This window comes from Sciurus vulgaris, assembly GCF_902686455.1.
Source record: "Sciurus vulgaris genome assembly, chromosome: 15".
Classification (NCBI taxonomy): Eukaryota; Metazoa; Chordata; class Mammalia; order Rodentia; family Sciuridae; genus Sciurus; species Sciurus vulgaris.
Window position 1 is genome coordinate 40,326,353 of NC_136476.1, and position 288,358 is coordinate 40,614,710.

Sequence of the window (288,358 nt, forward strand, 5' to 3'; positions counted from 1 at the left end):
ATGGTCTGAGTCAGGCTGCCTGCATTGTGGAGCTAGCTGACTGGCACCCAACCCACTTGCATTGCGGAGCTAGCCGGAGGGCAATCAACCCACCCAACCACCAGGCCAAAGTCGGATGCCATTACTGAGCGACCCTGCCTGACCCCTGCACTGAGGTTGGGCGCCATGACTATTCGGTCACAGTTGTGGAGCGAGCTAGTGGGCAAGGCACGCAGCCTGCAACCTGGAGCTAGCTGGCAGGCACCAACCCACCTGCATTGTGGAGCTAGCCAGCAGGCAGCCAGCCCACCCAACCACAAGGCTGAAGTCCTACACCATAACTGAGCGACCCAGCCTGACCACTGCACCAAGATCAGGAGCCATCACTGAGCAACCCTGCCCGACCACCACACCGAGGCCAGTCACCATCGCGCAGCAAGCCAGCAAATGAGCCAGCCAGCCTGCATCGGGGAGCTAGCCAGAGGGTGAGCCAGCCCGCCTGACCCTCACACTGAGGTCGGGCGCCATTGCTGAGCCTGCCTGCCTGCCCCCACTCCTGCTGAGGGACACTGCAATTGCCTCTGCGCTGACTTAGCATACCCTCGCTGGGGCTCCCCAGCTTCTTTATAGGCTTGGTGCAGGCATTTTGAATTATTCCTGAGGGCATGGCCATCATCATTGGAAGGGCAGCTCCCTTCCTAAGACACCTACAGGAGACTGGAGGACCTTTGACAGGACCCAGGAGTCAAGAAGAGGAGCTATTGAGAGACTCAGGACCAACTCAGAGCCACCAGGAGAGTCTCTCCCACTAGGCAGGCTCCCTGGGTGGGGCAGTAGTGCCGACACACAGGGAACTTCGTGGAGTAGAGTGGCCCAGTGAGATTCCCCTGCTGGAGCCATGAACCCAGTCAACCGGGAACATTGCAGAGGAGGGCCACACAGTGAGAGGCTTCGAAGCAGAGTGAGGGTCCAAGTTCTAGGAAGTAGCTCTGGTCCCCAGGGAATGTAGCAGAGGAGGGCCACTCAACAAGGGAGTCCCTTGCAGGGCCAGGCTCCCCAGCCCAGGAGGTAGGTCAGGACCCCTGAGAATGTTGCACAGGAGGCCTGCCCAGTCCAGGTGGTAGTTCTGGACCCAAGGGAACTTCTCGGAGGAGAGCTGCCCAGCAAAACTTCCCCAATGGGTGAGTCTTCCCCGCTGGGCAAGGCTTTCTTTCCAGGCTAGCAGAACCAGAGACACAGGCCCATATCAGACATGCCCCAGTCTGCAGTCTAATCCTCCTTTGGCTGACCTCTGCCCACTGACAGGGAATATACCCCACCCGAAGGCCACCACCCCTAGAGGGGCACCTTCATTGTGGAGCACCACATTATCAAGTTCCTCCAAGACTTCAGCCTTCTGAAGGCTAAGAGGTAAGTTATTGGAAATCTACAGAGACAATATTAGTCAATAGAGGAAATCTGCAGTATCTCAGAGTTTCACTACTAGAGGGATAGATACCTGAGCAATATGAGAAAACAAGGGAAGAAAATGTCCCAAACAAACCTAGATGGTATAGCAATAAAATCCAATGACAGCACGGCAGAAGAAATGTCAGAAAAGGGGTTCAGAATGTACATAATTACAATGATCAGAGAAGCAAATGATGAGATGAAAGAGCAAATGCAGGCTTTGAATGATCACACCACTCAACAGTTAAAAGAGCAAATGCGGGAAGCAAAAGATCATTTCAAAAAGAGTTAGAGATATTGAAAAAAAAACAAACAGAAATCCTTGAAATGAAGGAAACAATAAACCAAAATAAGAATTCCACAAAAAGAATAACCAATAGGATAGAACACCTGGAAGACAGAACCTCAAATATTGAAGATAAAATATTTAATCTTGAAAACAAAGTTGACCAAACAGAGAAGATGATAAGAAATCATGAACAGAATCTATGAGAATTATGGGATATCATGAAAAGTCCAAATTTAAGAATTATTGGGATAGAGGAAGGCACAGACATACACACCAAAGGAATGAACAATCTATTCAATGAAATCATATCAGAAAATTTCCCAAATCTGAAGAATGAAATGGAAAATCAAATACAAGAGGATTATAGGACTCCAAACATACAAAATTATAATAGACCCACACCAAGGCACATTATAATGAAAATACCTAACATACAAAATAAAGACAGAATTTTAAAAGCCGCGAGAGAAAAGATCAAATTACATTCAGGGGAAAACCAATACAGATATCAGCAGATTTTTCAATCCAGACCCTAAAAGCTAGAAGGGCCTGGAACAACATTTTTCAAGCTCTGAAAGAAAATAGATGCCAACCAAGAATCTTATACCCAGCAAGACTTACCTTCAGATTTGACGATGAAATAAAATCCTTCCATGATAAACATAAGCTAAAAGAATTTACAAAAAGAAAGCTGGCATTACAGAACATTCTTAGCAAAATATTCCATGAGGAAGAAATGAAAAACAATGATGTGAAGCAGCAAAGGGAGGAACTGCCCTAAAAGAACAGCCAAATAAAGAAGAAACCAAATCGTGTCCAGAAAAAAAAAAAAAAAATGAGTCAAATGACCGGGAATACAAATCATATCTCAATAATAACCCTGAATGTTAATGGCCTGAACTCATCAATAAAAAGACATACACTGGTAGATTGGATTAAAAAGAAAGATCTAACAATTTGCTGCCTGCAAGACACTCATCTCATAGAAAGAGATTCCCACCGACTAAAGGTGAAAGGATGGGGAAAAACATACCATGCACACGGACACAGCAAAAAAGCCGGAGTATCCATCCTCATATCAGATAATGTGGACTTCAAGCCAAAACTAGTCAGAAGGGATAAAGAAGGACATTTCATACTGCTTAAGGGAAGCATAAATCAGCAAGACATAACAATCATAAACATCTATGCCCCAAACAGTGGCTCATCCATATATGTCAAAAAATCCTTCTCGATTCCAGAAATCAAATAGACCATAACACAATAATACTAGGTGACTTTAACACACCTCTCTCACCACTGGACAGATCCTCCAAACAAAAATTGAACAAAGAAACTGTAGATCTCAAAAACACAATCAATAATTTAGACTTAATGGACATTTATAGAATACACCATCCAACGAAGAGTGAATACACTTTCTTCTCAGCAGCACATGGATCCTTCTCTAAAATACACCATATATTATGCCACAAAGCTACTGTTAGCAAATACAAGAAGATAGAGATAGTACCTTGTTCTATCAGATCATAATGGAGTGAAATTAGAAATGAATGACAGAGTAAAAAACAGAAACTACTACAACACATGGAAATTAAATAATACGGAATTATATGATGAATGGATAACAGAAGACATCAGGAAGGGAATTAAAAAATTCTTAGAGGTTAACAAGAACAAAGATACATCATATCAAAATCTCTGGGACACAATGAAAGCAGTACTTAGAGGAAAATTTATTTCATGGAGTGCATTCAATAAAAGAAGAAAAATATCAACAAATAAACAACCTAACACCATAGCTCAAAGCCCTATTAAAGAAGAACAGAGCAACACCAAAAGTAGTAGAAGACAGGAAATAGTTAAAATCAGAGCTGAAATCAATGAAATTGAAACAAAAGAAAAAATCAAAAAAATTGACAAAATAAATAGTTGCTTCTTTGAAAAAATAAACAAAATTAATAAACCGTTAGCCACACTAACAAAGAGAAGAAAAGAGAAAACTCAAATTACTAAAATTCGGAATGAACAAGGAAATATCACAACAGACACGACTGAAATACAAAACATAATTAGAAGCTATTTTGAAAATCTATACTCCAACAAAACAGAAAATCTTGAAGATATCAACAGGTTTCTAGAGACACATGAATTACCTAAACTGAATGAGGAGGACATACACAATTTAAATAGATCAATTTCAAATAATGAAATAGAAAAGTCATCAAAAGCCTACCAACAAAGAAAAGTCCGGAACCAGATGGGTTCTCAGCCAAGTTCTACAAAACCTTTAAAGAAGAGCTCATTCCAATACTTCTCTAAGTATTTCATAAAATAGAAGAGGAGGGAACCCTCCTAAACTCATTCTATGAAGCCAATATCACCCTGATACCTAAACCAGACAGAGACACATCTAGGAAAGAAAATTTCAGACCAATATCCTTAATGAACATTGATACAAAAATTTTCAACAAAATTTAGCAAATTCCATACAAAAATATATTAAAAAGATAGTGCACTATGATCCACTGGGTTTTATCCCAGGGATCCAAGGTTGGTTCAACATCCAGAAATCAATAAATGTAATTCACCATATCAATAAAATTAAAAGTCAAGAATCACATGATTATTTCGACAGATGCAGAAAAAGCTTTTGATAAAATACAGCATCCTTTCATGCTCAAAACACTAGAAAAAATAGGGATAGTGGGAACATTCCTTAACATTGTAAAGGCCATCTACGCTAAGCCCATGGCCAATATCATTCTAAATGGAGAAAAACTGAAAGCATTCCCCCTAAAAGAGGAACAAGGCAGGGATGCCCTCTTTCACCACTCCTATTCAACATCGTCCTTGAAACTCTAGCCAGAGCAATTAGACAGACCAAGGAAATTAAAGGGATACGAATAGGAAAAGAAGAACTCAAACTATCCCTATTTGCTGATGACATGATTATATATTTAGAGGAACTGGAAAATTCCACCAGAAAACTTTTAGAACTCATAAGTGAATTCAGTAAAGTAGCAGGATATAAGATAAATGCTCATAAATCTAATGCATTTTTATACATAACTGATGAATCTTCAGAAAGAGAAGTTAGGAAAACTACCCCATTCACAATAGCCTCGAAAAAAATAAAATACTTGGGAATCAGTCTCACAAAAGAGGTGAAAGACCTCTACAATGAGAACTACAGAACTCTGAAGAAAGAAATTAAAGAAAACCTTAGAAGATGGAAAGGTCTCCCATGTTCTTGGATAGGCAGAATTAATATTGTCAAATTGGCCATACTACCTAAAGTGCTATACAGATTCAATGCAATTCCAATTAAAATCTCAATGATGTATCTTACAGAAATAGAGCAAGCAATCATGAAATTCATCTGGAAGAATAAGAAACCCAGAATAGCTAAAGCAATCTTTAGCAGGAAGAGCGAAGCAGGGGGTATCACAATACCAGAACTTCAACTATACTACAAAGCAATAGTAACAAAAATGGCATGGTATTGGCACCAAAATACACAGGTAGATCAATGGTACAGAATAGAGGACACAGACGCAAACCAAAATAAATACAATTTTCTCATACTAGACAAAGGCACCAAAAATATGCAATGGAAAAAAAAAATAGCCTCTTCAACAAATGGTGCTGGGAAAACTGGAAATCCATATGCAACAGAATGAAACTAAACCCCTATCTCTCACCCTGCACAAAAATCAACTCACAATGGATCAAGGACCTTGGAATCAGACCAGAGACCCTGCATCTTATAGAAGAAAAAAGTAGGTCCAAATCTTTAACATGTTGGCTTAGGATCAGACTTCCTTAACAGGACTCCCATAGCACAAGAAATAAAAGCAAGAATCAATAACTGGGATAGATTCAAACTAAAAAGCTTTCTCCCAGCAAAGGAAACTATCAGCAATGTGAAGAGAGAACCTACAGAGAGGGAGAAAATTTTTGCCACTCATACTTCAGATAGAGCACTAATTTCCAGAATATATAAAAACTCAAAAAACTCTACACCAAGAATACAAATAACCCATTCAACAAATGGGCTAAGGAAATGAACAGACACTTCACAGAGGAAGATGTACCAGCAATCAATAAATATATGAAAAAATGTTCAACCTCTTTAGTAATAAGAGAAATGCAAATCAAAACTACCCTAAGATTCCATCTCAACCCAATTAGAATGGCAATTATCAAGAATACAAGCAACAATAGGTGTTGGCAAGGATGTGGGGAAAAAGGTACACTCATACATTGCTGGTGGGGTTGCAAAGTAGTGCAGCCACTCTGGAAAACAGTATGGAGATTCCTTAGAAAACTTGGAAAGGAACCACCATTTGACCCAGCTATCCCACTCCTTGGCCTATACCCAAAGGACTTAAAATCAGCATACTACAGAGATACAGTCACATCAATGTTCATAGCTGCTCAGTTCACAATAGCCGGATTGTGGAACCAGCCTAGATATGCCCTTCAATTGATGAATGGATAAAGAAATCATGATATATATATATATATATATATATATATATATATATATACATACACACACACACACACACACATACACACACAATGGAATATTACTCAGCGATAAGAAAATAATAAAATCATGGCATTTGCAGGCAAATGGATGCAGTTGGAGAATATCATGCTTAGTGAGATAAGCCAATCTCAAAAGACCAAAGGATGAATGATCTCTCTGATAAGCGGATGATGACACATAATGGGGATTGGGAGGGGGGCAAGAATGGAGGAAGGAGGGACTATATAGAGAGAAAAGAGGGGTGGGAGCGGTGGGGGGTGGAGGAAATAACAGAATGAATCAAAAACTATTATCCTAGGTAAATGTATGATTACACAAATGGTATGCCTCTACTTCATGTACAAACAGAGAAGCAAGATGTATCCCATTTGTTTACAATAAAAATAAATTTTAAAAAAATGGTCTGTAAACACAACCTATATTCTTTCTAGTGCCTTTTCCTTAAACCCCTCAGCATACACACTCATATACAAAGTTTAATAACTATTTGCTAAATTAATGACTGTCTTAGTTTGTTTTGTATAACAAAATACCAGAGACTGAGTAACTTACATAAAAAAGAAATTTCTCACAGTTTAATAGGCTGGGAAGAACAATATCAAGGTTCTGGCATCTGGGCAGGGCCTTCTTGTTGTGTCATCCCATGATGAAAGGTGAAAGAGCAAGAGAAGAGGAATGAACCCTTTTTTAATAAACCCACTCCCCCAATAATAGCATTAATCCAGCTAAGAGGTGGAGACCTCGTGGTCTAACAACTTCTCATTAGGTCCCATTTCCCAACATTGTTGCCTTAGGGAATCAGTTTCTATCACATGCTTCTGGGGAACACATTCAAACCATACCAATGACTACTGTTAAGCTATTGTATAATCTAGTATATGACACTCACTGTCTCTCCCCAGATTTGATCAGCTTTGGCTACTAAAAATGCATAACCAGCTAGTAAAGCTTAGCTCATACTTTGAGTCAAACGTAGCCAAAGTAGTTAAATATTTGCAGCTTCATCTACTGATCTGATCTAGAATTACTCTTATTTACCTACACAAAGTAGTCACTGCAACAAGGTGACCCCACCAGGATGTTTTCTTTGCTCAGCAACTGACTTTATTGCTCTATGGTTCAACACTGGTCCTGTTATTCAGTTTCCTGTTGTGTACTCTATTTCCCCACTTAGGCCTTTGGGTTGTCCTTGGTTGGATTCCTATCACTAAGACTTTTTTTCATCAGGATACCTCCACTCAAATGGAGTCTACCTTATTTTTCCACTGGTTGGGAACCTGATGCTAACCAAATAGGTCAATGACTCACAATTTTTCTCTGTCTCTTAAGACTTTCAAACACCAATCTACATTATTTTGTCCTTTTGGGTTCTCAAAAGTTGACTGCTGTGCGTGTCTAAATGACCATCCCAGCAATGGAGATCATGTCCTGCGAATCATAATATTTCTCACTCGCTTGATTTCCATTCTTTATATAACAGACAGATATCGAGGTCCAGATGCCTAGTCTTCTAAGATTTGGGATTTTCTAAAATTCGGTCTTCATGAATATTTATCTGAGCATGAAGGGAAGTAGTATTTATGCTCAGTGAGTATTTGTGTTTGGTGAGAAACACAACTGAGGCTCTGGCTTTGCAAAGTAACAATAATATTAACTAACATTCATTGAGCATTTGCCATGGGATAGATTTATATGTATATTATTTTATTTTTAATGCTCACATCAGTTATTCAAAGGGAGTGAGGTAGGCAGAATCATGGTCTCCAAAAGATGTTGTTTTAGTCAGCTATTTTGCTGCTGTGTCTAAAAGACCTGACAAGAAAATTTTAGAGGAGGAAAAGTTTATTTGGAGGTTCACAGTTTCAGAGGTCTTAGTCCATAGATAGCTGGCTCCATTTCTTGGGTCTTGAGGTGAGGCAGAATATCATGGTGGAAGAGTGTAGTGGAGGGAAGCAGCTCACATAATGATGAAGAAACAAAAAGACTCTACTCCTCAGATACAAAATATATGCCCCAAAGGCACACCTCCAGGGACCTGTCTCCTCTAGCCACACCCTATGTGCCTTCAGTTACCACTCAGTTAATCCTCTCAGGGAATTAACTCACTGATTGGCTTAAGGCTTTTATAACCCAATCATTTCTCCTCTAAACACTCCTGCATTGTCTCACACATGAGCTTTTGGGGGACACCTCATATCTGAACCATACCAGATGTTCACATCCTAACTCTCCAAATTTGTGAACATGTTATGTTTCATCATAATAGGAAATTTTGGTAACATTTAGACAGAGATTGCTAATCAAATGCTCTTACAACAAGATTATCTCGGATCTTCTGGGTGGATGTAATCATAAGAGTTCTTAAAGTTGAGGAAGGAGGAAAAAGAGTCAGTGTCAGAATAATGCAAGATAAAGACTTGACAGGTCATTATTGGCTTTGAAAATGAAAGAAGGTCACAAAGCAACAAACTGGAAATAGCCTGGAAACCAATTCTCCCCCTTGATCACATCACATCAGGCTTTTGATCAATAACACTAAAAGATAAATGTGTACTGTTTCAAGTCACTCAGTTTATGATAATTTGTTAGAGCAGCAACAGGAAACTAATACAAATATGAACTATTATGCCCCTGAATTTTAGAGGAGAAATTGTGGGTCCCACCTAAGATGAGTTAATTACTTCAATATTCATACTCTACAATGAGGTAGTCTCAAAGCTTGGACTTGTAGGAAGGCAAAGAGATGAAGTTTCTGGGGTTTTTCTAATGACATTATAATTTCTTCCACTCCTACCTCCCCAAATGTGTAGCATTGATTGACTATGCTTATAGTGATATAACTCATGTCTTTAAAATCGAGAAAGTTGACCTGCATATAATAAAGGAATTTTTCTAAGAACTATTACTCATCTCACAATCATGGGATGAATATTTTAATCGCTTAAGTACTAAAAGATTCCCCCACACTACTACAGTTTTCCATCCAAGAAGTTCAAAAACTAAAAGTCAATAAAAGAGAATTAGCCAAGTGAAGAAATCTATCAGAAAACCATTTATCAGAAAATGACTTAAAACTGTTAACAACATGGATGTTTCTAACTGAACTGAAGAGCCTTTTCTGCTATCTATTGAATAAAATCAAATAGTTGTACCTCTTAAAAGTACACCACCTTATATCATATATCACCATACAGCCAAGTTTTTGTGCTAGTGCCAGACTCCTCAGGGATATCAGACACATCACACCAGCACATTTCATGATAAGTCTTATGTGTGTTTTTATTAAATATTACAGTAAATCCCCACCTAAATAACTCTGAATACTACATTTCTGTGGTAAATCCTTCACTGGGATTGCCTCAAGCACCTTCCTTTTTGGTGCTTTGTTCCAGTGACTTTAATCTATAGTTTACTTCATAAGTAAAAATATATACCAGTATTATCTAATAAATTTTAAGTCTTATTTGTCTGAAAATACCATTCTATAGGGAAATGAAATGAAGTCAATTAGTAATAAAACAACTATGTTTAGCAATTTATTAATTCCATTTGTAAGGCTGCAGAGCAGAGAGTCAAGACAACCACTGCTTTAATCTTTGCTCATTATCTTATTTCCACTGACAGGCAACATGCAGTTGGCTCCTGGAGCTAAATGTATGAGACAGGCTGGGGACAAGCTCTCACACCAGCAGGGCTATCCTCCACCCTTCAGCTCACCCTTGTCAGACAAATAACCACTCAGCAACAGTCCTCTCATACTTGTTCATACATTAAAGTCCTTTAGTTAGGGCCCTTTGTTTCTGACTTCCTGTCTTGAATAACTCAGAAAGAATGATGATCAGAATAACATCAAAGAATGATGTTTTTCTTATTATGTATCTCTAGTAATTTTATGTATACATCATGTCTATATCAGTCACCTGGAAGCACAATTACTGTATAACAAAAGACCCCTAAACTCAGTGACTTATAACAATTAGCATTTATTCTTGCACCATGGATCTGTAGGTGAAGTAGTTTAGCTAATAAAGCTATCCGGCTTTGGGTTTGCTGGCCTTGGGTCCTGGCTACAGATTCACTTCAAAACTGTTCCATGTGACTTGTTCCAGGGCCAGGCTGGTAGGGAAACAGCAACTCAGGGCATGTTCTTCTCATGCTGAAGAGCCAGGGCACAAGAGGACAAGTGGAACCAATCAGGAACATTTCTGGTTTCTGCTTGTGTTCCCAACCTGCCAGTGACCAAAGCAAGTTACATGTCTAAGCCCAAAGAGCCAGAAAAATATTCATAACAGAGTAAGGAAAGAAAGACAGTCATGTAAAACTGAAGCCAAAAATTCAATCTTCCACAATCATCCATTCCACAGGATATGCTGAGCTTCCTGGTGAAAAAAAATTCTTAGCAGGAGGAAACTGAAGGAAGCAGAAGAAAAGCAAACTGCATTTGGAATAGCTATGAGTTGCAAGCAATACCTTGAATTAGGCAGTTCCAAATTTATATACATTACATTTAGAAACATTAGATGGCGTTGTTTGCTAGCAGTCTTAATTCTGGCATTTTTAGCATATTTATAATACGTCCACACCATCTTCTGTAGTTACTCTCCCCATCTCCCACTTGTTTAGATATTCCATTACTAGTACTGAGGTATATAAAAATTGTACTGGGTCTGGAGTTTGAAGGACCTGGATTTCAATCACAGATCTAATTCATACTGTTAATTAACCTTGAGCAAATGCTTCAGTGTTCCTTGGCCTAAGTTATCTCACCTTTAAATTGTGATAATAAATGCAGCAGAGTTCTTAAAAAAAATTAGACAGCACAAATGCTTCTGGCATATGTTAGGGGTGTAAAAATTGGTAACTAATTTTCTTAAAATAGTTATTAGTTTCTCCCCTTTACTTTGTCCTTTCACCCAGAACTCCACCACAGAAATATTTTTGTTCATTCATTCGTAATGGTCAATGGACCGATTTGGGCTGTCACATTGCTAGGGAGTATGGGGACACCATCTGGAGGACTTCTCACAGGTAAGAAAGCACCTGCCCATGTTCTCAGTCTTCTACAACCTGATACTCTGCGGTACCTACCAGGGGTAAAGTAAGTATAGACCTTCAAGCATATCAGTGTCGAATTATACAATCACTTTCCAGTAGATTCTACCTCCTGCCAGAGCACCTCAGGTCAATAGGATTTGGGATCCATAAATACCTCTTTAGAAGAAAGTATAAAGTACTCATACCTACAACTCACTTCAGACTTCATGTTGAGCACACTTCAACTTCCTATTATGTATCATAATTATAACTTGCTGATAAATTGTGGAATTAGCTAACACAGTCTGTTTCAAAAAGGTAGTGTTCATCTTTCCTTTTCACCACTGTGTTCTTAGTATTGACACAGCAGATGTTCCATAAACATTTATCAAATAAGTGAATAGAAGATCTATGGCTAACCTTGAATTTTAAACAAACTGGAGGACTTTCTAATTAAACGCAAACTAAGTCCATCACTTTTACTTCCTAACTCAAAATCCATTTTTATTTCTCTCCTACTTGGCATCTTTAAACTGTTATTTCAAATAATTATCAATATTATATCAAACCCAAATATTTAAATTATAATAAACTACTCTTGGAGATTTTTTTGCACAATAGCTGAATTCCCTACTCTGTATGCATGCAAAATTTAGGAGTTAAAGGGGAGGTCATTATAAATTAACTAGCGATACACTGAGTTTATGAAAAGAATGATAATTTTAAAATAAAGCTCTCATTATTCCACAGTTGATGTTTAAACAATTAGACTTTAACTTTTTAATTCTAATAAAATTATATAATTGCACTTAGACTTACTTATCTGTATTGGATTTTCTTCAGAAGAAAAAGAAAATGTTTGACAATCATTTACAAGGATTATAAAATCACACTTCACAATTTGAACTGAAGTTGCAGTTCAAGGACTGCTAAAGAACTTGATAAACTATAAAATTACATGTCTGTGTGTAGATATACAAAGTGTAATCTAATCTGTTACTTGATGTAAATACATATGTAATACATAACTATATGTAACAAGCACAAAATTTTTATACACAAATATACTAATGTAATTTATATTACAAAAATATTAATGTAATTTTAAACAGTGAAAAACTTTAGATTGTTCTTGTGGAAAAGTTTCTAAATGACATGGTTTTTATACTAAGTAAGTTAATTTAATTTGAAATTTTCATAAGACTACAAGGGAAAAGAACCACTTATAACAGGGACGTTGCTGTAATTCTCATAGCCACCATTCATCATCCAGGCAGAAGAAAAATCCTATGAAAATTTTAGTGCATGTGTTGGTGAAGATTACATATGTGTTTATATGATGTGTGTGTGTGTGAGGGAGAGAGAGAGTGTGTGTCTGTATCATACTATATAAACAACTTTGCTCTCTGCTTCTTTTATTCAACAATACACATTACATGGTGAGCTTATCTTTCAAAAGTCTTTACTTGCATTTTTTAATGACTATGTAGCATCTCATACTATATATTTACCCAATTCTCTAATATTGAACATCAGGTGTTTTAGATTTTTAACACTATAAATAAGACAGTAATGACAATCTGCTAGTAGTTACTCTGTCCTATCCAGAAGCAGGCTCAGCCTAAGTTAAGTAGGAATGGCAAGATTTTTGAACCAGGCCAACGGATTGGTCAGTAATCAAACTACATATTGGTTGTTCCTTGCCAGTTACACATGCATGATTGAACCAGTCAGGGTCAGCAAAGATCATGCTGCTCACAGGACAGATAAAAGTGCTAACTGAAGTGTAGCACCCACACTAGTATTTAAACATAGGCAAGACAGTTGCAAGTGGAACATAGTGATGCATTTTTTTAAATGAGAAAGTAACATCAAAAAATTCTTGCAAATTCTCTTTGCAAGTATACTAACATCAGTTTTAATGATGACTTTTATTAATTCATTGAACAAATATTGATTCATTGATTGATTGTTACCAGGGATTGAACCCAAGGGTGTTTACCCACTGAACCACATCCCCAGTCCTTCTTATTTTTCATTTTGAGATGGTCTCACCAGGTTTCTTAGAGCCTTACAAGCCTTGAGGGTGGCTTGGAACCTGCAATCCTCCTACCTCAGCCTCCAGAGCCACTGGGATTACATATGTGTGCCACCATATCCCACATGAAAAAATATATATGAGATTCTCTAGGTAAGTATTGGGATACCTTTTTAAACAAGACAGATTCCATCCTCAGGAGGCTTATATTCTGCAAGAAATAGTAAAGTAATGAATAGATTTAAGTTCAAGTAGTGAGGAGTAGTACAAAGGAAATATTGAAAAATATGGGAATCAAAAGTGCCTGGGCAGCAGAGGCTTCATTTGAGACAAGTAGCTCCAGGAATTCCTTTTCCTAAAAAGTATCCCTTCTCTGGAATAAGGGAATGAGCCTTGCCAAGATCTAAGGGAGCAGCATTCTGAACAGAATGAATGACAAGTACAAAGACCTAAAAGAAGGCCCAAGTCTGATGCTTGCCAGGAAGCAGAATCAGCCAGACCCAGAAAAGTGACGTTGGCAAAGGTGGTTCCAAAGGTGGTTCTGGAAGCAATTCACGGAGGACCTTATAGCTTTGGTAGGGGCTGACCGTCTTTTCAGTGTGATACCATCCCCCATCAGCCACGTTGATTGAACAAATTTATATTTTGAAAACATAATCTGCTGCTGTGTGGGAAACTGATTGGAAGGATATAAGAACAGAAATAAAAAAACAAGTTAGGAGATTGCCACAGCCAGATATAACAGCTTGAACAAAATGAGAGAAGCACAGGCGGTAAGAACTGTCACATTCAAGGTATGTTTTGAAAGTGGAGCTGACTTGTTGATGGAAGAAGTGTCAAATTTAAGAAAATAAAGAAGAAAGGATGGTGCCTAGACACATGATCCTGCAGCTCAGTGAATGGTGATGCCATATACTGAAAAGAGGAATCCCTATAAAAGAGCAGATTTTAAAAAGAAAAAACAATAATTTTGGCTTTAACATGTTTTGTTTTTTAGAATCCAGTGGAATTATTTAGTACATAGTTGGACCTGGAGCTTAAGGGATAGAAGGGTTTTTAAAACTTTTTAATTTATTGGTTAATTATAAAATTTATCTATTGATTAATTGTAATTACACATAATAGTGGAATTCATTGTGATATATTCATACTTGCCCATAACATAATTCGGTCAATTTCATTCCCCAGCACCTCTCCTCCCCTCTGCTTCTCTTCCCTTGATCCTCTTTCTCTACTTTACTAGTCTCTCAGGGGGATTATTATCAGCATGAAGATGCTATTTGAAGTCATCTGCGTGGATGAGATCACCTGGGGAATGAGTTCAGAAAGTGTCAAGGGTATTGTAATGGTAACCTGGATTGTCAACTTGACTGGGTTGAGAGACCCCTAGGTAACACACTTCTGGGTGTGTCTATGAGGGTGTTTTCAGAGATGACTGGCATGTGGAACAGCACTGGGGCAGGAGGCCCACCCTGAATGTGGTCAGCACTGTCCAATAGGCTGGGGGCTCTGGTACAACAAAAAGCAGAAGGATGCATGACTGATTCTTCTTGAGCAGGTGCATCTATTGCTGATGCCATCACCCTTGGACATCAGACTCCAGATCCACCAGTCTTCCAAAGTGAATTCTCCAAGGAGCTTCCAGGCCTTCTGACTTGGACTGGAGCCACATCTTTGGTCTCTCTTGTCCTGAGATTCCAGCTTCCTGGGCTGAGCAACCACTGTTTTCCCCAGCTCTTCAGCCTACAGACAGCCATAGTGGGACTATCCAGCTTCTGATAATGTAAACCAATCTAATAAATCTCCCCTTATATTAACATAGACTGCTGGTTCTGTTTCTCTAGAGAACCTTAACTAATAGAGGCAGGTCCAAGAGCTGGGTCCCTCTAACATTGAGAGCTAAGAAAGAAGGTGGAGTGTGCAGAGGAAACTAGGAAGCAACAGTTGGAGAGATGAGAGGACAACCAGGTGAGCAGCCACACTCAAGAAGTAAGTGATTGCAGATGCCTGATGATTGTGCCCTATCTGCTGAGTGGTAGCACAAAATGATTGAAACTTGATCTTGTGTTTAGCAATAGGGAGGTTGCTGGTGACTTTGACACAGCAATTTTAAGAAAAAATCCCAACCAATGTGGATTAAAGAGATGAGAGTTGAGAAAGTGACAGTGAGTACAGAAAACTCTTAAGAAGTCTAGCTACAAAGGGATGTCAAGAAATGCAGCTGAAGCTAGAGAATGAAGTAGGAAGTCTATGAAAGGTTTGGTTTTGTGTTATTCATGAGCATGGCCTATAGTAAGAGGGAAGAGTCAATGTGCAGGGGAGGATAATTGCAAGAGGGGAGGCTTTGCACAGGTGAAAGGGATAGGGCCCAGCCTGCAGGGGAATCCTTAGGAAGAAGCAGGAGCTGCTCATCCTTTGTGACTATGGGTATGGAGCAAGGGGGTTGATCAACTTGAGAAAGAGAAAAGAGAGGTTCTCTTCTGCTTGCTTTTATTTTCTTATTGAAGTAAAAATCAAAATTATTAGCTGAAAGAGAGGACTTGGAGAAAGTGCTAGAGATTTAAGAAGAGAGGAGATATAAAATAGTCACCTGGTTGAAGAATTGATCAAGGAATTTTAGCAAAAATTCCCTGTAGTCCTGAGGACCCACTAGGCATTTATAGCCACATGAGTAAAGTGAAATGGTTTTCTTCCATCTGATTGAGTTGCTTGAGTGCAGATGTGGATTAGGTAGAATTTAATATAATAAGGGTTTGAATTTACCAGAGAAGTAAAGTGAAGAGAGGCAAGGGCAAAAGATTTGAGGGTGCAGGAATCTAAATTGAGTAAGGAGAGGAGACAAGAGGGGAGGAGTTATTAGGGAGAAGATCAGGAATGGATCCATGGATTTTGTGATGGTGTTGAATTTGAGGGAGGAGTCAGGGAGAGAGGCTGAATATATCAGAAAGTGGGGTGATGGGAGACAAGATGTTAGAGGTTTCTGGTAAGATAAGATCTAGGGTATGACTACTGAGTGGGTGAACCTGATGATAGTGTGGGGGAGAAGAGATGCTGGAGACAGGAAGTCAAGAAACTGAGAAGCTACACTGTAGAACTGAACTTCTAAGTGCTTCTTAACACTCCTTGTACATCAAGCCATAAGCGTTAAAAAAATAAATAAATAAAAAGGACTTAATGTCTAAATCCTACCTTGACCAAGTTAATCAGTACCTTTAAGGCTCAACGGGAAGACTGAGAATAGGCAATTTAAAAAAAAGTTGCCAAGTGATTCAAATGTACAGCCAAATTTGAGGACCATTGATCTACATCAATGTCAAGGTCACCAAAAATGATGGCAGGAGCAGTGGTGAAGGGAACACAGTGAGACTTGACCTAAAAATCTTCCTTCATGAGGAGGAATGACAGGGAGGACGGGGGACTGAGACTCTGAAAGAGAAGCCCACTCCTGAACCTGGAAATGTGGAGTGTGGGAACAAAAACAGCCACCACCTGCAAGGGCTGATGAGAAAAATGATCCAGGATGGGTTGGATGGGCCATGGCTCAGAGCAAGTAAGTGAAGTTATCATTTAAAGAAGAATTCAAAGGTAAAAGAGATTTTGTTGCTCAAGCCCTGAGTATCAATGACCACACTGGAGGGGATGGCAGTTTGGGAAGAAATGGGAGATTGGGTCAGATAGAGGGAGATATAGATGACTCCTTTGATGAATGGAAGGCTTGAACTTCCATTAGCGACAGAGGTCAATGAGCGTATTGGGTTTGCATTGGTGGAAATCCAATCCAATTACAGCTTCCTTCTTGGGATAGGGTACTGTGTACCACAGGGTAAGGAAGCCCTTGACTGAACTGGTATGAGGGTGGTGGTAAGGGAGATTACCTGGCTCTAAGTCGTCCTTTTCAGTTGGGTGGGGGTAATATGAAAGGAGGGTGGTATATAACAGTCCCGTCACTGTTAACTGTGAGCTATGAGCTTCCCTTAAACATATTTGACATGAGCAGTTAAATGGTCTGCATCAGGCTTTACCAGTTCATCTATTTACCTGTTTTTCTACAACCAGGTTTTAAGTTGCCCCTGCAGAATCCTTTTCATTTTACCCACAGCATCCAGCACAGTCCCTGGTGTAGAGCAGGTATTTGATAAATGTCTGATGTACTGGAATTAACTTTAAAAGTGAAACAGTTTTGTTGTACTAGAGTAAAGTAACAAGATGAGGTGAATTATTTTTGTTAGCATTTCTGGATTGTAACCTAACCAGGCTGGAATGGTTACTAATTAATGCACATTTATAACAAAACAGTGCTTTTAGTTTTGTACTGATAAAAAGAATTAAATTTAAATAGTTTCTGCCAGGAACTGATGCAATAATATATGTGTTTAAGTCTTACATTAAGAAATCAATATTTCTAGCTCACACTAAGCACATTAAGCAACCCTTAATTTAAAAGCATGAACAGCATGTATGCCCAAGATTAATTTTGTGAAAAGATAAATACATCATCTAACTAAAGGAGACAATGAAAGCTAGCATTGTCTTTAATTCTAAATTTTTTGCTCTATTTGGGATCCAAGATTTTCCCTGTCTTAGAGTTTGTTGTTTGGAATTGGGGTAATCTAATGCAAAGAAGAAAGCAAAGACTCTCTCCTCAAAGAATCTGTCATCTGCTCTCAGTTTATTATATATGAAGTAGAATTTTGTTGTATTTTTCCCATATTTATAATTAGTATTTCAAAATCTGAATAGCAGACCTTTAATATATAATGGTTCACAACAATGTTATTTTTAAACAGCCTTTTTTATAAATCATGTCAAAATGAACTCCAAAGTTAAGAATTTATATATAAGGGGGAAAAATGAAGAAAAATAGAACACAGTAATCTTATCTGGATGCAACCCAGATGTGATTTTAAAGTGACTCAAATGAAAATATCAAAATGTACAAAAATGTACAAAATCACAAATATGTAAAATACAAAACTACAATTGAAAGGAAAATCAATGTTCACCAAATATGAAAACAGGTTAATATCTATATTTAAGTGGAGGGGAAAATAATCTCAAGGGTTAAGGGTCAAGTAACAGGAACAACAGCTTCATGCAAAAGAAACATAAATTATAAATAAACACAAAATAACAAAAATTTGAGATATTAGTTTTTATCAATTGAATGATAATACAAATGCTAGTGAAGAAGTGCTGCAAAATAGCCACAGTACCTGTGATATTATAGCTTAGGGCAGCCACTGTGAAAAATTATACTGAAAGATCCTTTCTGTAAAAGTTCACACTTTATCTTTAGCAATTGTTTCATAAGAAAAAAATATCAATACAGTGAATTTAAAATGTTCAAAGATGTTCATTGTGGCATTATTTATTAGTATTAAATCATAATAGGGGCAAATAGGAGGAATTACAGCAAAGGAAGTGTACAACATAGTACCATGGAATGGTGCCTGGTGATCAGGCTGTTGTAGTCATGAGGACATAGTAACTTCATGGCATTATTAAGGGTAATACTATATAGACACATGGGAAAGATATTTGATATGATAAAACAAGTTTAAAATTGTATAAGTATTCCTGGGCAAGGCAGCGCACACCTGTAATCCCAGCAGCTCTGGAGCCTGAGACAGGAGGATCACAAATTCAAGGCCAGCCTCAGCAATTTAATAAGGCCCTGTCTCAAAATAAAAACGAAAGGAGATTGGGGATGTAGCTCAGGGGTAAATTTCCTCTGAGTTTAGATTTCCAGTCCAAAAATAAAAATTGTATGAGTACTGAGATTGCACCCAATAGAAAATTTAAGGACTTCATCTCACCCCAATTAGAATGGCTATTATCAAGAATACAAGCAACAATAGGTGTTGGCGAGGATGTGGGGAAAAAGGTACACTGATACATTGCTGGTGGGGTTGCAAATTGGTGCAGTCACTCTGCAAAGCAGTATGGAGATTCCTTAGTAAACTTGGAACAGAACCACCATTTGATCCAGCTATCCCACTCTGCAGTTTATTCCCAAAGGACTTAAAATCAGCATACTATAGGGATGCAGCTACACCAATGTTTATAGCAGCTCAGTTCACAATAGCTAGATTGTAGAACCAACCTAGATGCCCTTCAATAGATGAATGGATAAAGAAACTGTAATATATATATATATATATACACACACACACACACACACACACACACACACACACACACACACACAATGGAATATTATTCAGCCATAAAGAGAAGAATAAAATTATGGCATTTGCAGGTAAATGGATGGAACTGGAGAATATCATGCTAAGTGAGATAAGCCAATCCCAAAAAACCAAAGGCCAAATGATTTCTCTGATAAGTGGATGATGATACATAATGGGGGGTAGTGGGGAGGAAGTAAGGGAAGAATGGAAGAAGGATGGAATGTGTAGAGGGAAATGAGGGATGGGGGTGGGAGAAGGAAAGATTATAGAATGAGAAAAACATCATTACCCCATGTACATGTATGATTATGCAAATGGTATGACTCTACTTCATGCACAACCACAGAAACAATAGTTGCACCCTATTTTTGTACAATGAATCAAAAATATTAAAAAAAGGAAAAAAAAAAAGCAAAATACCTAACCTCCCCTTACCAAGAGTAGTGATGGCCACACCAACATTCTCTATCTCACCTTTTCAATCATCAACTTATTTTTCTAATAAAAATTGTTCTGTTTTTAAAGAGGAATTATGATAAATAAAATTTTATTCAAATCATTACACAGGATTTCAAAATCATCTAAGTATTACTTACTCATGAAATCAATGTTGTTTGTTTTGTTATTCATTAATGCGAATATATTGTTTTTCAGTATGTAGAAAAATTTGCCTTTAATCCTTTATTTAGGTTTTCTTTGAAGCAGAAACATCCCCTTGCCCAAATCTTTACTCCATCGCAGAGTGTGGCTGTATCAGTTAGCTTTGCTGCAGATAAAAACAAACTTCCAATGCCAATGGCTTCCAAATAAAGTTTATTTTTTAATTGATATTTAAATATATATATATATATATATATATAAGGAATTTGGACTAAGATTAAAAGGGACTACATTTTTAATATAATTATTTCAAATGTGATAATAGTAGCAGCTAATATTTACTATGCTCTTAGTATGTGCCAGACATCACTCTAAGAGCTTTGTATATTTAAGCTAATGTAATCCTCAAACAAGCTTATTAAGTAGGTAATAATAATTAACTCCGTTTTGTAAGGAAATTAAAGCGCACAGAGGCTTACTAAGTTTATTCAAGGTCATTCAGCTGCCCTATAGCACAGACAGAATCAAACCTAGGTAATTTGGCCTCATGGCATAGAACTACAGGTTGTTTTCCTTTTTAAAGTTGTTATGTATTGTGATGTTGCTTAAATTATTTTAAAATGAATTATCTTTTCTCCAGAAAAAGCTAAAGGTATGGAAAACATCTCTGTAGTGCTTTCCAAATTCCATGGTGATTTCTCTTTCAGGATTTTTTAGTTAAATGAGCACCTGGGAACACAAGAATTAGCACTCCACTTCTGGTGTTATTCATAAAGAATCAGATAGCTATACCTCCAGCGAGGGAGAGCTATACCCTGCATGCTGGGATCAAGGTGTTGATGGTGCATTCCCATCGACCTGGTGATCACACTGCACTCCACTGTAAACCAAAACTCCCACACTAGGAAGAACTACAATCAAATAACAGAAAACGATGCTTTCCTTGATTACAGAGGCACAAGTTGGGAAAAAATAAAATGTGTTAGAACAGTTGGGGTTTTTTTCCTTTCATGAACAAAAGCTTGCAGTAAATTCTACCCTGAGCATTTTTACCAGATAATGTACCAAACTCTTTTGCCATTAATCAAAAACCAGGTAAACCAGAGAGTGCCATCCTGAATGTATATTCAGCTCACATTCCTCCTAGAAAAATAATCCACCAGTTTATCTTACACAGCATGGGACCAGGATTGTGGTGACATTTCCAGGAGACCCCAGGTACTGATTCATCATTTCAAAGGAGGCCTCCCTTCTAGCTCACTCCAAAGAATCAGCATCCTTTTAAAAATTTTTTTTCAATATAGTAAGATTTAGGTGCCTCACGGATCTTTCCTATAGGTCTTCATTAATAATGAAAGACACCGGAGACCAAATAAGAAAACAATAAATACACAATGTAATTTCCACTTTAGAAAACTCCATTGATTTATCTGTAGATTAGAAACTGCTTTTATTGTCTAGGAGTAGTTGAAAGTGTTTGAACTTGGCTGGGGCGTTTTGTCTTAGATTTTAAATCAGTGTTTTGGATAGCAAACAAGACGTTCAGTGAGTTGTTCAGCAGGTAGAAAAAGTAATGCATTTAACCTACCTGCCTATCCACGACCAAGCAAATTTCCTTAGCCATGAGGCTCAGAAATGCCTTCTTCATGACTGACTAGTTATTGTGCTTCAGGACAGGATAAAGGCAGTACCAGTCAGGGGTAAGCTTTGCTCATGTTTATCAGCTTTGCAGAACTCATTTCAACTATCAGTCTTGCTAGGAGGTTTCCAACACATTAAAATGACAATATTGGAGGAGATGAAAATGCTAATTATCCTGATTTGATCATTACACATTATATCCTTGTATCAAATAATAATACCATATCATACAAGTAAGTATAAATATTATATGGAATGTTAAAATCTAATAAAAACCCTATTCCATGGCACATTAGAAAAACATTTTGAATTCTCCTAATGGGATTTTTATTCCTACAATGTAAAAAACATTAACTATTTTTAATGCTACTCTGAGTGAAAATTACACATACATAAATTAGAATAAATTCAATATATAAGAGGTAATAATAGATTGAGTGAGACATTTTATGTATAATATATAATACATTATATGTTACTTGAGAATATATAAAGTATACAACTGCCAGTTGAGAATTCCCTCAAAAAATAAAAACTATTCTGTCTTAAACTTGTTTTTTTAAAGTATTTTACTTGAAAAAGGCATAGAGTTTTCATTGAGAAAAATGACATTTTTATGTAAAATATGATTCAGCATGAAATTTCTAACATTTAATTTGAACAAAGTTTTTTTTTTAAATGTCACAAACCTCAGTTTTATAAGCTTAATGTGCATTTTTCCCGTCACTTTTTGTTGTTGTGTTTTTCTTAAAATGATAATAAAGAGAAATGACTGGGAGGTAACTGCTGCCTGGCATAGGAATGAGAATTTTCTTCTGCTCTGATTTAATCTTAACATAAGATGGAAGATTAGAATATACTCATTTCTAGTCAGTTCTGTCCAGCAATAGGATCTCTTTTCAGGAATAATTTCCAGGTCATTATCACAGAAAAGTTTGGGGAAAAACTACAATCTCATTTCCTTCTTTACAAAAATGAGTTTACATCCCCTACAGGATAGAATTCATTGCTTCCTCTAGCCTGTAAACCCCCAACTCTGCCCCCCAAGGACATTCTCTTGCCACTCTGCTTTGAATTACAATTATTTGTTTGCAGGCTGATTTCCTATACTAGACTATAAGTGCCTTAAAGGTCAAAATCTGTGTCATTCATTTGAGTGAATAGTATAGCCAGGGTGCAATTTAACTTATACAATCTTGAATGATTTTGAAAGCAAAAAGCAGGATTTATAACCCAATCAATAAATGGTCTAAGGAACTGAACAGACACTTCACAGAAGACCTAAAAATGGTCAAAAAATATGAAAAAATGTTCAACATTTCATCTCACTCCAGTCAGAACAGCAATTATAAAAAATACAAGCAACAATAAATGTTGGCAATTATGTGGGGGAAAAGGTACACTCATACATTGCTGGTGGGACTGCAAATTGGTGCAACCACTCTGGAAAGCAGTATGGAGATTCCTCAAAACCTCCTTGGTTTATACCCAAAGGCCTTAAATTCAGAATACAACAGTGATATACCCACATCAACAGCAGCTCAACTCACAAGAGCTAAACTGTGGAACCAACCCAGATGTGCCTCAACAAATGAATGAATGGATAAAGAAATTGTGGTATATAAACACAGTGGAATACTGCTCAGCCTTAAAGAAGAATGAAATGATGGCATTTACCAGTAAATGGATGGAACTGGAGAATATCATGCTAAGTGAAATAAGCCCACCCTGAAAAACCAAAGGCCTAATGTTTTCTCTGCTATGTGGATACTAATTCACAATATTGGGTTGGGACTAGAGAAGAACAGATGTACTTTGGATTTGACAGAGGGGAGGGAAAGGAGAGGAGGGGTATGGCGGTAGGAAGGATACTGGAATGAATCAGACATTATTACCCTATGTACAGATGTGGTTACATGACCAATGTGATTCAACATTATGTACAACCAGAAAAATGAGAAATTATAATCCATTTATGTATGTGTCAAAATGCATTCTACTGTCATGTTTAACTAATTAGAACAGATTTTTTAAAAGCAGGATTTAATAAGTCAAAAACCCAGAACAATAGGGGTAAACTTGAACTGGCCCAAACATGTGGTCATCCCAGCCTTCAAAGAAAGCATGTTGTAGGTAGGACTATATCCTCTAGACTCAGACAGGCTTGGAACAAACCTGTCTGACCTCAGTCGTCTATTTAACCTTGAACATGTGGCTAATCTCTAAACCTCAGTCTTCTTCTCTATGCAATGAGCATAATGTGTGTATCCATTTCACACTGCTTTGACAATTAAATCAGAGAGTTTATAAGACATGCTTAGCTATGTGTCATACAATTATATACAGCAGGTGTTCCAGGGGAAAAGGGTTGTTGAATCCTTAAATTAAATAAAATCTCTTGTTTTTCTTTCAAATCTCATTACCCTTCCTTCTTGATCTTTGCAGAACTTCTTTATTCCCCTCTGGAATTGCTTTTAGATTTTGTAGATTTTTGTTTGTTTTGTTGTGGGAGAAGACAGGCTTCAACTTACCCATTCAATGAGCACTGCTGAGTACTGGTCCTATGCTCAAGGCAGTAACAGAAATATGTGCCAAGAAGCCTTCTTTTACTCTATTTCTTTCTGGTCTTTCTGATGTCTCTTCTGAATAGCTCATTTTGAAGTCTTTAGTTACCATGTATGCTAGCTAGGTGTTTATACAACCTTGACTTTCTTGAGTTGGATTATTAGGAGCTGGATCTGGAAGTGGTCCCCAGATTGGCACAGTTTCAGTGAGACTGGTTTGCTGATTTAATTGGTCATGCAGTTATCTGTAATCTGCACCTACAGTTCGGAACAGCTGAACTAACCATATGTATATGGTATGGCACCATCATCCCATTCTGACCTGTTCTTCTCCAGGGTCATCACCCTGGCTTCTCTAAGGATGAGTAAAAATCTGCTTGTAGGTAACAATTGGTTTGGTTCACTTGCCCCAATCTCCAGCTAAGTTACAGTTTCCAGCATCAGACCTCCTACTGTTGTCTACTTACTACCAATAATTTTTAATTATAGTGTGCACAAGTACCATTTACTAGCAATTTATTGTCAAGTTAAAAAACATAATGATCCACCTCAACAAACTCAGAGGGTAGAACAACAAATTTACCTTTCAAAAAGTAAAATAACTTTCTATCCCCACCCCACGAATAGGCCAGAAACCCTATTGTAGGCTTATTTAATGTTAATAGTCATCAACAAATCATAAAATGTTCTCTTTCTTTTCACTGGACATCTGTGGGTCTAATACAGGTATTCTGTCAAACACAAGCATGCCAGAGAATGCAGTGATATTAAAATACTGTCAGCCCAGCCCTCAAATTAGTATGAGAACCAACTGTCAACTTAACAGCATCACTTTCGACAAGTGAACCAAGACAACATAACAGGGATTTGAGCTTTTTTTTTTTTTTAGTTGTAGACGGACACAGTGCCTATTTTTAATTTTTATATGGTGTTGAGGATTGAATCCAGTGCCTCACATGTGCTAGGCAAGCGCTCTACCACTGAGCTACAACCCCAGCCCAGAATTTGATCATCTTTGACTTAACTGTTGCAGAACAATGTAGATCAGAGAAGTTATACAAAGTGTATATTCAGGTTCATCCATTTTTACTTGTCTGATATAAGAATCTGGTGATTATTTCACTGTAATATGTTCTTAGAACATTTGGGATTTCCTAAGCATTGAATTTTGAGATTTAAGACTGTTGCTTAAAATTCAAAACAATAAATGGAGAGTATGCAGAAAGGGCTAAAAAGGGTGAAAATCACTCTGATTTTATAGTCATTCTAAAATGATGCTAGATTTCAGGCACAGCATCTTTTTTTTTTTTTTTTTTTTTTAAACCAAATCATAATAGGTCAGTATGGTGCCTCACAGCACCACAGATCTTCCCCCTCCAGTCCGGGGGTCAGGCTGCTGGCTGGGTGTACAGCTGATGCCATCTGCCTTGCCTTTCCTTTCTCATCATAGTTTCTCACACCCCACTTTACTCTGTATGTGTGATTTGGAAGGAGGGCAAAAGTCAATTGTCATTAACTCGTATCAGAAAATGTTACATATTTATTCTATTAAATCCTCTTAAATTATGCTGATTTGACAGATGCATGTAATAAAGCTCAGAAAGTTGGTGGGTTTTAGTAAAATAGTCTCAACCATGAATTAATATGTTGAAGGTTGAAAACTTGTCCAAGGTCACACACCTGAAACTAGCACTCTTCTCTCCAAACCCAGTACCCTCCGCCAAACTGAGCTGCCTCCCAGGGTGTCTGTCTGCATCTTCACCCCTCCTTCAAGTATTAACAATAACAATAGACTCCCTTAAAGCAGAGAAGAATTGGTAAAAAGCTTTAAACACAGTTCCATGTGTGTTCACAGAATACTAACTATAACTCTAAAGTTCAAATTTAGTTTTTCAGAGATGGGCAAAACTCAGTAGCAGTCTTCCTCCCCTCTCCCACCTATATCAAGCAGACCAGCGTATGCCCCAGCATGAAGGTTAATTTCATATATCATCTTGGCTAGGCTGTGGCGCCCAGTTTCTCTATGAAACACAAGTTTAGAAGCCACTGTGAAGATATTTTTACCTTGACATTAATGTAGACTTAAAACAAAGCAGATTACTATTCATAATGTGTATGAACTTCACATAATCAGTTGAAGGACTTAAGAAAAAAGACTGAGGTCCTCCAAGGAAGAAGAAATTCTGTATCCAGACTAATTTTGAATTCAAGACTACAACCCTGATTCCTGCCTGGGTCTCTAGACTCCAGTCTGCCCCACAAGTTTCATATTTGGCCCCCACAGCCCTTTAGATATACATATATACATAAATATGTACATATGTGCATACATATGTGTTATATATACACACTTTCTATTGGTTCTGATATATATGTATTATATTTTTTTTACATGACATATTTAATGCTATAGAGAGAGAACATACACACAGACACACCACACACCCTGCTGGTTCTCTTTTTCTGGAGAACACTGTCTGACACATCTAGAAAACTCTTCTGCTAGGAACCCTCCAGTGTTTTTACAGACAGCCACAGAATGAGTATAGGATTAGTTCATCCCCATCTCCTCAGTCCCAGGGCCAAAGGGAAGTGGATGCAAGATGCTTCATGAACATCTGAATCATTCTGCTTTGATGGCAATAAAGCTGCTTCTGCTCTGCCTCTACTAACCTCTCAGGGACCTGAACCACAAGCCAGATTTATCTGTATCCATCAAGTCAAGTTGTCTGACTTTCCCCCAGAGAGTCATAGTCTATCTGAAAATGAGAGGTTTCCTCTTCTGTTACAGAGCAGATTTTAAATAACAAAACCCACTCTGTAGGAATTACTTTGCTGCCTTTCAGTAACTGTTTCTCAACCAGCTCCCTCCCCTATTGAAATGCAGGCATTCCCTTTGGCCCCTTGCAGATGTGATAAGATCTGATTTTATTTTTTATCAATCCAAGGGAACCAATGATTGATTCTTAAAGGAGCTGCCAAACTAGAATGAATTATCTTCTTAAAATTCTAGACCTCCTGCTTAGCTGTAAAAATAATACACAGTTGACTGGAAAATTGATCATTCCTCCATGACAAGATTAAAGGTTAGGGTTTTCAAAGAATGGATTTTATTTTTTAATCAAATCTAGCAATAAAAGGTAAGGATATTCAATTGCCCTTATATGTGTTCACATGCTACTTATGATATAACTTGTGGAAGCTGAAAACAATTTAGCATATTGCCCTTCAATCTATCTTCCTCACAGAAATGTAAATTGGACCACAGCAGAATATCCTGCTTAAAACTCTTCAGTGTTCTCCTAGCCCCATGGAATAAAATCAGAGCTTGTTAGAGTGCTACGCAAAGAACAGAGACCCCAGGACTTATGGTATCGGAAGTGAGGCTAATGAGAGGTGTGGGGCAGGACAGTACACGTCATGTATTGATGACTCTGCTTCAATCACAGAATGATTGCACCAGACACTCCAAATTTTCTATAAATCCTGGAAGTTCACATTTTTCCATACAAAAGATCATAGATTTTACATGTTGAAAACTTTTTCAAAAAATATTAGCCAGGTATAATGACACACACCTGTAATCCCTGCTATTCAGGCAGCTGAGGCAGAAAGATCGTAAGTTCAAAGCTAGCCTGGGTAATATCACAAGATTTAGTCTCAAAATAAAACTTTAAAAAAATAAATGACTGGGGATGTAACTTGGTGGTAGAGTGCCTAGCATGTACAGGCCTTGTGTTCATTCCCCAGTACCAAACACATACATACATACCTACACACTCAGTGAGCCAAAGAAAATCCACTTAATTCCCCAGTTCATTCCAGGGGCTCCTGTTTGCAATGCTGGACTCTGACCTGTTCACTTGTAGAGCTTCATTTCCCACTCTACTTGATGGTCTAATCATATTCTGATAACTGCAGTTCTCACTCTGGGGTTTCAGTTATGTGTTCCCCCTCCCTTTCTTCAATCACAAGTTCAAAAGCCCCTCCTTAACTCACTTTCTTATCTGCGAACACATAGTTGCATTATATGATCCAGTTCAAGGTCCCTTTTTCAAAGCATCCTTCACCCCTACCAGGGCCAAACTTACCTTATAATCCCTTGTACCCCACTATCCCCAAACTCTACATAAATATGCTTAAAATATTTTGCCCTTATTGTCTACCTGACTCCTCCTAAAAGGCTCTAAGCTCCCCAAAGGCAAAGACAGTATCTTATCTATTTCTTGTCTCAGTATTAACTCAGTACCTGGTGTACCACCACCAACAAATACAGCATGTGCCCTGTTCCAAGGGCTTCACAAGAACTAACTTGAACTCTCACACCAAGCCTGTGTAATCATGGTAATTTTACAGATAAACTGAAGCTCAGACTGTTGAAAGATTCAGCACAGATAGTCTAGAATTCACAATCCTGTTTCTGGACGTGCCCCTATACCATATTTTCTCCCATATGAAGCAGTGTTGTTCTTTGGAAATAAAATTAAATCCAAAGTTTTCCCCTGGTAGCTGACCATGCTTCTGTGTTTCTAGTTCCTTTCTTATGTATCTTTCAATTAATAATCAAATAAAAGGGCTCAGAGATGGTTTTGTCATGAAGGATTTTTATACAAATAGTGGTGTTCAAAGACTATAAACCCAGCAGACTTCCTGAATTCATCTGCCCTCAATTCAGCCTTGGTGAAAAAGAAGAGTGCAGCCTGACCTAGTGATAACCCCATTAGGCAGTTTCTTTTGGTGAAAACAGCAATTTAAGCAAATATGCCCTTTTGTTTTTTCTAGTGCTCTTTGTTATTGTAGTGAAATCCAAGTTGGGCTTCATGTGGGAAATCAAACAGTCAGAGACAGGGGGACTTTTTGTTATACATAGAAAAGCAACGGAATGCTTTTTATTCCCATTCAAGCAGTTATTACTTATCTGCATGACTAAGGAACAGAAAATCTAAAAAGAAGCTAAGTGCTAGACTGGCCTCTGCTCCTTCACCCAGATGGAAGTTTCACAGGTGTGTTTGAAGTTTCGGGTCAAGGACTGTCACTCTCAGAAACCAGTGGTTCTGCATTTTCCTTTGCACTACAAGTACTCTAACTACAGACACCGTTCCTCTTTTTATCTGATTACAAATATCCAACTAAAGTAGCCCCATGTTTAGAAAATGTGAAGTCCTGATAATATATAAGAGACTCCAAGGTACTCTGTTGACACTTAAATAACGTAACCAAGGACAATGGTAAAATCATTTAGTGCTATTAATCAGTAATCTAAAAACACTGTGTCCAAGTCTCTTGGTTAAAATCTGCGAATTAATTGAGCATTGAAAAATCCGATAAAGAAGTATTCTAAAAGTACACAGTAAAATCCAAATGATTTCCCTCAATTACAGTTCATTCTTTTGTAAGGTTTAAACTTGGCATTTGAAAATATCTCAGTTACCACCTTACTTCAAAACTATTTACCTGTGGTTAAACTTCTACCCTCCTTTCATTTAGATTGGATACATACAGTCCTCTGTTTAATGTTGGTTTTACTTTTTGGTTGGTTTTTGCTTGCTTGTTTGTTTAGGTTTTAAAATAAAGATTTCATCAGCTAGCCCTACTTTTTTTCCCCCCCAAAAAATCTGGTCCTGTATTTCTGACTCATGAGAAGTGCTGCCATCTACTGGCCACTGGTTCCATATGAACTGTTTGAGGTCCTTTAGGAAGGAACCACAAAAAGCACAGGCATAATTTGAGAAACAGCTAACGTGAGTTAAAATGAATTGCACTTACCCACTTTAGAACTTGCTTTCAAATTATACACTCTCCACCCCTTTTCCTCTTTTTTTTTCATTTTCTGTACTTTTCTTTCTCACTTGAGGCAGTATGACTTAATTATTATACCCGGTCTACCTGTAGGTTTGAGGGGGAAAAAAAAAAAAAAAAATCAACCTTTTGGTGCCCCCTGCTGTTCAGATTCCTTGGCATTTCTGAACTTTCATTGGCTCTTTACATGTGTATCTTTTTACTTTAAACTTTTAATCGACACATAGTAATTGCACATATTTATGAAGTGCAATGCGATATTTCAATATATGAATACAATGTATAGGGATCATATTAATTAATTGGCATAGCTATCACCTCAGGCATTTATCATTTCTTTGTGTTGAAACACGCAAAATCCTCTCTACTAAGTACTTTTGAAATATTCAACTAATTTTTGTCATCCATAGTTATCCTACAGTGGTATAGAACATTATCTAACTTCACTCCTGTGCCTATTTTGCTAAAGCTAAAAACAAAATAATTAATGTGCTTGTTCAAGCATACCTCAGTGAATGAACATAAATTATATCATAAATCTATGAACCATGCTCTATTAGAAATGACTGGGATGCAAAATTGTGATCAATAGGATAAGGAAAGAAAAATTAAGAATTTTCAATACTAAATTATATGAAAATCTGGTTTAAAGTGTCTCTGGAGTCCATCAGTTTAGTTAGACCAAATCCATGATGTCTGGCTTTAATAACAGCTTGAAGAAGAGAGAGAAGAGAGTGGGTAGCAGGGAAGATGGTGAGAAATGAAAAAGAAGGAAAGGAAATAGGAGGGAAGGGGGCAGATAGGGAAGGACAGAAGGGAAAGAAGGACAGGCAATAAAACAACCTGGCATTTGCCTCTTTCTGTCCTCTTTCCACTCCCCTTTACAAGGAACTGTTCTTCAGAAGCTCATCACAGAGTTCTCCCTGATTTTTCCCAAGAAAAATTTGATTAAGATTTTCCTCTTCTGACCAGACCCAGTGGTACACACTTGTCATCCCAGCTACTCAGGAGCTGAGGCGGGAGGATTGCAAGTTCCAGGCCAGCCTCAGCAACTTAGCAAGACCCTGTCTCAAAATAAAAAAACCAAAGGGAAGTAACTCAATGGTAAAGCAACTCTGGGTTTAATCCCCAGTTCTCCTCCCCCCAAAATATTTACCTTTTCTGTTAATTTGGTGACTTACATTTATTGATTTGTGTGTGTTAAATCATTCTTGAATCCCAGAACTTATTCCACTTGATCATGGTGAATGACATTTTCATTGTGATGTTGAATTTGGTTTGCTAGTATGTGACTCACGATATTAACAGAACAAAAGGTCAAAACGGGATCATCCCAATAGATGCAGAAAAAGCACTTGACAAAATACAACATTCTTTCATGATAAAAACTCTCAACAAAGTATGTATAGACGGACTGTTTCTCCAAACAGTAAAGGCCATGTATGACAACACTGCAGCTAACATCATACTCAATTGTTAAAAGTTCAAAGCTTTTTCTCTAAGATCAGGAACAAGACAAGAATGTCACTCTCACCTTTCCTATTCAATATACTACAGAAAGTCCTAGCTAGAACAATCAAGCAAGAGAAAGAAATAAAAGGCAATCATGTAGGAAAGGAAGAAGTGAATCTGTTGATGTATATTCTGGTAACATTTAGACATTTTTAAAACCCTGAAGATACCACCAAAAAACAATTAGAATTATTTTAAAATTCTAGTAATGTTGCAGGATACAAAAATCAGAAGTATTTCTATGCAATAATAAACTATCTGAAAAATAAAGAAAACAATACAATTTACAATAGCACCCAAAGATTTCTTAAGAGTATATTTAGGGCTGGGAAGATAGCTCAGTTAATAGAGTGCTTGTCTTGCAAGCATAAGGCCCTGGGTTTTATCCCCAGCACCGCAAAAAAAAAAAAAAAGAGTATATTTAACCAGGGACATGCTATATCTATGTACTGAAAAGTCTAAAACATTGATGAAAGAAATTGAGGAGGATTAAAACAAAGGAGAGGTGTCCTGTGTTCACAGTTTGGAAGAAATAATGTTGTTAAAATGTCTATACTACACAAGACATTCTACAAATTCATTGCAATCCCTTGCAAAATACTAATGTCATTTTCACAGAAGCAGAAAAATATTACCAAAATTTATATAGAACCATAAAAGTCCTTGAATAGTCAAAAAAAATCTTAAGCAAGAATGAAGCTGGAAGTCATATTACCTGACTTTAAACTATACTATAAATCTATAGTAATCAAAACAGTATGGTGTTGGCATTAAAAGACACTCACAGTTGTGAGGTGGCAGATATGGTGTTTAGTGTTATTTAATCATCACACACTGTACGTACGTATTTATCATAGCATCACATTTTCTTCATAAACATGTGAGATAATTATTTATCAATTAAAATAAACAGATACATCAAGGAAAACAAGATTCTCCCCGTCCACTTCCCCTGTATGCTGACCTCATCCCACTTCACTTCACAAGAACTGTCCAGAAATCTATCAGGAAGTGTTTGACTAGTAACAAGCTCCTCTGCAACCCCATCCTCATTCTGAGTCGCCCTTTTCATCTTCTGGCCTTTACTGAAATCTAGTCCATCATCTCCTCTCTCAGAGAGGTTGATGTTCTTCATTCACTTTAACATGGGACTGTGATAAAGGCTGCCTCTGCCAATTCCAGGTGGACTTTCTTTCAAGATCTCTATAACAACTAATGCTATTGTGGGGTCTCTGTCATCTGGCTCTACGCTTCTCTGACTAGTCTGGTAGATGTGATTTATCAACCTCCAACCCCAACAATCGGATCCTGGGTTATGGTCCTCCTCTCATCCCAAGCCCTACAAGCCACTGTCCCATGAGACTGTATGAAAGTGGGCAATAGGCAGGCACCTTCTGTCCCATCTGATTATCTAATACAGCTGTTTTCTTCCTAGATTTTGCCATTACCTCTAGAACTTACTATTCTTCTACCACCTTGAACCCCACTATCTCACTCCAGAACCTTGAAAGGTGCACTCTGTGCTTTCATATTCTCTAACCTCATCCTGACCACATTGTTATATAATATCCTTTTTTTAATTTTTAAATTTTTATTTTTTATTTTTACAGACTGCATTTTTATTAATTGTACACAAATGGGGTACCTCGTTTCGTTTCTATGGTTGTACACAATGTAGATTCGTGTAATCATACATGTACATAGGGTAATGATGTTTGTCTCATTCCACCATTTTTCATACCCCCTCATTCCTCTCATTTCCTCTACATATTCTAAAGTTCCTCCATTCTTATCTTACCCACCATCCCCATTATATATCATCATCCACTAATCAGGGAAAACATTTAGTAGCCTTTGGTTTTTTGGGATTGGTTTATTTCACTTAGCATGATATTCTCCAATTCCATCCATTTATCTGCAAATGCCATAATATTATTCTTCTTTACGGCTGAATAATATTCCATTGTGTATACATACCACAGTTGCAGGGGAGATACCATTATCATAATATCCTTTTTAATACACAGCACAGAAAGTAGGAATCATGTCTCTTTGCTGAAAGATTGAACATACTGTTCTTTACGGAGAGAGATGAAGGATTTAGGGCTTTATCTTGCCCTTTGCTCATGCTACAATAGAAATATTAAAACCTACCTTAAAAGATATAGGGATTCTGGGATTCAAGGATAGATATCATCTAGCAACCAGAACATGTTCTTAATGTGCAGCATTATTCTATGGAGAGTGGAGAATAAGTAAGATTTTACATCAATAAATACAAACTACATGCAACCTAAGTGATTTCTAGTAGGGTTTCAATGATTCAGAGGGAAAGCTAAAAAGTGATTGGCTGAGGTGACACGTTACATTTTATGAACATGTGTTATTCCTGGAGTGGTTTGGAGAAGTCTTCAAAATAGTATATAAGTTATTCATGTTTAAAAACATGTTATTGTAGATTTTCTCTGTACACTGTAATCTGTACACTCTTAGTACTTCTCATTGGGACACTGAAGGACCACTGCTCAAGACCTAATATAGACACTATAGGTCACACCATCTCAGTACCTTGTTGACTGGCAGCTGGAAGTTGGAGAGGCCTGTGTAAAAGATTATTTTTAAAGGGGAAGCCACTGAAATATTTGTACAGCTTCCTAACCAAAATCGTTAAAAGGTGACCTGGGTACTTCATTAGAATTATCTTCAGAAGATTTAAGTTTACAGGTTAATAGAGAAGAATTTATAGGATAAGAATTAAACAGTAGGGCAAGATATGACTTTCACAGATAGATCTTTGAGATATCTCCTGTCTCGCTGAAGATTCCCCACACCAATCAAAAAGAGATCTCTGAATGTTTGAGTCAGCCTTGTATCCCTGTGACCAAAACACCTGACAAGCACAACTAGAAGATTATTTTGGCTCGCAGTTTCAGAGTTTTAGTCCATCTTGGCTAAAGCTCTGCCATGCACGCAGGGACCCACCTCCTCCAGCCACGACCCACATGTCTACAGTTAGCAGTCAACCCAGTCAACCTAGGTGGGACTGATTAGGTTATGGCTATCACAATCTGATCATTTTTGCATTAATACAAAAGCTTGAAGGGGACACCTCATATCCAAGCCTTAATACCAATATCTGAAATTTTGTCCTCTTTTTATTCTAGACTTGTTAAAGGAAAAAAATAATAATAAAGACCCAAAAACCAGAAAAATAATATTTCGTGTTATATGAAATTCAATTTTTGCATCCATAAAGTTGTACTAGATTATAGTCATGTTCATTTTATTAGGTATTCTCTATGCTTTTGAACTTCTGGGCTTCTCAATGTTTGCCTTTTGGTAGGCAAGATTTGCCAACCTGTTTCTTAAGCAATGTAACTTGTTTTACTGTTTCTTACTGGTAAGCATTCCAAGTCTGTGGTGTTAGGTATTACTCTGTAGAAAATTTATGTCAGTTTCCGCCCCTGTCCCCCAGAGATGTAAATGGTATCTAGGGAAGAACTCCATAAGACAGTTTTATTGACTTGTAAAGTACAAACCCAATTTTGTATCTAACTTTTCAATTTTATTCCAGTATTCTCTTTTCTGTTCACTGTTTCAGTTTATTATATCCTCCTCTGAATAATCAGCTTTGTCACCAGCTGATTCCTTTGTTAATGAGTTTAATATATCTCTGACACAGGCAGACTGTATATTTGAATATTGTATGTTTAACTTGAAAATCTGACATATTCTTCTAAAAATGAATTATTTTATTTAAAGACTCCTATAGTAGTTGCTCTAGTTTCAAATCACCATTAGTTGACCAGTCTTGTGCTTTTTAGTATTTGCATGCTTGGTCTCATAGGGCACATTGATGAAAACTGGGGTTCCCCTTGGGAGGCAGGCTAACTTTTTCTTGAACTATGTGTCCCTATACACAAAGAACAAAATAGTGTCTAACAATCAGCTGGTGGGTGGGTAACTAATTTCTTAGAAAAGGACAGAAAAGTGCTTAAGTTTGTCTAGAAATGCTAATTTCTTCTCTTCTCATAGACAGCTTGCAAACTTTATCACCCAGAAACCAGACCAGACTAGAAAGTTTTGTTTTAGGGAACATCAGGTGTTCAAAATCAAATACTTGAGCCTGACATTCAAGTTACAGCAGAAAGGTCCAGAAGTTCAGTCAAATTCCCTCTAGGCTTCCAGTTTCTTCTCTGTTGAGGGATGTTTTCATACTTACAGGTCTAACTTGCTTACATTGTCTAACTTTCAGCAGGGGGTGCTGAGGAGAAACTGACTTCAGGTGTCACATCAAAGCCGGTAAGTTGGTCACCATCCCCTACTGAAGCAGCAGCCATAAAACCCATTGAATCCTGTGTGCTCTGCAACTGTCTGTCCCTAAGTGTGTGCTTCTAATGCTGCAGTGGTCAGAAAGGCCCCTAGAAAAGTACTTTCTCTTCATCTATGAAGAACTCTCAACCTCCTGCCCTTCCAAGGAAGCACCTTATCTACTTTTACTCCTTTTGCTATTTCATTTTATGACCTAAAAGAAATAGGTAATTGCAGCAGAAAAATTGACATTGAGAGAAAACTTAGTGCTAATGCAAATAATGGGAGAGTCAATGTATATACTGTTTACATAAGCAGGTTTTATGGGCAGCATCCAGGTTAAAAAGACAGTGATATTTTGAGTAAAACTGTACTTGTGTATTGTTTCTGTGTTTCGCTGCGGTAGGGAAAGAGGTATGTATCTCCTTCCTCAGACCCCCTACCCACCAGACATTTGCAGCATTTCTGCGTCTCAGAGACCATTCTTAAGATCGCTACCAGCCAGTGTTTTGCTTAGGAGAGGTTACTCCATCGAGAAAAAAAAAAAAAAATACACGCACATATACATATGTATAACACTATAACATATATACATATATGTATATATGTGTGTATATATACATTTACATATGTATAACATATATATACATATATGCACTATAACATATATATACATATACATATGTATACACTATTATCCCAATAAAGGGCTGGTAGGGAGCGGGGCATCCTGCCAGTGTTGAATGATGGCAACATCTGTCCAGATTCTGAATCTAGGTGTACTGGATGCTGTTCCAGCGTAGATAGGGTTAAAGAAGGCCTTTGCCTGCTGGAACCGGGCTGGGAACCAGTTGGGGGTTTCATCCCCTTGAAAGCCACCCCTCAAACTAAGATGAATAAATCATAATGTGCAAACCAATAGCACGCTACTCAGTCTTTTGGCAACCCCGAGGTTCGTGTCTACCCTTCCCTGCTACATCCCGGTGGGGAATTGAAGGATTGGTGAACCGAGGTAGGAAGGGCAGACCACGCCCCCGGCCCGGCCCGGCCCGGCCCGCCCCGCCTCGCCCCGCCCCGCCCACACCGGCGCGGGAGGAAATCTCAGCCAGTCAGTTCTCCCCCGAGGATTCTCCCTCCCGCGAGAACTTCTGGAACGCAGCCGGGCCCGGTTTCGCTGCCGGGGCGTAGAGGCATCTGGTACTGAGCCGACCTGGGAGTACTGCTCTTCTTACAGGGTTCTGGTGAAAGTTAAGGAGCTAATTAAAGTACAAAGCGAGAGTCTGGATCAATAGAAGTTTCCCCTACACCGACCCATTATTACCACTCTCGTGAACCCGTTACAACTGGGCGTGAAGGAAAGAAAGCCCGAGAACCGGAAAGGTCTGCAAAAGGGGCGGGACGAGGGAACCTTGATTTGAGGCGGGGGGTGGCGGGGGAGAGCCCACGGGCGCAGCCAATCCAGCTGTCCCGGGGAGGAAGAGGAGGAGTCAGGGCCCACCCCCGGACTCCGCGCTGCTGCCTCCCGCGCGGTGTGTTTGGCCCGGCTGCCGCGTCTGAGCCCGGCGTGCTCTTCTGTCGCAGCCTCTCCTCAGCGCAGACATGGCCTCGGGCGCCGCTACCACTGCTGTGAAGGTGAGATCAGCTCGCCCGGCGGCTGTGGTCCGCCTTGCGGGTATCCTCTCGCCTCGGCTCCAGCGGACCGCACCTCTGGTCTGTGCGCCCTGCCAGTGCAGCCCTGCAGCGGCAGCGAGGGGCTGGGGCGCTGCCCTCCGGGAGGGGTTATCTGTGTTCCTCTCCCCAACGTTGGGGCTTATCTGCACCTCATCCTGCAGGGCGGTGTCAAGTCCTTTTGAGAGGGGCAATGGGTAGCCATTGGCTTCGCCCGCGCTGCCACCCTTCCCGGGCACCACTCCTTTCCCGGGAGGTGCTCCGGCTAGAGCTTGCTGTTGCCTCAGGTGGCCGAGCTTCTGCAGCTGCTGCGATTGTCGCCTGGTGCCTTGCGGGACTCGCGCTTCCGCTTTCTGACTCTCACTATCCTCGGCCCACGTGGGAGGGCTGCGTACTTGCTCTTTTGCAAGCTTCCGGCTTCTTTTTCTTACAAACTTAGCTTTCTCCTTGCTGAAGTTTTCCGCTCAGCGCAATGCTGTGGGGATCTGAGACTTTTATTTAAATACCATAAAGGAGTACAGGCGGCTCTTCCATAGGGCCGCTCTCGCTCTGGAGGCCTTTGACTTGAAGCTGCTTTGTTTGCATTCTGGAAAGTTAAGAGCTTAGATTCCTTAAGCCCCAGGTCCTCAGAGGTCTGGGCACGTGGGATCAAAGCGTGTAGGGAAGCTCTGGCCAGAGTTGGGCGTGACTTTTGAGAGTTGCAGTGAGGTTCCTTGGAGTTTTAAACACTTCTTTCCTTTAGTGGAGTGTGAGTAGAATTACAGTACACAAAATTTTTTGATAAAACTTCAGGCCTTTTGTGAACTGTTTATTATTGACCAACAACGCAATTAACCTGGTTCAGTTTTAGAAATTTCTTGCCCATGGGGCACAAGGTCCGCTGTCTTCTCCAAGCCATCTCGGTTCCTTGACTTGTGTGCAGCTCTTCTGGGATAAACCACTTCTCCGGGATAAGTTGGTAGTCAGCCAGAGAGGGGTTGGTATGTTAGGTTTTTCCAGTGCTTCATGAACCACTTACAAGGAGAGAATTAGATGTTTTCAAACTTTTGCGTTTTGAAGAGTTATTTACATTTATAGAAGACCTCTCCCAGCCAGTCAGAGAGAACAAAGTAGAAAGGGTGTTTATGAAACTCATGTGCAAAGTTTACATTTCCTAAAGTATCTATGATGTGCAGGTTTCACTGCAGAAATTATTGGGAGGGTTAGGATTATATTTTACATATGGTTGAAACTTATTAAATAGTAATGTTTATAAGTGAGAGAGCTTAAATTGATTTTAAATTACCATTTTTCCAACAATTAAATTATGTTAGGTATCATTAGGTCACAGTTTTCTCTTACAGGAATTCATTTAAAGCACCATCAGAAAGAAGGATCTTCCTTAAAACTGCCTCACTTTAATCTGGTTAGCATTCTCCATGACAGTTTCCCCGTAAAATAATGCAGTGCATTTAAGTACAGAACAGGCAGTATGATTTAAGCCCTGATGTAAATATTGAATGATGTATATTTTTGTTCTTGGCAAGCTGCTAGGTATAAAATTAAGAGGTACAAATGGAACTAGGCCTGCCTGCTGATTTCTCTCTGTGAGGCTAGAACAGGTGACAACTTCATCATTGAGAATCCATGTTGCCAACATCGTTTTTCCCTGACTGCTAAGGTAGCATCCTGTGTGGATAACGTGAGGTGCCTGTGTCCAGGGCAAAACAGCTAATAAGAACCATATTCTCTCCCTTCATCGTGGTGTAGTAGTGGCAGCACTTTTCCTTCAAGACCATATGTCCACACTGTTTTGCAAATGTCAAAGATCAACTAAGGTGTCCAGAATTATACAGCAGGACCTAGATAATGGCAGAATTGGATCTAGAACCTGGCCTTCCACCAACTAGATATGAGGCATTTCTGAAATTTCTCTGTACCCTGTTTTATTGTGAGTCAGGAGGACATCCAGGCTTAGGAAGGGGAATGTGGAATGCATGCACAGAGCAGGTAAATCTCCCTGAGCCCTCTGAACACTCTCCAGGTCTGGTGTAGGGGCACAGTTGTATGTCTGAGCCCTCATTGACATCACTGGCAGGTGACATATGACCTGACTTACTGCCATCATTTCATCTGGTCATTTAAACCACAGTTTGGTTGGTGGTATGGGGTGAGGGTGCTGCAGCTTAGCTCAAGGTAGAAAGGGGAGGAAAGAGCTATGGAGCCTGGAGGCTCAGTCGATATCCCAGATGGTCTTAACACTTCCTCCTCAGAACCTTACCCCGAGCCTTAGGTTAGGGTCCTCAGCTGTCAGAGGAACGCCAATCACACCTACTTTGAAAGTGTTGGATTTAAGCACAGTAATACGTAACACACCCAGCCCAGTTCTAGACACTCTGTTAATGCTAGCCCCAGTACCTCCCTTTGTAAAATACAACTATTAATAGGGGTTGGAACTTAAATTCAGTCACCTTGGTTTAGGAGGTGCAGTTAGATCATAAAGGTGAAAAACATCATCAAATTGGGATTGGAAGCATGATACTTGTTTATTGTTAAAATCTAGCTGTCTAGTGGCTGAATCCTGTCCAAAAGTATGTACTGAATACTTGCCAGGCACTGGGGGTGCATCTTTGAGTAAAACAATGTCCCTCTTTTCTTCAAGCTTATCTTCTAATGGAGGTGAAAGGCTAGCCAACATGAGAGTGAAACAGAATGATGGGGTCAGAAAAGGCCTCTAGGAAAGCAAATTCTAAGCTGTGCAGTGGTCTCCCCCAATTTTATATATTGAACCTAATCTCCAGTGTGATGGTAGTAGGAGGTAGGCTTTGTGGGGGGTGATTAGTCTTGAAGATAGAGCCCTCAGGCATGTGAATAGTGCTTTTGGAGGAGGGTAACTGGGGATTGAACCCAGGAGCACTTGACTGCTGAGTCACATCCCCAACCCTTTTTTATATTTTATTTGAGACAAAGTCTTGATAAGTTTCTGAGTCTGGCTTTGAACTTGCAATCCTCCTGCCTCAGCCTCCCTAGCAGCTGGGATTATAGGTGTGCACCACCACACCCAAAGAATATTGCTCTTTTGAAAGAGAGCCGAGCCGCCTTGTCCCCCTGTACCATGCAAGGCCTCAGCTATGAACCAGAACAATTTCTCCGCAGACACTGAATCTGCCTTTATCTTGGATTTCCAGCCTGCAGACTGATAAATAGATATCTGTTGCTTATAAGCTACCCAGTCTGTGGTATTTTGTTATAGCAGCTTGAGCAGATTAAATACAAACTAATAGACAAAATGAGGATAAAGAACCATGTGAAGACCTGAGGAAAGATAGGGGTCAAGACAGCTGGAACCAAGGTCTAAGGAAGAAGTGAGCTGGAGTCCTAGGAATAGAAATCTCAGTGCTGGTGCATGTTGAGAAATTGGGTGGGTGCAGCTTATTTATTGAACCTTCCATATAGACCATGATTTGAATTTGATTCTAAGTGTTCTGGGAACCATTAAGGATTCTGAGCAGAGAGGTAGCATCTGATTTACATTTTTAAGTGATTGCTTGGCTGCTGTGTATAAAGTAGCCCGCATGGGGAAAGAGCTAAATCAGGCCAAATGCTGTGGCACTAGTGCTCTAGTCTGCGGTGATAGCCTCAGAGGTAGTAGAATGGAGATTGGCAAGAGAAACAGGAGGATTTCTGTTTCTGACCTGGGGAACCCAAAGGATGGTAATACTGCTGATCGTTTTCAATTAGGAGATGGGAGCCATGAGTGACTCTTTGAAGCAAAGAGGGTGAATATAGAATTCCTTCCTCTGACATACTGCTGGTTAGCAGGCTGGGACATATGTTGCCATGGGGCCTCTTTGCTATAGGAATAAAGTGGGTGCAGCGTGATGTTGGATTGAGGGAGGAAGGAAGCCCCTGAGAAGAAGAGTAATTGAGATAGTCTACAGTTCACTATAGTTGGGTGTGGTTCATGCAGGGGGTGAGAATAACAGGTGGGCAGCCAGGAACAGAGCCAGCAGGACTCAAAGGCCTTGGGATTAACACCTGGCATTGTCCAGGGGGACCTCAGGGAGATATTGTCCTCTTGCTTCAGTCATAGCAGAAGCAAAAGGCCAAACAGGTCTTTGGCATCCAGAGAGAGTGTATTCTAAGGGGTCTCTCAATGGGCTGTGACTTCCCCTGCAACTGCCCAACTTTCACTTTGGGAGATTAAAAAATAACCTTTTAATCTTTTTTGTTGTGGCAAGGAGGAGATATGATTTGCAGTGACCTGCTTGGTGAGTGAACAATTCTCTAAATATAGGTGGTGGGTCAGATTAGGAAAATTAGAAATCATAAAAATTAAGACAAAGACACAATTATAAGTGGAAAAGTGACACGGTGGGTAACAGCCCTGATAGAGTTTGGCTTAACTAAGAGCAAGAGTCCGTGTTTATTATATAGGTATAAACATCAAAGGAATTCACTGTGAAAAGACTTCTTCCAGGTAAACAGGAGGAAGTTTGTGAGCAAAATAGCTTAGTTGGGCCTTATCAGTTTGCGCCCATCTCTTCTACTTCTGGGCAGCTAGGATTTGAATTCGAGGCTTTTGAACTAGTAAATTCCATGACAAGCATGGAATTCTCCCTATCAGCAGTGTGGAGTCACCTGCAGATGGGTGTTTCCCTCGGCACTTGTGGCACTTTTGCACCAAAAGATTCCCAGAAGCAAGTGGCGCCTCACTGTCCAGGGTTACATCGTTCAAGGCAGTGATCTATTCACTGCTCCCAACAGGTGTGTCCCATTTTAGACAGGTAGTAAGCTACCAAAACAATGGTAGGAAAGAAAGTGGCAAGTCGGTGTCTTGTTTGTGGAGACTGAGCCTTTAAAACTATTTCTGGCTTTCTCAAGTGTGGCCAGCAGAGGACTTCAGACTGAAAGTCCCTATGTGGTACTCTAAAATTGGGGTACAACACACACACCTCTGTTGAAAATTGAATTACCAATCAGCCCTTTTTTGTGTGCCTAGGGACACAATGGCATTTGGGGCAGGATGGTTGTTTTATAGGACAGCCCTGAACATTGAAGGACATAGAGCACATCATTAGCACACCCCTGCCCAAAAACGAGCAGTACTCCCCCCAATCACTGTGACAGCTACAAATGTCCCATGTTTCCAGACACCCCCCGGAGAACCACTTGACAATGGATTGGAGACCCCTGTACTGCATTCCTGAAAGCCTGCCTGGTGAGGAGAGTTAGGAGCAGCCAGGTTTGTGTATAGACCGGCAGAGAAAAACAAGGAAGTAAGGGGAGTTTTTGCTTTGAGGAAGTTTAGTTTGATTTTGCGCATGTTTGCCTGGGGCTAATAAGGTGAACTGAAACAGTAACTGATGCTAATGTGGTATTTCATTTGACTCATGATAATTCTGTAGATTAAGTAGAAATCTGACCCTCATAGGTAAGGAAGATGAAACATAGCATAAATATTTGTAAATATTTGCTGGATCCTTACCTGTGATTGTAATCCCCGTATTCTAGTCTGTACCTCAGAGGCATCTAAACCAGTGGTTCTCAAAACTTTCTATGCATCTGCCTCACCTGGTGATGTTACAAATGCAGATCTTGGGCCCTGTCCCAGCCCTGCTGAACCAGAAACTCGGGACTTCAACAAACCCCAGGATGTTAAATGTCCACCAGCCCTAGAGCTTTGGAAAGGGTTGGCACCTACATTCTAACAGACTCTAATGGTGAGTCTTACTCAGTGTTGCTTTCCTGTGGCTGCTGTGCCTCAGACTGAGTACCTTCAAATGACAAGTATATTCTCATGGGCCTGGAGGCCAGAAGTCCAAAATGAGTCTAACAAGGCTAAAATCCAGCTGTCAGTATCCTCTTCTTGGAGGATCTAAAAGATAGACCAGTTCCTTGCCTTTCCCAGTTTCTGGAGTCATCAGCCTGGCATGGCTCACGACCCCACAATCACATCCCCTTTTCTCTCCCTCTGCTCCCAAGATCCCACCACCTTCATTTGACCTGCCCTCCCTTTTGTAAGGATCTCCTTCCTGAGTACATTTAGGGCCCACTCAAATAATCCAAGATAATCTCCCCATCTCATGGTTCTTGATTTGGTCATTTAGCATTCATAGGTTCTGAGAATTTGAATATAAATACAATCTCTTTGGGGTGCTGTTAAAGGTCTGAATCTTAAATGTCCCCCAAAGACATTTGCTACAGGCTTGGTCACCAGCCTGTGGTGCTATTGGGATGTAGTGGAACCTTTAGGAGGTGGGCCTAGGAGGAGAAAGTTAGGTCATTGAAGGGGATACTGGGACCCAGGACCCTTCTCTCCCTTTGGCTTCCTGGTAACCGTGGTGAGCAGCTTTCCTCTACCATGCACTCCTAACCATGATGTTCTGCCTCCACACAGGCCCAAAGCAACAGGGCCAAGTGACCATGGATTAAAACCCTGAGCCATAATAAACTTTTCCTCCTTTAATTTATTTCCTCAGGTATTCTGTCACAGCTACAAAAAACTGATGAACATAGGGGCCATTATTCAGCCTATCATACTCAGCTAGGCCACATTTTATAAATTTGTGGCTTAAGCCCTAGAGCAGCATGCTTAATTGTGGGTGTACGTTAAAACCACTTGAGGGGCTTTAAAACAAATTCTGCCTTTCTCATTAATCAGAATCTCTGCAGTTTGGGACCTGAGCATTGGCATTGAAAGTTCAGCATCCCTGAGCTGACTTGGGAGGAACTCTGGTAGATCCTGTGAAGGAGAGCTCTAAAGAACACAGTGAGCTTTGAGGAAAACCCTCAAAAATTACTGTAGCATTTCAGGAATGAAGTGTGTCTTCAAGAGAGTGATTCCTTATTGGACTTGTAAGAGAGGTTGATCAAAGTGTTCTGATCTGTGGGGCCATCAGGCTTCTCTGACTGAAATGTAACATCCCTGTTTACCAGGCCGCCATAATAAAGCTCACTGACAGGTGACTTAAGCAATGGAAGCTTCTTACCTTACAGTTCTAGAGTCCACAATCAGAATGTAACGGGGTCAATTTCTCTGACTTTGACTTATCCCTGGCAATGTTTTCATTGCGTCTCGCAGTCTTCTATGCAGATGTCTGAATCACTCCTCTTAGGATTCCAGTTTTGGGGCCCTTCCCATTGACCTCATTTAACCTTTATTAACCTCATTGAAGACCCTGTCTCCAAATACCATCACATTCTGAAGTACTGCAGGTTAGAACTTCATGAATCTGGGGGAGTGGAGCACAGCTCAGCCCATAATCATTCCTCACAAAGGATGTTTGAACCATATTGCAGGTTTTAAATAGGCCTGCCAGTCTGAGACATTTGGCTGTTCTTTTCCCGTATAGGACATCTGGGATTTTGAAAAGTCCTCAGAGACTTTAAAGCCTAGTTGGCCAAATAATGAGGACTTCTATCTGCTGAGCTTACCAAACTTATCAGCAGCAACCAGAGCTGACAGACTGAAATGCTCAGACCATAGACTGTGCCGGCTTTTGCTCTGACTCTTACCTCTTTGAGAGTTGAAGCACTCAAACGCAGTCCATCTCTTTTGAGAATGCCATCATAGAACACCAGATTCTTGAAGTAGGGTGTCCATGTCTCAAAGTGATGGGTCCTAAGACTAGGTAGGATAGATGAAGTCTCCTGGGGCCAGGTACCAAGAAAAGTGCACACAGGGTAGGGATTAGGATGTACCTTTTCATCCTTGCTGGGTGTAACCATTCTGGCTAGGTGAACCACCACTTGGACAGATCCTTCCATAGTCTCAGAGGAAGTCAAATCTTGTATTTCTCTTTTTGAGAAGACTGGCTTAGTGGTCTGTCAGTGTGAAAATGTGGGAGGAACTGACAAAATCTTGTAGTGACCTCGATTGACCAGGGAATTTCCATTTTAGAACTTTGTGTGTGATGGGCACAATTGACCCAGAAATCCCATCTCAGACCATAGGCCATATTTCATAGGCAGTCTAGAATTACCTGAACTTGGGACTGGTGATCCAGCCCATGTGTCTTACAAGGTTTTATTGTTTCCTGAGAATGGATGAGGTTATCAGTGATCAGCCTTCTTCTCCTCTGAGATGGTCACTCATCTGATACCCAGAGGTACTATTTCTTTGCTTGCTCTCTGACCTTGGTCAAGAACTTGACCCTGCTGAGCATATTTCCTCATAACATGGAAACTACAAAACTTTTTAAATAGAGCATGATGTCAAGAAAGACTCCATGGGATATTAGGACATAGCATATCATGATGGTTAAGTCTTAGGCACCTGGATCCCTATACCAGTTTTGCTCCCTAGGATTTGCTCTTACACAAATTTCTTCATTTTTGTGTTTATCTTTGCTTCTTTGTAAAATGGGTATAATAGTATAGGGCTTGTCTCATAGGGTAAGTGTAATGATTAAATAACAAATTAGGCCTCTGAAGCAGTTAACACAGTACATCTCACATGTAAATACTCAGACACAGTCATTTCATTTTCAAGGCAAGTATTGAGTTGATAGTTGAGTTTAGAGACTTGCAAATGTGTAAATAGAATTAGGTCATCAATGCTTGGAGGCTTCATTTCAACTGTACTTTGACGTAGGGCCAGCAGATGGCGACATTGGCCACATTTTTGGCATTACCAGCCTCCATCTTGGCTGTCCAATTTCCTGGGGTGGCAATACCCCACCCAGTTGCTATACTTGTTACCCTGGGAAGATGGGTTTCCATAAACTACTAGAGCTAGTTGGAAGAGTGGATGGGCTTGCCTGCAGATATTTTCAATGCCAGAGACTCCATCCTGGTCTTCCTGGCAAGCATGGACTACTTGCTTTCTAGTCAAATACTATATATGCCTTGCTCAGGGCTGAGTTGTCAATTGTCTAATGCAGGGCCATCATACAGCCTGGATGGTGTGAACTGAAGTTTGGGATGCAGAATTTCAGCAGGACTCCTGGCTAGCTTTTTTTTTGGGGGGGGGGACTGGGGGGGTTTAACCCGAGGTACTCGACCACTGAGCCACATAACCAGCAGCCCCCCCACGCTCTGCCATGCGAGCAAGGCAGAGTTTCACTAAGTTGCTTAGGGCCTTGCTAAGTTGCTGAGGCTTGCTTTGAACTTGCAATCTTCCTGCCTCAGTCTCCTGAGCCACTGGGATTACAGGTAGGCATCACCATGCCCCACTAGCGTTTCTTAATTACTGCTTCCCTGCCAGACTAGCATAAAAACTAGGGAATGGTTCCAAAATTAGATTTGTTTTGTATATACAAGCCTGAGGGGTCCAGTGTTAAATCCAGAATCCAGGCCATGGCCCAGGCAATATCTAAAAGTAATCAATTCAAAGTGTTCATAAGTAAAAATGCGAGGATTTCTTTGAGTAGCTGAATCTCCAAAGAATAGGCTGATTTTTAGAGTTGGCAATTTATTTCTGTGACCAAGATGAAGACTTGGATGGACAGTTTATTAACCTTCCTATGACCTGTGGGGCTTCAGAGGGTACGTGAAATGAAGGATGAAATGGAGAGACCAGGCTAAACGAAGGGCCAGGTTTGCAAAAAGGCCTTGTGATTTCTTTAAAAAAAAAAAATTCTATTCAAATAGATGGTTTTAATGTATTGACTAAAGGGAACACTGCTGTTGATTTGATTTGAAAACTAATGTTGATTAATCTTCACTTATAATGTTTAAATGACATAAAACAATAAAACCCGTGGTTTCAGTAATGTACCACAAGGTGGCTCCATCAAAACTGACTTAGCCACTTAAGGAAATGTACTAAACCAACAGAATTTTCAGCAAGATCCCACTAAATTCCCGAATTTTATTTATTTATTTGTTTGTTTATTTATTTATTTATTTTCAATTTGTTGATTTTTCCCCCCCAGGAAATTAGGGCCAGAAAAAGAGCCATTTTCCTCTATGTTGATATAAATCAATTTATATAACCTGACCTAAAAATGGCTTACTTTAGATATTCAAGTAATTCTTAACTTTGAATTTTTTTGTTCCAAAAGCTACTTTGTTCAATAGGGTTAAACCTTTTCCTTAGGGTTGGAGAGATTGTTCCGGTCACTTTCCATGAGATTTCCAGTGGTATGGTGTCTAGCTTCTGACTGTTTAAATACTGTCTCCTTCCAGATGATGTCAGTTACTTAATTAGATATCTAAAAATGTCTCTCTGTTTATTTGTAATTCAGTCAGAAATAAATGTGATATAGTCAAAAAAATTACATTTTGGTTATTTCCAAACAAAAGAAGATCTTCAAATGTTTTTGAATGTGTTTCAGTTGTTTTCAATTTTTTTTAAATGGGCTTAGCAGAAATGGAGAAGAACCTATGAATACAAGTAAGTGAATTCATTTAAAATAATTATTTTGTTTCTGATGAAAAATGACCCATTGTGATGATCTTTTTTCCTCCCTTAGATTGGAATAATTGGTGGAACAGGCCTGGATGATCCAGAAATTTTAGAAGGAAGAACTGAAAAATATGTGGATACTCCATTTGGCAAGGTTAATATCTATTTAGTAGAGACATGTTAGCTTTATCCACTTCTTACTGGCTTGCTTTTTAAATTAAAAGAAAAAAAAATTGCTTTTGTATGGGCAGCCCAGGTCTTTGCTCCAGCCAGAGCGTGGGGTCTTGCCATTGGGTTTCATCAGCCCAGGGTAAGGATGTTTCAGAGCTCCCTGTTTTTGACAGCACAGCTTTTGAATGTCCGTAAGTGACTTCTCAATTTATGTTGCTAGAAAGCAGACACTCATTTTAGACATAATGGCTATGCTTTTCAAGTCTGCATTCAAATACATACGCTTCTAATTCAGAGACCATAGGTCACAGCACACTAACTTAGGGGACAGGTTGATAACTAATAGGATGAAGTACCATTACAAAGTGGCAATTTTTTGAGTGAGCCCAGAGCCAGAGGAGGATTGTCTTGGAGATCCGAACACAGTGGGTATTCGTAGCACTGGGAGGGAAGTACTCTTCCTTTTCCAAGACAGTCTGCTTATTCTCCAGGCCCCTGTGTCACTGACCCAGGCCAGGGTGAGGGTGTCTGCCTTCTACTTTCTGTTGCCACTTCCAAATACTGTAGTTCCTCTGATCTTCTGACGATCTCTGCATCTGTCCTTTCTAATCAAATCCTCCTGTTTAGCTTAGTTTTTGAATTGACCTCATGACCTCCAGGTCCTGTGTCATCTTGGCTTTCCTCTTAGCCTCATGCATCATTAACCCCTCAGAGCAGAGTCTTGCCCTGAATCACCTCAGGTCACCCCATGGCCATCTGAGACCTGGTTAACACAAGCAGACAGCACTATTGCTGAGTCCTTCATCCTGTGACAGTGATCTCATTACCTCTCTTCCTTTCACTCACACCTGTTCTTGAGCCTGCCATATACCCTTGACACGTCTAAATTTGATGAATCTGCCATCAGAGTCCCTGAATACTTGCTACAAATGACCTTATTAAGTGCTACCTATGTAGGCCTCCAGCAACCTTCAGAACCAGAGTCTGCAGTAGAGAGCTCAATGCATATTCATTGATGATTATGTTAATCAATCATATCTAGACTCTTTTCTAAGCTGTATTTTCAGACTGCAAGTCTCCTTGAATCTATTGTAGGTTAGCAATTTAAATGGCAGCTTTTTAAATTGTTTGCTTATGTGTCTTTAAAATCACTGAGGTGTAACTGTTTTTCATTGTATACAGCCATCTGATGCCTTAATTTTGGGGAAGATAAAAAATGTTGATTGTGTCCTCCTTGCAAGGTAGGTATTTTGAGCTTTTACAATATTATCACTAAATTTAAATTTAGCTTAAATTCTTGGAAGAGTAGCGCTACAGGCATGAGCTTTTACATGTTGGGGGAGTCAGAACATCTTAACCACCTTTAATTATTTAATTAATTATTGGGGTAAGCAGTGCATATGTAGGAAATCAAAGAGTTCATGTTCTACTCCACTCCTGGAGGTTGGAAAAGCAATCTGTTGAATAAAATTGAAACTCTAATGTCAGTTCTAACTGCAAGAAGAATTTATTTTTTGTTCATTTTTTTTTCTAATTAACATGAAGAACAGTGTTTCATTCATAGCTCCTTGTATAGTAGTTACGCATTTGTGGAGAGGGGATAGGGTCCCTGAAGTGGGTTGATTGTAGTGCCTATACCCTTGTTCCCTGGTTGAGGCTCACGCTGCTCCCTATTTAAAGGAGTCAACATTGTTTTTATGACACAGTTGGAAGTTAATCAGACTACATGTATTACTTTTCCATTGCTGTGTTATAGATTATGACAAATTTAGCAACACACATCTCACAGTTTCTGTGGTCAGGAGTCTGGCACAGTTTCATGAGGTCCTCTGCTTGGGTCATGCAAGGTGTATTCAGTGCTTGTTCTTATATGGAGCTCAAGTTTTGTTCAGGCTTCCGTATTTGGGGCAGAATCGTTCCTCTCAGTTGAAGGACTGAGGCCATTAGCTCCTACAGGCAGCGCACACTCCCTGCCCCATGGCCTCCCCACAGCTCTTCACCTCATAGCAGCTCGCTTCAGTAGGGCCAATAGGACGTCACTAGCACGCCAGCAAGGTGGAGCCTGGTCGTGGAATGACTTGCAGTTTTGCTGAAGTCTAATAGTTGGAAGTGATTCCAGTCCACCCATGCTGAAGGGGAAGGGATTATGCAGGGCATGAACATGGGACCCTCAATTTGTTTTAGATGGTTGCCAAAGTGATTTCAGGCCACCTCCTCTGTTGGTCTGTGGTCACTGCTAGAGAATTGCTTAATTTTTTCCAAGCTCTCAGGGGAGACTGTTGGCAATATGGCCTGACGCTGAGGCTTTTATATTCCTGAACTAACCTGTCAGGCTGCGAAATGTTTGACCCTCTAATGCAGTGGTTCTGAACTGCTTTTGGTTTTTAAAATTTCTTTTGAAATATCTAATCAGAGTTTTGGAGACCAACTTCAGAAAGATATATGTACTCTCTGAGTATAGATGCTCCCCACCTTCTGAGAGGACATCTATGAACTCAGGATAGAAGCCCCCATATGCTACATTTGTCTGTAGTTATTTTGATGTTTTAATACTTCTGTTGTTGTTAATCAGGAAAGACATTAAAGATACTTTTTAACTGTAAACATGATAATTATAAGGAATATTTAATAATAATCCTATTAAGTAGGTGTTTCATTATCTATTTTACAGATGAAAAGAAACTGGGCTGAGAGAGTTGAGTGAATGATAGGTCACAGGGCTAGTAAGTAGTAGAGCTTCAAACTCAGAATTTTACTTCAAAGCCCCAACTTTTTCTTAATATTTGGATATATTTATTTCTAGTCTTTTTTTCTAGATATGTCTTTGTGAGTATTAATATTAAACACATAGAAAGTCAACCTTACACATATGTAAAATAGAATGTAAATGTGTGTTCTCACCAAAAAATATAAGCAAATATGTAAGGCAAAACAAAAACAAGACCAAATTTCTAATCATCATCAAATACTGTAAGTTTTGTGTGATATTCCTTCCGTATGATCACATGGAAAAGAAACTTGACGTTGGGCATTGCCTTTCTGTGGTAGAGTATGATGGGTCTTAGTTATTCAAGCAGCCTAGATAATTTTAGGTTTCTTTATGAAATATAGCCTCCAAGCATGCCTTGTGACGCACATGAATTTTTAGAAATAATTTCAGAAATTGAGTTCCCTTTACTAGCTGATCATTGGAGTCCCTCCAGGTAGTTGTGTTTGTGTGTGTGTGTGTGCTGTTGTGTATTTCAAGCAATCAAAGAAATTTAACCAAACACATTTTTTCGTCTAACAAATCAAACCATTTACTTTGCAGGTGTCCTGTTCTAGGTGCCAGGGAGGAAGGCAGACATGGCATCACCCTCTGGGCTGATTCCAGTTGAAATGACTAACACAAAAAGGAGATAGATTGAGGTGCTGGGAGGCGCTATAAAGAAAAATGAGTTTGAGGAACTGCAATGTGATGTAGATGTGGTGGTCATAGAAAGCACCTCTCAGAGGAAGTGATCTTGGAGTTGAGAACTAAAGAGCTTTGAGACCTGAGTAGGAGTGAGCGTGGATACAGCAGAGCCATGAGCCCAGGGTTAGGAGGGGTAGAGGTAAGGGCTGGGATGTGTCATTAAGCTGGGACCCAGGAGATGGAAATCTATGGTAAAGTGCTGGGTTTTATTGAAGCATGATAGGAAGCATTGGTGGCTATATTGATTTACTGTGCTGCAGAATGGCTGCCCTGCATAACAAATGAATTTTCTCAGAGTTCCGGAGGCCAAAACTCCAAGACCAAGGTGTTGGCAGAGCTGCTTCCTTCTGAGAGCCGTGAGGAAAGGACGTGTTCCAGGCCTCTCTCAGCTTGTCTTGTCTTGTCTTTGTCCTCACATCCTCTTCCCTCTCTATATATGTGTCCAAATTTCCCCTTCTTTTGAGGGCACCCATTATATTAGATCAGGGCCCACCCCAATGACCTCATTTTAATATGATTACTTCTGTAAAGAACTGTCTCCAAAAAACAGTCACATTCCAAGTTAGGAGTGGAGTTTAGGTCTTCAACATAAGAATTTTGGTAGTCACCATGCAGACCATCACAGTGGTCATGAGTCAGGTAATCAGTTCTTGAACAAAACCTGTTAATGTCACTCCAAACGACTGGGAATTCTCATACCTTTCAAGTTTTCATTAGCTTTTTAGGGGTCAGGCAGAAAGGAATGGAAAGACCCAACTGAGAACTCGGGCTTCCATTTCTGTTTTCTACACATGGTGCACGTGAGACCACATGCCTCACTCTGGGGTGTTCATGCCCCTACATGATAGATGCAGTAGGCCTTCTTGGAATGTGGATTCTAAGCAAGTTGTTACCTGCTCTTATGGGAAAATTAATGTATGGAATATAAAGCTGGCCTGCATTTTAAGATGAACTAGTCTGTGCTTGTTGTAGACTAGTTATTGCTTGATCTTCTCATTCCTCCTCTGTCAATAAAAATGCTTTTATAGAAAAGACCAGTAAACACTGCTATTAATTAGTCTCCTTTTCTAACAGTATTAAGATGCCCTGACCACTTGTCTACCATCTTTGTCCTCTTTCCCTTAGACATGGGAGGCAGCACACCATTATGCCTTCAAAAGTCAACTACCAGGCAAACATCTGGGCTCTGAAGGAGGAGGGCTGTACGCATGTCATAGTGACAACAGCTTGTGGTTCCTTGAGGGAGGAGATTCAGCCCGGTGACATCGTCGTCATTGATCAGTTCATTGACAGGTGAGCAATCATCTAAAATGCTCTTGTAACTGGTCACTCCCAGCTCAGAAAGATGATGTGTGGGAACCACAAGGAGGAGGGGAGGGCAGGACACAGAAGCTCTTGAAGCTTTTTATTGTGAGAGTTTTAATTTTACTTAACAAATTTTAATTGTATATATAGATGGGATACAGTTGGAGAGTTTGGTTTATGTATACCTTATACAATGATTAATATGATTGATCATGCTAATTTATATCTCACATTATATCCATTTTGGTGGTGAACATCTGGTTTTTACTTTCACAGTATTGAAATACATAATATGTTTCAATTAATATAATCATCATGCTGGTACAATAGATCTCAAAAAGGTTTTCTTCTTGCTTAACTAAAATTCAATGTCCTTTGACCAACATCTTTCCAACCTCTGATGAACACTGTTTTACTCTCTGCTTCTAAGTTGGATATTTTTAAATTTTACACATCAGTAAAATCATAACAGTATTTGTCCTGTGCCTGACTTATTTCAATTCTTATAATATCCTCTAGGTTCATTCATTTTGTCACAGGTGACAGTTTTCATTTTTATGGTTAAATAGTATTCCATTTTGTATGTACATTCACATAATGGAATACTATTTTTTTTATCCATTCATGCACTGATACAACTTGATTGATTTTACATCATGGCATTGTAAATACACTGCTATGAACTTGGACATGCTGTTTCTTCTATATACTGAATTCATTTCCTTTGGAATATACCCAAAACATGATGAAATCTCAACTTTTATATTGATCATATATTTCAATGATTAAATTTTTAGATAAATTAGGTTAGATAAGATTTAAAGCTAATTTTACCTGTTTCTCTTATTTTTTTAATGTGGCCACTAGAAATTCCAAAATTACATTGTGTAGCTTGTATCTTACTGCTGTTGGCCAGCATTTTCTAAAATGATAGTACCCCTGATTGAGCCACGAGGCTTCCATTTAACCAGACGTGGGCATGTATGTGTTTGAACATGTCATTGAGAAGAAAACTAGAACCTCTTGCCTTGTGGGTAATGCCCTCTATGTGCTGTACTGAAAACACATTTCTTAATAAAGTGGATTGTGCGTGTTTATTGAGGCAAATGTTTGACTTCTCTCTTGGTGCTGTCATTGAGCAAGAGAAGTGAGCCTGAGGCTGTGCTGTTTTTGCCCTAAGGTTCCCAGAGCTTCAACTTGTTTGACAGAACTGTAACATTCTACATGCCTGCCCCACAGATCATAGGGCTGCAGGGTAAGGGGCAGGAGTACTCAGTCCCAGATCTCATCTTGGCTCTGTTTTGCCTCAAGCAGATCACTCACCTACCTACGTGTCAGTCCCCCATCAGAATGAAGAATTGAACTACACTGTCTGTCAGGCTTCCCAGCACTGCCCATGGATTTTTGGGGGGCTGATCTAGAGACATACACTTAGGCCTATTGCCATAACTTTGCTAGCATATTACCTCAGAAAAAACATCCTCATCCTAAAGTAATCTTCAAAGGGTAGGGACGTTGTTTTTGTCTAAAAGTAAAAGATTGATTTTATTCTTTCTAACATCATTTTGTAACAAATAAAGAATTGTAATCAGATAGTAAGACTTTTGACTTTATAGATGGCATAACTAAAGCACGTCCTTTCTCATCTGTCAGTCCCCGGCATGGACTGTGCATCAGCCATGCCATGTATACCTTAGAGGTTATTTGATTTCTTTTCAGAAATATGAGATTATTGCTGTAATCATAAAATAAACCCTTGAAGGAGTCTGACAAGGCTCTTGTGAGAAAGTAGGGTCATTCTTTTCTGAAAGTCTTTTTTTTTTATTATTATTTTTATTTTTTCTGCTACATCCCAGCAAGTAAAGGGGAGTCCAGGCTGAGAATGTGCTGCAGAAAACAGGACAGCATACCAGGGGAGAGGGCAGTGGGCCCAGTGGCGTTTGGGCATGTGCACTCAGTCCTCAGGTCCTTTGTCAAACATGCAAAGAAATACCTTAAGAATTTAAAGGAAAAACAACCATTTTTCATTTGTGATCAGGTCTGCCATGGAAAGCAAAAAAATGTCTTGGTCTAGAACTTAAAGACCAAAAAGAATGCATTATGGTTTTCATTTTCCCATTTGTAATGTGCTGTTTTCCTCATTCTTCCCTTGTCCTTGGTCCTGGTATCCATGTGAGATGTTCTTCATAAACCAAAAATTAAAAATAGAAATTCTTACTGAGAATCCACAGGAGTCTTGTCCACAGTACATTTTCTGGTGCCCTGGGCCTCCTGCTGTCTTGGGTGCAATGAATCTATTTGTCCTACTTTGTATAAAGTCTCCATTGTCAGAGCCACAAGTCATTTGGCCACTGAGGATAGAACATGGTTAGGACTGGGACTTGTTCTAACTTCCTGATGGCCATTAAACAGTCCATTTGAACAGGGAAAAGAAGTGGACCTTTTATCTGTCCCTTAAGAGAATTTTGTCCAACCACTTGTACTTCAAAAGGATCTCAAAAAGAATCTGCTCTGAGATTTATAATTTTGGGTTTCTCTCCTGTGGTGCATACCCTTGTATGGACAGAGTATATCTGGCTTTCAACCCTGTCACCATGGCACTCTGTGGGTAACCAGAGTGCCACGTTTTATAAGTGGGGGTAGACAGACAAAGCTCATGAGGGACTCCAAGTAGATTCCACAGCGGGAATGATGGTGCACCTCTGAAATCTCAGCAGTTTGGAGGGCTAAGGCAAGAGGATCACAAGTTGCAACCTCAGCAACTCAGTGAGGACTTGAGCTACTTAGTGATATCCTGCCCCGAAATAAAAAATAAAATGGACTTGGAATGTGGCTCAGTATTAAAGTGTCCCTGGATTCAATCCCCACTACCAAAAAGAAAAAGGAAAAGATCTGGGGAAGTAGCTCAGTAGTAGAGCACCCCAGGTTCATTCCCAATATTGGCTTAGACCCTGGCTTTGCCATAAGAATAAAGGACACCCTGAAGTCGGCTGCTCTCAGGGCTCCAGTTGGACTTGTAGATGGTTTCTCCTTGGGCTTTGCATGTGCTTTCTCCCTGGCATCTCCCGTGTCTTCTGTGTCTCTTCCTGTCTCTGTACAGGGACAGTGAGGAACCAACTCATCATTACTTGTTGATTGATTCTGTAGTCACTTCCTCAGGGTAATAACAGTTCTTTCTACAAGGACTTCTTTGAGTGTAAGATAACAGCTTCCTCCTTTCGAGTCCAGCAGGATAGGTAATGGGCAGTTCATTAACCTAGTCCTTGACATGGCTCCTCCATGCTGTGACTTGGCACAGGCCCTGTGTAAGCCTAACAGGGTTTCAGGATCAGAAGTGGAGAAGTTTATAAGCATGATGGTTCATTGGCCTGGCCTTTTGTTTTTTGTTTATCAGCCTTTCCATTATACACCTCACATTTAAAGCTTGACCTCCACAGTACATTAAAAAGTATTAGATAGGAGTGATTTCTCCTAAATTTTTGCTATTGGAGCAAAGCAAGACTGTTTCCCTCTGGCTGCTTTCATCAAAGCATAAGGCTTTTTTTTTTTTTTTTTTTTTCTCTTCCTGTGTTCCTTGTGGCCTGTGCATCCCCACTTTTCTAACTCAGTTGTTATTGGATACTGCTGCAGATTCTTTTGTCCATATGGGAGAACTGGTGATAAGGTCTTTTTTTTTTTTTTTTACCCCAAAGAGCTAATTGTCCTTGCCATGCAAGGCACAGAGGCAGTGACTTCCAAAAGCTTCTATACATAACCTTGCTTCTCTGTGCTATCAATCTTCATTATTATGGGAATTCAGTTTGCCATATTTATTATGCAAGTGTAAAAAACAACAGCTAGACTTGTAAACTGTTTGGAAAAGTGCCCACATTAAACTTTAACTATAATCAGACTATTGGAATCTACTTCTGTCAGTCAAAAATATCTGAAGGTAAAATTTGTAAATATCAATAAGAAGGAAAATGAGATTTCTTTTTAATAGTAGCCTTTATGAGGAATGTTATACAAGTAGGGCAAATAAGAACTTTTTTTTAACAATGAAAAAAATATAACCAAAAAGTTTTATAGAAAGCAGAATGTGATTCCTAGTGCCAAGTGGTTTCTGTGAAGTACAGTTAACATGTTGGCCTTGGCCCCTGGTTAAGTTCTGCTTACAGAATGCAGTGGAAGAAACACTAGCTGGGGAGGGAGGACATCCAAATTCTTTCCTCTGACTCTGCCACAAAATTCTTTGTCACCCGGCACCCTCATCTGGTAAATAAGGGTTTTGGATTGATTCCTAAGAATTCTGGCATCCTTTTGTAGATTATCATCTGCAACTTATTTTCTTGTATGAACTGGGAGGGTTCTGGGTGTGCTTTTGTGATGCACTCTGACTCATTAGGAAAGTCCCTCTGTAAATAGTGCTGAGAGATCATTTATACCGGTTCATTTCCCCCCTCCCAGAGACTCAGCCTGCCTTGGGCTTCCCCATGACATCACTGTATGGAACCCTAGCCCTGGTGGGGGTGTGCTCCCCATTACAAGTCTGTCAGACTTCCCGTAGGTTCTGATGATTGGAAATGGAGATTCAGGGTAAAGAATTTCACAGGGAGCCTCTGCTTTGCTCTTTCTGCCACTTGGCAGCTTCCTTCTTGCTCTTTTCCACAATTTACTTGCATACCTGCTCTTCTTTGTCACCTTCCTGCTAGAGCTATCCCTGAAGTGGGGCCAACTATTCCCCTGTGTGAAATCCATTCTTATGTTTTGCTCCAGAACCTAGTTCTGTTACTGATTCCTCACCATAAGTAGGTCCTGCTACAAAAAATACTGAACTATCAAGGATTGAATTCCTGCTAGGTGACACCATCAGTTCATCACTTTTTTTTCTTTTTTTTGTGCAGCAGTCATTTCCCTAGTTTATAGTTGAGGAGACTTAGACCCAGAAATATTACCTTTGACTCAAAAGTGGACCCTGTGGGATTTGAACTTAGCTTCATATCTAAAGCCTATTAGTTTAGCTGCCCTTCATGCTTGCAGCCCTGCTCTTCCTTACTAGATCTACCCTGGCTGCCTGGAGGCAAGGCCCCAGAGAGACTTCAGATTTTATAATTCAGGATTAAATTCTCTCCCGTGGTTGTCTTCGGGCCCCACTCTCCCTCCCCCAAGCCACACTTCTGGACTATATCTGGAAGGAACACTGGCAGTGCTGTCCCCTCATTGCTGGGAATATCTGTCACCCTTGTGTCCAGTTTCCAGAAGGTGCTGTCTTGTTACTTGGCATGCCTTGAGCCCACCTCTCTTCCCATAGCCACTGCCTTCCTGGGAGTCAGCTCCTTCCCTGACATTCCTCCTTCTCTCAACTTGTCTCCCCTCAAATCTAGTTCCCATGCTTCTCTCTGGAAGTAGAAACCAAGAGACGGTGATAAAAGTATGGAGCCAAGGCATCTGCTGCCCTCTGGGATCTGATCCTCAGGGCTGTGGCAGCCAGTGATCAGCAGCAGTACACCCAGATTTTTGAATTGACCACAGCCTAAGGAAGAATGATGTCCACAATGCTATTTACATAGACGACCTCAACGGTTCCTATAATGGGATGTAATTTGTTGGTAGTTTCTTTCAATTTTGATTTTGAAATCTTTGACATATGCTTTAAAATCTCTTACTGCTTTTGTAGAAATGGTTTTCTTCCCTGACATTTACACTTAGATGTTGGGGGCTGTGCCATGTTGGCGGTGCCGGGATGGCGCCTGATCACATCGGCAGCGATGAGGTTAATTGACATAAGCACACTCAGGTGATTTTCTCGTCCACGCACACAATGTATGCTCATGTGTTCTCGAGCACTAATTGCCTGCTCGGAGGGTCTCGCCTAATCTTTGCGTAAGAGGCGTGGCCCTGCTCTCCGCCTCCTGGAGGTGATATAAGCGTAGGCGGAGCGAGACACAGCACAGCAGCCATTAGAAGCAGCCAGAGGGAAAAACACACCACAGCAGCCATTAGCAGAAGAAAAGCAGGAGAAGAAGGACACACGCGCGACAGCAGCCAGAGGGAAAAACACGCTACAGCAGCCATTAGCAGAAAAGTAGTAGAAGAAGACTCAAACACGAAAGCAGCTAGGAAACGCGTGACAGCAGCTAGTAGGGAAAAATGGCACAGCAGCTAGCAGGCAGCGGCGGAAGGCAGATCGCAGAACGGAGAACTGAAATGCATCACTAGGACACCTTAGGGAGACCCTTAGTTCACAGGATGCAGGACTTTAAGGTGTGGCAGGTCTCTCTTCTTCTAAGCTCTAAGAAAAGCCTGTCCTTCTTTCAAAATCTCTCTTAAGCAAAGTCTCTGTCTCTGATAAGCAAACTCTCTCTCTCTCTCCTATCAAAGCAAGTAAACCTCATTTCCTCTATCCTCTTTAAATGAACAAGCAAGAAAGCAGTGCACTAAAGAGAAAGATAGAAGTGCCTCAGTTTCCACTCCACCACCCATAAGACCCATGCAAGTTGTTGCTGCAGGCGGTGACAAATATCTTGGAACCGCAAAGAGCCAGCGACGCTTAGAAAGCCCAGGATCCCCACTCATTTTCCTCCCCCAGGGGGGGAATATTAATACTTATTATCTGATCATATCCGGTCTTCTGAACATGAATTCAGTCTGTCTCTGAATAATTCCAACGTGAAAGAACATATTAAGCACTTGTCACATGTCAGTTGACATTAACTCCTGGAAATAGCAACACTTATTTAACTATTGCTATTGGAAATGGTAAGTCCCCTTTTGAAAAGTTTCTGTGTCCCATTAGTAAACTTTAAAACATCCAAGTTTTTCCAATCAACCTTCTTCCCCCTTTGCAGTGTATGGTCCTAAGAATAAAAGCACCAAAGCATGTGTTTTTCTAATTTATATATGAGGACATGTGTGTATTGTTTCCTGGGTGAATAAACAGAGACAGTGGTTGCATAGCCATGGGACTCAGTAAGGTGACATACATTGACCTGCAGCAGTTCTCAGGATGCTTATAAAGCTGCATAGTTACTTCAGGAAATGTTTTTGTAACCCAAATGATATTGCTGACTGCAAATTATCACAACACAAGGAAGCACCCTCCTTAGTATCTTTTATCCTTTCACAGGTAAGAACAAGGAGATTGCTGTCCCCACATGGGTCACAGTTAGGGATTTTATTCTGTAGTAATGTGCAGTGTACAGTTAGTAAGACCTCATGAAAATACAGAAAATGGGAAGGGAAAATATGTAACATGTTAATTGAGCAGTCTCTTGTCATTGGGATAAAAGCATCCATTCTTTTTCTTTCTTATGGCACCATAAATAGTTAGGGACACTCCGGAGATTGCAGCAGTGGGACTATCCTAATGATAAATTCATAACTTTTTCAATTCTTTCTGGTTAATAGAACGGATCCACTTTTCTTAATCTGTTGCTCTTCATATCAGAACTCCCTCTCTCTCATCTCACATTATTGTTTATTTGGATATCTTTTCGATGAAGCTGGCAGAATCACTTCCCCAAAGCCACCCTCCTTGAGAACACAGACATTTTGCTTTGCCAGGAAATGAACTGACTCATGTTCCTGCGTGCCAGGGCTTGTTGTAGGCAGGTCATGTTCTGAAACTGCCTCAGAGGTATGTTGTTTGTATTTGGTTCTGCTGGGAGACAGGTGTTTGCCCTCAACTTGTTTGCAACTCCATGTTTCCCAAAGGAGAAATATTAACAAATGACCATAACCAGTTCAAGGGTCTTGATTTAAGAAACAGCCTACCAGTCATTCTCCAGGTTTTTCTCCCACTGTGCCTGTCCCCAGTGGCCTCTCCTTGATTGTCTTAAACTCATTAATTTTGCCAATGCACATCGTGATTTTGTTTCCTTCACTCTTCAAAGGGCACTTTTTCATTTATTGTTCATTCAGTTTTCTTTGCATATATCTTTGGTTGGCAACCTCAAGCAATTTTGAGGATATACTTGAGTAGAGGCTCCTCAAAATTACCATGTAAAGTTGGAGAAGAGATGTACAGAAGCAGGCATACTAGCAACCACCACTCATTTAGTAACTACATGAGCAATAGGTAGAGTGCCAAGCACCTGCACCTTGTTAATATAATTCAATTCTCACATGGCCATATGAGGTAAATGGTTTTATTCCCATTTTAAATAGGAGAAAGCTGATGTAACTGAAAAAGAGATCAAAGTTACTTTGCAAGAGGTATATAGCCAGTAAATGGCAAAACCAGCTAATCAGTGGATCCCATGCTTTGGGAAAGTAAATTTAGTCTCCTTGCCTTGCTGGAAAGGTTTATTGGTTGAAGAAAAAGTAAGGGGCAGATCTGTGCAGCAGTTCTTTGTTTGCTATTATAGAAACCATAATGGAGTTAATCATATCTCACACCACTGAAGCACCCGCATCTACTTCCTATTGCTGTTATAACAAATTACACAACTTAAGTGGCTTCAACAACACAAAGTTATTGTCTTACAAGTCTGCAAGTTTGCAACCTAACCTGGGTCTCACTGAGCTTAAAAAAATTAAAAAAAAAAAAAAAAAAAAGAGTGTCTGCAGAGCCACCTTTCCCTCTGCAGGATTAAGACCTCTGCAGGATTAAGAGAATCTACTTCCCACATTGCTTGGCTCATGGTCCCCATACATCTTTTTAAAGCCAGCCATGGTGGGTGGAGTTCTTTTCTCATCTCATTACTCTGAGGTTGACTCTTCCACCTCCCTCTAATGTCATCTCGTGATGGCATTGTTCCTGCTTGGTTAATCCAGAATAATCTATCTTAAGATCAGCTGTTTAGCAACCTTAATTCCATATGCTACCTCTTTTATTAGATCACTGATAACCAGTCATGAGGACTTTACCCCCACAACCTAATCATAGCCTCCTAATATCATCTTAGGAGTTTGGATTTCAATACAGAAATTCTGGGAGCACACCTTCAGACCATAGTAGCAGAGAGGTTCCACGTAACTTGTGAAGAGAATTTAGGGAATTAGGCATGGTGGCACATACCTGTAATCCCAACTACTAAGGAGGCTAAGGCAGAGGGTCATGAGCTGGCAACATGGTGATCCCATCTGAAAGAAAGTAAGGATAGATTTGAGGAGGCTAATTAGTTCGCCCAGAACACATGTATTATGTGATTAATTTAAAATTCTGTAGCAAAACTGCATTTTCTATTTTTATACATGTTTTGCCTGAAAGTAAAGCTGTTCAGTACAAAGGAAGGAATAACAAGGCAAAGAGCCAAAGAGAAATGGGAGGGGTGGGCAGAGAAGATGTGGCAGTAGTGCTTAGATGTCTGTTGGGGTGTACCACTGGAGGATTTGAAACCCTTCTTTTGTAATCATGGCTGCAAGTGGGGTTGTTGTTAATACTTGACTGACTGAAGGCTGAGACCAGGGGGAGCTGGAGTTAAGGATGTTGCACCATTTGCTGGGCAGTCCTTCCAGCAGAGAGGAGCATCTGTTGACATAACTGTAGCAGCCATTACACCTGTTCTTCAACCCTTCTGACATTACTTGGGGTTAACTAGGCCTATCCCCTAAGATACATATCACAAAGGTTGGGAGGATCAGGGGCAGCATTTGCATTCTTCGAGGGCACTGAGGCCTCATCTACAAGTGAGATGGCTTCAGTGCCAGCTAGTGTGGTGAAATGGGAATAACAGGTTAATTTTGTTCTGTAGATATGTGGTTATGTAAATGGGAATTGTAAAAGGATTTCCCAGTACTCTCCCCTACTCCCACCTCTGGAAGAAGACATCAGATTATATACCTTCCCCTGTGAATTTCTTTTGTTTCATCCTTCCCTGTCTTTCCTCTCTGTGGGAAAAATGGTTGTCTTTTCCTGTTTCAAGTTTAGGAGGAAAAAAAAAAATTAATGGACATAAATAAAAGGTAGTTTGTTCTGAGACAGGCATGGTGGCTCATGCCTGTCATCCTGGCTACTCAGGAGGGCTAGGATAAGGAGGCAGGAGGATCTGAAATTTGAGGCCAGCCTGAGCAATTTAGTGAGTTCCTTTCTCAAAGGACCAGGGATAGCTAAGGAGTACAGTACCTTCTAGCATCTATAAGTCCTTAGGTTCAGTTCCCAGCATGGAAAAATAAATAAATAAATAAAAGTAGTTTGTTGTAAAAACTTCTGCAAGAAATTTCTGGGTGACTTGACCTTAGGGTAATTTTAACCCCTCTTATAGATTCAAAAATGTTGTGCCAAAAACTTGAACCAAGAAACTTGAGACCTGGTTACAGTTGGTAAAAGGAACAAGCTAAATGAGGTGGCAAAGAGACAGATCCCTGTATGCGGGGAAAGATAGCTACTTTATTCAATGGGTCAGTGGTCTGGGAATTACCCTTAATTTGAAGGTATGGCAATCAAAATGTAAGGTAAGGATCTTGTTTGTACCCTGAAACTAAGAATACAACAGTTAAACAAAAAAATTTTTTTAAGTTATCAGGGAGATCTGAACATGGTCTAAGTGAAAGCCTCGGATTACAACCATGAAAAACCTAACAAATTTTAGGTTTTGTCAAACCTAGCAAATCTGACAAAATTCGGAATCTGTTGAATCTATGTGATGGGTATACAGGGCTCACTGTGTGATCTATAATTCCCAATGATGAAACATTTTCATTTTGACTTCTTATGTGTTTACTTGGCCTCCTGAACCTGTGGTTGAGTTGTACCTACAATCCCAGTGGTCACACTTTCATTCCTGTTGAGCTGTCCAGAACCAGAAGAATCAGATGCTCTCCTGAAACTGCCTTATGAGCAACTGCTGCCATCATTTGGGGCTGTTGATTATAGAGTGAAAGAGTAGGATGTTGACCTAGATGCTGTTGGTTTATCAGCCCTCAGAGGATGGAGAGGCGGCTTTTTTTTTTTTTTTTTTTAACCTTTCACTTAATTTTTTTATAGGACCACCATGAGGCCTCAGACCTTCTATGATGGATGTCATTCCTGTGCCAGAGGAGTATGCCATATTCCATTGGCTGAGCCGTTCTGCCCCAAAACAAGAGAGGTTCGTGAACTTTCAGGAAAGTGTACCAGAAAAGGTCAGAAGGGCCTGGGGTGACATCTGCAGTTAGATAAATTAGCTGAGCAGGTGATCTCCCTTCTTCTTTCAAGCTTACTTTTTGTGCAAGTTTTATATAAGAGTTGTTTCCCTTCTATTTTTTATTTTGAGATAGAATCTCACTAAGTTTTTCAGGGTCTTGCTACTGAGGCTAGCCTCCGAGTCATTGGGATTATAGGTATGTACCACCATACCCGACTGCAGCCTACCTTCTTAATATGTTTCTGTTTTGTAGGCTGGGGTTGTAGCTCAGTGGTAGGATACTTTACTGCCATGTGCCATGTGCAAGGCCCAGTGTACAATCCCTAGTACTACCAAAAGAAAAAAAGTGTCTATTTTCTGCTGTCAGAATATCTTTTAAATAATTTAGTATAGGACAGTGTGTTAGTCAAGAGTATATAGTCAGAGCTGGGTGCAGTGGTGAAACTCAGGTGGCTGAGGCAGGCGGATTGTGAGTTCAAAGCCATCCTTAGCAACTTAACAAGGCCCTGAACAACTTAGCAAGACCTATATCAAAATAAAAGTATATTTTAAAAGGTTGAGGTATGGCTCAGTGGTTAAGTGCCACTGGGTTCAATCCCCAGTACCAAAAAAACATAAATATAGCCTGAAGCCAGATTATTTAGCATCAAGTCTCTGCTCTTCAGCTTGATAGCTGTGTATTATCGGGCAGATTCTTTAACATCTCTGGACTTCAGTGATCTCATTTGTGAAAAAGATGATGATAACATATTTCCCAGGACTGTGAGGGGCAAAAGAACGAATACAAAGTGCCTTGAGCCATGCCTGTCAGTTACAGGACATCCAATGATTGGTAACTGCTTTTATGAATTAAATTATTACCAGTAATCTAAAACTGTTTGGATTGGCATCTTCAGCTTTTGAGCGGAGTTTGTCTATTATTGTCCAGCTCTGCTCCAACATTAGGGTAAAATCTCAGAAATGTGATGGCAGTCACACAGGGGCCATTCATGGCATAAAGTGAGACTCTCAGCCTTAGCTCCTGGGGAATTTTAAAAATGTCTCTTGCAACTCAAAGGTCCTGTGTCACTTTTCTTGCAATCCTCGGTTTGAAAGTCAAGGACAATCCAAAAGATCAGAAGTATTGCCAGAAACAAATTGTCTTTTAAAATCTACCATATAAATTAACTTAAAAGAATATAAATATCTAAACAAATTAGTCATTCAGATCATTTTACTACCCACATATAGAAAGAAGGGATTTGTTTAGCATTTATGCTCAGTCCAACTTAATGATTCTCTGTGACTTCTGTAGAAATACACTTTTTACTTGTTTAAAAAAAAAAAAAAATGACAGATTTTTTTTTTTTTTTTTACAGAGAGAGCACCACACTTGTGGATACTTGCTTGCTAGCAGAATGGGTCAGAATATTAGTAGTCTTACCTCTGAAATACAGATCTGTCCACATAATAAATTTGCTATCCAGGGTGAAATGAAGTATAGATAATATTCTCATCCATTTCAACATGGGGGCATCTTGGAAAGAACTAGACAAAGGAGTGAGTGCATGTGTTAGCATGCAGCCTGGGATCTGGTGCCAGGCAAAAGATAGTGTCTTAGGGAACTAAGAGTAGAAGCAGGTAGAGAAGTGTTAATGATCTCTATAGAGCACATGTTGATGGGGTGATAGTCTCCAGTAATACAGTTTAGCTTCCCTTGAAACAATTAATTTAGCTACCATTAGCCAAGCCAAGAGCCCCACATAAAGAGGGAGAGACAACTGGGAAAATCAGTTGAAGAAAGTGGCAAAAATGTCTTCTGAATATTATTTTGTTCTTATATACTCAAAAAGAGATTTTAAAATATTGTATAAAAATGTCACACGTGGGTGATTCTGCCACTTGGTAATTATCATTTTCAACCCAGCATAATCTTTCCCATTCTCATCAGGAAGGATTGTCACAATGAATTGGCAAGTGGCAACAAGGTGCATGATGGTTGTGCCATAGCCTACCATTGGTGTTAAAAAATTGTGTATGTATAAAGAGATGAGTATTTTTAGAAATTTAACTGGAAACTTGTAACAGGGGTTTCCCTTGGAGGGCAGGTGACCTGATTCCTAAGTCAGGGTGAGAGAAATTCTCTCCACCGTAATGGTCTTTTGCACACTATTTTGGTTTGGACCATGTACACACATTACCCATTCTGAAAATAATGTCACTTGTAGTCATTTCAGAAGATAAAAATGTTCTAACACATTTTTATTTGGTGATCTAATAATGCCAGTCCCTTTGTGAGGGTTGTGGTAGTTTCAGTAGCTCTATTTTGATTACTCAAGACAAGAAAATGAAGTCAGCCTTAGAACTGAGTTTGGCCCTGTGGTTTATTTCCCCACTTCCTTAGGATGGTGTTATCTGTTCTCCTGGGTATGCAAAGTCCTAGTTCAGCAGCGAGGCCCTGGGCCTGTCACTTTGGCCACCCTACATCCAGGAGTCTCCTTTTCCTCCTTACGATCATGGTTCTGAATTCTTAGAGCCATGATGAGGACTTAGGTTTCACTGACCAGTGGGACATAGTAGCTGTGATCTTAACACATGTCCAAAAACACTGTGAAGTTTAGCCAAGACACATAGCTCTATTATTCTTTAAAGACACTTAATAAAGGCAAGCCTGGGCTTGGGGGAGGGGAAGTAAGGACTTGAACCCTTGAATTTATAACCTGTATTGTGTGGGAGAAAGGTTAGATTAAACGTATTTTCAGCATTTATAAGATAAGCACAGTATAGCATTAAGCGTTCATTGTTGATTGCTTATCATGCTTCCAAATTAGGAGTTGCCAAGGCTCCTGTTAAAATGTTTTTTCCCTTTTCCATGGCGTAATATGAATTATGTGTAAGGAAATAGATGAATTTGCTTATAGAGTTCAGCCTTGTGCAGATAAAACTTGGGCCTAGATTAGAGTCTTCTTTTGACTTTTGAATTCCTCCATTTTATATATCCAATATCCAAGGAATCTTTGCCATTCATATGGCAAACATGTAAAAGTTGCTGGCATTAATAATCATTGGAAGACCAGTTTAGCCTTTATGTAGTGTTTACAGTGTTCCTGGGACAATTCTGTGCAACCATATACCTTAGCTTGTTTAGTCCTCATGATATCTCTTGAGTTATATAGCACTGTTATTCCCATATTACAGACGAGAATACTAGGGCATGAGGTTAAGTGACTTTTACCAGTGTTTTAATAGGTTAACAGCTAAGTTGAAGAGGCTAATTTTTTTTAAAAAGGGAATGTTTTAAAAAAAGGCTAAAAATAAATGAAATTAATTCCCTGAAGATAGACATTCATTATTAAAAAGCTGAATTAAATGATCAAAATTTTTAATGTTTCTAAAACCCATGTATGGCCCTCGCCACTAAAGGAATATCAAGACAAATTTATTGCTGGATGGGAAAAAATCTGTATACCATATATCTTAGAGCAGCAACAGGCAACAGAGAAATGACTTTCTAACTCAAAGCAAAGATTATACTAAAGCCTACAGTTTCTGCATAAAAAAACATGAGTAGTTACTCCTCAGGAGCTTAGGAAATAGAACTCAGCACAACTCTGAGGAGGTGTGCATGACAGGAGGCACCTTAGCTTATTACCCTGAGAGGTCAAGAGTTAAGACCTGAGTCCAAATTCACAACCCAGCTTAGATTCTTAAAGTTGTTAAGATGTAAATGAGATTAAAGCAGGTAAGCAAATTTCTGGTACATGCAGAAGTCTTATCTGTTCCTGTAGTGTTGAGCTATGTATGCAAGGGACTGGGAAAACAGAGGACTACATAAATGAGTAGGGTAGGAGACCCCATTCTGTGGTCTTTCAGATTCTCTCCAAGGGCATTCTAATGAAAAATCTATTTTAAATAAGTAACTTGCTAAACATCAGGGAAGAAATAAAATTATAAATCATACATATGTTTGTATGTTTTCAGTTTGTGGTCCTTTTTTCTAGGTCCTCATAGAAACTGCTAAGAAGCTAGGACTCCGATGTCACTCAAAGGGGACGATAGTCACAATCGAGGGACCTCGTTTTAGCTCCCGGGCAGAAAGCTTCATGTTCCGCACCTGGGGGGCAGATGTGATCAATATGACCACAGTTCCAGAGGTGGTTCTTGCTAAGGAGGCTGGAATTTGCTATGCAGGCATCGCCATGGCAACAGATTATGATTGCTGGAAGGAGCACGAGGAAGCAGTAGGTGGAATTCTTTTCTGAACATGCGCAGCATGGGTTTCTAGGTACCAAGAGCCTTTGAGAAAGTGTGTTAACTATTTTGTGTATGTGTGTGTGTGTGTGTTAGTTTCAGAGAGTGCCTTTCTACAAGATTTAAAGTTGTTATTAGGTATTATGAGGTATGTTCTGTAGTTTCCATTGGAAGATAAGAACAAAGATCTTCACAGAAAGACATTTTTGTCCAGGAATCAAGAGTGAACAGTGCATTCATTGTAGGCATGTAGATCTGCTGGGAATCACAATAAGACTTGGGCCTTATTTGAAGGATAAAGGTGTATTGTGATCATAATTTTCTTGTATTATGCCTCTTTTATTTGTTTTCAAGTGGGGAAAAACTATTACCTCTTCCTGCTAAGATTGTGCATCCCTAAGTCCCTATTCATCTGTTTAATGTGCCATGGACTGATGCTGTGCTCAGCACTTGAATGTGACAACTGACTGACTAATTCTTAGAAAGCTAGCATTCTTTTGGGAAGGTAGACATTTGAGTAAGCCAGTGTAAGAAAGTTAGGGGTTATGAAAAACTAATGTATTGAGATACAGGAGTCCTGCTCCAGTTGATCAAATGACTTATCTGAAGTCTGAAAACCATCCCGGTTTAAGTATGATGTGGAAAAAAAAAAAAAGGACATGATGTAGAGGAGGGATATAGCAGCAAGATAGGGCAGGCCCACAAATGGTGTGAGCCTTCTGGATGCAAGATCACAGAGAGCTTGAGGCAGGGAAGATAGCATGTTCCACTAGAATTTGAAGCTTCCAAAACCAGCATTTTTATTGTGGGAAACTAAACATCTATGGAACCCATATCTCGACTTCCACAGGTACCAGCCCTGGCCAGTCTTGCGTTATGCATATGTCCTGTCCCACTTCTCCCACCCCACTCTCTTTTTGACCTGAATAGGTTTCTAAAATGGCATTTTTTTTTTTTTTAAGATTACTAGTTTCTTGATATAAGATGATATTTACTAGTTTCTTGATATAATAAGATATTTGACTGCTCGTATTTTCCTTCTGATCTCAAGATGTTTAGCAGTTTAGTCAAATAAGGATCCCTAGCGGTCCAAACATTGTATGTTAATGATAAGCCTCTTAAGTATCTTTTAATAATCTCTTCCCTCTTTTCCTATTCCCGAGAGAGCATTTTTCTGTCATTTATCTCAGTTTAAAATAGAGAAGGGGCCAGGCGCAGGAGTACATGCCTGCATTCCCAGCAACTCAGGATATTGAAGCAGGAGGATCACAAGTTCAAGGCCAGCCTCAGCAATTTAGCAAGCCTCTATGGCAAAATGAAAAGCAAAAAGGGCTCAGTGGTAAAGAACCCCTGGGTTCCAGCTCTAATACCAGAATATAAATAAAATAGAGAAAGGGACAAAACTACAGATATCAACTTTGAAGGAAGGGGATGACACCTCCAAAGAGGACCTTACCACAGCTCAGAGAGTTGCTTGTTTTACCATCCAATTTCACATTTAAAACAAACAAAAAGGGTTAGCTACTCTTGCCATGCCTGTCCATGTGTGTGGTGCTTGGAAGCATAGATAGATGAACACAGGGTCTTGGTTTTACATGAATGCCTTATCCTGGCACCTCAGTGTAATGCAGTATTGCTAAGTACTGCAATACCTTTTATACATATTTGCAAATACTGACTTCAAGTCCCACCATACTATCTGGCTGGGAGCTTTGTAACCTAAGGGTGACCCAGTTTTTTAATGTTGAGATGATGCATCCAATTAATAGGCAACTCCAGCCTTTGCAGCTGGCTCCCTAAGAGGAGTTTGCTTCCTGCCTGTGAATTTCTGCTCAGCATGTTTCCTTTGCAGAAGTAAAAGTGATTTCCTTTAGCAGCTCAGATGAGAGTTGGAAGCAGTCAGTCAGAGCTACTTCATTCAAAAGCAGAGAACCTGAACTGTCTGTAAGTAGTAGGCATAAAGACAAATAATGTTAAATGCCACCAGGAAGACACACAAAGGTGGCACCAACTCAGCTGGCCTTGTGTGTCGTGTGCTTAAGCCAGACATATCGCCTGGTATGGCAAGAAGGTTTTAGAGTTGCCTGAACCCACCTTCAAGTCTAGTTGCTTCATTTACCTATGACACTAGACAAGTTATTGAACCTGTTAACTTCTGTGCAGAATGAAGCCAGGGGATAGGAGTGAGTGCTTGGAGTTGTTTAGTTACAATTCTGACCTTGCAGGACTACTGAGAGGATTAAAGCAAATGATCTGTATAGAACAACTAGTACAGTACTGGCTCATAAGGGGGAAGCCATGATGGAGTTGGGCAGGGGAAGTAGTATCAGGGGAACGTTTGCATAGAACCCAACTTGAGGTTTTAGATGGACCTTGAGGAGATGGTTAAATTATTCTAGGGAGCTAGTCAGTAGGAAGGGCATTTGGGGGAAACCTCACAGCAGAAGCAAAAAGAGAGGTCAGAGTCTATATAGATATATCATTCACAGGAAGAGTATGGGGATGATGAAAAATAAGGTAATCTCTTGGGTGCTTCATATACATGCATTTAATGACTCAGCTTAAACCATGCCTTTACATGTTCTTGGCAAATACCCAGCTGTCCACGGCTTTGTGTTGCTTGATACTGGAAATTTCCCTCTGCTATGGTTCCCATGGTTTGGGGTTTTTTCGTTGTTTGTTAGTTTTGGGTTTTTGTCCCCCTAAACATTCCTCAGTGTTTGTGGTAGCAATCTGGACATGAAACAGAAAGGTATAATCTAATTTCAGTTATAATACAAAAGTAGACAATAGTATGAACATCCATGAGTCCCAATGTCCAGCTCTAACCACTGTCCTCTCAACTTATGTCCAATCACATTTCATCTGCATTCCCCTCCATAATTTTAATCCAGAAACATTTCAGGAATTATCTAATATAATCACTATTATTATCATACTACAGCAATAATTCCTTAATATATCCAGGCAAAACTCAAGTTTCTCATTCAATGTCATAAAGAATTTTTTTTTTTCCTATTAAGTTTCAAAACCAAGACCCTTGTCCTGTTGAGTTTCTCACAGTCTGAATTTTAGGAAAGCTTCCTCTTAGAGTAACAGGTTTCTCTACTCTCTGTATTTTCTGAAAATTGACAGCTAGATCTAGAAATTTAATCAGATTCAGGTGACTTTATTAGGTTTTTTGTTTGTTTGTTTTCCTAGAATCCCATAATAAGTAGGGAGGTTTTGGTTTGTTTGGTTAGTTTGTGATGTTAGCAGCCAAACCATTGATTCATTACAGTGGTCATCAGTGGTGATACTTTGATTCTTTGATTTTATAATTTTTTTCTTTAGTAGTTTTAGAACACCTTTCTAAAGAGATAGTACTTATTTTACATGTGATTATCCAATGTAGCCACCATTTTAAGAGTGGAATTCATTTTACAATGGACATGGAGAAAACAGAACTTTGTTTTCAGATCATCCTAGTCCATTATACATCTGATTTTCAGATACCATATTGAAAATTGTTAATGCGTTGTTTGTTTTTTTTTCCTCCAAGACCTTTTGCCTAAGACTAAAATCATCTTGATAAATGCAGTGTTTGTGTAGGGGATTGAACTTGATGTAAACAGATTTTACCAGTCAGGCTTCTTATTCTGTTCAAGCTTCTATAACAGAAAATCTCAGACTGGGTAACTTATAGACAAGTTTTTCTTTCACTGTTCTAGAGGTTAGGAAGCCCAAGGTCAAGGCACTAGCCAATTGGGTGTCTGGTGAGGGCTTGCCTCCTCATAGCCGTCTCACTTCTCATTTACCCTCCAAAGCGGGGAGGGCACTCTCTGTGATCTCTAGTCTCTTTCATAAGGGCTTTATCTTCACAACTTAATGTCTTTTCAAAGGCCCACCTCCTAGCATCCTCACACTGGGGATTAGTTTTCAACAGATGGAATTTGGGAGGGACACACACATTCACACCATAGCAAGGGTGGAACTCAGAGAAATATTCTGTGAACAGCAGTGAACTTGTAAATTCAGTTAACATCCTATGCTGTTGTTTCTCTAGGTTTCAGTGGACCGGGTTTTAAAGACCCTGAAAGAAAATGCCAACAAAGCTAAAAGTTTACTCCTCACTGCCATACCTCAGATAGGATCCATGGAATGGTCAGAAACACTCCATAACCTGAAGGTAAGTGTCAGCCAGCTGCAAGCACACACTTCCAGAGACCTTAGACATTGTCTTCTCACTTGCATTTCACACTGGGTCCATTTCCCTATGTATTTTATGCAATCTTGAATTTTTTTTTCAGCAAGTTTTTATGCCATTTACTACCATACCAATCACTTGTGAAACTGAACAATCATATTTTCTGACTAATAATGCAAGACCAAGACCGTTGGAAGCTGAGGTGGGGAGAGTTTATTATCTTGTGTACCAGATTATTCACATTGTGTTGCAGTCTATTACTAAGTCTTTCTTTAGAGACTGACAGTGCTTTCTTGGTGTATGGCTTACATTGTTTTCAAAGCTATTTTCTCTTTGGTAGATTCATACAATGTGTTGGCAAGCCTTCAAAACCAAAAATGACATAGCAATACCAAAATGGCGCAGTGTTGCATCAGACTAACAGTCATTAATGATAAACGTGAAACTGGTTTCAGATTGATAGCTTTCCAACTCTGGTATTAGCTCCCAGAATATAATTTAAACCACCTTAGAAGTACATGATGCCTCAGATTGTTCAGTTATTGCATTTCCTTATTATCTAAAAGGGCTGTATCCTTAAGTAGAAGGAAGTGAAGGGAGGGGAAGGGGTATGGGAATAGGAAGGATAATAGAGTGAAGCAGACATCATTACCTCATGTACATATACGGCTACATGACTGATGTGATCCTACAATATGTACAGTCAGAAAAATGAGAAATTATGCTCCATTTATGTATGATCTATCAAAATGTATAAATGCATTCTACTGTCATGTAACAACTAATTAGAACAAATAAAAAAGTTAATTGGAAAAAAAAAAAAAGAGGCTCTATCTCAAGGTGTCCTAGCACACACCTGCATTCTTTGGTCTTGTGACAAGTTGAGAGAGTGTATGAAGGTTGATAGAGCCCTGACTACCTGGATTACCACCTAGCAGTTCAGAAATGAGAGCTACAGTTTTACTGTGATTAGAATACTCATGTTGTTTGCTGATTTATATAGTATAAATACTCTAGGACAGCCCATGTGAAGCTGCCAGTGTGGAGCCACTGAGAAGTTGGGAAATGGCTCTTGCAAGCTGGTACAAGCAGGTTCTAGCACACCACTGTCACTAAGATGTCTCGGCTTGTAGGACTGGCCCAGTCAAGAGTGTTAAAATACATTTTCCTTCCTATGAGGACTCATCTGTAGATTTTGGTAGTGTGTACCTAGGAGATAATTTGTGTGTGTGTGTGTGCGTGTGTGAGAGAGAGAGAGAGACAGGGTCTAGCCAAATTGCTGGGCTGACCTTAAACTTGGGATCCTTTTGCTGTAACTGGGATTACAGGCATATGCCACTATACCTGGCTTTGAAAATGTTATTTAATGAATAAATGATAGTCCTTTCCTACATACGAAGTGTTTTATCATAATTAAGATACAGGAAACCTTTATTATTATTCTAATTATGAAGAATAGGAAAACAAAAAATAAATTCTATGAATTAGCAGTGTTGGTTTAAACTTAAGCCAGGTGGCTTATTTTTTATTTTTTATTCCATTTTGAAATGTTACATTCAACTGAGTATAATGCAGCAGGGCAGCAAAACCTCAACTTGTGTGACAGTCATGTGTCTGTTTGTTGGAAATGTCACTCAGCTTTTCATTGCTGTAAGTACATGTTATCTGCCAGCTATGATAGAGGTGGGATTTGGGGAGGGGGGGTGTCTCTCAACTAACCTCCTCCCACCTCCACCATAGACTCTTGAACTGAAAAATAATTTCTTAGGTAAAAAACATGCTTTAGTGGCAGAAGACTTTTGGGGTGTTTTGGAAGCTTCTGAATTTGTTATATGTATACACCTTTAAACTAGGTAAATGTGTCTTCAGATTTTCAGAGAGTTAAAAGAGAGAAAAGAAAAATTACTGCTGTAGACAAAATTGAGATATTATGGCCTTCATTCTAAAACATTAAGGAACACCATACAAACAGTCCCTAAACTAGGTAGTATTTTCAGTCTTTTAAGCACTGAAATGTATATCATTCATTCACTCGCTCACTAATTCATTTCAGAAATACTGATGTGCCTGTATGTCAAGCTCTGGTTTTGAAAGATACACAAAGACTTCTTGTGATGATTCTATTCTTTTGGAAATAAAGACACATTAAAATTTCAGTGATTTTTTTTCTTTTAAAAAGAGTGAGATAAGAATAAGAGATAGAGGTTGCATAAACAATTATCCAGGCTGAAGTTGGAATATAAAATGTGTCCTAGTACATGGATGGATATGTGTCTATCAGAATATTCTTAACCTCATTTATGGGAAAAAGAAGTGACAAAACACACCTGTAATCCCAGTTTCTCAGGAGGTTGAAGCAAAAGGATTGCAAGTTCAAGAAAAATCTTAGTAATTTAATGAGACAGACCCTGTCTCAAAATAAAAAGGGCTAGGGATGTCGCTCAGTGGTAGAGCGCTTGTCTAGCATGCACAAGACCATGGATTCAGTCCACAATATCACACACACACGCACACACACAATATTGTGAATAATCTAAAAAACAAAATCTGGAGGACTCTGTTGCTATTGTTTTTGAAGCCCAGCTTTAGCAGACACTCCAGCTAATTAGCATACTTACCTCTGCCTACAGTGCTTGTCACCTCTTCCTGCTTTCTTCCTTTCAGAATATGGCCCAGTTTTCTGTTTTATTACCAAGACACTAAAATAGTATGACTGCCCAGAAGAAAAGAAGACTTTCCAGTCATTTTGGGTATTTGCTTAACTTGAGGGGAAAACAAAAAACAAGCAAAAACTTGGGAAAGACATGGAGCTCTTATGTCCTTGCCTGCAAAAGAAGAGCATGTGGGAGGACATTGCATCATTGCATGTACTGGAGACCCTGCCTTAAAGACTGAGACTGCTCGACAGCACAGAGAAAAGCAAACGAACAGTAAACGTAGGGGCAGTCTTACATTTGGGGGAAAACACCAAGAAGTGAGCATTCTCACCTCACTTCCCGTATTAAATATGCAACAATAAAAGTTTGAGGGTAATATCTACTTTCCTATGTTGCCATGGAATATGGGGAAGAAGTGGAACTCTAGCTATGTATTGTAAATTGGTACAATCTTTTTGGAGGGCAATTTGGTAAAATGTATCAAAAGGCTTAGAAATATTTATGCACTTTGTTGGGTGTTCTTAGAAATTTCTCTTTAAAAAATTGTCAGAGATACATACAGAATCTATGTATGAAGAAAGATGTTTAACAGTTATTGTTACGATAGCAAGTATTCAAAACAATCTGGATTTCCAACAGCTGAAGGTCAATTATGGTTTAGTTATAATTAGATTATAAAGCAATCAGCTGAAGATCATGTTTTCATGTAATATTTAATGTTCTAAAGAAATGGTCAATGTATATTATGAAATGGAGAAAAAGGGAACATTTTAACTATACTAGATTTGTTTTAAAATGCTATATAAATGTAAAAAGACCAGAAGGAAGTATACATAATCTTTTATTGTATTTGGGAAAGGGATCCTAGATAATTTTAATTTTCTTTGAATCTTTCTGTATCTTCACATTTTTCTACAATTAGTAAAATAATAAAGTTGAAAACTGGAAGTGGATTTAAACACTTTCTGGCAATAAATCAAAATTTAAAAGGAGTGTTGTTTAAGGAAGTTACTTCTTTTTCTGTTAGAAAAAGGACCATTGGTTGCCACACAGCTTGCGTTTTCATCAGCTCCCAGAGAAAAGCCACATGCTTAATTCTGAGACTGTCTAAATGTTAAAACTATTTTTAAAAGTAAATACATTATAATGTGTCTGATATTTTCAAATTAATATTTTTCTACTCTTTATGAGCTGATAATTTTTCATGAGTTGGTGATGTTTGTTTCTTAGTAGAATTAAAAGTAGAATCTTTTTACTGTATATTTTATATTATTGATTTTTTTTTTTTTTTTTTTTTTTTTTTTTTTTTTTGCTATAGGTAGACACAATACCTGTATTTTATTTATTTGTTTTTATGTGGTACTGGAGATGGAACCCAGTGCTTATAGGTGCTAGGAAAGCACTCTCTCACTGAGCTGCAACTCTAGTGTATGTATGTATATATATATATATATATATATATATATATATATATATATATATATATACACACACATATATATATCACTGATTTTATAGGAATATTTCTTAATGTGATATATTACAGGATACCTTAAGATGGGGGATACAGGGTCTTTTGCTTAAAGAGTGTAAAGTTAATGTGTTTGTGTCTGTGGTTTTAACTTCAAGATGATAAACTGCCAAGTATAGACAGTAAGGAAACCATTCACTCTCCAGCAGTGACACTGAGCCCTTTGGGTTACATGTGATTATGACACTTGGACTCCCTGATACAGTGGTTCCAACACTGATTAGAGAGGTCCATGGACACAATGACAGATCTGAACCAGGGTTCTCCAGCTCTGCAACCCATGAGTGTACTGCACTGTAACATAGAGCATACCTTACTCTCCCTCATTATTAGTAGGTACCAAGAATGTCAAGGCAAGAACATTGTGGACATTTGTATTGCAGCCTTTAGAAAATAGTTTTTTCTCTGCCTTGGATAAGAACTTTTCTGAGTCCAGTAGCCTTTTCTAGCAGTTTCTCAAATGGAATAAACTCTGGTTTTCTTTGTTATTAATCATTCACCCTTTATACAAAACCAGTATAATTTTCCTGCCTCATGTTTGAGGATCTCACTTCTCACTTGTATGCTACTTATGCTACTTACTTTTTTTTTTTTTTTTTTTCTTAAGTACTGGGCATACAACCCAGGGCCCTGCCACTGAACTGCATCCCCAGCTCTGTTTTTTTTAAGATACTAAATTAAGTGAACACTATGATCAGTTTTGATCATTTTGAAAGGATGATGGGCACAATTGGAAAGCTCTGGCTTAGTGACTTCACATCTTACTAATTGGTGGATTTGCATCTGCTTCAAGCAGAATTTTCATTGGCATTATAATCTGTTGTGTTTGTCATTGATGTTCGTGATTTTGAGAATGGCAACCCAAATAATTAATATGTGAAATGTTAACCAAAAAGAAAGAAAAAACTGGATCAGCAGCGTTATATTTGATACCTGAAAATATTTTGCAGATTAACCTAAGTGCATTCAGAAATTGTAACAGGCAAGTGCTGGGGAATGGCTAAAATTCTCCTTGGCAGGAGTTGCTCTAAATAAATGATGATGGTACATGTGCAGTCAGTTGTCAGAAAGAACAGATGTGTCTTTATGTACTAATGTGGAGTAATGTAATAAATAAATGTAAATCAGAAAAATGTGTGAAGTAAAATAAGTATGCAGTTTGAGCATGTGGATCTGCCCTATGTTCATAGGAAGTTTCTGGAAAGAAGCTTAGTGGTAAACTCTGAGATAGTGAATCAGAAGACCTGTTCAGTACTTCATACGTTTCTGTACTGTACTATCAGAAACTTTGCATCTACTCCTTCAGTTAACACAATTTAAAGAAAGAAGACTAGAGGACAGCGGACAGCTGGCTCCATCACAGTTGTGTAAATAAGGTAGAATTTCTGGTTCTTGGCATTAAATTCTGCAACACGATATTCAGTTTTGGTCACAGCACTTTAAAGGGAAACATTGGCCATCTAAACAGCACCAATAAAGGGGTGAGGCAACTGGGAAAGACATGCCACATTGGTAATGGTTAAAGTATATCTCACCATTCAAAAGAAAACCTTGAGTAAAAACTTCCTGTGTTAAAAAGTTCAGTCATAAAAAAAGTCATTCAGTTACAAACTTCTGTCTCTTCACTATTTTGTAAGCCCCATAAAGGCAAGGACCATGTCTTTTTTATTTTCTAATTAAGTGTAGGATCCTCTGTTCCTTGTTCTTAGCACATAGTGAATAAACATTTGTGTAAATGAAAAACTGGTCACATATCTTAAGATGCTTAAGCTCTCTCAACCCCTCTCCCAACCTCACTTTCTGCTCCTTCACTGACAAAATGGAGACATCAGGAGAGAACTTCCAAGGACCCCTTTCTCCCTCCCCTAAACTCTTTTATTTTCCATCTGTCACCATCCACGACAGTGCTTCTCAAGCTTGAAACATATCAGCATCACCTGGAGGGCTTATTATGTTGCCTCAGGAGTCAGAGTTTCTGACTCCTGAGGTCTCTGGTGAGGTCTGATAATTTGCATTTCTGGTAAGTTCCAGGTGATGCTGCTGATCCAGGAACCCCACTTTGAGAACCATTATCATAACTTTCTGCTTCATCATCCTCTTATGCACCAGATCCCAAACCTCTGACCCAGTCAAGGACATCACTGGCAACTCTGTCTTCATAATCTATTTTCCCCTCTTTATTGGATAATTTCATCACAAAATTATGCTTTATTTCTCCCATTAAATGTATCACATATGGTGTTAAGGATTGAACCCAGAGCTCCATGTGTGCTGGGCAAGTATTCTATCACTAAACTAAACCCCCAGCTGTCATTAAAACTCGACCTGAATTCTTGGTGGTTTTTGTCTCACCTCTTTGCCTTTTATTGAAATAAAATCCCTTGAAGAGTTATCTATTCCTGTTGCCTCCAATTCACTTTTCAGCCCATTCCAATTTGGATTCTGCCATATCCCATGCCCAGCAGCACCAAAATTATTCTCAAGGTCACCTCTTTACTAAACTAATGGCTGATTTTCAGACTTCACCCTTCTTATCCTGCAGGTAGTGTCGTGCTGGATCCCTCCCCTGAGAAGCTTTCTTCACTTGGCTTCTGGGGACACCACATTTTGCTTTTCCTTTTGTCTGCTTGCTACTTCTCAATCTCCTTTGCTGGTTCCTAGTCATCTCCCTGGTGTTTTAAGGTTGTCCATCCCAAGGCCCAGTTCTTGATGATCACTCTGCATCTCCCCTACACCTGTTTACCCAGCATTCTTCCATCTCAGTAATTGTCAGTTTTCATCCTTCCAGGTCCCCAGACCCAAACTTGGAATCATCCTTTCTCTTTGAAACCCTCATTTATCAAGAAACGCTGTTCCTTACTGCAACCACTGCCTCCACCCTAGACTGAGCCGCTGTCATCTCTCACCTGACACTGCAATAACCTAACAAGTCTTTCTGCTCCCACTCGGCCCTTATAACAACCAGGAGCCAGATTAGTCCTTTGAAAACACATCATTCCTCTGCTCCAAAATCCCAGGTCTTCAGGGTAACCCATACATCACCATGTCATCTTCACTTGCCCTGAATTTCAGATGTCCTCTCAGTACCATCCCTTTAACTTGCTCTGCGCCATCCCCACTGGCCTTCTTGCTTTTCTTAGAACATGCCCGGACCCTCTCTTCCTTTAACAGCAGAGTATTTCATCTGTGCCCCTTCTACCTGGAAATCTATGTCACCTCCTTTCAACCTCTGTTCAAAAATTAGTGGGTCAGACTTGACCATCCTATTTTCAGCAGAGTGCAATGCAATGCCCTTCACTCCATACCTCCAGCACTCTTAGCAACTCACCTGGCTTGCTTTTCCCCCATAGCTCTTAACTCCTGCCAACATACTCTAATATTTGTTTGTTATATTCATTTATGTGTTAACAGCCCCCCACCTGCACACCTAATACATGCCCAGTAAAATGTGAACTGAGGGTGAGAACCTAACCACACGCTGATAATCCAAATGATGAGGTTAGTTCCTGGCACTAGACTTCCAGCCAATACCATTTTGGATGTACAGCTTCCCAATACACACAGCTTAGGAAACCCTGCACGTTCTGGAATGTTGTGACTTGCTCCTGTCTCTTCCCACCTTCCACAGCTCATGACATTCTAGATTAGCACTGTCCAAAAGAAGTAGAATATGAGCTAATATGCCATTTTAAATTTTCTAGGAACCACGTGTAAAAAGCAAAAAAAAAAAAAAAAAAAAAAAAAGAAATTGTAATACTACTGTTTATTTAACCTAATATATCCAAAATATTATGAAAACATGTAATCAATATAAAAAATGCCAAAGTTTACTCTTTTTCAAATACTGTCTTTGGAATCAGATGTGTATCTTAAAACATCTCAATTCAGATGCTAAATTTCCTTGAGAAATATTTTCTATTTAAATTCCATAAAAATTCACTTTGAAAAAGTAAATCTGCATACCTAAGCTATTCTAAATATGTTGAAGTAGTTCTCAATTTTTTTAATTAAAATTAAATTATAAATTCATGTTTTGTTTTGTTTTTATGTTGCACTACCCATATTTTAAATGTTGAACAGCCACATGTGTCTAGTGGCTGCTGTATTTGGCAGCATAACTCTGTGGCTCCAGCTCAGGACAAGCCAGGCTGGCACTTGCCTCTGGCCTTTTGTAACTGTGGTCCTCCCACCTGGAAGATTGTCCTCTGCTCCACCATCACCTCCTTTATCTGACCCAATCACTAAATTAGCCCTTCTCTGCACTCCTCAAATACCCAACATATTCCATTATTGTTACACTGTATTAGAATAACCTAATTTGTTGTTCATTGGTGCTGGGGATATGTCTGTCGTGTTTACTTTTGTATCCCCAGATTCTTTAGCATAGTGGCTGACAAAGAGGTACTATATACATATATTTGTTAAATAAATGTATAAGTCTGTGACATTTCAGCATATTGATATTTTAGTCATACTTACATTTCCAGCTCAACTCTGTTCTAGGAACCTCTCAGACCAGCCCATGATACATATTTCCTCCTTTTTGATTCCCGAACCACTTGGATTCCATATCACTCAAGGACCATTTTTTAATGTGGTTTACTCTGTGCAAATTCTGCCTCCCCGGCTAGATAATGAAAACTGAAAAAACAGGAATTCTGGAAAAGAAGATGACTTGCATTAGCCTTCAGTAAAAATCTGATGTATTATTTAATGCATTGCCTGATTGAGTCTTGTGCTTAATGATTCCTCTCCTAGCATAAATGAAATGTTTTCCCCATTTAACTACAATGTTAAAAACTATCTGTTCTTAATCTTTTGACTGCATTTTAAAGCCAATATCATTTTTAAAAGAAATGAAACTACTCCCTGAACGCCTCTTTGCCTGCATGTCTGTGTATTTGATCATTCATCAAAATGTCATTTGTATCACAGACTTCTTCATTTCATTTATTATCTATTCTGTTGGTGCAAGGAACATGTCCCTCAGTATACATATATACACTGTCAGTCATCAAAATGTGATGTACGAACTTTCTTTTATTGCTGCTTGGCTAAAAAACAATGAAGAACAAAGCTTATTTTTCACTTTTACATTGAAGTATCCTTCAGTAGTCTAGCTATAGAGGAAGAAAGCAAACTAAATTATGAAACTTGTACCAAGATCTGTTCTATGTAATACAGAGCAAGCAGTAACTATTTTTCCCTTGCTCCCTACCAGATTGGAGAAAAGATGAGTGGGACAATGATTACATACAGATAAGAACTTCTCATCCCTCATATTTTATGACTATAGTCATAAAATGATAAAGAACCCCAGAGGCAATATGGGACCTGCTTCAGGGGGCTGTGAGCCTGATGTCTCTGTTAACAGCTCAATTCATGACAAAGATGTTGGTGACCTGGCATGGCAGAAACCAAAAGCCTTATGTGTTTCAAGAAGGAATGAATATGCTTTATTCATCAAGTGAATATGTTGGTGCCTTAATGTTACTAGACCCTTCCTCCAATTTTCCCAATTTCTACCCTCCTTACCTTAGCAGAGCTGATGGGTAATGAGGGTGTAATTGGTTTAAAAAAAAAAAAAAAAAAAAAAAAAAAAAAAAAAAAAAAAAAAACCCTAGGATGGAGATAACTGGAAATTCTGAGTATTGAATTTTGAATTGGCAAATTCACTCAATTTGTCATGTAATTTGTCTTCCAAGGAGAATATAGGCTCCTATAAGTTAATTTAGATGCCACTCCCAAGGGTCTGGCTTCATGTCTTACACTTAATGAATAGTTGCTAAGTCTGAGTATCTGTCTTCCCAAAATTCATACATGGAAGCTTAATTCCTGGAGCAATGTATCAAGAGGTGACTAGGTCACGAGGGTGCCTCCCTCATGAATGGAATTAATGCCCTTATGAAAGAAGCCTGAGGGAGCTTGTTTGCCCCTTCCACCATGTGAGGAGACATCTGTGAAGCAGAGTGGACCCTCAGCAAACACTGAATCTGCTGATGCCTTGACCTTGGACTTTCCTCCTCCAGAATTATGAGCAATAAATTTCTGTTGTTTGTAAGTTATCCCAGCCAAGATATTTTGTTATAGCCTCCAGATGATCTAATTGAGCAGCCAATAGATGTTTTACCTCAATCAGCAGTTTAAACTTCATGAAAATGGAACACCAGTCATAAGAACAGAATCTTGAGGAAATGGTTTTTGAAAAAGTACAAAGATCAGAATGCATTATTTCAGAACTCAGTTTATAAAATGAAGGAGAGATGTGCCTATTTCATAAGTATTTTGTTACAAAGCAGATTTTTTTTTAGAATAAACAAAAGTTGATGATTTCATTTAGGGAGGATAACAGGAAATTGTCCATGTTTTCAAACTATGTCCCCAGTTTTACAAATGATTCAGTCTTAAAAGTCTACACATCGGAATGTGATGATGTATTCATTAGCTGCTCTCTCTGCAACCTCACTTGAGTTTACAAGTTCTAAGAGTCAAGAATCCAAGGAAAGTCAACTTCAAATATACATGAAGTACAAAAAAAACAGTATAATGAACACCTACTCGTCACCCAGCTTCAAGAATTATCACAGAGACAATCTGTTTCTTCTATAATACCACATAAGGAGGGTAAGAACAATGCTGTGTTAAGCTAAGGAAATTACTCCAGATGGCAACTCATATACACAAGAACAGATAAAGAGAAATAGTAGGGATAAAAAGCAAAAACTACATGTTTTCCCTGATATGTGGAAGCTAATTCACAGTAAGGGTTAGGGATAGGGAAGAACAGAGTTACATTATATTAGGTAGAGGGGAATGAAGGGAGAGGAAGGGGTATGGGGGTAGGAATGATAGTAGAGTGAAACAGTATTCCCTCGTGTACGTGTATGACTGCATGACTGATGTGATCCTGCAATATGTACAATCAGAAAAATGAGAGATTACACTATTTATGATCTGTCAAAATGTATAAATGCGTTCTGTCATGTACAACTAATTAGAACAAATAAAATAACTTAAAAAGACAATGTTAATATAACAAAAGTTATAAACGTATTTGGTCTCCTCTCAGCTAGTTAAAAAGATACATATTAATAATGTGAAAATGTATTGTTGAGTTTGTAACATTTATAGACTTACCATATATACAACCACAAAGGAAAGGGAATAGAGCTACATGAGAGTAATGTTTCTTAATCTCTCAAAAATTAAGTTAATATAAACCTGAAGCTGATTCTAATGAATTGCAATGTACATATTAAGCCTTAGAGCAAACACTAAGGAAAACACTAAGGAAGTTACTAAGAATCCATATAGGGAAAAATCTTAAAGATATAAAAATGCTACCTGAGATAATGTTCATTTACTGCAAAAAAAAAAAAAAAAAAAGAAAAGGAATAAAGGATAGCTAGAAAGAGACACAAGGAGACATAAAATGGATCTATGTCTATATTAATACCATTAAATGTGGCCAGATCAAATAATTCAATCAAAAGGCAAAGACTGTTTAAATATATATTATATACATACACATATGTATTTGTGCATATATATATATATATATTTCAATTTATTCTGATAGCAAATCATCATGTTCACCATTTGTATGAAGACACTGTGGCTGGATAAAGCAGTATCCTCGTGTTCTCCCTAGGAGCTTGGGGTGGCTTAGATTTGGCCATCAGAGGTCATCCCCCCAGGGTGGTTCCAGCTTTAGGTCTAGGATAAGATATATACGTCAGCCTGCAGTATATCTTTCATTTCGGGATCAAAAACATGCTTTAGATTCAAAATACAAATAGATTTAAAGTAAAAGAATATGAAAAGATTTATTATGCAAATAACAGCCACAAGAAAACTGGAGTGCCTATACTTATGTTGGAAAAATAAACACTGAAAATATTACTAGCAAGGGAGACACTTTTCAAATGATAACAGAGTCAAAACATGAGGGACATATAACAAAAACACAAAGGCATCTCATAAAAGGGCATAGTAATACATGAAGCAGAATTAAGGGAAATTAGGAGAAATATATAAGGCAACTATCATAGTTTGAGAGATTTCAATAGCCCACTTTCAGTAATGAATAGGATAGAAGAACTAGCTGGAATATAAACAAAGAACTAGAAGATTTGAACAATACTACAAACCAACTAGAGCTAACATATTTCTAGAACACTGAAATATGAACAGAAAACACCTTCTTCTCAAATATACCTAGAACATTCTCCAGGATAGACCACAGACAATAAAAGAAACCTCAATAAATTTGAAGTGTGGTGGGTAGAAATAAACTATTAAAGGGATAGAGATCATATAAAATTGTTCAATCAGAAAAATACTAGAAATCAAGAAGGAAGTCAAAGCTTATAAATATGTAGAAATTAAACAACACATTCCTAAATAACCAGAGGATCAAAGAGGAAAGGGTCAAGTTAGAAAAATCTTTGTGATAAATGAAAGTAAACACACATACAAAAACATGGGCTGCACAAGAGCAGTCTTCAAAGAAAATTTTGTATCTGTAAATGCCTATGTTAAGAAAGAATAAACACAAGAGAAGTTGCCGTCGCCGGAGTCGGACCCGCTGGGGCCTCCAGCGCAATGCCGTCGGAGAAGACCTTCAAGCAGCTCTGCACCCTTCGAACAAAGAGTGGAAGATGTGTGCCTCATCCGAGAGCAGCATCCCAGCAAGATCCTGGTGATATTAGAAAGATACAAGGGCGAGAAGCAGCTGCCCGTCCTGGACGAGACCAAGTTCCTCGTGCCCGACCACGTGAATATGAGCGAGCTCATCAAGATGATCAGAAGGCGTTTGCAGCTCAACGTAAACCAGGCCTTCTTCCTCTTGGTGAACTGGCACAGCATGGTGAGTGTGTCCACGCCGGGTCCGAGTGTACGAGAGTGAGAAGGACGAGGACGGCTTTCTGTGCATGGTGTATGCCTCCCAAGAAACTTTCGGGAGCAGGACGGCACTGTAAGACTAGGGTCCTGTGTCAGCTTTCTAATTGCCAAGTAGAAAAAAGGGATGTCACCAACTGAGACTGATGAGTTCATCTAGTCACAGGCCATCAGAGCAGTTGTGTTCCACCTAGGAGCTTTAGGAGTTTTTGTATTTCAAAGAGAAAAATGGAACTCCAAATGAGCACGCTCAGCTTTAGAAACTATAGTGTCTGACCTAGGCATCTTGTTTTCAAATTTTAGAAGTTTAAAAATAAAATACTTGCGTCCTAAGTTGCCAGTTAAAAAAGAGAGAGAGAGAGAGAGAAGAAAGAAAAATGAGGAAATCCAAGATGGCAGAAAAGAGGAGGAAGCCTTCTTAGCTTCTCAGTGGTGTGAAACCAAGAAAGCAGACAGGCAGCTTCTCCTCAGGGTGGGTGAACAAAAAAAGGGGAAAGGGGATTATATTGGAACCTAAAACTGGGCATTCAAATTAGAGCAGGGATACAGGAAGTTGGATATAATAAAATAAGGAAAAAGTCCCCAGCACATAGCCTCTGTCAGAGCTGGGCTGGAAGCTCCAGCAAAAGAGGTCTTCTGTGAACGTATTTTTGGGAGGCCCAAGGTGTGTCTGGGTACAGAGAAGGCATTTAGAGACCAAGGACATTGCCCAATAAACCTGAAGGACTCCCTGCATGATATCCATGTGTGGAGAAAGAATCCACCATATCTCCAGGCAGCATGCAGAGGACAAAGGAAAGAAATGTTTTGCAGCTGAGGTGCAGGGACCAGCTAAGGAAGTCTATTCCTGGCAAACCCAAGTTTGAACTGAAATACAGGTCCAGTAGGCATATGCTACATGACATAGAGTGTGCTTAAGTGACCAGAAGAAAATCAAACGTGGAGAGAGGTTCACACAGGGGACAACTGGTCATGGAAATCCACCCGGCTCTACCCCACCCCCTCCAATCTGACTGCTTGCAGGATCTGTGAGAAAGATGCATCTGACCAGGAACTCGAAAGAACGGGAGAAATTGTGTGGAGACTGAACCTGAGTCCAGGAAATGTGGGTGACATAGGGGACTAAGAATTGGCTCCCCCACCACATGATGGAACCCAGGCAAGCCCTGGAATAAAGTACTCTAGCGTGCACCAGCAAGTACTGGGTGCTGGAGGTGAGCAGATTTAAAATCTCCAGACAGATGAGCATTCAGTGAAGAGCCTGGAGCCTGCCGAAGGCTAAGCCCTACCTCCAGGAACTCCACCTGTGGGATTACCTCTCTCACTCCAGCAATCCAGAGGGTGGAGCATCACACTCCAGAAGACCCCACCTAAAACTGCTGAGAAGAGAAGCTGAAAATATTTTGAACTCCAACTGAAAGAATTCTTTAACTTTTCATCAAGATTTTTTTTCTTTTCTTTCTTTTTTTTAATTCTTTTTCACTATTTGTGACCTTAATGGTACATGGACATTTATATAGTTTCCTATATTTTTTCTTCTCATATCTAGTTTTTGAAGCCAGTTATTTTACATGGATTAGTTTTTTCTGAACTAGGATGTTTGATTAGTATATTGGATTTGTTTTGTATTCTTTTAATTCTTTTATTTCAATTTTTTCTTTATAGTTTCTCCTACCTACCTGTTTGCCTTGATTCTCTCTTTTCTTCTGCTAACAAACAATCCCTATTGATCTCTCTTTCTTTCTTCCTCTAATATTTTATTTCTGTCTTCTCTGCTCCTGCCTCATAACAATCACATCCTATATCACTTCTGTTCTTTCCCTGTCTGCCATTTGAAAATGTAAAGCCTTTTGCAAACAAGCTGTTTTTATTATAGGCAACAACTGATCACATCATTTCTGTTTATTGTAATAATTAACATTATAGAAGTCATAGTAGGAACTATTTGGTTTAATGCTGTATATTGTTTGCATTGTTTGTTGTTATTATTTGTCTTCCACTAAATAGTGAAACCTTCAGAGATGCTGTAAGTCCACAGGGTAGAAACCATACTGCCTCAGATCCATACTGTTAGAAAGGTTGACACACAAACAACATGAAAAAGCAAGAGAACAAATCTCCCCAAACAAACTAAGACACTCTAAAAACAATCCATCAACACCATAGTGGAAGAATTTTCTGTCAGAAAAGGAGTTTAGAATGTACATAGTTAAACTGATCTGCAAAGTAAAGGATGATGTAATGAAGCAAATACAGGTATCAAATATCACTTCAATAAAGAGATAGAGATTATGAAAAAAAAAAACAAATCTTTGAAATGAAGGCAACAATAAACCAGATTAAAAATTCAATAGAAAGCATCACCAACAGACTAGACCACTTGGAAGACAGACCCTCAGGTAACAAAGACAAATTATATAACCTTGAAAATAAAGTTGACCACACAGAGAAGATAGTAAAAAACCATGAACAGAACTTCCAAGAATTATGGGATAACATGAAAAGACCAAATTTAAGATTTATCAGGATAGAGTAAGGCACAGAGATACAAACCAAAGGAATGCACAATCTTTTCAATGAAATAATATCAGAAAATTTCCCAAACCTGAAGAATGAAATGGAAAATCACATACAAGAGGCTTACAGTACTCCAAATGCACAATTACAACAAACCCACATCAAGGTACATTATAATGAAAATGCCTAGCATACAGAATAAGAACAGAATTTTAAAGACCATAAGAGAGAAGTATCAGATTACATATAGGGGGAAACCAAGTCAGATCTCAGTTGATTTCTCAACCCAGACCCTCAAAGTTAGGAGGTCCTGGAACAACATACACCAAGTTCTGAAAGAAAATAGATGCCAGACAAGAATTTTATATCCAGCAATATTAAGCTTCAGATTTAAAGATGAAATAAAACCTTCCATGATAAAAAGAAGTTAAAAGAATTCACAGCTAGAAAGCCTGCACTACAGAGCATTCTCAACAAAATATTCCATGAGGAGAAAATGAAGAGAGAGAGAGAAAACCAGAAAAGAGGGAACCTTTCCAAACTCATTCTATGAAGTTAGTATCACTCTGATACTATACCAAACAAAGACTTGTCAACAAAAGAAAACTTCAGATCAGTATCCCTGATGAACATAGATGCGAAAATTCTCAATAAAATTCTGGAAAATTGTATACAAAAACATACTACAAAATAGTGCACCATGGTCAAGTAGGGTTCATTCCAAGGATGCAAGGATGATTCAACATACAGAAATTAATAAGCATAATCCATCACAGCAACAGATTTACAGACAAGAATCATGTGATCATCTCAACAGATGAAGAAAAAACATTTGACAAAACACAGCACCCCCTTTATTTTCAAATCACTAGAAAAACTAGGGATAGTAGGACCCATACTCAACATTGTAAAAGCTATCTATGCTAAGCCCAAGGCCAACATCATTCTAAATAGAGAAAAATTGAAAACATTCCCTGTAAGAACTGGAACAAGACAAGAATGCCCTCTGTCACCACTTCTATTTGACATAGTCCTCTAGTCAGTACAATTAGACAAATGAAAGAAATTAAAGAAATATAAATAGGGAAAGAAGAACTCAAACTATCACTCTTTGTGGAAGACATGATTCTATAAAACTCTTCTAGAACTAATAAATGAATTCAGCCAAAAAGCAGGATATAAAATTAACACCCATAAATCAAATGCATTCCTATACATAAGGGATGAATCCACTTAAAGAGAAATTAGGCAAACTACCCCATTCACAATAGCCTCAAAAAATAAAATAAAATAAAATACTTGGGAAGCAATCTAAGAGAAGAGGTGAAAGATCTCTGCAATGAAAACTACAGAACACAAAAGAAAGAAATTGAAGAAGACTGTAGAAGATAGAAAGATCCCCTATGCTCTTGGATAGGCAGAATTAATACTGTTAATATGGGGGCTGGGTTGTGGCTCAGTGCTAGAGCACTCGCCTACCATGTTTGAGGCACTGGGTTTGATTCTCAGCACCACATATAAATAAATGAATAAAATAAAGGTCTATTAACATCTAAAACATTCTTTTAAAATACTGTCAAAATGGCCATACTACCAAAAGCACTATACAGATATAATGCAATTCCTATTAGAATCCAAATAACATTCTTCATAGAACTAGAAAAAGCAGTCATGAAATTCATTTGGAAAAATAAGAGACCCAGAATAGATAAAGCAATCCTTAGCAAGAAAGCATCACAATACCAAACCTTAAACTATCCTACACAGCAGTAACAAAAATGGCATGGTATTCACACAAAAAAGGACATGTAGACCAATGGTGCAGAATACAAGACCCAGAGACAAACCCACATAAATACAGTTATCTCATACTAGAAAAGGCTCCAAAAACATTCATTGGAGAAAAGATAGCTTCTTCAACAAATGGTGCTAGGAAAACTGGAAATCCATATGCAGCACAATGAAATTAAACCCCCCTCTCACACCCTGCACAAAACTCAACTCAAAGTGGATCAAAGACTTAGGCACTACAACAGAGACCCTGTGCCTAATAGAAGAAAAAGTAGACCCAGATCTCCACCATGTCAGTGTAGGAACTGACTCCCTTAACAAGACCCCTGAAGCACAAAAAGTAAAATCAAGAATCAATAAATGGGATGTATTCAAACTAAAAACCTTCTCAGCAAAGGAAATAATCCATGTTAAGAGAGAACCTATAGAATGGGAGATAATCTTTACTACATGAACTGGCAGAGCACTAATCTCCTGGATATATAAAGAATTCAAAAAACTCAACACCAAAAAATCAAATAACCCAATCAATAATTGGGCTAAGGACCTGAACAAAAAGACACTTCACAGAAAAAGAAATACAATCAATCAACAAATATATGAACAAATGTTCAACATCTCTAGCAATTAGAGTAATGCAAATCAAAACTACACTGAGATTCCATCTCACTCCAGTCAGAACGGCGATCAAAAATAAATGTTGGCAAGAATGCTGGGGGAAAGGTACACTCATACATTGCTGGTGAGACTGCAAATTGGTGCAACCTCTCTGGAAAGCAGTATGGAGATTCCTCAGAAAACTTGGAATGGAACCACCATTTGACCCAGCTATCCCACTCCTCAGTTTATACCCAAAAGACTTAAAATCAGCATGCTACAGTGATGCAGCCACATCAATGTTTATAGCTGCTCAATTCACAATAGCTAAACTAGGGAATCAACCTAGGAGTCCTTCAACAGAAAAATAGATAAAGGAAATGTGGTATATATAAACAATTGAATATTACTGAGCCTTAAAGAAGAATGAAATTATGGCATTTGCAAGTAAATATATGGAACTGGAGAATATTATACTATGTGAAATAAGCCAATCTCAAAGAATCAAAGGCCAAATATTTCCTCTGATATGGGGATGCTAGTTCACAATAAGTGAGCGTTTGGGGGAAGAATAGTGGTATTTTGGACTAAACAGAGTAGAGTGAAGGGAAGGGAGGAGGCATGGGTCTAGGAATGATAGTAGAATGAATCAGACAATATTACCCTATGTGCATATATGATTACATGACCTGTGTAACTCTACATCATGTACAACCAGAGAATGAGAAGTTATACTCCATTTATGTTTGTGTCAAAATTCATTCTATTGTCACATATAGCTAATTAGAAGAAATAAATAAAATATATACCCTTCCCCCAAAAAAAGAGAGGAAAAAGACTTCAACAACCTTCCTTTTTAAGATACAGGAGAAAGAAGAGTAAAGTAAACCTAAAGCAAACAGAAGGAAATAAATAGTAGATTAGAGCATACACTAATGAACTAGAAAACAATCAAAAAAAACCAACATGACCAAACACTGTTTTTTTAAGATATCAACAAAATTGACAAACCTTTAGGAGAATAATAAAGACAAGGGAGATGGAACTCAAATTACAAGAATTAGAAAACAGAGGATCTATCAAAAATATTAAACAAACAAAAATGATTTTAATGGAATACTACAAAACTTATGTGCTAACAGATTAGACAACCTAAATAAAATGGACAAATTCCTAGAAACACACAAACGGTTTCCTCAGACCCAGAGCTGTGGAGTCAATCAACCATGGACCAAAGCTCTGAAACTGTGAGCCCAAATAAACTTTTCCCTCTTTAAGTTGCTCTTTTTGGGTATTTTAGTCACAACAAGCAAAGCTGACTAAAACACTTCAACAGACGGAAGGATGAAGAAAATGTGGTACATATACACAATTGAGTGTTACTCAGCCTTAAAGAAGAATGAAATTATGGCATTTGCCATTAAAGGGATGGAGTTGGAGAATATCATGCTACGTGAAATAAGCCAATCCCAAAAAACCAAAGGACTAATGTTTTCTCTGATATGTGAATGCTAATTCACACAATAAGCATGGTGGTGGGCTAGGGAAAAATAGAGATACTCTGGATTAGGTAGAGAGGAGCGAAGGGAAGAAGGAGGACATAGGGGTAGGGAAGATAGTAGAATGAATTGAACATTATTACCCTATGTACATATTTGATTACATGACTGATGTGATTCTACATCATGTACAACCAGATGAATGAGAAGTTATTCTCCATTTATGTATGATGGATCAAAATGCATTCTAGTGTCATGTATAACTAATTAGAAGAAATTTTCAAAACCTTTTTTAAAAATCACACTGAGATATCACTGCACATCCACTAATATGGCTCCTATTAAAAAGCCAGATAATAAGCCAGGCACTGTGGCACATGGCTTGGAAGGCTGAGACAAGTGGATCACAAGTTCAAAGTCAGCCTTAGCAAAAGTAAGGCACTGAGCAACTTAGACCCTGTCTCTAAATAAAATATAAAATAGAACTGGGAATGTGGCTCAGTGGTTGAGTGCCCCTGAGTTCAATCTCTAGCACACACACACACACACACACACACAAAAAAAAAAGCCAGAAAATAACAAATGATCAAATGACATCATGGATGTGGAGAAACCAAAACACTTGTACATTATTATTGGGAATGCAAAATGGTGACACAGCCGCTACAGAAAAGAGAATGAATTTTCCTCAAAAGATTAAAAATAGAGCTATTGTATGATCCAGTAATCCCACTTCTAGATACATATGCTGAAGAATGGAAAATGGCATCTCAAAGAGGTATTTGCAAACCCATGTTCACTGAAGCATTGTCCACAGGAGCCAAGAGGTGGATCAAGGAGTGAATGGATAAAACAAAATGCAGCATATATATAGAGTGAAATATTATTCAACTTTGAAAAAAGGAAGTAAATCCTGTCACATCTTACAAAATGGAGAAAACTTAAGGACATTATGCTAGGTGAAAAACAGTCACACACACACGACTGGGCATGTGGCATATCCCTATAATCCCAGTGACTCAGGAGGCTGAGGCAGAAGATCCCAAGTTCAAAGCCAATCTCAGCAATGTAGGCCCTGAACAACTGAGTCCCTGTGTCAAAATTTTTTTTCACAAAATTCGAAGTTTCTATATTTCTTTTCCTTTTATAAACAAGATAGAACAAAAATCATCAAAATCATTTCAACAAAAGACATTTCTACCATTGGGGCAAGTTTAAAAAAATACAATGAAATGGGAGAAGATATTTTAAAAGTTGTTGAGTTTGTTTTTTTAATTTTAAATTTAGCAACACCTCAGACCTGGAGCAATCCTGGAAACCTTTCCAGGAGCAATTACTTCCCTTCCATCATAGTGGCTCTAGAAATCTCAAAGCCTAGGTCTGGAAGGCTGCCTTCCATGTCTGAGAACTGGATACATGTCTCAGGGCTGGATACAAACCTGGCTAGGGGACCTGAGTGTCAACTCTTGTTTGGAATTGGACATTTCCCCTCTCGTGAATGTCTGGAAGCACCAAATTGCTTCCCAAACATCCCTAACAACTCAATGGACTGAGTTTGCAGACACAAATTCCTAAAAAGGGGACTGCTTGGCCACATAGCTAAGAAAAAGAAATTCAATTTATAGATGTTTATAAGGTGACATTTTAGTAAAAAATAGAAGCTACTTATATAAAACAAGAGTGAGTTTTGTGCCCTACAAGGCCCTTTTCTCTGAAAGTACCTTCCACTTACCCTTAAGAAACTCACCCAGAGCCAAAAGAAGCTACCCAGTTCTCACTGCTTGCTGGGACCAAAACAGCTTCCCAAGAAAGCATCTGAACATGGTTCAGATGAAGGTGTAATGTCTCTGCCCTCCAGCTCTCCACTAAGGGCAAGGGGTCTTACACCTTGAGCCTAACGTAGCCCTGAGACACCTAGTTACCAAAGTCTCTCTAGAAATAAAGACAACTGATTTCACGCTATAGCACACACATTCTAACTGTCTCATGTACTTTTCTTGCGCTTGGGTGGCTCAGGGACACCAAAACCATCTGCTGTCTTATCTGTCTCGCTGTCCACTTGTTCATCTTGCTACTGTCCACCTTGGGGTCCACCTTGCTTTCACAATTACAACCTTCTTTCCTGCTTTCTCCATTCCCACCATCATTTGCACTCCTGCTCTCCCCATGCCGGCCTATACTTCCTCCATGCCTGTTCTCCCCGTGCCAATGGCCATCAGTATGGCGGCTGCTGCTGCTTTCTGGGTAGCGGCGGTATCCATCTCCATGCCGACCACCATCTCCAGAACGTGGACTATCACCATGCCGATTGCTACTCTCGCCATGACTATGATGGCCACCACCCCGGTTCTTAGTATATCTCTCTCTTTTCCCATTGCCACTCCCGATTCCTTCTCGGCTGATATTTCCTGAAGCTGTGTTGTTGACTCCCTGGGCTCCAACAGAAGGGTAGGTCACTGGAGCACTGCTGATGTTCCCTGTATTGCCAAAACCTGGGGTGCTCTTGGCAGCACTGGGGATGGGGTTATCAGGACTGTTATGGCCCTGCTATGCTGAATTAGTTGGAACAGAATTCAAGCTCCCTGCACCAGTCCATCCACTTGCCCCAGCAGCAGAACTTCCAGTCTTCTGATTACTTAAACGGGCTGCAACAAAGTGACTCTTGTACTGTGACTGGAAAGCTGCTTTCATTGCTGCCAGCCCATCTCCCATGGCTCCTGTGGAGGTGCTTATAGGCCTCATAATTGCTCATTACATTGTTGTTATTTCCTCAGTCCCTGTTCTCAGAGCCTAGACCAGGCTGCTCCCTACAGCCTAGGCCTCCTCCACCAATGTTCAGCTTTTTGCCTTTTCCTCCTTTGAAGCGGGATTTCTGAAACCATGCATTCTGCATTGCCAGATCTAGAATTTCCTTCAAAACATGTTAATCGGCTCCTTCCAAGTTCCAGACAAGGTCACCAGCAAAATTGCTGTCCTTAGGGATCAATGGGGTATAGGCTACACCTTTCTCGCCTGCTCTTCCTGTGCGGCCAACCCTATGAGTATGGATTTCAATGTCTCGTGCCACATCATAGTTAAAGACAGTCTTAATTGAAGGAATGTCCAGACCATGGGCTGTGGCCACCAGGACTGGGATGTCCTTTTTCTTAAAGTCTGAAATAATCTTGTTTCTTTCACTCTGATCCATGTCCCCATGGAGCAACCCAAGATTATGACCCTCCTGCTTAAGGTTATTGGTTAGCTCTTCAGCATTGGCTTTTTTAGTAACAAAAAAGAGGAAACTCCCTGAAGAAGTAAATTCCACCAGACACCGGGTAAGCCAGTTCCATTTACTAGGCCCAGAATGGAGAATCTCCACAATCTGTGTCACATCTTCATTTGCCTCTCCAGTATCTCCCTGCACCACTCGAATGGGGTCAATCAGGATATCTCTGGCCAGTTTTTCAATCTTCTTCTGAAAAGTTGCACTGAATAAGAGAGTCTGTCCATCAGTTCGGACATGACTTACTATGGATCAAACCTGGTACTCAAATCCCATATCGAATATTCCATCTGCTTCATCGAATGCAAGGTAAGAGACTTTGAAGATTAGTAGCTTTCTTTAACGTGATCAGTCAACCTGGGGTACACATAACAATCTCTGCCCCTTCCTGAAGGGCCTTGGCTCGCTCCCACATGCTCCCTCCTCCATACACAGCCACTGATGGAAGATTATTTGCTTTCCCAAACTTCTTACATTCTACATGGATCTGCTGACCAAGCTCCCTAGTAGGACACACAATCACTGGAATTGGTCCATCACCTGGTTCCAATTCCTTCTGGTCTATTATATGAATCAACATGGGCCAGATAAAGGTTGCAGTTTTTCCACTGCCTGTTTTGGCAATACCAATCATGTCTCTACCACTTAATGCCACAGGCACATCTTGGCATTGTATTGGAGTGGGCTGTGTGTACTCAGATTTCCAAATCTGATGCATAAGTTGTTCATCAAATCCAAAATGAGCAAAACTACTTCCTGGTTTCGGATGTGCAGCACCTGAAACCCGGAGATTGAGCTTATGCTGGAGATCTATTAACTGCTGTAGAGTGAGGTTGGTTATCTCCTCATGCTTATTGTAAAAAATTTTCTCAAATGGTGGGTAGTCAATCTCTGAATGATCAATGGGAGGAAGAGGATCGATTATTTTTTTTGGAAGGTGCAATTGGTTTTCCATCACTATCATATTCCAGATTGTCTTCCTCCTCCTCCTGAACCACACCAGCAGTTGGGTTTTCCGCCACGTATGGAAAAATAAGCTTCTTGGTCATCTTCCTCTTCAATGTCATCTCAAATACTCTTTACATTTTTTTTCTTTCCTTGCCCTTTTCTTCAAGCCTCTTCATGTCTCTAGCTGCCTGATCCTTCGCTTCAGCCATAAATGCTTCAAAGGGATCATCATCACTGTCAGAATCTGCTGGCTTGGAATGAAACTGCTGGCGGGTAGGTGAGTTTTCAACAGGAATGTAAGGTAAATCACCATTGCTGGAGTCATCTTCTTCATCTTCAAAATAGGCATTTTCTTCATCAAAGTTGGCTCGCTTACATCCAGTTTTGTAGAAGGAAGGAAGCTGTGGTGGAGCTGACTTTCCGAATCCAGAAGACGAACTAGTTGCCCCAAAGGCACTGTGGGACTGTTGTGGGAGTTTAGGTTCCCCCTTCTTCCCAGTACTGATGGCAAAACCTCCAAAACCAAATCCCCTCTTAGTGCCTGGGCCACCTTTATTCCAGTTCATGGTGCCAATGATCTGCTGCTATGGTGGCAGCAGAAGCTGCTACTACCACCTGCACGGAGAGAATCCACCACCCAAAGTACATGGGGTTCGGCCCGTCCAGTCCCTGTGTCAATTTTTATTTTAAAAAATCAATAAATTTTTTTGAAAAATTAAAAAAACTAAAAAAGAATTTATGAAAAAAAGCAAAGAAAAATACTATATGATTTTACTTATAGGAGGTATCTTAACTAGTCAGATTCATAGAAACAGAAAATAGAATGGTAGTTGCCAAGGATTTGGGAGAAGGAAATAGGGACTTATTGCTTAATGGATATGGAGTTTGAGTTGTGCAAGATGAAGAAGTTCTGGAGAGAAATCTGAAGCACAGCAATATGAATATAATTAAAGCCACTAAAACTGTACATCCAAAATGTTAAGGTGAAAAATTTGAAGGCTCAGTAGTAGAGTGCTTGCCTAGACATACAAGACCCTGAATTTTATCCCCAGCACTATAAAAAAACCAGAATGATAAATTTTATATTATGTGATTTTTGCCGCAACTTAAAAAACAATTACATTTTCAAAATTACAAAATACTGTTGAAAGGATTTAAAGAAGATGTAAATAAAGGGGAAAACATCCCATGTTTATGAATCGGAAGACTTAATATTGATAAGATGACAATACTCCACTAATCAATTTACAGATTCAATACAGAATTACATAGCAAAATTTATAGAACTACAAATTGAGATTTTTATTTTTCATTCTTAGTAACTGATTCATCAAACAAGGTTAGATATAGATGTGAACAATTATCAAAGTTGATTAAGCATATCCTATATGTAATTATTAGAAATATAGTTTGGCTCTAAAACTGTGCCCCCAAGAGCTCATGTGTTAGGCAATACAGGAATGTTCAGAGGTGAAATAATCAGATTAGGAGAGCTATAACCTCATAGGTGGATTAATCCATTTGTTGGATTAATCATTTGCATGAATTACTAGGTGGTAAATGCAGGCAGGTGGGGCATGGCTGAAGGAAGTTAGTCACTGGGGGCATGACCTGGACCATATCTGTCCATCCAAAGCCCCACCTCGCCTCTCTTCTCCTCTCCCCTCCCTCCCTTCTCCTCCTCCTCCTCCTCCTCTTCCTCCTCCTCTTCTTTCTCTTCTCTCTCTCTCTCTCTCTCTCTCTCTCTCTCTCTCTCTCTCTCTCTCTCTCTCTCTCTCTCTCTCTCTCTCTCTAGCTGTCATGAACTAAGCAGCTTTCCTCCCCAACACCCTTTTCACCATCATGTTCTGCCTTATCTGAGTCCCGGAATAATGGAGTTGGCCCACCATGTACTGAACCTCTGAATACATGACCCAAAATAAACTTTTCCTCTTAGAAGTTGTTCTTATCAGGTATTTTGGTTGCAGAACAAAAGCTACTAACAACAAAATATGCTTTTTTTTCCCCCCAAAAAAATATGATACACTTACAAGAATGGATGATGCTTTGGGATACATATCATACCTCAACAAATTTTAAAGAGCCTTTATCCTCTAACCATAGTACAAAAGTAGAGTTCAAAAATAAAAAATCATAAGTAAATCTTATCATTTGGATATTCATAGAATCCTTCAGGATGGGTGAGATATAGGCTGAAGGCTAAGCTGCTAAGAAAATGCACTGAAGTATGTTTTGGAATTGATCTGAAGATAAAACTGCTCCTGTCTGCAGAGTTGATGTTCTCACAAACTCTTGTTTCCTGTAGCTGGAAAGTCAGCTCCCACCTAGTAGCTTCTGATTGGTACAGCCTGTGTTGCGTGCCTGTGCCCTATCTGCAAAAGAGGAAGGGAAAGTAAGTATCCGGCACTTTCAGCTGCTGTAGTGAATTGTACATGCCAACCTTACACATAAAATTTAGGAATTCCCCAAACATAAAGAGTGTTATACCACAAAGCAGCCAAAACTCAGAACAAATGTCCTGATTATAACTGTACATCATTCACTTCCGAGTTTACTGTACAATCAATGAAGTCAATCCTGGGAGGGACTTACTTAAGATCATGAATTTTACTTGTATTCATATTGACAGTCTAAACTAACGTTTTCAATTCAATAATGTATTTATAACCCTAAAATATCTTAGATATTTTCAGTAGGGGCTCTTAATACATGCATATATGTCGTTTTCCTATACCAATTTAACTTGATTCAGGAATAGAACTCAGAATGCCTGGAGAAGTGGGTAGAATTGAAACTTGTTGTATTACCTCTAAAGGCTCTTAACAAAACTGAATTTACTAGCTTTAAAAAAATGAGTGATTAGGGATAATATAGAAATACCAATACATTATATATTTATTTGCTTTAAGATGAAATTAGTCATTATATGAATAAAAACTGAATTCCCCACAAACACATAAATTTCAAAAGTGACACAGGTGCACATTTTTGTTTTTGTTTTTTGTCGTGGTGCTGGGGATTGAACCCAGGACCTTGTGCTTGCAAGGCAAACACTCTACCAACTGAGCTATCCCCAGCCCCAGGTGTGTGTTTTAAGTCAGGTTTTTTGCTGCCGTGACCAAAAACCTGACAAGAACGATTTCAGAAGAGGAAAAGTTTATTTGGTGCCCGTGGTTTCAGAGGTCTCAGTCCACAGACAGCCAACTCCATTGCTCTATGTGGAGCTGAGGCAGAACACCTTGGCAGAAAGGTGTAAAGGAAAAAAGCAACTCAGGTCATGGTAATCAGGAAGCAGAGAGAGCCCTCGCTCACCAGAGACAACACGTACCTCAAAGGCACACACCCAATGACATACCTCCTCCAGCCACACCCTACCCGCCTACAGTTACTATCTAGTTAATCCCTATCAGGAGATCAATGCACTGATTAGGTTAAGGACCTCACAACTCAGCCATTTCACCTCTCAATTTTTTTGCATTGTCTCTCACATGAACTTTTGGGGGACGTCTAAGATATAAACCATAACATGGCATATGGAAAAGAATTGAAACAGTACATTATAAAAAGCTGTTGAGATGATTGATTCAACTAGATGCACAACTATCTCAAAATGGGGCTCTGCTGCATTTTAAACATAAGACAAAAATTAAGGCCAACACGAATTGAAAGTGATTGCAAGTGAGGAAGGAGGACCGGAGGACTGTCTGCTTTGTCTTACTGAGTAGAACCTGCTTTGTTACATGATGTCAACTGTAGACTCTTTCCGAAGATGGATAAGTGGACAGTGTATTTAGGGGACAGCGGCCAGTGATCCTGGGTGAGGCGTGCCTACACTTGCTAAAGAAGGATGATCTCTGTTTTTTATAGACAAGTTAGCCTGAAATGTGACTCGACATCAAAAACGTTCTCCAGGTCCAACCCTGAACCAGTATCTAAAATATCTTTGATGGTAACATAATGTGTGGATGCTTCTGGATAGAGAAGAGATGAGAAACACTGAGCAGAATCACTGGGAGGAGAAAGTCCTTTCAGCTGTTTGCACTGCTGGAGCCTGTCCCAGGGAACTCTGGCCTCCCCTCCACACCTTCAGCAAGACCCCTGTCTGCAGCTTTTGCTCCAGAAGCCAAGACATTGTGTCTGAGTCACTTTCTACCATCAGTGCAGACAGATATCAGTCCTTGTTGAATTCATGAGCAAATATCATGATTCACTAAAAAGAAAACAATGTACATTAGCCAGAATGAGGCAGAGTTATCTACTTTGTGAAGATTGTTTTAGTCATTGTTGCTGATAAATGAGGGATTTTTAAATACTACATTTTCAGCATATAATTGTTTTTCCCCAGTTTGAGCAGCACTGAGATCAACGTTTGTTCAGACATTGTCATCTTACAGCGAGTGTCATGACCAGTCCATTATTCCTTAATGAGATGGCCGTATTTTATTTTTTAATTTTTTTTAATTTTACAGACTGCATTTTGATTCATTGTACACAAATGGGGTACAACTTTTCGTTTCTATGGTTATGCACGATGTAGACTCATACCATTCATGTAATCATACATGTACATAGGGTCATGATGTCTGTCTCATTCCACCATTTTTCATACCCCCGCCCCCTCCTCCCTCTCATTTCCCTCTATGTAATCTAAAGTTCTTCCATTCTTCTCTCACCCCCTACCCTCCCCACCCCCATTATGTATCATTATGCACTTATCTGGGAAAACTTTTGCCCTTCATTTGTGGGGATTGGGCTTATTTCACTTAGCATGATATTCTCCAATTCCATCCATTTATCTGCAAATGCCATAATATTATTCTTCTTTATGGCTGAATAATATTCCATTGTGTATATTTATAACAGTTTCTTTATCCATTCCTCTGTTGAAGGGCATCTAGGTTGGTTCCACAATCTAGCTATTGTGAATTGAGCTGCTTTAAACATTGATGTGGCTGTATCTCTGTAGTATGCCGATTTTAAGTTTTTGGGTATAAACCAAGGAGTGTGATAACTGGGTCAAAAGGAGGGTCCATTCCAAGTTTTCTGAGGAATCTCCATACTGCTTTCCAGAGTGGCTATACTAATTTGTAACTACACCAACAATGTAAAAGTGTGCCTTTTTCCCCACATCCATGCCAACATCTATTATTGTTTGTATTCTTGATAATAGTCATTCTAATTGGAGTACGAAGGAATCTTAGAGTTGTTTTAATTTGCATTTCTCTAATTACTAGAGATGTTGAACATTTTTCCATATACTTATTAATCACCTGTATATCTTCTTCTGTAAAGTGTCCAGTTCCTTGGCCCATTTATTGATTGGGTTCTTTGTGTTTTGGGTGTAAAGTTTAAGTTCTTTAGAAATTTTGGAGATTAGTGCTGTATCTGAAGTGTGTGTGGAAAAGATTTTCTCCCACTCTGTAGGCTCTCTCTTCACATTATTGATTGTATCCTTTGCTGAGTTTGAATCCATCCCATTTATTGATTCTTGCTTTGATTTCTTGTGGTTTGGGAGTCTTGTTATAAGGAAGTCTGGTCCTAAGCCAACATGATGAAGACTCAGGCCTACTTTTTCTTCTATTTGGTGCAGGGTCTCTGTTGTAGTGCCTAAGTCTTTGATCCACTTTGAGTTGAGTTTTGTGCAGGGTGAGAAAGGGGGGTTTAATTTCATTTTGCTGCATATGGATTTCCAGTTTTCCCAGCACCATTTGTTGAACAAGCTATCTTTTCTCCATTGTATGTTTTTGGCTCCTTTGTCTAGGATGAAGTAACTGTATTTTTGTGGGTTTGTCTCTGTGTCTTCTATTCTGTACCATTGATCTGCCTGTCTATTTTGGTGCCAATACCATGCCATTTTTGTTACTATTACTTTGTAGTATAGTTTAAGGTCTGGTATTGTGACACCTCCTGCTTCACTCTTTCTGCTCAGGATTGCTTTGGCTATTCAAGGTCTCTTATTCTTCCAGATGAAGTTCATGATCGCTTTCTCTATTTCTGTGAGGAACGTCATTGGGATTTCAATTGGAATTGCATTGAATCTGTATAGAGTCTTTGGTAGAATGACCATTTGACAACATTAGAGATGGCTGTATTTTAAATATAAGACAAAAATTAAAGCCAATACACCTTGAAAAAAAGTTAAAGTTGGTGATGTTCTCTCCCCAATTGAAAAAGAATCCCCTAAAATCACTGCCTTTTTCAAGAATATGAAAGACTAGAAAATATGAAAATCTTTCACTACAAAAAGTGAAATATTCTGGATAAAGTATAGCAAGCATTCTATGAAGTGCATAGATGAGATTTACATAAAATAATTACTAAGGGCCCTAAAACATGAGGGATCTCAATCATGGTGTGAGCACCTCTACCTCCATGCCAAGAAGTTAACTTAAAAACCAGCTATAAACTGGTAATATTTGTGTAAGACCTGATAGAAACAAACAGAAGTGAAATGCTGTGGATGGATTTACCTAAAACCCAGCCTACACAGGATTTTTATGCATAAACCTCAGCTTAAAATGAAGCTTCCAAAATATAAAACCCAAAGGGGAACAATCTTTTGTGAACAACTGTCAGCAGATAAGATAGAGATAGCAGATCAAAGTGTCAAATAAGTTTAAGATGCAAAAAAAGGTGAAGAAACATGATAAAAAGATAAAATAGAAAAGGTTTGTTATGTATTTTTGCAAACAAAGTAGAATTATGGAAATGAAAAACATAGTCATTAAAAAGTAGATGTGTGTGTGTGTGTGTGTGTGTGTGTGTGTGTGTGTGTGTGTGTAGTAAGAGAATTACTTAACTGGATAACTGACCTGAAGAAATCATCCATAATGTAAGAAACAGGTGAGGAGGGTGAGGAAGAGAGGAGAGGGGAGGGAGGAGAAAATTTGCAGGACTTGTTAACAGACTACAAGGAATGACATACAATCTAGTAGGAGTGCTAGATAGAAAGAGCAAAAGAAATGGAGGATCAACAGGCAATATTAGAGGGAAATATAATGACTGAAATGTTTAGCAGATGATAGAAGAACTTAAATACTTAGATTCAAAAAGGAAAATAAATTCCAAACTGGAAGAAATAAACTTTAATGATAGTGAAACAGCAGAATTTAACACAGAGCAAAAGTCTTAAAAGCAACCTAGATAAAAGGATAAAAGACCACTTTTGAAAGAATACTCTTTAAGATAATCACAGTTGTGTCATTAGCAGTACTAAAGTCATAAATTAGTGGAAAGAATGACCAGACTATGCAGTGAACTATGTCCTCAGGTTTTAAAAATGAACCCTTTTCGAGAGAAAGAAAAAAATAAAAAGCTTTGTTGAATCATCTCTCTTCCTGCCAAGAAAGCTTGGCAGTCTTTCAATAAAGGAACAGAAAAACCTGGCAACCGGCAGCTGAACCCAGCCGTTCAAGTGAATGTTAAAGCAGAGGTACTTTTCCACTAACTAGGGGTATGTGATCCTATGAAGGAATATGGTTGGGTTAAGTAAGGGTGGGGTGGGGAGTTGAAGAACGTTACTGAAGAAACAGCATGTGATGGCTGGCGCTACGCCTGATAGTGAGACCAACCAATCTAGGTTTTTTTTTTTTTTTTTTTTTTTATTTCAATCTAGAGTTTGACTATTTTGACAACAGTGGACAGTAGTATCTAATTTATGTTAGGTTCAAATGCACCAATCTGTAAAGACTGTCACATAATGTTCTTAATGCTTAATAATTTGTATATGTAAAGTATGTAATAAAATAAAACTATCAATATATTTCACCTAGTGTGCTTAGATTTCAGGGCACTTATTTCTTGTGAATTATATTTTCATATATGTTTTACTATAAAAGTAATTTCTAATTGCTGTAGAAAATTTGAAAGCTATATATGTCACAAGAAAAAAATTTTTTAATATTTTTTTCACTTGTAGGTGGACATAATACCTTCATTTCATTTATTTAATTTTATGTGGTGCTGAGGATTAAACCCAGTGCCTCCCACATGCTATGAAAGATTCTACCACTGAGCCGCAACTCCAGCACCAGAAAAATTTTAAATCTCCTTTAATCTCACCATCTCAAGAAAATACTGGATTTTGAAAAATTTATGATATTTCAAGTTTTTTCTCAATGTTTAAAGTTTTTGTGCTGTGTATGTGTGTGGGGGGGGGTGTATTAGAAATTGAGCCCAGGAGTTACTGTACCACTGAGCTGTATGCCCAGTACAATTTTTTTTTTTTATGACAGGGTCTCAGGGCTGGGGCTGTAGCTCATTCGTGGAGCACTTGCCTAGCATGTGTGAGGCACTGGGTTTGACACTCAGCACCAAATAAAAATTGCAATCCTCTGCCTCAGCTTCTGAGTAGCTGGGATTACAGGCATGCACCACCAAGTCTAATTAAACTTTTATTTTGAGGCAATTATAGATTTACATGAAATTCTAAGAAATAATATGGACTAATCCTGGGTACTCTTTACATTGTTTTCCCTTAAAGGGAAACTCTTAAAAAACTATAGTACAACATCATAGCCAGGATATCAACATTAATACAATCTGGATAAAGCACATTTCATTTATCACGATGATTGCCCAAGTTATTCTGTAGTCACACCCACTTTTCTTCTGCCCCAATCACTTCTTTAATCTTGAAAATAATATTATATGAATGGATTTATACAGTAAATTACTTGTCTGCTTTCAGGTTTTCATTCAAGATAATTCTCTAGAGATGCTTCCAGGTTGTAACCTGTATTGATACTTTTGTTTTTTATTACTGAGTAATATTGCATGGTGTTATCATTTGAATCAGGAATGCCCCCAAAGGCTCATGTGTTGAAGGCTTGGGCCCCAATGTTCATTGGGCCCCAATGAATGTAATGTTCAGAGGTGGGGATTTTGGAAAGTGATTGGATTATCAGTGGAATCCATTGATGGATTCTTAGCTGGAGGGACAATTGGGAGGTGATGGAAACTGTATGAATGGAAGCTAATTGAAGGGAACGGGTCTGGAGGGCATACCTTGGGTACTATGTCTTCTCCCCAACTCCTTCCTCTTTCCCTGCTTTCCAGTTAACATGAGGTAAGCAGCTCTGTTGTATCACATGCTGCTTACCATGATATTCTGCCTCATCATGGGCCCACAACAGTGGGACCAAATGACCATGAACTGAAATCTCTGAAACCATGGGCCAAAAATAAATTTTTCCTCCTTTAAGTTGATTTCCTCAGGTGTATTGTCACAGTGACATGAATCTAATATACATAGTAATACATATTGATATGTCAGTTTGTATAACCATTTGCCTTTTGAAGAACATCTGGGTTGTTTCCAGTTGTGAACTACTGCAGCTAAAGCTGTTATAGCACTCATGTAGAATTTTTTGTGTAAGTCTTCATTTTTCAGGGCAATGTCTGGGTCATATGATAGTTGTGTTATTAATTTTGTAAGAAAGTACCACATTGTTTTTTCTGAGTGGTTCTACAACTTTTCATCCCACCAGTAACGTAGAAGAGATCCAATTTCTCCACATCCTCACCAACTTTTAGTTTTTTCTCCTTGTTCTGTATTTTAGCCATCCTGATAGGTGTGTAGCGATATCTCAGAATCATTTAATTTGTGATTTTAGTCAGTTTCCTTAATGGCTATTGATGTTGACCATATCCTTATTGATAGTTGACAATCTATCTTTTTCAGTGAAATGTCTCTTCATGTTTTGGCCATGTTCTAGCTAAATTTTTGTGTTTTTTTTATTGTACAGCTCTGAGAGTTCTTTTTTTTTATTGTAAACAAATGGGATACATGTTGTTTCTCTGTTTGCACATGGAGTAAATGCATACCATTTGTGTAATCATAAATTTACATAGGGTAATGTTATTTGATTCATTCTGTTATTTTTTTCCCTTCCCCACCACCCTTCCCACCCCTCTTTTCCCTCTATACAGTCCTTGCTTCCTCCATTCTTGCCCTCTCCCTAACCCTAACACTAACCCCTCCCACCCCCCATTATGTGTCATCATCCGCTTATCAGCAAGATCATTCGTCCTTTGTTTTTTTGAGATTGGCTTATCTCACTTAGCATGATATTCTCCAATTTCATCCATTTGCCTGCAAATGCCATAATTTTATCATTCTTTATGGCTGAGTAATATTCCATTGTATATATATGCCACAGTTTCTTTATCCATTCATCAATTGAAGGACATCTAGGTTGGTTCCACAATATGGCTATTGTAATTGAGCAGCTATGAACATTGATGTGGCTGTATCTCTGTAGTATGCTGATTTTAAGTCCTTTGGGTATAGGCCAAGGAGTGGGATAGCTGGGTCAAATGGTGGTTCCATTCCAAGTTTTCTGAGGAATCTTCATATTGCTTTCCAGAGTGGCTGCACTAATTTGCAACCCCACCAGCAATGTATGAGTGTACCTTTTCCCCCACATCCTCACCAACACCTATTATTGCTTGTGTTCTTGATAATCACCATTGTAATTGAGATGAGATGGAATCTTAGGGTAGTTTTGATTTGCATTTCTCTTATTACTAAAGATGTTGAACATTTTTTCATATATCTGTTGATTGCTTGTACATCTTCTTCTGTGAAGTGTCTGTTCATTTCCTTAGCCCATTTGTTGATTGGATTATTTGTATTCTTGGTGTAGAGTTTTTTGAGTTCTTTATAGATTCTGGAAATTAGTGCTCTATTTGAAGTATGAGTGGCAAAGATATTCTCCCACTCTGTGGGTTCTCTCTTCACATTACTGATAGTTTCCTTTGCTGAGAGAAAGCTTTTTAGTTTGAATCTATCCCAGTTGTTGATTCTTCCTTTTATTTCTTGTGCTGTAAGGAGTCCTGTTAAGTAAGTTTGATCCTAAGCCAACAAGTTGAAGGTTTGGACCTACTTTTTCTTCTATAAGATGCAGGGTCTCTGGTCTGATTCCAAAGTCCTTGATCCATTTTGAGTTGATTTTTGTGCAGGGTGAGAGATAGGGGTTTAGTTTCATTCTGTTGCATATGGATTTCCAGTTTTCCCAGCACCATTTGTTGAAGAGGCTATCTTTTTTCCATTGCATATTTTTGGTGCCTTTGTCTAGTATGAGAAAATTGTATTTATTTAGGTTTGTGTCCATGTCCTCTATTCTGTACCATTGATCTTCCTGTCTATTTTGGTACCAATACCATGCCGTTTTTGTTACTATTGCTTTGTAGTAGAGTTGAAGATCTGGTATTGTGATACCCCCTGCTTCGCTCTTTCTACTGAGGATTGCTTTAGCTATTCTGGGTTTCTTATTCTTCCAGATGAATTTCATAATTGCTTGCTCTATTTCTGTAAGGTACATCATTGGGATTTTAATTGGAATTGCATTGAATCTATATAGCACTTTTGGTAGTATGGCCATTTTGACAATATTAATTCTTCCTATCCATGAACATGGGAGATCTTTCCATCTTCTAAGGTTTTCTTTAATTTCTTTCTGTAGTGTTCTGTAGTTCTCATTGTAGAGGTCTTTCACCTCTTTTGTGAGATTGATTCCCAAGTATTTTATTTTTTTCGAGGCTATTGTGAATGGGGTAGTTTTCCTAATTTCTCTTTCTGAAGATTCATCACTTACATATAAAAATGCATTAGATTTATGAGCATTGATCTTGAAACCTGCTACTTTACTGAATTCACTTATGAGTTCTAAAAGTTTTCTGGTGGAATTTCCGGGTTCCTCTAAATGTATAATCACGTCATCAGCGAACAGGGATAGTTTGAATTCTTCTTTTCCTTTCGTATCCCTTTAATTTCTTTGGTTTGTCTAATTACTCTGGCTAGAGTTTCAAGGACAATGTTGAATAGAAGTGATGAAAGAGGGTATCCCTGCCTTATTCCAGTTTTAGGGGGAATACTTTCAGTTTTTCACCATTTAGAATGATATTGGCCATGGGCTTAGCATAGATGGCCTTTACAATGTTAAGGAATGTTCCCACTATCCCTGTTTTTTCTAGTGTTTTGAGCATGAAGGGATGCTGTATTTTATCAAATGCTTTTTCTGCCTCTATTGAAATAATCATGTGATTCTTAACTTTAAGTCTATTGATATGGTGAATGACATTTATTGATTTCCGGATATTGAACCAACCTTGCATCCCTGGGATAAAACCCACTTGATCGTGGTGCACTATCTTTTTAATATATTTTTGTATGTGATTTGCTAAAATTTTGTTGAGAATTTTTGCATTGATGTTCATCAAGGATATTGGTCTGAAATTTTCTTTCCTCGATGTGTCTCTGTCTGGTTTAGGTATCAGTGTGATATTGGCTTCATAGAATGAGTTTGGGAGGGTTCCCTCCTCTTCTATTTCATGGAATACTTTAAGGAGTATTGGAACGAGCTCTTCTTTAAAGGTTTTGTAGAACTTGGCTGATAACCCATCTGGTCCCGGACTTTTCTTTGTTGGTAGACTTTTGATGACCTCTTCTATTACATTGCTTGAAATTGATTTATTTAAGTTGTGTATGTCCTCCTCATTCAGTTTAGGTAATTCATATGTCTCTAGAAACTTATTGATGACTTCGAGGTTTTCTGTTTTGTTGGAGTATAGATTTTCAAAATAGCTTCTAATTATGTTTTGTATTTCACTCGTGTCTGTAGTGATATTTCCTTGTTCATTCTGAATTTTAGTAATTTGAGTTTTCTCTCTGTTTCTCTTTGTTAGTGTGGCTAAGGGTTTATCAATTTTGTTTATTTTTTCAAAGAACCAACTTTTTATTTAGTTAATTTTTCCGATTGTTTGTTTTGTTTCAATTTTGTTGATTTCAGCTGTGATTTTAACTATTTCCTGTCTTCTACTACTTTTGGTGTTGGTCTGCTCTTCTTTCTGAGAGTTCTTTATATATTCTAGATACTAGCCTCTTGTTGAATGAGCATGTTAAATGGCAATTATTTTCTCCCAGTCTGCAATTTGTTTATGTATCTACTTGATGAAAAGGTCTTTCACAGAGCAAACATTTTTAATTTCGATGAAGTCCAATTTATCAACTTCTCCTTTCATGGGTCTTGTTTTGGTATCATGTATAAGAATATTTTTTTATTCTTAGTTGTAGATGAACACAATACCTTTGTTTTATTTATTTATTTCTATGTGATGCTGAGGATCAAACCCAGTGCCTCACATGTGCTAGGCAAGCACTTTACCACTGAGCTACAACCCCAGCCCCAAGTATAAGAACTCTGAAATGAAGTTCTGATGCATGCTACAACATGGTCAAGCCTTGAATACATTATGCTAAGTTAAAGGAAGTCAAACACAAAAGGCCATGTATTGTATAATTCCTTTATATGAATATCCAAAAGAGGCAAATTCACGCAGAAAGTATATTAGTGACAGTCAGAGAGAAAGCGGGAATGGTAAATGACTTTTTAGAGAGTGAGGAGTTTTCTTTTGGGCATGATGAAAATGTTCTCATAGTAGTTATTGGTGATGGCCTCACAAGATTGTGCAAGTATCAAAGGGAACTAATGGTAAATTTCATGTATACTTTACCACAATTTTAAAAAAACCTTATAAGATACTTTACAAGTTATTTTTTTAAATGTCATAACAATAAGCATTCTATATCCATCATTAGGATTTAAAGTCTGGATTTATGTTTATCCTAAAAAGGATTTTTTTCAATGTAGTTTGCAAACAAATACATTTTAGAACCTGAAAAGAGTTATAAGAACACTTTGCCTAGACCTATATCTCAAATATTTTTCTCAGATTTTTTCTAAAAGTTTTACAATTTTGATTTTATAGTTAAGACCCTAGTGCATTTTGTGTTCATTAATGTATAATATGTGAGAATGGGTCTAAGTTACTTTTTCTGACTATGGATGTTCAATTTCTCTAGCACCATTTGTTGAAACCCTACCTTTCCCTCTGGGATTGCTTTTGCACTTTTGTTGAAAATCATTGGGAATATTTGCATGTGGTTGTATTTCCAGATTCTGTAGTATGTCCCATTGGTCTTTGTATCTATCACTGTCAATACACACAGTCTTAACAATGAAAACTGTATAGTTTGCCTCAAATTTGGGCAGACTGAGTCCTCCCATTTTTCAAAATTGTTCTTACTATTCTAGTTTCTTTACTCTTCCATATAAACTTTAGAATACTCTTTTATCCATACATAGTTTTGAAATCTTTCTTGGATACTGATAGAAATTACATTAAGCCTATATGTCAACTTGGACAGAACTAATATGTTAACATAGCAAGTTCCCAATCTATGAACATGCCACATTCCTCCAATTATTTTACTCTTCTTTAATCAATATTGTGTAGTATTCAGCAATACAAGCCCTCTTGGATCCACTGACACCACAAGAGAGGAGGGTTTATTAATAGCAGGTGGGATGTCTGTCCTATCTCCTTACACAGCCTCATTACAGCCTAGCAAGGGTAGAGGTCTAAGATCCACACTGAGCCTTTTCTAGTGAGAATGGGGTACTTTTTCTATGGTGTTTAACTGAACCTGAGCAGTTATTATGCGAAAGTTTTTGTCTCACTAGGTCATACCTTCCTGGTCCTTTGGATAGAGAAAACAATCTTTATGTTAGTTAAGTCATTTTAAACCTATACCCATCCGTGTTTCCAGCCTGCTGGATTCAGTTCCAGACCTAGGGTATGTGAGTAAAACAGAAAACTTAGGGAACTGTGTCTTTCTTTGAGTCTTGAGGTCCTAAGAATGTCCTCTTTCTCTGTTTTACATATCACGTCCATGATCTCTAGTTGTACTTAGCAAGAGGAACAGGGAAAAGTATGTCTGTTCCACATTCCAGGAAGCAGAGGTTCTATTTTATTTTCTACTAGTTTAGTTTATCATTTTTTATTAAATTGGGATAATATTAATTTTTTCAACTTAAAATATATTTTAAATATTTGAAGTTATGCTTTTAAAATAGAATAAGTTTATCATTTTGGAACTATGTCTCTTGAGATTTTTCACCATTTTATATTCATACATTTTATAATTTCCTTTGACTAATTTTCTATTTTTATTACCATGCCTGGAAGTTTTTCACATGGGAATGGCTTTTCAAATATTGTTATTTCTCTTACTTTATGACAGTTAGTATGGAGATAATGAGGCCCCACAGATTCTATGCTGAATGGGTATCTAGGCTTCCTTTCTAGCTTATTATGTCTTCTATACATTACTAAATATCAAGTATCTTTGATGTTGCTTTTGAATAGCTGCAATAATGAAGATTATATTTGAGGGCATCCAAGTTCTAAAATGAACAGCAAAATTATAGAATAACTCACACTAACATAAATTTAATTCTATTGTGGGTTAGATTTATTCTTTTACACTTTCTCTCTACATTGACATTTCCATTATCCTCAACAACAACAATATAAACATCTTTAATAATTGGTTAACTCTTCCATCACTCTGACAAGAGGAAGAAGAATCTATGAGAAACATAAAAATAATGTGTAATTAACATAAAAACAGCTAATATTCTTTCATCACTTTTCATGTGTCCAATAGTAACTATTCATTCAAAAGGCAGTATTTTGATTCTCACATCCATGATGTAGATACTACTAATTTCCCCCATTCGTGTATGAGAAAACAAGCCCCAGGTGTTATGTGACTTGTCCACATTATACACAGTAACAGTGGCATAACCAGAATTCAATCCATATTACATGCTTTGAACACTGTTTAACCTCTTTATGAGAATAATGATTTCTGCAACCTCAGATAGTACCAGAGAGCTCTAAACCTTCTTGACTGGTTCAGCAAAAGAGACCAAAAGATGACTTTCAATTTGCAGAAGTGTAATTTATTTACTTCATTCTCACATTTTTCTATGTAGCGATCACCATTGTATTCTCTTCATAATAAGAGACTGGGGAAAAATTGTTCTTCAAATATTTGAAAGGGAAATCCATTGTGTGTTTACAAAAATATGTATGAAATGCCCATTTGCCAATCATTTTTCTAAGTACTTAAGATACATCATTTACCAAAGCAGACAAAGATTGGAAGGAGAAAATAAACAGTAACCGAAAGAAGTAAGAGGGGCTGTAGTTGTTGCTCAGTGGTAGAGTGCTTGCCTAGCATGTGTGAGGCACTGGGTTCAATCCTCAACACCACATAAATAAATAAAATAAAAATATTGAGTCCATCTACAACTAACAAATTTTTAACTTTAGATTATGTAGAAGGAAATGAGAGGGTGGGGGTATGAAAAATGGTGGAATGAGACAGACACCATTACCCTATGTACATGTATGATTACACGAATGGTATAACTCTACATCATGTACAACCATAGAAATGAAATGATATACCCCATTTGTGTACAATGAATCAAAATGCAGTCTGTAAAAAAATTAAAAGATAAATAAAAAAATAAAAAATAAGTAAATTCTATGGTATATTCGAAAGTAGGGGCCAGAATATCAAAATTAGTGTAAGTAAATTTAGTATGAGGTTGCAAACAACATTAAATAGCATAAGAAGATGATGCACAATGGTGAGAGAATTAGTCTTTGAGGAAGAGGATTCCATGTAGAGAATATTTCTGAGGCACTAGTTGGGAGACTGCTTGGTGTATTTAAAGAATGGCAGAGACTAGTGTGGCTGATGCAAATGATCCAGTGAAAGAGTAGTTGGAGTCATGTGTAACCATGAAAGTCACTGACAGTTTTGGGAATTTAAAGGGGAAGGGCCCCTGTTTTCTAACTATAGATTTATTGTGATACAATTCATATTCATAAAATTCCTATTGTTGAAGTATACAATTCAGTGATTGATAGTATAGTCACAGAGTTGTGTTACTATCATTACAACATAAGAGTATTTTCATCACCCCTCAAAATAACCATAACTTTTAGCAATCACTCCTCATTTACTCTTCTCCCTACCCCTCTAGAAACACGTAAGTATTTAATGTCTCTATGGAATTCCCCATTCTGGACAATTCATATAAAAAGAATCATACAACACGTGACCTTTGGTGCCTTGCTTCTGCTACAAGGCAAAATGTTTTTAAGGTTCATCCATGTAATAGCATATATATCAGTATTTTATTATTTTTTAGGACTGAATGATATTCCATTGTATGGCTATAGTACATTTTTTTATCCATTTGTTATCTGGGTTGTCTCTACTCTTCAGTTTTTACAATAATGTTGTTATGAATATTTGTGTACAGATTTTTGCATAGATTTTTTCAATTCTCTTAAATACACACACACACACACACACACACACACACACACATACACACACACACACCTAGGAGTGGAATGTTGGGTAATATGGTAACTCTATTCAAATTTTGTAAATTTACTGTGAGTTAAAATGGGGCATATATAGAAGTGACATAATCTGACTTACATTTAAAAGCATCACTCAGTCCTCAAGCTGTATTAAGTATATATGGTAAAAGAACAATGTAAGAAGAGAACTTAATTAGGGGGCTGCGCTGGGTTTTATTTGTGTCCACCTAAAACCTGTCAAATACATTATTTGTGATATTGTCAAGATGAGATTATATTAGATTAGGTTCAACCCTAATCCAGTGTTTGGTTTCCTTCTATGAAGTGATAAATTTGGAAAAAGACATAGGAAAAAGATCAAGTAAAGATGGACACAGAGCTGGAATAATTTTTCTATAAGCCAAGAAATCCCCAGTATTGCTAAAAGCTAGGAGTTCCAGACTGTAAAGGAGCATCTAGATCCGCTGAATACTTCAGAGACTGCATAACCCTGCCAATACTGGACTTCTAGTTTCCAGAATTGTGTGAGAAAATAGGCTGATGCCAGGACCCAGTGAGTGATGGCCTGAGTGGGCCTCAGGAACCCACTGGGTGCTGACTGATCGGCTGGGAGAACTTAGAGCAAGATGCCCTCACATCCTAATCCCACCATCTGATCCACTGTTGCCAGTCCTGTCCATCCCTGCCCACCCCAGGACGCAGGGAGCTGGGAAAAACCTTGTTCTCTCCCACTTCTGCAGCAAGATGGTGGTTACTAGCACACCCAGGAAGAAGATCTTAGGTGTAACCAAACTTGCAGGCGCCTTGACAATGGACTTCTAGGCTCTGGTCGGTGTCCCCAGATGGAGGAGACCATGTCCCAAGACGGCAGCAGTGTTGACAGACCTGCAAGCACCCCAACACTGGGCCTCTAAGCCCTGGCCAGTGTCCCAAGATGGAGGCTGTCATCTCTAGGTCCATATTGCTAGATGGGAAGACACATGAACAACATGAAGAAACAGGGAACAAAGCACCCCAAACAAATCAAGATGCTCCAATAATAGAATCCATTGACAACACAGTAGTAGAGATGTCAGAGAAGGAGTTTAGAATGGGTTAAACTGATCCATGACATACAGGATGATGTAAGGAGTGAAATAAGAGGTAAATTTGAGGAGGTGAAATATCACTTCAATAAAGAGATAGAGATTATGAAAAGAAATCAAGCAGAAATCCATGAAATGAAGTAATCAATAAACCAAAATTGAAAATTCAATGGAAATCATCACCAACAGATTATACCACTTGGAAGACCTCAGGCAACGAAGACAAAATATATAGAATTGACCACATAGAGAAGGTTGTAAGAATCCATGAACAGAACTTCCAAAAATTATGGGATATCATGAAAAGACCAAACTTAAGATTTATCGGGATAGAGTAAGGCACAGATATACAAACCAAAGGAATGAACAATCTTTTCAATAAAATATTATCAGAATATTTCCCAAACCTGAAGAATGAAATGAAAAATAAAACACAAATGCACAAAATTACAACAGACCCACATCAAGGCATATTTCAATGAAAATGTCTAGCATACAGAATAAGGATAGAATTTTAAAGGCTACAAGAGAAAAGTATCAGATTACATATAGGGGGAAACAGTCAGATCCCAACTGATTTCTCAACCCAGACCCTCAAAGCTAAAAGGTCCTGGAACAACATATACCAAGCTCTGAAAGAAAAGGAATGCCAACCAAGAATTTTTTAAAATTATTTATTTATTTTTAAATTTTTTACACACTGCATTTTGATTCATTGTACACAAATGGGGTACATCATTTTTTTCCCTACGGTTGTACATGATGTTGATTCATACCATTCATGTAATCATACATGTACATGGTGTCCATTTTTCATACCCCCCTCCCTCTCATTTCCTTCTACAAAATCTAAAGTTCCTCCTTTCTTCTCTCACTCCCTACAACCTCACCCCCATTATATATCATTCTCCATTTATCAGGGAAAACATTCAGCCTTTGGCTTTTTGGGATTGGCTTATTTCACTTAGCATAATATTCTCCAATTCCAGTCAAGAATTTTATATCCAGCAAAATTAAGCTTCAGGTTTAAATATGAAATAAAACCTTCCATGATAAACAAAAGTCAAAAGAATTCACAAAAAGAAAGCCTGCACTACGGAACAAAATCAACAAAATATTCCATGAGGAAGAAATGAAGAAAGAGGTGAAAACAAGTGAAGGGAGGAACTACACTAAAAGAAAGGTCAATCAAAGGAAAAACTAAGTCAAGTTAAAAACCAGAAATAAACCAAAGTGAATGGGAATATAAATTATATCTCAATAATAACACTGAGTGTTAATAACCTAAATTCATTGATCAAAAGACACAGACTACAAGATTGGATTAAAAAACAAGACCCAACAATATGCTCTAAGACACTCACGTCATAGACAAAGACATCCATAGACTGAGGGTGAAAGGAAAAAAATATTATTCACATGGATCACATAAACAAGAGGGGTTTCCATCCTCTGAAAAGATAAAGTGAACGTCAAGTCAAAGTTAGTAAGAAGGGACAAATGAGGACATTTCATGCTGCTTAAGGGAATTATACAGCAACAAGACATAACAATTGTAAATATTTATGCATCAAACATTGGAGCATCTATGTACATTGAACAAACCCTTCTCAATTTCAAGAATGAAACAGACCACAACACAATAATACTGGGTGACTTTAACATACCTCTGTCACCACTGGGTAGATCTTCCAAACAAAAACTAAACAAAGAAACTATAGAATTAAATAATATAATCAATAATTTGAACTTAACTGACATATATAGAATATTTTATCCATCAAAGAGCAAATGCACTTTCTTCTCAGCAGCACATATTTCCTTCTCTAAAGTAGACCACATCTTATGCCATAAAGCAACTCTTGGCAAATACAAAAAAATAGAGGTACTATCCTGCATCCTATCAGATCATAATAGAATGAAATTAGAAATCAATGATAAAATAAAAAATAGAAGCTACTTCAACACATGGAAACTAAATAATATGCTACTGAATGATGAAAGGATAACAGAAGAAATCAGGGATGAAATGAAAAAAATACTTAGAGGTAAATGAGAATACCAATAAAACCTATCAAAATCTCTAGAACATTATAAAGGCAGTGCTAAGAGAAAAGTTCATTGCTTTGAGTTCATTCATTAAAAGAATAGAAAGTCAAAAACTAAATGACCTAACATTACATCTCAAAGCCCTAGAAAAAGAATAAATCAACACCAAAAGCAGTAGAAGATAGTAAATAATTAAAATCAGAGTTGAAATCAATGAAATTATATCAAAGGAAACAACTGAAAAATCGACAAAACAAAAAGTTGGTTCTCTGAAAAAATAAGTAAAATTGATAAACCCTTAGCTATGCTAACAAAGAAAAAGAAAAAATTTAAATTACTAAAATTCTTGATGAAAAAAGGAAATATCACAATGGACACTACTGAAATACATAAGATAAATTAGAAACTATTTTGAAAATTTATACTCCAATAAATGGAAAATCTTGAAGACATTGACAAATTTCTAGAGACATGTGACCTACCCAAATTGAATCAAGAGGACAAACACAATTTAGATCAATTTCAAGCAAGAAATTGAAGACACCATCAAAAGCCTACCAACCAAGAAAAGCCCAGAAATAGATGGACTTCCATCTGAGTTCTACAAGACCTTCAAAGAAAAATTAACACCAATACTACAAAAATTATTCCATGTAATAGAAAAGGAGGGAATCCTTTCAAAATCATTTTATGAGACTAGTAGTAAACTGATACTAAAACCAGACAAAGACACATCAAGGAAAGAAAACTTCAGACCAGTATCCCTGATGAACATAGATGCAAAAATTCTCAATAAAATTCTGGAAAATAGCATACAAAAACAGATTTTAAAAGACAGTGCACCATGATCAAGTGGGGTTCAACCCAGGGATGCAAGGTTGGTTCAACATAGGGAAATCAATAAACATAATTCATAACATTAACAGACTTAAAGACAAGAGTCATATGATCATCTCAATAGATGCAGAGAAAGCATTTGACAAAACACAACACCCCTTCATGTTCAAATCACTAGAAAAATCAGGGAGAGTAGGAACATAATTCAACATTATAAAAACTATCTATGCTAAGCCCAAGGCCAAAATCATCCTAAATAGAAAAAAATTGAAAACATTCTCTCTACAAATGAGGGAAAGAAAGGGCTGCCCTTTATCACCACTTCTATTCAACGTAGACCTGCAGACTCTAGTCAGTGCAATTAGACAAAAGAAATAAAGGATATAAATAGGAAAAGAAGAACTCAAACTATCACTATTTGCAGATGACATGATCCTATATTTGGAAGATCCTAAAAGTTCCATGAAAAAATTACTAGAACTAATGAATAAATTCAGCAAAGTAGCAGGATATAAAATTAACACCTATAAATCAAATGCATTCCAATACATCAAGGATGAATCCACTGAAAGAGAAATTAGGAAAACTACCCTATTCACAATAGCCTCAAAAAACAAAATAAAATACTTGGGAATCAGTCTAACAAAAGAGGTGAAAGGTCTCTAAGGTGAAAACTAAAGAACATTAAAGAAAGAATTGAAGAAGATGTTAGAAGATGGAAAAGTCACCCATGCTCTTGGACAGACAGAATTAATATTATCAAAATGACCCTACTACCAAAAATGCTATTTAGAGCTAATGCACTTCCTATTAAAATCCCAATAACATTCTTCATAGAACTAAAAAAAGCAGTCATGAAATTCATTTGGAAGAATAAGAGACCCAGAAAAACCAAAGCAATCATTAGCAAGAAGTATGAAGCAGGAGGCATCACAATACCAAACCTTAAGCTATCCTTCAGAGCCATAGTAACAAAAATGGCATGGTATTTGCACAAAAACAGACATGTAGATCAATGGTACAGAATACAAGACACAGAGACAAACCCACATAAATACAGTTATCTCATACTAGTCAAAGGCTCCAAAAACATTCATTGGAGAAAAGATAGCCTCTTCAACAAATGGTGCTAGGAAAACTGGAAATCCATATGCAGCTAAATGAAATTAAACTCCTCTCTCTCACCCTGCACAAAACTCAACTCAAAGTGGATCAAAGACTTATGCACCACAACAGAGACCCTGTACCTAGTAGAAGAAAAAGTAGGCCCAAATCTCCACCATGTTAGCTTAGGAACTGAGTTCTTTAACAAGACTCCTAAAGCACAAGAAGTAAAATCAAGAATCAATAAATGGGATGAATTCACACTAAAAACCTTTTTCTCAGCAAAGGAAACAATTGCTAATGTGAAGAGAGAGCCTACAGAATGGGAGGAAATCTTTACCACATGCACCTCAGATAAAGCACTAATCTCCAGGATACATAAAGAACTCAAAAACCTCAACATCAAAAAACAAATGACCCAATCAATGAATGGGCTAAGGAACTGAACAGACATTTCACAGAAGAAGAAATACAGTCAATCAACAAATATATGAACAAATGTTCAACATCTCTAGTGATTAGAGAAATGCAAATTATAACCACACTGATATTCCATCTTACTCCAGTCAGAATAGCAAATATCAAGAATATAAGCAACAATAAATATTGGTGAGGATGTGGGGGGAAAGGTACACTCACACATTGCTAGTGGGACTGCAAATTGGTGCAACCACTCTGTAAAGCAGTATGGAGATTCTTCAGAAAACTTGGAATGGAACCACCATTTGATGCAGCTATCCACTCCTTAGTTTATGCTCCTCAGTTTATACCTAAAAGACTTAAAATCAGTATGCTACAGTGATGCAGCCACATCAATGTTTATAGCTGCTCAATCCACAATAGCCAAACTATGGAAACTACCTTGGTGCCCTTCAATAGATGAATAGATAAAGAAAATGTGGTGTGTATATATATTTATATAATTTTGAATATTACTTAGCCTTAAAGAAGAATGAAATTTATGATATTTGCATGTAAATGAATGGAGCTGGAGAATATCATGCTGTGCGAAACAAGCCAAACCCAAAAAACCAAAGACTGAATGTTTTCTCTGATATGCAGATGCTGATTCATAATAAGTGTGGGGGGCGGGTGTCTGGGAAAAAACAGAGGTACTTTGGATTAGGTAGAAGGGAGTGAAGAAAAGGGAGGGGTATGGGGGTAGGAAGGATAGTAGAATGAGTTGGACATTATTCCCTGTTTACATATATGATTATATGACCATTGTGATTCTACATCACTTACAACCACAAGAATGAGAAGTTATACTCCATTTATGTATTATGTGTCCAAATGCATTCTACTGTCATGTATAAGAATAAGTTAAAAAAAGTAATAAAAAGATGAATGAAATTGAGATCACAAAGGACTTGCGGTTTCATTAATCTAACATATAAGCATGGGATTGAGTTAGGGTAGAAACAAGGCAGACAAAGGAGAAGACTTCAAGGTAGAGAAAAATCAGAGAATGTCCATCTACTTGCTTTTTAAGGAATTAGGAATAGATTTACAAAGAGAATAATCTTAAAAGCTACAATCATTGAAAAGTGAAGGTAAATTACAGAATGGGGATGGAGGGTGGATGGTAGAAAGGAACAAAAACATTTCATACACAACAATAAGGAACAAGAAGAAAATTACTCAAGTCATGAGGGAGCCGTGCGGGCATAAAAAAAGCCACTGCTTGAGAGTGTTGTAAGGGAGGGAAGTTGCCATTAGAACTGGTGATGGAACTCAGAATGTGTGGTAAGGGACACAGGAGGGAGAGCTCCACCAGAGCTGGTGGTGGAACTCAGGGAGTGTGCTGAGGAACACAGGAGGGAGAGCTCCATCAGAGCTGGTGGTGGAACTCAGAATGTGTGGTAAGGGACACAGGAGGGAGAGCTCCACCAGAGCTGGTGGTGGAACTCAGGGAGTGTGCTGAGGAACACAGGAGGGAGAGCTCCACCAGAGCTGGTGGTGGAACTCAGAATGTGTGGTAAGGGACACAGGAGGGAGAGCTCCACCAGAGCTGGTGGTGGAACTCAGGGAGTGTGCTGAGGGATACAGGAGCGTGAAGAAACAAATTTTGCTTGACCACTGTAGGACACTTTTTCACCAATGTGTTTTCTCTCTCCACAGTAAACAATTGCAGGCACATTTGTGAGCAGGGTCAAACCCAATTTTTGTGGGGCCTTAAATTTACTTAGTGTGGAGGACTTTAAAAAAAATTACAAAAAATAATGTTTTACAAATATTGCCCTCCCCTTAAAAGTATGAAGGATTCACATGAATCCATTGACTATCCACCTTCAGATTTTGGAAGGAGATGTGGGGAAGTATGTTTCTATGGATATACTGTTTTCTGCATTACCCAGACATCCTAAGCAAAGAATACAGGCAAACTGAGTTAAAAGATCATTAAGTAGTAAACACGGAAACCATAGAGTGTATCACTCCAGAGAGATTTAGAGATTCATTTCCCCTGGAACCTCTTGCTTACATTCTAGACACCTTCCTATATCTTCTTATCACGCCTTGAAGATTATTTACATTTCAGAGTAAATATCCAGAAGGCATAAGGGACAGATGTACCAACAGCTCCATATAAGCTATGAATCTCATGATTGCAAGGTTCCTGTTCTGTGGTGCAATCATCTGCAAACACAAGTGACCATCTGGTCCTCATTGCATCATCCCATGGGGATGGGGACTGGGGGAGGGAATTGAGTTCTTTGATGGATTTGGTGAGTAATAAATGGCCTGTCCTTTGATTCAAAATCTGTGTTTCAGACAGACGATTATATCTATGTGTATATATATAATATGATATGCTTATATCATATACATATACATCATATACATATATCATATATATAATATTGTATATAATAAAACATATATATAATATTTCTCTGTAAGTGTCTTTAGTCCTCATATGAATGTGGTGTGTGCATACATATATATTAGGAATCTGAGCAGGTGAGCAAGTTAGGGTATAGAGCTTCAGTTTCATAAACCTTATCATAAATCCACCCCAGTTTGTTGAATATAGAGAATGGCATTGAATATCCAGATTCTTTCCCCAAATCAAGTCTATTTTCACTCAATTGTGAGGCACTTGAGATTTTAAATGTAATTTCTGTATCTAGTAAATGTTCAAAATGTTGTTGTCTTCAAGAACTCAGGAACTAGTGTCGATATTTCGGATGATTACTCATTCAGTTTTCACAGTTTGAACATCTGCCACTTTTAAGATTTTCCACCTTGCCCAGAAATACAAAAGATAGAATTGTAATACAACTCCAGCTCTCCATGATCATTTCTGAGCAAAATTACCAAGGGAACTTTTTTCTCTCATATTTTCCTTACTACCTTTGCCTTCTTGCTTCCTTATTCTCTCTCTCTCTCTCTCTCTCTCTCTCTCTCTCTCTCTCTCTCTCTCTCTCTCTCTCTCTCTCTCTCTCTCTCTCCTTTCCTCCCTTCACACTCTGTGTCCAGATTCCCCAGCAAATCTCACTGAAGCAGGAAATCAGCAAATGAAAGATCAGATAATGGACATGAACTTCCTTAGGATGTGCCATGAGAGATTGTGTCTTCTCAAGTGTCAAAACCTTGGTCTGTTTACACTACTCTGGTGTAGGCATGGTGACCAAAGGTAAGCACGGGTATGTGCTAAATGAGAGGAAACAGATCATCTAAATATAAAAACTTGGTACATTTACAAAGTTGCTTATATCTGTTTTAGGAGAAGGGATTAATGGGAGTGTAAGTAAGTAATTTTTTTGAAAGACGATTAACAGACCCGATCAAAATTTGAATGCATTGTGCTCTTTGACCCAGAAATTTCACTTGGTTGGAAACATAACCGGGGAACATGTTGATTATAGTCTATATAATTGAGAGAAGACCAAGCAAAATTGCACCAGGACTCCTGACCCACAGAAACTGTGAGATGATAGATGTGTATTGTTGTTTTATAAAATGCTAAATTTGTGGTAATTTATTACATAGCAGATTGTGAGGCTGTGTTGAATCCAGAATCTGAACAAATTAAATTGATAGATATGTTTCAAGCTGTCATAATCTGAAGTGTTACCAGAAATAATTTTAGCTTGAATTAATGCTAGTACAGACTGTATTTGGGTCTAAATAACTCTTGGCTGAAAGTTAACAGTGAGCAAAATTATCCTGATTTTTTTTTTTCAGTTTTAAAACATCTGTTAAGTATTCATATTCAACAGGCAATTCTTGGGTCATTGCTCAATCATTTTTGTGTCTTTAGGACTTTAGAGATTTCAGAAGATTAGATATTTGCAAACTGGATATGAATCATTGAGATCTCCTTTTTAAAGAAAAAAAAGTGTGTTTAGAATCAGTAAAATACCCAAATACCCAGATATAAATATAACAAAATATGTACAGGATTTCTTTTTTTATTGTTATTTTTTAAAATCTTTTTACAGACTGCATTTTGATTCATTGTACACAAATGGGGGGTACATCATTTTGTTTCTATTGTTTTACATGATGTAGACTCACATCATTCATGTAATCATACATGTACATAGGGTGATGATGTTTGTCTCATTCCACCATTTTTCATACTCTTTAAACTATAAAATGCTAATCAAAAAATTAAAGAAGATCTAAACAAATATGGAAGCATGCCATGTTGTGGGTTGGAAAATTCAACATAATAAGGATGTTAATTCTTCCCAAAGTAATATATAGGTTAAGTGGGATTGGGATTCCTATAAAAATTCCAGGAAAATTTTCACACACATAGCAAATACTATTTAAAATTTTATATCAAAAGACAAAGAGATTAGAATGACTAAAACAATTTTGAAAAAAATGGAGAATCAGTCCATCTGATTTCATTAATCTCTCTATAACTGCAGTAATCAATACTACTAATGGTATTAGTGGGAAAAGAGATACATAGGATCATTGGAACAGAATAGAGAAACAAAAATTTAACCAATGCAGATAATGTCCAAGGTTTTTGACAATAGTACAAATTCAGTTCAATGAAGGAGAATATCCTTTTCCAAAAATGAAGTTATAGCAACTGACTATTCATGGGTAAAATAATAAATGTTGATCTGAATCTCAAATTTTTGTATAACAAAAATTAACTGAAAATTATATTGAACAAATCTGGAAGTATCAGCTGAAGTTTTTCTCTTTTTTAAAAATTCATTCTAATTGACAGAATGCATTTTGACACATGATACATAAATGGAGTATAACTTCTCATTCTTTTGGTTGTACATGATGTAGAATTACACCAATCATGTAACCATACATGCATATACATATATACCACATTTTCTTTATCCATTCATCTATTGAAGGGCACCTAGTTTGTTGGCATAATTTGGCTACTGCGAATTGAGCTGATATAAATGTTGATGTGGCATATTGATTTTTAAGTCTTTTAGGTATAAACTGAGGAGGGGGATAGCTGCATCAAATGGTGGTTCCATTCCAAGTTTTCTGAGGAATCTCCATACTGCTTTACAGAGTGGTTGCACCAATTTGCAGTCCCACTAGCAATGTGTGAGTGTACCTTTCCCCCCACATCCTCACCAACATTTATTGTTGCTTATATTCTTGATATTTGCTATTCTGACTGGAGTAAGATGGAATATCAGTGTGGTTATAATTTGCATTTCTCTAATCACTAGAGATGTTGAACATTTGTTCATATATTTGTTGATTGACTGTATTTCTTCTTCTGTGAAATGTCTGTTCAGTTCCTTAGCCCATTCATTGATTGGGTCATTTGTTTTTTGATGTTGAGGTTTTTGAGTTCTTTATGTATCCTGGAGATTAGTGCTTTATCTGAGGTGCATGTGGTAAAGATTTCCTCCCATTCTGTAGGCTCTCTCTTCACATTAGCAATTGTTTCCTTTGCTGAGAAAAAGGTTTTTAGTGTGAATTCATCCCATTTATTGATTCTTGATTTTACTTCTTGTGCTTTAGGAGTCTTGTTAAAGAACTCAGTTCCTAAGCTAACATGGTAGAGATTTGGGCCTACTTTTTCTTCTACTAGGTACAGGGTCTCTGTTGTGGTGCATAAGTCTTTGATCCACTTTGAGTTGAGTTTTGTGCAGGGTGAGAGAGAGGAGTTTAATTTCATTTAGCTGCATATGGATTTCCAGTTTTCCTAGCACCATTTGTTGAAGAGGCTGTCTTTTTTCCAATGAATGTTTTTGGAGCCTTTGACTAGTATGAGATAACTGTATTTATGTGGGTTTGTTTCTGTGTCTTGCTGTGTACCACTGATCTACATGTCTGTTTTTGTAAATACATTGCCATTTTGTTACTATGACTCTGTAGTATAGTACTGTTATGTGTCCTGCTTCACTCTTCTTTTTAAGGATTGCTTTTCATCATTTGTATTCAACATTGTTCTAGAAACTTTAGTCAGAGCAATTAGACAGAAGGAAGAATTTAAAGGGATACAAATACGATAAGAAGAAAACAAACTATCCTTATTAGCCAACAACATGATTCTACATTAAGAAGATCTAAGAAATTCTACCAGAGAACCTCTGGAACTAATAAATGAATTCAGCAAAGTAGCAGGATATAAAATGAACACCCATAAATCATTCCTTATATATCAATGATGAATCCACTGAAAGAGAAATTAGGAAAACTACCCCATTTACAGTAGCCTAAAAAAATAATAAAATAGTTGGGAATCATCCAACAAAAGAAATGAAAGATATCTGCAATGAAAACTACAGAATACTAAAGGAAGAAATTGAAGAAGACCTTAGACCCATGCTCTTGTATAAGCAGAATTAATATTGTCAAAATGGCCATACTACCAAAAGCGTTATATAGATTTGATGCAAATCCTATTAAAACCCCAAAGACATTCTTCACAGAACAAGAAAAAACAATTATGAAAGTCAGTTAGAAAAATAAGAGATTCTGATCATTTCTACACCACATTTTGCCCTAGATATTGTTAAACCAAAATTCTCAAAACCAAAAAAGCTTTAAAGCTTTAAAGTTTTGGGGAAGGAAAACATAAATTATTTACATTATAGCCTATGGATAAATGGGACTGGATAATGTGAAGAAATAAGGAGAGCTTTGGGATAGAACAGTTTATAAGGAGAAGTACTGCTTCAGATTGGTTGGGGTTAACAGTCTGGGAAGTTGATATGTAAATAGGTCACAGTGGTCCTTATGATTGGCCAAGATGGGATACAAGCCAAGGTTTCAACATAAGCATTCTTTTTGTTGTTTTTGCCTGCTGCTGGTAACCAATTAACTTCCTCTCTTTTTCTTCCATGTATAGCCTCTGCCTTGTAATTATATATACCTATAGAATAAATTCATATATTTTCATGTATTATATTATGTCATTAATATAATAAGTGAAGCCAAGAATGGAGACTCAAATGTAAGTCTCAAAGGAGACTTACGATGAAAAGTAAAAGGGACTCTGGAACAAGGCAAAAATGTTCCCTGATATGGTTTAGATATTAAAATCTCATGTGTGAGACAATGCATTTTCAGAGGTGAAATGTTTAGATTATGAGAGGTATAACCTAATCAGTGGATTAACATACTGATATGGATCAACTGGGTGAGAACCAAGGCAGGTAGGATGTGGCTGGAGGAGGAAGGTCACTGGGAGCATGACTTCGAGGTTTATGTTTTGTCCCTGATGCAGCCATGTTTGGAGCTGCTTTCCTCTATCATGTCCTTCCATTATTGTGTTCTACCTCACCTTGCACCCAGAGCAATGGAGTCAGTCATCTGTGGATTGAGACCTCTGAAACCATGTGCCAAAAATGATGTTTCCTCCTCTAACTTGTTCTTTTCAGGTTTTATGGTCACAGTGATGAAAAAAGTTGTATGAAACAGATATTGGTACCAAGAAGTGGATGTTTCTGTGACTAATCTAACCATGTGGTTCAGAAGACTTTGGGGGAAGTTTTGTTGGAAAAAGAATTTTTTTGGAAAAGTTTAGAGATGCAAACTGGAAAAGCTTTGGAATATTGTAAGTGGAACTTAATGGGTGATTCTGGTGGGAGCTCTAAACACCATTATGCTGATAGAACTATGGACAGTAAAGACAAGAGTTCATGAGGTTTCAGAGAAAAAGGACTCTGTTTGAAATCAGATTAGAGCCCATTTGTGTTACATTCTTGTAAAGAAATTGGCTACACTTTGCCCATGTCCTGAGACTTTCAGTGAGACTGAATTTAAAGGTGATGGACTAATTAATCTTGTGGGAGAAATTTCAGGTAGCACAGCATTGGCAGTGGCATGGATATTGATAGCAACTTTCAGAAAAATTTACTATGATAATCAGAAGCAGAAGCAAAGATGAGAGATTTTTACAACCTATATTTTGGCCAGAAAAGCACATGTAACATTTTGTGCTAAGGATGTAGTATTTGTTAAAGAGCTTACTACCACTAAAAAGAAGCTAAATACTTTGCACAAAAACAATTGGAAAGATGCTCCCAGGCATCTCAGGAATTAGCAGCAACACACCCATAGCAGGCTCAATCTTGAACAAGTGATTCAAACTTGAAAGACAATGAGGGTACCCTGCTAACAAAGTGGTACCTAGGAAAATGTTTTCCCAGAATTCATCTCACCATGCTCAGCTGCCCAGGTACTCAGAAGTCACTGCAGTCATGGTCCAAGGCAGCCCAGATGCTATTCAAGCTGGTAGCAAATCTTGCCATTGTCCATGTGATGCAGAAATGCAGGATGCTGTATTTAGAGATTCATAGATGCTTCCAAGATTTTGGAGGAGGGTGTGAGAGGCCAGGCAAAGTGTAGCAGGGTCAGAATTCCTGTGTGCAAGCTCTAAAGGGTGATGTATCAAGTTGGAATGAAGACCCACTAAATTAAGACATGCCAGGAACATGTACCATTTGCTGAGGAAAAGCTATAAGCAGACAGCAGAGTTGGGCCAAGAAAGGAGCTGTGGGTTGCAGTGAGCAAGGCCAAAGGGGTGGAACTGCCCAAATCCTTGGAGTTCCCATCTCAGCCCGATATGCCCCATATACTGGACCTGGAATTATAGGACCTAATGTTTGCCCCACTAGATTTTGGTCTTGCTTTGGTCCCATCCTTCCTTTCTATGCTCCTACTGTTCCCTTTTGGAATGGTAATGTGTACTCTATTCTACTGCATATTGAATGTGTATAACTTGCTTTTGATTTTTACAGCACTCACAGTTAAGAGTTTGCCTTGAGTTTGAGCAAACTTTGGACTTAGACTTTTGAGCAATACTGAAATGACTTAGGCTATGGGGACTGTTGGAGATGGACTGAATACATTTTGCTTTATGATATGGACACAAACCTTTGGAGAACAGGAGTGGAATGTAATGTTTTGGATCTTTAATGCCCCCGAAATTCACGTGTTAGGTAATATAGGAATGGTCAAAGGTAAAATGATGAGATTATGAGGGTTATAAAATCATCAGTGGATTAATCCATTTGATGGATTAGAAATTTGCATAGACTGCTGGGTGGTAACTATAGATAGGTGGAGTGTAGCTAGAGGAAGCAGGTCAGTGGGAACATTGGACTTTATCCATTCTCTTCTCTCTCCCCCTCCCTCCCTCCCTTCCTCCCTCTCTTCTCTTTCTGCTTCCTGGCTACCATGAGCTGAGGAGCTTTCCTACACTATGCCTTTCTGCCATGAAGTCCTGACTCACCTCAGATTCACCAACCATGGGTGTAACCTCTGAAATTGTAAGCCCCAAAGACTTTTCATCCTTTAAGTTTTTCTTGTCAAGTATTTTGGTCTCAGTGACAAAAAGTTGATTAACACAGATGTATCTACAAATGTTTTCCATTTCATATTATTTCTAATAGACTTGAAACAAATGCCTGTTGATAGTGTATTTTACTAACAAATTGTATTAAATTGATAAATAGAATATGCAACTGTATAAAAAAATGGCATGGAAAGCTTTCCTGGTGAAATAACCAAAAATTGCAAGATGCTGCTTATAGCTTTATCAATGTACATTTGTGAAAAAAGAACAATTAAAATGATGTGTATCAGAATATATATTCTGTGTATATAGAATATATGTATTTGTTGAAATATATCTAAATTATAGAGTAGAAAATTGATTTCTGGCTTCCAGTCTGATGTGGAAAAAGCTTAAAAGGTATCACATACAACAAGAGAAACGCTGAAGAAAGGAAAATAAGAAAATTTTCAATCCAGTAGTAAATTGAGGTCACAGGGTAAATTTCTTCCCCAAAACTGATGAGACAGGTAGATAACAGGTATAGTTATGGTTTATCCAGGGTAGTAAAGAAGTACAAGGCCCCAGCTCAAGCAAAGATAAGTAGGGACATTTTAAATTATGATTAAAGAATCACTAGTGACTCAGTGTGGACTAGTTCAGGGTAAAAATTTCAAGCCATGGGGAGGCACAACTTCAGTGAGTTTTTACCTCCAAGAGCCCTGTATAGTTCTCACTATAGAAATTTAAGACAAATCTCCTTCATACTTCTGGCAGGAGAAGGAGAAAAGGGACCATCTGAAATATGCAGAGAGCATTCTGTTCTCTGGGGATTATTTTAAAAGTGCCCAAAGACTAGAATTTTGCACAGAGCCTAACCAAACTGTGGGAGGGACATCCAAAATCCACAACTCTCTCTTTCTCTTTCTCTCTCTCTTCCACATGGGGAAGTCAGTCTCCCTGAAGGACTAAGACCTAATCAGAAGAATATGGAGGACTTTTCCTCCTGCCACATCTTCCCACCATATCAAGAGGGGCCTTCTATTAAAACACGGGACTGCTAGCCTCAGATCCTTATCTCTAGGGACATAAGGACAAAGGGGAAGAGCCAACAGAGACAGCAGAGAGACTTTATCCTCTGGCACTACAGTTACAGTAAGCAGTAAAAACAGCCTAAATCCTAGCCAAATAAACAAAACCTCATTAAAATCCTATCTAAAGTTCCTTTTACTTGATACAATGTATTTTCAACAAAAAGTTACAAGGTATATAAGGTTAGTTTGTTCAGGCTGCTGTAACAAAACATCCCAAACTTTGTTATTTATAAATTCCCACAGTGCTGGAGGCTGGAAAGTCCAAACCCAAGGCAGCAGTGGATTCAGTGTCTGGTGAGGGCCTAGTTTCTTGTTCATAGATGGTGTCTTCTCACTATGTCCTCAGATGGTGGAAGTAGTGAGGGATCTCTTTAAAGTCTCTGAAACAGTGCACTAATCCAATTCATGGGGGCTTCACCCTTATGACAAAATCACTTCCCAAAAATCCTGCCTTCTAACACCATTATATTGGTGACTAGGTTTCAGTTTTGACCATAGCACACACTAAGTGGCAAACAAACAAATCAGGCATCAGAATCAGACTTCAAGATGGCAGAGAGTTTCAAATTATCCAGCCCCCAATTGAAAATAGTTATGACTAATATGCTAAGGGCTCTAGTAGAAAAGTGGACAACATGCAAGAACGGATGAGTGACATAGCAGACAGGTAGACACTCTAAGAATTGAAATAAAATGCTAGAAACTAAGAACACCATAAGAGAAATGAAGAATTCCTTTGATTAGCTCAGGGTAGATTGGACACGACTGAGGAAACTATTAAGAGTGGTTGCCAATTAAGTGGCAGGGAGAGTTTTATTATTGGGCACTGGGAGGGAGACCTCTCACAGTATACCCATGTTGTCTTTTTTTCTTTTGCTTCCTGGATTTCACAGAGTAGCCTCCTCCACCACATGTTTGCTGCCATGATGCTCTGCCTTGCCACAGACCCCAAGGAAACAGAACCAAGCAACTATGGAATAAACCTCTGAACCTGAGTCAGAATAAATATCTCCTCCTCATAAGTTGATTTTCTCAGGTGTTTGTCAAAGTGATGGAAAACTAATACATGCCTGAAAGAAAAATCCAGAAGTAACTCACAGGTTGTAGTTCCCTGGCATTCACATTTATCACCCGGGCATTGGCTGCCCCAAGGTTAGTAATGATGCACTCCTGGCTAATTTCAAGATAGTAGTATCTGTGCCTGACATTTGGAAAAGAGAGACTCTACCTAGGACTAACATTAAGAACAGGCCATTTGTCCCTTTATGTTTTAATACCTGGAATGGAAGATATGGTTACAGGTAGGAATATGGCCAAGGATATACAAACTGGTTACAACAAATTAGAATATGGTAATTGTTGCTAAGTAATCCATCAAAATATTAAAGTCAATCCTTGCTAACAGACCATGAATACAATTCTGGAGACCATGCAACTGTGGAAGTCAATAAACTAATGTTCAAAGTCAACAAGATCAAGAAACAGGACTGAGAAAGAAGCCAAGTGTCATTTAGGAAGCAATTATCTGATAACACGAATTTCAGCACCATTTTAGGTCTGACATTCATGTACATATTAAATATTGTATGGCTGATAAGGCTTGGTGGATTATATTTACCAAGGCTTATTTGTATTTCAAAATGAAATAACTTTTAAAACAATGGAATGCTTTAGTTCATTTGACAAATATTTGCTAAGCACCTACTCTGGGCATCTGATGATAAAAGAAAAACTTTTGCTATTGTCATGGAGTTTAGAGTCTAGAGACCAAGTATTAAATAACACTATCACTAGCAAAACTAAAAACTGAGGTTTAAAAAAAAGGTGCTTCAAAAAGAAATAAAATGGTTACATAAGAGTTACATGGTTATCAAAGATGCTGATCGGGCTGGGGAGATAGCTCAGTTGGTGGAGTGCTCACTTCACAAGCAAAAGGCCCTGGGTTTGATCCCTAGCACTGAAAAAAAAAAAAAAAAAAAAAAAAAAAAAAAAAAAAAAAAAAAAAAGATCCTGATCAAGCAAGTATTCTGAAAGAAACAATAATTAAACTGAAATCTAAAGGAAGAGTTAGAGTGGAAGTCCCTGATCCATGAGATAACCAAATCATACTTCACACATTAAAAATAATTTTTAAATTAAAAAATGAAATAGGGCTTTTACTAGAAAGTTGGTATATTAGTTTGGTAGGGCTTCCATAATGAAGGGTTACAACCTGTGTCTCAGTTCATTTTATGCTACTATAAGAGTCTACCATAGACTAAGTAATTAATAAACAATAAAGTTTTATTTGGCTTATGGTTCTCATGACTGGGAAGTCCAAGATCAAAGAATGGCATCTGATGAGGGGCTGCTTCTTGCATCCTAACATGGCAGAAGGCCTCACAACCAAGAGAGCATGCTCATGAGAGAGCTGGATTGGATTTTATAACAAACCCACTTTTAAGATAACAAGCTCACTCTCAAGAAAATGAAAATAATCCATTCATGAGGAGTTTGCCCTCTTAAAGATCTACCTCTCAACACTATTGTATTGGGGATTAACTTTCCAATGTATGGACTTTGGGGGATAGATTTTAAACCTTAGCAAAATTGGGTAGCTTAAAAAACAGAAGTTCATTGCTGCTGACTTCTGGAGGCTAGATATCTGAGATCAGTTTGTAGGTAAGATTGGTTAGGAATCTATTCCTTGCCTCTCCCCTGGGTACTGGTGCTATGCTGGCGATCTTTGGTGTTCCTTGGCTTGTAGAAATCTGCCTTTAGTATAGACTGAATGTGGTCTCCCCCAGAATTACTAGATGAAAATCCTAACTTCAATGAGATAATATTAGGAGGTGGGGCCCTTGGGGATTAGTTAGATCATGAGGGAGAAGCCCTCATGAATGAGATTAGTGCCCTTACAAAAGAATCCTAAGGGAGATCTCTCCTCTTCCACTATGTGAGGGCACGGTGAGAAGGTGGCTATCTTTAAAGCAGAAAGTGGGCCCTCACCAGACTGTTGAACCTGCTAGGGCCTTAATCATTGACTTCCTAGCCTTCAGAACTGTGAGAAGCAAATTTCTGTCCTTTAAGCCACCAAATAAATGGTATTTTTGTTATATCAGCCCAAGCAGGCTGAGACAGATTTTGCTTTCACATAGCATTCTCCTCTTGTGTATATCGGGTCCAAATTTCCCCTTTTTTATACAGATATCACATACATCTTTATTTGATACTAGGGATTGAATCTAGGGGTGCTTTATCACTGAATTACATACCCAGCCCTTTTTATTTTTTATTTTGAGACAGGGTCTCACTGTGTTGCTTAGGGCCTTGCTAAACTGTTGAGATTGGTCTCAAACTTGTGATCTCCTGCCTCAGCCTCCTGAAGTCACTGGTATTACAGGTGTGCACCATTGTGTACAGTAATCACTCATATTTGATTAGGGACCCACACTAATTTAATATGACCTCATCTTATCTAACTATATCATATCTGAAATTGCTCTGTTTCCAGAGGTCCCATTTTGAGGTACAGCTCACTAGAACTTCAACATACATATTTTTGAGGGGTATCCTTGACCCATGACATTTGGGGAAGAAAAAATGGGAAGCAAGGCGGGTTCCAAATTCACCTCCTGACTTTTAGTTAGGTAGGTCAAAAAAAAGCATAAAAAATATTCCATTTGGAAGATTTCAGGAAATTCAATGCCCTCAAAGGAGAGTTGAACTGCATTCATGCCAAGAAGGGAGAAGTAACTGTCTGAGAAGAGGTTAAGGATACATTAGGTGATGGTGGAGTAGAAGTAGTAGGGAATACAATGGAAAGTGTGGGAGGCAAGAGAGGCTTGGGTTAAGAACATGAAAGTACAGAGCATTTGGGGGATGATGGGAAGGCATAGGAAACTGGTCAGGAGTACTTGCCTATAATCAGGACTCTGATTCACAAGAATGGGGAAGAGAAGCAGGGTGGCTTTAACCACAAATGCCTTCTTTCAGAAAGGTCAAAAGATCTAGAAAACTCATTCTAAAGCAGTGTCAGACTCAGTGGACACAGTCTCTCTTCTCCTGACCAGGAGAATTGGCTCTACCATTCACTTAATATATGTGTTTTATCCAGTTACAGTACCTTGCAAAGTTTCAGCTTTGTCAACTCTAAAATGGGCATGGTATTTATACTTTAGCTGAGGAAGCTATTGCAGTTGGATCTGAGTATTGCTAGTAAATATCTTGGGGATACTCATACCTTAGCAAATTCATGAGCTCTCTTAAAAATTGTCATAATAATACCTTTTAAGGGATTGCAACAACAATTTGTGCAAATCTTATTTATGGAAATGATTTGAAAAATAGAGAACTAAGGCTAGTTTTTCCTAGTTACATAGAGGTAACTGGTGGCTACTGGGTAAACAGTGTCTAACTATTGAAGTGGGAGTTTGTAGCTAAGCAAAGGGAGGAGGTTAAAGTGATCCATGTTGTATTTCTATCATTGGAGAGGGTTCCGTTATGGATTTATTTATATACTTGGGCCAGCACACACATAGATGTCCTTGCATGGACAGCTGAGGAGGCTTAGAAGTCAACAATATGCCATATCAATGGCTCATCTGGCATCTAGTTCTTGGATTATAATATCATTTTCCAATAAAAAGTAAGCAGGTTTGTTGGAAAATTGCTGTTCTAAGACTTGGGCAGAAAGTGTGCAAGATGAGCCCAGAGCATCTTCTGGTGCCAGAAAGTAAAGAAGTGTGAATAGCAAAACATACAAAGATGGGACTGTGTCAAAAGGATTAAAAGAAAGAAAAGAACCAATTGAAAGAGCTCCTGGTGGTCAAATCTGAAACAATTTGAGCACCATAATAAAGTAGTATAATAAAGTAGATTATAAACCAAGGTGTAAAACAAATGTCTGAGTCCAGACTGATACAAATAAATGGTTGAATAAATAAGTAAATAAATGGGGGAGAGGAGAATCTTTGGTGCAAAAGAATTCCAAATAATTTAATACATAGCTCACCCTAAATTAGGTAAAGCACAGCTGCCCACACTCTCAGTGTGTACCACACATACTGACTTCATTCTTAAGAGGAAAGTATGGAAATAAAGAGAAATGTAAGATAGAAAAACTGACAAGCACTACCTCAGCAAGGTGATCAGAGTTCCACATCAATAGTGATGTCATGTTGACAGTGTGTACTCTTTATATGGTGTAATATAATAAAAATGAAGTTTTAATTTTATAGTTTTCTTCCTGAAAGCCATAGTCTTGTGATGAAAAAAATATATGACAAATCCAAAAATATGGATATTTGCAAAATATATGACTAGTTCTCAGAACTGTCAAGGTCATCAAAGTAAGGAAAACTGAAACCTAATGGGATATCATCACTGTTTTGTAATGTTCTGGATGGCATCCGGTACAGAAAAGGGACTTCATGTAAAGACTAGTGAAATTAAAACATAGATTTTAGATGGTAACAATGTGTCAATATTGGTTAATTAGTTGCAATAAATATGCCATACTAATGTAATATATTCATATTAGTGGAAGCTGATACAGGGTTCATGGGAACTTTCTGTACTTATTCTATTATTTCTGTAAAACTGTTACAAAACTGTTGTAAATGTAAAGAGGTTTATTTTAAACATTACTGGTTCTCTTAGTCCTATTTCACCACTTCCTCTTCTTTCAGGTAAGCCCAACTTCTGAAAATATGCAGTGGCATCTTACCCTATATGTTTTACTTCAGCTCTGGATGTTTGATCGAAACTTCTTTGTTTTAATTATTTAGCTCATGTAACATAGCACCTACTTTCTTAATGTCAACAATTGATTTATCTTCTGTGGTGTAGTCTACCTTCTTGCATTCTCTCTCCTAACTTTATAGTATGCTATGGCAGTGTTAAGTTGAGGATGTGTGTATACACACACACACACACATACACACACACACATATGCAGTGGTGTGCTGCTACCAACTCAAACTAGTTTGTGGGACCAATTGCTAAATTTTTAGGAGTGTTGCAAGCTAGTTATTAAGCACGGACATTAAAAATTAGACTCTAAAAAATAATAATAAATAAATAATTAAAACAAAATTTAATACTCAACAGTCATCTCCTATTTTACTATAATCTATACCTTTGAGGTTTTGTTCATTGTATCTCTATGGTGAAAATACTACATAATGGTGTATACTACTCTTTAACCAGTATTTGATTATGTCACCAAATTGGTATGCTGAAATAGGTGGAATATTTATATCACGAATCATGGCAAAGAAATAGTCATGCTTACATAACAATATTTTGGTAAACAAGAGACTGCATATATGATGGTATTTCATGGGATTATAATGGAGCTGGTAAATCCCTATCACTTGGTAATGTAGCTATCATAACAAAGTAGTCCACAGCATTGCTTATATGTTGTGGTGATACTAGTGTAATCTGCACTGCCAGCTATATAACAGTACATATAATTGGGTATAAAACATAATCCTTATTAACAATAACAAACAACTATGTTACTGGTTTTTATAGTTATTATCCTGTACTTCTATCATTAGCTTGTCCTCCTTCTACTTATAAAAATGTTTACTCTAAAATAGCATATTCTGTTACACTACCTTTATACATCTTGCTTATCCATCTCTTGACTGCATCAAGAGACCATGTGGAGTGACTATCCTCTAATCATCTAGATTTGTGAAAACTTTCAATTCAGCAAAAAACTCACTCTTGTCAATAATGAGAGTCAAATTCAGGCATTCAACTCTATTATAAAATATTTTCATTTTAGTTGTTAATATAGATGGAACTATCATAATGTTGGAATTATTCTCATTTGTCAATTGTTGGCTAAAGTTGAAGTTGGCAAAATGAATTAAGAACATTCTGAGAGTAAATTGCCCACACAGAATTTATGAGGAGTATTGCATATTTTATTATTTGCAAGTTGTATGCTACACATATTCTTTATGTCAGTAAATTCTGTAATAACATGTGTGTATGTGTGTTTATTTTTCCAGAGCCAGTTGATAAACAGCTACTATTACACTCTATATTTACGTATTCTCTATTAAGAATGTGGGAGTATTTAAAAAAAAAAAAAAAGAATGTGGGAGTAGCCAGGCATGGTGGCTCACGCCTGTACTCCCAGCAGTTTGGGGTACTGAGATAGGAGGATTGCAAGTTCAAAGTCAGTCTCAGCAACTTAGCGAAGCCCTAAGTAACTCATCAAAACCCTATCTCTAAATAAAATAGAAAAAAATGGGCTTGGATGTGGCTCAGTGATTCAGTGCCCCAGGGTTCCATTCCTGGTACCAAAATAAATAAGTAAATAAATAAATAAATAAATGAGATATTCGCAGTATAAATGTGAAAATATGAAGCTCTACCAGGTAAGCGCAATCTTAAAAATATGAATCCACAAGTTTAGTTCATATTTCCAAAGACATCTTGTGAGAGAAGGATGTTCTGAGTTGTCACCACAAATTCTGTTGAAACCAGATCTTTCTACAAACTATGGAATTCCTTAGGAATTAAGGACTTATTACCAGAGTATCTTCATCCAATCAGGTTTGAAGATGGTAAGAACAGTAAGAGATAAGTTGTGTACATGTATTAATTAGTGATCTCTTGTAGACTGAACTTTGTTCCTCCAAACTTCATATATTGAAGCTATATCCTCCAATGTGGCAGAACCTTTGAAAAGGTAAGTAAGGTTAAACAAGGCAGTTAGATTGAAGGTTGGGTCCCTAATCCAATAGGCCCACTGTCCTTGTGAGAAGAGGAAGAAACACCAAAGGTACATGTGCATAAGGAAAACCTGTGTGAGGACCGAATGAGAAGATGGCCTGCAATCCAGGAGGAGAGGCCACAAAACCAAACCTGCAAGAAACTTTGATCTTGGACTTCCAACCTCCTTAACTGTGAGAAAAAAAAAAAAAAAAAAAAAAAAAAAAACTGTTGTTTAAACCACTCAATGGTATTTGTTATGGCAGCCTTACCAAACTAATGCAAACTCTTCAGGTTGTAAGTAGCACAAATCAACTCTAGATAGTTGACAACAGAAAGAGGACAGAGTTGCAGGCAAAAGTTCTAACTGGAAACAGGAGGTCTGTGGGAAACCCACGTGTTCCCTTTCTTGGTGTCTCACCTCTGCTATGCACTGCTCTCTCTTTATTTTGAACATTTCCTTTACTGTATAACTGCACTGTCTGATATGATAGATACTGGGCACCTGAGACTCTTTTAATTTGAAATACTTAAAAAACAAAATTAAGTTCCTTAGTCACATCAAACACCTTTTAAATGATAAATAGCCACATATGACTAGTGTTACTATATTGGACAGCATAGATATAGTACATTTCCATCCTCATAGAAAGTTCTTTTGGACCCTACTGAACTATAACATTACCAGAGATCAATTTATCTTGAAGGTAAACCTCCATTCAGCCCTCAGGATCCCTTACTTGTCTGGCTTTCTTTTAAGGCTTATACTTTTTTTAATAGTATAGATGGACACAATATCTTTATTTTATTTATTTATTTTTATGTGGTGCTGAGGATGGAACCCAGTGCCTCATGCATGCTAGGCAAGCACTCTACCACTAAGCCACAACCCCAGCCCACATACATGGTTTTGAATTTGTAACTTTGTATTATTTTTCTCAGGGGTGGGGTAAGGTTATTAATAAGAGTTTTAAATGATTACAGCTGTCCTTCATATTTTCCTTTATTCATATTTGTATTCTGTCTGCATCTATGACTCCAAGCTGAGTGCTATGTTTTTCCTTCTAATGTGAAGCTTTATCATAGGTACAAAATCACTTAATGTATTATATTTTTTTACAGCACACATATGTATTTGGATTGTTTTTGATCATGACTTGTTGCCTGTATAGACTTTTCAAGGATTTGTGACTTATCTCTATAAATGGTTGGTGTCTTGTGACAGGGGGTATATTTCATTATTTATTTACTAGAGACTACATTTATCTGGAATTGATTCTATAGCTATTTAAGAAGCAGTGGAGGGCTGGGGTCGTGGCTCAGTGGTAGAGCGCTTGCCTAGCATGTGTGAGGCACTGGGTTCGATTCTCAGCACCGCGTATAAATAAATGAATAAAATAAAGGCATGCTGCCCATCTACAACTACAAAAAAATTTTTAAAAAAGCAGTGGAATTTTATTACAATGTCTTCAAATATAAAGATCACATCCCCATTTTGCAGATTCTGAGGATGACTCACCCAGATTTCATTTTAAAATTTCTCAGAAAAAAAAGTATATTTTCTGGTGTCTTAGAGATTGCGCAAAAAGTGGACATTAACATAAGGATACTAAAACCAGGAACAAAAAAAAAATCAAAATGAAAGCAAACATTCTCTCTCTCTCTCTGCTATATGGCCATTTATGTGTGATCACTAATCGTAAATGCCATAAGTTCTCTCCGGAGACTGGCATTTCTTAGTGGTTTGAGAACTTGACTCAATGTGATGCAGCACAATTCCTCTCTTTATAAACTGTATTCCTAAATTCAAAATATAAGAAATACTGATGGCCTTGGACCAACATTTTTAGACTGGCTTCTTTCACTTAGCAATATCCATTTAAGGTTCTTCCATGTCTTTCTGTGGCAGTTCATTTCTTTATATCACTGAATAATATTCCATTGTATGGATGTACCAGTATTATCCATTAATCTATTGAAGGACATCTGGGTCGCTTTCAATATTTGATAATTTTCAACAAAGCTGCTATAAACATTTTTGTGCAAGTTTCTGTGTAGATGTAAGTTTTTAACTCATTTGAGTAAATACTCATTTGAGTAAAAACTAGCAATATAGTTGCCAAACTGCCAAACTATCTTCAAAGTGGCTGCATCATTTTGTGTTCCCCAAACAACCTGTTGCTCAAACTCCTCACCAGGATTTGGTGTCATAGTATGGTAGGGTTTGAGTTTTAGTTATTCTAATATGTGTGGTGATATCTCACTGCTAAACAGCAGTGATTATTTATTAGTGATTATAGCAGTGGTTATTATTTAGTGATTCCCTAATGACATGTGATGTTCTGCATACACTCAAGTGGGAGGAAATGTAAGAGCAAGTTGTTGGGGGTCATTCTTAAAATACTGTCCTACCATAGAACCCTTATTCACATCTACATTAGTTTCTTATTGTTGCTGTCATAAATTTTCTTAACCATATAACCACTGTGGCTTAAGGCAATTCAAATGTATTATTGTACAGCTCTGGAGGTCAGAAGTCCAAGATGGGTCTTACTGGGTAAAAATCAATGGCAGGGTTGTATTCTCTTGGAGTCTCTAGAGAATAATTTTTTCCTTGCCTTTTCCAGCTTCTAAATGCTTCTCACATTTTGAGGCCTATGACTCCTTTCTTCCATCTTCAAAGCCAGCAATGTTCAGCAGAGTCTTTCTCATGTTACTGTCTCTTAGGTTCTCTTTGTTTGACCTTCCTATTCCATTTATAAGGATCCTTGCAATCACAGTGAGTCCACATGGATAACTCAGGATAATCTCCTATATACAGTAGATGGAAAATGACCTTCCAAATTAGGTCATGTCTGAATTCCCTGGAACCTGAATGATCCTTTAGACAGAAAAAGAGACTTTACAAATATAATTAGGGTTCTTGAGATGGAAAGGTTATCCTACGTTATTTGGGAAGCTCTAAGCGTAATTACAATTGTCCTTTACATTTTTTAAATTTAGATTTACAAGTGTCTTTATAGGAGAGAGGCAGAGAAAGACATGATGACAAAAGTAGAGATCTGAGTGATATGCTTTAAAGATGGGGGAAAGGGCTACAAGAAGGTAGCCTATTTGAACATTTATTCATACATTCATATAGCTACCTGCTGCTGTTTAAAAGATGAAAGAGAATTTTTCTGACTTGAGAAAAACCTCCAAAACATTTTGATGTTTTAGCCAGATGCAGAATAGTTCATACTCTGATGCTATTTAAGACATAGATCATAAAGGACTCCTCCACCTTACTGATGTCTCTAGGTACCTCTGGGGAGTGGAGTCGCAGTGAAGAGAAACATTAGTTGTATTTTGCATTGTTTGAATGTAAATACATTCACATATAAATGGCATAATATTTTTTAAAGCCCCACAGTTTTTCTTACCATTGTATCTAAGCACCCAGGATAGTCTCTGACAAGTAATGTTTATTTAGTAAATGAAGCCTAAGGGAACAGGACTTACTATTAATGCTAAATCTCCTGCTAGTAAGCAGATGTTCTGGTCATGCTAAATTCTTCCTACTTCAAACGTAGCTTGATTTGGGAATTGCTTGAAGCCTGAACCAGAGGGATGTGTGTGTTTGTAATGAAAATTACTATTGTGTGTCTGACACTGTGGGAGTTTATACCTTTTGTATCTAATCTAAATAAGCACCCTACAAAGTACTTGCCCTATATCCATTTTATAAATGAGGAAACCTAAGGCTTAGATAAGGGACTGACTCATTTTGGTGTGTTCTTTTTCCTTTTCCTGTTAGTGCAATTTGACATTTGCATAATTCTACCAAATAGAATGTGGTCAGTTCTAGAAAAGCTTTCTTCCAGCTCTGCTTCATTTATGTTATTAGTTTGTTTTATTTTTATTAGATAACTTATGCAATGATTTAAAAATTAGTAGAAAAACAATTGATAGAGGAATGAGTTTTGGTGTTCTGCAGCACACAGGAATGACTATGGTTCATAATAATGTATTATTATATATTTCATGAAGACCTAGAAGAGAGGAGCTCAAAACCTCCAAATATAAGGAAATGATAAAGAGAGGGAAATACTATTATGCTGATTTGATCACTGCACATTATATGCATACATTGAAATAGCACACTGAATCTGTTCATATCTACAATTAGCTTGTAAAATGTAAAAAATGCCTGGCATCAAATTTTATTCAGTACAAGTTAAGTCTTCCTTTATACACTCCCCAGATGCAATAATTGACAACTTATGTGTCTTTGCAGAAATATTTTAAGTATATACAAGTAAATATACAAATATTTTTAATTTTTAAGTGTTTTACACACATTTTCCTATACCTTTTTTATTTTTTCACTCAACAATGTATCTTGGAAATCATTATATATTTACTAGCTCTGCCTGATTCTTTTAAATAACTACATATAATTATTGCAAGGATGCCTCATGATTTAAGCCTCTCTTCATTTATGGTCATTGAAATTGTTTCATATCTTTGGTTATTACAAAGCAATAGCAACTATTACTTTAAAGGGGCCATTTTTGCACATGTGCAAATGTATCTGTAGAATAAATTTCTACAAGTGAAATTGCTGTCAAAGAAATATTCCTTTATATTTTTCATAGGTATAGCTAATTTTCATTCAGAGATATTATACAAATTTACTCCCCTCAGCAATGTTCATCCACACTTTTTCTTGTACAAGAGGAAAAGAAAGCAAGAAAAATAATCTAATTTGCCTACAGACATGTTTTTTTTGTTTTGTTTTTTTAGCCTAACCCAGGAGCCATGTAGTTATATCAACCCCTTCATTTCCTAGAACAGTACTATTTTCCAATTGAAACTGTGAAACTATTTCTTTCTATTTTACTTTATATATCATTGATTACATACAACCAGATATATAATTTAATAATTCTACTCTTCTGCATTAAAAAAACAAACCTGCCTTTGAGTGGGATGGCCCCTGGCAGTCCTAGGTCACTTCATGACTGCACTGTCCAGAATTATCCACAACTGGTCCTGTGGTGATACCAGCAGTCCACCTGGCCTTCCTGAGAGCCACTTTTCCTAACAAAAAGAAACACACCATTCTTCTCTTCACTCCTTTAACTCTCATCTCTTTGTTTCATTATCTAGCTGTATAAAACCTATATCCTTAGTTCCCTGACAAAAATGATATCCTTGAGTTATAAGGTCAAATCTATCTTACTTTACTATTCCCATTTAAAGCTTGAACTTATAGCAACAGATACAAGTGGTTTGCCTGTTAAAATAGCTTTAAATGTACATAATAATCAATCAGTCTTGATGCCTTGAAGATTGACAGGTAGAAGAATCCTAAGATTTAGGATCTGGGTTGCTAAATTCAAACAAATTTCTCACCTAAGTCATTAACAACAGCAAATTATTTTATTAAATAACTTACAAAGAAGGGAGCATTGTTCCTCCTCCTCCCACCTCTAATAGGGGGGGAAATGTCATCAGATTTTTTTGGGGTACAACTGACATATAAATTTGTTCTTCCTTTTTTTTTTTTTTTTTTGTGTGTGTGTGTGTGTGTGTGTGTGTGTGTGTGTACCAGGGATTGAACCCAGAGATGCTTAACTACTGAGCCACATCCCCAGCTTGTTATTTTTTATTTTGAGATAGGGTCTCACTAACTTGCTTAGGGTCTCTTCAAATTGCTGAGGCTACCTTTGAACTTGCCATCCTCCTGCCTCAGTCTCCCAAATCACTGGGATTACAAGCTTGCGCCCACTGTGTCTGACTTCCTATTCATTTTTAAAAAATCTTTTTGGAATTGTTTACCAAATTAAGAAAGCTTTGCTTAATTGGGGGCAGGGAGAGGAGTCCAGTCTGTCAATAAAGTTCTCCAAGTCATAAGAAGACTCTCCCAAGAGGTAGCAGCTAGAACAGAACATTGAAAGATTTATTAACACTAGTACTTTCTGTTTTTTCTACTAACTTCCCTTTCAGATAGCTGGCGAGTCCTTTATTTTTATTGCCTAGGACAGTGCCTGGTACAGAGTAGGTGCTCAGTGAGTTTTTTTTTTTTTTTTTTTAATTAATTAGGGAATGAGGAGATTACTTAGAGAGTTAGAACTCTTCACTTTGTCTCTCCTTCAGACTGTACCCCTTTTCTTAGGAATGACTGTAAATAGGCTCTGGAGATGTTACATTACCTTCTAAATGGAGATAGGGGTTTGAGAATTCTTATTCTCAGTTTTCTCACAAGTGCCTTAAAACTATTAATAAACAGAGGAAATACTTGAAATAAGCTCATAGTAGTTGACAGAAAATGTAAGTGGAATGTCCTCATACTTTTTCTTGTGGCTTCTATCCCCATAGAGAAATGATTCTCTAAAACCAGACTGTGCAGATGGAACTATGGCAACTCCAGATTACTCTGCTATTTGAGAGACAACTGAAAATTCAGAAAACGAAACGTTATAGGATAATTCATTCAAAGACAAGTTCGAATAGGAAAAGAGGAAATAATGATAACGTCTTCATTTAAAAATAATCGTTTATTAGCCGGCCCGGTGGCGCACGCCTTCGATCCTAAATACTAGGGAGGCTGAGGCAGAATTGAAAGTTCCAGGCCAGCCTGAGCAACTTAGTAAGGCCCTGTCTCAAAATTTAAAAAAATAAAAGGGGCTGGAGATGTAGCTCAATGGTAGGGCGCCTAGGTTCGACCTCCGGTACCGGGGGTGGGGTGATAAGGCGAAGTGGGTACCTTCGGGTCTGGCCCGCCACCGGGGTAAGTGGGGCACCTCCAGGGACAAGGTAGGATCGCTGCCAGTTTCTGTCTCTCACACGCCGCGGAGTCAAAAGCTGCAGTAGATCTCGCGGCCTCCAAGGTCGCCACATCCGGGCGCGCGTGGGTCTCGCCACTCTCCGGACGCGCGTTCCAAGGGAAGCTTGAAAATTTTTGGGTCGGAAGTGCCTTTTTTCCGCTCCACAGCCCTGGCTGGTTCAGAGAATTTGTCGGTTGTTGCTGCAAAGCCCTTGCCAGCAAACTGCAATCTCACAGGCTCCCCTCCAGCCGCTGGCCCTCGGAAAGCAGGTTTAGAGCCCCTCAGTTTTTCCCGCACCTCTCGCAAGCACCCTCCTGTTTCTTCCTATGACTGGAGAAAGCCGGTGCTAGTCATTCGGCGTCCTGTGTGGTTGTGGCCTCTTTGCACCCCGCACCGCTGGGACCAGAGACTAGTCCCGGAGTTTCCAGTTCGGGTCGCTTCCCGAAGCCGCCAGGCCGGTTGTGCGCTTGCTCAGTGAGCTCGGGAACCGCGCGCTGAGGCTCCGCAGGCAGATCTCCACCCAAGGGCCCGGGAGATAAACTCCTCCTGGCCCAAGGCTCTGTGGCCTTCAAGTAGGCGCCTGTTGGGTCCCTGAGGTGTGCCTCACACCACAGAGGAGCCTGCTGGCAAGAAGCAGAATGACTGCGAACTCGCGATCTCTGAAACAGAAGGGAAGGAAGTGAACGGCTTACAGTTGGTTGGGGGTGGGGAGAGGAGAGAAGAATCGGAGGGAGACAATTTAGAGCTGAGTACTAGGGCAGTTAGAGCAGTGGAGGACAGATACGAATGGCAGGCACACAGGGGGACATGTGGAGAAAGGAACTTGGCACATCAGAGGCATTCGATCATTCTGCCTTAAGCCATACCAAAACAAATAAAAAATTACAGGTGACATCAGCGAACGCGTAGAGTGGGGAACTCCCAAGAGCCTATCCTTTCACAGAAACACGAAAAAACAATCAAAGATTATCAGAATTGTCTTCGCAACCGAGTGAACGCTGAATCAACAGGACGACTTAAAGATAGAGCAATGGATACATTACTAGTGATTTTAAAGGAATAAAAAGGATTATGAGCGAAGACAGTATTATGAATACTTGTATGCCATCAAATTAGATAACCTAGATGAAATTGTCAGCTACTGTGGGAAATAGTAAGTTGAGGTCTCAAAAAGTTAAACATAGAATTATCTGTTGAGCAAGGAGGCAAAGGCCTGTAACCCCAGTTACTAGTGGCTGAAGTAGGAGGATTACAAATTCAAGGCCGGTCTGAGCAATTTAGTGAAACCCGATCTCAAAATTTAAAAACTTAAAAGGGCACGGATGTAACTCAGTGGTAGAGTACCCCTGGGTTCAATTCCCAGTATCACCAGTACCACAAACAAAACAAAACAAAAACCTGTAACACTGTTTATGACCTAGTAATTCTACTTTTAGGGATATATGAAAAAGAATTAAAAACAGAAATTCAGATGCTTGTGCACATCCATTGCAGCACTACTCACAATAGCCAAAAGGTAAACAGCCCAAATGTTCATCACCAAATGAATGAATAAATAAATTGTACTATATTTGTGCAATGAGATATGATCCAGCCATAAAAAGGAAAGGACTGATGCATGTTGCAACGTGGATGAACCTTGAAAACAATATGCTCAATGAAAGAAACTAGACACAAACAGGGTTACAGAGTGTATGAGTCCACTTACATGAAATGTCCAGAATAGCTAAATCTGTGGAGACGAAATAAGATTTGTAGCTACCAAGGGAAGAGCAAGGAGGATTTAATAGGTATTCTTAATGGGATTGCCTTTGGTGATCATGAAGATGTTTTGGGGAGTAGATAAGAGGGATGGATTGATGGATGTACAAAACTGCATGAATTAAATGGCATTTATGTGTTTGTATGTTTAAGACAAGGGCTTACTATGTTGCTTTGTGTCCCCTGAACTCCCCATTCTCCTGCCTCAGTTTCCTGAGTAACTGGAATTACAACCATGTGCCATCCCCCCTGGCTTGTACTACCTGTATATTTTTGAATCGTTAATTTTATGTTATGTGAATTACAGCTCAATTTAAAAAAATAATGGAGCAATAGTGCTCCAACCTGAGGCAGTTGCGTTAACAGGAGAATCTCCTGGCTATAGCTGAAGTCTGAACCACGTCCCTGTACTATCCCTGCTTTGAGGAGAAGCACGAGTTGCATTTTTCGGTAGAGGTCAGTGGCGACCTCAACTACCCCCTCCCTCACCCCCACTTCCACACCCGGCTGCCTGTCGCTACCCGAAGGGTCCCGGAGCGCAGATACCGGGATGGAAAATCAGCCACGTTAGAACATCAGGGAACAGTGGAGGCGGACTTCTAGGCTGCGGGAGAAATTCTACTTAGCTCCTGAGCGAAATACCCTAAACCTCGCGAGGTTTGCGAAGTAAGCGAATCATAACCGAAGGTTGAGTGTACCAGTGTCCAGCAATCTGAGGTGTCCCTGGAATTTTCCTTCCTAGTTTTAACCGCTCTCATCCATCCTAAGCCCTGTCTTTTTATGTTTTATCATCTCTGAGATCCGGATGTGTTACAATCCATGGCTGTGTCGCTCTCTAAAGGCAGCGTTTATCTGAAACAATGATGAATCTCACAATGTTCTCTGCAATTCAATGGAATTGAAATCAAATTTTCTAGTTATGTATTTTGTATGCCGATTGGCTGATATCGGTGTCCCCTACTCCTACTATGCCTCCGACGCAGTGCCATAGTAGATTCTAAATAGACTGAATAAATATGAGCGAATGAAAACTTTTTTTTTTTTAAACAAAGTTCTCTCTGCCATTTACCAACTATTTGATCCGAAAAAAAAAGGCATGTAGCCCCTTGGAGCTTTCTCAGTTTACTAAATGGCTGTAACAACGCCATTTGGGGTAATCGCGCCTGGTTTGGATTTGGAAGAGGCATGAAAAGAGGAAGTACTTACACAGATATGTCCTCAGGGCCTGGGTACTCACTCATGAAAATTCCTGCCTAATGAAAAGGCAGGTTTTTTATTTTATTTTTTTAAGAAGATACCTCATAATGATATATAAATGTAAATAGAAAGGAATATTTTGGGGCGAGGGAAGGCAGATCCACGTAAAGAAGCAGTTCACATATTTAAAAAGCTGTATTTATTAAAAAGTTGGAAATAAGAAAGCAGGGGAAAATTCGGTTCAGTGTAGGGCTTTCTTCCAACTTCGTAGACTGAAGCTCTGGCTCAGCCTCAATGATTCTTTAAGTCGGCGCTATCTGTAAAGGATAAAGAGAAAATTGGCATTAGAAACCAGTCGGAGACTTGTGATCCGTGCCTCTCACTTCTCTCGCAGCCCAGACCAGGCATTCTGGCAATTATGACCAAGTTTCTCGAAATGGCTTCGTCTTCAGGCACACCTTCTCTCGATATTCACCAACTCCCGGCAAAGGGCCTGCCTAAGAGTTCTAAAACCTGTCACCCCGCGCCACACTTCGGAACCTGTGCATGCTCCGCTCCAAAAGGGCCGAGAAAGGCAGCCAGCGGCCTATAAGCATAAAATGAATGGCAAGGCCTTGACCCACACACCACCAGGAGTCAGGCGTGAAGATGTCAGCCTCCCTGTTCCTCGTCCCCAGACTTGTCTTTGGTTGCAAAGCGAGCCAGCAAGCTCGCGTGACCATAGGGCATTTCAGGTTCTGGCATTGCTCGCCGGACAGGGTGAGAAGCTCCAGTTACAGTTCTATAGCTTCCGTCCATAGTTCTTCCCCCAAACCTGCTGGAAGCTTCCTATTTTTTCTAGAACTAAATAAATTCTTTTATCCACAAGATCCCTAAACGATCTAGCTTTTGCCCTTTTCTCTTCCACACACACCCAGCTCGCTAGATCCACCAACACTCCACCATCATAGGAGCCCCAGTGTTTGCACCTCATTCTCTGCCCCCCGCGTCCCTCCCCTCCGGTTATATTCTTCTCATCAGGCAGGTTCTCTAATCAATTCTCTCCTGTTCACTTATACATCACAATGGTTTGACAAATGCTGAAAATGCTTTATCTTACCTAAGTATTTCCCCAAATGTAAGCTCTATGAGGGCAGGACCCCTGTTTGGTATTTTCATTTTTGTGTACCCAGCACCTAGCAGGGGGCTGATCATGTAGTAGAATCTTCATTTAAAAATTCTAGTCAGTAGCTACTCAGTGGTATAGTGCCCGCCTAGAACGCTCAAAGACCTGGTTTCAATTTCAGGCACTGCCAAGAAAAAAGGAATTACAGTTGGTCCTCCTTAATCATGGGTTCCCTGTCTGGATTCAAATAATTCCCTATGAAAAGTGTGGTTAGGCATACCATGGTTGCTTGTGTACTGAACATGTGCAGACTTTTTTTTTTTTTGGGGGGGGGGGGTCATTATTCTCTAAACAACACAGAATAAAACGGTCTACATAGCGTCTCCATTGTAATAGATATTATAAGCAAACTAGAGATTGAAAGTAAACAGGTGGAGGGTGGGGGTTATAGCCCCGTTTTAGAGGGTTTTCTTTGCAAGAGTGAAGCCCTGGGTTTCATTCCGGCACCGCAAAATAAACTATATGGAGGGGAGAGGAATAAGTTACATGCAAATACCATGCCATTTCATTATAAGGGACTGTATGCGAGTCCCTTATACATCTGAGAATATCGGTATCCTTTTAAGTTTCTGGAACAACCCCCAAGGATATCTAGGATACTGCGTACATTTGTGCAGAGGAGGGGTTGGAGAGAATGGGAAGGAAAGAGGAACCGAAGGAACTAACCAACAAGGAAGGGAGGGAAGAAGAGAGGAAGGAAAAGAAAATGAGGTGCTTGGGGTAAATATCTTAGGTTTGGTTACAAAGGGTTGCTGAATTTATTCGTTTGGTCCAATTCAGCAACCTACTTCCTCTCCTTGGCTCTTACGCTTGCTTATTACTTCATGTCGCAGCAGCGCTGCGATTGGCCTTCCGTCCTACAGCGTTGCCTACAGGAGATGAGACCCTGGGAAAAGAAAAGCTTTTCGGTTGCAGAAGGGAAGGCAAGAACCGTCCGTACACTTTCTTGCTCAGCAAAGCTGAAAACTTAGGAGAGAAAATAAAGGGTCTTTGCCTTCTGCACAGTGCAGACTTGTACACAGTGCAGAGGTCTCCACTCGGTACAAAATTTCTTAGAAGAGCTCTGGAAAACTCCACTGCATAAAACATATAGCCAGATTTGCATCTATAAATGCAAAAGCGCCAGAACTAACAGATCGCAGATTATGCCTAGCCTAGTGGGTTTGGAAATTGTATCCCAGCAAGGTAGGTATACAGTGGGGGAAAAAGGCTAGGCGACTGTATGCAAATGACCAGCTAGTTCGGAGCGGAATCGGACATATTAAACCTCTTTCTAAGTCATCGATGTACCCTTGAGTTGCGGGCAGGGTACTTGGGTGGTGAATAGGGAAAAGATTTATGGTGTGGGTTTCCATCCCATGAGCGAGTCCATTTCGGGTTATATCTTCTCTACAGCTCCCGGGAGGCAGTTTGATTTCGAGACAGATTGTCCCAAGGGTTAGCTGTATAAGGTGAATCTAGGCGAGACGCGATACTGCGCTCCCGGGGCCAACTATCCCTTTTGAAAATGAGCTCGCAGAGCTTCAGAGGCTCTCGGGTTGGGTTCAAGTGCTTGTTGTCCACCTGTCCTCACCTGGGGGACCCTCCGCTCCTGGCCGTGTAGGCTCGGCTGCCGCTTTCGGTGTCCCCTGCCGCCGCGCGCAGATACTGCGCGATGTCGCGGTGGCCCCGCTCCTCAGCTAGGTCCACCGGAAGGCGACCCCAGAGGTCGCTCACATCCAACCGCGCTCCTGCCTGGTGAAGCACCACCAGCGTGTCCAAGAAACCCTCCCGGGCCGCGTCGTGCACTGGTCGGGTGAGGGTGGCTGGGTCTGCGCGGTTGGGTTCCGCGCCGTGCAGCAGCAGCAGCCTGGCTATGTCGGTACTGCCCATCATCATGACCTGGGAGAGGAAGAGAGAGGGAGGGGTTGGGGAGAAACGATTAGGGCGAGCGAGGGCAATATGGGCAGGACTGGTTAGGGTTAAAAACAAACAAACAAACAAACAAAAAAACCCCTATTTATGAAGCTTCCCCGCCATCCCATGCAATCAATGGCACAAGCCAGCGGTGTCTACCCTTCATTTGCTTCCAGTTACCAACTTTTTTTTCCTCTTGTTCTACTGATTCCACTTTTCAGTACACATCGAACTCCAGTATATTCTTCAAACTTTCGGGGAGCCCTAACCACAGGCAGAACGCTGCCAGAGACACCGGCAATAGTAAAAGGGTGAAAGAAAAACTGGCTTTTACTACAACCTAATTTCCTGTATTTTTCCTATCATTAGAGATGAAATTATGCTAGGCTCAAAGACTGCAGTTCACTGCTGACATTCAAGCTCAGATGTGGTAATTATTAAAAAATGAAAAATTTAAACACACACATACACACCTCTTAATTCTTACAAAACTCTGTTAATCTTATATTCTCAGAATGTTAAACTTCAATTTTATTTACTTATATATGCAGTACTTGGGCTCAAACTCAGACCTTTGCACATGCGGGGCAAGTGCTCAAATATCAAGCTACATCCCCAGTCCACATTATTTTTCATTCGTAGACACTGTAGACAGTCTCCCCTAAATTGTCTAGGTTGGCCTTGACCTCATTATTTTCCTGCTTCAGATGCCTTCAGTGGCTGGGATTGTAGGCCTGTGCCACCTCACAGGTTTAAATTTCAGGTTCTTTAAGTATAAAATAAGAAGGCTTATTTAATTAACCCTAAATGCCCCTCTACATAATAATGCTCCCAGAAGATGTCAGTGTCCTAATCCTCAAAAGCTGTGAATATGTTACTTTACAGGGCAAAAGAGAATTTTCAGATTTGATATGAAGGATCTTGAAAGAAATTGTTCTGGATTTTTAGTGTGGGCCTAATGAAATCACAAATGTCCTTCCAATATGGTGAAGATCAATGCAAGGATATAAGCAAGGGTAGCAGAGGTAAAAGAGAAGATTCAAGGGCCATGAGCCAAGAAACTTGACAGTCACTAGAATCTGGAAAAGGCAAGAAACCAGATTCTTCCTGAGAGCTCCCCAAAAAGAAAGAAGTCCTATGGACCCATTTTGGGCTTCTGACCTCCAGAACTGTAAAAGGACAATTTCATGTTTGTTTAGCCACTACATTTGTGACAACTTGTTACAGTAGTAATAGGAAACTAAAACACTTTCCAACTTTATGATTTGAGAGTTCATGAAAAAGGACCTGAATCCTAAATCCTGAATCCTGATTCCTGAATCTTCTTAAAAATAGAGCCATTCCCAAAGAGGAATTTAAAAATGTTGTCTACAACCATTGCAACCTTGTAATGTGAGTGTTGTATGGTGGGTAGTGGTGGTAGACAATTCTTTTTAGGATTTCCATTATCTGGTTATATTAGCTCAGGGACAATGACTGTCTAAAGAGGAATTACTTATTTTAGCTACATTCTGTATCAATGAAACACAAATTAATTTTTCTAAATCAAGAAACCATAACACATTATACCATGGTTATTGGATCCTGGAAGAAAGTGAAACTGACATAGTTTGCAAAAAGACAAGGAGAAAATATAAGTTATCCAAATTATAGCTACAGAAAGAAAGAAAATACATTGCAGTGTTCTGTGTGTATGATGAAGTCCTTCATCTTGGTCATAAAAGATGACCACATATTTTATGGTATGAAAAAGAGGAAAAGTGACCCACATTTGGATATCTAAACCATAATGGCAACCCAAAGCAAAAAGAAAAGGAATATTTCAAAGATGCCTAAATCCATTTCCTAAGAAATTAATTTGAATTTAGTACTTTAAATTTTTCTACAAACTAAGTATATCTGTATTAAGCAACAATTTGGTTAAGGTTCTAATTCAAAATCATTTCTCCTTTCTTCCCCCTACTAAATAATTGTCAACTAATTATCCAATTTTCTTTTTCTTTTAATTGAATCAAATAAGGTCTCCTAATATATTCTAGGACTCCAAAGTCAACCTCCCTAAACAGCTGGAAAATTTTCAGAGATGCTATTATTCATGTGCACAAATAATTTTAAAGGACTCACATTCATCTCAAACAACCAACAACCCAACCTCTCCAGCCTCAAAATGTATTCTGCACACTTAAAATTCCAAACAATCTCAAGTTTTAAAGCATTTTGGTTGTATTTGTATATTCATATTTTAAAGTGTATAAAATTTATTCTATTTTTCATAGTTTCAGGGGAGGAAGTCATTTGGGCAGTTTGTGAAGTTCCAAGTAGAGTTAGTTTCCTTTGTCTTGTTATGCATAAGTGTTTTTTTCAATGTGCTTTTATTTCATATAAATTTTCTTTTTTCGGATCAGAAATAATGGTCACCATTCGGAATAAAAACTAAGTTGGCTGCCAGAATTGGTTTTTAGCTTAAAATTTAGGAAGTTAGTGAAGACAAAAAGGAAAGAAAGAAAACAACAAATTCACTACCCTCCCCCACAAACATAAAACTGGAGCACAAAGGGAAGAAATGAGAATCGTCTCTCAACAATGAGGAATTGAAAACTCTATCAGAAATAAGTTAAACCATATCGAGAATTAAATATAGCAAAAGAGCAGGTAACTAAATGGACATCTTAGGCCAGATCACACTAACATTTATCTTCATATACTTCTTTATTTTCTAAGTTCCCACATCAAGTATATATCTCCCTACTCAGTTAAAATAAGCAAAAATGTAGTTGCTTCTGAATAATTTTAGTTGATATTTATTCCAAACATGCGCAGTAGTAGATTTCCAACGAAATCTCCCTTAGCAAGGAAGACAATTCAGGGGTCTGTGAGTTCCAGGCTAAGTAGTTCTATCAAATCATTTAAAAAATACATTTCTTTAAAACTCGCTTTTCTCACAAACGTTTGTAAAATTTGTATCTCAATCTAATAGAAACACTCCCCCATCTTCACAGCATTCTGGTGATCCATACTTGTGGGCCTCCCCATTTCTTCTTGGGCTTTCCGAACCCCTAGGGCGTCGCCAGGAGGAGGTTGCCATACCAAATCCCATCTAAAAATTTCCCAGGAAGCGTCACCTTTTCGTTGAAACGAAGAGCTATCTAGTTCGGATTCCACTGCCAACCTCGTCCGCGGAAGTTGCCCGCCATCCTCTTCTCCCGCTGCAGACCCTCTTACCTACCTGAATCGGGCTCCGACCGTACCGATTCGGGGCATTGGGCGGCGCGCCGGCCTCAAGTAGCGCCCTCACCTCCTGGGCGCGGCCCTGCGCTGCAGCGCTGGCCAGCCGGTCCGCGGAGGGCTCCATGCTACTCGGGCTCTCTAGCTTCTGGCTAGCTCCCTTCCCCCGCCGCCGGGGTCTAGCGCGGGCTGCCGCTCCGCCCTATGGTGATCTGCCCGCCCCTCCTCTTTCTTCCTCCAAAGGCAGGCAGGCAGAGAGACACTGTCTTTTCCACCGCGGCAGCGCGCCGTTCACTCGCCTCCCAGGAGGCGCCATTTGCCCTGAATACAGTGCCACTGTGACACCCCTGAATTCGCCGTTCCCTGTGCTAGCCAGAGGTCCTAGCCTAAAGCCCGAGGAAGCGGTGGGAGGAACGCTCCCAGGTTCCCTCCCCACCTGCTTCCCTCGCGGCGCCCAGATCGCCCCTCCTCACTGCTGCGTCTTCCGGCCTCCCGAAAGAGACGCACGTGGGTTTCTGAGCTAGTTCGCCCGGGTTAAGGCTACATTTCTCTCCCGTTTCCTTCTTCCCCAGTGCAACACCCTGCCATTAGAAAACTAGGCGGGATTCCTTACTGCCAAAAAACTAGTAATGTCATAGGCAAAGATTGCTTCATTTTTAACTCATTAAGTCCCAAGTTTTCAATTCTATGAACATTTCAACGAAATTGACACAGGTGCATTAAAATAGGTTGGAAATAATAATCTAGAACTCATATGTTATAATCATTATGGTATAATTGCATTATATATTATATTCAAGTTTTTATAGGTGTTCCACAACTGGGATGATGGGGGAAATGGATTAATCTGAAGAAATGCCAAAGCCATCCCCTTCTCTGGGTAAAAGCCCCACTGAGGATTGCAATAGCAGGACTATAAGACTTTCCCTTTTTTTAGATGACACCCTTACCCCCACATAACACACCACCGCCGCCTGTCTCTTCAAACCCACGACTTACTTTCGCGCTAGGTTCACGCTGAGATGGGATGCCAGAAATTCCAGCTCAAAGCATTCATTTTGGAGAGTTCACCTGCCCTCCAGCCTTCAACCCTCTCCCTGGTTTAAAATGGATATTTGGTTGAGGGTATTTCTTACACCTGCGCAAGGCGTAGTATAAGGGCTGGCTTTTAAAAGCGGGGTCTATTCAACGCCCATGAGGAAGAATTCTGCCTTTAAGCAAGTAGGGAAGAGGGGAAAGGAGTCACTGGAGGGACAGAGTCGGCACTTAAAAAGTCATTGTTCCAAGACCAGAAAAGTGCTCGGCGTTTTAGAGGCAATGATTCAGAAACCAGGCTCATATGTTGTCCTGGGGCCACTCCTGGGTCTCCTTCAGCTTCTCCCACTTTTCCTACTGAAAATACCTTGAATTTTTCTTAGATAAAAAAGGGGAGCTAAGAGTGGTCCCTGCTTTTAGAGATGTTGTGAGTTTAAATGAATTGTTATACATATGAGCATTAAGAACAATGCCACACATCCTAAGCTAATACATGTGAGCTATGAAATTATCCATTTGAAAGATTCACTTACAATCTTGTGAGGCATGGAGAAGAAAATGCTTTATATATATATGTATATATATGTATTAGAGTATATATATGTTAGAGTATATATATGAGTTGATCAATATAGATATATAGTATATATGGAGAGAGTAGATCAAGAAGCTCTTAATCATCGAAAAGATTTTGGCTCCCCTTTGCCATTCTTATATAATGCACATCATATAAGGAAAAGTTGAACAGAACTAAAGAGTATAATAAGCAAAAGGAAATGCAATAAATTTACATATATATGTTACTTTATAATATATTTTTTAAACATTAGAGTGCTTAACCTTTGCTGATGCCCTAAGTATATGTTTAATCTGCTTATTGAATAACCCAGCTCTGTATACAAGTTATTTCAATCCCTGGTTGACTTCACTTGCAGACCCAGAATACCCTGTAGTTTTGGTTGCTGTTCCATCCACAAAACATTAAAATAATACCAAATAAAATGTTGATGGACTGTCAAATCTGTTATAAAAACCCATAATACATCTGTTTTCCTTCAGGCATATCTCAATTACCTGGGTGGCAATGATGTGAAAAATTCAAACCGTGGATAAAGAATTTTAAAATGTTTAGCTTAAGATATTTTATGACAGGGAAAGAGGAAGTAGCAGTTGTGATGATGAAAGGGAGAACACACATTTCCCTTTTAATATCAGAATATCACTTTTAGACCTATATCAGAATTCATTCAGTAAGGGTGAGTGGAAAGAGTCAGCTTCTTCGAACCTATTGAAGGCTACAGGCCCTCTCCTTAAAAGAGAAAAAAAATATGTAATGATTTTTGAAAATATGTGTTCATTTGCATTTTTTTAAAAAATAAAACTCAGGGGCTTCAGGGATTGTTCTGCAATTCAATCACTGATTCCTATACTGGGAACTCTTTCAGCTTTCATGCAACACATATCAAACTACTGGTGAAGGGAGAAAATAGGAGATGAAACCATATAAAAACATCCTTTGTGGAAATAGGGAACATCATGCTAAGTGAAATAAGCCAGACCCAGAAATTCAAAGGTCCAGTGTTTTCTCTCATATGTGAAATAAAGAAAGATGGAAGGATAGGACATCATAAAGATATAGGGTAGATCAGTAGAGTAGGAGATTGAGAAGCAAAGTGGAGGGATGGGAAAGGGGAGGCAATGCAGAATGAATTCTTTAAAAATCATGTTATGTGCATATATAAATATACCATAGGGCATTGTACTGTTATGTATAAAGAACCAATCAAATATAAATAAATAGAGGAACTGAAAGAAGTCGGGCAGTGTAGAGGAAGGAGAATGGGAGAGTAGAAGGAAGGACAGGAGGAAAAGGGGGAGGGTAGAATTCTCAAAATATTATGGCATCTTATGTATGGTCCTTTTGCTCTGGAAGTTGACTACATTATCTATGATAAGTCTTTTATGAATAGTTAATAATAGTGTGAAAACTTTTCCATTTTTAAAAATCTACCACACTCCCAATTTACTCAACTCTCTTAGTTCAGACTGGAGTCATCCCCAGATGAACTAAAATATAAAGCTCAAGATCCAGGTATATTCTTCAAATTTGCATCCCTTAAATTTCACATGTGTAAAATGGGACCATGATGTAGTTTGTGGGTTTGTAAAATAAGATGTTTGTCAAAGAGGTTTATGAAATTTTATTTTATTATTGTTATTATTATTTCTATACTTGCTTTTCTTCTTCTGTGAGAATGCCATGGCTTTTTTCTTTTTAGATCTGTGCCACCTTTGTAGCTTTGAACATCTATACTATGATATTCTTATGTCTTTGAAGAAAAAAAGAGTACCACCTGTTAATTCATCCAGTAAGTTCAGAGGCTAAGAGTAAAGTGTGTTGGGAGGGTAGATTAAAGGAATGGGCTCTAGAGTTGGGCTGCCTGGTTCTAATCTGGACTTTCCCACATACCCACTTTCTAACTCTGAGCCAAGTTACTTAACAGTCTCTGGGCCTCAGCTTTCTCATTTGTTTGATTAGGGTAATTAATGATATGTGCCTCAAAAAAGGAAGCAGAAGATGACACAAGAAAATGAAGAGGAAGCAAATCTTCTGGATGCTGAGAGCTGACTTGGAGGAAGGTGTGCAGGAGGATAAAGAGAGAAAACAAAGAGAAAGATGTTCCAGGCAGAGGTGAGAGCATGTGCAAGGGCACAGAGGTTTAGGAAAACAGAAAGCAATTTGCTGGCATGGCAAGAAGCTGTGAAAATCAACTTCTGGATGAGGAGCTTGAAAAGGATGGCTCAGAGAGTCAGAAGGAAACCCAGGCAAGGCAGTGGGACATTACATGTGAGCTACACTTTCCAGTTTGGCTGTGATTGTCCAAGAATATGTAGAAACAGATCCACATTAATAGGGGAAAGAAGACTGGCATGATGTATTCTGATAACTGATACTTCAAGCCTGTGCTGTCAGGAATAATTGTGTGTGTGTGTGTGTGTGTGTGTGTGTGTGTGTGTGTGTGTGTGTGTGTAATTTACTTATTTATTCATTTATTTATTTCAGGGTCTGGAAAAATTCAATAATGAAGAAGAATTCCTTAGAAAATAACTGACCAGGGCAAGGTGCACATGCTGTAATGAAGTTTCTAGGCATAGCTGTATTAAGCCTGCATAGATAGGCTCTAGGATACTGGGTGCAGTGGAGAATTATTCAAAGATAATAGAAATGGAAGAATAAACCCATACACCCTTTAGTTTAGAAAGGCAATAATATAAGAAAACAAGGGTTCTCAGTAAAACTCAGTCATGTATTTTGTTACCTTAAAAGTGACACTTTTTTTCTCCAGTGTCCTCTTCTGCAAGTGGACCTAACAACAAACTGTGCCTTAAAGATTGTTGTTCGACTCCAGCAAGAAAAGTGTTCCTCAAAGTGTCCCTGAGTAAGAATCTGAGCACTGAGTGTCCAACTAAGTGATGCGAATATTTGAAATGGGAAGGAAGCACTTTCTAAATTGAAAAGTGGCAAGGAATTTGTTTATTTTCATCAAGGAGAAAAGATAGCTTTAGTATGAAAGGGACATCTCTGAGAACAAAGAGCAGACTCCCAAACAGGTTTGCAATAAAAGGAATATGTACCTGTCCCCAGAAGGAGATCTCTAGAAGTTCCAAGATGGAGGATAGTTCCTTCTTCCTTTTACTGCTCTTTATTTAATTGAATTCAATGTATCACAATTATTGAGAATAATAATTTGCTATGACCAAGGCACTCTTTCAAGTCCTCTATGCTATCTCTCCTTTTTCAGAATGATCATAAAATTTATTTTCCTATTTGAACAGGACCATAGCAAGGAGCACAAAACTCTAAATGCCTTAATTTATTACAGACTTTGTGTATAATTATAGGTAAGTCACAATTTTTCAATCTTCATTTCCAAATTGTTAATTGGGCGTACAATCTGCAGTACCTATCAGCCTGGTGTGGTGGTGCATGACTGTAATCCCCATTACTTGGGAAGCAGAGAGAGGATTAGAAATTCAAAGCCAGCCTGGAAAACTTAGCAAAACTCTGTCTCAAAATAAAATAAAAGGGATTGTGGGTGTAGCTCAGTGGTACAGTATTTGACTAAAACTTGTGACATACTGGGTTCAAGTTCTAGTATTAGAAAAAACCCCTGCAGTACCTATCATCATTTTAACAAGATCATTTTGAGAAAAACTTAGAAGTGTATTACATGTTATAAACCAGATGCCTTTTTAAAATTAGTGTGTAAAACAAATGTGATTTTTAACATCTATATAATTTACTATTAATAATGTCTTCAGAGTAGACTCATATGAAATGAGAACTCTCTGCAGCTCATGAGAATAATCACTCCTTAACAACTATTACCTACTTTTTTGTTGAAAATTTTCATATGATGAATTACTTTCATCTGTTTGTAGCTATTTGACTAGCTGAAAAACTAAGACAGTATGTGTGCATGTATTACATATATATGTGTGTGTTGTTTATGGGTACTGATATTTATAAATAAGTGTCATCCTAAGGAACAAAATATGTAGCAAGACATATAATTAGAGGAAAGTCAGACAGACTGAAATAGCATCAATAATAAATTCATTCAAAGTTGCCAGGAAAATCATTATGACTATCATTTAGTAAACCCCAACTATGTGACAAGCATTAAGCAGTTTTATATATATGATTTCTAATCCCACAGCTGTCCCATGGTATAGAAAGTATTATCCTTTCTTCATAAAGCAGGAAAAAAAAAAAAAAAAAGAACCCAAGAATACTTAAGCAACAATGTACAAGAAGATAGAGTTCAAACTCAAGGTAAGTTTCTGAGTTCTGAGAGGTCCACACTCTCCCTGTTGACTAATTTGCACTGCGAATGGTGTGCAATAGGTAGTGCTTCCTTTTCTTTGAGAACTGTACTCTCAAACAGGTTACAAAAGCTGAACCTCGGTGACAGGGTGTCTACTTTAGGAATTATGATGCTTCTATTGTAGTCTTCAGTGGTAATACTCAGGGATAGACACTTGGATCTCCAAGAGTCCTCAGTTACTTAATTCAATTCTCTTGTTTTTTAATGATTTTTCCCTTGTTATAGCTCACGTTTTTAAAAATTGCGGAATGAGCTGCATAAATAAAAAGAAAAACACACTACACAAAAGCAGTAACTATTAACTTTTTTGGGGAGGAGAGTAACCTGAGGATTGTATCCAGGGGCACTCTACCACTGAGCTACAACCCCCAACCCTTTTTTCTTTTTTATTTTGAAAACAGGGTTGCCCAGACTGACCTCAAAATTGTGATCCTCTTGCTTCAGCCTCTGGAGTTGATGGCATTAGAGATGTGCTCCACTTACTTTGCCCAGCAACATTTTGAGGTATTTTTTTTTCTTTTTCTTTGCTCAATCTGTACCTTGTGAATATTGTACTATAATATTGAAAGAAACTTTTCCTTTCACTTATCACTAGAGCATTTTCCAAACTTCTCCAAGAACACTACATAAATACTAGTCAAGTGCTCCATTACTGAGCTACATCCCCAGCTCTAGCTATGACTCTTTACACCATATCGCAAAACTACTTTTCAAAGAGCCATTCCTTTGATTTACAGCCAACAAAATGGAGGGTGATACACTGCCATGGTTACCCAGTTAAAATATATTCTGCTGATCTTGAACTTGGTTCCTCTCTCTGTTTTCTTCCTGTGCCCACAGCACTTACTTTGACTTGGAGGGATATGGGTATTGGGAATGCCATGCATATCTTCAATCACTATTATGGATTGGATGTGAGATGTCCCCCAAAAGCTCACCTGTGAGACAATGCAAGAAGGTTCTGAGGAGAAATGATTGGGTTACAGCCTTAACCTAATCAGTGATTTGACACCCCCCCTTCCCCCGCCATGGGATTAACTGAGTGGTAATTGGAGGCAGGTGGGTTGTGGTTGGAGGAAGTGGTTCACTGGGGGCATGGTTATGGGTATATATTTTGTATCTGGAGAGTGGATTCTCTCTCTCTCTCTCCTTTCTGATCATCATGTGAGCTGCTTCCCTCTGTCACACTCTTCTGCCATGATGTTCTGCCTCACTCTGAGCCCTGAGGAATGGAGCCAGCCTTCTATGAACTAAGACCTCTGCAACTGTGAGCCCTCAAATAAATGTTTCCTCCTCTACAATTGTTCTGGTCAGGTCCTTTAGTCACAGCAGCAAAGAGATAAAACAGAAAGAGAGGGGGGTCATTGCTGTAATTAACCTGACCATTTGGTTCAGAAGCTTTTTGAGCTTTTTGGAATTGTTGGGAGGAATTTTGAGATGCTTACAGTGCAAGCTGGAAATGCTTTAGATTGTTGTAAGTGGGGATTAATGGCCAATTCTGGTGGGAGCTCAGAAGACCAGAATGCCTAGGATTGTGGACAGTGAAGACAGGGCTCAAGAGGGTTCAGAAGCAAAGGATGATGACACTATTGGTAATTGGGTAAGAGGTCATTTCTGTTATGTTCTGGCAAGACGTTGTCTGCATTTTGCCCATGTCCTGAGACTTTCTGTGAGGCTGATTTAAAAATCAATGGACTTCTTAATCTGGTGGAAGAAATTTCTAGGCAGCATAGCATTCAGGAAGTGTCATGGGTATTGCTGGTAGCCTTTAGCCAACTTTATTTTGATAATCAGGGGCAGAAAGATTTAGAAAATAAGGACTTGGAAAGACTGGAGTAAAATTAGTGCTCAGGAAGTTGCAATTGTTAAAGACATTACTATCACTGAAGAAATGCTAAAGACTTTGCCCAGAGACAATAAAAAAGATGACTTAAGGGCATCTCAGGAACTGGAAGGACCACACCCATCTCAAGCTCAAGGGGGTAAAAGTGAAAATTCTCTTGATGAGCTACCAGTGGAGCACTCTTCTTGCACAAATGAGCCTAGGAAGTTTTTTCAATGTGCTCAGCCACCCAGACACTCAGAAGCTGCTGCAGCCAGGGTCCCTGGAGGCTTAGCTACTGCTCTAGATGGCAGCAGATCTTGGCATCAATCACATGGTGCTGTTCTACAAGAATACAGGATGCTGGAGTTAGAGGGTATGAAAGCTTCCGCCAAGATTTCAAAGGAAGGTCTGGGAGCCCAGACAAAGTGCAGGTGCAGCAGGGTCAGAGTTCCTGTAGGCACTCCCCTGAGAAGTCAAAGTGTGTAGATATGAGGAAGAAGCTGAAGCTGTAGTGGAGACCCCCAAGATTAAGAAATGCCAATAACATGGGACATATTCTAGGAAAGCTACAGAACTGAGCAGAGACAAGCCAACAAGAAAGGCCACTTGGGCTGCAACAAACAAGGCCACAGGGACAAAGCTATAGAAGACCTTTGGAGATGAAATCAAGACATGTGCTCCAGATGCTGGACACAGAACTACAGGACCTGTTTGCCCAGCTGGATTTCGATCTTTAGTCCTATCCCTTTTTTCTATGCCCCTATTTTTGTAAATGGAAATGTTTACTCAGTACCTTTATATATTGGATATTTGTAAATTGCTTTTTAATTTTACAGGAGCTCACAATTCGAGAATGCCTTGAACCTCACATAAGACATTGAACTTGTACTTCGAGCAATCTCTGAACTGTTGAGACTATAAGGATTCTTGGGAACAGACTAAATGTATTTTGCAGGGACCGGGGGCTGAATGCTATGGTTTGGATGTGAAATGTTCACCAAAAGCTCACCTGTGAGGCAATGCAAGAAGGTTCTGAGGAGAAATGACTGGGTAACAGCTTTAATCTAATCAGTGATTTGACACCCCCCACCATGGGATTACCTGAGTGGTAACTGGAGGCAGGTGGGTTGTGACTGGAGGAAGTGGTTCATTGAGGGCGTGGCTATGGGTATTTATTTTGTATCTGAAGAGTGGATTCTCTCTCTCTCTCTCTCTCTCTCTGCTTTCTGATTATCATGTGAGCTGCTTCCCTCTGCCATACTCTTCCACCATGATGTTCTGCCTCATTTTGAGCCCTGAGGAATGGAGCCAGCCTTCTATGGACTAAGACCTCTGCAACTGTGAGCCTTCAAATAAACATTTCCTCCTCTACAATTGTTCTGGTCAGGTCCTTTAGTCACAGCAGCAAAAAGCTGACTAAAACAATCACAGTGGTGAAGGGTACACAAGCATAGTACAGGGAATTAGAATGATTCCAGTCAGAGAACTCAGAGATCTAACCCTTCATTTGCCAGCACTGCAGGCTTAAATAAATTATGTAAACTTTCTAGGCCTTGGTTTCCTCACCCAAGGTTCAAATAAATTATGTAAAAGTTCTGAGTTCTGTTTCTTCACCTCACGAAGTAAGGAAGACTCAAAGTATTTCACAAGGTTATTATAGGTAATAAAGAACATCAGGTATATAAAAATATGAACACACAGTAGGCCCTCAATAAATGGAACCTATTATATTGAGGGTTCATATGACATTTGCTAACATGTTATTCATGTAGGCCATCAAAGTCAATTTCCTCTTGGGTATTTTTTTATTCATTACTATGCATTTTGGCAGGTTTCTGTGGGTTCAACAAAGAAACTCCCTTTCAAAAGGTGTAATTCTCCCCCCTTTGAATTCTGACCCTCTGAAAATAGTGTCTTCATTGCAAAGTTGCCTGTGTCATAACAAAAGAAGTTCTATAAAAAAATATTAAATTATAGGAAGCAACTCTGGAGTTTATCATTATGTTTAGTGTTTTCTCTCCATTAGTTGCCACCAACTTCTTGGAGTTCTTTTCAGGTGGAAGATGAGGAAATTGGACAAAAATGAAAAATTGAAAGTTTACTTCTCTAAACCTTTATTGTCAACCTCTTTCTTTCTTCTTTGATGGTGTAGATTTTCCTTAAAAAAGTGTGTTGCCCTTTCAATTGCTAATTGAGAGGAAGAATACTATTTAGCATATTTTATCTCTTTGGCATGCTCTTCCTAAATAACTTCTTCCAAATATTATTAAATTATTCAAAAATATAATTGAAGGTTACCTTCCAGACATTGTGACCATTTTGAGGATGACTTTAATGACCCTGTCCCTCTTCCCTCCACCATCCCACAACACACTTTTTTATACTAAAGAGATTTTAGACAATTGTTCTGGTCAAAACTGTTGCTGCAGATATTCAGATGGTGATGACCATTCTGAAGGAATCAGGAATTCGATTGCCTTAGTGCTCCCTTCAAAAATTATTATTCTGGTTTACTGAATTTTTTTATATATTGAAGACAGGTTAATAAATTTTTTTTGTTTTTAAAACTAGCTTGATTTCCTATCTTAGGAAATAGAAGTCTATGAATAATGTCAAATATCTATAAAAATAAAGTATTAAGCAGAAGTACCCCCAAAGACCTTTGTATGGTTCTTCTGTACAGGTATGGATTAGAAAGTAGGCAAATTTACACTGACTTAATGCAACACTTTGAAATATATGAGGGATTTGAATTTTAAAATGCTTTTATTATGATGTATATGTTCTTCAAAATGAAGTTCAGGAATTGTGAACTATTTTGAATAACTGATGAAGGTTTTTACTATAAAAGTAAACCAATGTACTTTAAAAATTTTGATTTTTAAAGAAAACATGACAGTAGAATGTATTTTGATATATTGTACATACATAGAATATAACTTATTCTAATTAGGATCCCATTCTGATGGTTGTACATGATGTGGGGTTTCACTGGCCATGTATTCATATATGAACATAGAGAAGTTATGTCTGATTCATTCTACTGTCTTTCCTAATCTCATCCCTCCTCCCTTCCCTTCATTCCCCTTTGTCTAATCCAATAAACTTCTACCCTCCCCCTCCCCCACCCTGGGCCCATGTACTTTCTTAAGATCATGATTTAGTTAGGCACTTTAACAATGACTGACGGAAGTGTGCTATTTGAAAGCTTACAATGAATCTTTACATATACTATGTAGTTCTTATTACAAAAATACGGTAGGTTACTGTCTGAAATTTATAGTTGAGAAAATAGAAGCATTATCACTAGTCCTGGAACCACAATAGCTAGTTAATAAAGAAAATGGATGATCACAGATTATGTGAATGTCCAAAAAATGATTTTTCTATTGCATGCATCAAGTGGTCCTATATTGGTGTTTCCCCATTTATTAATTTTAAATGAAAGTAGGGAAAGAAAAGTAATTTATAATTATGAGGTATCAATTAACTTCAGGCTATCCAATGAAATTTTGGAGTTCATAAGAACTTCAGGTATTATTATATTGCCTTATTTTTCAGAACTTTTTCAATCATTCAGTCAATAAATATTTCCTGGGAAATATGCAGCTGATATTGAATATATGAAAGGCTCAAGGGGGTTAAGCAACTCACAAAACAGCAACTAACTAGAAGAGATGGAACTGAAACCATGTATATATGTACATGTACACACACACACAAATATATATATTTGTATATTTATATATATCTCCAGAGACAACCAAATATACATATAAATGCACACATATATGATATTGTAATAATTAAATTAGATAATGAAGATTGAAGTACTCTGTGACTATTAAGTTCATAATAATTAATTTTTAAGGGGAAAGAGAACTTGACCACATACTTTTGGAAGAAAGTTACAATAAGCTTCTTTTTAAAATAAAATGTTACATGAAATATATTCAACTTCAACTATTCAGCATGTAAATTGCATGAAGTAAGATTCAAAGTGTCTCATGTGACATGGGCATTTAATTATTTCAAAGTTAAGAGTGAATACTTTTTTGTACAGAGTGGGAAAGATTTTCAATTTGGGGGAGTCATCTTATGTGGATGGCTGCTGTTCCTTTAAATTGGGGGAAAGAGTTAAACAATTGCTGAGTCAGATGATCTGGCAGCCTGAGAGAGTCAGAGCAAGAAAATGGTGGCACTCGAGAAAAGAAAGCAAAACATAAACTTTTCCCTAAGACATCACCAAAGTTATTGGTGTAATATTAGACATCTGGTAGCTTGAAAGCAGAAAAGCTATGATTATAATTTGGAAGGCATCATATTTTATAACTCTACAACATTTTTAAGCTTAAATTATTCTTCTGTTTTCCCCCTTGTCACTGTGCTTTTACAGAGACACAAAGACCCATCATTTTTTTCCATAAGTGCTTTATTCTGTTATGGTGACACTACAAGCTTGTCTTGATTTCAGATAAACAAAATGTAAACCTGTGGAACACATCTTCTTTTTTTTTCTCTTCATCACTTTAGGTTGTTATGTTTTTTACAAGTCTGATTTAGATTACAAAATAAAATGAAAAAAAAAACAAACCCTTATTGCTATATACGAGAGAGAAGAGAGAAGAGAGAGAATGAGAACAAGATTAATTTTTTCCTGTGCAAACAGAAGTTAAGTATATATAATATTTTTAAAAGATATTGTAAATGTCCTATGTGAAAATTTTCTGTCTGGGGCTGTGAGCTTTAAAAGACCAAAATATCCTGTTATGTCTTTCACCCTAAAATGAGTTCTGATTACAAAAATGTGTCATCTGAGACAAAATCTTTTCTATTTCAGATGGACTACTTAATAACAGGGGTGTCTCTTCATGTGGCAAAATAGTTTCTTCTTTTATTATTCAGACTGTCCTTCCTGGGATGCAAAATTTAACTTACTGCCTCTAAAATTTAAAATCTTACCTACAAGCTTATATCTCAATTTAAAAATAAATATGCAACAAGTTTTAGAAAAAGCAGTGTTGGACATATTTTTCAAAGTGTTTCGATGGGCAATTTGTAACAGAAGCCTCATTTAAATGAAATCCTGTTCATTTAAAATTCAAGTTCCTGTTACCAAAAGCAAATCTGTGGAATTAAATTTTCTAAGAGTTAGCCCTTGAAATGTGTACTCTAACAGCAGACCAAGTAATGCTGCTGCTGCTAAACTTTGCCATACTTCCTTGGCTTCTAGTTACTTAAATACTTCAAAGAAAGTAAAGACATTTGTTTTGTTTGTTTTTGTTTTTTGGTACAAAGGATGGAACCCAAAGTTTCATAGTCACTAGGAAAGTACTCAGCTATATCCTCAGTCCTGCCCTTTTTATTTTGTGATGTGGGAGTCTCCCTAAGTTTTCCAGGCTGGCCTCCAACTTGTGATCCTCCTGCCTCAGCCTCCAGAGTAGCTGTGATTGATTAAAGGCCTGTACCACCACGCCCAGCAAGACATGTTATTTATATTCCTCTATTGCACACCTGTATTAATTTCATTTGCTTAAGAGATTACATCTTCTGAATCTCTATAAAAACTTACTCCCTTATTTCTCCCTTTTAGTCTCATAATCATTTAAATAATTTATGAGGTTCTGCAGATGAAGAAGAAAACTGAGAATCTGTTGAAGAAAAATTTAAAAGTCCTTTGTGGTCAAATGATTTTATTTTCATAAACAAAGCCAATGTGTTACTAATAATATAAAAATAAACTTGCTAGGTTTTTTTTTTTTTTTTTTTTGGTATCAGGATCTTTACCATTGAGTTACATTCCAGCCCTTTTTATTTTTTATTTTAGATAGGGTCTCTAAGTTAAAATAGGGTCTCTGAGTTTAGATAGAGTCGCTAAGTTACTTAGGACCTTGTTTAGTTGCTGAGGCTGACCTGGAACTTTCTCCACTTTCCCGCCTCAGCCTCCGGAGTGGCCGGGATTACAGGTGTATGCCACCACGCCCAGCTTGGTGGGTATTTTCTAAAGAAAGAATATTTAAAAGAAACTTCTTTCCCCTACTGAACAAAAACTTCATTTATTCTCACGCTTTTTATCCGTTGGTTGGTTTGGTGTTATGGAAGTGGGTGTTGTTTGAACAGTTACTCCCCTCTCCCATGATAATCAACGATTCTCTTTCTTCTCTCTCTCTCCACTGGTGATTGAAACTAGGGGAGCTCTATCTCTGAGGTACATCGGAATCTCTTTTTATTTTGAAGAAAGATCTCACTAATTTGCAGAGACTGACCTCGATTTTGCAATCCTCCTGCCTCAGGCCCAGAGTCGCTGGGATTACAGGCGTGCCACCGCACCCTGCAATGATTTATTTTGATGCTTTAACTGAGGGCGAAATTTGCAATATAAAAAGGTGTAATTAAAAAAAAAAAAAAAAACAGTTGAGAGACACCCTCACTAGAAATACTGTTGGGCCACTCACCACATCACCCTGCACATCCAGACAGAAAAGCAAAAGTGGGCAAGTGAGGTTTTTCAACACTCTTGGGGCTCCACCCTGGAAGGAAGCGTTGGCCACTGAGTCTTGGAAGTATTCTTTCCCCCAGATTCCCCCCTAATGAACATGTCTCAGTCCCCTCTTACCCCCCTGGGGGTGGGGAAAGAAAGAAAAAAAGGCCTTGCCAGGTCGGAGATGGAAAGGTGCCTTCTGTGGTGCCCTGACCCCCTCGCGAATCCTCTGGGCGCACCCAGACTATGCCTGCTCCCATCTCCTTCCCAGACCAGCGAAGCCCCCTTCCTGCTTCACGTCTAAACCCTGTCTGCAGCGATTGTTCCTCTGATCAAATCTTACCTGCTTAAACAGGTGAGAGGTGGGGCCCAGGTAGGGCTAAAAATGAAAGAGTTGCGTATTTGGAGTGCTGCGGTAAGTGGATCAAGGGTCTAAATTCTTGCTGGTGGTCCTGCCCCTGCTGCCGGTTAAATCCCTGGCTTTAGAAGTGTCTCTAAGAATTCCGAGGGTCGGACGGTATGGGTCTAGGTGCGTGCTCTGAGCGGTGGGACAGGAGGAGCGTGCTCTAAGTAGAGCTGGGCTCACCTCTTACCGCCTAGGGACGCCTCCTATATCCCCAGTTTTGCTCCGCCCGGCTGTGAGCCCCAACCTGAAGTCGAAGAAGGCGAAGGTGAGTGTTGGGTGGGGTGGGGGCGTGAAGAGCAGAGCGAAGGGACCGCGAGGAGAAGGAGATGGCTGTGACCAGGGCCTAACACGCAAGAGCTTGGCAACCCGTGGAGAGCTTCGCACTACACAGGCCTCAGTCACCTCCTTATACATCCTACTTTGACAACTCGGTTCCTCGCTTTTCTTCCTCTTCGCCCATCTAATGCCAATTAAGCTCTTAGTTTATCCGTAATGTACGATTTTTCTGCAATGTCAAAAGCTCTGAAAATAATGTATAGTTACTGATGATGACCCACTTTGGAAAATTCAAAAGTATAACGAAGGAGTTAAATATCACCCCATCCTGAGGAAATCATGATAAATAAAAGGAGAGAGAGAGAAGAAAAAGAAGAAGAACAAGAAGAAGGAGGAGAAGGAGGAGAAAGAGAAGAATGAGGAACGGGGGAAGGGAGGAAGAGGGGACAAATAAAGTACTAATTGTTTTGAATCTTAATTTAAAAATTAACGTTTTAATATAATCATTTTATATTCCATTAAACATTCTGCAAAAACGAATTCTCTAATACCCCAGAGGATAGTTGACTTGTAATTTAACACCTTATTGCTAGAATTTTAGGAAATTTTTAATTTCTTGCAGCTATCTGTCCATCTGTGTTGATTTTTTTTTTTTTTAACTTTTTTACAGTCCTGGAAATTGAACTTTTTTTTTTCTTTTCATAGTACTGGGCCTTGCAACTGCTAGGCAAAACTTTTTCTTATTTTTATTTTTTGAAACAAGATCTTACTAAGTGACCCAGGATAGTCTTGAACTTGCTATTCTCTTGCCTCAGCCTCTCCAGTAGCTGGGAATAGTTGGGATTACAGGAGTGCACAGGACACTGTGTTGGTCTTTTTCTGAACCTTTTTTCCTTAGATAATACCTAGATATAGAATAGCTGAATGAGCGTGTGAGTAGTTTTAACACTCTTGATATATACCACTACAACATTGTACTATTATTATTATTAGCATGTGAAGTATTTAAGGAAGTGCATTACTCTTGTCAGGTGACAAACAGGCAAAATTAGTGATTTGGTATGTCAGAATCCAAATTTAGAGAAAAATTCATTTTCAATATTATAATTTTGTATTTAGAAAATGAAGCAATATCTGTGTTTGCATAAACTAAACTGCAGAAATACAGCACCATAAATCCTTTGTATCAGGTTGGGTTTTACAGCTGATAGAGGGTCTAGGAGGTTATACTATGGAGCTTCATTTTCATATTGGCCCAGTGTGTCTTAATATGGAGGGAGCAAATGAGATTTTTATGTTTCTCAAAAAAGTGTTTTGTTTTTGTGTTTTGAGCCCAGGACCTCAAACATACTAGGCAAACACTTCGCCAGTGAGTTACCCTTTTTATTTTATTCTGGGACAGGTTATGGCTATGTTGCCTAGGTTGACTTTGAACTTGTGATCTTCCTGCCTCAGTCTCCTGAGTTGCTGTGATTACAGACGTGCACCACCACACCCAGCTGACTGGAAGTTTTAAAAGAGAAAACACTAGGCCAAATGTTCGATTTAGCTATTAGAAAGTTTTTTTTTGTTGTTGTTGTTTTTTTTGGTCAGATGATGTGCATCACTTTACTAACAGGAGTCATTCTAATGTTTGGAAAATGGCTGAGCTTAACTCCACCACGGGAGTTACTAGTCATGAACTAGCATGAAATAGCAGGCCTGAAAAATAAGGAAACAGACAGCAGTAGACTATACAATTTCTATCTTAGAATGACAATAGATGTTTTAAATTCAAGAGCCTTTAAAGAAATAAAATAACACGAAGTCAGAGTTTCTAAAAGGGCTACTGCTCATTTAGAACACAATACCAATTGGGATCATGCACACAGGAGAATAATGGTTTATGTACAGTGCTTACCATGAGAGGACTTCATGTTAAAAACAAATACCAAGAGTTCCTTAATTGCTATGAAAAATGAATACTTAACTTTATAATGAAAATATGACAATTTTGTAAACACATCAGAATAGAAGTAACAAATCAGTAGTAATTCATCAGGTACAGGTAGATGAAAACTAGTTATGTAAGACACTAGTGTGCACGTTGCTATGGATCCAACTCAGGGTCTCCTGCATGCTAAGTTTGTACTATAACTGAGCTACATTCCTGCCCAATGTGAAATTTTATTACATACATTTCCAGTCATACATAAATAATGACACATTTGCAAATAATTTAAAATGTTAAAATACTGGCACTTTACATATTTGTGTTGACTTTAAATAATCATGCAAGTAATTTTTAACAACTTGTACCTCTCAAGGAATTGAATCTCAATTAGCACCATATACCTAAATCAATATAACTATAGGTGAAATATTTAACTACACATCATTTATAATACCAGATGTTTACATTATGTGTATAACTTCAATAGAAAATTTAAAAATTATGCATTTTTCCAAGACATATATTCCATTTTACATGAGCCATGTGCTCAATCATGTGCTCTATCTTTCTACTTGCTGAAAGTTGGGCCTTTCACATAGTTACTGAATTCCTAAGCACCATTATTCATAGTTCCTGAAAACTGGTTTATACCTAAATATCAAGAAATAAATTTCTATTTATTTTTTCTATTTTCATATTTTATACTACAGATATACTATTAAGTAATTTAAAGTAGCCAAATATGTTTTATATATGTTATTAGAGAATTTACAAATATTAGGGGTTTTTATTTTCTAATTATAGATTTCTAGAATCATCCTAATAATTTAAATAAAACAATTTTATGGAGAGTAATATTAACTAGAATAATAAACAACTGTTTTTAAGAGAATAATATTAACAAGTATTTTCAAACTTAATAGCACAGTGGCTAAACATTTGCTGATAAGAAAAAACCATTGGACAAAAAAATTAATCAGAATCTTGTGAATTATTTAAAATCAACTAAAAATCAAATCTAGCAACAAGCTGTGAGATTCTTTATAAGCTCCTTATACTGATTTTTTAAAAAAAGTTAACTTTTATAGTAATATGAAAAATAAAAATAGAAAGTACATTTTAACTATAAATTGTAGATTTTTGCTAATAGAAAAAAACTGAGAGTTTTAACAGTTTTACATTTCCATGTCAAAAAGGCATTGCAATTAAAAAAAATCACCCCCCCCCCCCACTAGCCTTTTGCTTTTTGGAGTTAAGTATTTCCGGGAAAGAGATTAATAAAGAAGGTCACAAAAATAAAAGCTCACTAAATTAATTTTAGACTTCCTCCGAGTTCTAATTAAGGTTTTGCATATTATAACTACATATCTATTTAATTTTCCTGGTCATAAGAAATTACACCGGTTGATAAGATTTATCCCATGTGAGGAAAAAACTTCCAAAGATTCTATTTTTCAAGAAGTAGGCCTCATTGTATAATTATGCTAATTGTGGTCTGACATGATTAAAAAATGATCATTTGTGATTCCTCAGGGACACCACTGTAGTTCTATCTTGTGTTAACCACAGGCGCTTTGTCCTCAGCAGTTCGATCACACAGGCCGCCAATTCTGAAACCTCCATCTCACCACGTAAAACTCATCTCCCTCTGGGCTGCAAAATCCCCAAGAAGCAAGTGTTTGCTCCTTGTGGCAGTATTTCATCAAGTCAAACTATGTGCACGTCCACATTCTTTCAAGTCCTTCACCATTTCTGGACAGGGGGAGAGGGCCACCCGGCCTGGAGGCTGGGTGGGAAAAAAAAAGGCGGTCTCTTGAAATCTATGACCGTTAGCAGTAATTTCCCCCAGGGTGAAATAAAAAGTTTTCTAGAAATACACCTTACCGTGTGTGTGTGTGTGTGTGTGTGTGTGTGTGTAGTTCACTGACTTCCACCAATTCAGAAGTCACTGACTTCTCAGATGGGTTTAGAAGCCCTCGGTTCCCCTTAGAGTTTCACAGGATCTAGGGTTGCGAAGGGGGCTCTGGGCTCAACGTGGTGGGAGAACCGTATCTCCTAAGTGTCTGTAAAACGAACGGGGGAAAGGCGTCCAGTCCCTAACCCGGTAATCTCCTCCTCGCCTCGTGCAGATGACTTATCTGTGTACTAAATCATACCTAACAAAAATCATTCAAGTGTTGCGCCCAGGGTGTTTTGAGGGCCTCTCTTACCTGGTCTTCTAGGATGCGACTGCTGCTCTCTGCGTTGACTCCTCACTAGCATCAGCACGAGGACCGCCACGGCCTGCTCACGCGGCACTGTCCACTCCCTCGCCAGCCGCGGGATCTGCACCACGAAAGCCCTCACACGCGGTGGGCCACAAGTTGGCCGGATTCTGACCGTCACCAAGAACCTGCGTACCATGTTCTTGCCACAGCCACCGAGCTCCTCTGCCGCCGCTCCGCCCTTTAGCGCCGGAGGTAAGCAGCACCGCCCCTATCCCCCGAATGCAGACTAGGACCCACGCACCGCCCCCTGCCCATCTCCGCCCCGCAGGCGCGCACCCTCCCGCGCGCGCCATTGCTCCCCCCACCCGCTACAGCCCAAGAGCGCAGAACCGTTCGGTGCCCAGTGCGCGCGGGAAAGGCGGCCGAGGCGCCCAGAGGGAGGCGCGCGCGGGAGAGGCTGGCGTCCTGGGTTCCTCTCCCTCCGGCCTACCCGCTCTTTCCCGCCTTATCCGCAACCCCACCGCTCCCCCGCCCCACCACCTTCTCACCCTCAACGCGGGCGCCCCACGCGGTGACAGCCCCAGGGCCTGACGCTTGGACGCATCTCCAGGCAGCCCGCCCCCTGCAACATCCGTCACCTGACACGGCCCTACCAGGAACCGCCGCGCTCCCGCGGGCCCGGTCCTGCTGGGTGCCGCTCCTGTGTCCCTTCCTTTATTCCTCGCGCCCAGCGACAAGAGTGTTCCGTTTTTCCAAATCGGATTATTTAAAAGAGAAAAAGAAAGAAAGAAAAGCAAGGCCAGCTCTTTGCTCTGTCCGCCAATCAGGAAGCTGAATGTCAGTTTTGAATGAAAATGCCGCTCCGTTCGGTTTCTAGATTTGGAAAACCGGCGAAATTAAAAGAAACCGCTGCGCGCACCGACACGACATCTGGATGCTGAGGGCCGGCTCGGCACCAGGTAGGTGGAGCCAATCCCGGGGTCCAAGCTGAGTACGGCTCCCCTTCCCCTACCAGCACCCGGTCTCGCCTAAGTTATCGGACTAGAGTGAGAACCGAGTCCGGTTCATCTAGGCCGTTTTTATTTTCGGTTTTGGCTTCAAGATACAGCGGAGCATCTGAGCGCTTCTTCCTCTTTCCTCCTCCGGCACTCCCCTCCCCCACGGACCGCTCGCTGTCGCTCGGGCACCGGCAGCTTCCCGCAGCCGCCGCCTCCTCCGCCCTGCGCTCCGCCAGCCTGCTCTCCCGCTGCCGGACAACTCTGCGCGCTGGATCTCCCTCCGCCCTCTCTTTTCTTCCACATCACTGATTCTTTCTTTTTAGAGAGCCTCCCTCCCTTCTCCGCGGTGGTCCACTCAGAACAGGAAAAGCGGGGGAAGGAAAGGAAGGAGCAGCATAAAGACGGGGTGAGTCGAGGACACCGGGCAGCCTGAGGACTCGGAGAAGCCGAGTCCTAGAGCGCACTTCGGCGAGTCTGTGCTCTGGGTCTGGAGCTCCGCGGCGGGCTCGGCGACTCTCCGAAAGCGGGAAGTCGAGCCCCCGACGCGGCTTTCAGGCGCGCGGCGCTGACCGGGTGACCGACTCCCTGGGCCTGCGGTCCGTCTGCATCTGTCCAGAGCCTCTCAGGCAAGAACCGCGGCCTGGAAGATCTAACGTGTGCAAGAGCTCGTGGGACTAGGCCTAGCTTTCCGCGCCTGGAAATGTGGCCGCCTCGCCGCGGCTTCCCGTTCATGTGTTCGGGCCTAGTGGCCTGGCTAGTGGAACCACTTCCACTTCAGCGAGAGAGCTCACAGGGCCTTATGTATCAGCCACCAAGTCCCCTCACTTTACGGGGGAGGAACGTGGGGCCTAGGTTGGCCAAGCCATTCACCTAAAGCTGTTCAGTAACTGAAAGGCTGGGCGCAGCAGCAGGGTGCTTTCCTCTCCCATTCCACCGCCCCGTCACGTGACGTTGATGGTGCGGCTATCTCCTGGGACCCAAGAACCGGCCAGTCGGATGGAGTGAGACTTAGCGATTACTCTTAAATTTTCACTGAATATCTTTTACAAATGCACCTTTTCGGTAGGATTCACTCATAATTCACCCACCACCGTGCTCAGTGAAGGGGGTTACTTGCCTCTCTTCTGCGTGGAATGAATGTTCTTTCTGTTTTTTTCTCAAGGCTGGCTCCTTTCCTTTCTGCTCTGTTATCCACAATCTCTACTAAGAAACGCTTTCCCTTTAGGGCACCCTCACACCACGGCAGCCCCCACCCCCTTACAGCGCTAAAGTTGCAAAAGTTACCTTAATTATGCATTTGTTTTTTGTGTCGGTCTCTCAGCACCCTCTCTCCAAAGAACTTCATGGGAGAGAGAACTGTGGGACCACAAAGGAAGGGCACTTTAGGAAGGGGTAGGTCAGAGAAAGAATCCTATGCAGGAAACACTGCTGCTGAATATCAGCCTAGGATTTAAGGATTCTAGAATAGAGGAGTGAAGAATTTCCTGGGCCCAGACAAGGTGATTAGCTGTAGTAATAAACCACGGTGGCGAGAGGAGAGAAGGCCCTTATTCGTTTCTTGAAATTGTTATTTATAGTAGCCAGTGTTCTCCAGAGAAACAGAACCGGAATAGGATATAGGATATAAAGCATAGGACAGGATACGATACGATACGATAAAAGGATAGGATAGGATTTATTTTAAGGATTGACTCAGGAAATGGCGGGCTGTCATGTAGCTGATTTGCAGGTAATCTGGAAACCCAGGGAAGAGTGGGTATTGCAGGCTTGAGGGACCCCACGCTTTTCTCTTAAATCCGTCAATTGGTTGGATAAGACGCATTCAGTTTATGAACCCTGTATGCGTTATACAAAATCTACTGACTGAAATGTAAATTACATCTAAAAGATACCTTCACAGCCGCATTCAGACTGGTGCTTTCCCAAAAAACTGGGTACCACAGCCTACCCAAGTTGACATATATAATTCACCATCATATTATCTTGTGCCTGAGGGATAGAGTAACCCTTAGTTTCTTAGCCAAATTTTAATTCAGGGATCTGTCTGTATTTATCAAACCTGGATAGCTTAAAGTGTTTTCTCTCTATGGCAACTTGCCTAGGAGAAAAGAGCAGTTGCCCTTTTCAGAGGAATGCCATTTGACTAAGAAGATGATTGATAATAGGTTCTCTGTTCAAAAAATGTAATTTTTAGAAATTTAAACTTTTAAATTCCATTTTGTTTTCCCCTTGCTGTCTAGCACCTGTTCTCTTTCAGTTGCGTGTGTGGGGAATTCTAATTTTAAGTTGTCTAAGCAAAATGTAATTATACAGGTGATTCTCTAGCAAAGCAACTAATAGAATACATGGTATTTCAAACACTTTCAGAACTCCAAGAGACTTTTGGTTAGGTTATGTGCTCTTCAAAAAATTAACAATTAGGAGTTGAGAATGTGCTTGAATCACTTGTTTTATCTTACAGTGGCTCTTTGAATTTGGGATTATTTCTATAATATTACAGGTGAGAAGACTGAGGTCCAGAGAGGTTCAAATTGTGGATACTACATGGTCAGCAAGTGCCAGGGTTGGAATCATCAAGAAGGTGGTTTTTCCTTTTTCTCTTTTTCTTTCTTTCTTTCTTTTTTTTTTTGTAGTGTCACTGGGGATTGAATTTAGGGTCTCAAGCACACTAAACAAGCATCCTACCGCTGAACTACATCCCCAGCCTTTTTTTTTTTTTTTTTTTTTAATTTTGAGACATGGTTGCTAAATTGCCTAGGCCTCAAACTTGCAATTCTCCTATTTTTCTGCCTTAGCCTCCCAAGTAGCTGTGATTACAGGCATGAACCAGTGCACCAGCTTCAGGAAGAGCTTTAGACTTGTGCTCTTTCTGTTGTCCCAAAGGTATGGTTTAACAGCAAATGAGTTGTCTGTGAATCACTTTATGCAGGCAGATTACTAAATGTGAGAGCTTTTCTCTGCTCTATTCCACTGGCCTAAAAATCTGGCAGGCACTTTTTGAGTCTTTTAATAAAGGAAAAGAATGTTCTGGTTTTGGTTTGGCATCTCTCAGGCAGGTATAGAAGAGGCAAATCTCACTGCTTATCCCTTGTCCTTTTCTCCTTCTGCCCTTATAACTCTTGATTTGCACAACTTCATGAGAAATTTTCTCAACATCACAAATGCCCAAACCTTAAACCCAAAGGCACAAGAGACATCATAGGAAAGACTTAAAATCAATTATTTGATCATATATGACAAAAGATTAATTTCTAGAATATATGAATAAACACATAAACCAATGAAAAGATAACCCAGTTAAAAAAATGGCAAAATTATGAGGGAGTTTATACTTTATATACAAAAGGTGAAAAATACTGAATCTCATTTATTACAAAGATATATAAGCAAAAACAAATTCATATAAGTCTGGCGATAATAAAATGGAGCAGCAAAGAGACCGTCATTCTTACACACTATTCTAACTTAATATAATTGTTTTGCAATGTAACTCTATAGTATCAATCAAAATTGTTTGTGCATATATATTCCCTCTGATTCATCTTTTCCATACTTGTAATTCAATAAATAATGCAAATATACACAGATAATATATAGAAATAGACATGTGTACACATGCACCATATAAATATGTGTATACATAATACTGTATATACAAGTATGGAAAAATACGTTGTGTACATGTTTGTATAGACATACACATGTGTATCTTAGCAATAAGTGACTTAGCAATAACTCATAAGTGTGAAAAGTATGTATAATATATATGCATATGTACCTATCTAAAAGTATGAATATATATATATATATAAACACAAACATAAGTATGGAAAGATTATAAACACATGCACACACATACATGTATAGAGGTGTCCCTTACGCAACAATTTTACTCCTATTACTCAAATGGCTCACATAAATGTGCAAAAAATGTTCATTATATAATATAGTGTGTTAGTAGTGTTATAAAGATACAAGAAAAAAGAAACACTTGATATGAGTGATTTTTAAAAACTAGGACTCATACATGAAATACAAAACTATACATTTAGAAAAAATGAAGTAATCTATATTGCTGATAATGGAAGCTGTCAAAGAACTATTACTAATCAAAGAAAGCAAGTGATAGAATAGTATAATTTTATATTTTCAAATATATAATTGTATATTTTCAAATATGTGTGTTGGGGGAGGGGTGTTTACAATTATATATACCAATATTTCTGGAAGGATAATTGATAATTTTCAAATAGTGTTTACCCTTGGATAGTGAAAATGGGGGAAGGAAGTTTCAGGACATTTTTATTGTATGTTTTCTGCTTTCTGGGCTATTTGAAAGTTTACTATAAGCAAGAATTATTAAATTAACAAGCACAGACATTTGAGAGGTCAAACATACATATTCTAATTTGGTAGACCTAGAGCTGATCAGCAAATCTGAATTTTACAACAAACCTGTGTGATAATTTTGACATGGAGCCAGGGTTGAGAACCAATTGCCTCAAATGGAAATGCTTTTAAACATGTTGCTCTCAAGTGACTACTGGGACCAACACTGTATAGGCACAGTAAACACCTGGAGGGTAAATGTGGAATAGTCATTTAATTTTTTACTAAAAAGGATATGACATTAAATATTTCTGTTTATGGTAAGGTTTAAACAGATCAGATGCCACTGTGAAATGCTGGAAAGGTTTATTGCAATAACTAAATATCAAAGGTGGTACAGAGATTGGAGAGTAGTAGAAGATAATCAAAGGTTATAGTTTGTAACTCTAGGTGGCATGTTGACAGGGGATACACAGGATTTTGAAGGGTACTTTTGTGCCCTAGGAAAAGTGGTAGAGCTAGGGACTCAACTCAGATTCTATGAGAAGCCATTCCATATGAATTTTTCCAGCAGACACCATTTAGAAGAAAACTCAAAAGTGTTAGCAATAAACCAGCAGACTGGTCTATGGGTTTTAAACAGAAGAAACTGCTTAGTGTTTTGTTCATATATTATCTCTTATATTATAAAAGGCATAATTGCATGCAGTGACATTTACAGTTTAATTACATAACTGTAATTATGTTATTTATATTAAGAGAATAGAGAAACCTGAAGGATAATGGATAATCTTCACATATTTGTTTTGTGAGTACACCAAAAACTACCTAAATACCAGACTCACAACTCTGGTTAAATCCTGCTGTGTTATCTATAGCTCAGAACCATGTATCTGGTGCACAAGAAAGTGAAATTCTCAGGAAGACTCCGTTTTTAGCCAAGTCAAGGAGATGGAAGAGATTTGTGAATGGATAGAAGGTAGCAGAAGTTTGTTTAAAATGAAATGGAGACAGAGTTCAGAGGAAGTAGCTCCAACCACATGATAATAGTATTGTTAACAAGTGGATAAAAAGATTATGCATTTGAGGTCAGACCAAATATGAAAGGAAAATGAGCATAGTTCAGTTACTGTAATTGGTCATAAAGTTTTAACTTGAACTCTGTTGCAAGTTCTTTTATTTTTTTCTTTTCTTTTTTTTTTTTAATTTTAAATACTAGGATGGGTTGTATGTGTATACCAGAAGTCTAAAACTAGGAGCTTCTGAGTGAGAATGGGACTTTTAGTATTGCTTTTAGTATAGCTGTGAGGTTGTTAGCAGTTTTGTTTTGCTTTGTTTTTGTTTTTTGGTGCTAGAACCTTCTGCATAGTGGGCAAGTGCCTAACCACTGATCTACACCCCCAGCCCAGCCAGCATTTCACCTTAGTACATTGTTCATAGTTCTTTTTCTGACAAAGCCTTTGTTTCATTTTTAGTTCAAATCTCAAATTAGTAAATCAGAATTGGTATTCATTTTGACACATACATTGATTCACATTACTGTTTTATAATCCATGCCAGTTACATAGTTTGCATTAGCAGTACTGGTTTCAGAGAAAATCTTTGTGTATTAAATAATTAATAGGGTTGGATATATGAAAGTTCCTTAAGTTTACGGAAATTTCCTTATGCATGTAGTGATATCAAAATCTTCTGAGTAGGGAATTGAAGAGACAAGAATGGAATCATCCCATTTGAATAGCTGAACTTGAGAAAAATTTTATTAAAAAAATCAGGATAGGATTAGGGAGTGAACACATTTCTATTATTTCTATTTTTATTATTTGAAGCCTGGAATTTTTTCACAAATCCCAGCAGCACATAGACAATGTTTTTGTTGAGTAAATCTGTTGAACTGCTGACCCATCTTCCACAAAATAACACCGTGGTTCCTCCTCCTTCAATGCCTATTCTCTTTTAATCTCATTTCTGCCCTCCTGAAATGGTTGCATTTATATATTAGTCGATACAGACGTCTTTCCTAACCAGCTGGTTCCTACAACCAATCAGCAAAGATTTACAGACTTAAAGTTTCAAGGAATTTGATGGTAGCAATCCAGAAAGTGACACCCTTAGGAGTAGTTCTGTAAAATTCATGATAGATGTTCACAGAGAGTTACTTAGCCTCTAATGATTTCTTTTACATCATTTACCTTTTCTTGTCTTTACACTTTCAATTTCTTCCAACATCTTCATCCTTTCCTCTTGAGCCAAACCCCTATACCAACCCCAGTTAAGTCAAAGGCCTCGTTGTAGATTCATATAAGAATCACTTCTTAGTTGGGGGCACTGCCTTTAATCCCAGCAGCTGAGACAGGAGGATTGTGAGTTTAAAACTAACCTCAGTAAAAGAGAGGTGTTCAGCAGCTCAGTGAGTGAGACCCTGTCTCTAAATAAAATACAAAATAGGCTGGAGATGTGGTCTAGTGCCCCTGAGTTCAATCCCCAGTACCACGTCCCCCCATTTAAGAAAAAAAAAAAATCACTTCTTTTTCTTCAAAGTACTTACATTAGCATATGAATACCTATTTTCTCAATATTTTATATGTTGAATTTACTTGGTTAGCTCACTTTAAGAAACAGTTCTAAGCCAAGCATAGTGGTGCACACCTGTAATCCCAGTGATTTTAGAGTCTGAAGCAGGAGGATTGCAAGTTCAAAGTCAGCTTTGGCCGCATAGCAAGGACTGGTGGCATAGCGCAGTAGTAGAGTTCCCTGAGTTCTACACACATACACACCAAAGATGAAAAGGGAAAAAAACAAAAAAAAAAGAAAGAAAAAAATCATTCTAGTGGTCTGAATGGCATGTGGAAATGCAAAAATAACAGGAAAAATCAGAATTAAGATGAAGTGAGAAGGATCTTAAAGCTTTAAGTATTTTCCACAGGATCTTTTCTGTCCTAGTTTTCTCAAACTTCTGTAATTTTTTTTTTCTTTTTAAATGAACTGGTAGAGGTAGTGCTTACTCCCTGAGCTCCAGAATTTAAAAATATGTTTTTCCTCTATTATCTATATATCTTCTCCATTCATCTATATATCTTTCCTTAGCTCACACTATGGCAAAATAATAAAATAAAATAATATATAAATAGGCATGTATATGCAGAAATATTTATACACTATAGTCATGTATGCAACAAATTCAGAAAGATATAAGACTTTAATGGTGATAGGAACTTAGAAATAATCGTGTCCAATTCCCATTTTTACACATGAAGAAAATTGTGGCTAATCAAAGTTACATGACTTAGCAGCGTATATTTAAAAAGTTGAAGAGAATATGGGAACCAATGCCTTCTTTCAATCAAGTCCTAGTTTCTTTCCTTCATTTCCTCTCCCTTTTCTGGAATTATAATTAGAACAGGAGAGCATACTGAAAGTATTGAGGCTCAACTGTTATTGCTCTCTCAAGTAATTTCTAAAATTAAAATTATCTTTTTAAAATATGTGATTATATTTATCTACCTGTAGCTTAATAATTGAATGCTGTGAAATTACACCAACCTAATAATTATTCTTCTAGTTTTTATCAGATAGTCAAATAGTTTCTGCTGATAATGAAAAATCTAATAAGCAAATCAGAAGTTGGTTATGATTATCAGCTGATGTAAACATGAGACCAAACCTCCCTGTACTTAGAAGTCACTGACTTTTGCATTGGTTTCAGAAGGTAGTCCAAGAGTGCTTCTTCAGATGATGTCTATAAGTTTGTAGATAATTAATTCTACTTGCTTTGCTTTGGGTAGAATAGCAATGTGTTGAACATTGTTAAGATCATATCCTCTCATAAAAACAACCAACTTCTAGTAAAGTATAAAAGGAAAATGAGCATATCTTTCATTTTTTAAAATAACTGAGGAATGATTATAAAGTCAGTAAAAAACTGACTTTTCTATAGTATATATTACATATGGCATATTATATGTTATATAATATTAACATTATATATTGTATAACTATTATAATGTATACCTGATTTGTTTTTAATATTTCCAATAAAGGAAAGTATAGAATCTCAATGCATGTGCAAGTGAAATTAGTTGTAATATATTTGGCCTTTAGCCAAATATTTGGTTCGAATACCTAGTTTCTGAAGATAAATTAGTGATCCTGGACAGTATATTGTGTTTGCTATAATATGGGCATAAGTTATCATAAAATCATGCCTGGTTCAATCCCCAGTGCCAAAACACATTTTTATTGTAACTGGTTTGAACCTGTTTCATTTCTTAGTTCTGAAATTACTAATTTTAACCATTAAAGCACAGTAACTTTTGATTTTATTATACTACTAGGAATTGAGCCCAGTACCTCACACATGCTAAGCAAGTGCTGTACTACTGAGCAGCATCCCCAGCCGTTTTTATTTTTATTCATTTAGTTATTTATTTTATATCTTGAGACAGTTGCCTGGTCTGGAACTTTAGATTCTTCTGTCTCAGCCTACTGAGTAACTAACATTATAGGCATTACACTATGCTGGGCAGGAATTTTAAACAGGTTTTCTTTCATAGTTAAACGCCCTTGTTTTTTAAAATTTTTTAATTTTTTCTAATTAGTTATACATGACAGAGTGCATTTATGCATTTTAATAAATCATACATAAATGGAGTATACTTTCTAATTTTTCTGATTGTACATATTGTAACTGAAAAAAGAAAGATAAAGTAAGGTCAAATGAGTGAATTATTGAATTTCTCAGTAAAGGTCAGGTAGTAGGATTTGTAAAAACCATGGTAATATTTTAGACTTCGTTACACAAATTACTAGGTATATTTAATTTTCTGGAGTTATTTAGTGGAGCCAGAAGCAAGACTCACGAATAAAGTAACCATATGTGTTTGTATGTATCCTTCCACTTGAAATCCTTAACTAATTCAACAGGGTGTATCTCCTTGTGCAGCTGATAAAACCCATCAACCAAAACTGTCTGCAAGGTGGCTTTGAACTGAATTAACTTTTACATAGCAGTAATAAGTACCACCACATAGTAATTGATTTACAATAATGTTTGGTTTTGCTTTATAAAAGATATAATAATGTAATATAGTACTATGGGATTCACAATCACATTTTCCTTTTTATTTTCTCTTCAAGTTGTCATTAGCAAAGTTCCCTCAATAAATTAGGAAAGAAGGAACATATGTTTCATATAATATATATTTTATATGTGTGTGGGTGTTTATATTTCAAGAGTCTCATGCTACTCTATCTAATGCAACTGGCAAATGCAAACATCTTGGAACTTAAAGGACAAATAGGGTTTTATAAATCAAATAGGAGATTTAGCAGTTGACATCTTTTATGCAGAATATTTCTTAGTAATTGTAGAACAATATAGACTTTTAAAATAATATTCTTATAGCCAATAATTATTGAGTGCCTAAGTGATAACTAGAATTATAGTGTCTGTCCTTATGGCTTAATTTTAAAATGAGGGTTCCATTATCTTTCTTTTAAAAGTTTTGAGGTCTTTTTTGGGGGGGGGTGGGTTTCTCCATAATGCAAAATTGAAAATGGATTTAAAACAATCTGTCTACATTTACCAGAATTTAAAAGTCACCCTGAGAACTTAAAGTGGGAGATCATTGTGTTATTTCTGCTTAAAAAAATTTTAATAGCTTTTTTTCCTCATGTGTTATTCATGATTTGAGGACAGGATGATCAATGGGAATAAAACAAAACTATAAGCTTTGTGGTGAGAACATTCAAACTGTCTTGGCAGTTTTGAAATGTATGATACTCTGTTATTAACGATTTTCACCAATTTATTCAATAGAAATAAAAGGGGAGCATATTCCTCCTAGCAGATTTTTGTACTAATTGAACCATCATCCCCATCCTCCAGTCTCCACTTCAATAAATTCAATTTAGATTCCACATGTAAATGAGAACTTTTGGCATTGTCCTTCTGTATCTGACATTTCACTTTGCATAGTTTTTTTGTGGTGATAGTTATGTTAACAACTGACTTGATTTAATTATTCCACAGTCTTCATAAATCATGGCATTATTTTGTACCCCATAAGTGTATATTAATTGTCAATTTACAGTTAAAAAAAAAAAGAAAAAAAGGAGAAAGGTAGATTACCTTTTGCACACATTCTACATGTTCTTAAACCCCACACCATTTCACAGGGTGACTGAGAAATTCTCGTGAATTAAAACCTTTCTCAAGGCACTGAACACTTCCTGTGTTGACTGACCTAGAGATTCATCCAGGATTGATGAATTGTTTGTTCTCTGCAGTTCATTTGCCATTTCTCTATAGCTAAATTAGTACTAACTACAAATGTAACTGTTACTGGTAATGGTACAGTCTCATTTTTACAACATGTCTTCATTACACTTGAAAGTCCCACATACCGTAGCTTCATAAAGTATGTATCCCACTGTCTGAATCATGTCCTTAAAAAAAATCTTCTAATGTTCTTTAACTACAACATACTGTGAAACCAGTTTTTTAAAAGCGTGCGGTTGAGCAGGGCACAGTGGTGTTTGCCTGTAATCCCAAGGCTCAAGAGGCTGAGGCAGGAGGATCCAGAGTTCAAAGCCAGCCTCAGCAACAGCAGGGTCCTAAGCAACTTAGTAAGCCCCCTGTCTCTAAATAGTGCCCTGAGTTCAATCCTTGGTACAAAAAAAAAAAAAAAAAAAAAGTTTCCTAGCATTATGCAATGTGTTCTCAGAAATTATTTGATCATGGTAAAAATTTTACAACACTAACTCTCCCAGCAATAAATTACTTTTAGAGTCCTAAAGTGAAGATTCCTTTTTGAGTAGAAAGCAAGTACTTCATTAATCTTTCTTTAGATTTGATTGTTTATCAGTAAACATTGATATTACATCAGAATTTAATTTTTTCCCTTGAAACTAATAATATGCAGTGGCTCTTTTTATCCATTGAGTGTTTTGTTTCAGACACTGATTCACAGGGGCTAAAAAAATAAGATAAGCTTTTTGCCATTGACGCGTTAACAGTTATGGCAGGAGAGAGAAAAATCAGTCACCATCATATGGTTTGATTAACTCTATGCTGGAGGAACAAGTACAGTGTCATAGAAGAGGGCATCCAGTTCAACTTCAGGATGAAGTAGTTATTCTGGTAAGTTTTCAACCAACACATATTCAGTGGTTATTGAAAGGTTTCCTTGAAAACTTGTTCCCTTAAGCTGAGCCTAGCAGGATACATAAAGGATGCCTAGACTGATAATGTAGGAGCAAAGATATCAGAAGAAAACTATATGCAAAGGTGCATGGGGAAGAATTTAGCATGTTTAGGCGACTCCAAAAATATTAGCAAGGCTGGATGATAAAGTGCTGTATGAGAAAAGATCTATGCTTTGGTTTAACTGTGCTTCCCCAACCCCAAGCATGTGCTGGAAACTGAATCCCCAGTGCAATAATGTAGGGAAGTGAGGCCAATTGAGATGTGTTGAGACAGAAAGGGCTTCACTCTCACGAGTGTATTAATGAAGACTGAAAGGGCGCAAGGGTTTGGAGTTTGAAATGCCTCATCCCCATGGTGATGATTTCCACCATGTTGTGAAACAGCAAGAAGACCCTCAATAGACGTGGTTCCTGGACTTTCCAGCTTCCAGTTTAATGAGCCAAATCAAATTCTATTGTTTGTAAATTTAAAAACAAAGCAAAAAATGAAAACCCAAAAGCTTTGGAGCCAGATGGACTTACTTTGCACATCATGAAACAAATACTTTCTAATCTTTGCAAGTTATTTGATTTTTCTCTCCTTTATTGTCCTCATCATAGGAAAACAATACCTACTTCCCAGGGCTGTGTTAAATGAACAAATGTAAAGCATGCCTGCTACAAGTTATGTGTCAATAAACATATATCTCTTGAGGATATGAAGGAAAAGGAATACATATATATTGTTGGTGGAAGTGTAAATTCTACCACTCTTGACGATCAGTGTGGAAGTTTCTCAAAAGACTAGTAATGAAATCACCATACCATCCCACTGCTTGGTATTTATTTAAAAGAATAAAAGTCATGTTTTCTCTCATATGTGGAAACTAGTGAGAAAAAGTGGGGAAAGAAGAGAGGTGAAGTCTCATGAAAATAGAAGGAAGACCAATAGATTACAGGAAGGAGATTAGGAGAGAAGGGGTGGGGGAAGTACTGAGGAATGAAACTGACCAAATTGTGTTTTGTGCATGTATGAATATGTCATAATGCATACCACTATTATATATAATTATAGTGCACAAATAAAAAATTTAAAAACCTACATATCTCTTCCCCAATTAGATATGGTTCAGCTCTCCACTAACCTTCCCCAGTAATATGTTAATTTTGGGAACAATGAATTGATAGAGAAGTAACAATTTGTGTATTTAGTTCAAAAGCACCCTTTCTTATAAGTTTCTACTCACAAATATTTTTCTATTCCCTCTTTTCTCTTTTAAATCTATATTTAGTAGAGACAACTCTCAGAAGCATAATACATATACAATTTTTGTGTTTCACCTTCTATGGTATATGTAAGCAGTTTTTATTGTTAGAATCATCAACAATTATTTTACAGAGGGGAAAAATGAATCCTTTCGAACCTTCATTTCTCAGTAGTGGTAAGTCCATGGAAATGCATTTTAAAACCAAATCATTCATGTCTTGGAGTTCAGTCAGTGTTTATTCTTCACTAAAACAGTGAATTACCAGTTGTTTAATGCTATAATGCTATAATGGGTTAGGCAACATTGGAAATTAAATCTCAAAGCAGTGCACTGTTTGATCAGCAAATATTAAGACATCCCACAAGCCATCATTATGTATTTTCAACAGTTTCCTAAATCTATTTTTTCAGCTACCTTTTGGGAAATATCCCAAGATAATTTACTAGATAAGTGCATCTATCTTCTAAAAGACATTTGGAATATTTCCCCTGAGACACTTTATAAAGAAAACAATTAGATAATTTAAACAAAGAATAAATAGGAAGGATGAAAGCAATCTAGCTTCATTAAAAAGCTAGTTCCGCCTCACCACTTTATTGAGGACCAGAAGTTATTTTGTTACTACACAACACCTCAGAAGTACAAATCATCTTGTAATCTTTTCAAGTGACAATTCATAGGGGAATTTCTGTATCCTATGGTATGTACATGAAGCAAAGTTACAGTCAAACGCTATTGTTGCTCTCACTACAATCCATCACTTAATTCCCTGCGCTGTTTCAATCTGTCCATATTCAGAACACAACAGGCAACCACACCTTATGGAATAATAGAGAGAGCCAGCACCTTTACATCACCCTGATCTAGGGATTTTAAAATATGGGGCAGATCTACCATGGTTCCCTTGTCCTCTTTTCTCTCTCCATCTCTCGTGGAGCTGGGCGTGAATCTCCCGGGCTTCCGTTTTGCACATGACTTGACATGCAATGCACAGTGCAAAAATACATTGACCCCTGCACAACTCAAATCTGCTTCTTTGGTCTTCGGTTTTCTAGTTTTGGGCCTCCAGGGTCCTACCACCCGTATCTGGGGTTCAAAGGAATCTCTTCCCAGGTCTGTGGGGCAAATGTACCCACTGCCGCGTGCGCAAACGCAAATCCCTGTCACCTCCAGCTCCGATCCCAGAGTCATCCATTGGAAGATTCAGAGGAACCCGAGGTCCCTGAAGATTTTTACATGCACTTTCCATCAGGAAATCCTGAAGAGTAAAGGACACCTGGAACTTAAGACTCTCCTAAATCTCTGTGATCCATTTGCCCCACCCTTCTGCGTTTGGCTTCACGGTGAGCGTCAAGGGTAGGATCCAGATTTAAAAAAAACGTATATGAATTTATTCCGGGTTGGCTCCTCCTTCTTCTGGGAAGTGGAGTTGCTCAGACAGGCTTGCAGGCTTTGTGCCGCTCCACGTATGCAACCTGCATTAAATTAGGTGGGGATAAGGTACTGGGGGGTAAAAAAGTCGTTGTGGGCGGCTGGGGGAACTTGCAATCAGTCCCCAGCAGCGGCGCGCAGATACGCTGTGACTTCGCGGTGGCCCCGCTCCTCAGCCAGGTCCACCGGAAGGCGGCCCCAGGCATCGCGCACATCCAGCCGTGCCCCTGCCCGGTGCAGCGCCACCAGCGTGTCTAAGAAGCCCTCCCGGGCCGCATCGTGAACAGGTCGGGTGAGGGTGGCAGGGTCAGCGCAGTTGGGTTCTGCGCCGTGGAACAACAGCAGCTCCGCCATGTGGGTGCTGCCCATCATCATGACCTGCGGTAAAGAGCAGAGTGGTCAGTTCGCAAGAGTAAGCAGAGAGATACCGGCTGGGGTGGGGAAGGTAGAGCCATTTTAAAGAAATTTGTATCATTTGTGAAATATCCAACCAAATGCCGAAGTGCGTACAAGCTTCTGGCGTCTGGTTTCTATTTGCTGATGCAATCCATTGCTCCCCCACCCCCACCATTATACTCTACTCAGCTCAAATTAAATTCCGTTTTATTCTTCAAACGTGCTGAGACAAGAAAGAGCTAATAGTAAAATGATTATCACCGTGGGGGAAAAATCCTTGATTTTCATGGGGACATGGGAATTTGTTAAATGATTTATGGTTGGAGTTGTTTAAAAGGTTTTTAAAGTATTAAATTGTTTCAGTTGTTGCTCCCCCATCCCTCATTAATCTAGGTCTAAAAATATTTAGTAGGTTGTCAACTGGTATTTTTTAGAAGTTGGAGTAGTTGGAGAAAATAAGAAACAAGTAAGTTTTTAAAAAAAAAGGTTTATTTCTCTTAGCAAATTCCCCGTGAAAGGCTTTTTTACTTTTTCATTGTTATGTGTATCTGTACTCACACGGATTGTTTTCTGATAATTTGTGTCAGAACTGGAGATTAGAAGGGAAGAAGTAAATCAAGTCATACCTTGCATCTTATAAGTGACACCAAATGATTTGCTTTAAATTAAGCAAATATGGTTCACCATATTTAATATCTTAAGTTAACATTATAGACATGGGCTAAAATTTAGAGTGTAATATATTTAATGTAGCAAAATTAAAACTACATTTACATTGCACAGAATTTTATAATGTTAAGTAGTAAACATTCTGCTGTATTAAAATGGATGTTAGCAGTAAAAGTAGAACTTGCATAGCTTAGAAACAATGATGCTTTTGTTTTGGAGGAGTAATCCTAGTAGCCATTTATGTACATGTACATTATGGAAGCATTTGTTTTATATTCTAAGATAATAATAAAATAATTTTTGGTAACTAAATGTCCAAAACAGTTATTTGTTCCTGTAGGTTTAATGTGTTTTGACATATACCTTGTAAGCGAAAGGCATTGCATGCACCCTAGTCTTTTTGACTTATTTACAAATATTAGAAATATTCATTTTCTTTACAGGTGGTGCACATAATCCCAGGGTCTTGGGAGGCTGAGGCAGGAGGATCAAGAGTTCAAAACCAGTGTCAGCAAGGGTCAGGCACTAAGCAACTTAGTGAGACCCTGTCTCTAAATAAAATACAAAATAGGGCTAGGGTTGTGGCTCAGTGGTCAAATGCCCCCGAGTTCAATCCCTAGTACCATAAAATAAAATAAAATTTACTATAAAAAATGAAATATTCATTTCCTCCCTTTAAAACTATGATAACTAAGTTATTTCTTCTAATGATGCGAAGGCTATTTTGATGCAGAGAAGTGGGGGAAGTAGTTTTTAGTATCTCAGAAAATGGTGATTAATATTACAAATAAAAAGATGCTTTTATAACTATTAATAAAAATTTAAGTCATTAGGAACCACTTTAAAGTATCTTTGCTTCTTTAAAATATCTCATTTGTTATACCACTTTTCTAATACTTTAAAAGGGATGAACACTTTCTTAAAAACTGCAGTATTAACAAGATCTCTTAATATTAGCTTAGTTTTAAAGTGTGATGGTGAGATTAATACTAAATATGATCACAATAGTTAACAGTGAAGTATGAAAGAAGTATCTTAGATTTTAAAGAAGTTTTAAAAATCAGTACTAATTATAGCAGGGTTAGAAATTGAATAACTGTATCTTAGCTATTCTAAAAGGACCTAATAGTTGCTATAGGAATGATTTTGTAACCCAAGCTTTGAGTATGATAAACAATAAAAAAAACTAAAGAAGCAATTTTTTTTTTCTATCATGCATCACTCAAGAGACACTGCTAACATAAAATAAAAGGCATTAAGTACTGTGGTTGGGGAATTCTGTCTTATTCCTTTGAATTCAACTTGTCTCTATGAGAAAAAATATAAAAGATTTTATACAGTTGCTTCACAGTTCACAGTGAATTCTTCCACGTACTATGATTTTAATTCCTTAAATTCAGTCCAGATTGTGTAACCTGGAATTTATCTTTATTCTGGAAAGTAGACGGACAAAACAGTCTTCCCTAATTGGCCTTTATTCCCTCATTTTCTCTCCAGTTGAATTTCTTACTTGCATCTCTGGTTATGAGATGCAAAGCAAATATTGATATTTTCCACTACAAAAAAGAAAAGCGAGGATTATGGATGCCGCTCAGTCATAGAGCACTTGCCTAGTATTCACCAGGTCCGGAGTTTGATCCCCAAGCATCGCAAAGGGGAAAAAGAAAAGCAAACTGAAGCAGTGGTTTGTTCGAACTCTACTTTTTTTTTTTCTTTAGGATTTTTTTCTGGGCAAAATTCTGCCTTGCACCTTCTTCAGCAAGAGAGCAGAGAGCAAGAGACAGCAGCCTAAGTCAGTGTCAGCGGAAATCTGAGTCGCGGCCCAGATTCAAGGAAGGCGCGCCGCGCGCTCGCGCGCCCCCTGCCGGCCGGGCCCGGGGCCCCAGCTACCTGGATCGGGCGCCTCCCGAAGCGGTTGACTCCATTGGGATCTGCACCGGCTTCCAGAAGCTGCCGCACCTTCTCCACTTGTCCCCGCGCCGCGGCGCTGGCCAGGCCCGCATCGCTGCCGCTGCCGCCGAGCATGCCCTTGTCCTCTTCTCGCATTCCTCAGCCTCCAGAAACTGAGCGGTTCGGATAATCCACTGCTGACCCTGAGTTTAGCGACCCTCCACTTTCTTCCACACTGCTGGGGCGCACTCCTCCCTCCCCAGCAGAGCGAGGCTTAGCTTCACCCCCCTCTCTCTGTCCTTCTGCCGTTTGGGGCCGGTGCAATGGTGGAGTGGTTAACTTCGGATTTTTTCTGGAGCCGGAGAACCAGCGAATGCTCGTGGCTCGCTCCTGGGAAAAAGCGCCTGACGCTGCCGCTGCCTGACTGGCGGAGTGGGGAGCCAGCTGCGAATGAATTCCGTTTCCAGCTGGGCTGCCCGCCCGGCTCTCCCCACCCCCCTAGGCTCCGCCTCCTGTCCCGCAGGCCAGCTAGGGCGCGTCCCTGGGGCTGGGGGAGGCGTCCAGCAGCGGGCCGGTGACGTCACAGACCGTGGGGGCGGTGTTTAGAGCGCGGAGCGAGAGGGGCGGGGCGGAGGGAGGCGGGCAGTCAGCCCAGAAGATTCTAACGTGGAACGCTCGCGGAGCTGCTGGCTGGGTGTCTGGTAAAGTGAAGGCTTCGTGTTTGAAAATATTGACCCACTGAGCTCAGCTCCTAATCCCCAGTAGGTGGAGCAAAGGATTTGTATTCCTTTAGTCCTAGGCCAACAGGTCTGGAGACATTAGTCGCTGCATTGTAATCAAGTAGCTGAGTGAAAACCTTTGAAAATAACTCCTACTTTCTATAGATGCCTGAAAATGACAGCTCTGCACCTGTTAATGCAGGGTAGATTCATCCCCAGGCAGTACTTAAACTTCACTAGTTTCACATCGTGCAGTAACCTTAGCAGTTTTCTTTTGGGTGTGCCTATTTGACTTAGTCATCCAGAAAAATAGTGAAAAAAAAAAATCTGAGAATCCTCTTTTGCACGTCTTTTAATCTTTTTATCTTTGAATTGTGGATATGATTCTGAAATAAATAACTTTCTTTTTAGAACTAAGAGATCAAGGCTAGCAACCTGACATAGGTAACACATATACAGATACATTTTAAGAATCTGAGACTCCTGCTGGCACATGCCTGAAGTTTGAGCTACTCAGGAGACTGGGACAGGAGGATCACTTGAGTCCCGGAGTTTCAGGTCAGCTTGAGCAGTATAGAATGACCCTATCTCAAAACAACAACAAAAAGCTTAAGATCCCAGTTTCATGATATTTGTGCAATGTATCTTTGTTTGCCCTCTAACCTATATAAACCCACCTCAGCGTATGTTTGATTTTTATTTATCATGAGTAATAAAGGACATTTATGCAGTAATAATGAAGCATAATAAAACATGGGTGTGGTACTGGGCCTGTCATTAAACTGGCTGAACCTGTCATTAAATCCACTTCTGAAGATTTAAAGATCAAGTGCTTCATTTCTTCCTAATCTTCCTGAGTTTGAATCAACACATTTATTACTTGACAGCTTAAAATATTACAACTGATACTACATTGAAATAGGAAGAGAATCACAAGTTATACATCTGCTAAAAACACTGCTTGACAGTGGACATCTGCTAACACCAAAGAATTATTTGCAAATTAAGTTCAGAGTCCTGAGGAACAGTCTCAAAGGGGAAGCTTTTTGCTTTCATGTTCAAAAACGAGAGACTTCAGAATGCATTTCTTCTAGCATACCTTAGCTCAGATTTCCCCTTTAAAAGTTAGGAAAAGCTTTTTCCTTAAGACAGAAGGGCACAGAAGTGGAATTTGGGGATGAAGATCTACAGACTGAGTTTCAAAGGGGCTAAAATTCACCTTGATACAATAGGGATAGAGGCACAGTTAGTTACAATTTCTCTCTCTTTCCCACCCCATCCCCATTTCTTAGTTTCTTGATTCATCTACCTGTCTTTTATTTGAACTTCCATATTTTTCTGGAGAAAATGGCCTTTTATTTGTTGATGGCCACCCCATTCTTAGGTTTGGACAGAAGAATAGAAATCTTATCAATGAATGAAAAACATGGATTCACCCTTTTTGTCTTACTTGAGAATCAGTTCCCTTGGACAGTGTATGAGGATTACAAGTGTTTAGGGAGAAAGGGGAAGGCAGAAGAAAGATGGATAGTTTAAAATGAATGACATTGGTATATTGTCAGTAATCTGAGAGGCTGACTCTCCAGATTTATGTTAATGAACTTAGCCCAGGACACTTTCCTCAGAAAATCCTAGCTACTCTAAAATTCAGTGCACATTTATACATAACACAAGCTGTTTTGTAGGAATGTTGTTGGGATCTTCGTTCTTATGGAGCCAGTAATTAAATTTAGTTCAACAAAACTTACTTCACATATCCTATATTCTAGGTATCCACAGTTAAGATATGGGTCCCTAGTTTTTAAGAAAGTCTCTGTAGTGGCACTCAAAACTGATAGAGAATTTCAATTTAATTTGAAAACTTTACTGAGAGATATATAAACAGGGACCTTGGGGAGTAAGCACGAGGGAAACAACTCAGGTGAGGGTGCAGGGAACTTCTTAGAGGAGCCAACTGAAGAGATTTTTTTTCAAAGATGCATCAGAAACGAACTGCTTCCTCTGACCATACTGTGAGCTCTGAATTTCTCTGAAGTCCATCAAAAGAGACCAGAAAATGATTATCTGAACCAATTTCTGAGCCACCTTCTTAAGAGGTAGTCATGATCAATGCATCTGAGGGAAAAGTCATTTGAAGTTGATAAGAAAGTGGAAGAGATTTGTTTATATTTGATAGGAATAGAGAAAAAGCATGGTACGAGAGGTGGGGAAAACTAGTGAGCAATATGATGGAGAGTTTTCCTTGAGGCAGATACTTAAGCTTCCCTAAATGTTAATTGACCCAAAAGAATTTTGGGCGGAAGAAATGTTGGTAGGGGCATTTGTGATTACTAGCACCACGGACAGCACCTCCCCTGTTCCGCATGTCTGGGTGGTCCTAAAGAGCTCCAAATGGGGAATTCTAGAAACTTCAAATATGATCTTTCAATGCCTTTTTTCTCTTTTGAAATAAAAAGGAAACCACAAAGAAGGTTAATGGACTTTTTTATTTTTTGACCAAACCAAACCAATATATCAGACTTGTTTTCCAAAGATTATTGGGTTACCTAATATTTTCTCTAAGGCATGGTAAACATTCTCTATACTTAAGAGAGAAAAAAATCACACTTGTTGTATACCTTATATCCAGCACCTTAGAAGTGCAATTTTATTTAATCCTCAAAAACTATACAGCAGGCATTAATATCTCAATTTTACAGATAAAACCTAAGGATCAGAGAAGTTAAGGAACTTGTAAACTACCTAACCATTGTTGGATGTTGGTTCTAACGTATGTAGCTTCAAAACCTTGATTCTTTACATGAAAAGTGTACAGCAGCAGTCTTGCTAGGCTAAACTGGCGGGGGAACCAATAAACTCTTATAATTATTTTCTCCACTGAGTTTTCCAAATGGCTCATCTCACAGCACACCCTTAGTAGACTTCAATGATGACATTTCACATGTAATACAATAGCACATTTGTATTATACAATAGAGTGAGATAATGAAACATTGTACCTCTCCCTGAAACCCAGCTGTTTCTGGGATGAAGCACAACCTGTTGTTAATGCTTGAAACACATTTAAGAGATGAAGTGTATGGGAACACAGTTGAAACTTGTAATTGTCACAGCTGTGCCTTTTAATAGGGTGGAAAATTTCTAAGTGAGACGAAAAAGTAAATGGTAGGCTGACTTTGAATTGTAAAGTTAAGTAGGAGGAAATTAATAGACTCAGTTCTAATATTGTACAATAATGCAGATCACTAGTGATAATGTTTATTTTCTAGTTGGTGATGCTACATACGAATTCATAGAGAAGTATGAATAGAATTAGTTAAGTAGTCAAGAAAATTAGTGACATCAGTTCTCATTTGTGTGTTCTTTCATGTGTGGTTGGACACAGAATCAATTTGGAGGCTGTTCCAATTATATATGACCCATCTCCTCTCCAAAAAGCTTGATTCTCTCCATTTTATTAGTTGAAAATTCTTGCTCCAGGGTTCACATCACATCTATAAATTGTTTCTTTTCTTTGTGCCAGTGCTTTAGCCTTGTACATGCTAAGCAAATGCTCTACCACTGAGATACACCCCAAACCCCCTACATGGGTTTCTTAAGTTTAATTGAAACGTGGATGTACTCATCATTTTAGCATCTGTATTAGTCATCATAACCAAATACTACAGTCTTGCAGAAGAAGTAGAAGAAATTTATTTTCTCACAGTTTTGGTTTCTCCTGGGATTTGTCTTTTTGCCTTGCAGATGACCACCCTCCTGCTGCCTCTTCCTGTGATTGTACTTCTTTGCACATATGCCCACAATGTCTATTGTGTGTTCAAATTTCCTCCTGTTAAAAAGATATCAGTCAGATTGGCCTAGGGCCTATCCTTAATCACTAGCACTCCAAATACAGTTATATTCTGCGATACTGGGGGTTAGAACTTTAACATGAATTTTGAGGAGGTGAAAATCAGCCCATATGAATATCTCTTCCAATTTTTATACATATAGCCTTTTTATTTATTTTAAAGCTGTTACTAATAATTTATTTTTAAATAAGGTTGGAAATAAGGTTAACTCATTGAAATTGATAACAGTTTACTGTATCTCTTAATCTCCAAGTTTTTGCTTTCTCTCTATTTTTTTCTTTCAATTTATTTTTTGTGTAAATTACACTGTTTTGTTGTTTTCTGAAGTTTGGGTTTTTCTGAAAGCTTCTTTTTTTTAAGCAAGGAACATACTATATTTCTTGAAAAAAAGCATATACTTAAATCTTATTTTGATAAAATCATGCAACTTGTTACTTCTTTTTTTGCAACCAGAAATAACATAGACTTTAACCCAAGTATATCAATACTAACATTAAGTGTGAATGCTTTAAATACACCAATTAAAAGGCAGTGAGTATCAAGTTGGTTAAAAAAGCAAATTGGCAGTTTGTACTGTTTACAAGAGATTCACTTCAAATATAAAGGTATGACAGGTTAAAAATAAAAGGTTGAAAATATACATGGTGTAAATAATCAATAGAATGCTGGGGCAGCTATATTAATATCAGACAAAGTAGACTTTGGAATTCCTCAAGATTACATGGTAATACTAAAGGTGTATATATTGAACAAAAGAGCTACAAAATACATGAAATAAAAACTGATAGAATGTAAAGGAAAACAGGCATATCCATAACATGAATAGGGACTTCAAGACTCCTTTCAGTAATAGAACAAGTAGGCAGAAAGTGAGCAGGGATAATGAAACCTCCTTCTTTATGACATTTACCATCTTTCTCCATCATTTGTATTTTTTTGTGATTTAATATATAGATCTAGAATCTGAATGTGATTCAGGTCTTTTTTTTTTTGGCAAAAATTTCTTAAGTGGCATTGTACGGAAGAGGCACATCATCAGTTGTCTCTCTTTTTATGGTCCCAGTAGCCATTAACAATTTTAAATGTTATTTCCTTAAGGGTTGCAAAATGTTGATTTTGGATTTCATCATTACTTCTTTATTTACTAGCTGGACTATTTGTATAAAGAGAAAGTGTTTTTCATTATCTACTTAGTTTCCAGGTATGCATTAGAAAGATCAAGTTAACATTTTATTTTCAAATGTCTTTTTAAGTTTTCAAGATAATGAATTGCATCTATAGAATCTTCCAAAGATGATTAATGATTTTAAAATTATTACTATAAACTTATGGGTTTAAACACAAATAGTGTGTTTCAATTCACCATAGCTATTATTCCTATTGATGTTTAATCCATATTATTGACCAGTGGGAGTCTCTTCAGTTTCATTCCTGAGTCTTTATTGACATGACCCCTGTGGTCTTTATCAGAATCTTTGACTTCTGGTCTGCAAAAATATTCCAGTTTTATCGTGTACATTTCCTGACCTAAATATATTATTAACTCTTTCTCAAGGAAATGCTGATTCTTTTAGTGGAAAATGTATTACAAACCACAATCTGGATGCTGATGGAGCTCTTAATTTCCCAAGATCCTTTTATTTCTAGGTGTTTATATTTATATGCAAAACATAATTATTGCTTTTGTTCAGAATAATTATATTTATTCTCATTCTACATGAATATCGAGGATTATTAAAAATTGGGTCTTTAGCTCATCTTTGAGCCATTAGTCTCCAAATTATTGTTACAACCAAAAAATATATCTGAAAAATATCCAAATGTCCCATAGGATTCCTGACTTTGAAAAATCCAATTTAAATGATGCATGGATAGATAGAGATGGAATCAAAGAGATGATTTAATTATAAAATTAGGAATTCTGTGCTTATATGATTCATCTGCTTCCCTCTTCAGTGCTCAGGCTACCCTTTGCTTCCACACACTCCAACTCAGTTCAGGTTCTCTGTATATTAGGTAAATTTGAACTTTTTCAGGTATGCATACAGGATATATCACACTCAGGCATATATACTTTATTTCCCCATTTTATCAAATTTAGTTCTATCATTGAAGCTCAGTCTTTCTTTTTTTAAAATTGTCAGTAGACCTTTGTTTTTATTTTTTTACTCATATGTGATGCCTCAAACATGCCAGGCAAATGCTTTACCACTGAGCCACAACCCCAGCCCTTGAAGCTTAGTCTTTAACGTTATCATATATACTTCAATTATAGTAAAAGTACCATTTTTATCTATTTACTTGTTTTGCAATGCTGGAGTTCAAACCCAGGGACTCATGTGTACTAGGCAAGTGCTCTACACTGATCTAAATCCCCAACCTGAGGTCCCATCCTTAAAAATTAGGACAACATTGACTTTGAACCTTAAAATATCAATAGTATATACTTCTTAACTGCCAGAAATTTCTTAATGAACAATATATCTAATTATTTAGTTACTGAATTCTGCTGATATATTGGTATATTCTTGTTAACTTAATTTTAAAACAAAGGAAACTTCTACAATTGAAGGGAATTTATTGAGCCATTACATGCAAAGGGGTTGTTGCATAAGTAACCAAACTTAAGCTACTGTTGAAATGACTTTATGATCAAATTAGATATGTTGAATAACAGAGAAATGTGGGAGTTAACTATTTGTGAAACTGAGTTGTGTGTCCAGACTTCCTTGCCTCTCTCTTGCTTTCTTTTTTTGGTATCTAGCATTAATGTTAGGGCCCAATGTATTTGACAACTGTAACTATTATAGATGGATCAGGAGGGGAAGTGAAGCATTGAGTTAGAGTAAAGCATTTTCTCAAAGTAGAGCTAGTTTTTGGAAGTTTAATGGAGGAATAAGCTAAAAAAAATCAAAGAACTAGGAATTGTTCTTTATTTTCTTTTGAAGATTGTTATTTAGCATAAATTATGTATTTAATTTCATTCTTCCTTCAAAAATGTTATTTTTCAATCCTATTCAATGGAAAATTTTTAGGGATAATGTATATGCATCAGATGAGGCATATTTCCTCTTCAGAGCTTTTGCTATAAAATTTAGTGATTTTTAAATCCCTTTTTGCTTTTAGGAAGCTTCTTTGTTAAAAAAAAAAGTGTGCATATACATATACACATCTAAACTGAATCACTTGGCATTAAGATTTAATTAATCTGACATGCCATGGATTTTGTTCTCCATTCAAGCTTCCATCTTAACAAATCATTGTGAATATGGATCATTTTGATTTTTTTTCTCGTCTGAAATTATTGTTACTTAGAGCCAACTGCTTAGCACAGAAAAAAATTAATTTTTGCATTGCTAAAAAACTACATATTTATTTTTGCAGTATGAGGGATTGAACCCAGGGCCTTGTGCAGGCTGGCAAGTACTCTACCATTGAGCTATATCCTTACCCCTTTTTAAATTTTGAGAAAGGGTCTTAATGAATTGCCTGTCTGGCCCTGGACTTTTTATCATCCTCTCTCAGCCTCGTAGGTTGCTGGGATTGTGGATGTGTGCCACTGTGCTCAGCTTAATAAAGCATACATTTGGAGTGTAAGGTCCTTGAGAGAGTGATATTTATTATCTCCATTTCTATTCAGTAATATATAGTTCAGTTTGCATTCAGAATCTCTGTAACCAATAGCCAAAATAAGCAATGATTATCTTGTTGCTACATTCAGATAACTGTCTTCATCACAAGCAGTTTCTTCTGTGCGGCTTTGGATCTGGATGACCTTTTTTCCCTTGTTTCTGTCAACTTTCTTGTCTGTCATGAAACCATACTCTCATATATTACTGATTACATATGTGATATGGTATATAAATAATACAGTATGTTTCCATCCTCCTAAAAAGGTATTTCAGTCTACTTTTACTTTTCTGTATTGTTAGCAACAATGCTAATACAATATCCTGAATTTTTTACTATCTCTAATATATTTTCCTGTCCATTAAAAATATTGAGCCCCTACTAAATATCAGATACGAAACAAGGTATGCACCATAAAATAGAAGTTCTGGATGCTATGTGAATTCGTAGTGAGGGGGCTGATAGTCTGTTACTCAAGAAATCAAGGGATATTTGTATTGAAGTCTGCAAGATAATAGAAGTATTGATTAATCAAAGGAGAGAGGTAGTAGTTTCAAGGAAAAACATCCCAGGTAGAAGGAACCATATGTGTCAAGCTATGAGGTTGGAAGAAGTTTGGGCACATTGAAGGAGATGTGGGAAGCTCAGGGATGGGGGAGAGAATGTGGTGACTAACTGGGGTTGGAGAAGTAAATATGACAAAATTTTGTGTGGCATTATAGGTTATGTTAAAGATTTCCATCATTATCTTAAGAAAAGGGGAAGCTACTGATGTGTTCATGCAGAGAAGTGATATGATTAGACTTTCAGCTAAATTTAGTAAAATCACTTTTGCTAAATATCCAGTGGAGATGTCTAATGGAAGGTAGAAAGGGGTCTGGAGCTCAGAGAAAAGTGTGTATTCCTAACTTAGACTGATTTACACTGACCAATGAAGTAATGCAGTTTTCTGAGAGAAAATTAAGTATGGAAAATTAACTTATTTCTCCAGAGAAAGAATAGTTGTATAAGCAATATTATTTAAGCCTAAGTATTAACTCCAAAACCTTTCTAGTAAAAAAAAAAAAGAAGATATGTTGATGTCACTTCTTTTTCCTTTAAATTGCTTAATCAGGTGGGTCATGTTGGCTCATGCCCATCATCCCAGCAATTTGAGAGACTGAGGCAGGAGGATCACAAGTTTCAGACCAGCCTCAGCAACTTAGTGAGGCCCTCAGCAATTTAGTGAGACCCCATCTTAAAATAAAAAATATAAAAAGTGCTGGGGATGTGGTTCAGTTGTTATGCACCCCTGAATTCAATTCCCAGTTCCAATCAATCAATCAATCAATAGCTTAATCATTCTGAAAACATTTTTTATATTTCTTTCCATTGTTTATACTTTTTTATTTGAAAAGGTTTAGTCAACTATTTTCTTGGATTGCTTATATATATTTTTGTTCCCAAAATTTCTTGGATTACTTATATATAATAATCAGTTTCCAAGATATGTATATAATTCAACTTCAAACTGAAAAGGATCCATTGCAATAAAATTGGGAGGATTAGATCAAAACACTCAAAAATAATGCCGGAAGAAGAAATCACCACTTAGTATCCCTCATAAGAGTCTCTTCTAAAATTTCTTAGGGTTGGGGATGTAGTCCAATGGTAGAGGGCTTGCCTAGCATGTATAGGACCTGGGGTTTATCCCCAGCCTGTAAAAGAATGAAACAAAATATAAAAAATTTTCTTTATATTCATTCTTACCAAGTGAAAAAAGTGAGCAAAACTGATGTACCTCCAGTGTTAGCATGTTTTGGAAAACACTGATTTACTTTATTCCCCTTGGTCCTCATAAAAGTTATATGGGATAAATAGAGAATAATTAGCCCATCTCAAAAATGAGAAAATCAAATTTGTGAATAAAATCTTACAGTCAGTAAATAATCAGCATTGGTCTTGATATCATGCTTTCTCTATACCAGTCCAATGTTCCTACTGACACTCTAAAGAGTGTCAACCTTAAGCTGGGCTTGGTGGTGCACACCTCTAATTCTGGTTGCTGGAGAAATTGAGGCAGAAGGATTGAGAGTTCAAAGCCAGCCTCAGCAACTTAGTGAGGCAACTCAGCAAGACCCTATCTCTAAATAAAATAATTTCAAAAAGGGCTGGGGATGTGGCTCTGTTCAATTTCCAGTACCAAAAAAAAAAAAAAAAGAAGTGCCAACCTTAGAACTAAAAGTAGGATTTTATATATTTAGTGGTAATTTGATTGTAGATCATCAAAGAATTAGCAAACAAACAGTGGACTGCCAAGTTGCTCCTGATTATCTGGGAGTCCCCTTATTCATGGCCTTGTATAATCCCCTTCACTTGAACAACTTGCTTCTACCAACAGAACATGGTAACCAGTGAAGATATAACTTCACTGATGAGTTTGCAAAGGATTGTGATTTCCATCTTGCTGATTTTGACAAAGCAAGCTGCTGCAGAGGAGAGACTCCTATGGCAAGAGCCTAAGGGTAGTCTCTGGTCAACAGCCAGCAGCAAACCAAACCCTTCAGTTCAACATCCCTCAAAGAAATGAGACCTGCCAACAATCTTGAGTTTTAGCTTGGAGGTAGATCTGTCCCAAGGCCAGCCTTCAGATAAACCCACAGCCTTGGTAAACATCTTGAATGAAGCAGTGGACCCAGCTAAGTAAGCCCTTCCTGATTCCTGACCCACAGGTGTTTTAAGCTGATAGTTTTTTAGGTGAAGACAGGGGCAATTTGTTATTTGGCGGTATGTGACACAAGCCCACAGAGTCATCTGCAGAAAGATTTAGTAGAGGTGGCAGAGTGTGAACACTGCTGGCCACAGGCCCCAGACACATTCAGGTTTAATAGACTTTCATATCTAATATTGGAAACCTTTTCTTCCTCACTTTCTCATTCTTTCCTCTTTTACCTTTCCTTTTTCCCTCCTTGCCTTTATTCATTCTGCTGTTTCCTGTTGGAAATTCAAAGGCAATAGCAATGCAAAAGGAAACTCCCACATTTACCAAATGTCATTTGTTCATTGTATCTGAGCCCAGGGAGCATATAGACCTCTCACACATGAACCCTGCCCAGAGATCATGAGTGAGACATGAATATGCAGGAGGTGCTCAGCCAAGGTTTGGCTGTTGGTGTTACTGAATCATCATGGAGTTGCTTTATTGCTGTTCGTGTCATTTCGAGTTTTCATTTTTCTGCATATGGGAGTGTCATTATTCTTTTAGAGAGTTGTGAACTCATATTTTCTCTCATTTACTCTGCAGGCAATCTATGGCACTGATCTGCTAGTACCACTTGCTTACTTAAATGTGAAGATGATTTTTCTTGTGTATATTCCTTATACAAAATTAAAACATTAGCTATGTGGATATAACATATAAACTTCACACTGTCTTAAAAGACTTCCCCTACTTTTCCCCCTAACCACTATATTACCTAATTTTTAAAATTTTTGCACTGGGTTTGCTCCTATTTCCATGCACAATTAGCTAAAGCAAACCCTTTGATCCATGGAGGGATAGGACAAGTGCCAAGGGAATGTATATTTGAATGAATTTAAGTCACAAATCCCTCACTGTATGACAACAAAATTTAATAATAGCACTCTTAAACACACATACACACACACATATGCAAATGAGTCACACTATAAAAACTTTTAACAAGTGCTGGCAAGTCAAATGGCAGACTTACCCTGAAACCTGCCTCCCCAATAAAAACCTCATAATTAAAAACAAGGTTGTCCATAAAGCATAACATATAATAACAATTATTTGCAATTGGTACCAGACTTGATTAGAAAGTTTAAAGTATATTTTCACAGGTAAAAATTCTTTATCCCCAGTGCAGCCAGAGGGTGATCAGTGAGATGCTACTTACTCCAACAATCAGTACCTGATTACTTTAGTCCAACCAGAGACTGAAGTGATGCAGTTTTACCTGTCTTGTGAGAACAATATTAGTGTTTGCTATGTATTGACAGTGCCTACTGTATGCCAGATATTTTGGTTAGGCACAGAATGTGTTGTAAAAGTTCATCCTCTTTTTACTCTGGCAACAATTGTATTTCATTTATATATTAAACTGAGGCTTAAAGTGATTTCCTGGATTTTCTAAGATCGTTCAAGTAGTAAGTGGCCATATCAGGGTTTGAATCCAAGTCCCTTGACTTCCCAAAGAGTGCTCTTTTTTTTTTTTTTTTTTTGATTCATCGTACACTAATGGGGTACAACTTTTCATTTCTCTCGTTGTACACAATGTAGAGTCACACCATTTGTGTAATCATACATGTACATAGGGTAATGATGTTTGTCTATTTCCATTATCTTCCCTTCCCCCCCTTTCCCCACCTGTCATTTCCCTCTACATAATCCAACGTTAACAGTGCTCTTTTTATCAAAGGTATAGCTTGGATAAAGAATGGGAAAATAATGAATTCATGGAAACCGGTGACTAGGAGACAGTTGTGGCCTTAAGCCAGATCCTGTTGAACATGCAGTAGAAAGGAAAAGAGAAGCTTCTCTGTTGCTATCTTATCTTATTCTCAATTGGTTATCACTTGTTATATATTCCATATTAAAATTCTATTATTCTAATCTATAAGTTCATCCATCCAAACTTGTGTCAATCTAACAAGTATACACTATTAAAATCTGGGATTTGTCAAGTCTTCCTTCAGAGTGCCCCTGTGACAGGGGGTCAGAGACTGAAAATGGAATTGAAGTTCCATGAAGTTATGGCACTACTCTTCCAAGGCATTCCTCCTTGAATTTGCCTCTTAGGTGCCTACTTTTGTGAGACATCCTGTGAGGAACTGAGGTGAGGAAAAGCTGGAAGTAGGATTGGGGAGGAGATGGGAGAATTTGTCAATAAAATTTAGATTCTTGTGTTCTGAAACACAAACATTGTTTCTCCAATTCAGGTTTTGAAGGGCGCATAGGTGGATTGTCTTAGGGTAGCTTTTAGCAAAGAAATTGATTGCAGAGTAATCCCATTTCTTAGAATTTCATGATTTTCTTGACAGTATTTTTTTTTTCCAGTACTGGGGATTGAACCTAGGGGTGCTGTGCTACTGAGCTACAACCCCAGCAAACCCTGCTCCAACCCCCCATACTTTTGGTGACGGGTTCTCCCTAATTTTCTCAGGCTGGCCTTGAAATTATGATCCTCCTGCCTCAGTCGTCCAAATCACTGGGATTACAGGCATGCAGCACCAGGCCTTGTTTATACTTGACTTTTAAAAAATCCAGTGCCAAAAATTCTTAATGGCATACTACAGTACATCTGCTTTCTGTAGAGGGCCAGATAGTAAGTTTTTTAACCTTTGTAGGCATATGGTTTCTGTCACAATGACTCTGCTGCTATTAACAACAAAGCAGCCACAGACAACACAGTAAATGAGTGTCTATGTTTCAGAGAAACTTTATGTACAAAATCAGGCAGCAGAACAGATTTGACAGAATAATAATAGTTTTTAGACTGCTAGTATAGTGGAAAGAGTTCAAATGGAATTTGATTATGGCTCTGCCACTCTAGCTGGGTATGTGTGGGAAAAATACTTTATTTAGATTTGACATAGGTTTCTTTTCTGTGAAAGAGTAATAGTAAAACCAACTTCACATGAAGATTCATGTATGAAGCTAAATGTGGCAAACTATCTGGCACCTAACAGGTGCCTAATAAATGGTAACTATAGTAATTATCCTCATTACTGTATTATTATTTCAATTTCTTAGTTTTTTAGAATGTTTGTTTAGTGTATTTACAGTAAACTAATAAGTGCTGTTGAGGGCAACTGAACCATTTTGCTGATTCATCACTAGAAACAGAAAATCACTTTAGAGCTTTTTGGTGCTTATTTCATACCATTAAATGAATACCACTCTCTCTCACTTGTACTTCAAGTCCTGTTTGAAAGAATTGTGTAGATATGGGTGCATGTGTTTGCTTTCTTCTCTAGTTTCTTTGTTGGGTAATTGTGCATATGTTGATTGGCATCAAGTATGGCTTTCACTATCCCCATGGCAATAAGCTTCTATTGACTTGAATTTGGACCAGCCCTTGTAGTTCTGTGAGTGGGATCATCTGGGTGTGTCAGGCTTCTCTGTGGCGCCAGGAGGGGGTGGCTGCACCTGTTCTACTTGTGGAGCATTGGCACCAATGTTGCAAGTGTTCTTTTGCATATTTGGTTTTGTCTTCTTTGTGAAAGGTCACTGGCTGATTTGAGAGGCAGGGCTGAGCCCCACATCCTGAGTATGCCACACTGGCTTACTTTCTGTGGTATTCTGCCTCATTTCTAGAGATAAGTTTGGTTCACAGAAGTGAGACTCTGTTTTTTATCTTTATGACTTTTCCTAGAAGGAGAGAAGGTCACGATTACCTCTGCGTGTCAAAAGCCATTAAAGACATGAATTTAAAGTGAATTTTTTTACTAAAGAAGGAAAGTGTACTTATCATGATGAAAAGCAGTCACAGAATAGGGCCTAGGTCATTGACTTAACCCTAATGTAAGTGCTACAGTTAACACACAGCTTTCAATCCCTGCTAGTGGAAGGGATGGTCAGCTCTTTCTCTTTTTTCTTGAATTCCTTTCCTACTTCTGTCTCTCCCTCTCTTTTCATAAAATGAAGAATAAAGACAAATGATAGCAGATCTGTTTTGGGTTGGTATAGGGCAGTAAATCTACTTAATAATAAAAGTTGGGTCAAATTTACTTTTCTATTTTGATTTGAAATTAAGTGTACTTGGACTAATTACATTGAAGGCTCTAAACATGAAGATAATACTCATGAATTGTCTACTGAGAAAATGCTTGAAATAAGCAATAGCACATAGGCACAACATTAAATATCTTCATACACTGCACATATGCATACAAAAAGACAATTTTTTTGGTAGGTAAAAGGCCAATCCAAGCACATAGAAAATAAAAATTATAAAAAATTCAATTTAAATCAATTCTGGAGGTATAATATAGCACCTATGATTAGTCTATAGTTTGAATTATTTCCTTCTGTTTTCTTTTACTTCTGCTCATATGGAGGTATGCTAAACTTACCTTGTTCTTTTAAAATGATGAGATATTCCATAATTTATTTACACTCCATTTCTAATGTATGTTTAGCTTGTTTCTTAGTTTACTTAAAAGGGTTTATAGTTGCTTCCTCACGACAGGAGTTAGACATCCACATAATGGATGATGTTTTCTTCCATACCTCCTCTGGCATCATGCATGCTGTTGAGAATAATACCTTGATGTAAGCTTGAAATAACTTTGGAGAGGTATCATGGATGTTCCTATCTACCCAGGATCTGCTTCCATAGCTTAACTGTATTACAGACCCAGTTGAATAGGTATCATTTGAAATTTACCAAACAACAAAAACAAAAACAAAATGAATGCTATGATTGAATTCTGATGGGATAAGTTACCATTAATCCAGCTGTGTGATGGGATTTAAAGATGGCTCTTCTACACACTCACATTGATTCATCCATTTGGCTGTGGCTCCTGTCTCTCTGCCACTTCCATTTTATTATTCTCACATAATTATTTGTGTACATGTCTGATTTCTTCACTTCTCTGAGGGCAGGAACTCTGCCTTATTCATCTTCTTATTATTCATGGCTTCTACTGCAGGACCTGGCCCATAAAGTTTGCTCAAGAAGTGTGTTAGGGAAGTAAATATATATAAGCTAGAATTGAGTATTCAGATCTTTGAATCTGAACAACCCACTTACCACTTTTTGGGTGGAACAAAGAAGAAATAGAAGTTTTTCGCATATACTATACTTCTATATGGAATTTAATTGCTGCCACACAATCTCATAATTTTCTGTGGTATTAAACTCACTTCTATCACTAGCCATGCCTAGTGCTGGGTGACTCTTAGCCTGGCATGTTTTGGCAGGACTTTACCTGGTTTGCGTAATCTACATTGAATTCTAGTTTCAACAAGAATTGTTTACATGCGTTTAATTTTAGCTCTTGGGCTATATAACATGTCATTGTTCTTTTTACTTATCTCCTCCCCTTACTTTTTGAAACAGGACTGGCATCTTTGGTGCTTGCTGTTCCTGTTTGGTGTACTCTTAGATTAATTTTAGCTTGCTTTTCAGCTTTCATGATATCCAAGATATTTTCCAGCCATATTTCCTATATAAGAAAAGAGAGACTATGTTGCCACAGAGAGAAGTGGAGACTGGGGGGGACATTATTTAATCATTCAGAGAACTGATATTCTGGTTTGAAAGGAAATTAAAGCAAGGTATTTGGGTTAAGTGATACCATTTGATTTTCTTATATCCAGTTTACAGAATAACACACTCAGCTTTTAATTAATTTTATCTGTTTCTCTTACAGTGAATCTGAAAAACATACATATGTTGAGGCTTAGTTAAAAAATAAGACTTAATAGAGCTACTTCTTTTTTCATATTTGGGAGAAATTAATACCTTAGAAGAAGAATAATAAATTTTGAGTGAAATATTGTTTTCCTAAGAGCAGACCATGGAAATTGAAAGTAATCAACACAGTCTTACACCAGTGTTTTGAAATTCTCTTGTGTAATTCTATATTTTATGGTAGTTATACAATCATATTTCTTAATGACTTTCTATAAGCAAATTTTTTGACAAGCTTAAAGAGGTAAAGTCAAGGTAAGAACTTTAAAGAAAATGTACATTTTACAGTTACTTACTTCTGTACTGTGACAGACATAAAACCGCAGATTTTTTTTCAGTACAGTTTTCATATGTACATTCAAGAACAGACAGGAAATGCAGTACCCTGTTGGAGGTAGGAGTTTGCCACCTAGAGGAGAGATGTGAAATTCAACTTTCTTCAAATTCAGTAGAATCCATTAGTTTATTCCTTCAGCTAATTATTTACTCATTTAAACATTCAAAAAATAAAGTATCTACAAGTCTTATCCATTGTGTCAATGCAGATTTATTAAATTTATTCAAAATAGAGCTCAGCTAGGAGCTGAAAGAAATCACAAAGTGTATCTTACTTTAATCACTTAACTACCTGTCTTAAAAATCTATTTAAGAGGATATAACCCAACTATCAGGAAAAATCTAAATATCTACATTTGAAATGAATATGAATTTTACTTTGGGGGCTAGAATAAAACTCTATTCTTTTTCATTCATTCATCCTATCCCTTTACTTCTTAAACTTTTTTCAGTATTGGGGATCGCATGCTACTTAGTTCTCTACTACTGAGCTACAACCCAGTCCTTATTTTTATTATTATTATTATTTTGGTTTCTATATTTTTATTCTGAAATAAGATCTTGCTAAATTGTCCTGACTGGCCTTGAACTTATGATCCTCCTGCCTTAGCCTCCCAAGCAGTTAGGATTACAGGCATTCATCATCACACTCAGATCTTTTTTTAATAATTTGTAAATTTGATATGGACAAGTGTTATTTCTTTTTGTTTAATATGGACAGGATGTCATTTCTTCTGTCAAGGAACCCACATGATAGTAGACTGGTGATGGAGTCCAACAATTCTGGTTCATTTTATTTATTTTTTTATTTGCAGTGATGGAGATTGAACCCAGGACATTGCAAATGCTAGGCAAGTACTGCAGTTGCTTAGAGTTCTACACTGCCAGTCCAATTCTGATATATTTCAAATGATAAAGATAATATCTAGGATAAATCCACCATGTAGTAAAGATTGTGTGTATACCATTTATCTGTATTGCAATTATTTCCAAAGTTAAAAACAAATTTGTTCCTCTAGTTTTATATTACCAGCAGTATCTGGCATATTGTATGCATAGCAAGTATTCAAGAAGTGGTGGTTTCATTATTGACTTGAATGTTTTAGACTGAGACTTGCTTTAGAAGAGATCCAGACATTCATGTATATGAGAAAGTTTCTAATAAGGACGTGAATAATTTTCCTTGTGGCTCAGTGGTAGAGCACTTGCCTTGCATGCATGGAACACTGGGTTTGATCCTCATCACCACATAAATAAATAAAATAAAGATATTGTGCCCATCTACAACTAAAAATAAAAAAAAAATTTCTAAATGACAAAAACAAAACCACATCTAATTTGTTAAGGTCAGGAAAGGGGATCCAAAGTTTTAGACTTAGTTGCTCAATGGAATGAGTCATTAATATCTCACCCAGAGAAGGCCATGCCATCTTTGCAGTGTAATCTCTTCTGAGCTTCCTGTGTACTCTGTCTGCAAGGACCACCTCACATCCTTCTAGTAGGCTTCTCTTTAAGGACCCACTATAATTTTTAGCTCTTGTCCTATTCACTTTCGTGGGGCAACACAATTCAATTCTCCATATAACAAATCCTCCCTTACTATTTTGGATGTATTTTAATTGTACAACATCTGTTTAATCCATTTTTCAACATCTCAGTGTTAGCAGTATTGTTATAATCTTCTGATTATAAGTTTCCAGGAGATAGAAGCCAGCATTATTTTCTCCATTTTTTGAATAAAGAAATACAGGTCACAATATTCAAAATGAAGTGGTAGATTACAATGTATATTTGGATACTATAGTGTGATTTTAAAAAAAGGATTACATGAAAACAGGTGGCTGAGTATTTAGAAATGGTACACTATGTAGTTTCTTTGAGCTCTTAACTCCTGAAGGAAATTTATCAAGTTTTTAGGACCTCAAATATTTTTCACTTCATTAGTTATGGCTTGAATTGTGCTATGCTGAAGCTTTGACCATGAATATTCAGAATATGACCTTATTTGGAAATGGGGTCATTGAGATGTAATTGGTTAAGGTGATATCATACGGAGTAGGATGAACTCGTAATCCAATATAACTAGTGTCCTTATAAAAAGGAGAATTTTGACCATAGAGATATGCAAGTGGAGAATGGTCTCTGAAGATTGGAGTTATGCTGCTCAAGTCAAGAAATTACCAGAAACTAGGAGAGAGAGAGCTGGAACAGATCCTTCCGGAGACCCTTGAGACAGAGTATGGCCCTTTGGACTCCTTGATCTCAAGACTTGTAGTCTTCAGAACTGCGAGACGACAAACTTCTGATTCTTAAGGACTTGATTGTGGTCCTTTGTTATGAAAACCTTAAAAAACTATTACATCATTTTAACATCAAGGCAAGATTCTGTAACCATGAAATCATCTCTCTCATTCCTCATCAGCATCCTACAATATAGATATTAGTGACTTCTCTATGCAAATTAGGAAATTGAACCTCAGAGAAATCAAGTGACAAGTTCAGATGTTGTGGTTATTCCATTATAGTGTCAGTTTTTGAAACCAAGTCCATCTGATTCCAAAGTGTCATCACCCCATTCAAATCTAGTGCAGTCCAGATGCTCACAACCAGGCTGCAGCTAAATTTAAGCAGGTGGTGCTTGTGTGCTGAGAAAGTCATGGTCAACACCATGCTGTAACAACACAGGTTGGGAGAAGTTTCATGAATCCAAGTAGCTACACAAAAAAATGGGTATAGAGAATCTATACCCATGAACAATGACATCCTAAATATATCAGAGTTAGTCCACTCCAGGCAAGAGGTAGCAAAAGGTTGGAGACAATGGACCTGCCTGAATGCCTCCAATGTAGCTGAGTGTCTAACCTCTCCAACACCTGCATGCATATGAACACAGAGATGCATAATACAACCTAAACTCTCATGTAGTCTGATTTAATTTTATTGTGAGTTTTCTCAGGTAATACTGGCAGTATTAGCATCTTAATTATGTATAGGGGCACAAAAACATTTAAGAGGTTCCCTGACTTCCCAGGTCACGAGGTAAGCCTTGGTACCAGCATGGTCCCCTGATATTCTGACTTCAGTCCACCATTCTTTCTATCATTTCTCACTGCCTGTAGAATCAGCTTTGCTTTCTCTGATTTTTCTTAGTCACTTCTGTGGTTTTATACCACTCCCTCTCTCTCACTCAATAACTGTGCCAAAGTAAAAACTTCCATGAAAACAGAAAACAAACAAAGCAGAGAGAGTGAGAGTAGAGGAGATAAAATACAAAAGTGTCCTACAAAAGAGAAAATATATATTGGGAGGAAAGAAAAAGAAAGGCACTCTGAGGTGGTGAGGAGAGCTAATGTGGTACATGTACTTGATCCTCTTCAGCAGCTGCGGTCCTGGGAAGCTGGGATGAGGAGAACAAAGTGAAATTCACTGTGAAGACTGTATAGCTGCTGAGATTCTGCTGTGAACCATTTTTCAAAGTGAAGAAAATTCCAGTCAATCCCTTGATGGTTTGTGGAGAAGACTTTTACCCCACTGTACCCAGAAATCTTCTTGACACAAGCCTTGCAACCCTGAAGCAATTTTAGTTTACCAGCAAAAATTGCTTAAAAGGAACAAAAAACTGAGTGAAGTTCTTCTGCAGGAAAATGGGATAATGGACATGATGACCTTCTATTGTAAATGGGAGTTTATCTCTCTGAATCCACTGCAAAAGGGTGAAAGGTAACACCTTCTTGGGACTTTGAACTTCTTCAGTTGACATCTGACTGAAGAAGATCACACTGGGTGAATGTGTCTTATTTATGTTGTGTCTTTTTCTACACCTAATTTTTTTTGAGGACTAGTAAACAATGCTATACTTTATTTAGATTCCAGATATTTGTATTCAATACATTTAAATTATTTTAAAAAGATATTTGAAGACCCCATTCACATTAAAAAACAGATGCAATTTGACTAATGTTTTTCCTCTATTTGAGAAGAAAATTCACAAATTTCAAAGCAACTTTTCATTTCGGGGGAAAAAATAATCACCCAGAAACCACAGGGAGTGGCCCTGAGTCCTGTGATTTTACTTATGGGCAACTGAAGTTCAAATTTCTCAACATGCTATAATGTCAGTATAACTGGCCAAATTTCATGGTGGATAATGAGATCCAGCTTACCAGGGCAGATCTGTTCTGGGAATCTGTTAGCCAAGTTTGCTGTGCTTTATATGAGCTGTCAGACTCACCGCCCTTGCTGGGAGGCCCGGCCCAGCAGGTTCTACAGGTGAGATGTTTGCTGGGCCTGGCAGGCAAAAGTAACAGAGAAATAAATGCTTTGTCTATGGATATCAGAAGTTTTCTTTCCTATTTCCTCTTCTATACTCCTTCTAAAATCTCTCTAGGGGGTTTATAAATTAACTCAGTTTTAATTAGCATCTTGTGGATGTACACAATAGTAAGATTCACTGTGGTATATTCATTTATGTACATAGGAAAGTTAGGTCAGATCATTCCACTCTTTCCCTAGCCCATCCCTCCTCCCTTCTCTTCAGTCCCTTTATCTACTCCACTGATCTTTCTTCTACCCGGCTCCCCTTATTTTTGGATTAGCTTCCACATATCAGAGAAAACATTTGACCTTTGACTTTTTGGAACTGGCTTATTTCACTTAGCATGATAGTGTCCAGTTCCTTCCATCCACTTGTAAATAGCAGAAAGATCAGTGAAGGGAAGGAAATGGGGCAGCGGTGGGGAGGGAGGAAGGCAGGGAAATCGAAAGTACTGGGGACTGAATTAGAACAAAGTATGTTCCATGCTTTTATAATTATGTCAAAATGAATCCTAATGTTATATATAACTAAAACAAACCAATAAAAATAATTTAAAAATTAATTCATTAAAAAATGTTTATTGAATGCCACCCAGTGTTTTAGGCACTAACCAGGGCCCTAGGAATATAATAATGAATTAGACATTTCCTGCTTTCAAGGGTGTATAAACAAATAATTACAATTCTTAATAAAAAAATGTTACAATTCACAGAGCTCATGTATTCAAATCTTTACTATTTCTGAGAAAAGGCAGAAAGCACACAAATACTTTTTTGGATACAGAAATGGATTTGTGCATTTCAACACATAAAATTAATGAATATATAAAGACTGGTTCATTTGTTTCATGGTAAGTTGAGTGAACCCTCCCCACTGTACCCAGTCGCTACTTTGCCCATGGCCTGCACTGCAGCACTATGGAAACATCACTCGGGTGGATCGTGTGCCATGCTGTCTCTGGGTGTCTTCAGAATGTTCTCACAAGTACTCAGAATTAGTAGTAACGTAAAAAAAAAAAAAAAAAAATGACAATAATATTAACCCTGGCCTTGTCATATTAAAGAAAGCAAAACAGTTATCACTGCATTTACTTCTTACAATGCCCTTATGTTCCTGCAAAAGTTGCCTGGATTCTGACTTTTTTTACACAATCACACAAGAAGGACTGCATTTAAACTCTCCTTCACAATGGTTTTGTGACATTCCTATTAGTAGGCTGTCATTGTAACACAATTATGACACTGTTTACACAGGACTTGAAATTCTATCTGCTTGTTTTAATTTTTAAGCTGCTTTTCTCTCCTGGAATTGTAAGGGGCTGTCAAGTTTATATTTTATTTGGTTATAAATCTGTAAATTACTTTAGGTATAATACCCATATAATCACTCATTTAAATATTTTTGAGAGCTGCTCTGTGCTTGACTTTTGTAGTTTTGTAGTGTTGTGAAGGGTGATAGGCTAAAGTTTCTCCACATTTATTAGTGATTTGAGGATCTTTTTACTCCATGTGTTTGAATCCCTGTTGCAGGCTTTATCATATTCATAGATTTTTTTCTCTATAGTAAGAAGTCATATATTGAATAAGCTGTTGATTATAGTTTAAGACTTTTCCATATTTCCTGCCTTTGTATGATTTTTTTTTTCTCCATGAAAAATTATCTGAGGATAATAAGGGGAGTGTTCTGATTGAAGAATGTGTGTGTGTGTGTGTGTTCATGTGTGTGTAAGTGTGTGCTCTGTTTGAGTTTTCTTCAACTCTAGTGCAGCATTCAGTTGTTGAACACATTAATATACTAATCTAGATGGAGACTCTGCCCTCAAGGAATTCATAATCCAGTAGGTGAGAGATCTGCCTCTTTTAAAATGTGAGACCACTTCCTCAGTCCTTAGGTTGTGAAAGCAGCTTTTTGTGCTTTATTTCATTGTTTCCCCAACTTCAGCATTCATAAATAATTTTCATGATTTCTGCTATGTTCACACATCATTTGTACTATAATTTTCAACTTTTTTTACACAATCTCACAAGAAGGACTGTGTTTAAACTCTCCTAATCAATTATGTCCATAGTATACATCATGGGGTAATGCATTGTCATGGCTATGAAAAGTGTATATGCTTTGAAAATCTCTGCACAATGGTTTTGTGACATTCCCATTAGTAGACTGTCATTATAACACTATTATGACACTGTTTACACAGGACTTGAAATTCTATCTGCTTGTTTTAATTTTTAAGCTCCTTTTCTCTCCTGGAATTGTAAGGGATGATCAAATTTCTGTGATAATAGAAATAATAATGTTAAATCACTTGGTCAATGTGCTAGTTATACAAATTTCAAATATACTTTAGTACAAACGTATGTCTATAAATTAAATACTTTTGTCTATATACATCCCTAAATCTTGCCCTCAAGACTACACGTATATAATTGGGGAGGGTCTACTTGTAAGACCCACTTTTGAGAGTGAGCCTTGCTGTGGAAAGTGAAAAAAATGATGATAACCACAGCAATCGTAACAAGAGCTGTTATTTATGGAGGACTTCACATATGCCTCTTTATCTGTTTCATCTTCACAATAACAATCACAGGCATGTATATCACAGAAAAAAGAAGCAAAGGGCAGGAAAGAGGGGACAGTGGAAGTGAAACTTCATTTTGCCTCTGGCAACTGTAACTAGCACGTGATGTGATATTTTAGTATTGGTTCTTTTTCTTTAGTCAGTTGAGATTTCACACCTGATTATTATAAGAAAATTGGGGTGTGATGGGGGTGACAGAGTAAACATTTTCATCATGTTATTTGCTGTTACCTTTGTCATGCTGAACTAAAGACATTTGCTCCAAAGTCTTTGCTTTCTCTGGGAATAGTGCCTAATTAATTTATTATAATATTCCAGCTCTTTGCTCAGAATATAGTAAAAATATTTTTGTAAATAAGTTTTCATAAAATATTAGCAGTATTAATGTTAAGTTTTCTCACTTTACAGAGGAAAAACTTTGAAATCAAGCAAAAACTTAGAAAAATTTCTCTGTGTTTCTGTTATTGGTGTTACCATCATAAGGTCTATAATGTGGACTTGTTTTTATATATGTTACTGAGTTTTGCTGCCAGTATATGGTAGACTCCAAGTACAAATTGTACCTTATTTATTTTTCATCTTTCATCTTTCTTAATATTCCTTATACTTAGTTGGTACTGAAAATCATTTTTTGACTGAATGGAACAAACAGACCCTATAAACCTGCCTTGCAATTCTTCTCACAAACTTTCTAGATTTGTAAACCTCATTTAGCATTCTGGTATTTACTTTCCCTACCAAGGTTTTAAAAATGGTAAATTTCAGAGATATTTCAGTGAATAATAAAGACTTAATAATCTGGAACAGTATGCTGTCTACTTTCATTTATATGTATGTTTAGAGAAGACAATGTATTTTGGAATGATCAAAATAAAGATCCCAAATAAAAAAGTACATAGATTATGTTAATTAAATATTTTCATTACATGTTTGCATAAATTATAGGAGCTAAAGGACATCATGAATTTCTTTTTAGTAATTATTATAAAACAAATTCACTAAAGATTATAAAATGCTTGGAAAAGATGAAAATATGTTTGTTTCTTCCTACAATTAAGTTATCAAACAATTGCTCTACTTATTTTTCACAGTGGTCTAATTAAGCTGTAGATTTGAATCTGTCAGTATACTTGAATGTAAATGTTTTGAGGAGTTTTACACTTAGTTTTGCTCTGTAAGTTGATTTATATTTTTGTTATTATTCCACAGATAACTGAATTATTAATAATTCTTTTTTATTTTATTAAATTTTATTTTCCATTATTCATAAAAATATGATAAAACGGAGTATGGAATGTGTACATATATATATATAATATTTGCCAATACAGGCTCATGAATTAGCATAACAAGACATCTATCTCTTAGAGAATAATGGAAGAAAAAATTTCTAGTAAGGAGATAATTTCTAAGTTGAGTAAGAAAGAATATATTGGCAAAATTCTCAAATTAATAGTATTGACACAAGAGGAGGTTAATGTAGAAATCAAGATATAAAGAGACAAGAATAATTTTAATTAAAAACTATATATGGAAATGCTTAGAAAAGTGGAGATGAGAATAAAATTCCTTGGCAATATCATACAATGGAAGGTTTTTAAAAATTTTTACATTTCTGTTCAATGTACAAAATCTTAAGTTAGATAATAACATTGAAAGTGTTTTTGTACGTTAAGAAATTAATGGATAAATCAATTCTGCAACAAAATTATAATTGCTATTATAGTTCTTACAGATGCTATATTCTGTAGTAAGTTCTTGTTATTATTAATAACTGAATTATTAATAATTCTGTATAACCTCACTCTAGCTATTAATGCTAAAGTGAGGTTCACTTTAAGAAATATTGCATTTCAAGATCCTGACTTTTACCTGTGAAGGTCAATGCATGCTCCTTTTTAATTCTCTGGCTTTTTTTTAAAATAGCTTGATGAAATAAGACATGCTTCTCCTACCTCCCCCTCCTTCCTGTGCCTCTTTCCCAACAAGTTTTTTCTATTCCTCTTGGCATATGGACTTCTTTTTCTGCCAAATGAGTCAGTTAGAGAGGAAATGTTTAACCCACATTTTTTGTCTTGGCTGGGAAAAGAGATTTGAAGGCAAAGGTGCCTAAATATGTTTCATTCAGGAGCCTGATCCTGGATTTTCCTGATCCTCTCCTGAGAACACAACTCTGCCTTCAAGTTAAAGAGTGCTAAATGATCCACTTTTTATCATGCATACATTTCACAAGATCATTACTGATTTTAGAACTTTTATTTTTCTTTGAGGGGAAATATTTTTACTTTAGAAAATGTTTGTGTGTGTGTGTGTGTGAGTGTGTGTGTTTTCTTAATATGCAGTCTCCTTCTACATAGGATTTATTTTACAAACACAAATAATATACTACCATTAAGAAAAAAAAAAAGAAAAAAATAGGTAGTTTTTTTAAAAGCACAGGAAATATGAATAAAATTATAAAGTGAAAATTAGTTGTTTGTATTCCAGCATAAAATCCAACTGTTTATGTTTATCATATAGCAGACATTTAACATTAATCAAAACATCTAATGAGATAGTCATGGTTTCAAATCTGTTAGATTTTGTAGATGTAGAAACTAAGACTTGGAGAGGTTAGTTTATTCACCTCCACCCTGCTAATTAGTGGTGGAAGTAGAATTTGAATTCTCTGGTAGTCTCATCAGAGATGCACCACCTACACCACCTGTACCTTATCTTTTGACAGGCATTTATTATGAATGGTGACACAGAACATTGTATCAGCAAAAGTACAAGTAGCTTAGCTTTACTAGTCAATGTTTTTTTCAACTGCCAGTGCTTAGGAAGCAGAGTAGGTTGGGGGAGCAGTAACTCAACTCTTGGTGGTACTTGTGGTACTGATAGAGGAAGTGGTGAGAGACACAAACTGTCCGTGCTCTTTGCCACAATTCAGGTCAAAAAGTAGATCATTTAAAGTATAAAGTTTTCCTTGGGGGTTATACTTTTTACTGAGAACTTGTTAAATAAACCATACAGACTTAGAAATATGTCATAAAAGTAGACACTATAAAATTCTGCCATAATATATACTGCTTAAAATTTTAGTCTGAGCTCTTTGAAATGTTCATCAACTAGAGTGTACATTTATTAAACAATGTTTTATGCTACAATTATATAATACCATGTTATAGCATCACAAATTGGACCTAAAATTAATTCATCTGCTACATTAAATATTAAACAGGCAATGATTTATTTGTATTAAGCATAGAACACAGGAATATCTCACATCTTCGGAGAAAACTCAGCTTCTTTGAATAGTTTCTTTTCCTCCAAATAAATGTCCCTGTAGCAAATGGAAGTCATCAGAATGATTCCTCAGGCCTTAAAGCTATCTTGAAGTTCTGTAGTTTATTTACTTGATAGTTTATTGAGTTAGATCATAGCAATAATTCAAGAAAAATGCACTGCTTCTCATTATGTCTTAGGCACTATGCTAGGAACTTTATGCATATGTTTTTGTTTGATTTTAATAACAACTCTATGAAATAAATCATGATAACAAATGACCATTTTAGAGGTTGAGAAACCATATAAAAATTAAAGAAATGACATAATTTGCCCTTCCAAGGTCACAACTTTGATGGAAGCAGTGACCTTGATGAATTTGAACTCACGGACTTAGCCACTGGACTGACTGCTTGTCCCTCAAAGAAATACTAAGGCTATTACAAAGTCTTGACTGTGTGTAAATAGTTACTTCAAGAGAGGAAAAAGGAAGGAGAACCTGATGTATTGGTTGAAACTAGTCCTCAGTTCTGGAGTTGAAAAGTTGAACTACTGCGTTCTATTTAGTGAGTACAGGTAAATTGTATTCAACGTGTTTATTCTGCACATTTCCAAAGTGATGAAAAATCTATTATGGGGAATTAGGACATATTTACTATATGTAGGTCATAGTATAATACCAGCATTAACATCTGCCTCTCCTTTCTTCTACATACAATCTCCCTTTTGATGAGAATAAACATAATTCTGACTCAATGGCACAAATCAAAGAGAGGACTTGTGTCTTCTTGCTACCAGATATATACTATCTGTACTCAAAGAATTAAAAAGCACACATTGGAAGATCATTACTCTGGAAAAAGAGGTGATGAGATGCTATGAAAGAGAATGGGGATTTTAAAAATCACAGAGTCTTAGGATCAAGCCCTGGGATTGACACATTTTAGTAGTGCAGTCTATTTTACTTTTCTGAGCCCCAGTTTATTTTTATGAAAAATGAGAGTGATCAAAAATACATCCAGCAAAGGAATTGAACAGATACTTCACAGAAGAAGAAATATGAAAGGTCAAGAAATATATGAAAAAGTGTTCAACATCACTAGAAATTAGAGAAATACGAATTAAAACTACACTGAGATTTCATCTCATTGCAGTCAGAATGGCAATTATCAAGAAGACAAGTAACAACAAATGTTCAGGAGAATGTGGGCAAAAAGTTACATTCAAACATTGCTGGTGGGACTGCAAATTGGTGCAGCCACTCTAGTAGGTATATTCCTTAGAAAACTTGGAATAGAACCACCATTTGACCCAGTTATTCCACCCCTTGGTTTATACCCAAAGGACTTAAAAGCAGCATACCACAGCAATGCAGCCAGGTCAATGTTTATAGTAGCTCAATTCATAATAGCTAAGCCTGGAACCAACCTAGGTGCCACTCAATATATGAATGGATAAAAAAAAAATGGTGTATATATACAAATACTTCTTAAAGAAGAATAAAAGTATGGCATTTGCCAGTAAATGGAATGAACTTGAGACTATCAATCTAAGTGAAATCAGTCAATCCTAAAAAAATCAAAGGCTGAATGTTCTCTGTGATATGTGGATGCTGACTCACAATTCGCCATGGGGTAGGAGCGGGAGGGCGGAGTGGAGGTTCACTGGATTGAAGCAGGGAATGGGAAGAGGAAGCGGAATGGGAATGGGAAAGACAGCAGAATGAATTGGACATAACTTTCCTAGGTTCACATATGAATACGCGACCTCTGTAACTTCACATCATGTGCCACCACAAAAATGGGAGTTATACTCCACGTATGTATGATATGTCAAAATGCATTCTACTGTCATGGATAACTAAAAATGACAAATAAAAAATATGCCCTAGTTATAGTAAAGATATAAGGCAGGCAAACTAATAGGCCCAAGACAAATGAGAAGCATCTTTCATCTCCTGTCTTTGCCCATGTTCTATTCTTGCCTTCTCATCCCTCTCCTTCCTTTCCTTCCTTTTTTCTTCTCTCTTCTGCACCGAACAATTTTCCCCAAGTATTAGAGCTCTGTATACTTATTGTTGTAGCATCTATGTATAAAGGAGACACTGATTCTTTGCATCCATTTACATAGTCATATAAGCATTTTGTCTTCGTAAGTCTTAGAAGGAAAGGATATAGACTGGTGAACTGATGAGAGAGAAGCAGTTATTGTTGCAATTATTTCAGACCTGATCTTTGAGGAGGCGCCTTTCTCAACTGTTGACAATTACATACTACCAAGGGCAGATGAGCTGAATAATTTAGCACTTGTCATGGATTAATCAGACAAAAAAGTATGAAGTGACTAATCTATAACACATCAAAAATGCTAAAGTGTGTTGTGATGATGATGATTCTTTATTATGGTTTTTATAGCTCAATTTTACATATTTGTACAAAGTTTGTTATTGTGTAGTGATTTTTACTGTGTATGTGCTTGTGTGTATGTGTGTGCATGTGTGTGTGTGTGTATGTGTGTGTGTAGTTAATTAATGTCAAGAGCCTACTATAACTCCTTTCTAAATATTTTCCCTTTAAGTACTTTTGGATAAGGTTTGCTGCAGTTAGACACTGTGAATGAGCAAATATTCAGTTGGAGACCTAAGGATGATATAAGTGATTGAGTACATTTTATTTTTGTTGTGGAAAACCAGCTCACATTTAATTGTGACATTTAAAAATTACACAAGTATTTTGATGTCTGCCCTTCCCAGCCCATATTTAGTCTTTTAAAATGACAGGAAAACATCACCAATCACAGGTTTAATAAGTTTGCCCCTTTAGTTCCTATTTGCAGCGCCCTCTATTCCTTGAAAATATCAGTCAGACCTGGCAGTGACCAACAGTATTTCCACCTGCAAGAGTTGAAAAGTGCCATTCTCTGAGCATTCTGTTACAGTGGCACTTGTCCAGGAGTGGGGCCTTCTCATAGTGGAGAACTTTAAACGCACCAGTGAGAAAAGCTTTGCTTCTTTGGCTCTGATGATGAGTATAGGAGAGAGGATAGAGAAGAGGCAGCCCCTGACAACGTATGAGGATCGCATTGCTGTGAGGAAAGCCCAGGGCAAACCAAATCCAAAGGACTAAGTCCAGTTCCTTTCTAGGTTTGACAGTCGCTGATGCCTTTCAATTCCTTTACTGAACCAATGACATTCAAACAGTACAGTGAGTAGAGAAGGGACATAAGCAGTAAAATAACCAGCTGACCAACAAGATGGATGGGAAGGATACTCACAAACATCCCCTGGATGAGGAAAAGAGCCTGCAGCAAAAGATCAAAGAGCATGTGGGCAATTACCTTGCTGACGCATAGGAATGGATGAGGCTTCCTCCCTCTTACCTCAAATGTTAGGTCTGCAATATCTTGAAATGAAATGAGATTCACAACTTTGCTAAGTGCAAACAGGGGGAGGACCCATTGAGTGCTGACAATTGATGTGAGGAAGAATTCTAACCATGGCCAAACATCTCCATGTAGTGATGATTACCAGTAATTTGGGCTGTTACTAACTGAAGCACAGGAATAAACACATGATAAAACAGGAGGAGACTGAACAGGAATACTCCACCATTCCAAGCACAGCATTGGAAAATTACTAACAATACATGTCTCACTGTCTTGCTTCTGCTCTACACCCTGGTCTCTCCACTGCTTCAGGACACTACTTGCCCTTCTACATTGCTCCTCTCTTTTCTGGATTTGAGTATCTAGCTTTGAGATGGTACGAATGCCCCCAATGGAGTCTTCGATTCCCTTGCTATGGTCCTGGAGAAAGGTTTTGACACTGTCAGTCACTTCTCCACCACCCAGACTATCAACTACACAGAGCAGAGAGAAGGACTCCCATATCTCTCATCATGAAGGACCTTCAGCTCCCTTGCCCACTGCAGGCTATCTCAGCCACTCTACACCTAGCCACCCACTTCCTGGGGATGCTCCCCTGATTGACTACATTTTAGAGTTAAGTTTTATTCTCTAGCTTGCCCCTGTACTGTAAATGTCTGCAATTGCCCAGGCAGTCAACAGCAGTGTTTACCTCTAAGGTTGATGCTGGTGTGAAATCTCTCAGGGTCTGTGGAGGAGAGGACCAGCCAAAGTGCTCAGATCAAACAAAGCTCCCCATTTGTTGGCCTACCTCTCCCAATCCTGCATCTCTCCACAAGATCTCCTTTTTCCTTTTCTTTTGCATAACTCCAGTGGGACAGTTTCCACTGAATTGTATTAATCTGTTCATGGTGCTAGTCTGACAGTTACGGCTCTCCATTGGATTTTTAGGTTTTGTAATCAATTTCATACATTTATATATATACTTTTCTTGGAGTCATAGCTCATTCTTTGGCTCTTTTAAGTTAAAGATCTTCCATTACTTCTTTTGAGATCTCACTTTCTTTTTTTTTTTTTTAGAGTTTTTTTTTTTTTTTTTTTTTTTTTAAACAAATGGGATACATGTTGTTTCCCTGTTTGTACATGGCGCAAAGGCATACCACTTTCTTTATGGTTAGTTTCATATAACCCATCATCAACCTGTGTCAGGGATCAGTACAACTAATAAGTGGATTTTGGAACCACCGTGGATGGTGGAATAAGATATTTGGGAGAACATGAAGAAGTGAGGAGATTGGGAGGGACAGACATGTAAAAATGTTCCATTCTTCTTGTCTCAGGTTTACCCTTCTTTGTAATTTTGATGGCCATTTTAATAATGAGAAATATGTGATGACAAACTTAGTCTTCTGATTGGAGAATGAAAACTGCAACAGTACTTACCCCATAGGATATTATAAGATTTGCATGAAATAATTCATGTAAGAGAGTAGAACTATGCTTGCAATTCTGTAAGGGTTCAACAAATATTAGCTATACACCAATTATTATTAATCTCAATTCTAAACTTCCCCAGTGGTGTTTCTAAATACTACCTAATGACTAAGCTGTTATGCTATGTGGTTTTTCTAGGGTTCAAGTATTATGGTTAAGCACATTAAACAGATTCCCCAGAATTGCTTTCTAGGACAAAATTGGAGATACATATTTGGAATGTATCTAACTCCAAATAAACCACCTGGGATAACAGGTGGGAGATGGAAAGCAACAATCTTTCAGACATGAACATTAGATGAATAAAAATTCCCAATCAATTTATTTCCACACTTGAAGAATAGTTGTAGTCTGAGTGGAATGGCTGGAGAGTTTAGGAAAAGTCCCTTCCTGTTCTGTCTAAATACAAACCTCTTTGACATTAACCCCAAAAATGCAGCCCTTCACAATGGGGCGTAATCCCAAAGGTGCCTTTCTCATGAGATGCTTTTGTTCTCTGCTTTTGGAAGCCTTCCCTCACACTGCTCCCTTGGTGTCACCTTCCAGTAACCATCTGCCATCTGTAACAAGGGGCTACACAGAGACTAGCCCACACACTAGTCACATGTTCAACTCTTAAGAGCAAGGCAAAATGTCAAGCCTGGAGGAGGGGCAGAAGAGAAACGTGGCTTCCTTGAACAGCACATGCTTCACAGGACCACAATGAAGGAAGCAAAATAATGTCCATAAAGTTCTGTGTAGATTGGCTAGCCTATGGCAAACATATAACTGGTGGTTATTTTTTTCTGGAAATATTTTCTTTGATTTCTCAGAAATCATGAAAGTCAGTCATATGTACAGACTCCAAGACTAGGACATGGAGAGGAAAAATGGCATGAACCATTTAGACATACTCTTTGTGTTTCCCCCTCAAACAAAAGGAGAAATTGTTCTAAAATATTCAGATTGTACATATCATGTAAGCAGATAATTGTCAAACACATACTTCACTTTTTTGAAATTAGCAAACTTTTAAAATGTGCACATATCCACATACACGATGTGCACATATATGCACACTAGAACTTGGCTGTCAAAGAAGTTCCAGCTGACAGGTAACCAAAGGAGAAAAGTATTTGGAAGCAGAATGGCTGGAATCCAGTTAAAAGTTAAAATCCTGTTGGGCAATTTCTCCTTAGTTGACAATAGAATTCACTGTCACTGCCCTGTCTAGCCACTTTGCAAACAGTAGGGATGCTAGCAAGAGCTCCTAGTGGATGCTTCCTCAGGGAGCAGTGATTGCTTTGGCTGGAGTCTGCTGTAGCAATTTTCTGGTGGTGAAGAGCATGTAGCCAGACAATTGAAGGCGGTAACCATTTTCTAATAACCACCTCAGGCTTTTGGCACTGAATTCCCTGGCACTGTCTAGGGAAGCTACTTCATGCTACTTGTCAAGTCAACCTGCAGGTCTAATTTTGCTGGGAAAGCTGGTGCCACCCATGAAACTGCTCACCACAGTAGGATCCAGTGTGTGACCTGGAAAATCTTCAAAGAGAGGTCTGATGGGTGGTACCAGACAAACAAAAAACCAGAGAGATACTGAAAAGTGGCCTGCTTTTCACAGCTTTTCTATCCACTGTTCTGTTGTGTTGGAAATCATACTGTGGTCTCGAGTTAAGGACTCCAGGAAACACTTGGATGCTTGTACTGCCTGCTTGGTTTTCTTGAACCTCACATGCACTGGCTTCATCCTGTTTTGGAGTCCATAGTTCTGTGTTTCCCTCTGCATTTCCTGTGCAGTCCTTCCTCTGGTTTGTGGGCTGTGCACTTCATCTTGCTCCTTTAAGGGGCACAGCCAGTTGAGGGTGAAAGAGATTTTCTGTGGTTTCTGCTACATACTTATTATCCAATCCATCTCAGGTTTTCTTTCCCTATTTTTAAAACCTTGAAGTAACTCTTTTCCAATTTGCCTAGAGCTTTCTCTCTTAACTCACCCAATTAAGCAAGAGTTAGGCTCCCTTTCTGAACCTTGATTTTGTAATGCCTGGATTCTTAAAGAGTTATGCTTCTTAAGACTAATATGAATGTGTTAAACTTGATTTGATAATTTCATCGACCTCAGATAACTTCACAGTTTGTAGGTTTTTTGTGGAAGGGTTTGCTGAAAATCTCTGCTAATCTGCCTGAATTTCCTGTAAAGGCAGTTATATACAAGGCCTCTTAACACTAATTCTCTGAATTTGCAGTTGGTTGCTTCCTATTGGAACGCTAGAGGGCTAAATAAGCCATGGTGATTAGGTCTTCATATTGCAAGTATGTGAGTTCCATTTAGGTACACCCTACTTAAGACTCTCCATTTCAAGAAAGGTTGGAGATTTATGGGGAGATCCATAAAATGCTGCCTTTTATGGGTTACATCTCTAGATTATATTATACTCATGTTGAAACATCCCAGGGATTTTGTTTTCAGCCTGTATATACCATATATGTTTGTCACCTGGATAAGCATTGGTGCTGCCAGAAGGTTTTTCTTGAATTAGTAAAGATCCTATGAAATATCACTACATGTTTTGCTAGGTGTATTTTATAATAAACCTTAGTCTTGGGTTAAATGTGACTGTGGTTCTCACAGCATGAGGGGTGCTGGTGTTTAGATAAAGGAAATCCTTTATTCTTATTTCTGACTTTCCTATAATCGTACATTGTGGCATAAATTGAAAGAAGTGTTTCATCTCTTACTAAAATTGTAAGTTGTATTAGTTTCTTCCAATCAAGAAATAAAATTATAATCATTTTGTTACTCTTTCCAGTGTCTTTGAAATTAAGGTTGCCCTGAGAGCTTCCTGAGGGCACAGATTATGATTGACTGAATCACTGTTTTATCCACAGAGCCTTGCATGGTCCCTAGCGCAGAGTAGGCACTCAGTGAATGAAATTAAAATGAATGAATAGATAGAAATACTGTCTCATTTTAGTAAGCTAACTGTGTATTTTCAGGGTAATGTAGTATTTAAAAAGAGACAGTGGTAACACCTTTCTAAAAGTGGGGAGATGACATATATTTAATACTTCTCAAGAAGAAATTCAGCCTCTCACTTGATCTAGGTTTTCAATCACAGAAGCACTGAGAAATCCTTATGGCTGAATATGGGTGAAGCTTTAAGGTATTTTGAAGGCTCAGGCTGACCTTATAGATGTCAATATTCCCTCAGGGCACTTTCCATAAAGAAAAGTGTAGTCTTGATGTTTTTTCCAGAACTCCTAGAATTTGGCTGACTGCCTGGTTTGTCCCAGGACATTAGTCAGCTCACAAATCTCACATTTGTTTATTCAGTCCAGAGCAAGTGAATGCTGCCATTCTTCCATCCCCTTTGTTGGGGAGAGCTTTGTTACCCTGAACTGAGTTCCGCCACACAAAATGAAGTGACTAATCTTTTGGGGGTTCTCCCTTCTCAGGTTCTTATGTGAGGAGCTCAGTCTATAGACCACACACCCCAAGCTGTCATTTTCCTCATGCTGCCCTTTTTTTTCTGGTGGTTTCACATTGCACTTTACGAAACCAGTAACTTCCAGAGTGTGACTGAACTGGCACCGCCATTAAGAAAAGGTTACTGGAGTTCCTGGTATTGTGAGAAAATGTTAGAAGTAAAGGGAGATGAGGTGGGCTATTTCTACTTTTATGGTCTTCTACCATGCAAGTATAGTACTCACTGCCATCTCTCTCAAAAGCTTTTGGGTTCAGAATATGTGGGTCTGAAAGTGCAGGAAGGAGGACTGTCGATGTAAAATAATCACTTTGGATTATTGCACAGTTAACGTGTAGAATCTGGAATATGAAAATAACTGAAATACATGTTTTTCTTTTTTTAAAAAAAAATCACTGGGCTAGTTGTCTATCTACAAATATCTATAAAGATTTTGATTTCTTAGCAAAATATTGAGAATCTGTTTCTGAATATACATTGACTATGAAAGACAAAGTGACTGTGGAATTGACTATGGAAGACAATTTTGGCACAGCATAGTGCAAGACAGAAGAGGAGATAAAGGAAACCATAGGTTTACCTTTTTTTGCCATAAGCCCTCACCATTTTTATCGCATGTTGCACATAGTAGCTTGGCAAAAATTCTTACTGATCAGTAGGCTTGTGGAAATTCTATTTGTTCATAAAGTTTTGACTTTGACATAGTTATAACTGATAACTGTTTTTCTCTCTCTGCTTCCTCCAATACTAATCCAGAACTACTTTCTAGTTCTTTCTATCATTCTTCCCCTCCCCATTGTAAGAGACTGTAAGTGTGTGGTAATGTTTGATACAAAAACATTCAAGAATTTCCTTATTAATCTAAACTTCTAATAGAAATATACTGGTATGGAGAATAAAAAGGAGAAATAAAATAACACAAGTTCACTTCAAACTCAATTGCTCTGTTCTTCCTGAGGCCCTTCCTGATGTTTTGTAGACTGTCTTTGCTAATTGTCATAGCCACCAAAGGGAAAAATAAGGATTTTTTACCTAACACATAACAAAAGATGAGATGACATAGTGAAAAAGCACAGGTTTGGAATCAGGCAGACTTCGATTTCAAAAGCAAACCAACCCATGGCCAGGGATAAGTTACTTACCTCCTTTAAAAGAGGATCAGGTTCTTAATATATGCCATGGAAATAATAATCACAACGTTGATATTTATTGTGCATACACTATATCTGGTGATCAGCAATTTATATGCATTATTTCCTTTAATCGTTAGAGCAATTTTGTGAGATGGATACCTTATCGTTTCCTTTTTACAGATGAAGAAACCAGACAAGGAGAGAAGCTAAGTAACCTCCCCAAGGTAACACAGCTGGAATGTGAACTTGGCAGTTTGATGCCAGTGTGTATCTTAGTCACTGTGATACTTACCTATAAATCTAGACCACATGAGGCTCACAGGAGGTGCTCATCAGTATGTGATGACTAGACCTAAATCAGACTTTATAAATAATCACTAGGCAACGTTTAAAAGGCCACAATTTCTTAGGACTTGTCACAGTACAAAGAGCTGCATCTTCTTATGAGCCTACCTTATGTTGGGCACTTATTTTTAATAGTAATTTGTTGAATCATTATTAAAGATAATTATTCTTATCTTTCTTTTTCTAATGAGGAAATTAAGGCTCAGAAAGGCTAAGAAGTTTGTTCAGGATTACATAAACAGCAATTCCAGAGATATCCTATGTGAAAGTTCACTTTTTTTCTGCTCTGCTCTTTTAGTTTTTTTTTTTTTTTTTTTTAAATGATAAACTCATATTATGTATCTGAAGCTTCTGCCACTTTACCTTTTAGACACTTTTTTATTAAGGCATAGTTGAAAAAATTGTATATGTTTATGGAGTACAATATGATGTTTTGTTATATGTATGTATTGTAAAATGGTTAAACCAAGTTAATTAACATATGCATCCCCTCATGTACTTATTCATTTATTTTGTAGTGAGAGCATTTACAGGCCTCTCTCATAGCAATTTTTAAAAATTCTAACCCAAGGTTAGAATTTTGGGTTAGGATGGTCTTTGCAGCTTGATAATTTGGAGTTTAGGGATCTTAAAGGATGTTTCATCCATGGGACTTTTATAACTTGCTGTATTTTCAAATGTGAGATTTGGGGGATAGATTACTTTAAATGGTTTTAAAAATAATCATTGGATTAGGATGTAGACATATGACAGGACGTTGCCCATATTACCTTGTTTTATCTGCCCCCCCCCCCAGTCTTTGAAAAAAGATGATTTTTAAAAATCTTAATTTTTTAAACAAAATTGCTCTGATTATTTTTCTATAGAGGGTCAGGAAAACAGATAAATAAGTCCTGGGCTTGGTGTAAATGATCCACAGCCTGGCAAACAGAAATCTAAAATGTTTAAAGAGGCTGCCCTTTTAAGTACACTTTGCCAGCCATGAGAGTTATACTTTTGGATTTGATTTAGTGAAAATCCTTGTTGAGCACCTACTGCATGCCAGACATACTGCTACATTATGAGGGATCAAGGGCCTGTAATATAGTGCAATTGGGATACACAAAGGATGCAGAAAAAATATGCATAATCATAGAACAAAGCAGAATAAAATTGAATAGATACTGGTATGCCAGATACTGTGGAGAGAGAACATATTTTATTAGTGGAGTCAGGAAATGCATTATAAAATTGAGGCATGATTGTTGGATCTTAAAGGGTGGATAAGATTTTGACAGATAAGGAGGCATTTTAAAGAGCAAAGGCACAGGGCTGAGAAAATGGAATGGAACCATGAGTGTTGCCATTTAGGGTACAGGCAGGGAAGGATGGCCAAGCAGATGGTGACTGGAGTGCCACATGGGCACAGTTGACCATTTCCTCCCTTTGAACTACCGCTTACTCCAGAGTCACTGTGCCCACCTGGCTCCTTGCCAGTCTGCCTGGCCGTAGTTTCTCAGTCTTCTTTCCTAGCTTGTCTTCCTTGGCCTGGAGTCCTCCTGTTGAATGATGTCAGCATTGTTTTATTTTTTTTCCCCCCAACTCTCTTCTGCTAAGGTGATATCATTTAAATTTGCTTAAATATTATCTGTGTCCATGACCTTCAAACTTCAGAGTAAAACAGGTTAGCCATGACCTGTGTCCTAAACTCCAGAACATTTATCAAAATGCCTTTTCAACAATATCATGTTGTTGTCTTAAGTTTTTGTGTCCAAGTTGTAACTCTTGAGTCTTTGCTTCCCTCTGCCCTCTGGAAAGACTACTGTTCTGTCCCCCACCCCTGTATCTTAGTCAACGGGTCTGTCACCTACCGAGTTGCGTAAGTTCCCCAACTAGGAATCATGCTAGATTTAGCCTTTTCTCTCACTCTTGTCATAACATAATTTACCTTGAGTCCCCTTCTACCCAACCCCAAACAGGTGACTGGTCTTTTGTTTTAAGGTAGCAATATTTTTTCCAACTGTACATGGATTACTTTAATGAAAATAAATATTAAATTAAAAAGATTACTTTTATAGAGATTGTATTCTGATTCCTTTCCAGAAACTAACTTATAAGTTGTCAAGATCAGCCATGTATTCTTTAGTTTATGTGTTAGAATTTTCTCTACCCATTTCCCAAGAGCCTGTGCATTCTCTTGTTTAGTAGCTGACCCATGCCCAATAAATTAGATGCAGAATACATGTTCCTACGTATGTGTCATATGGTGAAAGTAACAATCTTTGTTTGTCATCTTCCAAATTCATACTTTTAATCAAAATTCATTTGAAATCCTGAGCTACTAAATAGAGATAGATGTCATCTCTAGTGCAGGTGATATTTTGGCTAGTCCCACTCAGGAAGACAAAAAATATCTCTAGAAAGATGATATGGTATACAAAATGAATTCTATTTACTTGACCTTTCTTGCTTCATTGTTTGCTCTTTTCTTTTTGGAGGCAGGGATACTAGGAATTGAATGAACTCAGGGGCACTCAACCACTGAGCCATATCCCCAACCCTATTTTGTATTTTTATTTAGACAGGGTCTCACTCAGTTGCTTAGCACCTCATTTTTGCTGAGGCTGGGTTTGAACTTGCGATCCTCCTGTCTCAGCCTCCTGAGCCGCTGGGAATCATTATTTATTTTTAAGATTCAAGTAGGTTCATTTGGGGGGTGATACATTTCTTAATTTTTTCCCCTTAGAGTCCTTTCCTCTTAATCCCTCCAATGAATACCTTCACTGACATCAGAAGTGTAGAGAGAGAAACCATAGAGAAGCATGAACTGAAAAAAAGGAAAAAAGGACATTTTCTTGGAGGACTCTACTTTCCTTCTGAATTTGACAGTGAAGGTACCACATAAGCCCACAAGTAAACAGGAAGAGGTTAAATCAGTCAGGATAAACCTTGTGTTTTAGTTAGCTTTTGTGTGGCTGTCACCAGAAAACCCTACCAGAACAACTTAGAGGAGTAAAAGTTTATTTTGGCTCATGGTTTCAGAGGTCTAAGTCCATAGATGGGACCAAAGTGAGGCAGCACATCATGGGGGCAGAAGGCCCCTGCGGGGTAAGCTGCTCAGCTCATGGCTGGGTCAGGAAGTAGAGGTGTGTGTGTCAGAAAGGGTTACAGGGAAGAACAACCCTTCCAGCGAATGCCCCAGTGACCCACCTCCTCCAGCCATGTCCCGTTTGTCTACGATTACCACGCAGTCAATTCATTCAAACTAGGAAGGACCAATTAGGTTACAACTCTCATAATCTAATCCTTTTACCTCTGAATATTCCTGCACTTAACGGAGCTTTTGGGGGGACACTTCATATCCAAACCATAACACCAAGTTATGCGGAGGTAAAAATCAACCTCAAAATCTTTGTTCTTAAAGAACAAAGGATAAGGGGTTGAGGGTGTAGCTCAGTAGGTAGAGTGCTTGCCTCACATGCACAAGGCCCTAGGTTCAATCCCCAGCACCATCAAAAAAAAAAAAAAAAAAAAAAAAAAATGCGTGGTGTGGATCCATCCGTGATCTGCAAGGGACCTGGTTCCCTGAAGTCACTCGGGAGCTCAGGCTGATGGAGCAGTCACCTTTTAATCATTATACTATGGTGATTAAAAAATAAAAAGGTTTGGAGAGTCTCATAATTTATGTCTGGTCTGGAAATAAACCCATTCCTTTACTACAACAGATTGGTCAGGACTAGACACATGGCCCCACCCAACAGGGTCTGGGGGAGAATTGAGATATTAGAAAATACCACCTAGGGTCATTATAGTTGTAGGCTCAGTCTGTAACTCCTTCCAGGCTTCCCATTTCTGGAACTCTGGAAACAACCTATATATCTGAAGATATTCTTTCCTTTGCTAGCCAAAATGGAAAACAAAAAAGAAATTAACTCAATTTCCTTTCATTTTATATTTTAAATCTGAAAATGAATTCTATGTTTTTAAGGAAGCAAGAATTGAAAATCAAGCCTATTGGGCCACAAACATGGATTATTAATTAATACATATCTGAGCCGGATGTGATGGTGAACACCTGTAATCCCAATGACTCGGGAGGCTGAGGCAGGAGGATTATAAATTCAAGAATAGCCTGGGCAACTTAGCAAGACCCTTTCTCAAATTAGAAAATAAAAGGGGATGAGGATGTGGTTCCATGGTAGAGAGCACTTTTGGGTTCAATCCCTAGTACTGAAAAAATGGCAAACAAAACAAAAACATAAGTGGAATTATGTTTAAAACATATCAAGCCTGTTAGCTATAAAGATTCATCTGTTAAAAAACATCTAATTATTGTTAGGCTGGTAGTAGTTCTGTGTTTCATAGCGTGTTTTATTTGAAAACAAGTATTGAGAATTGTATAACGAATATTTTCTACTGTCTTAAAAAATTAGATGTTTCCCTCTTTCAACCCCTACAAGTTGTGTGACCACAGTTATTCCCCCTCTATACCTCAGCTTTCTCCTCTTTGAAAGGGGGGAAATAGTAGCATCACTTGCATTGTTGTTGGGAAGATTGAATTTGTTTGTTCATATGAAATATTTAGGCTTGTGCTGACATTTAGTAAGTGCTCAAAATTATTAGCTATTATTTTTTGTCTGATTATTATGATCCTACACAGTACTCTTATCATTGAAAGTGAAAGCCCTACAGGAACTCATGAGTTAGATGAAGATAGAGAATAACCCACTAGAGAATGAATTTTGGGAAAGTTCTTTGACGTCTCTAGACATCTGCCACAGATGTTCTGGGTGAACTGGCTTGTGGAGAGTGTCTCCAACAAGCCCTGGTATTTCTGTATTTCTCTCTTTCTCTGTTCCAGGACTGGTTCAGATGTTTCCCTAACATCCCCAAGCAATAAAAATGCACAGCATTCTTGTTAGCATAGTGAATGAGTTTCTCTTTGTTCAGGAGACAAAAAGAAGTTTCAAAAAGATTCTTAGGTATGGAAAGGATACTTCTTGAAAAGGATAACTTAACTGCATACAAGCCCTAATCCCAATACCTAATTTCTTGGCACCTCTTGATTCGGAGGCTTAGTCTGTGGTCTGTCAGAAGTAAATTTAGGTTGACATCATGTTTGGGTCTGGCTCTGCTGAAAGCCTTACTCCTGCTTCTGAGACTGGACTGTGTCACTTGTGACTGGGCAGTCCTTACTGGTGCTAGATGAGGAGGTTCTTCTTTACGAGGCTCTAACCATCCTTTCCTTGGGTTTGTGGCCATCCTGAATTGAGGTCGTCTCATCTGTTTCTGGGAGATATCTTTGGCTCCAATGCCTCCACCAAGTGAGTCTCTGATTTCAACCTTGGGTTTTGATGCAAATGGGAGTTTGAGTTGGCTCTGCCACCTACTTGCTGTGGGACATTGTGCAATTTCTCAACCTTTTCCAGCATTAGTTTCCTTATTTGAATAGGGTTGTTGTTCATTATCTGAACAAAGAAAAGGGATTGGACTTCAGAGAACGTTAGGAGTTAATATTGGTAGATGATGTTGATGAATTGGGTGAGGCAGAGGGACGGGACAAGGATGACTACCAGGTTTCTATCTCAAGCACCTGTGTGGTGATGTCTTTTACTGAGGGGGAGATAAGAGAAAAGATCCGAGTGTGTGTGTGTGTGTGTGTGTGTGGCGCGCAGAAGACAGAGAAAGAGAGATCAAATTTGGATGTGTGGTTTTGAAGTGCTTTTTAGAGGATGTGGACATTTTTAGTTGAAGTTTTAAGGGTGCTTGGTCTGGATTGGTAATAGAGATTTCAAAGTCCTTTATGTATGTGAGGTAATGTGACCTATAGTATCACATAAGGAATACCTCTGAAACTGAGAAGAAGTACATAGGGTAAGCTCTGAGAACATCTTTATTTAGTGGTCTCAGAGGGGTAGAGAATTCTTTAGAACCACATCTTAGCAACTTGGGAGACTAAGGCAAGAGGATCACAAGTTTAAGGCCAGCCTCTGAAACTTAGCAAGATCATGGTTCAAAATTAAAAATAAATAAATAAATAAAAAGGATTGGAACTATAACTCAGTGGAAGTGCCCCTAAACTTGAAAAAAAAAAAAAAAATAGCTCGCTTTCAAGACACCATAGTCCTTTGACTTTCCTCTTACCTCTGAGAATATCATTTTCTTTTTTAATGAAGAAGAAATTAAGTTGTCTGTTTAGAATAAAAGGGACAAACTTTTGCAGGATTCCTTAATACATAAGTATAGATTAGAAACATCCATCTAAGAGAGTAGAGAATATAGTTGGTCAAGTAACAGGATTGAGAAGATTTATTGCAGCCCTGAGATCATACACTGTATGTTTGTTGTGACAATAATCTGAGTGGCTATAACATTTTCCTTAGGAGTGGTCATCTTTGTAGGTGCCAAAAAAACATTGATCTTGTGCTGGGATTTGCCAAAATAGTGCAATAGAGAAACATTAATGAATTTGTAGGTGCTAGTGGGTAAGTAGTTCTGATGGCCAAATACTTGTAGTGTGTTTCAAAAAAGACTGATAGCCTGTGGGGAAACTAGAATCTAGGAGTTGGAGGACTCTATGAGCTTGAAGAGCAAGTGTGAGCAACTGAGGGTCCTAAAAGCATAGGAGGAAAGGCAGCTGGGTCAGAGAATGGAATACTTGCAGTTATGATTTGGGCTGTGAAAAACTTCAGGATGTGTCCCTGACAGTGTGGAAGTGTACAGTGAGTGAAGGTTAGATTTGTTCCAGTCAAGGAGTCTTGTAGGTCAAAGAAAGGGATTGTGGGTGTTGGATGGATTGTGCATGAAGATACCAAAGTTTTCTAGAATGATGGCAGAAGTAGTGGAGGAGAAGAGAGAGAGGACTGTTAGGTTTGGAATGTGACCAGAGTGTCAATAGGTGGTAAAAACACAGATGCGTATGTGGTGGCATAGGCAGGTGGCATGGAGTATCACATGTGGAGGTCCCAGAGTGGCATTAAGGATCCATAAATTGTTATCTGTTCTATGATACATGAAATACAGAGCATCATGTGGGGGAGAGGATGTTGAACTTACAGGGGAGTATTGCTCTTACATACAGGAATAAGATACCAGAGGGCATAAAGGTTTGAAGAGAGGAGAAACCAATGGAGCAAAGAGAGCAATAAGGGGTTAAAGATGGGCCGTAAGTCGACTTGCTTCTGGCAAATGAAGATAACAGGAATGGAAGCCTTAATTAGAATTAGTCGACCACAAATATTCCAGAGATGGAGTGAGTCATTTGGTGACAAAGATGTCTGAGGGTCTGAGGTGAGATCCTGGGTGGGCCTGTTGTATGGAGACACATGGGCTCTTCCTGTGGGCAGAGTGGAGGGATCTGGCCTGATCTCCCTGGGGTGGTCTCAGGATGTGCTGAGTGACCACATGGAAGATACTTTTCATTTAACATCTCATTTCTAATCTCTTGATATTACTGAAAGGTGGACACAACAATAATGATAAAAATATCTGCTTTTCTTCCATTGTTGAAATTATGAAAAGTCAACACAATCATGTGTGGGAAAGCACTTTAACAACTGTCAATCACCCATATGTAAGCTACATTTTGTTGTTACTTACATCTTCAATGCATTTCTCTGTGTGTTCCTCAGTGTATCTGTAAAATGTTTCCTAGGATAATGAAGATTTCCCTATAACACAGCCAAACGGGCACCTGGGAAGATTTTGTTTTGTGATTATGTGGTCTTGGTGTAGACTGGCATCTTTCCCTGGGATTTGAGCACCTCTCTCAGCAGATTTTCATGACCAGAAGCTTCATCTCTGTCTTCATATTACAAAGCCCAGACTTCCCATCCAGGCCACCCACCAGGTTTCTCTTCCCAGTCCTAAGGACGTCTCCAGCCTCTGACTCCTTTGCAGAATGGACAGACTGGACGTGCTCTAAGCAGCTTGCTGTGCTCTAGTTTTCCAGTTTCCCCTTGATGATTCAGCAGGAAGATATCCTCTAGACTTTGAAAAATGCACTTTTACAATGTCCAAAGCCTTTCAGACTTTCTTGAAGAGATGTGGATTGGATTAGAACCATGAAATACAAATTCCTTTATTAATAAGCTTTTGAAATTTCACTGAGACTATACTTGAACTTTTGGATTTTAGATTTTCTTGGAAGGAAGAAGTTTTTGTTATGGAATGACTTTTTTAAATTTTTTGTTTTCGCTTTGTAAAAGTGGTTCCCAAGCTGTTTTATTAGCTTTTTTTCTGTCATAGCTATTTTACTGACAGTGATTTTTTTTGTTTATTTGATTTTTGATATATGGCTTGGGTCATAAAGACTGTTCTACAGAAAGCACATCCCTTGGAGTAATTGGGTGAACCTATCTCCATTGTTCCGTGTGACACAACACACCTGGTCATACTAAGATGCCCTTACATTATATTTAGTAAAATGTGATTCGATCTTTGGAGGAAAAAAAACTATACTGTACATCATCTATCATCACTTGATTTACAACATTGTGTGAAGCAGTCTCTTTCTGCTCAGCATTTTTGTGCTCCTGTCTCTTTATTCCGAGCCCAAGTGTCACTTTTTGGCTTCAGGTAGAAACTTTGCCCCAGGAACAGCCCCTGGATATGGACATTCTTTGATCTTGCGCTGCTTTTGTTTGGGGCTTTAAATGCTTCCCTGGGAGGCTGATTTTCCTCACTGCCTTTTTCCTCTAATAGCTCATATTGAATTTCTTCCAGTTCTCTGATTTTATCCATTTGAATCACCCCAAGCTCCTTACATGTCTAGAATTAGCACCCTCTGGGTGGTGAAGAGCTGACATCCTCCATAAACATTAACTTGTTTAAAATTCTTGTTCATCTTACATTTTCTGCCTTGGGGAATGCTATTTCCTGGCTTCCTGAGAAGTTCCCAACTCTGTTTATCCTTTATCATATCACTCCAAACTCCAGGGACATCCTTAATAAAGCATAGAGATTTGAGAGGAGAGAAGTCTTCTTATTGCCTCCCTCTTCAGAATCAGCTTCTTTTAGAAAAACCCCAACTGCCAAAAATAAATAATTTTTTGGAATCATCCTCCTTTTTTTATTTTTGATTGTTCAGCGAAAACTTAAAATATGAGTGTTATTTGTGGAATTGCTCAGGCTCTATTATTCATATGGAGATCAGCATAGTTTTCCCTACCAAGGAAAATAGATCTAGAATGTTTTATCTTTTATTCAGGAGACTGAGCTTACTCACTGTCATCTCAGGACTCGGTGCTGCTGCCAAGATGGTGTGGTCAGGACCAGGGTGGGATGTCAAATAAGTGAAACTCTGAACATGAGTGAGAATGAGTCATATAGGCAATTCTCAGTTCTCCTTGCCTAACTCAGCACCAGAAGGTGTTGGGATGACAGCATGCTGATTTAAAGGAGAATAAAAGGATGAACCCAAGCAGCTTTGTGTCTTGGAAGGATGTGAAGAGCTAAGACCCGAGGATGGATTGAGATATCTCTGAAAATACACAGCCTATGGGGGTTAGCATGGTGCTGGCCACATAGTACGGCTTCCATAAATGATCTTTGATTGAACTCTCTTTTAAAGAATATAATGATGTACAAAATTAAGAGCCCAACATGTCTTCATAAATTTTAAGAAGTGGTCCTTATGTTCCATTTTCAACTATAAAACACAAAACTAAAAGCAGACGCCAGGGTTCAGATAAGGAAAGCAAAAGGAATCAATGAAATCTGCAAGTGCTCAAAGTCCCTTTTCTCACCAATTTGTCTCTCCCTCATTCCCCGTTTTCTGTTTCAGAATCCAAATATTCTGCTTCATCAGACTTGTTCTTTGACTCATGTAAGATTACGACTATATTGATTAAGCCAGCAACCATGTCTTTGCAGCCCCCAAACATCATAGTTCCGTTCCTGACACATAAGAGCGGCTTAATATATATTTAAAAGTTAATTTTATCCTTGGTCATCTTTCTTTTTCAGATACTTCCCCTTTTCTATATTTGTGTAAGCATAAAGAAAACTTCCTCTTCATTCTTCAAAGCTTAATGAGACTACTCCATCCTCATACTTCCTTGTTCACCGCTGTTAACAAGACAGAAAGGGTCCTGGACCTCAGACACTTTATACCCAATCAGTAAAGGCAAACATCGTAAGAATAATTTCTGATGCGATAAGAAAAAATTCAGGATTCAAGGTATATATCTAACCCAGGAGATCATGGGATGCCTCCCTGGGGAGTTGTGAAGGAAAAGTGAAATTGACTAGGAGAAGTTGAGGGATGAAGGGTGAGAAAGTGTCTCAGGAAGATGGGACAATATATGACAAGCCTAAGTTTAAGAGGTAGCATGGTTCACTGAAGGAAACTAGAAAGTGTGGATTCTGTAGCAGAAGCACAAGGGTGTTACTATTCGGAGAGCTGTGTTGAACCTTTTACAGTGCTGTCATCTGTGGTCTCTAAGTGACTTTGCAACACTAATAACATCAGTATTGCAATAGTGAATTAACTCTTTCAGTTAACATAGATACATGCTTTCTGAATCTGTTTCCAAGTTATGAGCAATGAATTAAGCAAATAAGACATCATCAAATATGGATAGTATATTAGTCAACTTGTTATTACTATAACAAAATACCTGTGTCTGGATAGCTTTATAAAGAAAAGAGATTTAGTTTTACTCATGGTGGTGGAAGTCTAAGCTTTGGGGCTACTCTACTGCTGGTCTTTTTGCTGTGAGAGTCCTGCAGTGATGCAGGACATCACATGGCAAGAAACAAGGAGTGTGCATGTATTGTATGATCTTTTTCCCTCTTTTTCCTCTGATCTTTTTCCCTCTTCCTATAAAACAGGAACAATTCGTCAGGCTCCTCCCTGGTCATCAGGCTCTTCTCTGATGATTTCATCTAATTCTAATCACTTCCCAAAGTCCCCACCTCTAAACATCGTAATTGAGTTCTATCCTTTTAATACCTCACAAAACAGATTAAATTCCAACACGTGAACCTTGGAGACATACTCAGGTCCAATCCAAACCACAGCAGATAGTATCTTCTATGAAGTTCATTGGTCTTAAACAAGACTGGCAGTGAACTCGTAGCCAATTTGTTAATTAGACTTTAATAAATAGTACCCACCTCTGAGCCATAGTATAGCCTGTCTGGGTCCCTGAGCTACAAGAAATTATCCCAGTGACCCATGCTTTGGGGTCTCCTTCTTGCTGGCAGCTCTGTGACATCAGATGTGCATTTACACATTACTGTAACCAAGACAAAGGCAATGGCCTGCCTCTCCTCACTGCATGTTACCTTTCTTTTCCTTTTCTAGGCCTTTTCAAACTCCTTTTTTAAAATGTATTTCCCTGTGTAAAAACAATAAGGTTGGGACAGGTGGGGTACACAAAGTGATGACCCCAATCTGAGCCTCTGTTTTTTAGCTCCTATAAGTTGTCTGTTTTGATATCTATATTTATCTTTCTCTCTTTCTGGTTTTCTTTTTTTTTTCTTTTTCCATACTGGGGATTGAACTGAGGGCTACTCTACCACTAAGCTATATCCCTAGACCTTTTAATTAATTATTTCTTTATTTTTAATTTTTTCCATATTTTTATTGGTCCATTTTAGTTTTCACATAATGGTGGGATTTGTTGTTATATATTCATACATGTGCATAATATAACTATAATTTGGCCAACATCACTCCCCAGTATTTCCCCTTTCTCTTCTTTCTTCCCTCCCTCTGGTCCCTTTCCTCTTTAATTTTTTTATTTTCACACAGGGTGTCACTAAGTTGTCTAGGCTGGCTTTGAACTTGCAATCCTCCTGCCTTTGCCTACCAAATCACTAGGATTATAGGCATGCACTATAACATCTGGCTATAAGTAATATTTTTGATCCTTTATTCTTTGGGCATAATTACCTCTGGCAAACCATGGGTAATAGAAGAATAGCAGGAATATTATGATTAGTTACCAAATTCCCAAGGCATACAGACTTTTCTTTTCTCAAGTTAACCACCATAGTTGAGGAATTTCAGCTAGTGACACAAATTGTGCATGCATCGAAATGCAGTTAAAAGTTTTCCAGAATTCTGACTGAAGACTCCAAGACAATGATTCATTGAGATATATATGAATGTACAAGAATTGGAAAGTACATACTCTATGGCCAGGTTCCTCAGATTTAGTGATAATGAATTCTCATCCATTTTATGACAACCAAAAAACACTCTTGTTCTCATGATAGAAAGCAAGATCAATTCTACTTTGTGATAATATAAGAATGCAAAACCATTCATTGTTACCAGGTAGTTGGAATAGAGTATAAGAGGCAGATGCATTGTTTGAAATTGCATTTTGGGTGAAAGAGTGGAAGTCAGTCATGTTCCAGTTAAGAGGAACTGGAGTTCACTGATTACTTGATTGATTTTTTTTATATATATTTAATGCCTGCTATATCAGATACTATATTTGAGTCTGGGGATGCAACAATGCACAGCTCCTGCTCTCCATGTGCCAATAGTCTTTGAGAGAAGACATGTAAACAAATGAATATGACATAGTATGATACATAGTTCTGTTGAGGTAGATAGGAAGGTTTAAGAACAATTCAGTATCAGTTTCACTTGAGAGGAGGACTGTAATCAGGGAGGATTTACCAGGGAAAGTGATGGTTGGGTCAGTGAGTAATATTTTCCAGACAGGCAAAGAAGGATAAAGGCATTCCAGGTAGAGTCAAGAGTGTGTATAAGGCAAAATGATGTGGGACAACACCGTACATGAAGGAAGCTACAATCAGGCAGAACTGAAATGTTGGGTACATGACCAAGTTCCAGCCAAGGCAGTTGTGTGACAATTGTCTGCCTCTGGTGCACAGAGAGGTGTTAAGCTTCCTCAGAACAGTTCAAATGTCCTTATAAGTTAACACAGACATTAATAGGAACACACAGAATTAATTTTTGCATATGTAAATGACCTGAGAGGCACGTTCAACTAGTGTAGTACATGTGGGTTTTGCCCAACTCAAAGAACTTGGACTTGGGAGGACATAGACCCAGAGAAGCTGGCACCCTCTGTGACATGTAGGCCCTGAAAGCAGAGCCAGTGTTGAGGAAAACAGCTGACAGACTAAAGATTAGGGCCTGTTGATGTGTTTCAAGCTACTGGTTTTATGCCACATTTGAAATGTGTCTATTTATAGACTTTTCAGTTACAAGAGATATGTTAGTTTGAATTCTTGGCTGAAGTCAGTTTGATTGTTTTTCTTTGGTCAGTTGCAACCTAACTGATGTATCTGGTCTCTTCATTTTATGATTTAGGAGACTAATACTTAGTATAGCAAAATGACTTACCACCAAATGGCTAGTTAAAGTTTGAGACTAGTCATTGAGACAAACCCAAGTCTCTTGACTCAGAGATCAGACCTAGAAGTATTCAGCATTTTTCAAAGTGCCTGCATGTGAGGGTCTAGATATATAAGTACCTAGATATCTATTTTGCAGTAACCACATACTTAAGATTTATTCACTGTGGATTTTATACACTGCTAACATATCCTGAGGAAATCTTTTGAATTATTTTTGATATTATTGAGTTCAGCTCCCTAAGTACTTACTGAACACCAATTATGGGCTTGGTGTTGCAAACACGAATGGTTATTTTTATTTGGCTTCTTTCTTACTTTTGTATTCTCTAGTGCATTTTCATATTGTTTGTAACCCCAACACATTAAAGAATGTCTTCTAATTCTGGGAATGTGTGATCACAAATAAGAGCAGGACTAGAGAGAGGGTTAGACTGCCATTTTACATCACTCTGAGAGGCAATACTGTAAGTGTTCAGCAGCAGGAAAAGGGATAGGAGCAAAATCCCAAGAAGTATAGGTGGATCAGGAACCAAATATGTGCACAAGAGCACATTCTTGTCTAAATAGAATTGGATTTAGATCATAAATCTTCGGAAGATCTGTGGCTTTGTGTGGATAACGTGTGTCCACTGACTGTGGGTGCCTCCGGATAACAACAATTAACAATTTTCTCTGCATGACCTTGTAAGCATTGAAGTACTTGGTGAGTTCTTTTGGCTAATTTTTTGTAATGTAAAAATTAACTCGATTCATCAAAGTAATTTTCTATCTTGTGTAAAGACCAGCTCTGGTCTATTTCTTAGTCTGTTTACATTTGAGTAACTCCTTTCTTGGAAAATGACCCTGGAGCACTACAATCTCACTTGAAAAGTCTTAGGAAGGGGCTACAATGCTGCCTCAGCAGTTTACTAGAACCAGGTGCTACTTCCTCTCTACTTATTTTTACCTGTGTGACCCTTCACACATAATTTAAGCTTTCTCTATACCTTAGTTTTGTCAGCAGTAAAGTGAGAAGAGTGATATCTCCCTCCAAGGACTGTCCAACCTAGTGATTATTTATTGTATGACCTGCACTATCAGACAACGTAATCTCAGTAAAATTTTCTTTGTACTGTGTGATGTATTAGGTTCCAAAGAAGCAAAACGTCAAGAGCATTACAATCTAACTTGTAATGTTGATATCCAGGATGAAGATACAACACAGATTTATAATTTCAGATGAACACAAGGTGAAGTGGTAGGATTTGTGCCTGGTTAATAACTGTATTTCTTTTGTAATTTGGGGAAAATTAACTTCTCTACATTCATAGTTCCTCACGATTAATTTAGGAATGCTATTCTTACCTTATTTCATGGGAACTTAAAGGAGATAATAAATATGAAAATCTTCATGAGAACAGAAAACACGAATGTGAAAGTTCATGCTAATGTGGTACAACTGACATTGGAAGTTAACATTATTACAGATCATTCCTTTTTTGCATGGTATAAATTATTTTATATCCACACTTGCCTCTGTAACATATTAAAACATTATTATCTTTGTTAATTTCTGTGAAACTAATACTGCCTTAATAGTTTGTAAAGGGACCTAGGTAAACAATACTTGTCTACTTACTATTCCAGGCAAATGAGTGAAAAGTAATAGCTATACTATTGAACATTGATAGATGATTTCAAGAGTTTTTTCTACTAAGAAAATAATTAATTCCCTATAAAGAATTATTAATCTTTAGGTCAATATTTTTACTATTCAAGAAAATTATCTGAGCATAGGAAAACCATTACTTACCTTTGCAAAATATTTCTAAGGGCATTTGTTTTTCTGATCTGGGAAAGTATGCAAAATTAGCAAAAATCCCCTAGCATTTTCACATCAAGCCACGTGCAGTTAATATACACCACCTCAAAGAGGAAGATCTCCACCCAAGCACTGTTTGGTGATGGCAGACAGAGAAGTTTCTAAGAAATTGTTAACTCAAAATGATTGACAGTTCGTGGAAACTGTCTCCAAAATAACCTGCTTGTAGCGCCCTTAGTTTTATTTGCTATGAAGAAAACTTCATAGTCCATTATGTAGTTAATCCATTTGACTATCAGAAACCCCCAGTGTACCACCCTAACTGCCTAAATCCCTGTGAAAATATTAAGCAAAATCTGTTTGAATTTTGTTTTTTTAAACCAGTGTTTATTTGACTGCTTTTACTATTTCAATTTAAGGGTTAGTTGAAATAAGATCATTATAAGTGAGAGTACAATGTAGTGTAGATGCAAAGGCATTGTGTATAGTGAAGGGAGGTGAATAGTATTTGAGGTCTTAGAGTATTAAGATTGCATTTATGAAGGAAGGAATTTCATTTTATTTCAATTGGCAACTTATTATGCTTTCAAACAGTAATCCCAAGTAAGAAAGAGGACTTGGAAGTAAAAGTCGAACTGAATTAATTTTATCTGAAGAACTTGGTTTAAGGGGGAGACTATGAGTCTTTCCCTAAATAAATTCTTTTGTGAAAGGGATGTGGAGAGGTGCAGAGAGGCCCTTCAGAGATGTATCTGGTCCCTCCAGGATGCATAACACACTGTAATCAAACTTCTAATATCATGGGTTTATTTCCTAGTTAAAATTTTTATCTGGGACAATAGTCTCAGTACGCTGTTCACATAGATGCCTCTGTTGAGAGATGGAAGCTGGGAGTACAGTGGAATGGGGAATGAGTTTCTTGGGACCATTCTGCTTTTCTTGGACATTACTGGGTACAACCAAAGTAGAGAAAAGGACTTTGTGACTCAGTAGTTTGTGAACTTTTGAGTTTTAATTCGGTGGAGTGAGGGTGAGAAGAACCAGCTTATCCATAACTTCATTCCTCAAACAGGCTTGTAAGTGTGTATTGCTTGATGGTTATTGTTTCCCCGGCAAAGGAAGGAAGGAGCAGTCCCACCCATGAGCAAACAGCAAAAGAGGAGGAACACCTAAGGAATCTCCATCTACAAAATAAAGGAGTAGGAATGAGAAGAAATTTATTTTGCATTAAATATATTCCAGAAATGCCCCCATTTTATTGTCTGGAGTGTCTTAGCACAGGGAACCTATGACATGTATTGAGATGTCTTGCATTCTTTTTTTTTTTTTCCACGTAAATATTTGGCATCTGGTGTGTATTTTCTTAAGCACATATCAATTAGGACATTAAATTGTTTAAATAATGTTAAGATTTCATAACATTTGCAGTTGAAAGAGTAGGTTCATATATCCAAATTGTTCTCAACATAAAGTTTTCTAATAACTGAGTTGAGTCTCAGATTAATAATAATAATTAAAGTTAAATAAAAGTAAAATTTCAGTTCTTCAGTTTCTATTAGCCATGATTCAGGTACAGAACAGGCACATGAGGCTAGTAGCAACTTTATTTGAATCACAGGGTAGAAGAAAAAAATCGAATTTTTTTTTTTTTTTATCGATCATTCTTAGGCCCCCTGTTTTATTTTTTAATTTTTTTCCCAATAAAAAGATTTATTTGTTCCTTTTGGTTATACTTGACAATAGAATGTATTTTGACATATTATACATACATAGAGTGTAACTTCCCATTCTTGTGGTTGTACATGATGAGGAGGTACACTGGTCATGTATTCATATATGAACATAGGAAAGTTATGTCCGATTCATTCTACTGTTTTTCCCATTCCCAACCTCCCTCCCTTCCCTTTATTCCTCTTTGTCAAATCCAAAGTACTTCTATCCTCCCTCCCCCCCTTATTTTGTGTTAGCATTTGCATATCAGAGAGAACCTTTGGCCTTTGCTTTTGGAGATTGGCTTATTTTTCTTAGTATGATAGTCCCCAATTCCATCCATTTACTGGCAAATGTATATCCTTTCCTTTCTCGATGATTACAAAGGTAGGAACTGCTCAGGAAGCTGTGTGATCACAGCGCACTGGACAAGGGCACAGAGAGTTTCATCCTACACCAAGCTTCATCTCGATTTGACTCTAGGGTGTTTTCCTGTCCTGTAATTTGAAGAGGATAAGACTTGCTTTCCTGTAGTTTTGGTTTTTGCTGAAGTTACTTTGAAGATCTAATGGGATCTTTAAAAAATGAATTTCTCTACTTTGGATGGTCCTAGAGTTTTTTTTTGTTTGTTTGTTTTTTTTGGTGCCAGGGATTGAACCCAGGGGGTCTTAACCACTGAGCCACATTCCCCAGCCCTTTTTATTATTTTTATTTCAATTTTTTTTTTTTTTTTTTTTTTGCGGTGCTAGGGATTGAACCCAGGGCCTTGTACTTACAAGTGAAGTACTCTACCAGCTGAGCTATCTCCCCAGCCCCCTTTTTATTTTTTATTTTGAGACAGTGTTCTTGCAGTTGCTTAGGGCCTCACTAAATTGCTGAGGCTAGCTTTGAACTTGTGATCCTCCTGCTTCAGCCTTTCGAGGTGTTGGGATTACAGATGTGCACCACTGCACCCAAAGGTCCTTGAATATCTTGATCAATGGTTTTTAGATGCTTGTCCAAAGACGGATTTTTGCACACGAACACTTCTTTATAGATTTAGGCTTTTTTCATCAACTCTTTTCTCTAATGGGCTTAACCTCTCCAAGTCCTTCAATTATTTCATCCCCCTGGGGAGTCATGGTTTCAGTTTCACTCTGCTGGGCCTTCTCTACTCGACACATTCTCGTGTGTCTCTGTCCATCTTCATTGTGATGTCTTGAGCTGGCTGTGCTCCAGATATGATGCCACAGTGTAAGTTGAGAGGGGCAGGCATTTTCCTTGACCTGCACTGTGTTTCTCTTAATGCAGTCCCTAGCTTTTGTATTTGCTTGCTTTCAGTTTTTTTGTCCCATTTTAGGGGGTAGGCACAGTCATTTGACAATATCAAACTGATCAGTGGCTGAAGCTTCCATTTACTCTCTTCTTGTACTTTTTGGACTAGTGTTGTTGCACTTTCTTGAAATGCCATTTTTCTTTGTGGGCAGGGGGCAAAGAAAAGCTGGTCCTAGCTCTACACACTATTTGGGGCAGTTAGGCCATTTTCTTATCCTGTATATCGTTTAAAGCCTTATTGCATTCATTTTGAGCAGAAAGAGTAAAAGCGCTTGAGGAATCTTAGTGAAGTGTGTCAAACATTAGTAGGCAGCAACTCCACTGGGGATCTTGTTAAAATGCAAAATCCAGGGAAGAGTACAAGATTTTACATTTTAGATGACTTCCCATTGATTATATTTTGAGTAACAAATTCTCAGTGTGTCCAAAGGATTTTCTTAAAATTGATACTGCTTCCATGTTTTCTTCATTATCCAGTTTAACGTGAATTTTTTCACTTTGTAAAACCTTCTGAGATCCTTTAAAATCTTAGCCGGGTTTTACTTACACAGAGTTTTGGGACTCTCATCTTCAGAGAAGGAGCCATGTATCATTTTCTGTGGGTTTCCCTGTGGTCTGGTAAGATGAAGAGTGTTACTGAATGGTGCTGATTTTGACTTGCATTTGTTTGCATCTTCTGAGACATCTGGAAAAGACCACAGTTGTGTGAGCCTCATCAGGCAAAGCGGAGCAGCCAATTCTGAAGCCCTTGACAATCTGAAAAATGTTTTCCCAATTGACCTTGAATCAGATTTCATTTCCATTTTATTCAGTTCTGATAGATTCATGTGTCAATGTTAAAAAGAAACCAGTGAACAACATAAACATTAGAGATTTTTAATTTTATTGGAGGAAGATTGAAAGAGGGTGGGTGGTTCCTATCCTAGGTAAGAAAATTTGTGGAGAAGTGAATATAGTCCTACTAAGTGGTTTGGGCCCCTCAACATTGTTTGCACCCTCAGAGGAAGACCCAAATTGGGTCAAAAGTGGTTTTACAGAACAGAAATTTATTTCAAATTTTCTTACCCTTTTCTTCATTTTTTTTTAACCATTCCAAGGTTGATGTTCCTCTTAAATGCCCTATCCCTCCACTATCATTAGTTTTTTTCTTCTAATTTTCCTGTGTTCATTTGGCCTCCTATTTTATTTGTCACAGTTCTTTGAAAATGACAGTTTGTCAAAGTGTCTTTCTAGTAATTCAGATACCCCTCAACCAAAGCCTTTCATGTGGTTTCAGTACAGTCATATAGAGCAGCATTGCTTTATGGAAATGAATTAGGCTGAATCTGCCTGTTCATCAAAGCAGGGGTAACAGGAGGTGGGAAAAAGCAGGTGCCCCACACTTGGAGTTCTAAGAGGAACCCTCTGGGTTCCTAGTGCTCACAACATCATCTCACAGGCACTGCTGAGTTAATTACGTAGAAGGCATGAGATGTTAAAGAATCCCGGCTTGTCTGACTCTGTGCAGTCAAATGCAGCTGACCCTGTTTGTGTGTGAAAGAATTGGGTTTTCCCCAAGCCCTTGGTAATGTTGCAAGAACAGACTTTCCCCTCACTAGCTCCCTGGAGTAAAATGGCTGCCAAGGTATTTTGGAACAGAAATGTAAAAATGTACTGATCACTGGAAGACAGTAACAAGGGTCCTTTGATACTTCCCATGTTCATTGTGATGGTGCTGGCATCTATTTCCTTCTTAGGTAAGGATTCTGAGACACCATTGGCTGATGCAGGCTGGTGACCTGAACACTTCTGTTGAGGATACACTGTGGTGGGGGGCATTTTTATTTGGATTGGCTGTCCTTAAGGAGCAGCCGTTTTCAGATGAGGACTCGTGAAGCCCATTAGGGAGAAGAAGGAAACAAACACAACGAGAAATATTTAACAATTAAAACCAGCCCTTGCCTGTGTGGTCCTGGGTTTCACCATATCACTCTATGGAAATGGACTGCTGGGAGGAAATCTGGATTTTTGACATTTTATAGAGCCAACAAACGTGTTAAAGTCTATTTATAAGGTAGTGAGGAAAATGACAAAGCCCTCAACACTTCAGAGAAGTTACTTAACAGCTCTGATGACCACAGGCCACTAGGCTGCAGGGTCATGGAATCATAGCTACATGACGAAGAATATGGGGGGGTGGACTGAGTCAGACTCAGAAACAATTCCAAAAATGCACTACAACTTTCCAGGAAGTTAGTTCTTTTTATTGTTTTAATAATAAAATTTTTGTATTGAGAATTAAAATGCTCATTAAAATTATCAGAAAGTGTCAATTAGTAAAACCAATAGTAAACCTCATTCTCACTACCTAAAATCAACTCCCATTAATACTGTGATACATTCTTTTCTTCTTTTTGTTTTTTCCCCCATGCTTCAAACAAACAAAAAATCATGTCTATATGGTAGATGTAATTTTGACTCCTTTTAAAACTATCATAGTCCATTTCTTGTTGTTTCCAAGTTGCCATGTTGGTTTTGTCGTGCAATTAATGGCTGCTTTTGTGCATTTGTGCCCAAAGCTATGTATTCAGTTCCGTGTTGCTAGGTAGTTTGTTGTTTAGTTTTTTTTTTTCTTTGTATTATAACTGATGAAGGAATGTGTCTTGAGTATTTTGGATTAATTCTCCAAAATTGATCCTTAGGAAAGTTCTTTACTGAAAGGGGATAGACTCTACTGGATTTAGGAGTGAATTCTTGTATGAATTGAAAGGACAGGATTATCCAGGCCAGTATCAGAAGTGGTGATATCAACCTAATGTTGATACTTGAGTCATTTAAATCCTTCTTGGCTCTAGCTCCATCTGTAACTAGCAAGCTTCAGCTTTGCCTTATCTGAATTGGTTTTTAAATAAATAGAAACTAGATGCTAGTCTGAGCAGTGTGCAAACAGATTCATGTGAGTCCTTGGACAGGCCCATATTCTATGAGCTAAATTACTCCTCCAAGGGTTTCTTGACTGGGTCCCTGCCTGGGGGTCTGCTTACTAGTTGTGTATTCTTGGGCAAGTCTACCCAGGCTCAGTTTGCCCACCTGACACCCAAGAAACCTCTCGTAGAGTTGTGGTGGTTGTAAGAGAAAATATAAAAGGATTACCATACACCCAATTCATAATGCATACTTAATAAATCCTAGTGATAATCATTATCATTATTGATAATGTGTCCTGTTAATCTGCTTTCACAGGAGTCTCACTCTGTTCCTGTCCTCCAAACACCCTAGCCACTAACTGTCATTCTGCTGCAACCACAATGTACTTTTCTTGAATAAAAATATTTCACCTCCTGATAAAGATATTGACCTTTTACTGAGCTGGCCCACCAGATCCATCTACCCTGAGAAATTTCTTCTCTCTATAGAGTTCTCAGGTCTCTAGTTTCCTCTAAACATTTCAATTTACATGATGAGTCACCTTCCTTATAGACCAGTCTAACTGTGGATTTATTTTTACAGTTCTGGTCTTACTGGTTTGATTATACCTTTCTCACACTATTGCTCTTACATGTATTGGAAGCAGTGATATGTCATGACATAGCCATCACTGTCATTATTGTGATTTTTATAATAGCAGAACAACTGTTTACCAAATGTTTCTTTTGTGCTAGACACACAAGTGTACTAGGGTACCTCAATCTCATGAGGGAATATTATTTCCTCCTATCAATAAGATGCATGGCCCTCTATGGAGACTCACAGACATCAAGTACCATGTCCAAGATCACATATGTGGAAAGTGACAGAGCCAGATTTGGAACTGAATCTGTAATACCTATATCCAACTGCTCTACCAAATTTGTTAAATAGAGGAATGGAGGACCATATCACTATTCTGAATGATAATATTTACTTATGTCTCAGCTTAAACCACAGGCAATGGTAAAGTAAAGAGTCACTCAGAACTTTATTTTTGGGAAAGAACATATAATTTTGTGTTTCATACTCCTGGTAAATTAGGCACTATACAAAACATGTAGAGGACAGTGTTTATTAACTCCACTTAGAGGTAGAACACTTGTTAGTTGAGAGTTGGATAAGTCATACTTTGGCAGAAGGTAAACCAAATCAGACTCAATATTCCCATTTGGCTAGGCCACATAATCTTGGCAGGCCTTGTGTGTGATCCATTGAAAGAAATCCGAACTGACAGGTGCAACCTCAGAGGATGCTTCACAACAGTGATCCTTAGAGACCCAGGCCAGAGAAAGAAAAGTGAATCAGAAATGCCTAACTGGGTGATTTGCTCACTGAAATGGAGTCTGGTTGCACAAGGAGGCATGAAATGTAAGAATTATGTAATTAGATTTATGTTAAAGCCTGAATTCAGATAAATGAATTCGGTCACCTCAGAAGAAAAGATTAATGTGGTAGGGTTAGGGGAGACTGGATATAAAGTACCCATTTACAGAGTGATTTCAGTTCAAGAGAGAGAAAGAGAAAAGAGAGTCTGAATTACCGGTACTACAACAGGGGAGAGGAAGGCAAAGAAGATACATCCCAACAGTGACTCCCAAGTCACCCTACATATCCAGTTCTCATGGAGTTTTATTTTTTAGTGTAGATCCTGTTGGCATGCTAAAGGGTTTCTGAATCAGAATTTCTGAGATAGGGCTTGGTGTTTTTACAGAGCACCCTAGGTAATGCTGAAGTTCTTCCAGGTCAAGAACTGTGTGTTCAAGATCATCTTTATTGTCCTTAATTTAGGTATTTGGGGTGGAACATGAGATAGAGAGGGAGGACTTTAGGATAGCATCCAGTTTCTGAATTTTGTGACCTAGTGAATAAGCATCCTTTAGCAAGCTAGAAAATAAAAATAGATGTGGAGGATAAGGTGTGGAGTTCAGTTTTGAGATGTTGAGATGGACTGGACTTGTGGATAGTTGGATAACAGAGTCTAAATCTTGGAATAGAGGTTGAGAATGAACATCTAGATATGGAGGGTATTGATATTTGGGGGATAACTGCTCTATATTTTACATGGAATTTGTGAAGTACCCAAACTTTCAATTTTCTCTCAATCACATTAAATACTCACTCTGCCTTTTAAGTAATTCCATTTCTGACCCTTGATTCAGTTTATTGCTTTAAACTGAATTTCTGTATAGTACCATTTCTTTATAGTACCTTTAGGGTCATGCACTGTTATTAGTACTTATTTGGACCATCTAATTATATTCAAACCAACAACTTCTTAAGGTAAAATTTATTATCCCTATTGTTTTAGATGAAGAGATTTGGAGAGGTCATGTAACCCACTCAATGCAACACAGAATTGAGCCAGGAGATTATCTATCTGTCTGTCTGTCTGTCTGTCTATCTATCTATCTATCTATCTATCTATCTATTCTGACACTGGGGATTAAACTTGAGGCTTTGCCCATCCTGAGAAAACACTTCTATTACCAAACTGTTCCCCAGCCCTTGCACCAGGATTTGAACCTGACTCTGAGCTTGAAACTTGTAGGCTATATCATCAGCTGTTCCCAGGTCAGGCAGTCAACATTTACTTCTAATATAAAGGAAGCAGTGCAACAAATGGCCAGGGCATTTTGCAGGGTAATTCCAAATTATTTTTAAATACTGGAAAAATTAATTTGAAAATTAGTTCAATGCTTTTTTAGAAATATGTTGCTTAGTAAATCATATTTAGCTAATGAGTTTATATATTCTTCCCAGGGATTTGTAGGGTTGGACTGATCAAAAAGGCTTACTACCTTTGTCCAGCAACAAGTAGGGTAGTCTACATTTTCTATACTTTCTGAGAAATGGAGTGGGAGGGGCATGGAATTGGTGTTTTGTTTCTGAAAATTCTCTTGCATGTCTTGGTTTTCCAATATGCTTGTTTGCAAGGCATATCCAAATTTGGGTTAGAACTAAAATGTGCTCTTGGTAAACCCAAATTGAGAATATGGTTCACTAACCCTGTTTTTATTTAACTTTAGATAAATACAGACATCTCCCATATCTTCTTGGTAGCTCTGAAAAGAATAAGAAGGACTAGTGAAAAATGAGCTGACAATTATTGAAACTAGCAAGTTAAAATCAGTACACTAAAAGAATCTGAGTTCTTTTTCCTAAGGTGATTCACACAGTTGAAACTTTGTGGTGTCATCTAGACCAACAACCATAATAATGAGACTGAGACTTCATCTCCTTAAGTGACAGATATATAAGATAATGCAGAAACCCAGATGACAACTCAAATTACACTGGCCCAGCTTTTTGGTATGAGAACAGAAAAAATATTAATAGGTTGATCATTTTTGCAAAGGAATTTCAAATATGGTAACACTATTATAACTTTAGTAATTGCCAATAAACTGTACTTACTATCATTCATGATAAAAAATAACCTCTATCAGCATATAGAAATATTTAGGCTATAATCAAAGAGAAAAAAAAGCCTAACAGTTAATTAAGAGGTGGGTAACTACTTTTCTCCCAGATTTATGTCAGAGTGAAGTAAGAGGAAACCTCTCAAACGACCGCCTTACCCTAGAGGTAAGCTTTCCACACCCCACCCTGACAAATGTTTTCCTTATTCCTCAGATTACCTGTTATTCCCATGTCCCAACCACTCTTACTCCCTGTTGTGCCTCCATACAAAGAACATATTTAAAAGCCTTCTTTTTAGATTTCAGGGTATCTTGAAGTTACATTGGTCCCAGATCATCTTCCCTTCCCCTACCATGTCTAGACAGGCACCCACTCTCTTGTCTATTCTATGCTTGGCACATAATAGTTGCTTAATATGCAGATTTTGGATTTGTGTGTGTGTGGTGGTGCTGTAGACTGAACCCAAGCCCTTGTGCATTCTAGGCAAGCCCTCTATTACTGAGCTATATCCCAGCTTGTGAATTTGATTTGACCCTTATTTTACTATTCTTCCATATCTCTAAGCCTCAATACCTTGATTCCACCTCTTGATTTTGCCTTACAGAATTCACTGCACAAACTCTCAGGGATCAGTATTGTTTAATGAAAAGAATATAGGCCATGGGGTTAGAAAGGCCTGAGTTCAAATCTTCACCCCACTAATTACCATCTTTTAAAACACTAGCAAATTGTTCTGCTTTTTGGTCCTTAATTTCCACATCTTTAAAGTCATCACAAAAGGCCAGGCACAGTGGAGCACACCTGTAATCGCAGGACTGGGGAGGCTGAGGCAGGAGGATTGTGAGTTCAAAGCCAGCCTCAGCAACTTCGTGAGGACCTAAGCAACTGATCAAGACCCTATCTCTAAATAAAATACAAAAAGGCCTGGGGATGTGGCTCAGTGGTAAAGCACCCCTGGGTTCAATCCCTGGTACCAAAAAAAGAATCATCACAAATGTCTCTTTATCATATCATTTTTATTGTGATTAAAGTCAGAATAGATACAAAGAGTTTGGTACTCCTTAGGTGCTCAATCAATAATTATTTAATGAGTGTACCCTCATGCCTCAGAACAGATTCAGCCATTTATTTGAATCTGTTTATTCTCAACTGGGGAATAAACCAAGAACTATGCTTAGAAAACATTTAAAATATAAATAACTGAAGAGGTGAGTTGGAGGTTTATATCCTGTCCCAATTGTTTTTTGAGCAAAATTTTCTTGTCAGGGTCAGATTAGAACATTATATTTGAATTTGTAATTTTCCTCCCAAACTCACATGTTAAAGGCATGGTCCCAAATGCAGCAAGCTTCAGAGGTGAGGCTTTTAGGCAATGATCGGATCATGAGGACTCTGACCTCATCAGTGGGTTAATCCATTTGATGGAAAAATCCATTGATAGCCAGATGGGCTACTGGAAGGAGGGACCTAGTAGGAGGAAGTAGGTCTCTGGGGCATGCCCTGGGCTTATCTTCTCCCCACCATCTCCTCTCTGCTCCTGGACTGCCATGAGCTGAGCGACTTTCCTTGGACACAACCTTTGCCATGATGTTCTTGCTTTTCCTCAGGCCAAAAGCAATGGGGCCAGTTGGCTGTGGACTGAAACCTCTGAAACTGTGAGCCAAAATAAATCTTTCTTCTTGTAAGTTACTCTTGTCAGGATTTTGGTTGCAATGATAAGAAGCTAACAACATGTCCTGTGCATGAGGTGAGATAAAGATACCCATCCAGATATCCCACATGTAAATTAAGATTAAAATGAAAGTAAAATGTCTAATAAGGTCCTTATTTTTCCCATATAATGACTTTAAAAAACTATCAGATTCTCCCCCGCCCACACACACTTTAGTACGGGCACTTAACCACTGAACCATATCCCTAGCCCATTTTACATTTTATTTAGAGACAGAGTCTCTCTAAGTTGCTTAGAGCCTTGCTAGGTTGCTAAGGCTGGCTTTGAACTTGTGATCCTTCTGCCTCAGCCTCCTGAGCCTCTGGGATTACAGGTATGGGCCACCCTATCCAGCTAAAATATAAAATTCTTAAAAACAACACCTACTGTTTTATTGCTCTGGTTTCTCCTTTTGCATCTTTTTCCTGTTTAGAAGACCAGAGCAAGCAATGTGAATTGCCTATCCAACAGTCATTCCCTTCATAATTCCTTGCTAAGGGAACCCTGATATTTCCCTTTATTAAGCCCATCATCTTCATTGGCTTCTGCTTAACCCCAATAGGTAAATCAAGATTAATCTAAGGTAGTCCTGGTGATTCCTTTTTTCTTGGCAAAGTTTGATTGAGTTGTGGCTAGCAGTGCAACCTTATTTTTGAAATGGGAGGGAAAATATGGGAAACTTTGGGGTAAACTTCCTTTGCTCTTGGAAAGGGGAAAGGAGAGTGGTTCTTACTTTCATGAATCAGGTCATTGTTGGGGGAAGAGCTGGTGCCAAGGAAGAAAGAGACCCTGAGGGGACATGTCTGTGGACAACTCTGACATGCTAAGAATGGCAGAAGAAAACATGGCAAGAACATGTGTCCTTTATGCAGTCCTTGAACTACTGACTGAATCTGCCCTGGAGCCATTGGAGGCAGTCATTAACAATTATGGTATTTTTAGCTGTGTTTTCTATTACAAGAATCAAAAAGCTTCCTAACTAACCAATGACAAGTATATGTTACACACTTTATATTTATCGTTTAGAAATGCTTAGTAGAAGCTTCTCTTGCTGGTTATATTTGTTCTAAATAAACTGAATTTTCCCAAGACTGTCAACCTCTTTAGAAAAGAAAATGTGCCTTGACTAGCAATTGTTTATTCTGTGTTTCTCAAATTGCTATCATTACATACCACTTTTATAATTTTGTCATATCCTTATATCATCTGTACTGAATTTTTCCCTTTTATTTTTAAAAGATCATTTATTTTAAAAAGAAACTTTATAAATTGAAATCCAATATCATTTGCCTTAAAGAGAAGATCCTCAAAAGAAATACTATGAACAAAGTAACATTATTAAATTCTTGTCAGATACATTTACCCAAGAGGACTTCGAGCTTGGGGTTTGTTTTTTATTGAAAGAGGAGACCAGGGAGTGTCACAGAAGTGGTAAAATGAACCTTCCACCAGCTGGGTCTATTTCTTTGCCATAATCAGAAGAACTAAAAAAACATGTCAAGGAGGAATTTACCTACATATCATGTACATTCTATCTAAACTCCCCGGGTATACCATCATTGCTCTGCTTTCTGTGGAACTGGCAGACACAGAGAGACCTCTCCAGGTTATCCCAATCAGTGCCTACCAGAGCAAAGCTTAAAGTAATCCCAAGGAAAGGACTCAGGCCTGAAAATCAGCCCTTGATTGCTAGGGTTATTGGAAATCATAAGAAGTGAATGTTGAAATGTTTTATTATACTCAATAGAAAAAAAAAAAAAGATAGTCATTTATTATTCACTTCATGCCAGTGGTGTTTAAATTTTTGGAATCATGTGCCCCTTAAGAATTTCTGGAAAGCTATGGTTCCTCTGTTTAGAAGAAAGCACAGTTCTGCTTGCAGTTCTGCTTGTGCGCGCGCGCACACACACACACACACACACACACACACACAATTTTCACAGAAGTTCAGAAGGCCCATGGCACTAGGCTAAAAGCCAGCAGTCTGTGTGTTTTACATGTGCCCTCCCACAGTTCACAGTGTGATTCAGTTCACTGAAAACTGTGGTTGAGTGCAAAACATGGTTTTTAAATATATGTATTGATGAGTAAGAGTGAAGTGTTAATTTAACTGTACTAAACTGGAGAATTACTTTCCCCTCAACAGCTGCTTTGAATAGTCATAAGCTTCACTGATATTGCCTTCCAGGAGGCTTTAAGACATGAGATCAGACTCTATAAAAAGAAAATCAACCAACCCTATAAAGTCATCTTCTTGAACTTTGAAACACCACTGAGTGTACCTAGTAAAATTGTCCCTGGGTAAGCAGACTCTCAGGCCTGGGTGGAGTTCACATGGGTTCCTTAGCTAAAGTAAACAAAAGTGACTGAGACCTTTGGATTGCCTGTGTCTGAATTTGAGTGTCTGGGTGGATCGGCAACAGCAGCTTACCACACAACAGCTTGTCAAACCAAAGAGAAATCCAAACAGGTTCTTGTTTCCTACATTGTCAACTGAACAAATATATCATAATTGCAATTTATGACGACCCATTAAGTCCTTGGGAATACTCCCTCACATTTTTCCAGTCAATTGATTTTTTTCCTTGAAAAGGCATAGGATGAAGTAACCTATTGTTAGATGAAGTAGCCCATTTTAATCTCTAATTTTGAAAGGTAGCATTTAAAAATTCAACTGTAGCAACTAACACATTATGAATGTAATTAGACCCAGAATTATTTTCAGAACAAATTTCAATGGGCTTATGAAATCACAAAGTTGATACATTTCTTAAATTCTTTCCCTTTAAACTTATTGGATTAAGCCAATATTTAATTTCAAACATTTGTAAATGGCTAATTTCAAACATGTTATTTCTAAACATTGAAAAGAAAGCTTGAATTAAAAATAGTTAATCAAAGTAATGTTGAAAGAAACTTTTAAACTGGTGATATTTGTGTGATATAAATCCCTATATAACAAATCTTAGAAGAATATTAGAAAAATTGCATAGAAAGTCAGATGTTCATTATTTTCACATGAAGCTACTTGTTTTATATTAGGAAGCACCCACCATTTTTCTCTGATTTCTAGTTTACTCATGACTTGGCTAGAGATATCTCAAAATTATCAAATGTCGCAAAAATGCTGTTTTAAGGCCAGTAGTGATGAAGTTATCTGCTGTACTGGGTTGTGAGCTTAAATTTGTCTCTGGAAGTGTTTTTAGATTTAATTTGCTAATAATACCATGAAGCCATAGTAGCCACAAGTGAAATATGAACATCTTTTTTTTTTTTTTTTATCTTTGAAAAATCTTTTCTCCAAAAGCAAAAAAACAATGGGCCAAATTTAGTTGATGGGAGGCATTTTCCAGTGATTTGGATACAGAATCAATTTGATGACAATTAAGTTATGTTGACTTTCTTTATGGCCTGTAAAAATGTAAACTCTTTTTTTCTTCAGCTTAACCTGTGATGTGGGACCATCCGGGGGTAAGTTTTCCTTAATAATACCGGCAATATCCATTGGGTGAACTTTGTGAAGTACATTAAAACATTCCTGAAGAACATGTGAGGAATATAGTGTGAATAAAACAAGATTAACTCTTTCTGGGTTATAGGAAATACAAATTCATTATCCTGTATGTAACAATTGGTAAATATTTGATGTGACCAAGCAGAGACTAAAATTTAAGAATAGACTATGTGAGATCATGAAAATAGAAAGTTCTTTTATGGAAATTTCAAGCTACAGAAATGAATATTCTCATGTGTATATGAATATGTATCTGTGTGTGTGTGTGTGTGTATAAGGAGTGTCTATTTTATTTTTAATAATTCCACTGTGGGATATTTACACAAATGCTTTTAGATGGTGAGCACCCATAAATATTTCCTAAATAAATTATTCCCTTAAAGCAAAAGTCACTAAAAATTCCACTTAGATTCTTGGAAGTTGCATTGGTTCAAGGTAATAAATACACTGATTTGATCCAGGTTTTAGTGTGCTCCTGAGGTTCCCAGTTTAAACTCACACTAGAGTCAGTTTAAAGTCTAGTTCTCTGGCTCTTGAGACCAGATGACTTTCTTATTGCTCAGAATTTCTGAGTGTTTCCTTGCTATCTGAAATTTTTTGTGTCCCGTATTACTTTATGCATTAGAAAAGGGAAACCATTGTACCGGAGGTTAGTGTCTGGAGAATCAAATCATTTTCCTCTTGAAATAACAGTAAATAACTTTTCCATTTCTAAAAACCTTGCCATCATAACCCTTCATAATTCCTTTTTCCTTATCTCCAGTTTGTCAAAGCTGCTGCTATTTATTGAGCATTTACCATATGCCAGGCACTGTGCTAATTGCCTCTCAAACATGATCTCATTTAACCCTCACAAGGAGTTTTATGATTGCCAATTTATAACACAGAAAGCAGGAGTTACAAGTTCATATAGCTGGCACAGCACAGGACAGAGAAGTAAACCATAAGGTTTTCAGTGGTGACTCTTACATGGTTGCGATGACCTAAAACTAGTGACTAGTGGGTGGAGGGGAAAGAGAAACAACACTGGCACTTTCAGCCAACCAGATTCATTACATGGGCAGTTATATTTGCTACACTTAACAAACTGTGAAGTATCTGTTTCTATCTCCATATTACAGATGTTAAAACTGAAGCTTGGCAAGTTTAAATACCCACCCACAGTTACACTGCTAATGACAGAAAGGATCAGAGAAGACCCTCTTTCCTTGTTTTTCCTGCTCTTCCACCAGATCTCAACTTTAGGCAATGGGTCAGACTATGTAAGTTAAAATCACCATTCTGCCACATGCTAGTTTTGTAACTTATGGCAAATTATTCAACTTCTCTGGACCTCAGTTTATTCACAAATAGGGATAATGTAGTATGACTGTCAGACTGTGTGTATAGAATATATCACTTAAATAAATGTTTCACAAATATAGCACCCTACAATATCAATAATTATTAAGCCTTATAGAAATTAGATGCAAAATGTAAAATGAGTAATCTTAGGGAAAACCGAAAGAGAAAAATTGCTAGTGTTTTTTCCACAAACTTGTTGGAAGAAGTGAATTGTGTGCCATGTGTTGTAGGACATGATGCTGGTAAAAAGGATTGGAAAAAACCCTTGCATATAAGGGAGGGTGGTCATGATCAAACTCAGGAAAAAAAATACTTGGAGAAAAAGAACTCACTGCATGGGGTGTTGAGTTCTTGTCTATGAAAAGAAGGGGATGGAGAGGTCACTGCAAAGATTCAGATTCAACTATTGCTTCTAATTTAGAAGCTAAGAAAATCATGATTATCACTAGAAAAAAATGACAATGAAACAAAATGTTGTTACCCCTTATTTGTACAATAATAGAAAGTGTGCGTTTGTCTCTAAAATACTATATATGGCTTTGACCTCTACAAGATTCCTACAGTATAGTTTGAATAAAGATAGGATCTGAGGGGCAATTTTAAAAATGACTAAGTAGCAACTTCATTAGACTCAAGACTTAATTTGCAGACATGAAAGTTAAGAGGACAGAGAGGAGATCACAAAGGCAATGGAGTCCATGAATGCAGGGTATTCACCAATCCCCAAAGGCACATGCTAAAGGTAGCTAGAGATGATTTTAAAACACAAAAATGAAGAACTGCTTAGAGTAGACCATGAAACCAAACAACTGCAGATGCGATAAAGTAAAAATAGATTCAAGAAATAAGACAATTAAATTTCACAAAGACTTTGAGTGTCCTTTATGATTTAGATCTAGACTGGAATCCAGTTCGAAGAATCAAATTGAAATGGTCTCTGTCCTCTAGAAATTACAAATTCAGAACTATATACAAAGAAATTATGATACAAAATGTGACAAATGCAATAAAACCCTTAAATGAGAAGGTGCATAAGCAAAATCAAGGAGCAAGTGGGTTGAGAGAAGTCTTTTGTGGGCCAGCATGGCAGTGCAGGGCATTGGAATTATAAAAGGCTCCCCCTCAGTGAGTAAAATCTGAGCTGAATGTTGAGACATAATTGGAATTCACAAGATAGACAGGAGATAGGGATGTGGAATTGCAATCAGAGGATATAGCACACAAAAGGCAAACTATAGTGCATTTTGGTAAACCATACAATTTTATTGTTATAGGACATGTCTTGGGGAATGTTGGAGAGATGAGTCTGGAGAGTTAGGCAGAAGTTAGCATTCATTGAACAGACCATTATCCATTACCTACTGCATCAACATTAGAGAAAAAAAGAAGAATGAGATTGTATACCATTCATTCATTCATTCATTCATTCATCACTATGGACTGGGAATTATATGCAATAATAAGAAAGCAGACTTGCTCTCGACCTTCATTGAGGTTACAGTCCAGAGTGGACACAGACAATGCCTAATGCACTCTAGTATGGGAGGTCTTATGGAAACAACACTGAAATTCATGGACTGCACACCTATGAATGACCTTTCTACTACTGAAATAAATCCTGCAGTGGCTTTTAGTAGTGGCTTCAGGTTAAGATCCAAGATCTGCAGCATGACCTCACAAGGTCCTGTGTCTTCCAACTCTGACCACTTTTCCAGCCTCTCATCAATACTTTTTCCCTGGTCCATTGGTATTTCATCTCCTATTACACTGAACTCTCTGGAGTTATGAAAGTGCCCTGTGTTAGTCTGAGATTTAGATATTTAGTGACTTAGCCTCTGCCCTTCTTCATCTGACTATCTCCAGTGCACTCATGAGCCCGTCAGACTCAGTCCTCATCTGTTTGCCCTTATGATGCTTCATAGTCCTTCTCACTTTGCTGGACTCATTGCCTCTGCTTGCTGGCTCTCAGAGCTCCCTGTGCTTCCTTTTCTTTGCCTGTGGGTTTGCAGTGCTTATGGCCTGTGCAATGTAGGAAGTAGATGTAGGCTCCCACTTCTCTGGGCATGTGCTGAGGACAGACACTGTTCTGTCTTTCATTCCCATTTAAGACCATCAGAATATTCCTGTCCTATCCCTTTGCTCTTAATCTTCCTGACAATTTTTTTTTTGCAATATGTACACATGACAAATTGAGTCTGGGTGACAGTCATTTGTTGAGTGTGAGGTGGCAAACCTGTTGCCTGAGCTGACTGACCCATTGGATTTCTCTTAACTAGTTTGTTTCCCTGCCCACATTCTGTAGACATGAAAGTTAAGGCAATGACAATTTGGAAGTGGGCTGCATAGTGATAAACTGGGACTATTCAGATGTGAGTTTAAGGACTGCAGGCCATTTATTTAGGTGATGATTGAGAAAAAAAATCAAGAAAGGAAAAAAGGGAGAGAGAATAAGAGAAACCTGGGCCATAATCAAACTTGTCCACAAAATGAAGATCTATTGTTCTAATATCCATGTTTGCTAGACCTTTAATACCCTATACTTATAACTTTATCATTTCCTACAATCAACAGGAAATAACTGTTTATTTATTAAATAAATAATAAATAATAATAATAATAACTGTTTAAAGCCCAAATCACCTCCTTATACTACCTGCTTTTGATTTTTCTATACAGACATATTTGAAAAAAAAAAATGAAAATACCGCTCTGTAACTGAGCCACAGCTCCCAGATGGAACTTGTTTACAATTCTAAAATTAATCTTTTCTTTTAAAGGTGAAGTCTAACTGGAGGCATGCCTTTTATGTGATGAAAAACAGGTAGGAAACAGTAGTGCTGGAGACTTACTCATCAGAATATTTGTGCTCTGTGCAACATTTGTCTGATTTCCAGGCAGTGTACTGAGATAAGATCTTTGCAGCCCTTCAGCCTGCTTGCTTTTTTTTTTTTTTAACTGTGGCCTGATATAACTCTCCAACTCTCTTTCACTGTTTTAGTCATGAAGCTTCTTTGTGGTTCCCTTTAGGAAGAGCTGAGGCTCTGAGTCAAAGCTTTTACTTCTCACTTATGGGTCAGATGGGAAGCAGTAAGTAAAACCCCTCTCTCCATGTACTTATCTCCTTGATTGGAATCCTGGGAAAATTCAGAGGGTCACAGAGTCCATTTAGATATTAAGAAAAAAAAAGCAGCATTCATTACCATATACGTGTAACATGGTGCATTTTGTGTTAAAAAGAGGAAAACTATGTCATTATGTGTGCTTGTATTTATTTGAACAATAAAACAAACACTGGAAGGATCTAAAAGAAAATATTAAAAGCAACTACCCACAGGGCTTGGGGGTGATGGTGTGGGCAAGAATTGGGGGAAGATGTGTTTTTTAACACATTGATTTTTTTTTTTTTTTTTTTTTTTTTTTTGATACTGAGGACTGAACTCAGGGACACTCAACCACTGAGCCTCATTCCCAGTCCTATTTTGTATTTTGTTTAGAGACAAGGTCTCACTGAGTTGCTTAACATCTTGATTTTGCTGAGACTGTCTTTGAACTCTTGATCCTCCTGCCTCAGCCTCCCAAGTGCTAGGATTATAGGCATGTGCCACCGTGCCCAGTTAACACATTGACTTTTTTTTTTTTTTTCGTATGGTGCTGGGGATTGAATTCAGGGCTTTGTACGTGCAAGGCAAGCACTCTACCAACTGAGCTATATTCCCAGCCCTACACATTGATTTTTAAAATATGATATGTATCATTTATTTTTCAAAAATAAAGTAAAAATAGAAAAACAAAGTCCGCTTGGTATTGCAACATGTGTTGGTGGTGTTTGATTTCTGGGTGCACAGCATCCATTCTCCAGTACAGGACATCCCAGTCACTCTAGTGAAAGCAACCATGTTTGGAATACCAGCTCTGCCAGTTACCTTAGATCTTTTCTCCCATTAGTTCTTTCATGAGCATCTTTCATGAGCAGCAATAGTGTTCATGTTTTTAGATGAAGAAACCAAATCTTGGAAACATTAACTAACCAAATGTCAGAGAGTAAGAAGTGTCAGTGCCCATATCTGGCCCCTTCTGACTTCAGAGCCAGCGTACCTTCCCCTGTACTATGTGGACCACACCTTTCTTACTGAGATGGGTTGATTATATCCAGGGGCCAAAGGACACATTCATTCAACACATAGCACCAAATGCTTATCATGTTCCAGGCACTGACTGACAATCCTTTGTGATGCAAGAAAAATAAGAGTAGTGAAGACAGGCAAGGAAACAAAGAGGCCTAATACTACGGAAGACTTTCTCTGGATAGAATTAAGCACAGTGAGGGTGGCAGAACAGAAAGGACATTTCATTGAACTGGGGAAGTTCATGGCAATTTTCCCAGAGATGGGTCTTGGAGGACAAATGGTATTTAGCCAGGAGGAAAGGGAGTCAAGTGTTTCCAGGCAGTAGGAACAACATGTTCAAAAGCACAAAGTTTTAAAAACCTCTCCATTTTTGTGGTATAGCCAATGGTTGAGCTTGTCTAGAACATAGGGTAGTAGAGAGAAATTAGGCCAGAAATGGGAAGCAAATTGTATGCAGAACTAAGTAATTTGAACTTCATCCTGAAGCAATGGGAGACAACAGGGATTTGAAGTAGAGGAACAAAGAAGAATGAAAATCTAGAATCTAGAAAAATTACTCTGGCAGAATAGGAGACTATGAATTGAAAGGGAGCTAGGCTTGATATTGGAAAACTGGTTGGGAGCCTGTTATTATACCACATTTAATAGTTTTTAGATGCACATATGTGTGCTTTATTAACATTTTTTGAAATTATTATGCATTGTGCAATCAGTGGTTTGTCAAAATGCAATTGGCAGCATTGTTTTTCTTTTAATGGCCCCTCAAATAACAATGTGTGCTGTAACTGATGGAATCTCAAATTGGATAAAGTACACCAGTCCAGGAAAGATGTGCTCTGAGTCTCACCCAGTGTCTCTGAAGTAACTGGTAAAGAGGAAAAATATTTGAGCATATTTAGATCTTTATATTGCATTGATTATTAAGTAAAAAAGAAAAGAAAAAAACAGGAATGTGTATAACACTCCTGCACATTTATAGTTTTCTATATGCTGTTAAAGAAGAGGTGTGTGAAAAAAGTGTGTGTGTAGAATATTCATCTATGTATTCATAAAGTTTATGTGGATGCATACAATGACTCTGAACAACACAGAGAAACTAATAACACTGGTTGCATTTAGGGCTGGGGGGGCGGAGGGAATAACAATTGTGTCCCATTTTGTGTATTTTGCTTCAAAATCTATGTGCTACACACTTAAAATATGTAAAAATGTAAAAAGTAAGAGATATTTGGTAGGGAAAATTGGAAAATTTATGGGCTGATGTTTAGGAGTTAAAGGAGAGTATTTTACAGGGCATGTTTCAGGTATAACTTACAAAGTATAATTTTAAACACAAAGTCCAATAATTTTTAGTGAACTTAGTGGTGTGACCATCAACACAATAGTTCTGAAATGTTGTCATTATCCTAATAAGATCCTTCATGCTCACTGAGTTAGTCCCCATTCTCTCCTCCAGCCCCGGGCAACCATTAATCTACTGTCCTTTTTTATGCCTTTACTTGTTTTGGACATTTCATATAAATGGAACCATATTAGTGGAATAAAACAAATGGAATCAATATGTGGTGCTGTGTTTAGTGCCTTCCCCTTGTATGTTTAATATGCTAGCAGATGGATACAGCACATTGGTTTTTCCATTCACCAGTTGTTTTTACTTTTGAGCTTTTATGAATAAGGCTGTTATACACATTCACGTTTAAATATTTCTGTGGAAGTATTTTTCTTCTATTAGGTATACACCTAGGAGTAGAATGTTGTATGGAAAATGAATATTTGACTTTGTAAGAAACCATTCAACTGTGGCTGTATTGTTTCACACTCCAGTCAACAATACTGGAGGGCTCCCACTTCTCAACCTTGCCAACACTTGTTGTTGTTGATCTTTTTTACAGAGTTAAACTGAAGTAATACCTCACTATGGGTTTGACTTGCATTTCCCTAATGACCAGCAATGTCCAACGGGCTGTCTTCCTGACTCTGTCATGAACTATCTTTAAAACTGTTAGAAGGGTCAGTTGGCTTTGTAGGCTACAACTGGCCACTTAGATCATAATTCAGCCCTCAAACATGTTCAGTTGTGCTCACTACGTGCCATTTGCCTACTTGGTTTTTGAATTAACATGTAAAATGTAGAAGATATAAAATAAGAGCAGTAAAATAAGTTCGATAAAATGGTGATGACTTGGTCATACTGACCTCATGTTTTCCCATGGTAACAATAGGATGAATCAAAGTGAAGGGCATTTATTTTGGTTAGAACATCAGTTCTCACTTTTGCTATATACTATTTATACTTTCTGTTGTTCCCCTGCCTTTGAGACTATCATTTTTAGTAATGAACAATTACATAAGAAACAAAAAGCAGAATTTCCCCAGGCAGGCGGTTTGCTAATTGTGTTATGATTATGATTCCTTACAAGGCATTTGAGTTGCATTTGTATTCATTTTTTGTACCTATAATAACAAATTACTATGAACTTGATATCTTTGAAGCAACAGAAATCCATTCACAGCTCTGGACTCAGTAAGGCCAAAGTCAAGATAGCAATAGGGCCTTGATCCCCAAAGAGGCTCTAGAGGAAAATGTTCCTCACTCTTTGAGCTTCTGGTGGATTCAGGTGTTTCTTGACTTGTGGATGGCTACATCACCCCAATCTTCATGTGAACTTCTCCTCCTCTTCCTTAGTGTCTCCTCTGTGTGTTTCTTATAAGGACACTTGTTATTGGATTTATTGTCCATCTGGATTATCTAGAAAATCCAGGTCCTTAACTTTTTCCAAATAAAGTCACATTTACAATAATCCCCAAATAAAGTCTGGGGATTAGAACGTGAACATATTTTTCTGAGGGGGCAGTCAACGTTAGTCCACTCCATAGCAACCAGACTGGAGAGTCCTAGAAAACATTCAAACAGAACAGGGAGTTGAAGTTGGTATCATTCATTAGAATAAAGAAATGGAATGAGAACAAGACTGCAGAGAATTAATCATATCTTAAATCTTAGCGTGCCAAGGTTATCAAACAGCCTTAAACTCTGGAACCAGCACATTTTAGTAAGTTGAATGAGGAAAGACTTAGTTTCCATGAATCATCAATTCCATCTTGGTTTAAAGTACTGTAATTGCTGGCTTGACCTTGATCATAGTCCTTACCTGGATACAATATTGCTTATCAGCTTATTGCTTTCAATTGCCTAAATCCACAAAAACCATGTAAAAGATGCTACAAATATGGACATTTTAATTAACTTACAGCTTAGATCTCTTTTCTTCTAAATGAGGAGATGATGCAGAGAGTAGGAAAGGGGATATGAAACTAGGTGGTATACAAAAATAGATACAGAGCCACACCTGAAACTCTGGCAGACAACTTTGTCATGCCTCATGAGCATGAGGAAGTCAATATTTTCAGAGAGCTCCTAGTTATCTAAGTTCATGGAATCATATAAGACCCCAGAGACAGTCCTGGCTCTCATCTGAGACATCAGATGGGATGGTCGGAACTGTGGGCAAATTGAGGCAGATCAGATATCCTGGAATATAAAACACCACACAACCATTCTGAATCCAGAAATCTTGCTCATGCCCGTTGACAGATTACTTTCTGCATTCTGGTGTTTTCTTTCTAGAGAAGTAATGTGTGTACATGCGAGTGATGGAAAGGGGCACCCACATAACCATACCTAGTCTTCCACATACCTGACTGCAACTGTCAATTATACTGCCATCAACAGAGTGTTCCACCATATAGCTGGAAGAAGTTAGTGATGCTCTGATAAGATCTAGATTTTCTTTGCTGGAGCATTGCAGCCAGGGAAGCAAGAAGTCCAGGCAGGAGGCTGGTCAGAGGGTAAACCCAAGCAACTTTGCTTAATTCTGGGTTACAGCTAGGGTTGAGGAGGGGAAGGAGGGTGGTTGCCAGAAAGTGCCTGACATTCTTGCATGTTGACATCAAACTTTCAAGCTGCTGTCTCTGATGAGTCAACAGCAAAAGGCTCACATCGTTCGAGAGCTGCTGCCCAATCAGAAGATGTGGTGCCATGCCTCAGAAATCTTTCCAAACCTCAGCATTCTGCAGGCTTCAAACAGCTCCTTCCGAGAAAGAATGTAGAGATGATCAAAGTTACAACAATCACAGAACCTAGAATAATAGCAACAATAAGATAAACTCCACATTTTCTTTTAAAGCAATTTATGGCTGTAGTTAGCTAACTCCTTAGACTTTACTCATTAAAAAAATATTTTAAACTTTTTCTTTTATGTGGAGGCAACAGGACATCTTGAAGCACTAATTGATATTCTGAGATATACTGTTGAAATTAAGATGTACTGGAATGACATTGATGTACTGGGTATCATTAAGTTCTAAGACTTACTGCAATTCAGCAGACATATCTGTAGTTGACTGTTATCATGAGACTTTGATGTATAAGTATGCATATATGTAAATTCTATAGTGAAACAAAAAATAATTGTAGAATGTCTCTTCTCATTTTATTAAAACCAAGATGGCATTGATGTTCAGTGATTTCTCTGTTTTTTTTTTTTTTCCCATTGAGTAGAAACCAGTGAGGAAATAGTGCGCATTAGGTAAAAGGTAAATTATTTGCTTAGTATAGCACAAACCTGCTCATCAGGTAAGAGCAGAGTCCCTTCCATAGCATTGCTGCCACATGGTATTGCCATATCATGGAGTCCATAAAGGGGCATGGCATTGTAAAGATTAACTAGATTTTACTTGGCAAGGTCAGGCATCTGGATGCCATGCTATAAAATGGTTAGAAGTGGAAAAGGGCTTTATAGTTGGAAGCCATATGAGATTTTGGCATTGATTTCCTTACAGTCCTGCCACCTGATTTGAATTGACAGAAGCAAAGGGGGATTGACTCAACCAAATGGGGATGCTCTGTGCATGGCTTTGGAGATGAGGGGGTCTAATAAATGATGTCTGTGATAGTGTAGCACCCCTAGGAAAGACAGAAGAATTAGATCAGATTGAAGAAAACATACAGCTAGAACCAAGGCTGCTTCTGTAGGCCTGGAGACCTCTACCATCTTATGTCTCCTACATGCAGGATACAGATTATGGCTGCGTGTTCACCCATCTGTTCACTCATTTGCTTGTTCATTTATTTATTCATTCAAAAGTATGTTTTGTATATTCTAGGTACCAGGAATTGGGACATATTCTAGGTAGTAGATATTGAGGATATATTGTTATTGTTCTCAAATGACTAATGGTTCAAAGGAGGAAACAGAGAAATAGATATTTGTTTATTGAATTCTTATGAAACACCAAGAACTTTACTAGGAACCATAAATTAATCTCTGCAGTATGGCTAGAATGGAGATCTTACTATTACTACCTTTTGGAAGAAACAGAGGTCTAAAGAGATTAAGACCCACAGCTTGGAAGATGTGATCAACATCCTCCCACTGAAAAAATTAGATATTCTGACTTGAAGTTTGGGTCCTTAATCACCTACTTGCACATTTGAGGAAAGATGACTGAAATTGCAACATCTACAATGACTCTTAAACGCAAAGTGACTCTAAATGAGGGTTGCAGATGTTGGCTAGGGTACTGAAGGCTGACAGTGACTTGCAGGTAGAGGCAGCTGCACATGTGAAGACCATGCACCATGTATCATGGGGGAAATGAAAGCGATTAACCAGTGTTGGAGGTTTTCGTGGGTTTTCTGGTTTTCTATTACTGCATAACAAAATACTCCAAAGTTTTGTGGCTCATTTATTTAGTTCATGAATTGGAAATTTGGACATGGTTTGACTGAGACAGCTCCTTTGTGTTCAATGTAATGTCTGCCAGGTCTTTTTGAAGGATGGCTGAGCAGCTGGACCTCTTTGTGCCTCTCTGTCTTTTTCTAATCTCTTCACATGGTCTCTCAAGCATGGCAGCTTCAGGTAGCAGAGCTCCTTATGTCACAGTTTAGGCCTCCAAAGGTGCATGCTCCAAAAGGGTGAGCCACACAGAAGTTATGTTGCCTTTGTGATCTCCTAACCTTAGAGATCATGTAGCCTCACCTGTGCTGGACTCTAGTGAGGTGGCTATAAGGACCTGTCCAGGTGTAGGAGGGGCATAGAGCACACCTCTGAATAAAGGCAAGGTTCTGGAAAAACACACATGACCAGAAACACTGTTGTAACAATGCTCTTGGAAATCAGATGGTATGAAAGCAGCAGAGTATAGTGATAAAACTGGGAATGTGCTAGGCTTTGATTTCAACCATGGGCTCTATCACTCACTAGCTAAATTATTTCAATCAAGTGACCAAAGGCTTCACTTTTTTGAATCTCAGTGTCCTTATCTGTAAAATGAGGATACTAGTACTGATCCTGCAGAGCTGTTAAAGATTTAATAATATATATAAATTCCTCTAAGGAGCTGGCACAAAGCACTGTACTTCAGATGCTGAAATTATTGATAGGCAAGACTGGAGAAAGAAAGAGGACCAAACTGTGAGAAGCTTTTGGAGCTAATAATAGTAAGTTAGTGGAGGTGCAGCAGCCGGAGATGGCGGCGGTGCTGAACGCAGAGCGACTTGAGGTGTCCGTCGACGGCCTCACGCTAAGTCCAGATCCGGAGGAGCGGCCCACTGCGGAGGGCGCACCGCTGCTGCCGCCGCCGCCGCTGCCGCCACCCTTGCCGCCTGGGTCCGGCCGGGGCCCGGGCGCCGCCGGTGAGCAGCCGGAGCCCGGGGAGGCGGCGGCTGGGGGCGCGGCGGAGGAGGCGCGGCGGCTGGAGCAGCGCTGGGGCTTCGGCCTGGAGGAGCTGTATGGCCTGGCTCTGCGCTTCTTCAGAGAAAAGGATGGCAAAGCCTTTCATCCAACTTATGAAGAAAAACTGAAACTTGTGGCACTGCATAAACAGGTCCTTATGGGCCCATATAATCCAGACACTTGTCCTGAAGTTGGATTCTTTGATGTGTTGGGGAATGACAGGAGGAGAGAATGGGCGGCCCTGGGAAACATGTCTAAAGAGGATGCCATGGTAGAGTTTGTCAAGCTCTTAAATAGGTGTTGCCATCTCTTTTCAACGTATGTTGCATCCCACAAAATAGAGAAGGAAGAACAAGAAAAAAAAAAAGGAAGGAGGAGGAGGAACGAAGGCGACGTGAAGAGGAAGAAAGAGAACGTCTGCAAAAAGAAGAAGAAAAACGTAGGCGAGAAGAGGAGGAAAGGCTTAGACGAGAGGAAGAAGAGAGGAGGCGAATAGAAGAAGAAAGACTTCGGTTAGAGCAGCAAAAGCAGCAGATAATGGCAGCTTTAAACTCCCAGACTGCCGTGCAGTTCCAGCAGTATGCAGCCCAACAGTATCCAGGGAACTACGAACAACAGCAAATTCTCATCCGCCAGTTGCAGGAGCAGCACTATCAGCAGTATATGCAGCAATTGTATCAAGTCCAGCTTGCACAGCAACAGGCAGCATTACAGAAACAACAGGAAGTAGTGGCTGGGGCTTCTTCACCTACTTCATCAAAAGTGAATGCAACTGTCCCAAGTGATATGATGTCAGTTAATGGACAGGCCAAAACTCACACTGACAACTCTGAAAAAGAACGTGAGACAGAAGCTGCAGAAGAAGCCTTGGAGAATGGACCAAAAGAATCTCTTCCAGTAATAGCAGCTCCATCCATGTGGACCCGACCCCAGATCAAAGACTTTAAAGAGAAGATTCGGCAGGATGCGGATTCTGTGATTACAGTGGGCCGAGGAGAAGTTGTCACTGTTCGAGTTCCTACCCATGAAGAAGGATCATATCTCTTTTGGGAATTTGCTACAGACATTTATGACATTGGGTTTGGGGTGTATTTTGAATGGACAGACTCTCCAAACACTGCTGTCAGCGTGCACGTCAGCAAGTCCAGCGATGATGAGGAGGAAGAGGAAGAAAACATCACTTGTGAAGAAAAAGCCAAAAAAAAATGCCAATAAAGCTCTGCTGGACGAAATTGTGCCTGTGTACCGGCGGGACTGTCATGAGGAAGTATATGCTGGAAGCCACCAGTATCCAGGGAGAGGAGTCTATCTCCTCAAGTTTGATAACTCCTACTCTTTGTGGAGGTCAAAATCTGTCTACTACAGAGTCTATTATACTAGATAAAGATGGTACAATGTCTGAAGTCTAGGGTTGGCAGAAGATGGCATTGAATTTCTTTAGACTTTTGTGGAGCTTTGGAGTCATTGAAAGAAAATGCTGCAAACAAATCTAGATGTTACATCAATAAAACCCAATGACAGCATGGCAGAAGAAATGACAGAAAAGGAGTTCAGAATGTACATAATTAAAATGATCAGAGAAGCAAACGATGAGATGAAAGAGCAAATGCAAGCATTGAATGATCGCACCACTCGACAGTTAAAAGAGCAAATACGGGAAGCAAAAGATCATTTCAATAAAGAGTTAGAGATATTGAAAAAAAAACAAACAGAAATCCTTGACATGAAGGAAACAATAAACCAAATTAAGAACTCCATAGAAAGCATAACCAATAGGATAGAACACCTGGAAGACAGAACCTCAGACATCGAAGACAAAATATTTAACCTTGAAAACAAAGTTGAACAAACAGAGAAGATGGTAAGAAATCATGAACAGAATCTACAAGAACTATGGGATATCATGAAAAGGCCAAATTTAAGAATTATTGGGATTGAGGAAGGCCTAGAGAAACAAGCCAAAGGAATGAACAATTTATTCAATGAAATAATATCAGAAAATTTCCCAAATCTGAAGAATGAAATGGAAAATCAAGTTCAAGAGGCTTATAGGACTCCAAATACACAAAATTACAACAGACCCACACCAAGGCACATTATAATGAAAATACCGAACATACAAAATAAAGATAGAATTTTAAAGGCTGTGAGAGAAAAGAACCAAATTACATTCAGGGGGAAACCAATACGGACATCAGCAGATTTTTCAATCCAGACCCTAAAAGCTAGAAGGGCCTGGAACAACATTTTTCAAGCCCTGAAAGAAAATGGATGCCAACCAAGAATCTTATACCCAGCAAAACTTTCCTTCAAATTTGGCAATGAAATAAAATCCTTCCATGATAAACAAAAGCTAAAAGAATTTACAAAAAGAAAGCCAGCATTACAGAACATTCTCAGCAAAATATTTCATGAGGAAGAGATGAAAAACAAAGAAGCAAATCAGCAAAGGGAGGAATTATCCTAAAGGAATTGTCAAATAAAGGAGGAAACAAGTTGTGTCAAACAAATAAATAAATAAAATTTTAAAAATGAACCAAATGACCGGGAAATCAAATCATATCTCAATAATAACCCTGAATGTTAATGGCCTGAATTCATCAATCAAAAGACATAGACTGGCAGACTGGATTAAAAAGAAAGATCCAACAATATGTTGCCTGCAAGAGACTCACCTCATAGAAAAAGATACCCATAGACTAAAGGTGAAAGGATGGGGAAAAACATACCATGCACATGGACTCAGCAAAAAAGCTGGAGTATCCATCCTCATTTCCGATAATGTGGACTTCAAGCCAAAGTTAGTCAGAAGGGATAAAGAAGGTCATTTCATACTGCTTAAGGGAAGCATAAATCAGCAAGATATAACAATCATAAACATCTATGCCCCAAACAGTGGCTCATCCATGTATGTCAAACAAATCTTTCTCAATTTCAGAAACCAAATAGACCATAACACAATAATACTAGGTGATTTTAACACGCCTCTCTCACCACTGGACAGATCTTCCAGACAAAAATTCAACAAAAAACCATAGATCTCAATAACACAATCAGTAATTTAGACTTAACGGACATTTATAGAATATACCATCCAACCAAGAGCGAATACACTTTCTTCTCAGCAGCACATGGATCCTTCTCTAAAATAGACCATATATTATGCCACAAAGTTAATGTTAGCAAATACAAGAAGATAGAGACACTAGCATGTATTCTATCAGATCATAATGGATTGAAGTTAGAAATAAATGAAAGAGTAAAACACAGAAACTATTCCAACATCTGGAGATTAAACAATACGCTATTATATGATGAATGGATAACAGAAGATATTAGGAAGGAAATTAAAAAACTCTTAGAGGTAAATGAGAACAAGGAAAAATCATATCAAAATCTCTGGGACACTATGAAAGCAGTACTTAGAGGGAAATTTATTTCATGGAGCACATTTAATAAAAGAAGTAAAACTCAACAAATAAACGACCTAACACTACAGCTCAAAGCCCTAGAAAAAGAAGAACAGAACAGCACCAAAAGTAGTAGAAGACAGGAAATAGTTAAACTCAGAGCTGAAATCAATGAAATTGAAACAAAAGAAACAATACAAAAAATTGACAAAATAAATAGTTGGTTCTTCGAAAAAATAAACAAAATTGATAAACCTTTAGCCACACTAACAAAGAGAAGAAGAGAGAAAACCCAAATCACTAAAATTCGGAATGAACAAGGAAATATCACAACAGACAGGATTGAAATACAAAACATAATTAGAAGCTATTTTGAAAATCTATACTCCAACAGAATAGAAAATTTCGAAGACATCAACAGGTTTCTAAAGACATATGAATTGCCTAAACTGAACGAGGAGGATATAAACAATTTAAATAGACCAATTTCAAGTACTGAAATAGAAGAAGTCATCAAAAGCCTACAAACAAAGAAAAGTCCGGGAGCAGATGGGTTCTCAGCCGAGTTCTACAAAACCTTTAAAGAAGAGCTCATTCCAATACTTCTCAAAGTATTCCATAAAATAGAAGAGGAGGGAACCCTCCCAAACTCATTCTATGAAGCCAATATCACACTGATACCTAAACCAGACAGAGACTCATCAAGGAAAGAAAATTTCAGACCAATATCCTTAATGAACATCGACGCAAAAATTCTCAACAAAATTTTAGCAAATCGCATACAAAACCATATTAAAAAGATAGTGCACCATGATCAACTGGGTTTCATCCCAGGGATGCAAGGTTGGTTCAACATCAGGAAATCAATAAATGTCATTCACCATATTAATAGACTTAAAGTCAAGAATCACATGATTATTTCAATAGATGCAGAAAAAGCATTTGATAAAATACAGCACCCCTTCATGCTCAAAACACTAGAAAAAATAGGGATTGTGGGAACATTCCTTAACATTGTAAAGGCCATTTATGCTAAGCCCATGGCTAATATCATTCTAAATGGTGAAAAACTGAAAGCATTCCCCCTAAAAACTGGAACAAGGCAGGGATGCCCTCTTTCACCACTTCTATTCAACATCGTTCTTGAGACTCTGGCCAGAGCAATTAGACAAACCAAAGAAATTAAAGGGATACGAATTGGAAAAGAAGAACTCAAACTATCCCTGTTCACTGATGACATGATTATATATTTAGAGGAACCTGGAAATTCCACCAGAAAAGTCTTAGAACTCATAAGTGAATTCAGTAAAGTAGCAGGTTACAAGATCAATGCTCATAAATCCAATGCATTTTTATACATAAGTGATGAATCTTCAGAAAGAGAAATTAGGAAAACTACCCCATTCACAATAGCATCGAAAAAAATAAAATACTTGGGAATCAATCTCACAAAAGAGGTGAAAGACCTCTACAATGAGAGCTATACAACACTAAAGAAAGAAATTAAAGAACACCTTAGAAGATGGAAAGATCTTCCATGTTCTTGGATAGGAAGAATTAATATTGTCAAAATGGCCATACTACCTAAAGTGCTATACAAATTCAATGCAATTCCAATTAAAATCCCAATGACGTACCTTACAGAAATAGAGCAAGCAATTATGAAATTCATCTGGAAGAATAAGAAACCCAGAATAGCTAAAGTAATCCTTAGCAGGAAGAGTGAAACAGGGGGTATTGCAATACCAGATCTTCAACTCTACTACAAAGCAATAGTAACAAAAATGGCATGGTATTGGTACCAAAATAGAAAGGTAGATCAATGGTACAGAATAGAGGACACGGACACAAACCCAAATAAATACAATTTTCTCATACTAGACAAAGGGGCCAAAAATATGCAATGGAGAAAAGATAGCCTCTTCAACAAGTGGTGCTGGGAGAATTGGAAATCCATATGCAACAGAATGAAACTAAACCCATATCTCTCACCATGCACGAAACTAAACTCAAAATGGATTAAGGACCTCAGAAACAGACCAGAGACCCTGCAGATTATAGAAGAAAAAGTAGGTACAAATCTTCACCTTGTTGGTCTAGGATCAGACTTCCTTAACAGGACTCCCATAGCACAAGAAATAAAAGCTAGAATCAACCACTGGGATAGATTCAAACTAAAAAGCTTTCTCTCAGCAAAGGAAACTATCAGCAATGCGAAGAAAGAACCTACAGAGTGGGAGAATATCTTTGCCAATCATACTTCAGATAGAGCACTAATCTCCAGAATCTATAAAGAACTCAAAAATTTTACTCCAAGAATTCAAATAATCCAGTCGACAAATGGGCTAAGGAAATGAATAGACACTTCACAGAAGAAGATCTACAAGCAATCAACAAACATATGGAAAAATGTTCAACATCTCTAGTAATAAGAGAAATGCAAATCAAAACCACCCTAAGATTCCATCTCACCCCAATTAGAATTATCAAGAATACAAGCAACAACAGGTGTTGGCCAGGATGTGGGGAGAAAGGTACACTCATACATTGCTGGTGGGGCTGCAAATTAGTGCAGCCTCTCTGGAAAGCAGTGTGGAGATTCCTTAGAAAACTTGGAATGGACCCTCCATTTGACCCAGCTATCCCACTCCTTAGCCTATACCCAAAGGACTTAAAATCAGCATACTACAGAGATACAGCCACAACAATGTTCATAGCTGCTCAATTCACAATAGCCAGACTGTGGAACCAACCTAGATGCCCTTCAATTGATGAGTGGATAAAGAAACTGTGGTATATATATACAATGGAATATTACTCAGCCATAAAGAATGATAAAATTATGGCATTTGCAGGCAAATGGATGAAATTGGAGAATATCATGCTAAGTGAGATAAGCCAATCTCAAAAAGCCAAAGGACGAATGATATCACTAATAAGTGGAGGATGACACATAATGGGGGGGAGGGAAGGGTTAGTGTTAGGGTTAGAGTTAGGGTTAGGGAGGGGGGCAAGTATGGAGGAAGGAAGGACTGTATAGAGGGAAAAGAGGGGTGGGAGGGAAGGGAAAAAATGGCAGAATGAATCAAACAACATTACCCTATGTAAATTTATGATTACACAAATGGTATGCTTTTACGCCATGTACAAACAGAGAAACAACATGTATCCCATTTGTTTACAATAAAAAAAAATAGTAAGTTAGTGAAATAATAGTAATTATAACCAGAAGTTACCAAAATAAGTGCAGTATTTAAAGTATCTCACTGAATTTTAACAATAAACCTATGAAGGACTATTATTACCCTATTTAATAGATGATATTTAGGAGGGAAGAAGTTAAGAAACTTTCTCACATTGGTAAGTAGCAAAGACAGAATATGAACCAAGGTAATAATTTTATCAGAACCTGAGCTAGAATAGTCTGCATTTTATTTTATTTATTTGTTTTATGCAGTGCTGGGGATTGAACCCAGGGCCTTGTGCTTATGAGGCAAGCACTCTACCAACTGAGCTATATCCCCAGCCTTAGTTTTCACTTAAAAAAAATTTATTTGTTCTTTTTAGTTTTATGTGTCTGTGGAAAGTATTTTGGCATTTTATACATATATGGAGTATAACTTATTCTAATTAGGATCCTATTCTTATAGTTGTACATGATGTGGAGTTACTCTGGTTGTGTATTCAAAGAGAAGGCTAGGAAAGTTATGTCTGATTATTTCTACTTTCCTCCTATTCACCTCCCCCCTCTCTTCCCTTTGTTCCCCTTTGTCTAATCCAATGGACTTCTATTCTTCCACTCCCCACCCTCCCTTGTTTGGGGTTAGCATCCACACATCAGAGAAAACATTCAGTCTTTGCTTTTTGGGGATTTGGCTTATTTCACGTAGCATGGTTATTTTCCAGTTCCATCCATTTACCAGCAGATGCCATAATTTCATTCTTCTTTGTGGTTGGGTATTCTCTTACATTGCTGGTTGGACTGAAAATTGTTGCAAACACTATGGAAAACAGTATGGAGATTCCTTAGAAAACTTGGAATGGAACCATCATTTGGTCCAGTTATTCTACTGCTCAGTCTATACCCAAAGAACTTAAAATCAGTGACACAGCCACATCAATGTTTATAGCAGTTCAATTCACAACGGCCAAGCTAAGGAATCAAACTAGGGGATTTTCAGTGGATGAATGAAGAGTCTGCATTTGAACCTGAAGGCTATCAGAAGCCATTAAAAAGTTTGAATAGGGAATTCCTGTGGTCAACCTGGTCCTTTAGAAAGCAATATGGCATGTGGATCAGAGACTGACAGCAGGAAAAACAGAAGATGAGAGATACAGCCATATCTGAATTATTGAAGCAATCAGTACTGTGGAGGAGGTGAAGGGGTCTAGGAAAGTAGTGGCAGTCATCCTTGATTCCTGTGGAGAGAGAGACAACATCTGTAGCCACTAGTCAACTTTGACACTGACATGTGCATTATTACCCAGGGCTCTAAGTGGATGAAAAAAACAACCCCAGGGTGTCTTCTAGCCTGAAGCATATTTCCTAAGCCCTTGCACTCTCAGTCTAGACTAAAAACAAACAAAGCAGACTCCTCTGAAATGCTGGAAACCCTCCCCACTTGAAGCTCTCAGATCTCTTACCTTGCAATTCTAACTTTTAAATTCCATGCAGAACTTCCTTTCCCACACCCCCAGTCCTTGTGCTGGGGATTACAATGATCATTGTGTGTCCTAGATGGTTGTACCTTCCACATTAGGGCCTTGGGAAGGTGACCTACAGCTGCTTTCTCCTGTCCTAACTTCTTCCACCCAGCACTGCAACTACACATGCAGTCGGCTGGTTGTTGCAGGAGATGAGTGACTAGTCATCCCACTCTCCCAATCCCATCAGAGATCAGTGCCATGGTCTGGTCATCAGGCAGCCTGGGGGAATCACCATATGAGGTATTTGTTGACTGTATCAGTTAGTTTCATGGTGAATTTAGGAGGACATTATGTAGTGAGAAGGACAGAGCAGGAACATGCACCATCAGGTAAGGCATTCCATGTCTCTGATGAAGACCTATGATCTATTCCAGGTCAAAGTCTGAGAAACAAAGCAGTTGCCAATGGGAAAGTTAACTAAAAGAGCAAAAAACCCAACTGATAACCCCAGATATCTAGTTTTTCTGATTTGATATTTTCTTTTTAAGTTATTTTCTCCAGCTGGTATAATTCATGACATTAAAAAAAAAGAAAAAAAAAAAAACTTCTGTGACTTTGTCTGATGGATGTATTTCCTGTTTTTTATTTGTATGTATCCTCTCTTATCTCACACGCTTTTAATATGGATTGATCTCTGAAAAGCAGTTTTACTTTATTCTGATGCTACAGTTTAAATAAATCTCTGCTTCTCCTGTGGGCTCTGTTTAATCTCCGAAAATAATTGAGTTTAGAAGGGAGTTTTACTTTAATAGTTGACACCTCAGTCTATGCACATTACTCAGTCATTCAATAGTTATAGAATCTCTCCTTTGCAGTTATAGTCTCTGCAATTATAAGCTAGTTGTAGCCAGGTACATTTAGTCAGTCTGATTACAGTCCTGCTCGAACACCCCAAATTTAACCTCCCTTCATCAGCGGGGGTGGTAGACTTGACTTTGCACACTGAATCATTCCTTTAGGGAAATCATTTGCTAAACCTCAATTACAGCCCAACTTTTTCACATACAAGGGGGGAAGGGGAAACAGCGGATTTATGATTTAGAAATTCATCAATGGATTATATTTAATCAGACATTTCCAAAGAAGCTCACTCAATAGGTGAATGGCAATGAGTGAATAACTGATGAGGTCATACTTTCTTGTCATGGGCTACTATAAATACTATGGCGCAGTAACAAATTAGATTATAAAAGTTAGAGAAAGGCACGGGTTTTATTTAGAAGCCTTTTTTTTTTTTTTTTTTTTCTTGTTAAAGAGGGTCCAAAACCATTGGATATTAGACCTAAAACAAAACAACAACAAAACAAATAATCCAGAGTTTAATCATCTAAATTTCTCTTCTGTTAGTTAAACCTTGTTGTGAGGAGATTATTTTTCTTTTTTTTTTTTCTCTCTCAGAAGGAAGCCTCTTGCTTGGAAATGCTTCAGCAATTTAACCACAGTTTCCAAGTATATAGAGCAAATAGGCAATCATTTGTCAGTCATAAAGATAAGCCAAGGAATGGAAATACTTTTGTAGGTCACGTCACCTGACAGAAACTTTGGACTGATCCTTTCCTGGTTCAAGAGTTCAGCCATAAGACCCACTTTCCCTATCAGCTGGCTTGAGCTGATTAGGTCCTGAAGTAAGCAAACATTCTTTATAAACTTTTATTTAATTGTCCTTGTGTCCTAAGAGTTGGTGGGATTAGTCTGTACAGAGTTACTTCTGGTTGGTCCATTTTCCTTTTAAATAAATCTATCTCTCCTGATTGGACAGGGTAAATGGAATTCATTTAAAAACTTTTCTTCAAATTCCTAGTATAGAGTTTTTATCCCTAACGAATTTTTAGATTTTTTACTTGTGGAAGGAAGACTTATAAACTTAGCATTACACTGGTGTTTGGCTAGGGGTAAACATGATTTAAAAGCAGAGTAATTAGGTAAGAGCAAGTAATGTATTTTATGTCCAACAAATGTATTACATGTAGGTGATGGACATGAGCATGGGATTGCTATCTTCTCTTCAGTATCATCCGGGTCTATATTCTTCCCATGAATTTGGCACAAAATGGGTTTATTCAAAGTGTTCCCCCAAAAAGTTGTCTGTGAGGGCAACTTCAATGCATCACAGTGGCTCTGGCCCCTTGACAGAAACTGAGTGTTGGATCTTCCATGCCTGATCTCACTCCCTGTTCCTTCCACTCCCATCTACCTCCCCCTACTTTCCCTCTACTCTGTCTGGTGAGCACCAACACTAAGACACTTTCTGCAGCTTCCATCCTGATTTTTGTTCTAGTGCTGACTGTGCCTCAAACTCACTGTTGACCTACAGGAAGTCAGTGATGACCCAGGGCCTTAGCTTCTTCTTCTGTAAGTAAATAATTGAATGAGGTGATGTCAAGTATTCTGAATGATAGTCAAATGAAACATATTATTACCTCATGTGCATATATGACTGCATGACCAAAGTGATTGTACAATATGTATAATCAGAAAAATGAGAGATTACATTCCATTTATGTATGAGCTATCAAAATATATAAATGCATTCTACTGTCATGTACAACTAATTAGAAGAAATTTAAAATTTTTTTAAATGTCTACAAAAATTGCATTTTGTAGAAGTTCTGCAATTCTATCGTTTATAAATAAGCCCTTTTTAAAAATAGCTGGAAGTAGGAATTTGGTCCTGTTATTTTCTCTACTAAGAAGAGTAATTAATTGATCATTATTTTCCTTAAAGACTGGTCTTAATTCTCTGACATTAGGCATTTGAACACTTCATATTTGTCAGTGCAGATATCTAGTGGTGCTTGATATTTGACTAAGTTGAGTTTTTTGCTGTGGCTGAAAATCTAAGTGTCCTTGCTTGTACTAGGCCTTCGGTGAGAATAGTCCGAAAACCTTCAAGTTGGGTTTTCTAATGACACTGTGGGGTTCACATTGATTCCAAGAGACCTTGGGATGCAATGGCATAATCAGACAAAGATATACTTTTTGGCATTTTAAATATCTATATCTCATAACTTCATCATTGTAGGTTTTTAATTGACAGTTTAATATATATCTGCTGCTAAACATGTAGAATCTTAAATGAAATTAAACCCCTATCTCTCACCCTGCACAAAACTCAGAGTGGATCAAGGACTTAGGAATTACAACAGAGACCCTGCACCTAATAGAAGAAAAAGCAGGCCCAAATCTTCATCGTGTTGACTTGAGACCTGATTTCCTTAACAAGACTTCTAAAGTGGAATAAATAAAATCAAGAATCAACACATGAGATGGATTTAAACTAAAAAGCTTCTTCTCAGCAAAGGAAACAATCAATATTGTGAAGAGAGAGCCTACAGAGTGGGAAGAAATCTTTACCACACACACTTCAGATAGAACACTAATCTCCAGGATATGTAAAGAACTCAAAAAACTTAATACCAAAAAACAAATAACCCAGTAGATAAATGGGCTAAGGAATTGAGCAGATACTTCACAGAAGAAGATAGACAAATATATATATATATATATATATATATATATATCAACAAATACATGAAAAAAATGTTAAACATCTCTAGTAATTAGAGAACTGCAAGTCAAAACTACTCTAAGATATCACCTCACTCCAGTCACATGGCAATGATCAAGAATACAAACAACAATAAATGTTGGTGAGGATGTGGGGGAAAAGGTATACTCACACATTGCTAGTGGGATGGCAAATTGGTGCAACCATTCTGGAAAACAGTTTGGAGATTCCTTGGAAAACTTGGAATGGAACCACCATTTGACCCAGTTTTCACACTCTTTGGTGGATACCTAAAAGACTTAAAATTAGCATACTACAGTGATGCAGCCACATCAATGTTTATAGCCGCTCAGTTCACAATAGCTAAGTTATGGAACAACCTAGATGCCCTTCAATAGATGAATGGATCAAGAAACTGTGGTATGTATGCACAATGGAATATTACTCATCCATAAAGAAGAATAAAATTATGGCATTTGCAGGCAAATGGATGGAGTTGGAGAATATCATGCTAAGAGAAATAAGCCAATGCCAAAAAACCAAAGGCCAAATATTTTCTCTGATATGTGTATTCACAATAAGGGAGTGGGAACTAGAGAAGAACAGAGGTACTATGGATTAGAGAGAGGGGAGTGAAGGGAAGGGAGGGATTAGGAAGTAGGAATGATAGCAGAATAAATCAGACATTATTACTCCATGTGCATATATGATTATACGACCTATGTAGTTCTTCATCATGTACAACCAGAACAATGAAAATGTATACTCCATTTATGTATGATGTGTCAAAATGCATTCTACTGTCATGTATAACTAATTTTTTAAAAAGGGTCAACTGAGTTTTTTTATTATTTTTAGTTGTAGATGGAGACAATTTTATTTTTATTTATTTTAATGTGGTGCTGAGGATCAAACCCAGTGCCTCACACATGCTAAGCAAGTTCTCTGCCACTGAGTTACAGCCCCAGCCCATGTATAACTAATTTGAACAAATAAAAAATGAAATAAAATAACTTGCCTAAAGAGCAGAGATTCATCAAAAGTTTGTCTGACCTATGCTTTCTATTTGTCCAAAGCAAATTTTGTGATGAAACATTAAAAAATCACATGACAGTTCACACTTGGCATTAGTATCTCTTTTTTATGTGACCAGACATAAAAATGTGAAAACCACAAATTTTTTACCCTCAATAATATATATTTGATATAAATTTATATCATTATTCTCCTTAAGAATATGAATTGAAATGAAAACTGTATTTACAGTGAAACAGATCTCTCTCTTGCTTTCTTTTAAAGTCCACTAGATCTTTTTAACAATATGTAATACTTGTAGACATTTCATTTTAGTTCCAATTAAAAATATTCAAAAGTCATTATATTACCTAAATTATGCCACTGACAATCTATTATGCTAGCATCAAGATAACGTTAACAACTTACAAGTGTCTGCACAAAGCATTTGGGAAGGAGCAGCTAGTGTAGTAAGCAAGAGCCACACCAGGAGTGTGGCAATCAGTGTTAAATCCCTGCTTTTGACTTGAAAAGAATAAAAATGGAAGCCCCTCTGAATCACCAGTGTCCTGGATAAACTTGGATGAGTTTCTTGGCCAGAAGTTTTTCCCACCATATAATGACATTTTCAAAGGAAAACAAAATAAAATTTCTCTGTTTTATGAGTCACATCTCTGCTGCATTTAAGTGACTGAAACTCATTTTGAACTGGCCTAGGTAAAAGGAGAAAACTGCTGGTTCATGGAATGCCAGGAAGGGAAGTATTGAACTTCAGAAAGGACAGGGATGTAGCTGGACTTCAGAACAACTGAAACAAGGATCCAGACCCCCTTGGGGGCCTCTTCCCAGCTCTTGCTCCTGCATTTCCCCCTGGGATGGCTCCCTTCTCTTTCACTGTAGATTGGCTCCTTGCATATAGCACAAAACGTTGTTGCCAACCCTGCCCAAGTTCTACATCCTATGACATTGTCTTCCACACATGACGAACTAATTTATGCTTTCTCTGGTGAAAAGTTAAAAGCCACCAGGAGAGAGTCAAATTGCTGCAGTTTGGAGATATTTCCAACCTCTGGATATGAGATTATTTAGATTTAATCTTCTCTGCGTATGATGGGAGTCTATGGATATTTTCTTGGAAAATATCTTCTTTTGGTCTTTTATTAGTTTTATTTTTTATTTTTTAATTTTTAAGACTCTTTTTTAGTTATATACGACAGTAGGATCCTTAAGAACATAATTATAAAAGCATGGAATAAATATATCTTGTTCTAATTTAGTCCCCAGTACCTCTCCTTCCCCATCCCTCCTCCGACCTCCAGTTCCCTTCTCTCTACTAATTTTTCTGCCATTTACCTATAGCTATTCTGTAATTAATTTCTTGTAGATGTACATGATGGTGAGATTCACTGTTGTATACTCATATATGTTCATAGGCAAGTTATGTCAGATTGCAAGATATCTTGAATATTGAATTGACTGGGAAACCATATTCTCAAAAGAAAAGAGGTGCAGTTTACAGAAGGAGGTAGAATGGACAGGTAAAATAGGAACTCTTCACTAGATTGCTCAAATAAATCCCATGATATTGTCAGTATATTATCAAAAGGGCTTTAAAAATGTTCCTGAACTCTTACAGCAAAATTAATCTCATAATACTTTTTCTCAAATCATTATATTTATAATTTACCTGAAACGTTTTCAAATAAGCAACCAATGTGAGAAAAGGAGAGCTCTGGCCTTTTGGAAATTGAGATCAAGCCCACAGACTCAGAACCAAAGAACACAAAGAGCAGAGAATACAAAGAACCAAAGGTAAGGCCTAAATAAATCACTGTAAGAAAGTTAGAATTCTACTCAGAATTGGACTAGCAAAGCTAGAAGGTAAGTACTGTGCTGTTTCAGTTTACTGGGTTTATTTCTGTTAGCATTGTTAAGTTTAAGGGGCTGTGGTAAAAATAGTGATAGAACCAGAAAACTGGTGTATTCGTTTTCTGTTGCTGTGTAACAGCCATGTGTGTCTTGGCTAAAAACAATGTCCATTTGTCATCTCATACTTTCTGCAGTTCAGAAGTCTGGGCAGTGTGGCTCAGCTGGGTTCTCTAGAGCTCACGAGGTCAAACTTTGGGCAGGAGCTGTAGTTACGACCAGGAGCTTGGCTCCCCTTGGACGCTCTGAGGTTGTTGGCAGCATTCATTTCCTTCCAATGGTTTTACGTGGCCCCTGTGTTTCTAAGACAGCAATGACCCATCAAATCTTTCTTGTGCTTTCAAACTCTCTGACATCGCTTTCTGCCACATTTTCTCTGACTGTGTCTCCTTTGCTCTTTTGCCACCAGCAGAAGAGGCTTTTAACTGCTTATGTGACTGGAAGACGTTCATCTGAATAGGTTAACTTGCTGTGTAACAGAGCCCATGTAGAGCTCAGCCAGGTCCCATCACATTCACACATTTCAGGGATTAGGGTGTGGAACCCTGGGGCCATCCCTACAAATCCTGCCTGCCACAGCTTGGTTCCAGGTTTCACCCACGTACCATCTAACTCCTCGGACCTCAGTTTCATCACTAGTAAAAGTGAGTGTTAATGCGATCTGCCTCCTTTACTTCACAGGGTTTGTGTTAATTTCAAGTGTAATAATATGTCAACATTTTTTTTTCAATTCAGCTATAAGAACATTACTGTTTCTCATTTGGGGAGACGGAGTTTCACATATTTGAGGATGTTGAAGGAATATAAAAATACAAGTTATTGTCTTTATAAGAAGCATGTTACCATTGGCTGAAAAATTTAATATCTGATACAAATGTTCTCTTTTAACTTTTCTAGTTATGTAAAAACTTAATAAGAAACCTAAAAAACTGCAAGCCACATACCCCTAAAACTAAAGTTTATAGAGTCTTCTCAACAGGACTCTGTAGAGTCTAAATAAAAATATAGAGACCTTTTAAAAAGATCCAGAGTGTATATATCAACTGTATTATTAATGTTGCCAAAAACATTGGAATATCTTTGGATTCTCTAATTGGCCTTGGAAATTAGTGGAGCATCAGATATACAAAGGAGTAATTTTAGACATAATACTCTCACCTCCACCCCCAATATCAAAACCACTTCTGACATGACCTAGTTATTCTCACCAAGTTTCCTCATATCTGGGTCAAACTTCTTTTGTGATTACCAGAATCTCCCTCTTCATCTTGGACCCAATTATCTTAAATCATTAAATGGCTTAATTCTTCCTGTCTCCTAAATATATATTCAATTCGACCACTCTGTAAGTTCAGAATCTTTGTGAGGCAGATAACAAAATGGGAAGAGTTATATGAGAGATTTGTTGAGGAAAACTTTGTGGGAGAAATTACAGAGGGAACAGGATTAGGCTGGGTAGTCCATCAGACCTGAGCCCTGTGAAGGAGGGAGAGAAGGCAGGCCTTAAGGTTTCCATTAGAAGAAACTTTTGGCAAAATTGATGGGGAGTCCTTAAGCCAAGTTGGTCAGTCAGGAGAGTCCTGCATCTTGTAGGAATGGGCCTGCCTTGGCATTCTGGTTGTCCTTGGTCATTGACTGGGAGCAGCCACAAAAACATGGCCTCAGACCAACACTGATAAATTCCAAGAAGAAGCAGCGGTGGCCATCAGTTTACTACACTCCCTGAAGTGGCTGCCATAAAGACTACCAGATCACTTATGAGATAGTAGTCTTCTCTTTCATGCCTTTAAATGCCAGTTCATTGGAAGGGCTAATTATTCAAATTTATGCTGCATCCCTGACTGCATACTTTACCATACTATATTTTTAAATAATTATACTAATTTCCCTGATGGTATTTAGTTAACCTAATTCATCATTACCATTCTGAAGCCTTTTCAGTCTTCTCAGTGTGAACATTTTTGAAATATATGCAAGATGCCTGATCTTATATATTTTGCAATATATGTAAAATGCTGGGATACTACTCTTCTATCAATAGTAAGTGGTGATTACAGTTTCCAGACTGTAGAAATACATCAGACACAGGAAACCTCATTAGGATGTATCAAAGTTTGAGTACAAATACTTCTGTGATCTCTTTAATGGATAAATTGGACAACCACTGACCTGAGTCACAAGGACTCCTTTTCTTAGGTGGCTTGAAGTTAAGCTGGAAGGTGATATTTATCATGGCGTCTCTGACTTCTTCAGTTTGATTCCTGCTTGTCCTTTTAAGGGGAAGAAGGGTGGAGAAGTGATCATAGATTGTACAATGAAAAGAGGCCATTATTGACACTTATATCTGTGTATGTGCAAAAACTAGGATGGTCCTGAGAAGGTGGGGATGTTGGTCAGTCTGGGGTCTCTCCTCTCAAGAGTGAGGGAGACTTACACCTCTTTCTCATCAAGAACATGGAGTAGGGGGAAGAGAGCAGTGAAGTGATTCAAAAGAGAAGTCTGAAAGGATAGAATTTTAGCTTTCTCCCTTTCTCAAAACTTCACACCCCCTTCATGTGGAATTGTTCCAGAGCTTTTCCTCCTTGGGGTGAAGATGAGGGCAAATGGGCAGACGGAAGGGGTGGGAAGGGCTGTGTTCCCTTTAAGGTTTCTCTAGAATCATTTCTAGATGACTATCTTGCTTGGACCACATATTCTTGGGATTCTTGGTGGTTTTCCAGGGTAAACAGGGCACATCTTCTTGGAGGGCACATTTTTTTCTCCAACAGTTTCAGTGTAAATTTCTTTCCTATTAAATCAAACCCAGATATATAATGGACTAGTGTTCAACATTCATTTGAATTTTAAAAGTAAATCATAGGACTTCAAAGATTTTGTCCTTTGGTGGTGGGGGGCTACCTCAGATCCCCCACTAAGAATTATTATTCACTATTTTTCAGCTATTAGTTATATCTTATTGGAAAAGTTTGAAAAGAACTGAACAAGGAATTAGCAAGTACTCAACATTCTCTTTCCTCTTTTGTCTCTTTCCAAAACTGGATCAAATGACATTGGACACTATGAACTTCTTACTGTTTTGAAAACCATCTGAGGATATCATGGTAATTCATAATTCAGGCTGGATTACCCAGTGTGTGATAAGTCCTAAGGCAGCCAGAACTCCTTTTGATGGGGAGAAGAGCTTTAAGAGTGAAGATGAGGCAAGATTATTTCTTCAGCAAGTATTTATTGAATGTCTCCTATGTACTCAGCACGGTTTTGGAAACCATGGTACAGCTCTGAAGTGATAAAGCCTTTCTGTCTCATGAAGAGTACAGATCTAACAAAAAGTGAATGTACACAAGAGCTAGCAAATAAGAAAACAAAACAAGAACATTCAGATGGTAATGTAATTGTTAGACTTCAAATGGAGCAGAAAATCTTTCCAGCCTGTTTGGTATGAAAACAGAGGTTGCCTCTGAGGAGGTGACATTATCCTGAGGCTTAAATGAGGAGAGGAGTCAACTGATGGAAGTGAGAGAAGTAGCAACAGCAAGTGCAAAGAATGTGGGACAACTTGGCCCACTGGAAGCACACAGACAATGCCGGTGAGGGACGACGGTGAGTGAGGGGGAGCCTGGAGATACAGGCAGCAGAGAGGCCAGACGTGGCTCTGTGGCTGGGGAAAGAAGTTTGGATACTAAGCTAATGACAGAGAAGTAACTGAAGAATGTCAAAACTGTCCAGAATTAGGCAAATAGTAAAACCAACTCTTCCTGAATAACTTGGCTAAAAATTATATTATGGCTATGGCTATGCATGGAGATTAAGTAGGACATGGGGGAAAAAAAATCAACTAAAACTGACCTCAGATAAATATGGGAGGAGGACCAAATGGGGACTGAGAGTATTAAATGATGTAAGGATAATGTCTTTTAATAATGAACAAAAGGCTACACTTTATTTTGAAGAAAATGTTATGTATGTTATATATACAAAAGGAATTCCATTTAAACTAATTAAAAAATACCTTGAGCATTTTAAATTTTAAAATGACTGATTTTTTCTTAGGGAGAAAAAGTTTATTTGGGGCTCAAGGTTTCCTAAGTCTAAGTCCACAAATGGCTGGTTCTGGGCCTAAGGTGAGGCAGAACATCAGGGTGGAAGGGTGTGGTGAAGGAAAATAGCTCAGAACATGACAAGCAGAGAAGAAAAAAGATCAATCATTTAAGACACATAAAAGTGCTGACAAGATAGCCCATCTTGTAGGGTGCTTGTCTAGCAAGCCCAAGGGCCAAGGTTCAAATCCCCAGCACTGCAGGATTGGAGAAAAAAAAAAAAAAAAAAAACAAGACACATAGAAAATTCACATATCCAGAGCTTGATTTCCTTTTTTTTTTTTTTTTTTAATCTTTATCAGTGCTGGATTTTGAGCCCAGGGCCTTGTGCTGCTAAGCACGTAGAGTGCTTGATTTCCATAGAGCTCAGACTTCATTGTATATTATATACTAAGAAATTTTGTGTATTTATAATTCAATCTACTTGAGTCCAAAAAACACAGGGACACATTTTAGAAGTAGAAACAAGGCTTTAATGTGGCCATTTAAAAGCTTCCATAGTTAAGAATATCAGCACAGTGTTACTGTTGATATGAGAATTCCTTCTCCAGGAGAATTTAAATGAGGGGGGAAACTTCACCCTGAAGTGGAAGACTGATACCGTGTTTCCAAGGGAAGAGAAGGGA

General features: G+C 38.2%; 4 protein-coding genes and 3 pseudogenes across 11 annotated transcripts; 3 read left to right on the top strand and 4 right to left on the bottom strand.

Annotated features, from left to right (window-relative positions):
• Positions 1-37,146: 37,146 nt before the first annotated feature.
• MTAP (methylthioadenosine phosphorylase) lies at positions 37,147-76,438 on the top strand. 4 transcript variants are annotated; one of them, XM_079112427.1, is made up of 9 exons: positions 37,147-37,342; positions 43,124-43,332; positions 48,028-48,114; positions 49,314-49,372; positions 52,711-52,878; positions 63,797-63,899; positions 67,916-68,155; positions 72,211-72,333; positions 75,016-76,438. In XM_079112427.1, the coding sequence occupies exons 2-9, from the start codon at positions 43,330-43,332 to the stop codon at positions 75,052-75,054; spliced, it is 822 nt and encodes a 273-aa protein (XP_078968553.1). In that variant the 5' UTR covers positions 37,147-37,342; positions 43,124-43,329; the 3' UTR covers positions 75,055-76,438. The 4 variants fall into 4 exon arrangements, with proteins under 4 accessions (XP_078968553.1, XP_078968552.1, XP_078968554.1 ...); XM_079112426.1 differs by lacking the exons at positions 37,147-37,342; positions 43,124-43,332 and adding an exon at positions 37,426-37,594; XM_079112428.1 differs by lacking the exons at positions 37,147-37,342; positions 43,124-43,332; positions 49,314-49,372 and adding an exon at positions 37,447-37,594.
• An 8,705-nt stretch (positions 76,439-85,143) lies between these two features.
• On the top strand, positions 85,144-85,761 carry LOC306645695 (microtubule-associated protein 1 light chain 3 beta-like; annotated as a pseudogene). Its single transcript has one exon. The product of its transcript is annotated as a microtubule-associated protein 1 light chain 3 beta-like (transcript).
• Positions 85,762-92,398: 6,637 nt separating this feature from the next.
• On the bottom strand, positions 92,399-144,576 carry LOC306645104 (ATP-dependent RNA helicase DDX42-like; annotated as a pseudogene). Its single transcript, XR_013766896.1, has 2 exons — positions 143,677-144,576; positions 92,399-96,723 (listed from the first exon to the last, which is right to left on the bottom strand). The product of XR_013766896.1 is annotated as an ATP-dependent RNA helicase DDX42-like (transcript).
• A 2,295-nt stretch (positions 144,577-146,871) lies between these two features.
• LOC306645124 (cyclin-dependent kinase 4 inhibitor B-like) lies at positions 146,872-153,202 on the bottom strand. 2 transcript variants are annotated; one of them, XM_079112441.1, is made up of 3 exons: positions 153,052-153,202; positions 149,434-149,741; positions 146,872-147,012 (listed from the first exon to the last, which is right to left on the bottom strand). In XM_079112441.1, the coding sequence occupies exons 1-3, from the start codon at positions 153,106-153,108 to the stop codon at positions 147,009-147,011; spliced, it is 369 nt and encodes a 122-aa protein (XP_078968567.1). In that variant the 5' UTR covers positions 153,109-153,202; the 3' UTR covers positions 146,872-147,008. The 2 variants fall into 2 exon arrangements, with proteins under 2 accessions (XP_078968567.1, XP_078968568.1); XM_079112442.1 differs by having other exon boundaries at positions 152,983-153,156.
• Positions 153,203-186,375: 33,173 nt separating this feature from the next.
• LOC306645123 (cyclin-dependent kinase 4 inhibitor B) lies at positions 186,376-191,730 on the bottom strand. The gene is made up of 2 exons (XM_079112440.1): positions 190,200-191,730; positions 186,376-187,622 (listed from the first exon to the last, which is right to left on the bottom strand). The coding sequence occupies exons 1-2, from the start codon at positions 190,353-190,355 to the stop codon at positions 187,362-187,364; spliced, it is 417 nt and encodes a 138-aa protein (XP_078968566.1). The 5' UTR covers positions 190,356-191,730; the 3' UTR covers positions 186,376-187,361.
• Positions 191,731-220,178: 28,448 nt separating this feature from the next.
• On the bottom strand, positions 220,179-223,907 carry LOC306644882 (etoposide-induced protein 2.4 homolog; annotated as a pseudogene). Its single transcript has 2 exons — positions 223,820-223,907; positions 220,179-221,178 (listed from the first exon to the last, which is right to left on the bottom strand). The product of its transcript is annotated as an etoposide-induced protein 2.4 homolog (transcript).
• A 44,944-nt stretch (positions 223,908-268,851) lies between these two features.
• Positions 268,852-270,469, top strand: LOC306644842 (Golgi resident protein GCP60-like). The gene is given in 3 exon segments (XM_079112118.1): positions 268,852-269,428; positions 269,431-270,267; positions 270,269-270,469. Coding segments are annotated over 3 exon segments (1,587 nt in total). The 5' UTR covers positions 268,852-268,864; the 3' UTR covers positions 270,455-270,469.
• Positions 270,470-288,358: the final 17,889 nt, after the last annotated feature.

Coding starts and splice junctions, on each gene's coding strand:
- LOC306645124 (XM_079112442.1), bottom strand. CDS start 153,108: ATGGAGCCCTCCGCGGACCGGCTGGCCAGCGCTGCAGCGCAGGGCCGC. Junction 149,742..152,982: donor ACGGTCGGAGCCCGATTCAG/GTAGGTAAGAGG, acceptor TTCCTCTCCCAG/GTCATGATGATGGGCAGTAC.
- LOC306645123 (XM_079112440.1), bottom strand. CDS start 190,355: ATGCGAGAAGAGGACAAGGGCATGCTCGGCGGCAGCGGCAGCGATGCG. Junction 187,623..190,199: donor TCGGGAGGCGCCCGATCCAG/GTAGCTGGGGCC, acceptor TCTTTACCGCAG/GTCATGATGATGGGCAGCAC.
- MTAP (XM_079112426.1), top strand. CDS start 37,562: ATGGCCTCGGGCGCCGCTACCACTGCTGTGAAG. Junction 48,115..49,313: donor TGGATACTCCATTTGGCAAG/GTTAATATCTAT, acceptor CATTGTATACAG/CCATCTGATGCCTTAATTTT. Junction 63,900..67,915: donor TCTGCCCCAAAACAAGAGAG/GTTCGTGAACTT, acceptor CCTTTTTTCTAG/GTCCTCATAGAAACTGCTAA.